The 288,358-nt window shown below is 39.0% G+C and overlaps 1 protein-coding gene and 2 long non-coding RNA genes across 4 annotated transcripts; 2 read left to right on the top strand and 1 right to left on the bottom strand.

Moving 5' to 3' along the window:
- Positions 1-87,138: 87,138 nt before the first annotated feature.
- CBLN1 (cerebellin 1 precursor) lies at positions 87,139-89,860 on the top strand. The gene is made up of 3 exons (XM_059481408.1): positions 87,139-87,441; positions 87,636-87,755; positions 88,918-89,860. Exons 1-3 carry the CDS (start codon positions 87,175-87,177, stop codon positions 89,113-89,115), a joined length of 585 nt encoding a protein of 194 aa, XP_059337391.1. The 5' UTR covers positions 87,139-87,174; the 3' UTR covers positions 89,116-89,860.
- Positions 89,861-97,645: 7,785 nt separating this feature from the next.
- On the top strand, positions 97,646-121,742 carry LOC132079138 (uncharacterized). Its single transcript, XR_009419351.1, has 4 exons — positions 97,646-97,769; positions 112,897-113,037; positions 114,614-114,700; positions 120,136-121,742. It is a non-coding gene; the product is annotated as an uncharacterized LOC132079138 (long non-coding RNA).
- Positions 121,743-130,980: 9,238 nt separating this feature from the next.
- LOC132079184 (uncharacterized) lies at positions 130,981-248,535 on the bottom strand. 2 transcript variants are annotated; one of them, XR_009419361.1, is made up of 7 exons: positions 248,485-248,532; positions 232,980-233,067; positions 189,785-189,838; positions 184,305-184,410; positions 132,580-132,681; positions 131,262-131,312; positions 130,981-131,091 (listed from the first exon to the last, which is right to left on the bottom strand). It is a non-coding gene; the product is annotated as an uncharacterized LOC132079184 (long non-coding RNA). The 2 variants fall into 2 exon arrangements; XR_009419360.1 differs by lacking the exon at positions 189,785-189,838 and having other exon boundaries at positions 248,485-248,535.
- Between the last annotated feature and the right edge of the window lie 39,823 nt (positions 248,536-288,358).

Genomic DNA, 288,358 nt, shown 5'->3' with positions numbered 1-288,358 from the left:
TCCTGAGTTCGGAAGACTCATGTTCAATGTTGAGCTTTAGCTGATAATATTGACCTTTGCTGTATTCCATGAAGGTATCATTTAAAACTACCTTAGCTGGGGGGAGTCTTCCAGTGTCAAGAATAATTATTCTGCCTTTGCATAAATAATCTGTTATCAGAGGAGAAGAAATTGTGATATTTTTAGCAGGCTCTACACCCTGGGGAAGTAAATGACACATAAAAATGAACTTTCAAAGTCTTGGTCTATAGAAAAAGGAGCAGTATGTGACAGGGAAAAAAGTGAATTTCTGTGAATTAGTACAAGTCATTATTCGTGCCGTACACACTCGCTTCCTTACATCCCCTGCACTGCCGCTGGAATAGAAAATCAAACTCGCGGCCGCCTCCCTGGCCCCAGTGGCAGCCGCTCTGATTGGATGCCTCCTGCAGCAGGGCCGGGAGCATCAAGGAGCTGCGGGCCGGGGAACATGCAGAGCAGCCCTCCTTCAAGTGCGTGTCACAAGCTACCTTTAAATAGATGTAAGTGCTTTAGGTTTAACAGGCACCCCAGCTCCCCCTTGAAGCTCATTTAAGTGGGAGGAGGGGTGTACATACAGATCAATAGCCCTTTGACAAACTGTGTTTCCATAGCTGGATTCTTAAAAAAAAAAAAAAAATAGAAGATTTCAGAAAATGCACAGATGCTGAACCTTAAGTATGAGGAATTATCTTACTTCAGCAATCTTGTGTTTAGAGTCCTGGGTTTCAGACTGTTTGGTTGTGGGAGCTGTAGATTTGTTTAGTATGCACATTGCACATAAAAATTAAACAATGTCAGTGAGAGCATGGTGTGTAACCTTTCGATTAACTTCTCTTCAGAAAATTAATGTAGTTATTCATAATGTGCTTCTGTTCACGATACAAATCTAATACTTTCTGTAACAGAGGTTGAAAAAATCAAAGTCTTGCTGATGGAGCCCAGAGGTGCTGTGTAATGTCCTCATGCAGCAATTTGCAATATATTGATATCACAACAGCTTCTAGGTGACACCAAAAGTAGTAGCTGCTGGTCCTGGAAACCTGTGAGTTGACTCTTTGAGCTTTAGCATTACTCTGTATCCCCAAATGTTGTGCTCCTTGTGCATCCCTCTTCCCCAGAGCATGGCCTGTCCTTTGGTAGAGGAAGGAAAAGGGGTGATGGACAGAGCCCACCAGTTCTCCACATACTTTTGAGGGCCAGTGGAGCCTTTGGGACTGCGGTGTTTGGTGTCCCAGCTTGCACTCTTTCTCCTCCTGGCTGGCTGCTGAGACATCTCCTGTACAAAGCACCTGAGCAGAGCTGTGTGTGGAGAGGACAAGCTGTGCTGGGATACAGGGGCTGTGCACAAGAGAGAGACAGAGCAGGCAGGTTCCTTCCTGTCTGTCTGTGACATGGCAAGAACTTCTAGAACAGGTTCTGACTCCTCTGGTGTAGACAACAAGGGAAAGAAAAAGCTGGAGATGACTACACTCATCCATTGCCCTTGAAACTTATTAACACCTGGTTCACAGAATTAATAGTGTTGTGATGCACAGTGCCTCAAGTCCCCTGAAAATTTCTAGTACCAGTTTTTTCATACCCTGATAGCAGCTGATTTTTGTGTTTTCCATTATTTTCTTGTTTGCAGCACCTTTTGGCTCTCTTATTTTTCCTTCCATGCTTTTGATCTTAGCTTAACAAACTGCTCCAAAAGTTGATAGGGATAAGAATGTAAAATGGATAAAGCTGAAGTGCATACTTTTTGTTGCTACATTTGAATGAGAAATTTTCAGAGGACACTAAGGACACTTCACAGTAATGAAAGAGTTTTGTGCCAAATTTCTTCTGTAAATGAAAAGAACTTGATATAATCTGTGATAAAGGGTATTTTTCTGACAATCTTCTAGTTCTCTTTCTAAATGTCATTAGCCTTTTTTATGAATCTCATTGTGAAAGGGATAGAAATAAAAATAATTTCCTCATCATTAGAGAATTCTTTCTAGGGTTACTGCTTTTTATGCACCACTCTGCTGTGCCGTAACTATCCCTGGTAACACAGGGCCCATTTCTTGCCTTGGTGAAGGCCAGTGCTGCCTTCTGAACTGTAGGACTTTTGCTGTCATTTCCAGACAAAATTATTTTGCCTGCTTAAACTTTTAAAGGCTTTTTAAAAATCAGGACCTTGTCAGCTCTGTTAGTTGTGTCTGCTGTACCCCATTCACTGTAATCAGGCTGAGATTCCTATATCTGTCCCTGCAATTATGCAGTGTAACACATTGCTTACAACCATATCAGGAATCTTCTTGGTTTATGATGGTTCATTAAGTGCATACAATTAAGCATCTGTTCAAACTAAAATGTTAAACTTTATGGCATTTGCATTGACAACCAAGTGTGTTCAGTACAAATGCCACATTACAGTACTTGACTTTTTAATATTTTATTATGTTGTCTTGAAATTAACTTTTTACCCTTTCTTTCTTCACCCTTTTAGATTGTGTTTCAAGAGAAATGCTGAAGCTTGTTCTTGCTTCTCCAGACCTGTTTACACTTCTGCCCTGGCCTAGCTCTGTGACCTGTCAATTCTTGTTTGCCTCCTCTGTAAATTATATGAGCCTTGAGACCTTTTTCTTTTCACACTTTGCATCAAACATTATTTCTTCCTCCACATTTATTCAGCTCCATTTCAAACTGTTAAGTGTTCACTTTTATTTTTTTCACCCACAAGAGCAGCAATTAGTTCTTGGAAAGCTCACAAATCTGCAAACTATACCCTTGCTAAGTGAACTTGTCTTGTGATCCTATTACAGTGACTCTTCCTTTTCTCAGTGTGGATCCCTCTGCATTCCTACTGCTTGTCATGGTCTTGTCAAGCATTCAAATGGAAGCTCTTCAGGGAAGGGCTTTATGTTTAAATATGTTTCTCTATAGCTGCTGGAGTACTGTAAGAATAAATGAATGTTCAAGGTCAGGCTACTAAAGTTTATTTGATGTGCCAAAACTCTTCTGCATTTTGGAGCCACAAGAATGAGCAAATTCAAAGGTTTATGTCAATGCTTTAACTGCCAAATTATGAATGCAATGTAAAACTATTACAGCAGTGTTTTGACATTTTCCTGGTGGTCACCTTACCAAAGGGCTGTTACAGCAGAAGACAACACATTTTCAGATGCATTTGGGTCACAGGCCTTACTCTGAAAGCCACAGATGGGGCTGTCTGGATCTCACCCAGTCGACCAGGACTCTGCAGCCTTTAGAGACAGAAATAATATCTTGGTCATGCATATGTGAAACAAAGATTTGTGACAGATTGCATTGTATGCAATGGTTTTGATTGTTTATAGGGTTAAGGAACCGATAGAATCAGCATGAAAAAACTGAAAAACATGCTGATAATATATGTAATAAAAATTAGGAACAATTTGATCTGATGGTCATGTAGGCATATTCCAGTAACACGCGAAAGCTACATTTCAAGGATGTGCCTTTGGGTTTGTTTTGTGCCAGTCTGGAGCATAAAAGGAAAAAAAATGTACTTCTGCTGCTGGACTCAGTAGTTGAAGTCAGAAGTAAATCAGCTGGGCTATGTATAGAAGGTGTTCAGTGGAGTGAATTCACCCAACTTCTCGAGTTGCTCAATGGCAGCTCTTTCAGTGCTAGTCTCAGTTTTGAATATTAAATACTGGTTGTGTTCAGCTTTCTCTGTTACTGTACTGGCTGCAGAATAACTTTGGTTTTTTCCATCCAAATCCACTCTAATAACAATGTATTAATTAAAATGGTGTTGCTAGTGAAAGAGACAGTCACTGTTAACCTTTTTTAACCACTTTTTTGTGTTGAGTTGAAATGTGATGGAAATCAGTCTCTCAAGAAATTATACAGGAACTTTTGACCATGTTTCTAATTTAAGATCATTCTGCTCCTTACCCTGGAGTTTTGGAAGAAACAGAATATTTGTGAGTCAGTGTTAGCACAAACATTACCCTACAAAACCAGGTATTGTTCATATAGTGGAAGAACCTGAAAGATTTGGAAAACTGAGACTGGTTCATATAAACATCTAAAAAACAGGTGTAATCCACGTGACTTGAAACTTCTGAATATCTTTCAGCACTGTACATGGTGATGTCTGTTACTTTTTCACACAAGTCCCAGCACTTCATTGCTCTTGTTCTCTCTTTGTGTGAAAATAGCTGGGTTTACTTCTTCAGCCTTCTGGGAGAGAATTGACTAAACAGGAGGTAAATCCTTTTCTTCCTCCTTCTCTTATCTTTTGGATGATCAGACCATATTTCCCTTCTTTTCTCCCTAAGAAATTTGGTTTCTCATTTTCCGTTTTTGTCTCTCTGCTCAGCTGTAGTTGCAGCCCTGGACTGAGAGTGGGTGATGTTTGTGACAGACCGTGCCTGTTCTGTTCTCTGCTTCCTCTCCCTGGTGACTTTGGGCCTCCCTGCTCCCGTTCCTCCTCCTTGGGGCTGTGCAATCCCACCCATAGGCAGGGCTTGGGCTATGGGACCAGTGGCTGCCCAGGCAAACTGCTTCACCTCCCTCCTAGATCAGCAGCCAGAAAAGTCTCTTCAGTATCAAGAAGGAAAAAAAAGATCTCTAAAAATGTGGCAACTCTAACAACATTCTGTGAAAGGTAGAAATTTGGAAGCATCACCACAAATTCTTAATTTGCTTTCCATAATTAGAGTTTTAGAAGGATCTCAGAAGTATGCTAGTGTGAAATTAAATTCAAAATATCAGGGTTAAATTCAGCATCCAATAAAAGAAAATGTTGCAGAAGCAGGCTAATATTTTAAAAATACCTAATTATCTGCACAATTAGCTTTTCAGACTACTTAAGAAGTTATGTGTTTTTCAAACCCTGTGTATTTCCATTGAGTCCTGTCTTAGGACTGAGGGATTTTCAGTCCTGGCACCCATTTAGAGAAATGAACTGGCATCACAACATTTGTTGTTTGGGGCTGACTTTTGTCACTGTGTTCTGGTGATGTGTGAAAGAACTCTGCATACAAGTTTTATTTAAAACCTGATGAGTCTTGAGAGCTAATCAATTGCTGTCTGAAATTTCACTGTCTGAAAAGATACTCTTGTGATTATGTTTGTGGAAAAATATCGATGGAGCACTACAGCAGTAGGCACCATGTAAATCAAGTGGGTGCTGCCAAACCATGTAGTCAGAGGTGCTCTTGTTTGGGATACAGTTTTTAATGCAGAATTAGGATTAGCCTGTGCAGAAGCCAGGTCTGATAAGCCCCCTGGAGTCCTCAAAGATGAAGTCACAGAATTTTTAAAATATATTGTCTATGGCTCTAAAGAATGAATAATGAAATAGACTTGCATTTGTTTTAACTTTAGTTTTATTTTCTTACCACTGTGGTGGTGAGCATTTGATGGACTCAAAGTCATTCTCTTGCATTTTGCAATTCTTATCTCCTTTATTTGTCTTCCATTATGGAATCTTTCTATCAAATAGGCAGTTGAGGGTCCCTGCTGCTGCTTAACCTGAGCACAGTATGTTTCTGATTGACATCAACCAGAGAGTTCCCAGTGCTGCTTACTTGGACTGAGAGAACAGGCTAAAGCCCTCCTGCACTCACAAAATCCATCCTGAGAAATTTGAATAGCTGAAATGGAAGCTCAGTTATTTTCTAGGGGAATTACTGCTCATGTATTACTGGGAAGGGGGAGAAAATAATGTAGTGAGGAAAGCCTTCAGAAAGAGAGAAAGTAGGTGATAAAAATAGGGCATTTCCCTGACTGAATTTCCAGGCTGTACAGCGAGAGGCTTCACTCCTCCTTTTTTGACCTTAAAAAAATAAAAGGGGAGGGAAGGATGTTGGTACATCAAAACAATATTGGAGGTTTCTTAATAGATTGAAGCACTGCCCAAAAAAATGGTATTTGATTTTGCTGCTGTTGATTACACTGGAACTGGATGCAGCTGGCTTTAAAGCGTTCTGTGATTCTAAGGCATGCAATGAGATAGTCCCCATCAGCTCCCATGAACCTGTAACTAGTTAGAAAGCTGGCACTTTAATTATCTAGCAATAGATTCCCTCTTCTTGCTACTACAACTTGATCTAAACTGGGCTTACAGTGTAAAAATAGTTCTGAGATTAATGCAGTTATTAAAAATAACTTTAAAAATCCATAACCAGTTGTATCAAATCTAAATTAAAAATATAGATTTTTCTTATGAGATGAAAAGTGTGCAAATATACCATGAAAATGAAAGTGCATGCGGTGGAAATATGTGTGTGTACAACATAATTTGTGTCTGTAATATAAAATTGTGTAATGTCCAGTGATTTCAGCTATAAATGAGCCCCATCTGCTGGTGATGTAAAGAAACAACTAAAGTTGTAACTGCAGAGAAAAGATGCACAAAAAACTCTGAAACTCTTTGCAAAAGATCAAGGCCTTAAGTATATCAATTATATATATGCATTTAGGTGCAATCTAATCACGATGCTTCTTTAAAATACTCAGCTCTTCAGCATGAACTAATAACTTTATCTTAATAAAAAAATGAAAAAAAAAGTATTTTTGGAAAGTTTGGAGACAGGTTGGTCTTTTGTCCTTTGTGAAGATTGAATTTTATTGCAAATTCTTGTGGTCTAACTTTTCCACATTTCTGATTCAAATAAAGATCAATCATTTCTTCAGTTTAGAAAAACTATATTAAATTGGCTTTTTCTTTTGCGGCATCAAACACTTCCAGGAAAAAACTTAATTATCACAAACTCCTCTGGTTTTGTTGTGCAAGGCAGTAGCAGTGCACCAGCTAATGAGAACAAGGAGAATAATTAGAAGGGAAGCCCTGACAGCCTCTATATGTATGAAATTCAAATTGGGCATTTCCATTGTATTTCTGCTCTGGTGTTGGTCGAGGTTGATTTGCTCTCAAGGCTTGTAGGGATTGTTACAGAGTTAAGGGCTGGCTCTGCAGTGGTGGCACTCCAGGGCTCTGCTTTGGTGGGTTTTGGCAAACATTTTGGTTTCCACCTTTGCATGGACTCCCCATCTGAGCAAGAGCTGGGTGAGGTGCAGTTCCCAGGAGCTGTCCTGGGTGCACTGGGCTGAGCTAGCACAGAGCTGCTGGGGCAGCTGGACAAAGGGGACTGCTGGGTGGCACCGTGAGCCCCCTGTGCCCCTTGGCACGCACCCACACCAGCCTGAGTCAGGTCCCAAAGGCCTTTTCTTGCTTGTAGACTAAAACCAGGCACTCTCTCTGTAGGCAGGTTTTGGAGAGCAGTCTGCCTGCTCAGCGAGGTCAGCACATTCCTGTCTTAAACCAGTGGATGAGCAAGGCTGGAATGGATATAGGAACAAACTTCAGGTGTGTGAGGTTTAGGAGTTCTTGTACTCCAGCTTCTCTAGCTGCGCAAAGAACTGAGTTAAGATTAAGCATCCAAAATAATCAATTTCAGTTCTTTATTATTCCACTGGTAGGGGTTTAATTCTTATTAATTTATCAAAATATGCATATTTTTATATTCTTCTTTGAGTTCAGATGTTTCTAGCTCTGTACATCCTACACAGCTTTGTATGACCCACATTGGTTTTAATGCTGCCTAATGTAAAATTATTATATTTGGTGTTTTCATAAATGCAATTGGTAAGTTTATTGTAATTATGAGTGCTCCGGTATTTGTAAGCAGTTTGTTCTGTCGTGACAGGGAGTTCTGTCGAGTCAGGGAGTGCCTGAACTGTGGCAGTGTGATCAACGCTGGGATGAAGGGCAGGTGCTGTGGGGGCCTTCCCCCTCCTGAATGGGACTGTGGGTGCTGTTAGTCTGTTGTGCCTCTTTCACCAGGTGTAAGTTAACATTGCACTCATGGTTTTGCTTGTTTCAATATGGCATCCTTTCTTCTGAGCCTGACTATTTCAGAGTTTTTCTTTTCTTTTGTGTTTACCCCTGGTGTTTTAGAGAGAACTACAGAGGGAGAGGTGTGGCTGAATTCCTGTAGCAAAGAGGAAATGGATTTTGTGTACTTGAATTCTGTATAACAACATTTGGGAAATCTTCTGGGCATTACTGGTTAATCAGTAATGTGATAACTGCTCCTTTTTTTTAGATCTTCTGTTATAGTTCTGTTAGCTCTTGCTAAGTCACATTTTTCTTTTCTAATTTTTGTTAATGGCCTGCATGGCTTTCAGCTTTTCCTATTAATTATAACACTAAATTGAGGACCTCTTCCAGTGCACATGATGTTCTTCTGAAAAACTTGGAAGTGCTTTTCTGTGAGAACATCTTAAAAAGCTGAGAAATGGAGTTATGGCTAAGTTAAAGTTGCGTTATGGCTTTCACTCCCCCACCTGAACTAATATTTAGTCCATTTAATGCTGTCTGGTGCTGTGAATTTGCTGTGAATCTCTGCAGAGAAGCTATTTCATGAAGCTTTGTGTATGGGGATTTTATGAGATCCTTCTTTTCCCTTCAGCACTACCTTCCTGCACTGTACAAATTGTGTAAACTTAACCCTTTTCCCACTTTGCTGGAGGGCTGTGGAGGCTGTGATTTCAATTCTGACTAGGCTGAGTGAAATGATTTCACACTGCAATACTCAGCATTTCTCACGGAGACTTGTTTCCGTGTCAGTATTTACCATTCTCTTTTAACCTTGCCAAGCAAGCCCAACACAATTGCAATGAAAATGGAAGTTTTTCAGTGTTCTTTATATAATGGATTTGCTTATGAACTGTTAATTGTGGCACTTACAACTGTGTAGTCAAAGCTGCTGTTCATTAGTATTTTAGGCCTAAAAATAAAAATAACACCAATGTCTTTCCTAGGGGTCAAAGTTGACCACTTCTGGTTCAGACTTAGGTAAATGCATCAGTGGTGTATGAAGCTGTAGTTTGCCTCTAAATCCATAATTGATAGCAGTTGAAATTGGAGCTGGCCTTGGTAACAGCAAAGAGCTGTGAAACACCAGGTGGTTGTAACCCATGGCAAAGAGAAAATTTGAAATTAGAAGAGGGAGGTGGACAGAAGGAATTAATGTTGCTTTGCAGAGGCAACTGCCATGATTTAAAGTAATTTTATGGGTGGGCAGTAGTAGGGTGGGTGCAAACAAATATAAGAGAAGAAATAACTACTTAAATGATGGATGTTATGTTAGCAGGAAAAGAACTAAACCAAGGGAAAGGGAAGGTGGGGTTTAGGAAATGTTATAAAAATATTTGAACTTGAATTACCATGTCATCTTTCAGGCAGGATAAATTATTCTTTGATAGAGTAAGATTTTTGAGAACAAGGGAAATATTACAGAAGCATTAACAGACACAGACCTCACTGATGCCTTATAGTGGGCACTGAAGTTTGAATAAAGCACCTTCACACAGAGGAAGTCATTGGCTTAGAAGATTTTGAGTGTCACCAGAATGAGTTTATGAAAACTTTGACAAATTATGCAGATTATCTTATATAATTATGCAAATTATGCCGTATACAGAGGGATGGCTAAGTTTGGCTGTTTATCCTTGTGTACTCCCTAGCTTTTCTCAATTGTTCCCTGCAAGATGATTTTCATCAAAACTGTATTATGTGGGAAAATACAAGTTTTATTGAAATCAAAAATTTCCACAAACCCATATGTTTTTGATGGTGGCTGTTGTTTGGGTTTTTTTATGGAGGGGAAAAAGAAGTATAAACAAATCCAAATATTTTTCTGATTTCAAATTTGTTACAATTTCAAGAACTATTTTTAAATATGTGGGGTAAATGGAAAACAGTCTTTAAAAAAGTATTTCTAATTTTGTCTAATTTTATCATATCCCAATCTAAATGGACATTGTCCTTTTTCAATAATTATAATAGTATTTGAATACCTGTTGAAAATTTAGATTGTAGGAATAGTGTTTTCCAAATATATAATTTATCAGCTTCTTCTGATTAAAAGAATGATTACAGAGCCCTGTAGGAATGGACTGAGAGGTAATCACTCTTAAAATAACAGAGCAATCAAAACATGAGTTTCTTTCAAGGCTCAAACGAGATGTGAATTCATTTAATATGTTGTCATAATTTCAGATAATTAAAAGCTGATCTAAAGACAGCAAATGCCAATTGAGAGAATTTAAGTTCTTAGAGTCATACTAGGTATGGAGGAAAGAGAATAGTGTTGTTAATACTGCTCTGAGATAGGTCCAGATATTTGCATTCAAGAAAATACCATAAAGTGTCTTGCAAGTGGTTTTTAATTTTTACTTTGCTTTTTCAAATGTAGTTGTCACTAAATGGTTTCATATTGCCTCATTAGAGAGATTTCTTGAGTTGTGGGCTGTAGGCACACACATCCTTCTTTAATAAAAATAATTTCAAGTTGATGACTGCCTACAGCATGCTCAGCAGTATTTGGAGAAAAAGGTAACCTATTAATATGCCTGGATTGAATTATTTGTGCTCAAAAATGCTGGTTTATATTTTAATATTATTTTAATATGAGTATTCAGATTACAAAAAAAAAACCCCAAAGCCTGCAAAATTTACTAGGTGACTGAAAAAAAAAAAAGAAAAAGAAAAGCCCACCACAAATAAAAAGGGAAAAACATTTTGTCAACAGTATTTGGCACCTTCTTAAAAACACTCAGTAAAACTCAATATAATAACTTGATTTCTTTCTAATAAATGACCTTACTTGGCAGGTAAAAAATCCTGTACAGAGACTCTTTGGATTTAAGACCATAGTGACAACACTATTAAGGGAAACAATTTTCAGCCATCTGGAAAGTGTTCTCACAGCATCCCACGTGTGCCCCAGGAGCACAGGGTGTGAGCAGAGGCAGGGCAAGCCCAGGGCCAGCGCTCTCTCCATGGCTCTGCTGCAGCACTGGCTAGACCAGCTCCTCATTGTGCCTCCCTAAAATTCATGAGCTGAATTCAAGGGTTGAGAAAGTGCTTCATTTGTTGTTTTTAATCTTTTCGGGAGATCATGTGCTTATTCTTTGTCTGCCTGCAGATGTTCTTTAGGGTTCCATTCTAACCTAAATTATCCAAGGTTTTAAAAGCTGTTCCTGAAAATACAGGTGTGCTTCTGCCATCAGAGGGGGAGTGACAGAACAAGGGGACAGAAATTGTTTGAAAGATAAATTGCCCCACTTAACTCATTGATAACTTAAATATTGTTATGGCCTTCTAAAGAATTAATAGATTCCTCTTCCAGTAGGGCTGAATTTACTCCCAAAATTCAAGTTATCAAATGTAAAATTAAGTGCCTGGTGTGCATCATGTGGTTTGACATCAGTCTCCAAGACCTCTCTAGATTTATAATACCAAGCAGTAGGAATATTTACTAATACTTCTGATAGTTGTAATAATTTCTCATTATCATTAATCATCATCTTGGAATGAAGTAGCTGAGTGGAAGCAACCCCATATAGCTGCTGCCATTAAAAGATCATTTGCCAGCAGCAGCACATGGCACTGTGTGGGTTGGCTCCCAGGCTAACTCCAGAAGCTAAACACAGTAGCTCATGTGGCACTGTATGCTCAGTTAGGAGCTCATGAGTCGTTAATGACCCCCCTTATACCTATTTTTTCTCTATAAATCTTTGAGAAGTTCTTGTACAGAAACAATAATCTAATCTGCAGTTCTCCAGGTCAGATTGCAGTCTTTGGTGAAATTTTTCTTCACTGCAAGCACTTTCAGAGGTAATCTTCCAGCTTTCATCAGCTGGAGATGCAGGCTTGCTCATGCCTAGGAAGCTGAGGTGAGGACAGCTTCTGCCCCATTTCTGGTGATGCTTGCAAGGAAGGAAACACTGCTGTAGCTTCTTGCTTGGGTAAGCTACTCTTGCCCATGTTCAAACTGGTTGATGGTGATACCCATCCTGGAGATGCAGGTCATTTGGGACACAATGTGAGAGCTGCTTGCTGGGCCACTGGAAATGCTGCCTGAAACTGGTGGTGCAGAGGAGTTTGTTTCTGTTGCAGGGGAAGAATCACTGGAGTAATTTTGTTATGTGTATGTGTGTAGAATAGAAATCGTAATATGTTTCTCTCTTGGTACTGTTTGTCTTTTACTTCTATACTGACTAAATCACTTGAAATTTGTGACTATTTATTTAGTTTCATAATCCCCTTGTGTGTAATTGAGTATCCCCATTTCACAGATAAGGTACTAATTGATTTCCTCGCATTATGCAGGGAATTTGGCAGAGCAGAGAGTTGAACGCATCTCTCCAGAGCTTGAGATTCCCTCAGTACTTACTGGGCCATATTCTTTTCCTCTGTGTCTCCCTTTCCCCCCTTTTGTTCCTCTCCTTTTTCTTTTTTACCCTGCCCCTCAGTTTTCAGAAATGTGCCCTGCACTGTAGACAGTAGACACAGATAGTCTCTGACTATAAATGTCAATTTAAAAATATGTCTTAAATAAAAATCCAATCTGGATACACAGAGGATACCACTCCAAGGAGGAGGATGGATGGAAATGGGTGTCAAAGGACAGTGACAAAGTTTTGCATCAGTTTGCATCACACAGTAGCCTCTGGATCCCTGCTGTTAGGAAGCAGGATTGCATAATAGTAAAGCAAAGAACTCTAATACTGAGTCCAAGTTTTTCACCTTAAAAATGTGTGCTTGCTTTCTTGCTGTCTTTTTTCCAGAACACCTGCCTAAGACAGACAAGTATTCACTGGTTGGTATGTGGGAAAAATAAAATTGCCCTTTGTTAAGAACTACCACTGAGTTGTGGGTTGAGCTTGCTGAGCGTAAGTGTTAACTGTGGTCACTGATACTATGTTCTGATAGATACTCAAGTAGACACTTTCTTTCACTGTTTTTGTACATATAAAGCAAAAGTTACTTTGCTTTACTTGCTACCTTTAAAAGGAAACAAAGTCAGGGTGAAAGAATTGCTAGTACGGAAGCAATTCACAGTGCAAACTAGTGTCACCAACTAAATTCCTATAGATGCTATGTATGCCTTGCTTGATGTAGACTAATTTGGACTGTGTAATTTTTAAGGCTTCAATACTTTCCAATATTCCATTAGAAATCATTATTTTAGAGTAATAAAACATGTATGCTCTTTTTTCCTAAGAGGCCAAAATGGCTACAGGTCTTTCAAGTTAAATACTGTACATAATTAGATAGTTTTAAAAATGTATCTTATGTACCCAGAAGTGGTTCCAGTCTCTTGACAACATACAAATAAGACAGATAATTTTTGGAGTATGTATTTACAAAGCTGCCTAGCCTTTCAGTCAATATGTGGTATGGTAGCTTACACAAATATATGCTTTAGTACATTTAAGCTGTAACTCACTTAAGATGCAAATATGAGTTGAGGAGCCCTCACTGGAGCTGATACTGCTTTGTATGTTCAATTATAAATGTAGAAAACAGTTTTTGAAACCCTCAAACATATCTGTCTTAACAGCAGCTAAAATCTTTTTTATGATAACAGTATTTGCTGGGGGCTACAGTAGCACAAACACCACCTTTTAAAACCAATAGATCTCTGTACAGGAGTTCTCTTCTGACTTCCTTTTGGAAGGAGGTGATTATGTTTAACAAGGCAATGAGTCTTTCACAGGTTACCATTTCAGGACAGTCTGTCTGTGGAGTTTTTACACGTATGTCAGTGCCCTGCTGAGAGGTCTGTTTTTTCTAGAGGTGCCAAGCACCATATGTGAAGTGTCCAATTGTAATTAAGTTGTCTGATGTTAATAACAGCTTAGGTGGTTTCAAACATAAATCTGTGCTAACAGGCATGGTGGCTTTTGGGCTGAGGCAAGATGCAAGCTCCCAGCAAGGTTGCAAACATAAAGCACCATTTCAGGGCATATTGGATTAGAAAATGTAGACAAGCTTGAAAAGCCAGCTTGATATAAATCCAAAGCATTTCCTGACCTCTTTCTACTGTCAATTTAAAGAGGAACATATCTTACCAGGTTACAAGTGGGTGATTTGGTTCTTTAGAAAGTCATGATGCAGCTGCAACCTGGATTCCTCTTTGGCACCCAGCTAACATTCTAGTTTAGTAGATGGGGAGCTTGATGCAGGAGGGATGGTGTTTTCTGAACCAGAAAAATGCTTGTTAAATAAAATCGTTATTCTTAGTGCTTTCAGCATACACATCACATCCCTTCCCTTGAAATACTTTGCTGTGATCAGAGCAAGGGCAACATACACTGATTGGACAGTCAAGATGTCATGAAGTGTCAGAGCCTTTGTTTTGTTCTGTGTTTAAAGGTTATGTTAGGACAACAGTAAAACTGAAAGGATTTTTCTGTAAAGTGAAGTAACTTTATTTCTCCTGTCCCTGGAAGAGGAGCTGATTAGCTGATATTTTGGGAAGCCATTCTTTCATATACAAGAACAACAGTGACCCTTCTTTATGGGTTATTGGAGTAAGAGGTGTGTCCATTTACTCTTCTGGTTTGAACCCTTTGTACAGTCCTTGGAACTGCTGCTATGATTATTTTTTTACTGTGCTTTGCTTGTGTTCTTCTGCCACCAGCCATGTCAGCCAGTCAAGCCACTTCAGAAACTTCAAGTTATTGTCTCAGTTGCTCTAATCCTTCCTCATTCTAAGTGCTTTGACTTCTGCTGGATGCAGGTACCTCTCTGCATCTGCAGAATTCACAGGTTTTTGTTTTGTTTTTTTGTTTTTTTTTTTTTTTTTTGCTTTGGGGCTTCTGAATTGCCACCACCACAATTTCAGGTGAATTGGAGGATAAGAAAATTGCTAGAGAAGTTGAAGCTGGATTTGGTTGTGAACTAGCACAAGAGGTCAAAATCTTGGGACAATCTTTTCTCCTGGCAAGAAGAATTTTTTGAGAGATGGAGGAGGGAAGTTTTTTACTGTTTGAGGCCATGGATACCACAAGGTTTCATTCTGTTTAACTAGTGAAATGTTGTGAGTTTTTGTTCTCCACCAAACCACGTGGATAAATGGAAGTGGTGCTAATATTGTGATTTGAGCTTTGTCACCCTTTGCAGAATGTGCAAAACCAGCCTTTGTAACAATGCTGTAAGACCAGAAACATCCCAGGGTACAATGTGAAATAGAGCCGTGGAGAAACACAATGTCCCTCCTCTGCTCATGGCAGTGGTGCTGGGTTAATGGAAGCCTCCGCTCTGGAATCACAGTGTGTTTGTGAGCAGACCTGTGGGTCCATGCAGACGCTGGGAGCTGCCCAGGCTGGGGGCTGTGGCTGATTGGAGCAGTCTCAGCTGCAGCGTGTGCCTGTGTGTGGGCACCGTGCCCGCGAGCCAGGGGAGGGAGAGCGATTCCTCCTCCCTGCAGTGGATTCATCCAGCACAGCGGAGGCCAGAGTGAGGAACTGTTCCCTGGAACCTACCCTGTGCTCCTGCTTCCTTAGCTCCAGGCCATTGCTCCTTGTCCTGCCATCTTCTGAGACCCGAGAATTCCCTTCCTTCATTTATATTATTACCTTGAAGGTATTTATAGACTGTGATTGAGGCCCCCTGAGTCTTCTTTCTTTGAGACACTGTAAGTTTAGCTCCCGAAGTCTCTCCTCACACATCTTACCCTCTAATTCCTCTATTGCCTCTCTGTATTTCTTCTAATATTTTAAACACTTTTCCTAAACTCCGAGCACCTGAGCCAGCTGTAGTGCTTTGCTAAGCAGGGCAATGCTATTAATGCCTGCTAAATATTCACTTTTCCTGTAACTCATCCAAGACTAATTCTAGTTTGCACCCTTGCTCATAGTATTATATGCTTCCATTTTGTGTACTACTGCCAAGTGGTAAATTTTTTCTTCTGCTTTTGTGGGTGTCTTAGCAAAGTGCCAGTGCTTTTTAGTTCTACTTTTATAGTTACATTTCTTGCTTTATTCTTTGAACATTTTTTTTCTTACTGGTCTCAATTTTCTTTTTATACAATTTTGTTTATTTGTAAAAATTTTTTAGTTGACCTTAGCCATCAGTGTTTTAGGCCATCTTGTGCCTGCCTAAATGTGGACAATATGTAGGATCCACTATGTATGCAGATACTGAAAGGTGATCTGTGTAGTGACTAATAAACATCACTTTTCTCAAAATCAAGACCAATTTTATCAAAAATATCAAATATGGTACCTAAGAATTCACCTGCCAAACCATTGCTTTGACCACAGGTTTGATAAATTGAGGAGTAGATATTGCCATTGCAAGCTATGCACAAAAGGCTGAAGATAGAGGAATGAATCATTGCTTTCTATAATCTGCTAGCTCCTTTATGACAGTAGCTGAATATTCAATGTAAAGACCTGATTTTCTGTGATGCTGGTGGTCTTGGAGTCTTTCTTCCACCAGGATATTAAAAAATATCCTGCTGGTATTGATCAGACAGTACTGTCGATCAGCTGCTGCAGGAGAACTGACCCTGTAAGAGGAATGATAGTGAGCACTGAGCTGGGTGATCTTTTACTGATATTTGCCAGGTTTCCAGAAGGGGGTGTCCTAAAGGATGCCTCCATGTACAGAGGAACAATGTTCCATCAGGGTGGAGGAAACCATTATTCTTGGCTACAAACAATCTCCAAAGACAATGAGAATGTGGATTGACAAACATTTATGGTACCAGTTTTGTCACTACACTTGTCTGCTGCTCTGTTGTTCTTAGACACTGATCAGTTGGTATAGCAGGAATTTCAATTACTGGATCAAAAAAATATGCTTTCACTAAATGCTTTTTTCACCTTAATATTTGTCTGTCAGCATGAGCTCATTATCTCCTGGCAAGGTTCTGTTCCATTGACATTATCTCTTAATTATATTAAAATGAAAGACAGAATTTTACTGTTCAAGAATAATTTCTAAAACTATAATTTATATTTAGACAACTGTGTCAATAAAGCAGAGGGAGCATGCTCTTCAGATTCTGTGTAATTGGATTGGGTCAGTCTGGTAAATCAATTCTCATAAATATGGCATGAGTGTTGTGATCTCCCCTGTCTGAAGCTGCTCCTTTGGTGGCTGCAGCAAGCTGAGCAGGCTGGGCACATGGACCCTGGAGTGCCTTCACTGGAACCTCCCTGGGGCCAGGTATGGTGCTTTGGCCTCTTGATTCACTAAGGGGACACCTTGCATTACTTTCCACTGCCAATACAAGTCAGAGGAACACACTGACTATTTTTTATAGACTAATCAGTTTCCAGCAGTTCCTACAATTACAAACAAAGTATTTGGGATAGCTCTTCCAAGGAATTTAAATATCAAATAGGAAAAAAAATAGAACAAAATTTGGAATTAAGTTAACCTGTGCCAAACAGTGATATTAATTACTTGGTCAAAGTACAGACCTCTCCTGTAGTTTTAACTACTGGGCAGTTGTGATGAAATTGATTTTTTCCCTATTCCTGTCTTTTAAATCCTGCTCATTACTGGCAGTGTCTGAAAGCAGCCATCCTTTTAGTTGCTGTTAAGTGCAAACAAGAAGGAGTTTGCATTAATTTCTTTGAAGAAACAAATGCTACAAGGGTGTACTGGAATCAGGGGTGGGAGAAAATACTTTATTGAAGAGCTGATCATGGTCTCATAGTTAGGAATGAATTGAGTTTTACATGTAAATTGAGGTTGACCAATCTCTCTTCTAGTTGTGAATAATACTGTGTTTTCATAATTCCAAAACACACCCTTTAAAGAGAGACTTAATTCAGATTACAGGTTTAAAATTATTTAAGTGCACATTTTTCAAAACATTTAGTTCCCCAAGTCAAATGGTTTTCTGTCCTCACAGACTTGATCTTAGCTCTAAGGACAGAAGCCTGTAGTCTGTTTTGTGTAAAATAACAATATTTATTAGCTCTGCAGGGAACAAAGGACATAACTTTGGATTGCCCCAATAGGTGAAGATTTCATCTTCTACACAGTTTTAATTACTAGAATTCTTTTCTCACATAATTTTATATAAAAATACTTTCCTCTAAACTCTCTGCTGTCTGCCATCTCCCTCTGGTCGGGTTTGAAAAATGAGTGAGGATGAAAAAGTTTTGGGTGGGGGTTTATTTTTTGGGTTTTTTTTTTTGTTTTTAACAGACACCATTTTTCGAAACAGCTACCAACTCTGTTTCAACACTAATGGCCCCAAAATTTTAACCCACACTTTTGGACTTAGTTAATATTCTCTGTGAGTCAAACCACTTCATTTCCATGCTGGTGAAGGCTGTTTATTTGTAGTTTAAGACTAATTCTGCAGTTTGGGTGTTAATAGCCCTAGGGGTTCTTACAGTGATATCCAGCACATCCCTAATAATTTTAGTCTAATATTGATGTATCTTTACATTCATTGGAAATGTGTTCTTAGGCAGGCCCTATGTAACTAAACATCCTCTCAGGGTGCCAGAAGTCAAGGGGTCCTGAGACAAGTCTGTGATGTGGGGTAGGAATTTATGGTGTGTGAAGCACAGGGAGAGAGGGAGGAAATTGTGGTCTTTAGTAGCCATTTGTTGCAGGTATTCATCATTTGGGGTATCCAGAGTTGTCAAAGTGGAATGGTTTGAGTGATCAAAATATAGTCAGGTGACAGTGGTCATAATAAAGTTTAGGTGACTTTTAAAATATTTTAAATACATTATAACAGCACTTAGCATCTTGCTAGTATCAGCTGAGATAAGCACAAATATAAGATACCTACTAATCCTTAGTAGGTATTTCCTACCGAAAGCAAAATAAATAGGCTGTCCATCTATAGTGCTGCTGTTTACATCAGCAAAAGGAGGGCAGATACACTAGTTTCACTGGATTTTTCTCCTTTATTTTTAAATTCACTCCTTCATGTATAAATGCCAGGGGGTGCAATTGTTTCCCAAGGAATGCAGATCTGCTACTTAAGGAAAGCAGAACACAGCCCCCAAATGTCCTCACCCATGAATGAAATCACCTCTGTCTCAGAAAATCTTTGAACTAAAGATGTTTATTCTTCTGCATTTGTGTTTTGATTCCACTCACAATTTTCTTGTGAAATTTTATCCTTGTAAAAATGAATCAAAAATCTAGAGCAATGGACTCCAACTCAGACCCCAGTCAAACTTTGAGAAGCCTCAATTCTCTAGCTTTTACTTTCCTCAGACATAGGAAACCTGTCCCTAAAGCCTTGGAGTCTGAGCTATTAATGGATTTAGAAGAGGGAGAGATTCTCTGAGGAAGTTGTTGAAGGACTGTCTCTTTTTAAAATAGTCACTACACAAAGTAAATGATTGTGGTTTACATTGGAATATACTCTTCACAGTTTATCCCTGCTCCAAGTGAGACTCAGCTGAGACCCAGAAGTTACTGCTCACCCTTGATATTTCTTTGGACTTAGGAACTGGGGTAAAAGGAGGCATGGTGGAGGTTCAGGCTGGTTCCCAATGGGAAGGGTTTTTAAAATAGTAGCCTGTGTTTTGCCCTACTACACTGGTGAAAACTGAACTTATGATAGTCTGTCCTTAATAAAAGGACAGACATGCAAGGCAGTAGTTTTTTTCAGAAATGTCAATAAAGGTAAATGTTTACTTGTTTTTTTAAGGAATCATTTCATTTTTCTTTCCTTCTGTTTTATCAGCTTGTCATTCAAGCTCCTTAATATTGTCAAAGACTCAGTTACATTTTTTAAACTAAATTTTTTAAACTAACAAGTGTTAACTTTTAGCTAAGTAAACATTCTTCAATTACTTGTGGTAGTCTATTACTTTTTGAGAAGAAATAGATTTCTCTGTTGTTTAGGTAATTGAAGGTATAACCAGTATCATTTCTGTGACTAAGACAATTCCAAATGTATTATGGCTAGTTAGATTTTCTCTTCCATTAGATCTTATATATATGAGAAATGTAGTTAATTCTTTTTTTTCTCTCTTCCCCTCTTTTCCCTCCAGTTAATATATTGAAAAGATAAAGTACCCATTTTTTTCTCACTCTGTGCTTGGAATAACTCACTGGTATTGAATACTCTCCATACTTTAGCACTTTTACTGTCCAGCTGACCTGCAACGTTGCTGACAACATTATTCCAGGTCCTGCCAGCCAGATTTCAAAGAGATGAGAAGAAAAGGGTGCTGCTTCCAAAGGCAGCTGGGCTGCTGAGGCCAACAGGTCCTGGTGCTGCTGGTGACTGGAAACTGAACTGTGGTGATTCTACCTAATGGTAACATTGTTATATCAAATTTAGTATTATCAGTCCTATATTAAACTGTCTAATTGTGGTTGGTTCTGGAGAGGGTGTTGGATAGTTACAGGATGCAGAAGAAGCACACTGGCTGTCACTGTGCTGTGCCCCAGAGCCATGTCCTGGCAACCAGACAGAGAATATGAACTGAGCAGTGCCACTGTATCAGGGCAAGGCCAGCTTGCTCCAACTGGAGCAGTAGCTTAACCATTAAATTAAGCTTAATTAAATTGAGGGCAATTGTAAAACTGTTTACTGTAGAAAAGCATTTTGAACAGGGGAATGATTTAATCAGCTACATTTCTGTTTGTGTTGTCTCATAAAGGTTCCCAGTGTGTGCTCTCCACACTGAAAACTTGAGGAGCTATAAAAGCCTTCAGTGAACATACTAGATTATAACACTTTTTCAAAACAAATTTATATTGCAAATTCTTTTTATACTTTTAATCCTTTCTTGAAAGAAATTTTTCACTTTTTATATGGACAGATAAATGTAGTATCTCCTTATCTGCAGCTGAATCACCATAAACCAGCATTTTGATGGAAGAATTTCACTACCATGGGGTACATAACAGATTTTTTTCCTGCCTGTGGTTTGGTGTTTAGAAAATAGCATGTGGCTGTTGGCCATGATTAAAGTGATATTTTCTGCATTTTTAGAGTCCTGTTTTCAGGGAGGTCTTTAAAATTGCACAAATGAGAAGTTTTCAAATGTTCAGGATGATTTATGTTTAATCTCTGTATGTTCAGAGTGGACTACCAATGGCAGGCTTTGGAGACTTCTTACGAATATGACTGGGACCAAAGGCACAGCACAGGTAATTTTTGTGTCAGAACTGAACCCCCATTGACTAGAGGAGAAAAACTGGCTAAATTTTAGGTGTGGAAGATTTATAGTAGAGTATTCTTCTCTTCTGAAAGCAGAAGGTGGAGCTTCTTTCATGTCCAGTCAGTGATGCTTTTCTTTAAGCAGCCACAGATTTTCTGGGCTTCCAGTACCTCATCACTCTCTTAAGTGAAGAATTTATTCTTTATATCTATCTAGCCTAAACCTGCTGGTTTCAGCTTAAAGCCATTCTCCCTTGTCCTGTGATTGCATGCTCTTCCCTCTGGGTCTTTCCTGTAGGCCTCATTTAGCACTAGAAGGTGCTGCAAAGTCCCCCTGAAGCCTTCTGCAGGCTGAGCAAGCCCAGCTGTCTCAGCCTGTCTCCATGGGAGAGGGGTTCCAGCCCTGTGAGCCCCCTCATGGGTCTCCTCTGCACCCACAGCTCCACGTCCCTCTTGTGCTGGGGGTCCCAGAGCTGGGTGCAGCACTGCAGGTGGGGTGGCAAATGGGAATCTGTTTGCAGAAATGCATTCAATTAAACCAATATATCTTTTGACAGAGTAGAGGAATTATTCACCTACAACCTCTCAGAAGGTGGAATGTCAGAAATAAAACACTCACACAAAAGTCTAGATTCACTAATCTGGTGCTCCCAGGGACTTCAGGTCATCTAATAGCTTGATGAAACAGAGTAGCTCAAAGAAAAGTGCTTCCTCTGGGATGGAGATATCTATAGCAATGGACTTTTCACAGAGCTATTGGAAGATCAAAAAACTAACAATTGTGGGATATGATGTACTGAGAGCAGCTTTATGGGACAGACTTGTGGCTTTTAATGATGATAGGATATGCTAGATATCAGACTGGAGAGATTAAATAATATATTTGTTATTAAATGAGAACTTAACCCACACTGCTAGAGGGAGGCAGTATTTTTATGATCTTACATGGTGTAGATTCCTCTTAACACTTCACAAGAAGACCTAGGAGTGAATCTGTGAAGTTTTGATTGAGGTGACCTTTAAGTACAAGAGGGGATGACAGATGGAAAAACACACTCTAAACAAGCTTCAGTATGAAGATTTTTCTCCATGTTTGTCTCTGGTTTAAAGTAAAACATTCTGTAAAAGCCACATAAGGGAAAAAAAAACCCCAAAATACAGCTTTTTATGTAATTGACCATTTGCTGACAGGAATACAAATCAAAGCCTTGGCACCTTAATTTTCTGCTTTAATTTGTAATTGTAGCCTGCTTGAATTGTATGTGTTGGGCATTTCAGATACAACTTCTGGAGGGAAGCAGCCCTTTCCTTTCAGGCAGTCACTGATGTGAAGGGCAGTGTGTGGCCCCAGAGAGCAGGCATGGGCAGGGTGCTCCCTCCAGCCCCTGGGAAAGCTGTGGCTCTGTAGCCTCTGTCCAGCTGGCTTGCCCCAAGAGCTGGGCTGAGTGGAGGAAAGTGAGCCAAGATATTCCTCAAGTTCATGATTTTGGTGCTGTTCAAGGGGAACGGAAGGATGGAAGGATGGAAGCAAGCAGGGTGGGATGAGATGGCTGCCAGCACAAGCCTCTGTGTCCTGGGAGAAGAGTGGGTTCTGCGTCTTGTAGAGAAGAGACATGAGAAGAGGAAGAGGGGCTAAAGGGATTTGTGCCTTTCTTGAGGGGGGAAGAGGGTGGAAGTGTGGAAGGATTGGATGAGAGTCGGGCAAGAGGAGCAGGCATCTCTCTGGGCACTGGTGGTGTAAGAGAAAAACAAAACTCCTGAAGGGATTGGGGATCATGTCCTCACATCCCAGGCACAGGGCAGCGTGGTTCCTGCCTGGACACCTTTCAGCTCTTATCCCTGGGCTTTGAATTTCTCAGGTTGGTGTCCTTAGCAGCAGGAGGGAAGCAGCTTAGAGCGATGAGAGAGGTGACAAGTCCCCCTGGAGCTTTGCTGCTGCTGCTGCATGGCCTCCCAGGCTCCTGCACCCTTGTGTGGAGTTTTGCTGCTGCCAGTGGTAAATACAAAATATATTATTTTGTTCCTCCTCTTTTAGGAGGGGAAATTAACTTCTGTCTGTGGTGCTGGAAAGCTCTGAGCAGCATATGACATACAACCATCTCAGTTAATAAAAGGAAATAAGTGTTTTTAGTCCCCAAAATGCTGCACCCAGAGATCTGTGAGCCTCTAACAACGTAGTTAAAGCTGAATGGCCACCAGCAAAAAATGACTTTCAGGAACTGTAAGTAATATGATGGTTGGAACTAATTTTTAGTCTTGCCACAATTCTTATATGGGACTTCAGCCATTTGAACAGCTACAAGACCATGTCCAGATTAGGGTATCAATATCTCACCTACTCCCCACCTCTGTCCCTCAATGTTGTCCCCCACTTTTTCTTACAAGAAGAAATAGGAGCAGCTGAAATACTGCTTCTGTAGTTAATGTACTTGGCTACAAAAATGGCACTAGCCTATTATTTAATTTAGGAAAATTAGAAGGCTATTTCTCACCCAGCAACATAAGAAATTGAAGTCTATTTGTCACCTGCAAACACAGAGCTCAGACAGCAACAGCGCAAACTTCTTCATGTTGGTCCCTAGTGTGATACTAATGTTGTCTGGGAGGAAGAGAATTCATTTTGTGAACCCTGCTTTAGAGAAAGGATTACCTATTGTGCTTAATTGTGTGCCTGCTTAGGAGGATGTGGTATGGCTGGGAACAGTGCTGAAGGTGCTACACCTGTGATCCCAGGGTAGAAATTGAGCTTGCTTTCAGGATGAAGGAACAACACTCATAGTTCTTGCAGAAAATGAGAATAAATATAACAACACCTCTCCCCGGATGCACTTGCTTGCAATCAAAGATTTAGAGTTGTGCAGTATTCAAGTGTGATGTTAGTGTGTACAACCAAACCAGTATGGACACATCACATGCTACATTGCAACTGATTTATAATAAAGTACCAAGATGTTATTTGCTCACTAAGAATGTATTGAGAAGATAATTCATTTATCAATATACTTTTTCATGTACTCAACTTCTATTTATTTACTTAGAAATAGATGTGCATTATTATTTGCACTTTCCAAATTTGGGTTCAGAGAGACACTGTTTCACTAGGAATTCAATACAGCCATTGAAGTTTGTAGTTGTGGTTAAGAGCATGTTAAATTGTCAAGTACTATATTGTTGTGCAGTGTATTTTGTGGGTAAAATTGTGGATGCATTTATCTTTCTAAAAATCTGCACTAGAATTGTTTGAAACTCTGTCCTCCACATACTGGCACTGTGCACTGGGGCTGTCCCATTCCTGGGAGTGCTCAAGGCCCCGTTGGACAGGGCTTTAAGCAATCTGGTCTAGCAGAAAGTACACACGGCAGGGAGTTGGAATGAGATGATACTGAAGAGCCCTTTCAGCCCAAACCATTCTGGGAGCTGTGACTCCAGCTGCTGGCCCTGTAACAAACTGGTTTGCTTTATAGTTTTTAGGCCTGTAGGCTGCTGTCATTCAGGAATACCAGCATCTGTGGAATCTCTTGGAGTCTGTCAGCTCAGGCTTTCCTATTTTTAAGAATTTGTATTCCCTCAAGCTTCAACTCAGCTTTGAGTGTTTCAAATTGTTTTAAGCACAGACTGATTCAAATAATTTCAAACTAGGGCTGTATTGATTCCATAGGAGTTTTGTGGTGACATAAACAAAGAAAAGGATTGCATCTCTCATTGGCATGGTGGGAAACACGGCCTGCGTGTTGTGACAATGATTTGGCTTTCTTGGAGCAAAGATCTTCTGAATTTCTTGGAGTTTGGGTGATACACACAAAGTTTGAAACTTGGCTGTTGTAAGCCAGAGTGTTGTCCAGTTTGGAATGAGCTGTAACTGGCCTTGTGTTTCTGTTTGGATAAATGCAAAAGCCTTCACCAACTTTTTCATTGCAACTGCGTGAATTGCCGAAGTAGTAATTAGGCTGAGGTTGGATCCCATTCTCTGACTTATAGCATTGCCTCACAGAGAAGGCAGCAAGGGAATTATTTACCTTTTAATTGTAGTTCTCTGAAGGTGGGAGTCTCTATGGATTGATGCTCAGGGGGTCTCAGCTGTTGTGACCTTGGGTACTGAATGACTAGATTAAATGGTAAAGTTTAGAACTGGTCATAATGAGTTAGTACAAAAAGATGCCTTGAGGGGTCTATATGGCATATCATAGCCCCTAACTCCCAAATCCTTTTCAGACTAATTATAATAATTAGAACTTAAATAGGAATAAAACCCCATCTCTCAGGGGGAAGTGAGAGGATGAGTGTGGCTCTAATAGCGGACACCATGCTCAGAGAACTCAATTATAAGCAAGTAATTTTCTTCTCTCCAAAAGGTAATTGGCCTCTTCCACATCTCTTTTCTCACAGATGATGGGGGAGAATTGTGTGGAGAGGGTGCTTGCTGCCAATAGGAGCCAGGATTGCTGGTTGATGTGTGGAAAAGAAACCCAGCAATGGCCTTAATATTCTGCACTAAAAAGGAAATATCCTGGACACTAAAAATGCCCAATAGGATAAATATGGGAAAAAATGCCGGAGTTCAGTAGGTGGGTGTATTGAAAGTTGTCTTCACCATGCTGGAGTTAAATGACTTTCATACAGACCCAGAACAGGAGCAACTCTCAAAGCTTGCAGTTGCATCTCAATATCCCATTGTTGAGATCACCCCCAAAGTATTATAACTTGGCTTTAAGTATTCCTCTGAGACTGCCAGTAGTGGCCAGTTAGTTCAAATGTGGCAACAAACTTCTGACAAACAGTATACCTTAGGTTTTGCATTTTTAACATGCATGTTTAAATTTCCCTTTTTAATAGCTTTTGTTAAAGAGTTTCACTGTAAGGTATTGCCAAGAAAAGAAGCTTCAAGGGAAAGTCTGTACACTCCTCTCTTGGTCCTGTTCTTCATTTTCATACCAGGCCACCCCAAGCAGCTCTCCAGCCTGGCAGAGAATCTAAGGATTCTAAAAAGGATCTAAGTGAGTTGAGGTTTGCTACTGCAAAATTAAAAATACTCTGCTGGTATGCAGTCAAGCTTAAGAGGGGTTTCTGGGCCTTAAGAATGCTTATGACCCCTTATAATTCAGGAAATCTGATTTACTGGAAATGTTGATTACAAGTCTCTGCTGTACTGGTTGTGGACAAAGCCTGCTGAACAAACCTGTGATTGAAGTTAGGAAATTGTACAATGTCCTGCAGAGGGCAGGTTACTGGCCAGGTTGATATCTTTAATTTGACAGCTTTCTAGTACCTCTGAGATTTGCTTGCAGTTAGTAAAATGCATAAAATTCTAGAAGACTAACATGTGGCTTTTAGTTTTAAAGCATTTTGTAACTGATTTCATCTGACAGTAGTTTCAGAACAGATAGCAATTGTTTACAAAACCAGATGTTTTTATCTCATATTCTATAATTCTTTGCAGTCAGGAGGGAAAATAAATAATCCACTTTCCCAGAGATATGTCTTCATATAATAACAGGCTGTCTTCACAGTCTGTGTGGTCTCTGGTCTGAGAGCATTAAAACTCCAGACGTTCAAATCTCTACATTTTTAGGCATGAAGTAGCAGTCCTTATCTTCCAGCTGCCCCCAAATCACAAAGTTAGTGTTCAGGTGTCTTTCTATTTGCTGTGGCATATAAGGATACATCTAAAAGTGCAATTACCCCAGGAGCTCCTTGGCTGGAAGATATAACTGAATGTTCTCAGATTTCCAGTTATGGGTAGAGAACTGCACAATGCTGTGCATCTGCAGGGGACTCTCTGTTACTACTCACATCAAATATTGGCAAACTTTTAACTAAAAAACCTCTAAATGGTGTTTTTAACCTCTCTGGCATTCAGCATCTGTAAAAGATGTGGTTGCCATAGTAGCAAGTTGTTGCCTGAGCAATAGTGTTCTTATGATGTCATCAGGAAACAGCCTGTTCCCAGGAATACCTTGAACTCCATATAGAAGAGTGCTGCCCTCAGTGTAGTTCAGTATGGAAACAATTAGAAATGCATGTTTTTATATTGTTATGAAATATTTCTTTCCTATGTGCTGGCACATCTTGACATCTGTGTGGAATTTTTGAAGAAAACAGGAGAATTGCTTTGAACTTGTTGAAGAAGGGTTATTATGTAAAATGTGTATCTGATGGTGAGTGGTTTTTACATTAACCATAGTGGCTACGTGCCTGTCTGCTATAGACTGGCTATTGTTTAACTGGAGTGTTTTATTCTGTGTCACAAAGTTCATTCCAGTTTCTTAGTTCTGTTCCTGAAAGAACTACAAGTTTAAAGCTTCGTGATGGTATTCTTCTCTGTTCTCAGCACTTGACAAAGAGTGGCCTTTTCCTTGACATATATTTCTGTATAGAAATAATTGGCACTCTGTGAATTCTACCTTTTTTCTTGCTTGTATTACTACGTGATAAGTAACAGCTCTGAGATGGTGCACACTGGTGTGGGAGTGGCAGCAAGGAAAGTTGTTGTTTTTTGTGCTCTGTCCTGCACACTGAGTTTCTGCATGTCTCATCCTAAGTTTTGAGTAGAACAAGCCACATAACCACTCTTACAGTTTTGCCAGTGCATTGCCATGAATCCAGGAGCCTCTGCATGGCACATGCACATGCAGAATGACCAAGCATCTCACCTGGACCAGAGTGTTTGCTGAGACTGTTGCTTTCTGGCAGGCTGTATGAGTTCCAGCAGGGATAATGGACCCAGCACAGCTATTTCTCATGCCATAAAACACCTGCTCTGTTGTTAGCCTGGTGGGTCAGTCAGTTCTTCTGTGGGCCACAGCTCTTGAGGGGTCCAGCCCTCTGTGCCTACCTAGGGTGGGGAACCCAGGAAATTCTTAGTCTGAAACTGCTAAACCTGTGTCACACAACCAGGACCCCACCTGATCTAAGTGTCTGCCCTTATTTCATTTTGTGCCATCATATGGCCCCAGTCATCCTCTGATCTTGTTTGACCTGGTTTTCAACAAGATTTGCAGCACCAGCAGAAGCTGCCCTGCCTACTGTGTGGTCTTGCTCGAATGCTGTTGGTTTTTTTTCCTATCTCCTTTAAAACAGAATCTGCTACCTAAGATATTTTGTAATCTAATTTTTATCCCCAGTGCATGCTGCAAAGGTGTTGATTTCATCTTAGGAAGAAATTATTTGCTTAGCTGTGAGGGTGATGGGGCACTGGCACAGGATGCCCAGAGAAGTTGTGGCTTCACCATGCCTGGAAGTGCTCAAGGCCAGGTTGGATGGGGCCTGGAGCAACCTGGGATAAGGAAAGGTGTCCCTGCCCATGGCAGAGAGGTTGGAACAAGATGATCTTTTAGATCCCTTTCAGCCTAAGCCATTCTAGGATTCATTTTAAAATACTCTTAAGATTGAGCTTTTTGAAGCCAACAGAACTTGAGCTACATAGATGGAGAAAAGTGTTTTTAAGGGAATGTTTACACACTGTGCATCTTTTGTGCACTTGAAGTCAAATGAAATGTTTTGCAGAATCTGTTGTATTTATTCTCAATTTCACTGCCCTTTATAAAATAGAAAAGATTATATTCTGCAGTTAAAGATTAGTGGTTAGGGGTTTTTTTGAATGGATATTTGTTAAAATTATGTGATGACACTGAAGAGAAAAAATGCTGTTCTAGTCTCTTCTTTCTTCCAGAAAAAATGCTAATTGGCCTGCTCTGCTTTTTAATAGTGGCGTTTATTACCTATTGAGGCAAATAAATTTATTTAATTCCCATTTACTTTTATTCCCTTGGAAGGATAGTTAATTTATATTTCATTTCATGTAGGACACTCTGGACTTGAGCTGTCTTGTAGCAGAGAGAGCTGGAGAATGGAGCAACAACCGTATTATTGAAGAGCTCCATAGCCACAGACTGGGAAAAGCATGATCGGATGTGATTTTCAGAACAGATGCCCAAGCAGAGTTGGCAGTTAATTAAAAGCACTATGTACTTAATGATTAACTAATCACAGCGTGATGGCATTCAACGGAGATGCAAGAAACTTCTCTGCTGGATTCAACAGAGAAACTCCTAATGTCTGCCTTCAGGGTACCGTACTTACAGCCGTTTGCTTTTGCATCACCAGCAGAGACAACAGGAGCAGTTAGGCTGGCAAATTTCATTAAGCATTGCTTAGTTAAAACTTTAAAAACAGAAAAGATGAGCTTAGTCAACTCTGTACCTGCTGTACATATAACACAGTGTGTCTTTAGCAATGGTATTTCACAGCCATGTTGTCAAGCAAGTGATGGCAAAGCACTGTGAACATTTAATCAGACTTCATGAGGAAGGTGCAGTAAGTAATATTTCCATTCTACCATGAGTAAATAAGGGAGAGAGAGATTACACATCATAAGTGACATATCTGTAAATAACAGTCTGGAATGTTCTAGATATTCAGCAACTGATGGTGTTTCTGAGTTTTTTGCAGTAAAATTACAGAGTCATGCTTACAGTGTAACACCTATTCATTTCAAGTGATTTTATTTTCTTTACCACTTTTTCCAATATTTTATTCCTTTTAATTTTACCCTCAAGTATTCAATTATTTTGCACAGGAGCTGTCTTTTTGCCTGGATTTATGTACAACACCTAGTACTATAAGGTCCCGTGGTGTGACAACACAAATAATCACGATATTGCATCTCTGCATTTCATAGATTGTGATCACAGAAAATCTAGTTATGTGCAAAATTCAATGCAGGAAGCTGAGGCATTTTCAACCCAATTAGAAAGCAAATTTCTGAGAAATCTCTGGGGTGATTGCTTTCTTGTCACAATTCTGCTTCATGGTGTGGATGCAGTCCAGATAATTAGAGCTAGAAAGAAGAATGACAGTGGATTAAAAAAAAATTACCATTTCAATTCAGTGATGATACTGAAGAGAACATTTTAAAATTATTGTTAGAGATTGCCAAAGATAATTGCTCCTGGGTGATCATGTTTGGCAATATAAACCTGCTACTTTCACCAGTAGTGAAGCGCTGGCTGTGAGGATGCCTGGGTCCTGCTCCTGACTCACACAGGCTGCAAGTGCAGGATACTCAGCCTCTATCTCCTTGCTCCTCAGATTTGTGGGTAGCAGAATCCAACATGGGAAGAGATGCTTGAATTAATTTTGCACATACACTACGCACAAGAGATTTTTGACTGGAGCAGGGTATCCCACCCAAAACCAAGGCAAACTGGGCTTATTCTCTTGGTACAGCTTGAACGTGGTTTTCTTCCTGGCAGTTAGGTCTAATTCAGGAAAAAAACAGGGTTTATTACTTCCAGCTTTTGCCATGGCCAGCTGGTGTGCATGTTATGTGTTTCGGTGCAAAATTAGCTTTTCCCAAAGCAAAGCCTTTGGAAGTATAAGCAACCAGCTTTTCTTTTTCAGGCAGTAGGTGGAACAATAAGACTGGCTGGTGCCTCTGTGGTGGCAGCAGCCATTCAGCCCACATTCTCATCAGACAGGGTCTGGGTCCCTCCATCACCCTGATAACCCTTTATGCTGTGTTTGCCCAGTCCTGCAGCTCTGACTGCTCCAGCAGTCAGATGAGCCATGAGCTGCAGACCAGGCACAGGAGGTAAAGGTGTCAAGTAGAGGTCCAGTTCCTTGGTATCTGGGTAAAGTCCAGATATCTTTCTGTGTCCTCATGGCACTACTGCAGTTTTCTGGTGCTACCACAGACAGGACAAATTTGTTTTGCTCTGCATGTCACCTTGTGACTGCTGGCATGTAACTGTGCAGAGCTGAGACCTTGTCCCAGAGATTTGCATGTGCTGACTGGAACACATGGACAGGGCACCCAGGGATTGTTGGCCACAATGCAAAAGCCCAAAAAGATAAGACACCTGTCAAAATCCCTGATTTTTCAGTTTCAGGTTTCTGGCTGCACTATGGAGGAGCCAATACAAAGTACCTAAGCTAATGATGAATCCAGGACAGTCATTGCCAAAGTAAAGCTGCTTCCAGACCCTGTCAGAAAAGGGGAGTCTCCATGGCTGCAAGGCTATAGGATGGCTATGTGCCTTTGGAGTGGGAATGTTGCTGGACTTCTGTGGAAGTGTATGGTTGGTGCATGTATCTCCAGATTTGGGCACCCCTTTTTTGAAAGGAATAGTACCTGTTTTTCTCCATCCAAGTAATAGTGAAGAAAGAGATCAGAGGAGATGGACCTGTCAACAAGCTTGCCAAGAGAAGTTGTCTATCTGTTAAGAAAACAAAGTAATAGTGACTGACCAAGTTAGAGGAAAGAAGGAAATCAAATAATAGCACAAACTGATCTGAACAGAAAAAAACAATGAACAGAAGTGTTGCTAAAGTGAATGTGCTCAGTGCTTTCCACGTATAGAAGAATGTACTGGCCTTGTTTTCAAGGCAGAAAAACAAAGGGATGAAGTACAACATGAGCAAAGCCTGAAGTGGCTCCTCTCCATGGTAACATGTTACATGAATAATATCTTTTTGGTGATAAGGCAAGTGGGAAGCTCTTGAGCCCCACAGGAAAGAAACATCTCAATTGTCTCTCTGTGCCTTCTCTGGGATAAATAAGCACATCATAGATGAGAAATACTTAAAATACTTAAAATAATATTTGGGTTCTGTGGTGTTACTTTGGCATCCTAATGGACTGGTGCCAACATATCAGAATTTCCCATGGTCTTTCTACTTTAAAAAAAAAAAAGGCTCATAAAAACTTATGTTACTTTTTAAAAGGCAGCTCATTGAAAAGACCACTGTTTTAATGAGAAGTTCCAGTGTTGAAGTGCCTATTACAGTATCCTGGGTGTAGGGAAGGCTGACCTTTGTCACAGGACAGCAATATAAAACTGAGACCAGTGGGAAAAGCCATGAAAGAAAAATATTTATCTTTTTTTCAGATTTCTCTGATAAGATTCTCTAGGTTTTCAGTCACTTCAGGACAAAAGCCCAGGAAAGAAATGCCAAGAAACAACACAAGCAGAAAGCATCACTAGTGGTGGCTGAAGCACTGAGTTGCTCTGTGGAAGGAGCCAGCCCCAGTCACACTGATACCAGGATGAGTTTTTGCCTTTTATATACATTTTGTACAACTTTTATGTATCCTCAGTACTCTTAGCATGCATACTTGTAATTCCTTAAGTCTGATAATTTAGCACAGTCCCAGTACTCTGTTAGGCCAGGAGACCAAACATCCTAAAGGCCTCCTAGAAGGAGGCCAGAAAACCCTACAATATTTTGGGAAACCAAGGTGCCCTCTAGAACAAATCCTGTAAAGTGGAGATTTGGCCCCATCCTCAGATGGGGGGATATCACACCATCCATCCAGGCCTGCCATTGGGGCGCCCTTGTTAGATCTGCTAATTTGTAAGGTCTATAAATTGTACACACAACCTATTGGGGGAGTGCATTGGTGGCACATCCCACCTTGGCCAAACAGTGCACCACAAGGATCCTTATTGAAACACCAAGGCAAAAACCCCTTATCCCTTAACTGTGGCTGGCTCTCAAGTTTTGAAAACCAGGGAGAGGCATCAACATGAGCTCAGCTATGGAGCCCTGATGTTTGCTGGCACAGCAGTGGTGGGCCATCAGAAGGAGAGTTCTGATGGCATTTTCTGCCCCCTTCCCTTGGTATTTACTTGACATTGTCCCTTCCAAGACAAACAAGCTGTCAGAAGGAGGGGGACAGAGACAGAGGGTGTGGTGATCTTGCTGATCAGGGTCTGTATGTGCACCCATGTGAGGGTGAGCTCTTCTCTCTGTCGCTTCCACAGCAGCTGGCCCATGCTCTGATTTGCAGCATTGATGAAAAATCAATGCGTGCCAAATGGAGACATTTAAAAAGTCACAGCAACAACATTAAATCAACAACAATAAATTAAAAATCAACAGCAACAACAAAAATGTTGAAGTTAGTATCTTCAGGTTATGGAAAATAAGCAAACTTGCAAAAATATTTGGGTTTTGGGTTTTTTTGGGGTTTTTTTTTTGGTTTTTGTGTTATAAATGCCAGAGACTGGTATGAAAAGATTGCTTGCAGTGAGAGCACTGAGCTGGGCTGCAAGGAGCTGATTTCCATGACCTCTGGAGAAAGGATTCTATGTATAATTGTTAAAATGAGAAAAATCATTGACATCTGAGATTTAATCTACAACACTTACTCACTAAGTTGTTTTTTTAATGTTGTGGACTATTGAAAGATAAAAGTAATTTTTCATTATGTTTGTCTCATTTCTATGTTACACTGACTTTATAATAATGTCAGCTCTTTCTTTTAACATGGGAACGATTTAAAAATGAAGCTTTTTATCAGTACTAATGCCTGTTCTGTAAAGCAAGTGGATAACAGTATGTTAGGGTACTGGATTTCACATTTCTTATTGAGCAGGTATCGGTCTTCTGGGAAAATTAGTGGTAATACTAAATAAATAATTTTTTTAAATCCTGATCCAGTATTATTTTTACTTTAAGGATTTTCCACTTTTTGTAAAAATAGCCTAGAACTTGCAATTCAGGATAGTGGGGTAGATCTGAGAGATAAATATGCTTTTCCATTTGTCATGTCTGGTGCATTGTAGTTTTTCTAGTTCCTTACAAAAGAAAAAGCATCATATTTTTGAATAGGTATGCATTAGTTACTGAAACATTTCAGAAAGTCCATCCCAGAGCAATACAATACCACTCCCTTTTCTTTTTATACAATCAAAACTGATTTACAAAGAAAGTCGTGCTACCTGGAAAACAAACCCTGAAATCAGTTGGTGGATTCTGCTGATTGCCATGTAAACTTCTTGCTTCATTTTCAGCATAGAGAAGCTTAGAGGATGAGTTGACCTTGTACAAACTTAGCCAACCTCAGCAATCTCCTGCCAGATGTGTGCTTCATTATTTAAGTGATACCACAGTCAGACTCCTCCTGAAATGAAGTGGACATGCCAATGCAGCGTCTGGCCCTCAGATCCTCAGTTCCTGTAAGTAGAAAACCCTGTACAGACGGAGAGCTGATTCCATGGGCCCCAGGGAGGCTCACGTGGGTTTGAAATGTTAATCAATGCAGTTCAGACTGCTCTGAAAGTGCTGTCCTGAAAGTGGTAGAACTTTAAAACTTCTGAGCTTCATGTCTCCATTATAATGTGTGTTTATAATGTTTCAAAACTCATTATTTCTGGTGTTTAGATAGATTTGATTACTGACAGTTGCTAATTATATCCTTTATTAGAATGCATTTTTAAAATACTTGATTTTAGGTAAAATCAGGCTCTACACATTCCTATTTGCAAGAAATTGTGTGCTTTTATATAAATTAGACTACTTTCCCTTTCCTTTTATGGGTATATTTGGGGGATTGTTTGTTTTGGGGTTTGATTTGGCTCCTTTGTGTTTGGTTATTGTTCCAAAGAGTTGGCATTATTGTCACAGTGAACACCTGTGAGACACCCTCCCAGAGGGGCAAACTGAGCAAGTGAGTCCCCAGGACTCAGCACTGGTTCCCTTGATTAGCAGGCTCAGGCTGTAGGGAGGAGAGGCTTTGCTCCCTCTGTACATTGTCCTGGTTAGGGCACAGGTACTGCCCTGTCACAAAAATTCCAGTGGCAGCTGCTAAAAGGAACTGGGTGGGGTGGTCAGTAAAATGTGACACTTTCTATTTGCAGAGTGGGCAATACAAAAGGCACAGCAGGGTCTGGGGATGCACAAAGTAACAGAAGTCAGCACAGGCACTGTGGAGAGCAGCCTGCTCCAGGAAGGGGATGAGCAGGAATAGCTCAGCTGAATCAGTGCAAGCCATGCCATGAGTGCATTTCATAAGCACATTTACTAAGCGTACTGGGACTCTGGCAGGGAGCATGGGGGACTTGTGGCAATATTTTTCACCTAACTTGTTGTTTTGGGGGGAGTTTTATTTTCTAAATAAATGTGTGCTTGGAGGCAACAAGGATGGTCATCCCTATCTGAACCTGATGACTTCTTTTTCAGCAGACAATTTAAGAATTTTACACCTCACTTGATGCCAAATTTAATTTAATACATTTTTATACAGATTACTTGCACAGTGTGGAGGCATTTGGTTTAAGCAAGGCCTGAAAGATTCTGAGCATTTAGAAGTGTGCAGCAGAGCATGCCAAATTAAGCTGGTTTTCTAAGCAGAGACAATTTCTTTGATTTTCATTTATTTATTCATGTGTAATTATTTAAAATTACACATGGATCCAAAAGAAAATTCTCTGAATTCATGGGGAAAAAAGCCATTTAAGGATGCACAATACTGTGACAGCTGAATGAGAGTTCTTCTAATGATGTGAGGGCTATTTTATGAACTCCTTTATGCATTACTTTTGGAGGAGAGGAATTTCCTTCATTAATTGAAGGATATTTAAAGCCTTTGGCATTTCTTTCTATAATCCATTCAGCTGTCATGTCAAGCAGCTTCACTCCTGTACATTTTTGTATATCTGAGGTGGGTCTTCAGGTTTCAGGTAAACGGTTTGCATTGTGCAAGGTGTTTTACTGCTATTGGATAAAAGATTTTGCCTCATGGGTCTGCAATCCAAATAGATGAACAAGAAGGAGAAAGGAAGTGGATGGGTCTGAGGCATCTGTTCAACAGGTGAGAGCAGGGAAACAAATCAAAATTCATGACTGCATACAGCCTTCCACACAGAACCAGCACTGCCTGTACCCTTGGTTCAAGCCCCTCTTGGTTTTACAGGAACATTTCCAAACTTCCATGAAGTCTACCATTCTTTTTTATTTAAGCAAGTAATGTTATAATGTAAATACAAATTGCCCATACTAAGGTGTGTTCACGCATATTCACAAATCAGGTTTATTGTCAAAGTTATGGACAAATTAAACATTAGCTACAAAATGGAGCTGGTGTAACAGATTACTGCAGTGGAGATCCTCCAGAGAGAGAGGCTTTCCAGTTAACTCTTTCACCATGCTTCCATGCCACAGCTGGTCTCATAATTAGTGACTGAATAGTGTGTTCACACTCAGAGATGCAAACGGTTTGGGTTTCCCTTGAGCCTGCACACAGCAGTCAGGAGCTGTCCTCAGAAGGGAAAGGAGGCAGTGGAAGAGTGCTGCCATCAGTATTCGGGTTTCTTTTTCCAGGCAAGAAACAGTACAAAGGGAAATTATCAACAGCTCTCAGCTTAATCTCCACTGCTGTTTTTGAAGAAATACATGGTATTGCTTGTAATACTACAGAGCAGTCAGAAAATACTTGAAGAACAAGGAGGCACTGCAGTGTGACTGCTAGAAGGCTGAGTGAGAGCTTTCCCAGAGGTTTCCCATGGCACCTGGATCCATCCTTGAATTTGGCTGTACTTCCCTTCCCATGTGTCAAATGGGGAATGCTTCTTTACCAGGCTGCAAAGGCAAGGTATATCACTTGTGCACAGGTATGTCCAAAAGGTCTCTTGAACCCTGCCCTGCTTGAGTAAAATCTGCCTATGATTTGTCCAGGCTTGCAGAAAAAGTAAGCCATGATCAGCTTGCCCAGCTTAACATTCTGCTCTCTCAGCTACTTATTGGAACTGGTTTAGAATTGCAGTAACACAGCTTTGTTGCTTCATTTTACACAGAGCATGGACAGACAGATCTGGCAGTCATGTCAGCCATGAAGGTCAATGGACATATCTGTGAGGATGTGGATGGAGGTACTTGAGAAGGAGAAAGCAGCAAAACCACTTCTCCCTGTGTACATCTATATCTGGGGTGAGTCAGGCTACTGGCATGAGGAGAGGGGAGTGGGAAGCACAAGTTTCTTGCCTTAATAGCACTGTCAAGAACTTTCAGTCTTCTTTCTTCAAAAGCATTTGAGAACCAGAGGGGACAGCTTAAGAGAAAAGTTGCTCTAGTGGAGAGAGATGTGGAGGCAGGTCATCCTGAAACTGCACTTTAACTGTATCATCCCCCATCTGACACACACTCTAAGCTCTTTAAAAATCCAAGCACAAGATGTTTAGCTTAAAATTATTTAACAATATTTTTATTGTGTTAAGATCCACTTTTTTTCCCCAGTGTTGGTAAGTCTGGCCTCGAGCCAGTACTGCTGGTGCTGGAATACACAGACTGTTTTAGGGAAACCTGTTTGATGCATGTGTCAAATATTGGAAATTTTGAATATATTTTGCCCTAACAGCTTTCTTATTTTTTTGGCAGTTAATTCAAGACCTGTCAAAAACTAGTTCTTTAATACTTATGAAAGCAAAACTCACATTTTGAAGAGGTCAGTGAAATTATTCAGCCATAAGTTTACTGTAGCAAGAGAGACCAAAAGCATCATTATGCTTATTTAATATTTTGAGGGAAAATGCACTCACACACAAAAGGAATTAAAAATGTAGGTTTTAAAAAAACCCCAACCATTTGAAACAGTGACTAGGTTTCATCTCTAGAAATATTCTTTATTCTGTATTACAAGCAGCCCTTTTCCTGGGCTGATCAACCTGGAGCTGCATCAAGGATAATACTTGACTCTAGCAAAATTCATCGATTAAGAAATGTATCACTGAACACCTCAGCAAAATAATGTTTAATAGCTCTGGACCATCCAAAGCTGAGCATTCAATTTCACCATAAATGCATTGCAATCATAAATATATTTTGAATAATAAGGTAATTGAGCATGAAAATGGTTAGTTACTTATGCAAATGGATTGCTACACCCTGGATTAAGAATTGTCTGGGCTACTTCTGTATCCTCACAGTTAATTGTCCTTATTCAAAAATCTATTAACAAAACATCCTCAAAATTCAAGTAGTTTTTGTTTATGAATAATGTCCATTTATCAGCCCTTTCTAAAGCTTAGTTTGCCATGGAGGCAGTTTTAGAGCTGCTTATTATTTGCCTGACTTGAGTTGCACACAGCTCTTAATAGTCTGACAACCAATACTCAACTCCCTCTGCATTCAGTGCTGGCAGCATTTGTGAGTGTAGTGCACCTATGCAGCATCTCTGCAGTTCTCATCAGCAGGGTTAGAAACAGGTGTGACCTGTCCAAACACACAGCACTGCTGGGGAAAAGATACCAGTGAAAAGCAGAAAGGGGGTTGAGGATGTATGGGTACAAGCAGCAGCACAGTAAATTTGTCTCATGTTGTAAATGCAAGATATTTATCAATTAAAGTTTTAGTTCTAATTAAAAGTGGCATTTTGCTGAACTGTCCAATTTGAAGATGAAAAGATAATTTATTCAGGTGTGCATAGAAAGAGCTTTGCTCATTGCAGTAGGGCACAGTGAGTGAATTTAGTTAATGATGAAAACTTTGGGCCAGTGTTCAGAGCCCTGATCTCAGAGTGCCTCTCCTGCAGTGCAGAGACAAACAGCACCACAGGCTTTGTGCAGAGAACACACTGGAAATGTGTTTTCCAGAGAAGTCAGTGGGTTCCAGTTTCTCACTTCCAGGAGCCCCCTGGTGCTGAGAGGGATGAAGAGCCTGTCCCTAAGTCACAACAGGAATTTTGCAAGTTAAAACCACTTTCCTTACACAAGTCCCAGCAATGCTGCTTTGCACAGGCCAACTCTAAGGCCAATTAGGCCAATAGTTCCCATGCTATTAGGAGCACTAACAGTAGATAGTGATGGGTGTTTTTTTTGTAGAAGTCTTCTCAAGAACTTTGCCTTTGCTGCTGCTCTTGGCTGCCTGTGGTAACAGTCATTGGTGCTGCAACTGAACCCTCAAAGCTGCAAACTTAAAATGAGAGCTTCAAAAATTTGCTTTCCATCAAATACATAAAGGAAATTAATTTAGCAGTCTTCTGTGATCATTGAAAGACACGTGACAACCCATTTTTCTTCTAAGATTTTCTACTGTTGCAGGATTTGTCTGCTTTTTGAGGAGATTTGATTGATTTTGGAGTCACTAAAATGTGGTCCCTCATCCTTTAGAAACCAGAGAGAAAGGATATTATTATGAATAAACACTACCCTTGGCTGCTATCAGGGAATTACACAGGTATAATTATACCATGGAAATAGATAATACAAGAATTGAGAAATCTGGAATAGAGCAAAACAAGGAGAATTACTGAAATGCCCCTTACAAAGAAGTTTCCAGGCTGTGTGACTTTATCTTGCATGGCATTAGGAGGCATTGGTTTTTCAAGGAAACAAAAATGTAGAAAGCCACTACACAAAGAGAAACCTCAGAATATCATTATATTTCCAGTGCAATTCTTCCTCTATCAGTATTTTTGCAGTTCTCATTAAAAAAAAAAAAAAAAAGAGAGAGAAAATTCAACAGTAATGACATTAATATAGGAAGGATGGAGAGAATAAAATTCAAGTAAATGCATGCTTTTATGTTTATATTCATGCATTTCCTGAAATATTTCATCAGATGGTCTTTGGCCAGTTCCTGACCTATTGCATAAGTAATCTTTGAAACCATCAAGGGAAAAGAGAAGGTTGTGTCCTGCCCTGTTTGTTCCCCTTCCCTGCAGGCCTGGGGTGGTCCCTGCTGAGGTGTGACAGGGGGTGGCTGTGCTTTGCTCACCTGTGAGTGCAGGCTGCAACTTCCTGTGAGCAGAGTTCAAATGTGAAAACCACAGGGACCTGGATTAATATGTCCACATAATGATCTTTTAGGATCTATTCACAACACCACTTCTGTTGCATCTTTCATAGTTTTGGGGGTTAATTTTTTGTTTGTTTGTTTGTTTTTTAATTTTCTGGTAGGTTTAGCAGTAAAAAATGGGGTAAGAGCCTTCTATAATTCCTAATGCTAATTTTTCCCAGTCTTTTGAATGATTTTTGCTTCAATTCAGTGTATATTTATTATTTCTTCTCAAACTCTTGATCTGAAGGTTTTTAATCAACAAAAATATTTTTCTGCTTATCATGTATTTGAAGTTGCAATGCCCCATCCTGTGATTTTATTTATTTATTTATTTCCTGCCTGCCACCACTTCCCACTGCACTCTAAAGATGCCAGAGCCACTCATTTTTAGTGCCAATAGTTTGATCAAATGAGCAGCCATCAGAAATGATCTAATATTTTTGCTATTCCTTTTGTTATAATAGAGACCTAAAGCACAAAAGCACTGCATCAAACACAAACCAGGATTATTTAGGTATTTTGTTACTTAGTTCTTCAAAGTATTTTAGTGCATTTTAAAAACTATTATTAAAATGTAATTTTTAGAAAATGTTCAGTGCCCAGAGTTTCACCCACCTGAGAAATCCCTGAAGTAGTTACTCTCTTCTTTTGAGTATTGACTCTGCTGGCCTCATTCTGCTGCACTGTCGATCACTGAGGCTGCCTTTGTTGGCCTGTCATTCTGCAGAGATCAAAAGCCCTGAGAATCAAGGCTTTTGTTAGCACACGAAAGCTTTGCCACCTGGAAAAGTGTGTCAGCTTTTTTGATTTATTTGTTCAAAATTTTTCACTTATTGCCTTCTGGGTCAAATGACAAGTATTTGGAGGCAGAGTGTAGCTTCAAAGTCCCCTTTTTTAAGGAACCAAATTATGTAGCTCACCTTAGTAGAAAAAATATTTCTGATCAAGACAGTTTACTGCATCAGGTTTCTCAAAGGATGAACCTACTGCATCTCTAAGCTGTTTTTCTTCACTTGCCTGATTCATCTAGTGAAAATGGAGGGAGGCAAGTACAGTTATCAGGGCCCAAAGGCAGAGGATGAAAGTAGAAAAATTGGCTTCTCTCTTCATGACCCTCTCTTTGGGAAACAGCTTTTGCTTATCTGAAGGAAAAAAAAAAGTTATTTTCTTCATTAACTTCTGAACAAGTAACTCTACACTCAAATCTATGCTCAGTGACATGTTTTCTTCCTAGCTTTGCTTTAATACTTTTGACACTCCCCATTAAGTCAAATATCTTATAACATTCTCTTCTGGAAATCAATCTGTAGCAGCAGCTAGCCTGGGCTACTACTTTAGGAAAACACAGATATTTTAAATTTCTTAATGTTTGGCCTTAGAAATATCATAATGTGGAAATAGAGAGGTGGAAGTTTTCCTTAGATGTGCACATGCCAGACTTGCTTGCTTTTGAAGAGCTGCGATTGTCAGAGGTCCAAAATGGGCCAAGTCAAATTAGCACTAATTAGCACTTCAGCAGCATCATTTGTGCTGTAAATGCTGAATTCACTACAACTTACTACTGCCTCATCGTGGCAGCCTGTGAATAAATCCTTAAGTACCTCGCAGATGCTTCGATGTTTAGAGGGCATAAACCTTGCCACAGCTAGGGAGTGTGGTAGTCCACATTTATGGGAATTTGGTACGTTCAAAATGAAAAAAAAACTTCTTCCTGTTGCCAAGGTGAGAGTCACTCAATAATACTGACAGGGTGTTTTCATATGCTATAGGATTAATTACTTTATTTTTGTAAAGCATTGTTCAAAATTTCCCTGAATTCTATCCAGTAGTTGCATTATTAATCTAGTTTGTACACTAAATTCTGGGAGATTTATTTATAAGAAAGGGCTTTTTACACAGGCATCTGCCTGCCTGCTTGCCTAATTCCCCTCTCCCATTTAGAAATGTGAGAGTGAAGGTGGCTGCCTCTGAAGCAAATAATGCAGAGGGTCCCTTAACAAAGCGAGGGGCTGCACTTGCTCTTCTCCTGCAAAATTCAGTGGTGCTGCTCCCTGGCTGGATGAACAGCTGTGGCAGCAGCCAGCAGCCCTGAGCAGGAGGAAAAAGAGTGGGGACAGTGGCAGATGAGATGGAGCAGGAGAGGAAGGCAGCATTTGGTTGAGCAGTTGGGTAGAGATGAATTTGAAGCAAGGGAGTGTTGGCAAGAGGTTTTTGAAAACGGTCAAAACATGGAACAGAGCTGATAGGATGTCCCATGATGCTGAAGAGATCACTGAGAGATGGGGTGGAAAGAGCTGAATGAGGACACCTAAATAAGCTTGATTTGAGCAATGTTCCTAATGCTGATGAGACTGGACATGCTTTATGGGACTACTTGAAGCACTTTTGCATTTTAATCATACTAAACCTTGTGACAGTAAGAAAACAAAGGAACTGTCTCTACTTCTTCCCTGAAAATGCGACTCAGAAGGAAACTTTTTCTATCTCTGGCTTAGAAACCTGGTAATGCTCAAATGTTTTAAAACACAAACACACAAAACCCCAAACCTTGTTTAATGCATCATCATGAAGAACTGACTGCATCTTTTTTTAACTGAGTGCCTCATCCAAGGCAATGAAAGCTTTCAGCAGTAAAAGAAGAAACTGCCTTGGAATGGATGTTTTCATTGGTCATCCATCTACTGCACTGTAAAACAGTAAATTATCTTTTTGATGTCTCCTCCCAGCAAACATCAGTTCTCATTTTCAGGGTTTCTCTCTGGCAATTGTGTACATTAGGGGATGCTGCTTAAAAGAGATAAAACATGCTATGGATGTGATAATATAAAATTAATGTATTATGTCACTGAAGAAGCATATGTTAAATGCTTCTCCCAGGGCTAAGTAGGGTATTTAATCACCAAAGCTTTGGTCTTTGGCCTTTTAAAATGCTTGATTGCATACATTCAGGAGTCATAGCCCCCAGGGTGTTACACAGAAGTTTGGAAAGGTTGAGGTTTGATAACAGAACACTGCTTGCATTGATTTCTTCTGGTATTCACTAAAACTTACAAAAAAATTAAACAGCACATTTATGTTTCTATAATCTCTGTAACAGTAAGCACAGGGTAATGACCTTTTTTAATCTCTGAATTGTAGTTGTGAAAATGATGTTATGAGAGCTCATGATTCAATATTGTATTTTCACATCTTAACTGTTAAGAATAGTGATGTTTGCCTTAGAGTTTGAATTAAAAAATACATTGTGTCTGGTTTATTATTATTATTATTATTATTCCTGCATTCTCATGCAAGCCATAAAATCATTTTAGCATAAATTCCTTACTTAAATGCTATTATTAAGTGCTATCAGGGTTGAACACCAGTCATTAAATCCTTCTGAGCAGTAACAACTGGGAGAGTTTAATGGAGCCCTCATCAAAGATGAACATGGAAGAAGATGGAGGGAAGCGTCTGTGCATGCTGCCTGTAGCCTGGAGGGGAACAGAGCAAGGAGAACCTCTATAATTTACTGTGCTTCTCTGTTGTAGGGAAAAAAAGAATTAAAACATGTAACCTAAACCAAAGCCCAGTAAAGCCTGTGGGAAGCTTTCTGTTAACTTCAATGTGCACTAGATCTGGTTGATAGATTTCTAAAATACAAAGCATTTCACATGGTGTGTTGAAGAGGTTTTTCCATGCAATGGACACACATAATGAGATCTTTCATTCTCTCCTTTTCCCAGATTTGGCCTTGAAGAAAACCCTAGAGCTGAATGTTGCTGAACTTTGGGCAGAGTTAGATTCTGACCTGAATATTGAGTCCTTGTGTATTTTTGTTTGTTGCCATGAAAGTTCTTTATCCTTTGCTGCTCTGTTCTTTATCATCTGCAGGGTAAAGGATTCTGAACCAGAAACAGATTTGCACATGGAGATCTGGGCTGTGGAAGCAATAGCTCTTCTTTTCACCCCACCAACAGGGCTGGCTGCTTCCCTCCTGCAGCACTGTCTCCATGAGAGGTGGAGGGTTACCTCTACATGGAGATAATGGTAAGTGTCTCTTTTCCTCAGCAAGAATGCACAAGGTAGAATACTTTGTAGAAATTCGAGATTTGCCTTTCAGGCTGTTGGATATGAGCACACCAGCATGCCATTGTGTCCTCCTAGTTGATTTTGTCATCTGATATTTAGTTTCTTGAGTGGTTTTTTGCACCAGCCACCTACACATCTCAAGTATCAGAAATTATTTTTTTTTATTAAAGGGTCCGTTTCCTTTTCTCTGAGATTCTTGACAATGTGATTCATGGGAGCAATGAGGGATTCTTTTCCTGCACAAAATTATTCATTGTTCAGAGAGAAATTAGTAGTGCCCTCTTTGTATCTGGAAAAGAGATATCATTGCAGAGAAATCATCCATTATTTCTCATTTGGCACTTGAACATTGACTCTAAAAGTGTTGCAGTTACTTTTTGGATTGGGCGTCTATTTCCTAGGATTTGGAGTGCTGCAGATTCCAAAGGCCATCTCCTGCTTATATATATTACCAACAGGTTTTCCCAGAAACACAACTGTCTTTAGCTGGCTGCTGAAGTCACTGGCAAGCCTTGAGGAGAGAGGACATGAGGCTCCAGCTGAACAATAGTTCTCTACATTTTCTGTTCCTTTACATCAGAAGATTGGAGTGGAGGTGCTGTGTGCTATTTGGGAGAGCTATATACTTAGTGAAAAGGAGTGAGTGGAGTCTCCTCTGTGGGCAGCCTGGGACAGGGAACATGTTTCTCAGCAGAGTTTGACTGAAGCATTCATTTTGCTGTCCCCAGCCAAGCTCTCAGTTCAGTTCCTACAGACTGGGAGAATGCTGCTGTCACCAGGGAGTCCTGGCAGGAGAGCCAGAGCAAGCCCCAGGACCTGCAGCAGGCTGCCCCATTAAGTGTCCCCAGCTCTACTCCTGGCTCCTTCAATTTTCTGGCAGCAATTTTTCATTTGGCTAGTTTTAGGATTTCCCTGCATGAAAGAGATGGGGCAAGCAGGGAAAGGTGACTTTGCCATTATTATTTTAGAAATTAGCCTGAAAGGCCCAGGAAGAGATATAGAGTGAGGAAAAAAAGTGCCTGTATCACCAAAGTGACATCACTGAGCAATTGTGTAAAGTTTGTCTTTCCCTTTGCAACTGAAACTAATGGCACATCAAAGCTGCTGCCTCCAGTTGCTGGTTGCCTGTAAGAGTTTCAGGTTTCTGTTTTGTCCCAAGATCATGTGCACACCTCACAGTCAGTACTCAGCACACAAGGCAAAGACAGAGCACCTGCTCATACTCAGTTTAATTCCTTTAAGTGTTCTCATAACTGTCTAACTATACAAGCAGCACAATGGAGACTGACTTGTTTGCATTGCAGAGCCCTTTTTGATATTCAATATCCCAAATTATTTGAGTGAGTAGATATGATGAGAGCTTGATAGAACTGCAAACAGTCCATGAAGATAATACCCTGGGGCAGCTCATTTGCCTAACACAGAGCATATACTCAACAGGTATAACACAGTACAAATATTTACTAAAATCAGTTTTTGGTGTTTACCTTGGAGTAGGAGAGTACATTCTGAACAATTATTCTCTTTTGTGCCCAGCTAAGCAATGCAGAACATATTCAGCAGAATCCTGTAGTCAAGCCATGGATGCACACACAGTGAACTAAGTTAAAATATATCCTGGTTTGTTATGCTGACCACAGGAGAAATAAAAGGTACAACTAGGCTCAGGATTCTATATCAAAAATTATATGTTTAAGCACAATTATGACTTTTTTAGTATATTTACTCATAATTATGAAGAGTCAGGTCAGAAAGGCCCTTGAAAAGTTTGCTGTGGCATTTCCAGTGTCTTGCCTAAATAATGAAGTCGATGTCTTTGACAAATGCTTATCAGCCCTGAATATGTGGGTTGTACAAAAAAGCAGCAAGCTGTTCCTCATGGTAGGCAAAGCCTGGGCTCCTGGGCAGCACTGTCAAGGTCTCTCACAGAAGTGTTTGTGCTTCTGTGTCCCACTGAAGGCTGTTGGTGCCACTGCAGCTGTGGCAAGGCACTGCTGCCATCAGCGGGGCAGGTGCAGTGTGCTACCAGAAACAAAAAACTACAGATGTGACTCCTCTTGCTGTGCTGCATTGCTAATATGGGCACATTCTGCTTTTCATCTACTCCTTTAAGCACTTATTCGGTTTCTGGCTTCGTTGAAATTGAAAAACATGAGTTTGGAAGGATGCAGATGAAAATAGTCCATGGAAAGAAATTTTCAATGAGGTCACTTCGCTGTTTCATGACATGAGGAGGAGCTTAAAGACAACGGTTCAGGCTTGCTCAGACTGCAGATTTCTGATAAAAGGTAGAGATTCTCAAACATTCATCAAACAGTTTATACCAGGGATGTCATGTTTTTCAAATACAGTACCATGTTTTTGTGTTGTAGATATAAATCATAAATTGAAATGTGGTGACTTAACAGTTAATGTATGTACTAATTAGAGAGAGGATAGACCTGCAGTATCACAAAGTTCTAATGGGGTCAGGGATGAAATACTATAAGAAATGCTGTTTTTTTCTCTTTGTCTGGGAGCCATTATCTATTTTAATTCCTCTCTATTGAAATATGAATCATGTGAATCCTACCTTTAATTTGTTTCTTTATCAGTGCTTTGTTGACTTCATAGTTTATACAAAACACAGCAGGGGAGAGCTGTGAGACTATGTATCAAGCATTATAATGCATTAGAGTAATCACTTTTCTCTCTAACACATCAGATTTTGTCATCAAGTTTTATGAGTATAGGCGTTATTTTTCTCACAATCTCCTGAAACTATTCATCTTAATTAACAGTGGTATAAGCTTCTTCATAAAGTTGGAATACATTTTATCATGAAGAAGTTTCATAGGCACCTGCTTATTATTTCTAAAAAAAGTGATGAAAAAAATTGTTATGGTTCAGAAAGCTTTATTTTTAATATTAACTTGAAAATGTTAGTGCAAGGTTAGAAGTTGCTGTATTTTCCTCTCAAGGGACCAAATGTTGAACTCTGCTTTGTGGTTCACAGACCTCTGAGAGTTCCTGAGCCCCATCCTCACACCTGGCAGACACTAGTATGTGCTGGTATAGTGTCAGCTTCCCCAGGTATGCAGGCAGTTCTCCCTGCTGTGATGTGACAGGTTTTCCTATCATCCTGTAGGTATTTGTAGGTATTTTTTGTCTTTTGACCCTTGTCCAAAAAATGCGTTTTAATTGGGGGTTAGCAAATGCACCACAGTTTCAAAAGACAAACAATACAAAGATATAATCCAGCTGTTGATGGCCAATGCTATGAGTGCATTTCTCGAGTGCGTGCTCAGCTACTGCTCACCAAATTTTCAAGGTAAAAGAAAATTTGAGCCAAATAGTTCCTTTCCCCTGAGCAGTGCATGGTGGCAATCTGGGGTACCAGCTCACAAGCAGCAGCTCCTCAGGAAGCTGGCACTGGCCTTGAGAATAATTTTCAACACAGTTTTATTTCTAGAGCCAGTCTTTTTCCTGTAATTTTTTTTTTCAGATTGATGAATAGAAGACCCTGAATGAAGAGGTTTGGCATTTGTTTTCTTATGTGGCAAACAAAGAACAGCATGGTCATAGCAGTTTTCAAGGCCTCCTTATTCATCAGCAGCCTTAAAGTATCTGTGCCATGTCATTATGAAACACTGTGGGTATTTTTTTTCATCAGTTGCAAAGTAGGATTTGACAAGGGAAGTGCTCAAAGAATGATAAACAGCTGGAGACATCTTCTACATTTGAATACAGCATTTATAGATTATTTCTATTACCACTTTTTTCCTATGGGGTGGTTCACTCTTTAAAACCCTCAGCATTATTCCAAGATATTCTTACAAGATTTACCTTTGGGTGAGCATATCCCCTTCACCTCTAAGTTCTTTATGACCTCATGCTGGGTTCCGTGGGGGTTCTTGTGTTTATGAGTAGAGGCTGATTGTGTGAGAGCAGGAGCAGGTTTGGCACTGTGAGGCTCCAGGACATCATCTGCCCTGCTGGGGCTGGGCAGGAGCCAGCAGACGAGCTGAGCCTGCCCTGCCATGGCAGGATTCTGTCCTGCTGGGGGCAGCTCATGTGCACAGCGGCTCTGGCTGTGCCAGGCTGCTTCATGGCTGCTGCCTGAGCACCCTGCGCTTCCCTTTTCTAGCTGAACTAGCATGTTTTTATCTGGGTATTGCAGTCTCACTGGATGAAAAGATTATTTGAACTCTCAGAGAGCAAGGCCCTTTGAATTATTTCTCCCCCACCGATGTTTTGTTTTCTGGTGTTGGATTGAGGACGTGAATTTGGGTGTCCAAACATGAATCTCAGGTTCTGTAAAGGTGAGGAAGTCTGTGTTTGCAGTCAGGATCACAGCCTTGTGCAGACTGTGAGCACTCTATCTAGTGCTGGGCAAGACAGGTTTTAGCAGGTGCTGGCATTTATGGAGAAGCAGTTTGTCTGTTCATGTCACTCTGTGCAACAGCTGCATCTGAAATTTGTTGCCCTTTGTTTATAGACTGATCCTGGTATTTGGAACACTTTGAGTGTTTCATTGCTCAGGAGTCCAGAATTTGAAACAAAATCAATTATAACTGCTATAGGCAAGGGTGTTTATGGTCATAATGTTCCAATGACAGTGCCAGGGGAAAGCATCAGGAACTTCCAGCTAATGTTTATTTGTAGACATCTCTACACAGTCTTAAAATAGTGGTAATTGGTGCAGGAAAAGCAGGTACAGCATGATCTCTGTCCCTACAGAAAAGTAACAATATAGATAGGTAATATAACGTTAGAAATAGAAAAATAAGATGTGATAAAAAAATGCAAGTCATGCTCTAGATGGAAGCTAGTTGGTTTCACTGCACTGGCTTCTAATGGCAATCTCTTTGTAGGATACTTCAGAAATGATGGATTGAGGCACACACATAATGACCTGTTCCAGTCAGGAGCTGAGACAGCCTCAAAGGGAGTTGCCGATGAGATCTATGGAATGGGACGTGTGAGTGTATACAAGAGCAGTGCTGGTACAATTTTGCATGTATATCTTCCTGCCAAAAAGTTAAAAAAAAAAGTCAAGACTGCACATTTTGGAGGATTAATCATCTGAGATTTTTCTCTAATTTATCACCAGCAGGAGTAATGTTCTCTTTGTTTCTGTTTTACAGGGACACCCACATAGCCTTTAAAAAGCATAAATAAAATTGTATCCACGCAGGCTGTGGGTCTGTGCAGCAGCTGTTCACATGACACTGTATTTTATCTGCATACATTTAATCATTTTTTCCTGAGCAACTGTCTCAATCTGTCAAAATATTTGTAAATAGATTCGGTTTCCAGTGAAATTTGCTTTCACTAGCACAATAGAGAGACAGGGAAGACTTATGCCCAGTGGGAAGAAAAAAACAGAATTGTTTTCCATTGCAGGTTGAACAGCTCAGTCCTAAGGCATTTGCCTTGATGACTGTGTGAAGCCAGTGCTCTCACTTAGCAGCTACCTCATTTCTGGGATGAGGTGTTTCATTTCAGCAGACAGATTTCTCCCCAACTGAACAAGCACAAAGAGAATGGTAGGTAATAGAGGACAGCTCTGTATTTCAGTAGAGAAGGAACACACCTGGAAAGAAGGGCTATTTGGCATTTGTTCCTTTTTTTCACCCTTAACTCCTTGTGTCCTTCTCTTGTGTCCCTCCTCTATGTAATGTGTTAATGTTTCCTTCCTACCTTTCAAACCTCCACAGTCTGAGGGTGCCTGGGAGTTTAGTGACCATTTACTACAACAGCTCAATCAAATCAAATGAGCTGATTACAACTTCCTGCCAGTTCTTCAGCAAATTCAGTCTGTGCTAGCCCAGCCTCTTTGTGAGTGACCCTCTGGGTGCACAGGTGTGGGAAGAGGATCACTTGAGCCTCTTGTCCATCCTTTTTGTGAGATAACACAGATCCCTATTAGACTCATCAGACAGGGACAAACAATGCTTCCTGAGAAAGGGGAGATGAGGGCAGGTACCATCATGATGTGTAATCACTTCCCAGAACCATCCTGGAGGAAGTTTGTTAAAGCACAGCATGCAGGATCACTTTCAGAAGTGGAAACACACAGATAGGCCAGCACTGCCCACCAACATGGTCTCAGTCTATTCTGCATCAGATGCCTGTGGGCTTCCACAGCAGCTTCTGTAGCTGCAGTCAGACCAAAGCTGTGCACTTGGAACTGTGGAAATCCACATGCTTTGATTGCACCCTGAAGGAAATAAGCCTTACAGCTCCTATCAATATATTGAAATTTAACTCTGTTGATTCCAGAAAATTAAACAGAGAAAATCCAGATATCAAGTGTATTTTTAAGCCTTAATCTGTAGCAATGAAAATGAGAGATTGATGTGTTTGCTAAAGCAAGGGGATTTCAGTGTGCACAGGTTACCTGAGGCCTTACAGAAGGGTTGGCAGGGGGAAGCAGCTGGTTCAGTTGGTTGTGTAGTTTGGTGGATGTTTCAGTTTGGGCAGGAACTGCTTTTAGGGTGACAAGAGCAAAGAATGTCACTGCCTTACCAGCAGCACCAAGCATTAGCCACACCATTTTAGCAGAGTCTGGAGCCCATCCTTGAAGCCTCTGGATTAGGTCGAAGGTACTTTGTTTCAAAGCAGAACAGCTGACAGCCACCCAGTCTCAGCTCAGGGGGTTGTTCTGCCTCCCAGCTGGGGGCACTGATGCTCTTGCTGCTTCCAGCTGGTTAAGGCAGGCACTGGGACAAGGCCCCAGCAGCTCCAGGCTGGTTCAAGGAGCTCCTGCATTTCCCAGACTCATATAAACACCATATAAACAGTATGACCTAGCCTGGGTGGTATGAGGCTTTCAGACATACTTGTCTTTTCATCAAGGCTCTTTGTTGTGTTCTAACAGCTACCAGGAATGTTTAACTGCATTTTAGACTAAGATCATACAGTCTGTTGATGTCAGAGCTGTGTGCAGGGTCTTTAGTACAGAAGTGAATTAGACCACTGATTATTTTGCTTATGGCTCCTTTGGTGCTCTGGACTTGGTATTCAATGATTAAGTGGCCAGATGTCCTGAAGCCATTGCATACAGCTGAACAATAAACTGTCTGCTACAGAGAAATAGCAAAGGCCTTCCTCCTTTATTAGGGTAAAACTGACAGTTTTATTGACTGGCTTTTTGCCTTGATCATATTTACAGTGTTCCACTAGATCTGTTTAAATCATTTCAGTAGCAAGCTGAATACTCTCTGAAAGCAGTCTTGATTCCAGCCTGAAGAATAGGTAATGTTTAATGGATACAATGAGCTGCCATTTTAAATGAGCCACATTTTAATATGAAAAATAATTTTTCCTCTGTAACAGCTCACAGTTTATTTGGCTGTGGCTATAATACAGCTTTGATAAAGTACTTTGCCAGAATGAACCCAACTACTTTGAGAAATACTTGCACTAGTAGATCAGTGCTTTCACTACCTGTGCACAAGGTATGATTTTGTTTTTATGCAAAAACAAAATGTACTACAGATGTTAGGAGAACAAGCTAAATTTAAGAAAAAAGGCCAAAAACCCCCAAAACCTCAACCATAACAACAACAATAACAAAAAAGAGCAAAAAGAGCAATGCCAAGAGCAAGTAATGGCCCCCATCAAATAAATCAAACCTTTGATATATGAAAGATCCCTGCAGCTTCATTTGTGAGGCTGCCTCTCAGGTTCTGCTCTTGTGGGCCACCACTGCTCTGTAAGCCATCAGAAGGACTTCTGTCAAACAGTGGTGAAGAGAAAAAAAAAAAGAGCTCCTTTTAAAAAACCCCCCTAAACATATTCCCACTAATACAAGCAAGCAAATTGTGTATGTGCATGTAAAATTAACAGTGATTGTGGCTTAATTGGTTGTAAATTAAACTATTGACAGAACATGACCTTGGAAGATAAGTTATTTCTTTAAAGACAAGATTTAGAAACGATGTTGAAGGAAATGCAGCTACACATTTGTGAATTTGCTGTCCTGGTCTGCTACCCTGCCTGTACCACAGCCCTGCTGCCCCTGAGACACTCAAACAGAAGTGTTGGGGGTGTTTCTGGGGAGCAAGCTGACAGCCTCCACTTCAGTGTTTACCTTTGTGGCTGCACTTAATCACAATCGTACCAGGCTTTCTCCTTTGTTGGTTTTATCCTTTTCCGCTAATGTGAAGAAAGTGAGGATTTTACAACAGCTCTGCTGGAAAATGTCACGTAAATGTTACTGACCCGCGCGGCCAGCAGGAGCTTTGCAGGGTACGCTGAGGGATCGGCCTGTCCCCCGATTGAAAAAAAAAAAAAAAAAAGAAAGAAAAAAGAAAAAAAATACAATAAAATAAAACATTTCCTTGCTGCTATTTGGACACTTGGGTGAGAAACTCCGGCGCGGGGCGGGCACGGCGGCGGCCGGTGCAGCGCCGGGAAGGGACAGCAGGTGGCGCTGCTGCTGCAGGAACGGCCGCGCCCGGCCCGCAGAGCGCTGCACCGGCACCGGGACACAGCGAGAACGGGAAACGGGGAAACAGGGATCCCCCGGGCTGCCTATTGCACCGGGACACAGCGGGAAAGGGGGAATGGGGGTCCCCCGGGCTGCCTATTGCACCGGGACACAGCGGGAACGGGGAACGGGAAAGGAGGGAAAGGGGGAAACAGGGATCCCTCGAGCTGCCTACTGCCCCGGGTCCCGGGACAGAACGGGAAACGGGGAAACGGGGATGCCCCGGGACAGATCGGAAAGGGGAAAGGAGGGATCCCCCAGGCAGGAGGAAAGGGAATCCCCTAGGAGAGAAAAGGGGGATCCACCAGCCGGGGAAAGGGGATCTTCCAGACTGGCCAAAAGGGGGATCCCCCAGCCGTGGGAAAAGGGGCATTTCTCAGGCTGCCTGTTAGCATTGGTTCACGCAAAACAGGGAGCAAAACCAAGAGTGTTTCCAAGGACTCGTTTCTCTGGCTGTTAGTCTCGTTTAGGGAAAAAGAAAGTGGGCAATATTAAGAACCACTCAAAACTAGCAGACTGTGTGCCTAACAGCTTGGCTAAGCCCACCCACATAAGGTAGTGCTCAAAACTCTCTTTGTTTGCAAATAACTTAGCTAAGCAGAAAATGACAAATAAAGAGCGAAAGGAAATAAACCCAAACAAATAAACAAACCCCCGCCCCGAATCCAACCAATCAGAAAAAGTTCTTCCACCCTCTCCCCCGCAAAACAAACAGAAAAAACCAACAAACAAACAAACAAAACCCCTTGTCTAAGACCTGCATGAAAGTCCTGAAAGACTTGGGAATGTCTCCATCCTCATCTGACTGCAGGAGTGCTGGAAAAATGTGTGTGTGTATATATATATATATATATATATATATACATGATGATAGGCACAGCCAAAGAATAATACATATAAAATAGTTTCAGAAGAGAAGGCAAGTTTGGAAAGAAAAAAGTAAGCATTGTGACATATTTCAGTGCCCAGAATATGACAGCAAACTAAAGGGATTTGTATAGATATTGTAGAAGAAAGTTTATTTAGATTCTCTCTCCTGTACCAAGAATAGAACATGATCCCATTGTACCTGTCTATTATCTCATCCTGTCTATGGCTTTGCACAGCCAAATCCTTAGCTATTATCTAGGTTGTTATTTCTTACCTGGCTTCAGTAAGTAATGGCAATATATACCAGCTGTGTCTCTTTACATATTCCCCTCCACTCCTGTCAATTCTTTGACCTTTTTGGGAAGCCCCCGTTTATTTGACTGGTTCTTCTCTCTTTCAATGGATTTACCTATGAAGATTTACCATCCTTTCCAGTCTCATGAACTTTGCACTGTTCATATTCCTGGTGGTAGGTTCCTAACAGTCAACTTTTAACCTTTAAAACCATTAACCTTAAAATCTTTTACCTGTACTTGTTGTTTCTATTTAGGTACTTAAGCATCTCTCTCTAATTTAATTCTCTGTATTCTAATACCTAACTTAAAAGAAATGTGACTGTTCATTAAATAAACATTGTATGGAACTTCTTTTCTGCCCACAGTGTGTTGCTGAAAAGGCTCATATAAAAATTAGAGAATATTCCACATGTGATTTCATTGATTTTTCCTTCTGACTAGAATAAACCTACTTTTAGTAGCCTTAAAAGTCTTTGTGTATATTACAGCTTACAAATTGAATGTGATATATTCACTTGTTTGCCATGTCAAAGGTGCCATATTTGTGAATAAGAATGAAAGAAATCTGAACTACTTAAGCACTGAAGTGAGCCAGATTTTCAGCATAACTTTGCAACTATTTGCAGTGAGAAAACTACTGTGGGGGCCACCGAGTCCTTTGATATCTAAGGATGTCACAATGGTATTTATTATTTTAAAAATCTGGACCTAAGTAGATGTGTAGTGGTTTTTTTTTCAAGTAAAAGCTTGTGTCTGTTGCTGCTAAGAAAAAGAAAACACTGTAAACCAGTGTCTCTGGGGAATTGTACAGGATGCATGTGCTGCCTGAGCTGCTATGTATTAGCATAAATCTATGGGTTAAATCATTATTTGTAATTTGAAATTTGCCAAAAACCTCCTTAAGAGAGACTAGGAAGAAGATGCACAATTATTTTTGTTTTGCATAATGAGCCTGGCTAAGTAGAAGGTCACCTCAAAGTAGAATTTTTCAAGGATACCAACATTTCCTCATCCTCTACTGTGTGTCTGATAAAATAGCTGGGTCTTGAGATGTCTGCTTCACTAATTGAAGGTCATATTAGCATGAATGGGTCTAGCCTTGCCTGATAGCTACCACTGCAATTTAGCATTGGTTTTCTAATAGAGTAGAAATATGTTTTTTCTACAAGAGTAACCCTTCCTAATGCAATCTCATCAAATCTAATGTAGAACAGTACATTTACATATATCAATAATTTAATCCTTCCCATTTAAAATAATTAGCATAAATGAGTAGAAATAAAATCCAAGTGATAGCAAAGATGTAATGTTATGTGTGCATGTATACAAAATATCACACAACACGGTTCCTGCAGTGAATTAAGGCTTTGTTGATCTTAAGCAATAAAAAATCAATTGGATTATAACACACAGCTTCAATGAGAGTTTCCAGGATCTTAGAAATTAATGCAGTGTTCATGAATATGGAAAAGGTTTCCTTGTGGGAGTCAGAAATGAAGTGACAGTGCAGCAGCTGGCCAACAAATCCGTGTGACTATTGGTACAAGGCAATAAATATCACCCACTGCTGCAAGCACAAGTTAAAGATGTGGCATAGACAATCAGTTTTTAAGTTGTCTCCTGTGCAAAAGAACTGTTGACTCAATCAAGAAACACAAAAATAAAATCTATTGCTAAGGCTTTATTGTGGGGCCAGAGCATTCCTTTGAAGCTGCTCCTGCCAGGAACAGGACATTTGCCTCAATGATTCATTGCCCCTAATCAGGTCAGGTGTTCCTTATAAACCTAAAACCAGCACTTTACCAGATACTTAGGTTTTATTTTAGCATTGAGAAGTGCTCTGAGAAAGGAGTATGACTCAGGTTCCTAGCAGCTGTAGTTTCTATTCAAGCAGTGAGAAGTTAGGTGCATCTTCAAAGTATTTTGAGCTAATGGAAAACAGAGTCTTTTGAAATTCATCTCGGCTGATAGAACCATGATCCTAAATCAAAGTTCTCTGTAACTGTGCAAATTCTGTCCAGCATAATTGGCTAGAATTGCTATCTAAGTGTTAAAAATATCAGTCACCTCAGATAAGCTGTTATGAGGTGTGCAAATTAGTTTGCAGATAAAATAGCTCTTGACAGGTCCCAAAATTAAAACTGCCTGATTTCATGTGGGTTTATTTAGCCCTACTCCACCAGAGACCCCCACCTGAAAGTTTTTCTTTATTGATTTGGGACATAATGGAGAATTAGATTAATGACAGCTGGGGTAGTAGCATTGATATAGCATGTTAGGAAAAGGAGACACTACAGCTCATGGGTATCACTACATGACTCTGGGAGGGATTTGTGTCACAAGCTGGATTTCTTGTGAAAACTTGTCAGTACAATTGGTATTCTCAATCAAGGATTGGGGTTTAGTTTTTTTTCTTGCATTTGAATGAGAATAAATTATGACAGTATATTTAGCATTTGTTTAGGGAGAAGGATTTGTGGTCCTACTGGAGAATGCTGAGCAAGGAGATGACTCTGAAGGTATGCCTCTCTTTTCTGTTTTTGAGTAATTGGGTAGCAGGCTCCCAAGGCAATTTGTTTCTTATAGAATCTTCCTTGTGAAACTCTTTGCTGAAATATGTGGATACCTGAGATGTGTCACCCTGTGAAAAATCAACATAGTATTTCCTTCAGTTTAATTTTGTGCACATCAACACATTTCTTGATTAGACTTCAAGGTTTCAAAAAAGATGTCACTGTTTTCCTGCAGTAAAATTAGGATTTAAATCTTCATCCAGTTGCTTTTTCTCACAGCACAGCTCTCTGTGGACAGAAGCAGACAATGTGCACATGCTTTGTTCTCTATCCACATCCCTGGCATATGTTCAGTGACATTGTATAGGCCAAAACATTTGTGCAAGCTCTGGTTTCCCAAATGCTGTCAGGTCAGAAAAATGATTGACCAAGTTCAGGTGGCCTATTTTTCATATTGTTGGGTTTTGGGTTATTGTTATTAGTTTGTTGGGGGGTTTTTTGTTTTTTGTTTTTTTTTTTTTTTAATAATTGGTTAGAACAAGAAAAGCTTCATTACAATCACAATAGATGACAAGCATAAACCTTAATTTACAGCTGTGTTCTGGATTACCTGTCAGTGGGAGCAAGCACCTATCACTTCAGCATTACAACAAAGGAGAAATGGAAGGCTGCCTTCTCTGCTCCCAGGTACTGTTCTATTCTGCAGTGTCATGGTGAAATATTAATTACCTTTATCAGAACAGGATTAAACGTGGAACGAATGATTAATTATTTGACACTGAGATAGATTAAAGTTTTGTTCAGGGTTTATGTATTCATTAATTACTTGTTAAATCAAAGAGAGGAGGAGCAGTCTTTTCAGCTGCATTAGAGCACTGATTTGTGCAATTTATTTGGTATTTGAAGGTGCTTTCTGTAACAAAGTAATTGTCATGATAATATATTCTACTTAGTGTGTAGTGCAGAGTTTACTTCCTTGCAGGTCTTAGCCTTTTACTTTCTTCTTGTATGATGTTTTGAAAGGTCATTGACATAAGGGTTAATGTAACACATCTTTGGTGAATTTTTGCTATCAGAGCAGAAGCAGTTGGCTCATGCTCCCAGCAAAGGGACCTGCTACCAAGAGAGGAGGTGACAGTGAGCCTGGATGGTTCCTTGCCCAGTGCCCCACTGGTGTGGTCATCCTGTGCCACAGTGTTGTCATACAGGTTGTGTGAATTCTTTACCAGGATGTGGCAGCAGGAGGCTCATATTCATAACTGTGTCTAGAATGTGTATCTTAGAGTATTTCTGAGCTGACAAGATTTTCCAAGCAAATCCTGAGGAAGGTTCCACTTTCATGTTGATGGTGCTCTCTGCCTGGCCATAGTGCCTTGTGGTATTTTTGCTTATTTTTTACTGAGCTGATGTCAAGACTGACTAGTTACTGCTGGGACTGCTTGCCTTTGATAGCACTTTATGCATACAGGTGCATTGACTGAAGGTTTCTAAAGAGGTTTAGCTTTGCCCTGTCCTGCCTCCCTCAACATGAGGTGGCCACACTGTTCTTCCTCACTGTTGATATTAAATAGCTGTTGTGTTGTCCTCAATTGGGAGAGAGGGGGAATTTGTAGCTATATGGGCCATTCAACCTTTAGTTGATGCTTTGTGAATGACAGAAGGCATCCTGTGCTAGCATTTGTTTTCTTTGTATAAGGAATTCCTCCTTTCTCCTCAAAGGACCTGTTTTCATGATATTCAGTATTTAAAAAATGGAATCAGTGCAAGGTTTCCCCTATGTGACTGAAGATTTACTGATATAGCCAGGTAAATATTTATCCTTCAGCTCTTTGTTTTCTCTGTTCACACTGCACATTGAGAGCACAGAATCACAAGATGTAGGGTCTGAGTGTTTATAAGAGGTGCAGAGGTTGATTAAGACCAGATTCTGACTGGGTCTATATGGATGTTACCATGTGAGGAGAAGATAACAGAACTGATTAGAAGCCCAGGTACTTCTAGAAATGAAAATGGAGAAAAAGACTGAAAACATGTGAACACATTTGATAAGATCACACTCCCCCAAACCCCACCCCCTGCTCTGCCCCAGAGAGCTCAGCTGGTTTGGGCATTGCAAGGCTGCAACTGCAGTGACATGGTTATGGCTTTGGGAAAGCCCTAAAATTGAGAGAAAACATAACCAATGTAGCACTGCTGAGAGATGCTAAAGAAGATGTCACACTGAAGCTGAGATACATCACACTGGATCAATAAATAGCCCTCTGACCAACTGGAAACTGGTGCTGATTCTCATTTCTGCCTCATTTAAATAAACCCTTCAGTATCAGAGATCAAGTTGTGTGTCCCAGTGGTGCTGTGGTGCAAAGGGATATTTACTAGCCTAAGTGCAGGGGACACTTTGGGGGAACACGCCTTTTCTGCAAAGCATTTTCCAGGTTTTAGAGGCTGCTGGATTTGTGATTTGTCATATTTATTAGTCAATTCCCATTCCTCACCATCATTATTAAAAATGACACCACCAGTTTTTGTATCTTGGACTGTGTTATATTGGTCTTAGTAATAACATTCTTTATTTTTAAGTTGAGAGTGTTTTGTTTATGTTCTCTATCCACCAGGGAAAATATACTTCTGCTATTGCTGCAATGCACAAGGGACAGTTAAATCTAATAACTTAATCTAGACTTCTAGAAACAAAATTAAATTTTCAAATAAAGGCAAACTGACAGCTAAGGCATAAATCTTTTATTTAAAATAGAAAATAACTCTGTTCAAATGCAATCAGAGAAGACAGATGTAGGTAAAAAACAAGTAGAGATAGGATATATGGTGCATAAATTTGCTATGTCTGTATGATAGATCAAACAAGGTGACCTTAAAAATGTTCCTAAAACATCAGCTAAAATAGGAAATTTGCATATATTTAAATACTGCTTGTTAATGAAAGATGGACTGGAAAGAATGTTAATCATGAGAGGAAAATATAGCATGGGTGTAGTGTGCAACAGAAAGGTCACATTATCTATCAGTGGCTGAAACGTAAATATTTACTAGTTTGAAGCTGGCAGGAAGTACTAGAAATAAGAAATATTATCTTCTAGTACTTAATTTATCTTCTTAGATAAAATATTAAGCTGAAAAAAAAAATCTTGAGTCAGCAAAGTTCCTAATTAACCAAATGCTAAAAGTCAGCCATCCTCTTAGATCCAAATTACCTTAATGGGACTACTCACAGATGCAGTTTTATTAGAGACAAGGGCAGGCCCCTGTGATGAAGCATGTTATCAAGATCACAGAGGTTGCTATGAAATTTTATCTACCTTTGCATTGGTAAAAAGAGATGTTTATACTCAGATTTCTCAAGTGTATTTCATTCTCTTTTCTTGGGTGCAATTCTGTGGAAGATGCTTGGGTTTCTTTAAGTGTGAGATCAGATTGCTGCCTGGGAGATGGCACTTATTTCCAACTCAGGAGAGAAAATGTAGCTCATCAAGAGGCCCTGATATTAAATCATGAGGAGCTCTTTTGTGTAAATAGTCTCCTTGGACAAAAAGCTGCCTGGGGTTTCTTCATTCCTGCTACACTCTGTCCTGGAAACGTTTTCCTCTGTCCCCCTGCCCTCAGAGCAGCAGGTGAGCCATGCTGCTGGCCTAGGATGTGTTTGGACTCGGGTCTAAACTCATTCTGCCCAGGTGTCTGCAGTGAGTCTCATCTGCAGCTTTCTCACCACATCCTCACAATGGGAATTTCTCCAGCTACGTAGGCAATGGCATTGGCACCTCTTGTTCAGCTCCACTGCCCTTAAAGAGTTTGAGACTGGCTTGTCCATCTGGTCATCCCTAGAAGTACATTGTAATTATCTCCAGGTTCTTAATAAATCTGGGTTTTCTGGAGATTTCCACTATAATTGGATCAGTTATTAATGTAGCCCAGATTTCCCACTGTATTCTGCTGAGATTACATCTGTTCCCATACAGTGACCCAGTTAGAGCCAAGACACCTGTGTGACTGTGACAAAGGAAACCCATTTGTAAAATGTTATAAATATTTTGATGTACAATATCATAATAAAAGATATGTAGTTAGTGCAGGCAGCATCACCCAGGGCCTGGAAACAGCAGCTGGATGTGCCAGTGGCTTCCCAGCACTCCAGACATGGAGACTGATAGGCATAGGGGATTTATCCTTTCAATTTCCTTGTTTGATGTTTTCTATCTGTTGTTTTGCTAGCTCATTAATGTTCTTTTGTGTAGGTTTTATGAATTATTTGCTTTTAAAGTCGAATAATTCTGAAAGGTCTTTTTTTTGTATTCATTGCTAGGAAGAGTGTAAGTCATTGATTAGTGACAAATGCCATCTTTTGAGAAGTTCTCTTAATCTTTGGGATGTCTGTTTTGAAGGTCACTTCCATTTATTAAAGAATTGCAACTGTACACCTGAATATTTCATGAATTGCCAGTATTGTTTCTGGCCTTTGCAATACTTCTGCCTAGGGAAGGAGACAGATAACAAAGATTTTTAACATTTTACCCAGAAAGCTACATACTGACCTAATATTATGTTGTCATTGGTCAAGTTGGATTGTTTCTGTCACATTTCTGTTACATAAAGCAGGACAAATCAAACTCTGAGGTGGTGCATATAACGGGAATCCTGTCCTCACACTGAGTGTTGGCTATGTGAGCCTTTTCCAGTAGTAGCATAAACCTCTGCTAACAGCTGGAGTGAAAATATAAAACCAGACAGCAATAGAAAATAGCCAGAGGGGCTTGCAATAAAATTGTGTAGATTAATCACAAGATTGCCTTGAATGAGTGGCATGCCATAGATCTGGGGCCCTTTTCTTTGGCCTCAGTTGCTGAGGAATGTCGTTCTCTCAATAAGGCAGGATTTGGTGCATCATAAAAAGCACAAGGCTCTCACTGTTTCTTGATGAGGGCTCTTGCTGCCCATGGCAGGGGCCTGTCATTCAATAAAAAGGTCTTAGACTCAGTGTCCACTGGTGATTTGTGTTTAGGTGTGTTCCATTTGTACTGTCTCACCTCATGGGCAAGGGCTGTCGAAGACAAGGTCCTTCTCAACTGTGGGATCATTAAATCCAAATAATCTAGAAAATATTTGATCTAGGAAAGAAACTTTTCTGTTTTGTTATAATAAAACATGCCTTGGTAGGAGACATTTTAGAAATGTTGCTTTCAGGACTGTGTTAGTGCAAAATTTTAAACTTGCTCTGTACTCTGAGCACTCTGGAAACTCAGCATCCAGGATTATGTAAACTTTATTCACATACCGTTTTCTTCAAACTTGAAAATTTTGCCTGCCTTGTAGACAAATTTAGGTTATAGAATCATTAGAGCTTGCTCATTTATGGAAATTATGTTTATTTGTTTGCAAGAGGCATGTTCAAAAAATGATACACTGTTCCATTGTGTTCTTTCCTATGGATTAGCCACAGTAGCATATGTGTATTGGGGCAGCAAAATACAAGGAGACAATTAGCTTTTCTACCAGAGTCTAGTTTTGTTAACATTCCCTTGATTTGACAGCTGGAATAGATGAATGTCATTACTGACCTTTTCAGTTTTACAGCTTCTTCACTTTCATAATTCCAACTCCTGCAGCTGCAGCATGGAAATGAACCTTAATAATGTTCCCCAAACTCTTGAAAATGCATTACTTACCAGTTACATTTTACAATACTCTAAACAGTCAGAACCTTTCATATCCCTGCTTTTGAAACCATAGACTAAATGCAATTAGCATTAGCAATTATATGGTAGAAATTTCTTGACTGCTTTTGTGGAGCAGATCTGGATAATCAGGCATTAGGTAACCACATTTCAATGTGATGGAAAAATGAACATTTTCAATGGTGGTAGAAAAAAAATTCTGTGTTTTAGTTATTGCTGGAAGATATTCTCCAGATTCTGCCATTAATGCTTTTCATTTAATGTTATAGGGTCAAATACTGCTCACTTTAACAATGTGAATAATTCTACTGAAGCTAATGTAAGTAACTATAAAGAGCAAAACCAGTTATAAAATGTAAATTGCAAAGGTGCAGTTGTGTAAGCTAAGGTGTCCCTCTGAAATCAAAGTAATGACACGACGCTAGATGAGACTGATGTTGTTCTTAGTGCAGTTAAAGAGTTAGAAGGGATTCCATCGCTTTGGAGAATGTGAGGTTAAGTAACTTTAAACTATTTATGGGAGGTGATGGTGTTTGTTTTATATACAAAGTAAGACTAGTCCAGATTTGACTATCCAGATCAGGTAAAACTGTAGGACTCATAATTGGAAAGCAAGGTGGAATTGTACAGAATAGCCAACATAGTCTTAGAATCAGGAATCCAAATTGTTAGTGATGTTACTTGGTGAGCTCAGGGGGTGACTGTGGGGCTTACAGAGGAGCTCACCAGCAATAACCTCTTGCTCTTCCTCCTGCCAGACAGCCTGGTTAAATCCACAGTGTATTAACCACCTTTTAACATGTTTTTACAGTCCTTTTGAAAGGCTTTTTTTCCAAGCTCTTATGTAGCTAATGGGTTGAGTCTCTTCTGGGAGTTCAAATATCCTAATGAGATTAACTCATTAAATAACTGCCCATCAATTAGTTCTGATACTCTCTTTTATTTGTGGCACTGGAAGGGAGAGCTATCTGGAAATGTTAGCGCTGCTTGGAGAAAATTTCTCTTTGAATCTTTTTAGCGTATCACATTTCCCACCCTAGATAAGTCAGCATCCTTTCCCCATCACACAAATGGATTGGTCGATGTGTAACAGTCTTCCTCCCTTCACGTTCGTCAGGCAAAGGTGACAGGTTCTGCCCTGACATTGTCTCCTTCCTTAAGGAACAAGACTTAAATCTCCCTGTGACTAATTAGTTGTCTCTCAAAGGATGGGTTTTGGTGCTCACACAAACAGAATAGCACTGTTGCCTTCCACAGATCCCAAGAAGGAAAAAACAAAGGGACTTCACCTCAAATTTTACAAATTAGCAACCCCCCCCAAAGAAAAAAATACAACCAACTCCCAAATAAAATATGCATATGAATATTTATGAAACAGCAAACACCACAGCAGAAAACACAGAGTAGCACTGAACCTGCATACTGGTGTCAGGTGGCAGGAGGCATTGCCTCCTTCTAACAGAGGCAGTTCAAGTCTCATTTCTGCTGCCTTATTTATGTCCCAGTGGTCAGGGGAAGTTTATGAGTGAGTGGCTCTTTGGGGCAAGGCCAGAAAGGAGCTTTGTTTTGGAATGCCTCCTGCAGGGAGCAGATGAGCCTTGGCTTGGGAAGAGGTGGCAGAGGTGCCAGCAAGGAGTCCAGCAGTGAGATCTGGTTTGGCTGTGGAGTTATGCTGGTTGCTCCAGTTTCAAGAAACAAATGTTCTGTCCCTGGACAAAGGACTGAGTAGTGCCAAGGCTGTGAGATTCCTTTGAGGAGCTGGCTGGCTGCTTGGGTTGCTGGCACACTTTAACGAGCCTGGGAGTTTCCCAGCACGGCTCTCAAGGAGGGCTCCAGAGAAACAAGGAGCTGCTGCAGTGACCTTGCACGTCTGCACGGGCAGGAGCATGAGTGCTTACAGGAGCAGCCTTTGGGAAAATAGCTGAGCAAAGCTCTAATTTGAGAAATCCCCACAGCACAACCAGTACACGGCCCCACTGTTTAAGGCATGGTCTGAAGAATGATCTTTCTGTCTGGTTAATGAGCCCACACTTGAAAATGAGATCTGCTTTCATGATGACTGATAAAGACCATACTGCTATCGTGATGACACTAGTGTAAAACCAACAGTTTCATTTATAGTTCTTAAGGATATAAAACAGAGTTACATGCAATGTTCAAAAGACATAAGGTATTTTTCTTATAGGCTATGCTGCTAAAGTGTTTGTCTACACATAGTCTTTCTGCTTGTTTCTAAATAAAACCCTTTCTTTGTAGTCATCTGTCCAGGAAACTTGAAGGGTGCTCTGTTTGCTCCAGTGATGAAATCTGTTAACTCAGAAGTTTGATTAATATTTAAAGTAAGACAGCACATTGATGCAGATTTAAAAGTCAATGTACACAGTTATCTCCTGTGCTTTTCACAGATATCAATGATGACAGATTTCAATACCACATTCAGAATTACTTTGGGAAAGGATGTGCTGAGCCTAGGATGCAGTCCATGGTGTGAGGTGTGCTCTGGAAATGCAAAATAACAACAGCTTATGTTAGTAGCATAAAGCATTGATTACATGAGCTTTGATGTGAAGAGCCACACCACTGCCTGGACTTGGAGCAGCTGTCAGGGACTGAGTCACCAGTGATTGTTTTTAGTCAAGCAGTTTCTGAATCATGGGCCTATAATTGCTTCAGATTCCTGTTATTGATCTCTTATGTCAAAATAATTGAACTTTATGGCTGACTTCTGATGCTTATTGAGAAATCATATAATTACTTCCAACTAGCTGGGAGTCAATAGCAGTTGAGTACATATCACTATTTAGAGAGCTTGATATATACATTTTCTTCCAAATAAAACCAAGACCTACAATATATTAATAAATCTAGCAGTCTGGATGTGTGGTCCTAAGTTACATAATTACATCACCTAATATTTGTAGTACCTGGAATATCTGTTATGTGCTTGCATATAAAATATACCAACTCCAGTCCCCGCCCTCCAAGCTCTGGGCCTCTGTGCCTGCAGAGCCTGGCAGGGTCTGCATGGATGCAGCAGCTGGACACACAGAGCACAGCTCGAGGTCTTGCTGGCCCAGCAAATGCTGGGAAATGCTGGGAGCCAGCACATTTTATTGTGCTGAGGCTGGTGGGGACATGTCCTATAAAACACAAAAAACCTCTTCTCTTTCCATTTGAAATTCACACCAGTCTAGAAAATCCTGTCCTGTATATCACTTTCTCTTTTTAGCTTTGCCTTTGCTCCTTTGCTTATACCAATAAACTGTCTGGAGTCATATTTACAAACCCTTGTATCCAGCACACAGACATCCTTGTCCTCCTTCAGAGTAGACATAAATGCACAGTCTCTTCTTCAAAAAGCTCATACTCCTACATTTCCACAAAAACCTATCATTTTTGTTGACTACAGGGTGGTGACAAATAAACAGTTGCAATCCTTTTGAACAGGCAGCTTTAAAAAGCTCCCCAAAAAGCTGAGACTCTTTTCTAGAATGATTTAAAGCTGAGAATTTTTGCACCCCACTGCTGGTGGGGAATAGACTCTATACACACACAGAGCAGGAAAGAGACTTAGGAGATAAAAAATGTTTTACTTGAAGGTAATGAAGACTTCATGTGGCCTCATTGAATAGCTTTATCCCTCAATTTTTAGATCAAATCTTACCTAAAAAGCCCATTAGCTTTACTGAGTCTACTTTCTCATGTAATCACTGTGCTGCTAGTACAGGTTTTACTCACATCTGCATTTCTTTAAGTATTGTTTTACTAATTCTCTTTCCTTAAGAGGAATGAAGCAATAATCAGCCAGTACATTTAGTACCTACTCACATTAATATCTAGACAATGCAGTGATTTGGAATTCTTTACACCTTTTTGCAGGTTTTTCATTATATTTCTTAGTGTCTTGAGGATGCCTTTCCTCATGACATTTTACAATAAACCTTTGCAAAATGAATAGCTTTCATTATGAAATCAATGATATTCCCTCTAAACTTCAGGGGCAATGTCAAAGAAAAGCTACTATAATTGCTAATGCTGAGCAGTTTTTTATGACCAAACTCTACTTTCCAGATGTCACAGCAATACAGTCATCACCTTCCTCAGCACTTTTGTCCTCCCTTGTCACTACAGCTCTCTCAAGAAAGTGATTGTCAGCCATGTCTTTTTCTGTTGTTATGTCTTTACTCTGTTTTCTACTTGAATTCAGCCTTAAAGCTACCCTTTTAAGCAGAAATGGAGATTATACCTGTGACTCTGCATTGCAGGAACCTCTGCCCCCTACCTCACCTAAATCATGCTATAAGGATGAATTTTATTCTGAAGGGAAAAAATGTAGTTATTAAGAACTTGATGTATCAGTTTTAATTCCTTTTTCTTGTTTCTGAAGATCTTCCATGCAGACACTGAATGCTGCCTGTGACCAGTCCACTCTTCTGAGTACTATCTCAGGTGTTAGAGATGTTCATTTGAGGTAGAGTCCACAGTAGCACTATTAAGGAGCCAAATACAGTGTGTTTATTAGAACTCCAGGGTGCTTGCTGGATGCCCTGGCTGGCCCCAGGTGTGGCACTCTGCTCAGTTTGGTCCTGCCTGGCACAGGGACCCTGGGACACAGGAACTCGCTGCACAGAGGCCTTCCCAGGACTGCTGTGTCAGCTGTGGACATGTAAGTTCCTCAAAATTCTGATCAAAAATAAATTAGGCAGATTTTTCTCTTAAAGGGGACATTTGATCTTATGTGTTTATGATTCCAGCAACAGAGGGAATGCAAACTAATAGGCTTGGTAAAAGGTAAAAGCCTTAGGAACTCAGCAGCTGTTCATTAAATCAGATACTGCGGCTGTTCCACTTCTCAACATCTTTCCAAGGTGCAAAACTGCATCAGCTTGTTCTGTCTCAGAGAAACATGGTTTCTCCCACTTCTATTTTATAAAGTTCACAAGAAAATGCAATTGAAATCCTAACAGTTTTTCAGCATCTTGGTACTCTCTTGATTATGAACAGTTTAATGTGTCTTCCTATTTTTAGTGCAGAAATAGACATCTGAGTCATTAATTTGTTTGCCTTCTTTGAGGCCATCGAAATGTGGAAAAGATGAGTTAGCTGCCCCTGGCTAGAGTGGGGGCTAATGGACATGGTGACAGACAGACTTGCAGCAGGATCATGCTGCCAGGCATTACAACTACAGTTCACTCAGGGAAGTTACTTTGACTTCTTTAAGTAACAGCTGTAGTTAAACAATTCTTTAAAGCCTGTATTTGGATGGTTGCATTTTTGTCATAACCAGGATACCATACCATTGGTTTTCCTGATGCTCTGTTTCACTTCAAGCTTACAATTGTCTTATCTCATTTCCTGCCTTAATTGCTTTAAATGTACTGACAAGCACAACTCACCAATTATTAGTACTTTTTCTCATCTTGTCTCATTTGTTATCCATGATGCTCTTCCATGTTGTAATTACTCTTCAATATTTCATGACTCAAAATAGGAGGTGTACATAATGAATATAAATAGCAAATTGATTAAATGTAACATGCATTGTAGCACCAGTGAGATTGTCATTTGTTATTAATGAGAAAGATTTGTCAGGTGCTTGTGAATAGGCTTGTGATGCACAGCAATCCAAACCTAACAGTGCAAGGCTGCGACCGACTTTCTGCAGTGTTATTGTGATCCAACACAAAAGGAAGCTGTGCATGATTTTCAAGATGGATTTGTATTCCTATGGTTTTTGGTGCCATATTAACTCTTTGGGCTTTAATAGCAAAACATGCAGCTCAGGTTAACTGGGAATATTCCAATAAATGGTGTGTCACTGTAAGGTACCAAATTTCAAAGCCTGAGTCCTTCTGTAGGAGTTAAAATACTGATTTTTACAATGCTGAAATTACATGAGGCCCTGGTCTGCACTGGTGTCCAGCACCACAGTAGTCAGGCAGCTCATGCAAGAAATTCAGGAGCCTGCTGTTCAGATCTCTGTGCCAGATTAACCAGGCACACAAATACTTGAGTTTGCATCCTTACCAAGGCACCAGCCAGCAGGCACTGCCCTGCTCCAGAGCTGTGTTCTGCTGCTCCAATTACTCCATTGTACAGAAATAACCATTGAGAGCTGCTCTTCTAGGAATGACAGGGAAGTTCTGCTATTGGAGTTGGTGGCTTTGAGAGGTCTCTTCCATATCAATGTCTGACAAGAAGTTTATTTGAGAGCCAAAATTTTGTTCTGTGGAATGAGGAAGGTTTTCTTCATTGTATTGCAGTGAAACAGATAGAAAGACTTAAAAATGAAAATGGCCATGCAGGAAATTACTTCCAAACCTTGAGCCTTAAGCCTTGAAATCCAAACAGCTGAATCCTTGTCCCCTCCATGAAACTCCCTAATTTCACTCTGGATTAACAAAGATTTGGTGTTTTTCAGAGTCAGAGCCTTGGTAGTACTTTAGTTCTTTGCTGATGTGCATTGCTTTTGCTGCATTAATTTAAAAAATATTTGCACCAGGTGAAGATGTGACTGATGGTCGGTTTGTTCCAGCCATGGACCATTCTCAGTTAAGAACAACAAAAAGTGGTTTTTCATCCAAATTACATTTTACAGTGTGAACATCAGTATTATTTACCTGAATCTAACAAATTAACTGAAGATTATACCTTTTTATTTAATTATTTCCGCTTCTGCTTTCATAAGTCAACATGGGGACTTAATTAACATTATTTTACAGCAAAATTTTGATCACAAAGCCTTTGAAGAACTAAATAAAAATGCTATCCAGTTGTTATGCGCCACAAGAAGAAAAGAATCTCTGAAATTTACTCTGAAATTAGAAACTTTAATCTGCATAATTTATACACTGGGAATTCATAAAAAGGACTACAATTGAAACTCACCTGTCATCAAAAGTAAAAGGATGGAAACAATAGCTAAGACTGAGGCAGGGAAATGGCATTATGGATGTTATTTCCTAAATATTTGCTAAGGAATGGTTTCTACCAGTTGCTGAGGAAATTAAGGGAAAGTGACAAAGCAACAATCATTTCCAAGTAATAGTTCTTTTTTCTTTTCATTATCTGAGCTGTCTGCCCTCAGATCTGCTGCATTGTTCAGCTTTAAAAACATTTCCTGCAGTAATAGACAAGGCAGGGACTGTCCAGCCAGGCAGGGAGGAGGGCTGGGCTCCTGCAGGGCAGCTCCCCCAGGCTGGCTCTGCCTCCAGCCCTGGCTGTGCCCAGCTGGGCAGGGCTCAGAGCCTGATTAAACCAGTCAGAACTGGGCTATAATTTTAACAAATTAGGATAGACTTCCCTCATTCTGCTTACATTTTTTTTCCCTGCCTCCTCACCCCCCAGAGGGACTAGATTGCTTTTTGTTGCCTTTGGAAACACTTTTGGCTCTTCAGGGCTTTTGCTCTTTGCCCTGCTCCTGGCAGAGGTTTTCCTAGCAGTGCCTGTTTCATCTCCAGAAGGGATCTCATTGCTGAACAAGAGTCCTGGGCGGGATTTGCACCCTTCCTCTGGAAACACCAGAAGCTTGTGTCAATTTCTGCTCTTTCATATTCCTGTCAGCTTGTCAGGGACTATCATTCATAAAAAATTTAACAGAGGAAACCTGACAGGATTGGTCTCTTGGTGCTACAACAAAATAAATATTTAATAATGACATGATGATACATTTCCACTAAACAGCTGACATTCTGCACTTCAGCACAATGGGCTAATAGTTCCCTTTATGACTGTTCTCCCAGTAAAGTACTTGTGCAACAGGTTGATGGACCAAAGCCCAGTGAACAATGCAGAGGCAACATCTTACAAGTGAAGGGGCAGAAATCCCAAGTGATTTTGTCATAAAATATGACTTTTTGTCATATTTCAATACTCTTGGCTCAGAATTTCAGTGCTCTTGGCTCAGAATTTTTAGGTATGTTTGCCCACATCCACTGTTCATCCAAGGCTGTGCCATCCACTTGCTGGAACTACATCATGTCTCCAGACCTTGCAGTGATTCCAGGTGCTTGTTCCAGATGTGTTATTAACAGTTTAGTGACAGCTGTAGCCATACTCTTCAATAAGTTGTTTTTTAATTCTGAATTCTAAATTTTGAAATTTATACTGTTACTACTGAAGTCCATGAATTGTTCCTCTGACAGCTTGGGGCACTGTGTGGAGCAGCAAATTATCAAGCTTTACTAGCCTTTCTCTTCCATTTATTCACTTTTTCTCATGTATAAAGTTATGTGGGATGGTTTTACTTGAGGGAGAAACAAGATATTTTTGCCTTTAAAAATGTACCTTTTTGATGTACCTATCTAATTAGTTTTCTCTAGCCTTCCAAAGTATTTCTTGAACATTACCATTTGAAACTGGACTTGGTTCATAACTGGAAAATTATTTAAAAATATTTTTCTTCTCCTGGCCCTTTCCCCTGTGTTTGAAATGATGTTAATAACAAAAGCCAGTCAACAATATTTAACAGTCTGATCGAACTTACTGCATCTTCACTATTTGTACTTTTACTTCTTTGTTCAATAACTCATGACACCACACAGACTGACCAGTTTGAGGTAGGTTAGAGCACAGTGGTTATTTGTCCAATTAAATCCAGCACCCATAACTGAAAAATCTGTGTCCCTCAGTCAAGTGGGGGTGAAGGCCAGGCAGTGTGAGCAGCACAGAGTTCTCCATCCCACCTGTGGTGATACTGCACTGGTTCAGCCTGAAAAAAGCAGATTGTACAGAGTATGGGTAGGTTGATAGACCTGACACAAGCCCTGCTAAATTCTCTCTCTGAGCTACTTTCAAATGTGGGGCCTCCAGGCTGAGCTTCAGCTAGCCCTGCATCTGATATATGTGCAAACATAAGGAATCTTTCCCTGCCTTTCTTTTCAACTCACAGAAATATTCTAATTAGTTAGGTGGGAGAAGGGAAAGGAATTTGAAGCAGGGCAAGTGTGCAGCTGTTGATTTTGCAGTAGTTCTGTCAAAAACTATATTCTACTTTTAATACACACCATTTGGAAAGCAAAGCCCCTTTTAAAATGCTTCAGAACTCATGTCCTTTTTAATTGCCTGGAATTCATGGTGGCTGTGTGAGAAAGCCATAAACATATACAATCATAAAAACACATTTAGACAACCCAAACAGAATCAGTGCCATATTATTTTAGTTTATTATTCCTAGTGGAGTACAGATTGGTCTTCCTACTTTGATATTTATTTATACCAAGGAACTACAAGAACATAAATGCCACTCTTGGGATAATCCTAATGCTGGGGCCGAACAGAATACACATTGCATCTGTCTCATTTGCAGTAAAATGAAGGAGTGTTTAGGTGTAATCCTGCTAATGAAGGACAAAGTTGAAGGTCAAATGTAGCCTTCAGAATGAATGTGTCACTGTGAAGCTGAGAGAACCGTAATTCTGCATTAAAAAGTTTTCTTAAAATATCAAATAACTAAGATGCCAAAAAAGAAAATGTAGCTCTTTGGTTTTATTATTCTCTCTTCTTTGAGGATTGTGTTCAAAATTTAAGTGCTCATATGAAAAATTAATGATGGGTTTTTGCTAGACAGAAAGCCTTTTTATTTTGCACATGATTAACAAAGAAAACTCAATGCAAAAGTGAGATGCTCAACAGGGGTGGTTCTTTCAGAGTCCAGCTCACAGCTTCACACCATAACATTTATTGACATGGGAAAATACCCACTTTTATCCAAAGGCAGTTAAACACATAGGCTATGTGCAGGGCTGTACGTCCTGAATAACAAGGAACAGATTCTCCACAAAGGAAAATGTCAAGCAAAATAAACAAACAGCCTAGCAGCAGGCTGGCCCTGCTGCCTCTGGGCTGCTCTGAGTCTACTGCAGAGCCCAGTGCAGCATTAGTCTTTTGCTGGTTATTGTCAGGAAGTAGATCATGGGCTGCAAGGCTGCAGGGTGACTTCAGACAGTCTGCCTGCAGCACAAGAGAAGCCAAGGACATGTAGGCAGGGTAGAATATAAAGCAGGGTAGAATATATGAGCTGCTCTCTGCTCACAGGCTGGTTTGATTTCATGTTCCTCACCTACAAAGTTCTCTTTTGGGGGGGAGTCTGGGTACTTTTCCCACAGGTCTTTTCCAACAATGTAAAATCACAGAGTAAGCTCATATGAGCTTGTGAAACTGAAAACTTTAACCCTGTCATTTCTCTGCCCACCCCTCAGTTTTTGTCACTTCTGGTTTTGATCTAGTCAGCCAACTCTGTGCATTTTCTGGAATTCAGAAGGGCCATCTGCTACCCACACATTCAAGAAGAAAGCCACACAAAAAAGGTATGACTTTTGAAAATTATAATGGAATTATAATGAGTCTTACTGATTTCAAGCTTAAGAAAAGACTAACATCTGTTACTATTGTGTATTTATTATTTGTCCCTAAATACAGGAGACTTTTATAAATAACTGTTAAATATAACAATACACTGCAAAGAGCTGAGTGGGCTTAAAAATCTCAGGCCAGACTTGGTGTTTTGGTGTCAAACAAGAATGAAGCAAATCACTCTGGACAAACTGGACCAGAAAACTTTCTTTTCTTCTTATACTAAAAAATGGAGAATGGCATTCACTCCCTCTCTCCCACCCACCAAATACCATTATGAATTACAAGCTCTATTTGCATGTAGGTTCCAAGAGGATTTTTGAAAACACTATGATAAGTACTCATTAAAGATACAGAAATCTCAAACAACACAAGACTTTCATGTAGAAACTTGTTTTCCTTAAAACTCTGTTCCCATAGGCAGCAAGGATGATGGTTTCCCATGCAAGCTGAAGTGACTCTCACTTTTGAGGTAAGGAAACCTGAAGAACATTTAAGTTGGTAAGAACTGACCTTCTGCAGGAGGACACAAGGCAGAGTGTCTAAGTTACATTTTTAAGTGATATGGAATCAGTTGCACTGCATAGAAAAAGCCAAAACCATAAGTACAGCACCTGATAATAGCAGTTATGAGCCTTTCCAAAAGATTTCGTTCTTTGTCTGATTTAGTTGTAATTTGTTTGCTTGAAGACCTCTTTTGAAGTTATCTATGGAAGTGGCATGAGGTGCAGTGACTGGTGTACAATTATAGAACCAGGTTGGCAGCATGATTGAACTGGCTAGCTGCCATTTTCACAGCAACTGGTTTTTTTCTTGTGGATTTTTAGATCAGTTCCCTGCAGGAACAGATTGAGTGGAGTTTTTATATTGTTATTATGGCTGTTTTGATATTGCAGTAATGATTTTTTGATATTTGATAATAAAGCCTTGGGATAATAGCAGTGGAAGCCTCAGCATAGCTTTCATAATCTATTGATTTTGTGGCTTTTTTCAGGGTGAATTTTTTTTCTTTGTTATCATTGGTGGTTTGGTTTTCTAATTATTTTTGTGGGGATTTCTCTCAGTGCTTTTTCATACCACACAGTGCTGCTTCATATGAATTATATACAAACAATGTCCTTATTTCATCCTGTCTAACCAAATACAAATACAGCCCAGGTTTGGTCCTGCATCACTAAACTCAGTGATAGCTTTACTTCAGCTACATAAAAAGCTGGATTAAACACTATCTGAGAATTTCTGGATGATTTTGATGCCATGTGATTATATTCCAGTCTCTTAACTCAAAATTTAGGCAGGCAGTATGTTTTAGGAATGACCATAATTTATATCCCTAAATTATAATCTCTCTAGAACATGAATGGTATCACTGTGTGTAATCTGCAAAACACTCTGACTATTTTGGCAGGGAAGGCAGAATTTGATGACAGATTTTTAATTACCACAGTGAAGCACAGAATCAGAGATGTGCCTGTGAGGGAGAGGTGCCCTGTGCTCCGGGAGCCTCCCACTCCTGGGAGCAGCTGGAACCACCATGCCACCCTCTCCAGCCCAGAGCTGCTCCTGCCCTGCCTTGTCCAAATTTAGCCTCGTGCTGGTGAGTGGCCAGCCCTGGTTTGTCCATTGCTGCTGCCAAGCAGATGGCACTGGCTGAGTTCTCCTCACCTTTGCTCAGCAAGAGCTCTAATTTGTGTGTCCTTCTGCTCCCCAGCCAAAACTGGCCACGAAGCCTTACAGGCATGGATTTATTCTTGAGACTTCCAAAGGTTTTTTTACTCTGGCTGGGGCTGACTGACAGGCTCAAGAGTTCCTGTAAGGCAATATGACAGAAAAATAAGAACAGATAGACAGACAGTAATGGCATGACCCTCATTTCCTTAGGAAACCAGGCTAAAAATGAAAATGTGACCTCATACCCTTTGCTGAGGGCTTCCCCTTTGAAAGCCATGATGAGAAAGATATATCCTGGATCAGAAAGGCATGTGGAGATTACTGCAGTCTTGTGACTATATTAAAGGAGTCAAGAAAAAAAACTAATTGTGAATAACTTTTAAGTCCTCCTAAATCACCATTTTTATTAAAATTATCAATAACAATATTATTGTATTTACTTTTCAAAGGAAAAAAATGATGTCATGGTACAGTTACAACCAGGGAGGGATACTTTGGGGACAGAATGCAGAGGATTCCCCTGCCCAAGGGACAGACTGAGGTGAGGGCTGCTGTCCCACACTAGGCTGAAACCATGCAGCAGGTAAAAACAATAGAGAAAGCAGGCTGGAGTCACTGTCCCTTCCCTAGGTGAGGGATGCAGAGAGGGTCCCATTTTTGCCTCAAGTGACAGAAGAGGTGTGGAGTGAGCTCAGGAGAGAAAAGCTCCATGTCCTACCCAGACTCTCCTCACCTACACATTGGTGTAGCTCACAGGCAGTTGTAACCTCTTATGTGGGTGTTCTGTATCTGCATGACTTTAAAGCTTTATTGAAGCTCTTCAGTCCATCCAGTAGTGACCTTGAGAGATCCTCTCAGATGTGCTGGCAGTTGTGAAGTTGACACAGTTCCATACAGGGCACTAAAGCCTTACATACTGGAAAAGTCATTCGGTCTGTTAGAACTTGCATGGAAAAATACAAATATTTCATAAGGACAGATTATTCTCAGGGTATTGATTCCACATTTTGGTCTGCTGAAAACTTGCTGCTAAACAGACCTTCCTACTGGAGAGGCTGAGCAAGGTGGCCATTTCAGACAGAGGCTCTGGGCATTTATTGATTGCACATGAAAACACTAATCATGAAATAGCAAAGATTGAGCATGCTGCTGCCACTACCATTTGCATTAAAAGGTAACACTTCAGTGTTGGGAAGCCAGGACATTGCAGAACATTAAGAGTAGCTGTCCCTCACCACATCCAGCAGGGCAGCAAGTCCCTCAGGCTTCTCATTTTCCAGCACCTAGGAACTGGGACAGCACACACATAATATTGTCTATATTGTTGTCTATAACAAGTAAGTTACCAAATTTATTTGCCATAATAGATAGACACTAAAAATGAAACTCCTATCTCCAGCAAACCTACTGAGTAATTTTTTCTCTCTTACTGGAAAACAACATCACTCTGGGAATTTGAAATGGCTAATTGGTTTTCTATTTGATTCTTGTCATCAATTGAACTTAATTCAATTAATTTCAATCAATTTTTAAAATCAAATTTTTGTGAACTCTATTCCTCCTGACATGCTACTTCTATCAACTGCAGTTAGTTCCTGGCAGATGGGATTCAACAAGGGATCTCAAGCAGCAGTGGCTCCATGAAGTACTTTACCCAACAGGGTCCTGAAACACAGCAGACCCTTAAATGCCAGTTTGGCCTGCTGAGAGAGCAGTGAATTCACTCCACATCTGATGAGAGGATTGAAATGATCAGTTCAGTGGGAGAATCTGTTGTGGGGATGAAAGGCTCAGGGGACCTCACTCATGCTCAGTGGTCTTGTAATTAAATGTTACACACTTGATGAGCATTGCATTGCAAGCCTCAAGGCTAATTTACATGCTACCACCAAAATGTCTTATTTGATTTTGCTTGTAAAAATACTATACAGGCATCATTGCATGTCATTGCAAATGGTTTGTATCAATGATGCTTGGGTGACTTTCAAAATTACTAAAAGCTGTACATAATTACTGCTAAAAAGCCATGTACAGAACCAGTAATGCTTCCTCTACAATAGCTATTTTATGACTAAGATGACTTTCCTGATGTGACTGACAATGTTAGGAAGCATTATGTAGGATAAACAAGCAGCCTGCCAGCAAATAAAGAATAGCTTTTTGGGGAAACAAAGTACTTTGATTCAATTATAGTATTACATGTATCATTAAAGGGTGTCGCTTTTCTGAGAGGTGCCCATAATTCACAACAGGAAGGCAGGATTGGAGAAAAGAGAGAAAAATTAAAGTGAATAGGAGCTCATTGCAAGCATGGTGAGAGATATGATGCCAATATGAGGTATTTACTGGCACATTTAAATGCTTTATGCTGTAAAAGTTGCTTTTTGGTTTGGGACACATGACTCATGGCACTCTTTACTCAAGATGAGGAAAAAGATAAGCTTGTCAAGGCTCTGGGATCCATGTAGCACATATGCCTTTATCAGTTTCATGTTCTGCGGAGGTTATCCCACAAATAGCATTTCCATGCAAGCATATCAGATGGACTTAACTACCTTTTCTTCCAATTCTTTCTTTAATACTCTTTAATACTGACTTCAAAGCACTGCAATGCCATTTTATTGAAATATATTAATAATAATAAATTACAGTTTCATTCACTGAATTCCAGCTCTTAGAAGAATAAACAACCTTCTGCAGATGCAGAAGAAAGGCAGAGAAATATTAGATGACTTACCCACAGTCTGCAGCAGGTGAGTGAAAGAATTAGATACAGAACCTCTGGCCTTTCTTCCAAATAATCTTGCCTGTGTTTGTGCCACAGTAAAATGATTTTGCATATGTCCTGTCTCAGAAATATGAAAAATATATGCAGTATGCAAAGCAGCCAATTGGACTGCCTTTTGGAATATATCATCATTTATGAACAGTGCATCTTGAAACCTGAACAGATTGTGTGCAATTAATTGCAGACTGTCAAAGAGGCTACAGCACTTTACTGCCAATTTGTAAATAAGCCCTAGGATGCAAAAGGACTGAGGCAAGTGAGGTGAGTTCCTGTGGATGGAGGGGAGGCAATGCGCAAATGCAGTGCAACACAATTTTTACACTTCAGCCTTTAAGAATTTTGCTGACCCTGGAAGAAAATGGGATGGTGCAGAGTCATTCAGTGCAGCTAGGTTTCTCTGTAGGTAGATATTTTACATAACCTAAATGAAGAACTCCCAGTTTAATTGAGATGCAAAAATAATAAAGAAGTTATGTGCAGAAAGAAAAATGTACTTCTTATTAAAACCTTGGAAAATACATGTGCATTTTTGTACCTTAAAAATATGCTGAACAATAGTGATGATGTGCAAACAAAGCAGATTCCCTTTATGTCCTGATTATGACCCTCAAATGATCTTTGTTCTAAATATGCTCATGCTGATGGCTGGCCAATACCTGACTGGATTCCTTATCCCTTTGTATCACTGCTGTTCCCATCCTACCTCTCATTGTTTCCCTCACAGATTCAATAAATACAATATGTTTGGTGCCACTGCTGATCTGCTGAGCCAGTCAGTGGCCAGCCCACTGACTCAGACTTGGTCTCAGCTTCAAAAGAAAAATGATGATGTCTGTCTTTCTAGGTTTGAACCCCTCTGGTGAGCAGCATCACAAATGTGGTACAGACCTTCAGTAATTACTGAAGCAGCAGTTTGTCACAAGCTGCCTGCAGCACTGATGGACAATCTGCTGGTGGGTATTGTTAGAGGAAGGAATATGTAAGACATGATATTTGTGACAGGCTTCACTTGGATTTTTTGTTTCAGAGGATGAAATGTACCTGTGGAGGCAGTGTTGATGGAGAACTAGGTACCCATATTCATTAACTATTCTTTCCACCACTGCTGTATTTAATATATATGCAAAAATTACTGCAGTGTAAATAAGAATTTGGCCCAACTAGCGGTGACAATTACATGAAGTGCAATCTGTATCTCCTCAAAAGTTCATCTATATAAGAAGTTTCCAAAACAAGTAGATTTAGCCCTTGAGGAAAAGGAGTTCTCCCTACATTTCCCAGCCACCTTCACACCAGTCATGGAGGGGGTGGTTGCAATGGTCAGCAAATAAAAAAATCTCTTCTCCATTCCTCTGAGCCTTGTACCAGGCCTGGAGCTTACTGCAACCTACAGGCACTTCCCTGTGCTCTGTGAACCTCAAAAAAACTGCAATATAGAAGTCCTCCTCATCTGAAACAATTCCCTTTATTCTTTTTCTGCCCTAATCTTGTAGCACAATTTCAGTTCCAGAAATGACACAAAACACTCAAGTCCATGGATGGTGAGGTAAGTTCAAGGTTGAGAGAAGATGAAAGAAAAAAATGGACTGTCAGCCTGATAGGCTTTGGATGGAACTTTACAGGGAATCAGCACACCAAAGGATGCTTTTGTGGGGAGTACCACAAGCCCAGCTGCCTGCAAAATTAGAAATCTAGAATTGAGAGGCAAGAATTCACTGCTTAACCCCGGGGAAATTAATAGTGACTTTTTGTTTCACAGCTTAATATTTAAACAATGTTGCTCTGATTAGTCAGTGGAAGACATTTTGTTTTCTGTGAGATATATTCTCTCCTCACCAAGTCACGGTGGTTTGCTTCCAGGATTTTCTATTTTCTTTTTTAAACTAGATTGCTCTTGCCTCTAGGAATAGCGGGTTTCCTTCAGAAATGGAACAAAGTTATGCTCCTCCAGCCTTTACTTACTCAAACTTTGAAAATCCGTGCGCCCACATCCCCCAGTTTGTTATTTTGTTGGTTGCACTGAAAGGCTCTCCGGGCTGAAAGGCTCTCTAGGCTGCAGCTTTGGATTCCCCTTAGAGCGGCCGTGCCTCGGTGGCAGCAGAGGCGCCGTGGCCCGGCGGCAGCGCCCGGAGCCCGCAGCTGCGGGGCCCGCCCGGGCTGAGCTCCAGCGGGGCATGCATGGGCTGAGCTCCCGCACGGGCTGAGCTCCTGCACGGACTGAGCTCCCCTCACAGGCTGAGCTCCCCGCTGTGCTCCCCGCACGGACTGAGCTCCCCTCACAGGCTGAGCTCCCCTCACAGGCTGAGCTCCCGCACGGGCTGAGCTCCCCGCTGTGCTCCCCGCACAGGCTGAGCTCCCGCACGGGCTGAGCTCCCGCACGGGCTGAGCTCCCCTCATAGGCTGAGCTCCCTCACAGGCTGAGCTCCCCTCACAGGCTGAGCTCCCTCACAGGCTGAGCTCCTGCACAGGCCGTGCTCCCGCACGGGCTGGGCTCCCCGCAGGGGCTGGGCTCCCGCAGCCCCTCCGCACCGCGCCGCGGTGGCTGCGGGGTTGGGCTCTCCTTCAGAACCACAGACAGCGCTCTAAAATACCCCGGGTGCTCAGAGGATGGAAATGTGCTGTGTTATGGTTTCAGCAAGCAGCAGATGAGCACTGGACACAGTGACAGCCCCCGGTTCCTGCACAAACCCATCTGAACAATCCAGCCCCAGCCCCTGACCGTGCTCATTAAAGTTATTGTGATGCCCTGTGATGAGTGCAGAAATCACTGTCCGTGAAAAGCAGGGTTCAGTAAGCAGCATGGCACAGTGTCCATGTGCTGGCTAACACGTTTAACCCACAATTACCAGGTTAGGGGATTTTCAGATGAAAATCAGGAGAAATTGTTTGGTATTCAAGGTTTTTTGCCCTCCCCCCCCTCCCCTCTTTGACACTTAAGTAATAATTTTCAGTTGAATATTTTTATCTTTATCTGTAGCTGCCAGTGTCTTTAACAGTTCAACCCATTCCTCTTGCCTCTACCCCTGCAGGTGCTCATGGAAATTGAGACCAGTCCCAGCTGTGTCTGTTGCCAGCAGGACAGTGCAGTGTCCCCAGCTCTGCTGAGGTTCCAGTGTGTGGTGAGGCACACAAATGGTATCCTGGGATGCTAATGTGTATGTCATGTAGTGCTTGTATGCCACAAAGATTTTAGGGGGTAAAATAGGGAAAATTTATTATTTTCTTTCGAAACAGCTTTTGTCTTCCATCGTCCCTTGAGATCTGCTCCTCACAACAAGCTTGGGGTGCAGTGTGCACTTCTTTCCCTTACAAAGGCTCTGCTCCTTTTCAGAAAGGCTTCCAGAAGGACACTGACAGTACTGAGTCCCACCCAGTCTGCTTGCTTTCAGCAGCCCTACTCGCCTGCCCTGCAAGAACAGAGAGGAAATTTTCCCTGCTCTCTGGAGTAAGGTCCTCCATCACCATGTCACTAAAGAAAACAGGCTGCTTGGTAGCTAAGGAAAACTGCTGACTTTAAACCTGAAATAAGGCTCTATCATTTACACTAATGAGCTCACTGGTGGGGACTTTGTAAAATTTTATGATAAAAAGTAGCTGTAGTCAGTGTTTGATAGAATTTACTATTTTACTTTTTTTGCTGAGATGGACATAACTACTAATCATTTTCCCATTCAAACCTAAAGAGAAATAAGTGCAGGAAGAACTGTCCCACTAGAAATTCAAAGATCTTGTAAGTAATCCATTATTATTAATTTTTTTAACCATGGGTTGGTCTAAATTCTTCTGGGAAATGCTACAGACATTTTTAACAAGTTGAATAGCAAATAAGTTACTCAGAAGAAGCCCTTAATTAAATACCAATATTTCAGGATTTTAATTGTTTGTGGCTTATGGTTCCAAGTTAACCTCCTAGATCTGCTAGTCCTGTCAGATGTGATTTCTGATGGAAGAGTGCCCTGGGATGCACCCTGGGGTAGCCCTGTGATAGGTTCTGAGCCAGGATTCCACATATGCCCAATATGTGCAGTGAATAAGGGGAGGTATCTAACAGGCTTTGTTAATGTAGACTGTCAGAGCAGTAAACGACAAGGGCTAAGGAAATCTCTCAGCTACTGTAGCTTGCAAAGACCTAAACCATTCAATTCTGAGCCAGAATAAATGAGTCTGGCTGGAGAGAGCAACTGCACTATAAAACTAGCAAAAATGGAAGAAAACAAAGGGGTGAAAGCAAGCAAAGAGGAATAAAGATGTCTCCAGCTAAAGGACTGGAAAACTAACCCAGGTTGGCATCCATGTGAGTGATGAATGAAGTTACAGCAGATTTTTTTCTCCCTCTCTGTCTTTAGGATTTTTTTCTCTGCCTACTCCATTTGAGGTGTTTAGCCTCCACACAGTCACTGGTTCAACACTTGAAAAAGGTGAGCAGAGATGCAATACAGTGCATGGGCTTCACTGCCTGTGAGCCCTCACTGCTGCATGCAGACCATAAATAAGTCCTAATGAAATATTCCACGTGGTGGTTGTTCCCCTGCAGCCTTGTTTTCTGCTTGGGCCAGCTGTGTTTCTGCAGTGCTGTCTCAGCCACCACGTCCTCTGAACAGTTGTGGATTTATGGCTTCAACTCATTCCTTTAACCACAATTTGGGAAGGGGTGCTGAGGTGTGGGATAGGCACTGACCCAGAGCAGGAACAGCCAAAAGGACACAGAGAGCATGGACACTTGGCTGTGGGTTTAATGCTGCCAAAAAGAAAGGGACAGACAAAAGGAAGAAAGTATTTAGCAAACTGGAGAAAAGGGTGTGGAATGGGTACATGAGGGACAGCTGGTCTATGGGCTGTCACTGAGGTATTTTCCAACTCCATGAGTCCTGCAAGCACTGGGAACATGACTGACTGACAAAAAGGATCAGTGTGATAGATTATGAAGTGGCTGAGAAGCTGGTCTTGCATGCAATTGATCAAAATTATTATAACCTTTCAAGAACACTTGGCATTTTCCATGAAAATGTAGTCAAATCCATGGTTGTTTTATCTTTGTCTTCTATGGCTCATCATTCAATTTTAATTTCCTGCTACCTAAAAGTTTGTCTGTCTCCTTCCCTCCATCCTGCCATCCCTTTGTCCCCAATACAGAAGTGCAGAAATGTTGCTCTTGCTGCTTTTCCCTGAGAAGAGCAGCCACTAGAGGGAAAGATGCACACAAAAAATTCCCCTTTAGCACCTCTGGGGCTTCCTTTGTAAGTAAAAACAAACAAAAAAAATCAGAATATTACCCAGCATTTGTAAGGTGGTCTAATTTATCCTTTCAGATAAAGTATATTGAATGAGATTATTTTTAGTATTGCAGTTGCATTGTACATCATGAAACACAGCCAAAATTAAGGGCCAGGGAAAAAAATCATTGGCTAAATTACACAGAGGAGATTGGATTACCTGTTCAAACAGAGCTCTTAATTCTGTGTATAAATAGAATCCACAAATACAAGTGCACTGCAGTAGAAAATAAAGCCAGCCAACAGCCCCTAATAACCCTTAATTATTAGGAGTTTCAGTTAACATTTGGACAGCTTTGGTCTTAATTCTTTTAGGTTTGAAGAGGCAGCGTGACCGAGGTGGCCCCATTTACAATTACAGAGAGCACACATGCTGCTCCAGCCCGTGGTGGCTTCAGCTGAGCCTTCTCTGGCAGCTTGGACTGGGATTTTGCCCTGTTAAAATACAATTACCTATCTGAATTGCAACTAATTTCCAGTTTGAGTTAATCTTTTGTAACAATGCACTTGTTTTGACAGAAGTCCATGACAAGAAAAACAAACTGAGCTCCTGACCTTGGCATCATCACTCACTTTGGAAATTTTTGTACCTGAAAGAAAATCTGCTGATATTCCACGTGAGTAATAAATTATCCCACATCATCAGTCAATACAGCAACAGAGATCTGTTGCTGTGCATGCCATAGGTAAATGCAGCTGTAAAACAGACATCTCAAGGTAAGACTGAAATCCAATGTTACTTTAAAAAAATATATCTTGATAGTGCTATTCTAGACATGGACATTTACAATTGTATAAACCAGAATGTTTAATATTTGTCTCAGGGATGGGGTTTTCAAATGTCCTTAGCAGTGAGTTAATATTCCTTCCCATTTCCAAAGTTGCCCTATGTAATACATATGTGAAATCAGAAATCAAACACTGTATTGCAAGCAGGCAGTAAAATTCAGCAGATGAAATTTATTATTAATTTATCTTTGTGAGCTGTGTTGTTCTTCAAAATATACAAGCCCAGTATAAGGCCTGTGTAGCCCAAGGATCCTTCAAGGTAGATAATTTGACATTAATTTACTGCTGCAATCCCCACTTGGTTAAGACTGTGTAACTCTTTCCCCTTTGACCTTCTGTTAGTAACTACCTGTATCCATCAAAAATTCCCACTCCTGAGACTCAGGTTTGCCAAAAATGTGAACTGCAAGAGTTGAATTTTTATTTCAACATTTTATCAATTTTCTTAACATTACAACACACATGAAGGCACAGGGAAAACACTAAGCTTATATTATTTTATATTCTCTAGCAAAAGCAATATCTAAAAGTGAAAATCAAAACTATTTTTCTATAGAAAAAAAAAAGTGCATGATTAATGTTGGGAAACAACCTGGTTTCATTTGATCAAATAAAATTACAGAAGTTTGAGACAGGAATATACAGAAACGATCACCTGGCTGTTGTCAGGCACACACCTCAGAAAGCGCAGGCACTCTCTGGTGTCCATCCCTGGCCTGGTGCTGCTCTGCCCTGGCCCCAAACCTGTCTGTGCCATTTTATGAATTTCCTCTGCTGAGTACAACCTGCACAGGCAAGCAAGAGGCACAGCAAGTCCTGGGCCTTTTTTATTCTACAGCGTGGAGCATTACAGATAATTCTGCTGGCTGGCACCCTGGCAGTGCATCTGCTCCTGCTGTGCACTCTCTCAGTGAACTCAGCCTGCTCCCGAGATGCCTCACTTGCTGTGGAAGCTGAAGGTGACACCATGGGCAAATCACCATAAATACATGCAAACCTCTCTTACAACAGCAAATCAGATTGTTCTAGACAGAGCACAGTATGGATCAGCAAGAGCGGGTTCTCTCTAAATCTCATTTTCACACATCTTCAGACTTTGTACAGAATCCCAGCAGATGCTTGGGAAGACAAGTATCTTAAGTTTATGTGGGCATATATAAACTCTTGAATTGCTTTTTGCTGCTTATAGTTCATAAACTAATACAGCAGTGAACAAACTGCATTTTCAGAATTGTGAACAAACTGCATTTCATATAAGTTATCCAGTTATGGACCAGACCTTGAATTTCTTATTCAAGAAGGATTAAATCAAAAGGGAAGTAGTCTGTGAAAAGGTGAATTTATACACAGCAAGCTAAACTCTTGCTAAATTATTCTCTTGAAGGAAATAAAAAGGTTTCCAGTAGATTTCTCTATACATGTTTTCAGAGAAGTTTATGCTTGTTCCCCTTAGACACTTTCTTCATGAGTGAAGCTGAAGTTAGATGTGTAGTGAGACTGAGTTTTAAGGATGGTTTTCCTAAAATAGGATTAAGGCTCACTGACACTGTAATGGAGGCCAGGTAGTGCTGCTGCTGCTTATTGGCTAAACTATATTTTGGTTTCTACATATAAAAGTTCAGTATCTAGGAGCTTTAAGCTTGCTTCTTCAGAGGTAAAAAAAAATGGTTATTTTAGTGTCTCCATAGTTTTTTTTCTGGTACAAAATAAGCAACCCTGTCATGATCTGAGCAGGATAGTAACCAGTCCTGAAGTGATGCTTCAGGGACTTAAGTAGGATCATTCCATTTTTTTTTTTTTCTGTCCAGATTATTTCCAAATTGTTTGTTTGGGGTTTTTTTGGTGTTTTTGTTTTGTTTGGGGTTTTTTTGTTTCTTTAACCTGGGGTGAAACACTAGGGGAGTTCTATAAACTCATAGTCTGCAGTCAATTTGTCAATATTGAGGTCAGGGTGAGTTACCACACAATGGACAGTTCACATATTTTTACCACATCCACAACAGTTTTTTCTTAAAAGCAAACACCAAAGACCAAAGAGCTCTGCTTGACAAATATATCCATTTCAGACCAACATCTACAACATCTATTACCATTTGTTAATACCTTGACACCATTTCCAGTGTATCTCAATGACCATTGCCCTCTTGGATCTCAATGACATTGACTAACACTGCAGTTTGTAATTAGATGGGGTAACTCCTGGCCCTCTGTAAGCATCTGGATTTCAGATTTCCACTTCTAGATGGGGAGCTCTTTCCTACACATCACAAATTATGCCCTGTGTTTATGTATCAGTCCCCACACCCTCCTGCTGAGCCCCTCTTCTTTGTGCTCAGTACGAGTCAGAGACTGTTGTCACCACAGAGAGAATCAACACAACTGCCTAGTCAGCTGCATGTGACATTTAATGAAAATGAAGTCGGGTCTAATTTGCATGGCAGGTGTTACATTATTACAGCAGAGCTGCAGAAGCTGGGTGCTACAGTGCTAGTCAGGTGTGCAGGAATGAATGTCACTGACAAAGAGGGTGTCTGGCACAGGAATCCTGGCACCCCCTTGTCTGCCTGCCCACCTCCTGTGTGAGATAAAGTGACATATTTGTTCATTTTTCCAGGTGCCCTGTTCTGGCTCTTTCTGCTAACTCCATCCACAGAGTCATTGGAGTACTCAAGGAGCCTGGGGGTAGGAGGCCCACCCAGCCTCCTGCCACGGGGTCACCACACCAAACAATTCCAGCTCTGGCAGACTCTCCAGCCCTCAAACCCACAAGCTGCACCTGAAGAGCTCTATAGCACAAGAGAATTGATTTCTGTCATGCACAAGAAGTGTCTTACAAGAGAAATACATGAATATTTTTTTATGAGTCATGTGTGTTGAAAGAACACGTATGTTTCTTTGAGTCAAGTGCTCAAAAAAATTAAAAAGGCAGCATCATGCTCCTTCTGTTTCCATTTCCCCGAGTCATTTTGCCAAAATGACAAGAATGCAAAATGCTCATTTTCACTAGTTTTTATTTGGTTTAGCCTTATTAGTACCCCTTAGAAATATAAATTTGATTTTAAAGTTTCTGATTCTGATTTCAGACTGTTAAGACTGTCAGCAGCAACAATACATTGTAAATCTTAAGCTCCTGTCTTGAAGTAAAACGTAACACACCTTCTAACAGGCTGTGGCTCCACCCACTCACTTTCTACTTCTCAGGAGAATATTTGTTTCTATTTTATTATCTCCCCAACTTCCTTCTGACCACTGTTCTTCCCCTAGAATCATCTTGCCACTACATTGGTTTCCAGCCTGCCTCGCTGCGGAACATCTAAAGCGCGGGGTGTTTGGACCCTCCCTGGGAGGCTCCTGATGCCATTGGCTCCCGCTACATCCCGTCCCCTCCGAGCCAGCCAGTACCAACCCACGGGCACACTGAGACTTCACAGACTGTCTGAACAACTTTACGGACACTCATTTAACTTTGCAGGGCAGCTATATGGACAAAGTTTTATTTATAGCAGTTTTCAGAGAGAGAGACCCCAAGTAAAAAATCTTACGAATCACACAATTGGAACAGCACAATAAAATAAAGTAAAGCATTTACCAAAATTTATAATGATTTGCACTGGAGCCCAGTTTTGGATGACATTCAGTTTCCCAGAGAAGATGCTAAACCTCCACAAAAGTTTTTATCTCTGAAGTTTAACTTTGTAAACAGATCTGCCAGTTAGAAAATAACTCTGTTCCAGTCGTTTGTTTCTAATCTCTTCATTTACAATCCCGGGTGATGATTTCTTGACAGCACATCCAGAACGAACACAGGTCAGACGGCCACCGAGACGAAGCAATCTTTGCACCTTAGGAAACAACGCCGACGCTGAAGCCGCGCTCCGGGCGGGTCCCGTGGCGGGGCAGGGCACAGAGTCCTGGCCCGGCGGGACTGTCCGTGTCAGCAGGGCGCTCTGCCGGCCACGAAAGGCACAGACGGTGCCGGAGTTGCTTGCTCGGGAAGCCGTGCGGTTTGTTCCTCCCCGGGATGCGAACGAGGCGGCTGAAGAAGACAGCGGAGCCTGACACTTCTGAGAGGGGGACCCGCGGCATCCCGTCCCTCGGTGCGATCTCCGGCGGGAGGGGCGCGGGGTCACAGCCGGTGATGCTCCGGCTGCTGGGAGGCGGCGGCGGCCCTTTGCCTGGGCAGCAGCCCGCTCCCTTCCAGCCCGTCTCGCCCAGCCGCACCGCGGAGAGCCGCGGCCCCGCTCCGCCCCACGGGCCCTCAGCCCGGCTTCGCCCGACGGCCCCGGTCCGAGCCGCTCCGCGGGAGTTCTGGAGCCCCGCCCTGCCTCAGCCCCGCGCGGCGCCTCCGCGCCCCGGCGCTCCTACCTACGCGGCGCGGTGCGGTGCGGTGCGGTGCGGTGCGGGCGGCTGCCGGGCACCTGCTCCCGCGCCCGGGCCCGCGCCGCCCCACAAAAGCGGCGGCGGCGGGCGGCGGCAGGCGGACTGCGCGGCCATTGGCGGCGGCGGCGCGCGGCGGGCGCCGGTTGGGCCGGGCGCGGCGGAGGCGGGCGCGGGGCGCTGACGCCAGCGCGGGGCCGGTGGGGAGGCGGGGCCGCGCCCCGCGCCGTCTTTGTGCTCGCCGGCAGCCCCGGCAGCGCCGCCGCCTCCCGCCGCCTCCCTCAGCCCCGCTCGGCGCGGCGGGCGGCTCCGCTCCGCTCCGAAGCGCTCGGCCCCCGCTCCGCTCCGCGCCGCGGCGCTCCGCGCTATGTGTGCCGGCGCTCCGGTGCCTCCTCGCGGCCGCTTCCCACCCGGCGGGGCGCGCTCGGCCCCGCTCTGAGCGCGGCGGGGCAGGGCAGCGAGCGGAGCGGAGCCCGGACGGTGCCGCCCGGCGCGGAGCGAAGGGAGCGCGGCGCCATGCGGGGCTCGAGGCTGGGGCTGGGGCTGGGGCTGCTGCTGGGCGCGGCGTGGGTGGCGTGCGGGCAGAACGAGACGGAGCCCATCGTGCTGGAGGGCAAGTGCCTCGTGGTGTGCGACTCCAACCCCACCTCCGACCCCACCGGCACGGCCCTCGGTATCTCCGTGCGCTCCGGCAGCGCCAAGGTCGCCTTCTCCGCCATCCGTAGCACCAACCACGAGCCCTCCGAGATGAGCAACCGCACCATGATCATCTACTTCGACCAGGTGCGGCGGGCGCGGCGGGGCTCGGGCGCTCCGGGGCTCGGGGCGCGCCGCCGCGGGAGAAGTTGCCGGGGCCGGGCCGGGACGCGCCGCCCCGCGGGGCCCTGCCGCGGGAGGGGGGGCGCTGGGAGCCGGGGCGCAGCGGGGCTGGGCGGCGGTGGCCCCGCGTTGGTGCTGACGGTGCCCTTCCCTTACAGGTACTAGTGAATATCGGCAGCAACTTCGACTCGGAGCGGAGCACTTTCATCGCGCCCAGGAAAGGGATTTACAGTTTCAATTTTCACGTGGTGAAAGTGTACAACAGGCAAACCATCCAGGTCAGCCCCGAGCGCCGTCGCCGGGCTCCGCGGGCGGGAGTGGACGGGTCGGCGGGGACGGGGCCGTGCGGGCGGCGGGGCGGGACGTGCCCCCGAGCAGCCGCGGGAGCGCAGACCTGCGGCGATTCTCCGCCCCGGGGGACGGTGCCCAAGGGGCCACGGAGCCCCACCAGGCCTCCGCTCGCCCCTCTCCGCATGAGCCGTCCCGGGATGGGAGGTGATCGGCCGCCTGCCGCTGCCTCCCAGCTTGTCCGGGCCCTCGGAGTGCCCAGTGCCGCGGAACGCTGGCGGGAGCATCCCTGCTCAGAGCCCCTGGGAACGGCCGTCCCTGGCAGGCTTCTCACCTACTCTGCTATGGCAGAAGGTTTCATAGGGATTTGGGGTTCAGGGAGGTGCCTATGACATGGAAACGATAATGAATCTGTGCATGTCTGTGCAACTACCCTGTATGTACCTGCATTTTCTACGGGGTTTGATGCATATGCTGCTCTAGGTAGGGTTAATAAATTACCGGCCTGAAGCCAGGTAGTGTAATCAGGGCAGGAAATCTGACTGTATAATGATGCACTTTGCAAAGGTGTGTGGACAGCTATATAGCACCGTTCTGGTGCAAGTGGCTTAACAGCTCTAGCTTGGGCAGGTAGTGCATTATTAATGTGGGGTGTGTAGTCCCGGGATCATTACCGCGAGCTTAGCAGAACTTATTGACTGTGTTGTGGCATATTGTCTTTGCTGCCTAACAAAGGAAAACTACCCCTTGAATACACTTCAAAGGCCCTGACTCCGGCGGCTGTGGCTCTGCTCCTCGCTGCCTCTGAGGTTTCGCATAAAGCCATCTTTCAATAAGTACAAGCAGACCTCTTTTCATAGCCTGAAAACACAGGCACCCTATTGAAATCCTCCAAAATAGGATCAATGTCCTGCTTTATATGTACCGGGTGTTTTGATGTGGTTGTCAGTCTAAAACAGTGCTGAAAGACTTCTTCCTTTGGAGTACATACCTTAGCTGGGTTTAGACTGGTATTTCTTTTTTATGGGGCTGGAGTTTCAGCTGTCAGAAGAGGCCTTTCCTTAACTAAGCATTTTGCCTGTTAGGCGAGCCCCAGCGGTGTCATTGTCTGACTTTAATTGACAGAGGGCTTTGTTTTATCTTGCTCTTTAGGTGAGTTTGATGCTAAACGGGTGGCCAGTGATTTCTGCCTTTGCAGGGGACCAAGATGTGACCCGAGAAGCTGCTAGCAATGGAGTACTGATTCAGATGGAGAAAGGAGACAGAGCTTATCTAAAACTGGAGAGAGGAAACTTGATGGGAGGCTGGAAGTATTCAACATTCTCTGGATTTCTAGTGTTCCCACTTTAAATCACTTCTCGTCCAAGAAAAGGGAGAAATCTCTTACAAGTTCCCAAGTCAAAGCTGGGTTTGAAGAGTCATGGACAGCAGACTTTTTACATTCAAATATTAAAGAAGCTTAATCCTGCTTAGGTTTGTGTACATCTGCTTTGAAGAATTACTACTTATTTTTGTTGTGTTGCAGCCAACAGGCAGGAGACACTATAATTGATCAAACCCCCATTTATATTCTTCTCTCTCCTCCCACAAAATTAGTTCCCATCTCTGTGTCATTGGTGTAATTTGCCATTGTTCCCCCATGGCTTCTGCCTCACACAAGTAGACTTTAGATATTTTCATTGTTCTTTACAGCATATTTTGTAGTTTTGTTTTTAAAACATGTTAATCTTGACTCTTTCTCTGAGTTTAACTTTTAAAAAAAGAAAAAAGCAAAGTATTTTTTGAATACATGGATGCCATGATGGAAGGGGAAATGCAATTCTTGCTGTGTACTGGCTGGCAAAAGGAAAAATTTCTACATGAAGAACTATCCACAGCCAAGGCTGACTAGAGTATTTCAATATTTCTATGTAATTCTGAGTGATTGTGAAATTTAAGGCTGCTAAATGTTTTGATGCTTGTTTTGCTCTTGTACAACGTGGCCCAACTAAACGCCAGGAAGTATATTGAACTTTTACTATTACTCTGTAATATATGTGTGAATATTGAAAATTAATTTTTGCTTTAATTCAATAAAGTTTAAATGGGACTTTTATTTTTCTTAACCAGAAATAAGGTTTCTCACTGCAGGTAGGCCGGGGGAGGAGGCTCGGCGGGGTCGGCTCGGGGGGCGCGGGTTAGGGTTAGGGTCAGCTAACTAACCCAGCTCCCCGAGCCCTGCGGGCGGTGCCGCAGCCCGAGCGGACCCGTCCATACGAGGGAGTTTCACGCCGTCTCTGATACCCACTTATTTATAGCAATTATCTGTATTATATTCTCTAAACCAGATCGCCTTTTATACGGCTGCCTAAAACCACCTGACCATGTGCACTCGAGGCTGGTACTATTGATTCGCTGGTATTATTTGTTTACCGTCTTTTGAAGACATAAATGCTATAATTTTGCAGTACTCAAAGAGATGACTACTTTTATTAAAAGGTGCGTACCGAGGATTTCGATTGTATCTAAACTTAATGTGAAATAAATCGGTGAAAAGACCCCGGGCTGTGTGCGTGGCGCGGCGGCGGCTGGAGCGGGGCTGCCCCGGCTGCGGCGCCAGCGCAGCCGCGCCAACCCCCGGCTCCCGGGAAGGAATTTAATTAGCTCCAAGACTGGGGGATTAATACGAGCACAATAAGCAACGCTTCTCGCTTTATTCACAGGTTCTGCCCTGGAAACAGACCGGCGGGGCGGGCGGGGACGCGCTCCGCGAGGGGCGGCGGTGGGGATGGGGTCGGCCGGAGCCGGGAATGGCCGCGGCCCTCGGACTTCAAGTGGAATTCACCAGCCTGCTGCCAGCTCCTGCTCCCCGGTCACCCTGCGGCGCACGGGCCTAAACGCCTTCAGGGCCCCGGGTACCGCCTGGCCCGGGCCGTGCTTCGCGCCCCGCAGGAGCAGGGGAGGCGCGGGCCGGCCCTCCCCAGCCCCGCCAGCAGCTCGCCGGGAGCTGGCCAGGAGCCGTGCGAGGGGACAGCTGAGACCAGGAGAAGGAATCGTGACGGAAAGCAGCCGGACTGCGTCCACCTGGAGTGACAAACTGCTCAAGACAACCAACACGTCGCATTCTCCGGCTGCAAGCTCCCCTCTCTCAACGCGAGACTCTTTATCACTCTCTCCTGAAGCCTCCACACCGCGCCGCCTCCCTCCCGCCCGGCTGCCAGCCCCGGGCCCCCTTCGCGCCCTCCTCTCCCGAACAGGTCAGGGCGAGAGGAGCCGCCCTTGCCTCCCGTGACCGCGGGGAGCGGGCAGTGGGGGAAAACCAAAAAGGCGGGAGGAAGGAACAAAAATTACTCGGTTGCAAGAGAAAGAAAGGCGGCCCTGTGACCTCCCCGCCTCATCGCGCCGGAGCCAGGCAGCAGCTCCTGGCTGGGCCCGCCGCGGGGGATCCCAGCGATCGCCGCAGGTGCGGGGGCTGATGATGCTGATGCTTGTCTTTTGTTTTTTTCCTTTTCCCTCCTCTCCCTTAACTCGAAACAAATAAACCCGCCACCTTCCGCTGAAAGTTTTCCCCTGGTTCTGAGCGTCTCATTAATATTGTGCAGCTGGATATTACATTACTCCGATCGCAGCAAATCGCTGCTCTGCGGCTGTTATAAAACGCCGCCGTGGCTGCTTGAAACAGCCTCGTCTGCTCCGCGCCCGCGCAGCGAGCCCCCCGCTCAGCGATGCTCCCCTCAGCGAGCCCCGCACCTCAGGCCGCCCGGAGGCCCCGGGCTGGGGCGGGAGTAGCGGCGTCCCTGGCTGAGGAGGTAAAGCCGCTGCCGCCGCCCCGAAACCCCGCGGTGCTCGGCCGCCTCGCCGGCCCGGGGAGCCCTTGCCCGTGTCCTGGGCGGGGGCCCTGGCCCGGGACCCGCCCCGGCTCCCTGGAGGGGCGGGCGGGCTCCGCTGCCTCCCCGCCCCGGCTCGGCCCGGAGCTGCCCCGGCCGCGGTGCTCGGAAGCGCGGCCGGGCTGCTGCCGGTGATTTACTTCAGCAGACGCGTTTTGTTTTAAAGCAGCCCCTTCCTGCCGTCCCTGCGCCCCCGGCGGACAGGGAGAGGAAGGCCGCCAAGGTGCCCCCGATCAGCCTGGGGGGCGCGGGGGGCGGCCGAGGGAAGCCGGCCTTGCCGAGGCTCCGGGGCAAACGGCGCGCTGGGCTTCCCCAGGCCAGCCGGTCGCACCCATGGGCTCGCAGCCATCGCCACCTCTCCGTGTACCCGGTACTTTGGCTCTGTGTTTGGCAGGGAAATGTGAAATGAGCACCTGGTTGCCCCTGCTCGGAGCCCGTTCTCATCCTGGAAACCGCCCGCACCTGGGCGGCCGAGGCAAGGCCGCTTTCCTGCCCGGGCCCCCCGGGCCCTGCGAGCCGGTGCGGGAGGAGAACGGGCTCCGAGGGGTGACCAGGCCGAAGGAACTGGACGTAGGTGCCATTTTAGGCGGCGGAGCCGGCCAAGCTGGGGGTCTGGCTGCGGGCTCCGCTGTGTGGGCTGCGCCGAGCCGGAGACAGAAAAGGGCCTGGCTTGTCCGGCAGCCCGGCCACGGGCGGGGAGCAGCGGGCGGGAGTCGCGAACGCCCCAGCACCGAGGGGTCCCTCGCAGGGCGGTCAGGCCCCCTCGGGGCTCCGGCGGGCTCGGTCCCGGCCCCTGCGGCACTGCTGGGCTGCTCCGGGCTCGGGGCCGCGCTGCCCCCAGAAATGAGCAGCCGCTGCTCTGTACCCTGCTTTAATGTGTTTTCAGTTGATGTATGTAATGTCTGATTGAATTTATTGCTGATTAGCGTTGAGCATGAATTTACACAACAAGAAATTATGTTTCATTCAGTTCATTAGCATGTCTAGTGTTTGCTTTATGAGCATATCGCTAATGGTAATGACCAATGTTGATTGATTTCTAATGTGAATATAATTACACAATGTAGGGGAATTAAAGGGAGAATCCGCATTTTTAATTGTTGGGTTTTTAGGGACGGCGTGTGGGGGCGAAAGGGGTGCACAGGGAGAAACAAACCAACTCTCTTCTGCGCAAACGATGAGAATGTACAGATTAATGACTCCAGCAGGAGATGGGGAGTTTGGTCCAACAGAAGAACAAGTCAAACGCAGTTAACTCGGGGAATAGTTAATGCACACTCGACATAATTTCCCCTCGTCTGCCCCCCAGGTACGCCTGCAAGCCCAATAAGTTCGTTCCCGAGGAGCCGGCAGAGACAGGGCTCGCTCCGTGCGTGGCCGGGCGGGCGCTCCCGCAGCCCCGCCGGCGGCTGCGCGGCTCCGGGGCAGCGCCGCTGGAGCGGGGGAGCCGAGCCCTGCCCGGGGCCGGCGGGGCGGCTCGCCCGGCTCTGGAGCGGCACTGCCGCCCCCGGCAGCGAGAACCCTGCCCGCGTCCTTCCTGCGAGCCGGGCACGGAGACCGGAGAGTGCTGGAGAGCCCCGGCTGGAGCCGTGCGAGGGCTGCAACAGGTATGGGAGCGGAGCGGGCTGGGCACGGGGGTTGGAGCCAGGGAGGGACTGTGAGGGGACTGTGAGGGCTGAGCGTGAGGGAGTTGGAAGCAGCTTGTGTACTCCATCTGTGTCTGTGCTTCTGAGGGTGACCTCCGAGAGTGTCCTTTCCGCTGAAAAGGAAAGGTGTCCCGGGAGCGGAGAGATCAGGGCTTTGCTGGAGGCATCTCCAGTGGGATGTGCAGAGGGAGAGCAGGGAGGCTCAGGTTCTGAGGAAGCCCTGTAGTGCAGAAATCCTGGGTGGGACACACACACTTGTGGAACTGTTTTAGTTTCACCCTCAGACAGGGTCAGTGGGTGAAGTGTGGTGTGTGTTCTGCTAGCTAAGAGTTGCTAAAAGGCCTCTGATGATGGTTACCCAAAAAGAAAAGAGGCCTTGTGTTTTTTGGTGGAGTGAAACAAGCTGTGTGCCTTGCATGAGACGAGAGGGGTCGGGCACGGCTGGCAGCAATCAGTCCCTGTGCCTTGGGGCACTGGCTGAAAATCCAGTGTGGGCTGGAGGCAGTGATGCCTGCAGTGGGTGCTTCTCCAGTACCTCCTTCCTTCCTTCCTGCTGTATTCCTAGGGTACAGGGCACTGGGCTTCCTCTGCTCAGGTGCACCAGAGTCAAAAGCAGTGTTGATCCCAGTGTGAGCAGCTGTGCACATCTGGATCCAGAGCATTCTTGCTCTCCCCCATGACAACTTTGAGCCTGTTGTTGGACAAGAGAGGAAGATGCCATTGCCTTTCTGCAGCTTTATATAGCTGGGGAAATGTGGTGTCCCATTTTACCATGTCCCATTTCACCAGCAGAACTTAGGTTCTTACAGTATGGGGTTCCTAAAGTGACACAGTTGTTCTGAACTCAGGATGAGCCTGGGATTCTAAAAAATCCAGTTTGTAAAATTTTTCTTGGGGAGGGAATTGTGGAGCTATTGGAGAATGGGTCTAACATTGCATCAGCATGTAGATTTGAAGAATATACCCAAGGGTGTCCTGCCTCTTGTGCTACATCATTAACAAAGAAGGACTCAGACCTAGTCATGAGTCCTCAGGCAGCATGCTGCTTGTGGCACTCTTGGTGTTGGTGACCTTCTAATTGACTGAAATTCTGTTAAGCTATCAGAAAAAGGAAGACCCAAGAAAGAGATGTTGGAAGAGTTTGATCAAAATGAAGAAAAAAGATGTGAATAATTGTCATTCACATTAGTAATTCATGTTGCAAACAGTATGTTCAAAGAAGTATCAGGGCTTCAGCTGCATTTGTATTTCCAGGGTTTTTTTTTTTTTTGTCTACACAACACTCACTCAAGGACTAAAGGTTCATGGGAGGACTCCTGCTTTGTTTGCAGTTAATAGTCATCCAGCTTGTAGTGGAAATTCTCACTGCATTGTTGGGCTTCATGCTAATACATTTTAATGTGCTTTCAATGTTTTGGGCTTCAGGGTCATCCAAGTCAGGGCCATCCTCCTTGAGCTGCTTCTATACTGACAGTGTTTTCCAATTTTTCCAATAGTAACAACTCCTTTAAAAACAAATATTTTAGTGGAAATTAACATTGTCCTGAACCTTTTCTGTTGATACAATCCCTATGCCATTAATTTCATGGCCACTGGTTTTGGTGTTGCTGTCACCAAAGCAGGTCAATATTTCTTTTTGTTAAGAAATAAAAATGCTGAAGCTTAAAAAAAAGAGTTATGAACATGTAATGTTGCTCACTCTACAATTCTTCCATCAAAATTTTTTGTATAACTCTTCAGGATGTTGGTCACACTGCCTGGTATATTGACCTGATAAATACATTTCCATTGAAAGATTGGAGAAGTATTTTGTTCTTTGCCATGCATGTGGTACTGTTCCCGATTTTGTAATTGTTAAAATCTGGTCCATAGGACTTGAGATTTCATGGGTCAGTTATCCTTCCTATTTTGATTCTCCCCAAATTTTTCAGCATGCATTGAATTATATTTTAAAATTTTTCATTGGCATGGATTCATAATTCCCCTGTGAATGTTTTTATCATTTCTTTACTTAGTTTTGTGTTTCCTGGCTGACAATAGAGCTGAATTTCCCTACAATTCTGTTAGTTGAGGTGGAGGGAAAAAGAAGCTTCTGATGTCTCTCTTTTTAATCTGGTTTTATTGTTCCTTTGCTGTCTTCCGAGTGATTAATCTCACTATTTTAGTCTTCGAAGAGCCTTTCCAAAGGCTCAATTGTTCACACAACCCAGAGGATTCAGCCTCTAGTTTTGAAACACCTCCTTTGAAATGGCAGGACCAGCTCTGTCCAGAAGAGTGAGACGAGGCTCAGCAGTTGTTACATCCACAGCAGAGACTCCAATTGCTGGAGCTGCGCTCTTTGTCCTGCGGGCAGCCTCTCGCAGTACTGCACTGAGCAGAGACCTTCACTGAGTTTCCTGCAATATTCCCAGGCCCCTATTGTGGCTTGATTAAGCTAATTGAGAGCTCTGCTGGGAATTAACCACCATTAATAAATGTAAACCTACCAGCTTTGCATTTAGCCTATCGTGTACATGAACAATTGCACAGCTCCGACCAAACTTGGAATTAATTTTTTTTCCCCTCTATGGAACTAAGACATCACTGTCTTGAAGCATGGGTTTAACACAGCATTTTGACCTGTGAAAGTCATATTTATTTTCCTAATATACATAATGGAAGGACTTTATTGACAAGAAAGGGCTTTGAAACAAATATATTGAGAGTAAAATCAGCTTTCCCTTTTAGCAGGAAGAGGAGGGTCTTTTTTTTAAAAGTAGAAATGCCAGGGCTCAGTTTTGAAGATATGGTTTTAATTCCAGCGGGTCATTAAATGAGTTTTTTCTGCTGACATAAATTTGCATAGCTGTGTTGCAGTGCAGATTCTTGCAACTCATTCTGACTGTGGGAAATTATGGCAGAACTCAGGAAGCTGCTGTCCCAGAAATACATTCCAGTCCCATCTCCTGAATTCTTGTGAGCAGTAGATACACTTGCATGAGACAGGGATTATTTGGATCACCAGAACTTTTGAAGAAATACATTAATATTTCTTCTTCTCACACTTCATTTTAATTTTTTCATGGAGCCTTATATAACACAACTGAATTCTTTTTGCCATGTTTTCAAGATCATGTAAGAATTCTGGATAACTGTTGAGATAGTCAATGGTTTCAGTAGTAAACACATGCTGGAATGATGCTGTTGTCCCAAAAAATGTTGTCCAGAGATGCCTAGGGCAGGTTGGTTTGTTTGTTTGTTTGTTTGTTTGGGTTTTTTTTTAAATAACTGGAATGTCACAGAGTGGTCCTGTGTTAACTGGTGATTGTCATGTAAATTTCTATCAGTGTAGGGGTTTAGGTGCATAACCTGTTTTAGTTCCATGACAAATTTTCCTCTTTAAAATATTTATATATTTTGAAGACAAAAAAAATCCATTAAAAAGCATTGGAACTGAATATATCAAGTAAAGTATTTGTTTAAATAGTAGTAGTTCTCTTGAAACTATCAATGGTTTTAGGAAGAAACTGTCTCTTCTCCGTTTACTAGCAGTTCTTCAGATGGCACTGAAGATTTGAATACTTGTCCTGTGTGGGAAAGGAAATAGCTGTACTTTTCTGGAGTTGCTTTAAGACAAAACGAGTGTATTGGAGAACACAATATCAAGGACAAACGGAATTTTTGTTTCTGACTGTTTTGTGTGTTTGTGGCTGAGATGGTCATAGTGTGAGGTGGTGTTGGCTCCTGACACCAGGCAAACTGAAGCTGCAGCTCTTTAGGCCAGCCAGTCAGTGCCCACAGGTTTGATCATGGCTGCTTTATGCCCAGAACATGGAAATGCAGCCAAATCCCTTTGGTTATGCTTCAGCAGCTGGGAAGATGAGTCCTGTATAATCAGAAATCAACTGCAGAATGGTAATTTTAGTTTAATGTTTTTAATGTTCCCTTACTGTATTGTGCTTTCAGCAAAACTGAAGATATTGCAAATACAACACTGGGGTATGGCTTATAAATTGATATAATTAGGAGCTGGTCTGATCAGTGCTATCAATGTCAGCACATTCCAAAGAAGGCAGGGCTGTTCATTCAGGTTGGCTGCTTGTGTATTCTCTCAATTTGAAGCTGTGTGAATATATTTTATATTTTCCAAATGTATCTGTCACATCCTACCTTAATGGTGACAGCATATCACATCACACCGTGTCTCTGTCTCACTGCATCTACACTGGTGTCTAATGAATGCTGCTGCACAAAGGCTGCTGTTCTCTGAGCAGCTGAGTGAGCTCCTGCCTGACTCAGAGGCTTTTGCTCAGCCCTTTAGCTCTGCAGTTTGTGGCAGTTTCCCCCCTGTTACCCTGTGGCCAGGCTGCACTCACCCTGTGTCTGTTCTCAGGGCAGAGGAGGATGGGGAGAGGCTCCTTTCCACAGCTGAGCAGCACAGAAACGTTTCTGCAAGTTTGGAGCAAAGGGATGTTACCTGGGAGGAAGCACTGAGCACTTCTGGGCAGGCAAGGTAAGCCCTGGCCACACCTGACCAGGTGTAGCAGAGTTTTAAACCCTTTGCCACAGCAGTTTATGTCCACAACACCAGTAATGTGCAACAGTCCTTTATATCTTGGTATATTTTTTGTATATTCCTTCTGTTGCAGTTGCTCATTTGCTGAGTTTCCTCCATGAGTTGTGCAGCTTTTCAGTTTTAACTGCTTTGGTAATCTTTCTTCTCAAAAGGCCCAATACTTCAGCCTTGCCATTCAGGAGGAGAGCCTCTTGGCTGTGCTAACTGAGTTTGTGCCTGCCTCTGTGTATTGACTTCCTGTCATCTCTGAGATTAATTTAAAATAATTCTTGCCTTTAGTAGCCCTTTCCAGTTTTCCCCACTACCTTTGTAGGTTGTTCGTGCTGTGCTTTTCCTTTTCTAACTTAATTTTTTTTCTTGTTTGGAAGAACCCTGTTGATATTCAGTATTAGGGTCTCTGCTGGAAACCAGTAATATGTTCATTCTGGCTGAAGTATTGGCTCCCCACATCTCTGACTGGCTCCTCAGGAAAGGATGGAGATGGATACTGATATCTCTAGTTACTCTGTTGAGGACCCTACCGTTTTGCAAAACATGTGTCCATGGAGTTGAAAGCAACAAGGTGCTTCCTGATTTTTAAGTTAAAGCACTTAAACATAAACTTGCCAGCTCTGTATGCCTTCAGCTAGATAATGGAAGTACAAGAGTTGTTTTATATTTAAGCCAGCAGATAAAAGTGGCCTTTTGAAAAGTGGAACATTCCTTTAGCAGGAATCACAAGCAACAGTCAGCTGTTTTTAGGGTGGATGGCAAAAGTATGTTCATGAGGACAGATGTGGAGGATTGTTCTGTGTTTACATATAAGCCCAAGTGAGTGAGTTTGTTTCTTTGGCTAATAAGTTGCTTCAGTAAATACTGTTGAACCTGGCTGGCATGCTGCTATGTTGGGAAGTGCAATAGCAAAACTCATGGAAAGATTTTCTCTACATTGTAAAGTTGTACAATAGCTGAGGTTTGGTTTCTGTGTCTGTTTTGCCAAGGAGGTAAATTGTACCAGTGTCTTTGGCTGTTGTGGTTTGCTTTATTATCCATACTGGATGGGACAATGGCTCTTCCCTCTCCCAGCAATGCATGGCAAAAGAGCCCAGGATAATTATCCAATTGGTAGCTCATTAAATAAGTATCTATCCAGGCTCATGACTGAGCATGAAGTTTCTCATGTTTCAGAGTTAAAAGTTACAAGGGAATAAAATTCTTCTCACTAAATGATAGAGAAAACACAGTAGGAGGTATTTTGTTCAGGGAATACAAGCTATTGTCCTACCCTTGTCCAGAAGGCTACATACATCAAGGAGAAGATGTCTTCCTTACATTCCAGCTAAATCAATGTTATTTCTTCCAGAACACTGCTGCTTCCGTTTCTAGAGATAAAGAAACATAGCTCACTGTCAGGAGATAATTCCTTCTCTTGGGCTTTCTGTCCTTGACCAGTAGAAGTTTTTATTTTTCTTAGACAAGGAAGCCTTTCTTTATCCCTGGAAGATTAAATTGTCTTGCTGGTAGATCTGCCTTACTGAAGAAATGGAGGAGGAAAAGCAGATAGGGAAGAAATAGAAAAGAAAATAATTCAAGGTATCTTTATAGTCTCCTATTGTTAGGATGTCAATTACTACCATATATCACCTACACAGCAAACTTGTCATAGCTTGGGGTATTTTTTTTTCTCTCCACCTAGTAGAAAATGTATCAGTTATCCATATGAAATCTTTTTTATCGTGGGATTCATCTTTTAAGTATAGCTGTGATGCTCAGAGGGATTTACTTTTTTAACTTGCTATTCAGAAGGATGAATGTTTAAAGATCATAGTTTTTTAAACTCCAGTTGTGTATTCCATGGGAATAATTGAAGAAAATGATGCCCTTTTCAGCTTTTTGAGTTGGCACAGCTCTTGTTTGAGTTGCTGATGGCTCACACTACAGAGTGGTCACTGCTGGCAGATCCAGCAGTGCATCTGTGGCTGGGGTCTCTGGTTTAACTGTGACCCTCCTTTTGATGAGTGCAGAGTGCTTTAGTTGCTGTAAACATGGACTCTCCAAAACAGTGGTCAGGAGTAGAAAGGAGCTTTAGGGCCTGAGGAAAGGCCAGGCTGGCTCTGTAAGGGCCCAAAGGAGGCTCCCAGCTGCAGCTGGCAGGGGCAGGGTGCTGTCAGTGCCCCAGGCAGTGCTGTGGGTTCAGGGGCTGTTTCAGCTCTCCTTGCTGACAGACTCTGCTGGGTGGGCAGGTCTTAGCAGTGAGCTCTTAGCTCTTATCAGACATCCAGAGCAGCAGGAAAGGCAACCATTTATTCACAAAATGCATTGACTTGCAGACCTTAGATACAGCTTTTCCCTTCTGTTGCTGCTGTGGGAACAAGAACTGACTTGTGTTCCTTGGAGCCCAGGTATTCATCCCACCCTTGGAAGGAGGGGCAGGTGCATCCCTACACCCTGGCAGGGCTTGAGTGACCCTCTGAGAGCAGCTCCTGTCCTGAATGCTTTCCTTGGGAGCTTCAGCATTGACTGTGGCCAGGAAAGGTTTGCCAGGAGGGCTCCCAGCCCTCCCTGGGGCAGAGGGAGGATAATGAAGGGAACTAAAAGGTGAGAGGTGTCAAGAACTTGGTCAAGTTCTCCCTCCTTGATCCACCTAGTCCTTATGTAGAGTCAGTCCTCTATTCCTTTCAATTAGAGCTCCATCCTACTTTTCTGTCCCTTCCAGTTTGTGGATTTTAATCCTCTCTCAAGTCTGTTTCATTTTATTTCTTCTCTGCTTTCATGACTCAGGACATTTTTCCTTATTTCCTTCATGCTATGTCATTTCTTGTGTCTGGAACAGTGTCCTCCTTTTCTGAAAGGAAACATCAGTTCAGCAGGAGGATTAAAGGAGATTTTAAAATAAATTCGGAGGGAGTCTCAGAAACTGGAAGAAAATGGCAGGAAGTTTCAATTTGAGTGAGCTTTATTTCTGTATTGTATAATATAATTCATAATGTTATTGATATCTATAAAAGCATAAATAAAAGGCAGCAGTAGAGGTTAAAAAATCAAAAGCTCTGTAAAAGATGTAAAATTAAATTTCAAAATACTTTGAGAAGGTGAGAAATAAAGCCAAAAGATGGAAGAAGCTCCCCCAAACCAGCAAAAGAAAGCCCATCTAGGCCAGTCTAAGTGAATAGGTTAGGAGCTGAACAGGAAGGGAAGGTTAAGCAGTTTTTGTTTACATTGTACACAGAAAGAAAAAATACCCACAAACTTTCCTCTGAGTAAAGGGGACCAGAGAAGCACTGACAATACAATTTGATTATATTGCTCAGACAATGTTTAAAACTACACAAACAATCTCTCAGCTTTCTCCTCAAACTTTCTCTCTGTCTTTAAATAACCAAAACCACCACAAACCACCACAAAATATAAATCTCAAAAATGAGCCATCAAAATGACAGATTCTTCTTTAAACTTACTTTTAGAGGTTAGATCATAAATTCTCTTCTGTTGTAATGAACATGATTAACACCATAATATTTCCTTCAATGCCACCTTGAAAAGTAAACAATTCAATGGAGAATTATAATTATAAAATGTTCCATGCTCTACTCTCATTTAACACTGCATTTCATACCAGGTACAGCTGCTATTACCAGAAAAAGATTTGTATAACCTCTGTCAAATTTCCTACAAATGAAATTTTTTCTGCTGCCAGTGTGGACCTACAACTTGTGGCATGATCCCAGTGCTTGAATACTTATGACCTTTGGTGAAAGAAAAGCAGAACTGAATGAGATTTGATGGGAGTACATCAATAAAATAATGATAAGTTATATGAAAAGACACACCACATTTAGTTTATTTGTCATAAGCATTGTTATCATCATCTTGCCCTAGAGACTATTTTCAGGTTATAGGAATCTGCCTAACTTCCAACTTACATAGCAACTTTATTAATTCGTTTGTTTATTTATTGAGGCAAATGGTGGTTTGCATCTGGTCTGGTGTGCAGCAATCTCTGCTTCACTGCATATTGCAACTGTTCCCTTAAATGTTCTGCCCTGGGCCCTGCAGCATTAGGCTGTGTTGGAAACAAGGAATGCTGCCTCCAGTTGCACAGCAGGTAGGGAAATGGGTGAATCTTTCCTTTTCCTGTAAGAGAAGGGTTGCTGTTTCCCATTTAGCTAAATTATTTTAAATCCAGGACAGATTTGATTTGGGAAGTGATGATGAAATCTCAGACAAAACAATGATTTTTAATTTATGATGTGTCAGGTTGCTCCTATATCAGTTGTTACTTCTGCTTGGGTCCACTTTTCTCTTTTGCTGGTTGAATGTTAGGCATGTAAGGCTAGTGCATGTTACTAATATTGGGGTATTCAAGCCTTCTTTCCTTACAAATAAACAAATTCTAGGTTTGCCTTTTAAAACCTCAGATGTTTAATTTTTCTGTTGTGTTTCCACAATGTCATCTTAGTAAGCTGATTGGTTTGATTTGATTTGAGTTAATTCTAAATGGAAACAGAGAAATGGAATCTCTCTATCCCAGGCTAGAGGAGTAAAGACCAAGCTGAGTGACCATTCCCTGGTAGGCCCTGGGTGTGTCAGATCTGAGTTTAACTCGAGAGGCCTGATGGGCTGCTCAGCTCTTACCTGATACCACTTGCTAATGGGAACTGCCCTTGCAGAATTCTGTTAAGCATAATAAGGTACATATTGGATAAGAATAAAACCAGCTCAGCTTTATGTGACTTGCATGCCTGGTAATGAATAGAAGGAAGGCACACACCTTCATGAACAGAGAAATTTAATAAAGTCTCTTCCTGGAGTTGCACCAATGGGACTGAAAGTTTATTTCAGCATTCCAAGGGCAATAAAAAATCTAAATTTAAACTCAAAATGTACTCAAAAGAGTATACCCAGAGGCTATGTGCTGTTCAAACTTTGTTTAGGTCATAACTGCTTATGTAAAGTTAGTTTACGCCAGCAAGTATTGTTCTGTTTTTGAGCAGAACCTCTGTTGCTAGGAAAGGCAGAGCAAGTGCAGGGGATGCATCTCAAAGTTCAGATCTGCTTTAATTTTGCATTTAATTCAGCTCTTTACTGCTTAGTGCAGAGCTGTGTGGGGAGATTTGAGGCTCTTAACCTTCCTTGTGCAAACACTTCTAAATCTGTTCTGATCCATTCCCCTCGTTAGACATCTCAGATGTTTGGGGTTTCTGAAAGGAGAGGTGAAGAAGATGCCAGGTGAGGGTTTGCTGTAGCAGGTAAATGCCTGTTGTCATAAACACAGACTGGGAGGGCTGAGGATGAGCAGTAACCTGGTCCCAACCCTCACCTCAGAGTGTCACTGGTCCATTGTGTCTTGTGAAACCTGTCAGCCTGACTTTGCAGAACTGAACATTTCAACTTTTCTTAGAGCAGATATTGATGGGACTGGCTATAAGATGCTGTGTCTCTGGCTTCTGTGAGAGAAAACTGCAACTTTTCAAGCTTTTAAAATACAGTTTTGGGGAAATAATTAAAGTTACAATGTTTTTTCATTCTTAGGGTTTTTTTCATTCTTTGGAATAGTTCTGCTATGGGAAGCATGCCCAATATTTAAGATATTTGATATCACAACAAAGATTGAAGACTAATTTACATAAAAATACCACTTATTATTTGTGAAAGGCCAAAAAAAGTTTCAATATATTGGGAGACTAATATGCATAAGATGTAATCTCCAAAACTGACAGTCTCTAAAACTGCAAATAAATACACAAAAAAACCCAGCTGAAGAGAAACAGTTACATTTTATAAACAATAAGATATATTAAAAAATCCTCTAATAAGCATCTCTTGAAAAAGGTTTCAACTTCTTTTTGTTTTTTCCGCACCTTGCCAATCCCTCTTTCCTGTCAGCTCCTATTTCAGGTACCCTCTGTCCATTTTACCTGCCTTCCCAGATGTACTTAGACCTCTTTTTATCTTTTGTTATCTGTTTCACAATGACTGCTGCATGGATAACACTGCTGTTATATGGTAAACAACTTCACTCATTTGCATGCTATGCTGATAATTTGAGGCTGTTGGTAATAAAATATTAATTTATTTTTAGCTGCATAGCTTGCAAGTAGTTGCAAGAAATCAATTTTTTTTGGTTTCTTCATAATTATTGTGTAGTATTTATATTGTGTGTTCTCCATAATCTCACTGACTTCTTTTTACTCACAGAACCAACAGTGGCAGCTCTCTGTCTTTTTAGATTGATTACCCAGGAGTGAATACCAACAAGAGAATTGTACAAATGCAGCCATGTGCCCAAGAATGGCACAGATTGGCAAAGGCCTGGGTAAATGTCCTCCCAGCCATGTGCACGTTTTACCAAGAATTCACAGCACCTTTTTGTTTTATGTGAACATGGTGTGGTGTGTGGTGCTACCTACACAGTCCCCAGGAAATGTATAGAGAAGATGTAGTTACTGCTTGCCATTAAAAATTGCAGAGCTTCTATAAAAAAAAAAAAATTCAGCTTTAGTATCTTTCCCCTTCTCTTAAATAATATTATAGTAATTAAATTTTAATATGTAAGTTCTTTGTAGGTCATTAGTGGTATAACAGTGCATATATGTGCCTCTTCAGAAAACAATTCAGTCCATAATCTCATAATGTTGATTCTATCTGGCAGTTTTATTTGAACTTAATTTCTTTTTCACCTAATGCTGTTACCCCAAGAGTTATGAGACAGACATCAGCTGACAGCGCCAGGGGAAGGATAGGTATTGATGACAGCATAAAAGCAAAAGGGGAGGAAAAAGAATAGCTATTGTAGCATTTATCAGTATTCTATTAATAGTCTGCTCAGACACAACTGTGGAATAAAACAGACATTCATACTGCAATTTCTTGCAAAGGTTGAAGCTATTCATCTGCATGGTTACAAGGCAGAAGTCTAAAGCTTTCAGGTATTATAGCTGTTTCATTGTATTGTTATAATCAGAAGCAACACCTTAAAAAGCCATTGCCTTGGGTGTAAATACTTTTTGGAAGGAATGTAGCCAGCCATCCTTCCTAGAGTGCTTTTTAAAATAGTGTCTTTGCAGTTTAAAACAAAACTACAGCCAAGTACTCTGAGCAGGGAACAGGGCCAGGACTCTTTAGTTTAGGGCTTAATTGACCATCCAGAGAAGTGGACAAAATGCCTCTTATTGTTTCCCATGTTTTTTTATTGTTTCAGTGAAGGAGAATGTTTTCACTGCGTGTACCCAGGTAGAGATAAGCACCACAAGAGCTGATGTTTTTTGTTACTGTAGAAGAGACTGGAGCAACAGGGTGGGAGACATGCCCAGAGACAGCTGCCAGGACTGGAAACCCACGGATCCTGGGAATGTGTGTAATGCCCATGGAGAGCTTTGTAATCTGATCCTGGGCAGCAGCTGTGCCCTTACCTGTGCTCTCTTTCCTGCCCTCCTGGAATGGAGATGTTTTGGGCTGAAGCAGAGCTCCCTATTTGGGTCATGGGCTGGTTTCAGAGCGTGTAACTCTGCTGTCCTGAGACACCTGCATTAGGAGCTCTGGAGCAGAGACACCTGACTCGGCCTCTGCAGGTGTCTCATTCTCTCTCCTTGATATTACAGAGCTCTTAGGGCAGCTGCTTTCTTAATTAGGCACCTCATCAAGTGTGGTCTGGTAGGGGAATGACAATGGGCTTTGTCACATTGGGAGTTATGAGGGCAAACTTGTGAAAACAAAGTAAAGGGGAATGAAACTAAAGGAAACCAAACAAACAAACCACACTAAAAAGCAAAAACCACACACAAAAAATGGGTCAGGCACTTGTTGGTGTTAGCCAACCCATGACCTGCTGCTACTTTTCATTACACTTACAAACTGAAACACAGTTAACATTTTCTTTCAAGTTCGAGGTCCTATTATAAAGAGCTCACTTCCTCTGTTACAATGTGATTTTTAAGCAAGGAGAAAGAATTGCTGTGAACAATGCAGATTCTCAAAGATGGAATTTCAAAAGGTCCAAAATATTCCTCAATTTTGTTGCAGTTACCCAACAGTTTCCTCAAGAAAAATGGAGAATAATTAAAGAAAAATGTTTTTCACGTACTCAAATATTTCATTTTTGTTTTAGTGGACTCAGTCTGGTTTGTTTCAAGATGTGTAGAGAGGATTAAAAATTATTTGTCCCCGAACATTTTGAATTTCAAAAATGAGCTATTATGTTAGAATTCTTATTTTAAAACCTGGTTGAGAAAATGCATAGCTTATTTTACTTATTTAGAAAAGCTATGTTTTCCTACAGCTCTTTAAAGTAATGAATTTCTTCTTTTGAGAAATCCTGGATTCTGAAATTAAAACTGCCATTTGATTTTCAATTGGAATATTTTATTGTTGTAATTGTACAACAGAGGTACAATTGCAACTGGGATTCTTTATAAAACCCATTTAGTCAAAATATTAGGACACTGAAGTGGGTTCAGATTGCATTAGAGAGCACTTGCTATGTTCAGGATTCTTGGCAGAGAAAGGAAGAAAAAAATAAGCGATTCTATGTCAATGTTCCCAGTTTTAAGATTTAGATATAATTATTCTCTTCATTTTACATCATGTGCTCTTCTCTAGTCAGTTGTGTAACTTTAGATTTTGCAAGCTGAGTGAGAAAATTTAAAGAAAGTCCTGCTTTCAGGTGGAATGGTTTTCCATGCTTAAAAGCTGAGTGATAATTGGATTCTGTTTCTAGGGACAAGGAGTATTTGGTAACTCTGTAATAATTACACTAAGGTCTCCTTGATTTTGCTGTTTGCACTAGCCAGCCCTTGAAAGGAAATATTTTGTGTGCACGTTTCTGTTGTCTGCCTTGTGTCAGAAAATGCATGTAAAATGCTACCCAGTCTGACACCTACTTTGTCTCCAGTGTTTTCCTTGTGTAAATGACTTCCCAGCTGCATGGAAATAGGAAAATGTCTCCTGTTTCAAACAGAGCTTTCAGCATTCTGGAGGTTGTTCTTGAAGTCAATGGAGGGAATCTAATTGTACTTGTTTTATGTGAGATGAACCAGCTTGAGAAAGTCTGTGAGATGAACTTAGCTCTCCTTTATTTTGGTGAAAGTTTCTGGCAAGCAAAATGAATTGACGAAATGAAATTAATGCCTCCGCTCATGTAGGAGAGATTTTGCAATGCACTTGTTTTTATCCAGTTTTATGAACATTGAGATTTCCACTGTCTCAAAGTTCTAAGAGGAAGCTTTAGTCCCTTTGGTAGCTGAAGTAAAACGAGACACTTGAAATTATGAATGCAGAATTTAAAATTTAACATTAAAAAGGTGAAAAAAAAACCAGTTACAAGAGAGTAAGTTCTGCTGAAGGCACTTTTGTATTGCAATATTTTAGAAAAACTACTAACTAAAGATTTTTTTAACCCAGAAGCATATGAAGATAATTCTCTTTTTTTGACATGCTTTACCTTTACAAAGTTCCTGGGCTGTTGACAGGTACAACAAGACATGTGCTACCCTTACATGCTATTAGTGCAGCAGGCTTTGAAAAATGTCTAATGCATTGGCATATCTGACAATTTAGGGTATTAGTTAACAGTAAGACTTTGTAAATAGAGTGAATTTTAGCTCCAACTGCTGACTTGAGCATTCAGTCAACATCTGCAGTACAGAGCTGAACAACAAATAATGTCATTTTCTGCTCTAGAGATGGAAGTTGGCGTTATACAGTGTGTATGGCTCAGCCTCAGAGCAGTGGTAATTGCAATGTATTGAAGTTTTGCATTGTAATAAAAATAGAGACCATTAGTGGATACCATTTATGTCATTAGTATTTAGTGGCTGTGTGTTGCAGCTTTTTTAGTGCTCATAAAACTGTCTCTGCTTGCAGATATGTGACAGCACTGATATAAATTTAAATGTTTAGAAATCCATAAGACATAAAATATAGATAGTAAATAGGGGTATAACATTATAGACAGAACCTTAATAATTTGGCACACAAATGTTTATATATTTGCATGTCTAGTGCAGAAATTAGCATAATGGTGCTCACATTTATACTACAGATGAACTTGATTAAGCAAAGAATAACAAGTGAATTAAAACTAAGGCACATCATGCAGAAGCATCAGAGAATATTTCAGGTCCCCAAAAGGGAATTTGTGGTGTTGAAAGGTACATCCTCTGCACACATCTGGTGGGATATTGATTTTTCTCTTTATAGACTTTTTACCAGTTACAGCACCTGTTCCACTAACTAGTATTACAGATGTTCTTAAGAAGTCATTATGTTAATTAAACAATAAAAAAGATAATAAAGTTGCTAACCCTAAGATAGAGATTGTCTGGCACTAAGTTAATAGTTCTGGGGCCAGCCAGCACAGGGAAGGTCAGGTCATGGTGTCCAGCCCAAAAGAGCAATATCTTGTCAGAAAACTAGAGGCTGGTGTGAGGGCAGGGAAGCAGCTGGCTGAGGAAAGACTTCTTTGGAGGATGGGGTGGGAAAAAGTCCATGAATATAGCACAGGAGAATTTCCCTAAATTCCAAATGTTACACATGAGACAAGTGTGCAAGTCACAGTTTGGGCTTCCCACTACATGATTTTTGTTCAAGAAATTTGGAAGCCTGTTTGATTTCCATGCAGCAGACCTCTGGGAAAGCTGTCTTTTTCTTTTTTTAAATTAATGTCACTTCGATTCTGCTGGCAATTACACTAACATCTTTAAGAGGTTCCCACCAAAGTTGATTTTTCCTTAGGAAGTTGCCACCGACGTTGATTTTCCTTTAAGAGACTTCTCTTTGTGCTTTACTGACCCTAGCTTGTGTGTCAGTGACAGACTTGAAGCAAAAAGTTCTGAGATTTGTCTTCTGCACACTCCATGCCCATTGTCCTCAGCTCCGACCTTTACATCCTAGAAACACCCTGCAGGTTTGTCACAGAGCTCTCAGGGCATTTGGAAATCAAATCATAGAGCACTAAGGAAGAACACAGAAAACTATAAAAACACTTCAGTCATTAAGAGCAAAGTGACAGCAAGCAGTGTTAGAGTATGAATCCTTCCAATTAATTTTCCTTTCAGAGTACTTTTTGTAACATTTTTAATTCTAAGTTTCTATGAATTCTTTGGCAACCTTAGTTGTGTCTTTCAAAAGAAAAGAAAACCTTTGATAAACATTCTGAGTCTCTTGAATAAACAATGATAGTGCCCTGATTTCTTTGAATCCTCTTTGTTGGGAAAGGTGATAGTTGGAATTTGCAAAAAGCTTATGGCTTACATTAATAGTTGTTAAGGTTATAAAATGAGATCCTTTTCAGAAGCTCAAGTAATATCAGAAGCAAAACATAAGCTCTCTGTACAGTGAATATAAATAATTCTTTCTGTGGCTCCAAGTATTTCTTACAATCTTATTATGGAAAGTGTTAAACTGAAAATCATATTGCTCTTTACAAAAACATATTTTCATCTGTTTATCCGTACAAAACAGACCAAAATGTAAATCTGTAAAATGCTTTCCGTCTTCAAAGCAGCTATTTATATGCATCTAAATTCTAAAATCTTTTTGAAACTTTAATTTTTATTTCTGATTGTGGGATTCAGTGTCACTTCTTAGCACATTGAATGCTGATGGCTTTGAACATACAGTATGGCACAAAGCGATAACTTGTGCCCACTACCCTGCTGACAGCCAATTCTAAAGGAAAAGTCATTTTTATGCTGGAGTTTTGATTGATTTTAGAATTAATGGAAATACTAAAGAGCATAACAAACTACTTTAATTCCTCTCTACACCACTATACACTTGTTACCTTATTTATCCAGTTAACAGCAGAGGTTGCATTCTGAAACTATTCTTCACTAGAATTACTAAACCCACTAAGTTTTAATGCAGGTGACAGATAAGTTTTGCAGTAAATAATGGTGTTCTTGACTGGGTCTGTGCACACTTATCAAAAGCATATGTAAAGGGGGAAGAATATTGGAATGATAGAAGTGGGCTCCCTATCATCTATTGTGTCATAAGGTAGAAGGCAAAAGACTGTTTGGATTTCTGGCAAAACCTGGGTGAACCTGAAAAAATGCTGTACTTCAAGGTATTTCTACTGGAATAATTGGATTAACTGTAGTTACCATTAAACCTGATGCTAAATCTGAGTGTAGCATATTCCCTTAAGCAGGACAAGTAGATGCAATGCTTTGAATTGGAAATGCAAGTTGTATTGGTGGTACTTGAAAGTACCAGTAGGACTGTGCAAAGCATATTTTCTTGATAATGTGTTTTCCTGTATTTTCTAACACCTATTTTTTAAGTTCACTCTTGTTCTGACTGCTGGGTGATACCTGGTATCTCGCTGCTCTCTTGTACTTCTGTCTGGCAGGTAGGCAGTGTGTCATCCCAGAGTCTTACAGGGCATCCAGCCTTATTAGATTACCCAAATTACTGCAGGTCACAGCTGAGATGCATTAGAGGAATTTAATAGGAAAGCTCACCCAATATGGGCTCTGCTGTTCTTAGGGCTCCTTATTGCTTTCATAAGAAGTGAGGGAGATTATTGAAAGACATATTTATAAAATACCTAGTGCAGTGCAGCTACACTCCAGGTTTATGCCAAATTGGGTGCTGAACCTGAATGGATTCGGGCATCTGCTGCAGTGCAGATTACAGGTCACCCTGTGCCCTCACACATGGAGGTTGGCCTCCTCCTGCTTTGTTTAATCCATCTACAAAATTGAGAAAAACAAGGACCTTCATGAAGAAACAGGTATGCATCTGGGTACAACTGCCCTGGGTAAATAAATTATAAAGACAGAGGCTCAGCTGAAGGAATAATAAAGGAAATAGAAAGGAAGGAAACATAAGTCTCTTTTCTCCTACATGCATTTGTCATTAACTTAGTGGTGTGCTGTGTCTCCATTTATTGGGTGTGTTAAGTCTCACTGGACTTGCAGCAGAACAGATCTGGGGTCATTGTCTTTCCCTGCAATTCAGTGCATGAGAAGCACTATGTGGTTAGGTTTATTGGAGGGAACATAGGCACAGGCTTTAGTGACTTGTGAATGAATCAATAAAGCATGTTCCTGTAGGTTTCTGAATTGTCTCTTTCATTAAGAATGGAATTGGACAGCAGAAGATTGATTTCTGTGGCAAATCAGAGGGGGTTTTTTTAGACCTTAGTTTAAACTGTGGGTTTTTGAAGTAAAAAAGTGCCATCAAAAATATACAAGACTGACACTGCTAAAAGGATCATAAATAGTTTAAATTTCTTTTTTCAGAAGATTTTTTTTTTAACTCAGAATTACAGGAGACCTGATCTTTAGCAATGCCCAGAGCTGACTAAATGAATGGCAACCTGCTAAGCTCCCACAGCTGAGGATCATGGCTTACAGAGTACTGGATATGGTGTTGGGTAAAAGCTATTTGGAAGGGCAAACATTCACAAAAAATATTACTGCTAAGGTTATAACTGAGATTTGTGTTGCTTATAGCAGCTCTTGACGATGAAGCGTGCTGTGTGGTGAATATACAGGTATGAAACTGTGTTAAGTTTTGGCAGAGAGCTGTTTGATTCTGCTTATTTTTGCAGCATCACCATATGGCTATGAAATTCTGAGGAAACTTACCTTTACAGAGTTGGTTTCTCTGAAAATTCTTTTCTTGCATGGCACATCCAGGCTTACTTAAGTGTGGCAGTGCACCTTGACAGTGCTGTTTTAGGACAGTATAATTTGCTTGTAGATAACACAGTATCCATCTTGGGGGCAGGGCTTTTAGTACACATATGTGCCTTTATCATCCTGAATCAGTTTTACTTTCATGGACAGACAAGGGTAGTGCTGCATATGCATTTCTTAATTTTTTAATAGGCTCATCAAGTCAAATTTTGTATTTCCAAATCCTCAGGGAAATGGAGAAACGTGGATGAGCCACAGTGCTGAGTCTAGACAAAAATTAGCTGAATCTAAATCAAGAGCAGCATCAACAGTGATACATAGAAGCACATAGCTGTATTAAGAATTGATAATTTGCCAGGCATTGTTTTCCACATAGGCAATGTTGTAAGATGTCTATCAATAAGCTGCATATTCCAAAACAAGTTTAAACCAAATATTTTATCACAAAATGTGTCATCACCTGTTGTATCAACTTATCTCTAGCTTGCATGTGCATACCTGCAGAGGATGATGGTGTTTTCTAGTAATTCTCTTGAGAGGCAGTTACATTAATTTTCTAGTAATTGTTATGTAGGAATTACAAGCTACCTACATGTAAAGAGTTTATGAATTATTCATCGTTTGGTGCAAACCTGAATCTCAATTCTGTCCTGTTGTCCCCTCACTGGGATCTTGTGTAGACATCCTCCCCAGCTGACTGCAGAAGCATGTTTGTACCTGAAGGGTGCCCATAAATGCTACTCATACAGAATTAAAATGTTGCTATTGTGGTGCAGTGAGAGATGAGGGTGATACAGGGCCCTAGTGGGGGTTTCTAGTTCAATTGTCTGTTACACAATCACAATTTGTGATACTTTTTTTGCATTGTTGTGTCACAAACACTGTCAGTCAGGGACTTACTAAAGATGGGCAAACTCTGCAGGATCTATAGGCCTGGGTAAGGCACCCAAAGTCTCTAGCAGTTTTTCAGATCTTAATGAGAGGTGGTGTTTTCTCTCAGTGTTTTCAGGCATAAATCTTTCCCTTTTCAATAGTGTATCAATTTTTGCAGACTGCCTTATCACCCAGGGCAGAGGAAGTAAGCTGGACATTTGTGCTTTCTGTCTAGAGCAGAGCATTGGTTGGGATGAACATCAGCAGAAGTTACTGAGGAGTTTCCCCAGGCAGGGTTTTAATATTGTCTTTGATGTCCGGAGGAGAATGCAGCCTCAGCCATGGGGGTTTCTCTGAAGTCATTATTAATGTAATAGCCATAATTAAGGGTCTGTCCCACTAGAGAGTAAGAAAGGAGTAAGAGACTGATCTTTACTCATTGTTGTGTTTACAGAAGGGGTTATGCAGCACTCACTGGCTACAACCTGATAGCTGTCATTCTAGGGGACTAATTTTGTGCTCACTAAAGATGAATTAGTGCACATTATTTATCTTGATTTTTACAGGATCCATTGCAAAGCACATCCAGTAAAGGAAGACCTTTATTCTTTCTTACTCATGAGAAATATCTGTCAAGTCACTGAGTGGTTTGATTGAATGAGAGCAGTGAAACTGCTTTCTATGGTGGAAGATTTTTAAAAAGAGAGGTGAGTGGCATTTTTTTCAAAATTTGACTGTGGTTGTATGGCAGAAAATGTGAAGTCCAGTAAGTGAGTTGCCCAAAAATTAGAAGCATCCCTCAGAGGTGTGGGAAGGTGCTCTCTGTGTTAAACTAGTCATCATTTCCCCATGAGTGTGTCCCAAAAAGGAGTGTATTTAGGTCTACTCAGGAAGAAGAGATGTCCTTGATTCTGAACTTTGAGGATCCTTCATGGTAAAGAGGATGGAACATAAGCATGCAATGGCTTTCACATTTCTGAGTGGTGGGACTGCCCATAGCTTTGAGGAGTGCAGCCCATTCAGGTTGTGGTGTACCAGCAGGACGTGGGCTGCCAAAGCCCTGCATGGAGGGAAGGACAAGTCAGAGTGGGAGTGAGAGCCTGACAAGTTCAGATGAAAAGTGGGGTAATAAATGTGTGGGGTAATAAATACTGGTGTAAGCCACTGAGACAATGGATTTTCCATTTACAGATTAACACTGGAAGCATTTCAATAGGATGTGTTTTACTCAGACAGGAGTTGTGGGGATTGATGCAGAAATAACTGAGTGAAAATCTCATATGAGATTAGACCAGAATGTCTGATGGCCACTTTAGATCTTATTAAAATTTTAAATGTTAAACTGGAATCTCTTTATGTTAGATTTGAATGGCACTTCTTGGTGGACTTCACAATAGCCCAAGTAGCATTGAGGCTTCCATGGGACTGTAATTTTGCACGAGCCCATGCTGCATGCCTGAGGACACTTGGCCTTATAACCCTTGCTTGGGTAATACAGACAGCCAGAGTGGACCCAAGCAGCTAAAAGAGACAAATGTGTTGTGGATGAAAAGGAAAGGAGAGTCAGTGAATATTAAAAAACACCACTGTCATAGAAGGATAACATTGTATTTTGGCTCAAGTTCCACAGATGGGTATTTAAAGCCCTCATGTAAATGTGATGAAGTGAGGGGCTGAGACAGTTCCCCTGACTTCAGTGGGATCATTTTGAAGAATAGGGTTAAGTGATTCTTAGTGGACTGGGACAGAGAAGAATACTGACAACATGGTTATCTTTTGCATCTAGGGCTCTTTTCAATCTCTGATAAAATTTGAACCATAAAGAAGAATACATAGTAGGAAATTGAAGAAGAAATAAAAAGATCCAGAATGAAAATTCTTGAGGCTTAGCAGAGGAAGGGGAAAACATATAAGACTAAGAAGTGCACATGGAAGTAGTCCCCAATTAGTGTTTAGGGATGACAAACACTCTGGAGCCATAGGGGGAATAGGAGTAGGGTCTTTACTGAAATTCCCCAGACTGAAATAAGGCTACTTCAGTCTGTAAAGAAGTATTTTCCAGAGCTTGTTAATTGGGTTGATATTTTGTTAGAACAGTCAACCAGTGATGTTGAACTATGCTATTTTAATGTTCATAGGTAGATGTTATATTAATTTGTAAAAAAAAAATTCTTTTGATTTTTCTGTGTAGAAAAATAAATAATTTCAGTTTAAGAGGTCATGCTAAAGTGAAAAATTAAGCATTTATCCAAACCAAAATTCTTTTGTAATTTCATGTTGTAGGAACACGGAGTCCCTTAGGCATTTACAGTGCTTGGAAATGACTGTCTTACCTGGAACTCTGGGTCACTTCTCAGCTCAGGTTCACAGGTTGGTCTGGGTCATAATTATCACAAGAATTAGCTGAAGACCATAGCAATTAACTATTTTTATGGCTTATTATCATATTCTAAATACTAAACTGTTCTGTCAAATAGTCTTAGGGAGATTTGATAGCTGACCGACAGACAGTGCACTGCCTTTGCTTACATACTTAAGCTACAAGTATTTCTAGGAAGATATAGCTTATTAATTCATTATTATTTTATTGATGTTCAATTGATGTCTGATTAAATATAAATTAGACACTTGGTAATAATAATGTAATAGGATGAGGCAGGTGAGATTCCCCCAGGATAGTTTGTAATGAAGCTTCAAATTTTTAATAATCTAAAACTCATAAATAAATTATTACAGGTGAAACAAATGCAAAAATACTGAAATAAGCTATAAAAATGTTAAGTGCTGGTGAAGAGACACGTAATCTGCTGGGAGATGTGTGTGAGAACGTGCATTTGGCACTAAGTCATGTCACTCAGAATCAGCACTCCCCTCTCCTTCCAATCATTTCATATTTAGGTGTGGAGCCACCCCTCCTATCCCATTATTATGCTGCACCATCCTGTTGCCAGACATTTTGCTTTGCCTGGGAACAGTGTTAATTTAATGCACTCAGGTGACCCCAGAGGCACTGGAATGACACGGCAGCAGCAGCCCAGAGTGCTGCAGTGATTCCTGCTGCTCACAGAGCTCGGGCCTCTTCTGGACAGTTGTCTGTGAACTCTTCAGGGAGAAGTCAGGGGGAGCTGTCTCTTTGACCACACTGTCAGTGCTGAGAAGGACACATCCTCTCACTTAGCTACAGCTTTCATCTTTTCCTTGGAAGACAGATTTCCCAGGTGCTCCTCTGTTTTTCTAGTTAGCAGGGAGACCATGTCTCCCTTAGATAAGAAAAAAAAGAAAGGAGAACTTACCCTTATGTAAGGAAAGAAGGAGGTAGAAAAGGAGAGGATTCTGATAGTGTATTTGCTGGTTTTGGGGGGGGTTTGGGTCCCCAATATCCTACAAAGATTTCAAGAGATCTGAACCTCCCCATTTCTTCAGTAGAAACAGCACCATTATCCCAGCCTTGAAAGACAGAGTGAGATCCCAAGGCAATACTCAGTGTCTGTATTTTAGACTCACCATAGTGGGATCTGCAGAAACTCAGCACTTTGTAAAAGCTGCTGGTAATTTGAAGAGTTAAGTCATGCAGCAGGTTAGTAAATGTAAAGAACCTTAGTTCCTAAGATAAATTTTACAATATTTCCATCAGCGAAAGTAAGGGATACACAAAAGCCTGAAAATCTGGCCCTGTGACCATAGTTACTGGTTTAGCCTTTCACCTAAAATTATATTCCAAGAATCTGATAGTTATTGAATGGCCAAGGGGCTGTAAACTAGAAATTTGGCTCAATACAAGGCAGAGAAAAAGACAAGTATGCTGCTTTTCTGATGTGAGAGACCTTGGTTGCTAGGAGGAAAGCATTCAAGTGTTTGCTTATGTTTTGCTGGGGTGTTAACAGTGTGGGATAAACAGATAACACCACACCTCTTAAATAAGATTTTCTTAAATAGTGAAACTATTCCCTAATGAAGAAATTGCAGTAATCACATTTCTGTAAAAATAGGGAGTTATTACAGCACTATGTAATTAAAGTGCTGTATTTTTCCAACAAAAATCTGCTGGCAAATAAATTTTTGTATATTTTTGTAATTGGAGATTTTGAAATCAACTTGTTGAAACACAGAAAATTGTTGCCTCTCCATTACAGGGTAAAGAGAGAGGAGTCACATGTGTGATTTGTAGCATCCATAGCAGAATTATGTTCTTTTTGGTAGATGTGGTTATTCCTGTGCATCTGCCAGGAGGCCCAGGGGTACAGAAAACACATCCAGCTTGAATCATTCTTCCCTTTTTCCATGATGTGCTAGGCCAGCATGGTCTGGTGGAACTGTTTGCAGTTCCTGTCCATACACTTGCTGACACTTCTCTGGGGAACCACATTAAGCAATTGCTTGGGTCACCAGATGTCTGTGCCTCCTCCTTTGTGTGGCAGTGAAGGCTGGGCTTGGGAGAAGGTCCTGCCCTGCTCTTGATGTTGTTTGCACATTGCCCAGATTTCTTGTGACTTGTGTCAGTGTGAGAAAAAGCCCTTCCCAGGCTCTGCTTGCTGCCTTGGATGTAGGAGTGCTGTTAGAGATGAATAAATGCTTTGCAAGATCCCTGCCACTTTCTCATGCAGCAATTAGAGAAGTCTCAAGGCCAGTTTCACACTTTAGGCACCTCTTTTTTGCCATTTTGTTGTCCTGCAAGAAAATAAGATTCAAATTACATCAAGCACAGCACCTTCTGCTTCAACTTTGATGCAAAGGTCTTATAATTGAGAGAATTTATGCGTGTAAGAACTGAAAGATTAAATAGACATTAAACAGGCATTTAAGCTGTTTGGAGCCCTATGTGCCTCTGCTGTGTGTACATAAAGCTCAGCTCAGGGAATGTAACAAACATTCTGCAGCCTCCAGAGATACCTACAAATTTGTAGTTCTGTATTTGCCCTTGTCTCCCTTTAAAAGGCTCCTGTTGCTGCACATCTTTATTCAAAGTTACCTCTGGTGAGGCAGAGTAGAACATTTATAGTAATTGGTAATCAAAAGGAAAGAGGAAACAAGGAAACAAAGGAAAAGGCCAATAATACAAGACAATTATTAAGTGCCAAATATAATTTGTCAAAGGAGTTCCTTCTAAATTGGATGAATGCAGCATTTTTTCAGATCAATACTGCCTCAGTACCAGCACAGTTCTGGTAGCTTTTGGCTAACAAATAAGAAGAATTGATATGTCCTAGGTGTAAACATTAAGACCAAAGAACTTAGTGGATTAATGAACCTTGACTGTGGTCAGGTATTGTGTAACCTTGCCAATAGGTCTTGACTGTGGTCAGGTGTGCTGCAAAACTGGGACTGGCAATATGCAAGGGTTGAAGCTGGCACAAATCACATCCATGCCCTGATTAGCTATGAGCCAGCCTCGTAGATCAGCACATCCAGAAGTTCAAAGCTCCACAGCAAACTGAGCTCAGTAGTAAATATTATCAGGGGGAACATGCCCTGGTTCTTGGTGATCTTAGTAGGAAAACATGTCTTGAATTCAGAGTTTGAGCTGCCTATCAGAGGAAGTGCATTAAGTATTTAAGCCAGCTGTTGCTCATCTTCATCCACACATCTTACCCAGCTTGAGGCATTTAATTACCAATATAAGGTGTTCTTGCTGTGACTTAGTACAGAATTATATTCTTACCCTATGTAACTATAGGTTAAATACTGTGTTTTATTTCCAAATACATGGTGAGAATAGAGAAGCAGGTGTCATACAACAGAGGGGCAACCTCATAACAGGAAATGGCAATTCAACTAAAGCTTCAGAGGGGGAATGATATTCTGGGTACTTCATAGACCAGAACACCCTGGTAGCCTGCTGACAGAAGGAGGCAGCTCATTGTTCTTTAGCTGGTGTTCATTAGCCCTCACTCTGCCATAGGAGCCCCTGACTCTGGCAGCAGAATTCTACATCTGTGGAAACAAAGCCTCACAGTATAAGCCAACCATTAAAACTTGCTGAGTCCCAAGAAACAGTGTTTGCACTGGAACTCAGGCATCCTAATTCACAACCAGCACAGCTTACTTGAGACCAGACCCAGTGGGGCACTCTGGTATCCCCTGGGAGGGAGGAGTCATCCATATGTGTGCACACCTACAAATCCCTGCATCTGGCAGCCTCACACCTTCCTGAAGACAGCTCTGCAGCAGGAAGGAGCATCACAGCTGCATTTTTCATCAGGAGAATATGCTAATTTCTGCTGCAACAACTGTATATTACCTGGCAATTATTCTCTTGGGTTCGCTTTATCTGTGGGTGTGTTTAGAATCCCCAAATGATTACATAATAGGTAGAAGATACCTGATAATATAACAGGCCTTTTCTATTCTTTCTAAAGCTGTATTGATATAATTTTTTACATGTCATTGTGTATTTCTCAACATCAATCCATTGTGAATCATGCAGACACATCAGTGAAAGAACAGAACCTGCTGCACCCTGTGAGCAACAAGAAATTTCAGCTGCATGACTGCAGAAGGGCTTTGCAAGACCACGAGTAATTTTTATATTCAGAGTTAAATAGAGCAATAAGATAGAATTTCAGCTTTAGTGCAATGGATTGCAGCTCTTCAGTCAATCAAATTATAGTTCAATCAGTTCATTTTAATCACTTCTCTGGAGAGAAGTAAACTCCTATGTTGAAGAATATGCAGCAATTTTATTGATGGAAAGTTTAATTGTTTCATTTTTCCTTACCGTCTGTAACATACTAGACTTTTAATCAGTGGGAACTGAAGTTATAATGAAGTAAAGTCCACTTTCCACAGTTCACAACTAGCTGAAAATAATTGGGTTGAGACTCCCATCCAGACAGTGTAATGCCTCTGGCATTTTCCTGAAAACTACACTTAATTGCTTTGCTGATGTTGTTAAGTGGTCCTAAGGGGGATGAAGTAGTAAAGCTGCTCACATATGCAGGGAAACAATACACAAAAAATGTCTTACAAGGTCCTTAAAGGAGGACCAACTAGTGACTAGAAGACAATATATTGCACTTTTCTCCCCCTTTTGGGAAAAGTGCAATATATTATACCAGAGAGAATACACAGGAGAGGCTGATAAAATAAACTGGAAATTCTATAAACACTATTTTTATTTAAGGGCAGTAAGCTTGGGAGCCAAAATACAGAAAACGTCAAGGCAGAGCTCCTGCAATCAAACCTGCATCTTTAGGCTAGCCCAAGTTGCTTGGCATTTTTATGCTGAACACTGGTGAGCTGCTGCCTGTCTTCAGCACCTTGGCCTGAGGAACAGATGTACTCTTGTCCCCAGGGAGGGAGGACAGCTTGCTCTCTGTTCTCTAAAGTGACAGGATGTGAGCCAGCCATGAGCTGAAAGCCTTGTCCAGGCATCAGTGGGACCAGCACATGTACTCTGTTAGGCTCTAAATGTAGCCAGAGAAGGAATAACACTTTGGCATTTCTCCTTATTTACTGCATTCTTAGGAGACCCTCCATGATTGTATGGCAATTGTTAAAAATGATGAATTAACTGACAGTCTCAAGGATATTCTGATGAAGAAATGCAATAGCTGTTTAATGGAGAAAAATATTTATTTAAGCTACTGCCCACTGAAATCAGTGTTAGAGCTGGAGCTGTTTTGTGGAGAACTATGGAGCTAATTTAGATTTTTTTAAGTGAGGGGCTTTTGTTGGGGTGGTTTTTTGTCCCTGTTTATTTAGATATGTGGGCACAGTAAAGTCTCTCTCAACAACCTGACCTTCTTTGGCTGCTATTTGTGTAAACTTCAGTATGACCTTTGCTTATTCTGTTCTTGCTTTTACAGGCTCTGAACTGAACAACTATCCCCTGACAACTCTGTAGAAAGGAACATAGGCAAAATTGAGCCATGGGGTTCTAAAGCTAAAATCTTAAAAGTTCCCTTAACCCTATATCTGATCCCAGGAGCCTTTGAGAGTCTCTGAGTTGGTACCTCAAATTTTGGCCAGCACCTGAAATTATGCTTTTTCCACTGAAACAGGCTGAAGTCTAGACAGGACTCAAGTGCCTTGACATGTAGCCCCATGTTAGCCTGACCATTCCCCCTAATATTAATAAACTTTAACACGTATTTCTCCTGTGGTGAAATAATCCCCTCCCATGTGCTGGAAGCGCCAACCATCTGCCAAGGAAATCAGCCCTCGGTGAGAAAGTGCCCTGTGTCCAACTCACTCTGCTTGCCTGTCTCTGGGAGAACAGCCCAGCAGCAGCAGTGCTTGGGCTCTGCTCTTCCTGGGCTCCTGTTTTATCATGAGCAATGTGAATGCTTTGCAATGGTTTCAGCAAATGCACCAAATGAGGATTGTGTTGTGACAACTGTTGGGAGACGGTGCTTGGGTGTTGTATTCTCAGAGATGCTGAGGGACTGGAGGAGCCTGGCAAATCTACAGTGCAGAGGGCAAATAACCAACCTGGTGTGGCTGACTGAAATTTGCCTGTGTTGTCTGGCTGGTTTAGAGGGTTCCCTGCCCTGAACCTTCTTTTGGGGGCAGGGTTGCTGTCCCAGAAGAAGTTCTTCCTGGAGCTGTAATGCAGTCCCATGCAGCAGCACAGCTGCCAGCTGGCCTATATTGCCAAGCAGAGCTGCTTGCTGGGGCTCACATGCTTTAAAGTCTTAGCCTGGGTCTCAGTGGAAACAAGGAGGAGAATGATTTGACACACATTCCCCTGATTTGACATACTGTATGCTTACAACATGGTGTGTCCTCCACAGGAAATCCAAAGTACATGTTGCTGTGCAGGCACAAATCTGACTGTTCCCAATAAAAGGTTCATGTGGAAAGATACAATTTTCATGGTTGTCATCAAAGCCAGTGTATGTATTCATTTGTGGAAGCATGTCAGACACCATATGTCACTAATATGCCTTTGATATGATGGTGTCTGAATCATTTTTTTAACTATCGAATGGCATATGTTTAAATGTAAGCATCTGTTCTGTGTTTGTACTGACTCTATTATTTATTCTTTATTTCTTATTTTCTTTTGACTAAAAGTTTGATTTAAACCTAGAAAAAGTGTGGGATTCATCTTATTTTTAAAGAAGTAGAATTTTGGTAGTATTTCAGCATGTGGCCAATGTGTATCTTCTCAAGGACGAGAAGGTAATTTAAAAGATAATTTTTCTCTTTTCAGTAATCAGAAAAAAAATCAGTTCCCAGGCAAAACAAAGATTATATTTGGATTATATTTGACTACAAGTTTGTTAAATGAAAAAAATATTGTTTTAGTGTTGAGCAGGTTCTGCAATGTATGGATTTGCTGAAAATAAGTCCTTGTAAGAGCCATATGTTACACCATGATGACAGTAAATTGGTTCTATGCAGAAACTTTTCTGATTCAGTTAAAGAACTTGCTGTATAATAAATGACTTAATAAAGAAATGAAATAATACACTATGTTTGTTAAGCTATTCATTATACATGGAGGAAACTCAAAACCAGTGTCACAACAAAGGGACTCAAAAGTAGTTATTGCAACTCAATGATCAACTGAGCCACTGCAGCACCCTTCAGGAGGCTACAGCCAGCCTAAAAGGCACCGTTTGGGCAAAAGCAGGGAATGATACTTTACCATGATAGGAAAACAAGAAGAGACTTTACGAGCCAACTGGGGATACCTGGAGAGTCCAGACAAGAGTGTCCAATGCTCAAGTACAGGAAAAGGCCTGTAAAGAAGCAGCCACATTGGCACATGGTGGCAGGAAGAGGCCCATAAAGAAGTAGCCATGGTGGCACACTGTGAATTACAGAGCTACTCAGTGACCCCTAAAGCCGGGCTCTGTGCGTGTCCCACGGCTATGGCATTCTGCCTTTCAGTAAGAATAACAAATGTCAGCTCTTGGTGGACTTAGGCAGCCTGGGCTTCGTATTCTGTTTGTAAAGTTTGGCTCAGGCCTTTAACAGGCCAACAGCCATTGCATAAACATTGGAAAATCAAATCTGCCTAAATCCAAAAGCTTTATGTCACTGTCACAGAGTTGTAGCATTTCATAGCCACAGCTTAAAACGAACCACATCAAAACAAAGCAGGAGCAGCTGAGTGCAGCTGGTTTGTAAAACAGGCCCTGAGCAGCCCAGAGCGCACCTGCGGCCATGGCAGAGCCCTGCCCGGGCGGCCGGGACCAGGGGCCTCGGAATCAGTCAGTGCCATCTTGTGGCATTTCAGGATATTGAAACGCCCCTGAGCGACAGTAACTGCGAATGTCCTTGGAATCCACCACAATTCCAAGAATTGCAATGGTGCCGCACACAAAGCTCGTACAGATACATTTGCTCGGCCATAGCTGCTGCGGCTGTGCATGGAGAGGCTCAGCACCTGAATGATTAATGAGGCAAACGCCTACCAATTATGGCTCATTGGAGGGGCACAGATTAATGCCTGTAATTAGAAATCCCGGGAACAGATGGAGAATTTTGCAATATCAAAAGCCTGCTCCTTATTAGCCGTGCCCTGCGCTGGGCAAGCAGAGCTGCAGGCCCTGGTCTGTCCTGCACAGCCCTGACCTGGGACAGAGCCAGCACCCGGAGCTGGGCTGGTACCTGCACCCCCGGGGCTGGGCTGGTACCTGCACCCCCCAAGGCAAGGCTGAGCTGTGCTGAAAGCCTCTGTGCAGCCCCCATCACCCGCCCACTGGGGACCCTGCGAGCAGCACAAGTTTGATGCTCAGAGATGGCTGCTGCTGCATCCTTTGTATGTAGGGGGATAGAATATAAGAATATAAAGATAGTGCAGAAAGTAATCTTACCCCTAAGGAGTTGCAGCTGGGCCAATTAGCAAAGAATTGTTAGGAACAGGCCTGACTTTAACAGGCCACAGCTGTAAGCAGTGAGAAGAAGAGTGCTATAAAAGAGTGTGGTGGCTGGGTGAGAGGGAGCTGGAGTCACTGGCTGCTTTGTGAAGAAGGAAGAGTCAGTGCTCTGAGGAGATGCCCACAAGAAGGACGAAGAAGTTATGAAACTTATGGGGTTAGGAGACAACAGTATGGAGCCCTTACGATAAGATGTCAACACTTGTAGCCTCAAACCTTTCCCCTCCAGATCCCCAACACTCATTCCTGGAACACCAGCCTGAGCCTGGGACATGGGAGCAGCTGCTATTACTGACTCAATAAAAAAATTTAGAAAAGTATTCTGATTACCTACTCTGCCCACCCACTTAAATAGGTGGAAAGGGCCTATAAGCCTTCATGTTATCATTTTGGACATATACTAACCATATAAAATGAGAAAATGCATAATATAATTTGATACACACATAATATTGTCCTACTCTATAAAGCAATTTATATACTATAAACATAGAACACATCCAATAGATAAAGTATTAATGAACGAATATATATAAAGGTATATATAAATATATATAAAGGTATATCTATAAAATATGCATATAAATATGTTGTTTATAGAATTTAAAATATATAACTAATTAAATTATAATAAATTTTAAAGTAATAATATATAATTTTCTATATATTGTGTGTTTATCTATAACTAGAAAACGTGCTGTTTCCCAATAATCACTGCTGCAGTACCAGAAGAAGACACATACTTTTCCTAGCAGTGTAACATTTATTGCATAAAAAGGAAGGAAATAATAGGAAATGGAACAAGACTAGAACCAGCTCTGAGGCCCATTCAATCAGCTGGGGGCCAGGGGAACAGAACATCCTTCCTTTACTGCATCAGAGGGTGCTGAGGGAAGGGGGGCAGATCCCTGTGTCTCTGTAGGTGACAGCATGGCTCACTAAACCTTTAATTCTTCCTTGTCTCATTGCCCACTTTGGCACTGGTCAAGCATCCCAGACACTCACCCAAAAGGCTTTTAGGGAGTGGTTATGTTGTAGTTCCAAACTCAGAGTAATTTCTGCTCTCTACCTTCTCCACTTCTATCAATCATTCAGAGATTTTTCTTTCTCTTTCCGTGACCCCAGATTTAACTGTTTTTAAGGGAAACACAATGTCAGTTTTATCAAATCTTTTGAAAAGAGAATCACTTTCACACTATACAAGTTTCATTCAAGGACTTGAGCCCTGATGCTCATTCAGTATAATTTTAGTAAATAGTGAGCTTTTCTTAGAGCTTTGCTGGGAAGTAGTTTGTTGTACAGTTGCCAAATACAATTGTGGTGGGTTTGCTTTAGGGTTTATTGCAGGGCACTGAATCCTGTTATAATATCTCTTTTTGAGGACAGTAGAAATGCTCTGATTGCAGACAGACAAAAATTTTAGAACTTACAAGGAGTCAATTAAAGTAAATTGAAAACTGATTTTTTTCCTATTAATTTGATCACAAAGACAAAAAAATCACTGTATGATAATTTCATTGTTCTGAACTGCCACTGTGGTTAGTTACACATGTGACTCATGGGTTCCCTCTGACCTGAACAAGGCCTGAACACTTCTTGTTTTCCAAACTAGGCAAACTGAGATTTATCTTCTATTAGGGTAAGCTGCTTTATTAACACAAAGTAATCTTCCAAATACTTTGAAGCCAATATGATAATTACAACATAATTGATTGCAATTATTTCTTTTCCTAAGATGAAAGCAAATAATATTTCTGGCAAGTGTCTCTAATTTTTTGTCTCTAAACTTTATATAGACTTCTGTTGGCTGGACTCTCACTGTAAATCTGTAACTTAGACAACTGTTTCCTCCCTGTCATGCTGGAAATGAAATATTCCTTTTGACCATGATTTATTTTTGTCACCTATCCCCTGTCTTGGTAGCAAACACTGAGTTTTATTTTCTGATGGGCCAGATTTTTTTCTAGTTTTGCATATAAAAATTCCCAATAAGCCATCTTGGAGAGGATGATATCAGCCTGAATTCCCACTACTTTCCTCTCATCGAGGTATGTTAAAACATTATTTTGTTGCTCATCACAGGGCCTGATGTATCTGCAGTGTGGCTGGAAGGGCCTTTCTTCTGATGCAGCCATAAAATACCCCCAGCCTCTTTCACCATGTAACTGGGAAACTATGCACCCTGCAACAATCTCAAAAGGAATGGAAGCAGAAAATACTGCAGCTGCCAGTGAGAGGTAAAATTTGAATTCAGTTAAAGATTTGAATATCAGAGATACCTGAACACCAGGTGTTCTCAGTGTTCTCAGCACTGCCTTTTCATTTTGAAAAATGTAACACAGAGCTCCCATTTTGAGAGTTTAAGGGTTTCTCATTTCAGAGTTTAGGCTCTACCTTTTGGAGAGACCTTGGTTTGTAACATCCCAAATTATAAGGTGGCCAAACATAGCACTCTGACCTAACTCAATCCAACATTTCCTCCCATTCCTTCACCTTACAAAACCATTCACAAAAAGTCCTGGTTTGCCTATAGGATTCATTACTGCAATTAGACTGGGCTTCCAAGCTAGCCCCTGGAGACATTGCATTTCTACTTTGTAATGATTTTACCATTGGAAAAGTTCATATAGAAAGATGCCTGGAAAACAATTAAGCCACCAGGGGAATTCTTCACTTGAAGTATCCATCACTCCTCAGCAGAGGAACTGGAGGGATATGTTAGGGTTGCTACATCCTCTGTCAATCTTTTGTTTATTACATTATCAAGTTCCTTGCACTGTGAAAGATTAAAACAGTTGAGTAAGAGCAAAGCATGGAGTTAGTGAGCACTTTGATTATAAGTCAGACATCAAACTGGTATTTGAAGTGCAGAACTACTGAGCTTTTTCTTTGTCACACGAGCAGATGTTGCCGGAGGCAAGAAGGAACAGAGCCCTGCATTTTTTTATCTTGGCTGCTGAACTTTGCACTACCTGAAGAACCAGGCACTGTGTGTAGTTCCTGGTTAGATGCCTTTCAAACATGTCTTCTGCCTAAGGGCTACCAGATGTGCAGCTGAGGCAAACAGGTAGATTTTCCCATTGTGTATCTCCTCAACCTGAGAACGTGCTGCTTATTGCTCTAAGTGCTTGGGCTGCTTTATTAATTTAGGAGTCTGACAATGGTATTTTTCCCTTTTGCTCTACTTTAAGGAGAGTTCTTTCCAGTATGAGAATGACTATTAATGAGCAAAGATAGTCATATAACCAGGGAGGAAGACTTCATCCTGGATATTTATTTAGAATTTCATCTTGAAAGATCCAATCAGAACCATTTGCCATACATATTACTGCCTGATAACTGTGGTGTGCCACACATGCATTCTGACAACCTTTAAAGATCGGTGGGGATTTGTCCACAGGGGAATCCTTAAGTCTGGTGACTTACCCATCCCACTACCTAGATGTCCATTGAAGGATCCAAGAAACATCCAGTAAATGACTTTCCATGCACAATGAACTTACTCATGGGTTTTGGGTAAGTACATCTGTGTCTCTTAGTGTTCAAGTAAAAAAGTGTTTCCCTCTCTTTTCAACAGGCCTTAAGTAAACCTACAAGGAAGTACTATAACACATTTAACAGGTGTGAAATTCATCTAAATGTTTATGATGGAGAATGCCAGGGATTTCATTGACCATCAGTAGAACTGCACCCATCTCCCTCAAACATCACAAGCTGTTACAACATTTCCTACAGATTTTCCTCCTTTACATGCATCATATACACATCACTTGTGTGTTTGCAAGTACCTCCACTGCTGCTGCCTGTCACTCCTTATAATAATGTCCAAAACACCAGGGTGGAAAGCTGTGTATCTGTGTCCCTTACAGAGAGATGAAGGTTTGAGCTGGTGAGGTATTCCCCCACGTGGCTGCCACAAGCCCATGTCACCACAGATGCTCTGTGTCACTGAGGGAGCAGACAGAGGCTGGCATGGAAAGGGAAAGTGGCTTTTGGAGGTGAACTAATGCAAATGCCACAGTTACAGAAGTGAGAGTTCATTTAGTTAATTTCATCCATTTGAGAAGAGAACTTACAGAAGATTAACAATACAATGAGGTGCACCTCAGAGCAGAAACCCTCCTCTGAGCAAATGTGGGCCACAATAATATTTTCTAATTTACAGCTATCTATAGTCTCTTTTAAAGTGTATTAGTCTATGCCTACTTCCAAAAAAAACCTGCTATCTTGCTAAGATTTTTTGTGTATAAAGAAATAAATATTAGACATTAGAATTGTATGTAGAATTACTTTTTCCCTAGATAGGTCCCTGGTGTCTTTTTGCATTATGTGCCATCATGAGTGACCCCAAGGTCAATTATTAACAAAACCTCACAGAAATCCCTGCTATATAGGGAGAAACATGAAAATCTCAAGGAACAAAGTATTTGACTTCTAAACAGAATGCCTGCCTAAGACCAAACCTCATTAGGGAGGTCCTCCAGGCAAACTTCCTCTCATTATTTATTGTCATGGTTTGCTGAAGATTCCTCAGTGTAACTCACAATTGGGTTTTAAATAAATCTCTCTGTATAGTAAATGTGATATTCTTGCATCTAAGCAACAGGGTTAGCTGAAAACGAAATAAGACCAAAATTTCACATTTCAGGGACTCATAAACAGCTTAGAGTCTGACAGCAATGCAACAAGAGGCAAAAATATGACTGACAACATATGGCTGAAAAGTAGGGTCACAGTGGCTGTACAACATAACAACAGAACAGTAAGACTGAAAAGCAAAAAGAATTAGCTACAAGTCTTGCTAATGTGGAATTATTTATGGTGAATAACTTCCTTATAGCACAAGGATGGTGCTGTGGTTATGATTAACATTTAAGGCATGAGGGCCTTGGATTTAAAGTTTTGCTTCCCATCCTTCATTCTGGCCTCTAGAGGGTCAGTCAGGACTGGGCTCTCAAATGTTTTGAGGCACTCTGATATCCTGGAGGAACTGGTCTAAGGGTCCTGGAGTTCAGCTGCTCATCTCAAAATTAGGGATGCTAAAGCTCTTTCTCATAACAGGTACTGTGAATGGGAGGGTGCTAAAGACTGGGAGTGTTTTATCAAATAGTTTTGCTATGAATCTTTTCAAAGTGGTGAAGGTCTGATAAGATTTTAGAAATCTTATCACATCCAAGGGTTAACTGATGTTTATGCCTAAGGTTACCATGACTTCCATTTTTAATTCCACTAAACTGCTGAGACCTCTTAAAGAAGTCCAGAATACCTCAGAAATTTCCATCTCTAATCAGAACAGTGTGGAGTTCTCTTCAAGGAGAAAATCCTCTGGTGTGGTCCATTTTTCTGCTGTAGTTAAATATTCTTGGGCTGATTCAGCATCTGGGCTGATGAGCTGGCCCCTGGAAGCTCCTGCTTTGGTTGCTCTGGAGGAGGCAGGAGGGGCAGCACAGTGGAAAGTTCCTCTCCTCACCAGAGGACATGCACAGGCCACCCTTGCCAGGGCACAGTCTCCTGACTCCCTTGCTTGGCTCAGTGCACTGCCTCTGCTCCTGCCCATAAAAGATTCCTTCTCCTAAATTTCATATTTATCACTTTCCATAACAAGGTTTCTCTACTAAGGTAATACTATAGTCAAACAAATGTAAAGGTGGTGAGGATAGAGGGTAAAATAACTGAAAAGGTCTTTTTTACTCAGTGTGGTGAAAGGGGATATTATACAAACAGATGGCTTTTTTTAGTGCACCTATTATAGAGTCATGCCCACTCTTTGCTGAATGCATACCTATGAGACTGTGTGTGTGCAATAAAACCCTTAGTTTATTAAGCATTTTTTTCTATTCTGCTATGTCAGTCTAAATTCACTTTGAAGGCAGGAATGATGGAATTGTTCAATATATTGTGTGCACAAGGTTGTGACCTCTGCAGTCAGGCCCTGAAACACCACTGTGCTTACCACTGGGGCAGCTGAAATGAGTTATGAGGAAGCCTCATAAAACATTGTACTAAATCTGAGACCTCTGAATATGCAGTACTTGAGCATTTCTGTATTCTTTCTAACTTCCAAAATATTTACAACCTCTATAGGACTTAAGAAATGAAAATTGAAAATACTGTTTTTACTGAACGTCTTGTTTCTAAACAAGGTCTTAATCCTGCCAGAGCTCAGATGGGTGAATGGCCTTGTTCTTGTAAAAAAATGTGCCACTGATTTCTGCATCCATTTCTGTTTGTGTTTTGCAGGAGACATCCTGGAATTGTTACTGTGTCATCCATTAGGAAGGCACAGGTACATCTCCCTGAGTGCTGGACTGTATTGTGCAGGACACGTCTCTACACTGAGGCACATCCTAACCAGGGGAGTGGGGGGAAATGCTTTTGTTTTAGAAGGAGGCAGAAGGAACACCCTCAACAATAAATATGACACACCAAATACCCTGCTCTTCACATAAGATCTGTTTGAAGACTGACCCAGCCAAGCTGGAACACCCAGTGTAAAGCTGTCATCACCCTGTATTTCCACACTCACTGAACGTACTTTCTTTCTTCTCTGTAACATGTAACTAGAATTATATCAGCCACAACAACAATCTTTTCCTTTCATCAGCTCTGTGGCAGCAGCTCTGCCTCCCTTCTGTGCTGTTACTAGCAGGGTAGCTCCAAATAATTGTTTCTTTTCCACACACAACAAAGGCCTATACAGCTTCAGCAGGGCCCATGAAATGGGAACCAACAAACAGAAATTCCAGTTGCTGAAGTTTATCATTGGTGCCTCTTATTCTGTAAAATTTTTAAGCACCACACTTTTACTAAAGCTGCTGTGAATATTCATTCAGTGCTCACAGGTGAACCCAGCTCACCAGACCCCTGTATTAACACCACAGCTTTCACTCACTTACAGAACTTAAAAACATTCCCAGCAGGACCCTTTGAACAGATGTAATTTATATAATAGTTTTTTAAAATGAAGCTTTATTTATTCCTACCTTGAAGGTACAGGGCCTTGAGGAAAATGTGTTAACATGGTGAAAGGCCAAGCTTAACCACTCCATGCTCCAGGAAGGGAAAGCTGTCACTGAGCTGGGAAAAGCCAGGCTGTCACACTCACAAAATGTTGTCTTTGTTCTCTACATGAATCAATTTGTATTTGCTGATAACCCACTTCTTTCCAAGGATTTCAGGTTTAGGATTCCCTTTGATGCCAGACTCACTGCTGGAAACAGTAAACCACTCTAACTTTGATGGAGCTACAATTATTCCCTCTAGTCAGCTATTTGATTGTTTCTGCTAAAAATATTATGTCACCATTTCCTGTTTGGTAGGCTTGCCCTCCATCCTTTCTGATTTAAACCATGCCAGTCAAAAGTTACAAACCAGACAGCCCAAGAGGCATGTAATGTTTTCATATAAAATATGCACAAATTCATCCTTCCCTATAACATGTATGACTAAAATGATACCAGTGACCCCAGCAATCATTTTTCCTTTCATCACGCCCTGTCCAGCAGCTGTGCTTCCCACCTGTGCTGACACCAGCAGTGCAGCCCTGGTACCTCTGACAGAGCCACAGGAGCACAGACACCACCACGCCCAGGGCTGGAGGTGCCTTGATCTGAACACGTGTTGGTGCCAACACTTGAGAGGGTTTCAGCCTGCCTGGAGCACAGGAGTGTTACATCAGGCTGGTAATGGTAACCTAAGCTACAGCAGCAGGGAGGCGTCGGTGCTGTGCTTTGCTCGGAGCAGCGCTCAGAGCTGTGACACTGTCTGACACTGACTGATTAAGATCCAGGTACTGTGGTGCTGTCAGGAAAGAAGAAAGAGGACTTGCCGTGCTGTTGTTGCTCATGGATCTCCAGCAGGGCAGCAGCCAGACACCAGTGCACAGCAGCATCGTGCTCTTCCACCTCTTCAGAGAATTACTTTCCAGTCAGCCTGAGGAGATGAAGAACACACCTCATTTTTAACACAGCCTGGCCCTCCACACAGACTCCAAAGTCTGTGTATCACAGGTGATCCAGTCCTCATGACTGGGGAGGGGACTTTGAGAGGAGATGAGGGAGATGTGAGAAGAACAAAAATATGAACTCAATAATGAGCCTTACCAGGAAACCATTAGGAAGGCTGCTCCTGACTGCAGCAAACAAGACCAGGTCCTAACAAGGAAAGAAACAGAGCTACCTAGTTATGCCGCAGGTATAATCTTCCTTTTCTCCCCGGCTTCTACTTGGCATCTGTAAAAAACAGACACCCAAATTTCTCCCTGATCCCAATTTTCTGGGTGTCTCCAAAGCCCAGACTACACTACTAGTGGGAATGGAGAAAAGGATTATTTTTCCAGGCAGTCTAAGATGTGAGACTAGAATTTTAGTTTTATTTAGTTTAATTCTCAGGTCTTTCTCCAATACAAAAATGCAGGGTTTCCCAATGTACCTTTTCATCCAATCTCATAGATGATGAAATAATAATTTCCCTTCTCTCCGAGGGTGATGTGAAACCCTCAAAAAGACTAACATACATGATGTCCAGACTCAGGGAGACTCTGAAGCTCAGGGTTACATTTTTTGCCTTCTGGAATCACTTCTCCATACAGCTCATGCAGGTAGGAAGGCAAGCAGGAATACAGAAAGTCTCAGAGAAATCTCTGCAGACCTGACATTCTCTTACTCATTTGTGTGCCAAACCAGGCATGGTTCTGTCACCTTTGTGGTGATAGAATTGTCCTTGTCCTCCACAAAGCAGAGGAAACTGGAAAAATTCTGATCTTCCTCCACCACAGAGGAGGTAACTTGGCTTCCAGGAACCTCTATTCTTTACAACAACCAGGCTCTTTTCATCTTGGCTTTCTTAATAAAAATTTAGAGGGCAGTTCACGTTTTCCCTTCTGCTCTATGTAACAGAGCTGATTATTGCTAAGGTCAGGTGGCTCCATGAGCTAATTAATATTCACAGGTAGCAGTAAGAAATAAGTGCAAACCTCATCTCTCTCCTCAGCTTTAATTACAATATTAGTGCTATCAAATTCCATGTGGATACACCTCCTGCATCAGCTCCAAACAATTTCAGATGTGTATACAGGAATTCACAGCATCTTTAACTCATGATCTTCTGTCATTACCATATAATTACTCTAATGCATTTTTACTGTGCAACACCCACCAGAACTAACAACCATGGAGTGCCTTGAGTAATGACAGAATAGAGACATCAGAGTGGAATTTCAGCTCACAGGGACCTGCAGCATTCCTTCCAATCCCATTATTCAACATTTCTGAGCAACCTGACTCTTACCTGCCTCCCTTCCTTCTCTAAATTTACTTTATGAAACATTCATGTCACTCTAGCACTGAGAAGCCCCAGGTGGCACTGAAATCCCAGTGGGAATGTAGCACAAGTCAATGAAGTGGCAATAAATTGTCTCACCTTGATCTGTTCTGTGGATACAGGAGAGGAATAGAAGAAGGTGAGTCAGGGAAGAGCAGCTGCATTCTGCACCTTGCTGTGCTATGGGTGAGGATCTGGGCCCTGTGCAGGCATGGGAAAAGAGGTTTGGAGAAATTTGACAGAAAATGCAATACTGACTACTTAAGTTAGCAAATATCCCTCAATTAAGTGCTGGTGGAGGTCAGATACAAAAGTCAGTTAGAGAGAACTGGGCAAGCTTCAAAGGGTCTTTGTGGCAAAAAGCTGAAGGATGAGCCAGTGCAATAACCTGTGAAATGACAAGCTATGGAGATGATTTTAGCCTTTCATTTCTACTACTATAGAAAATGAAGAACAAAGTACACATTATAAAGACAAAAAATGGGATGATTTTTTGAACCTGTGTAAGGATTTTTAAAGAATAACTAGCTGCAGACATATCTCACAATGCCCTATGCAAAGTATTCCTGTGCCTTTGCAGAGATTTACAAAACTCTCTCAGTATATCAATTCCATCAGTCCTTTTACTTTTCTTAAATGGCAATCATTTCAAACTGAATAATAGCATCTGTATTTGTTGCATTTGGCTTTCTATGTGTTAACAGTCACTGTGATTAAAACACGTTATCAAGACTTGAAAAAGACAGTTAAACAGGAATGGCATTACATTGTCACCTATCCAAATTGTAATTGGTATTTAATTGTAGCTCTTCAAGCAAACACAAAAAGACAAACAACAAAGAAACCTCTGCTCTGATTGAAAGCAATTAAGAGAGGAAAACCCAAGAGAGCTAATATATGAAGTTTCAGGGAGGAAGCATTCCTTCCCTGAAATGCAAAGGCCCTTCTTGATTCTGAGAGAGGTAAAGCATGGGAATAGTGCAGCTGTTTCTGGGAAGTTGCCTTTTGAGTGGAAATGGAAATTAAAAGCTGCCAGGCTGATTTTTATCTCTCTTGTCAAATTTATATTGTATATGTTTGCTGATGCTCTGTAATATCCCAGTTAGCTCTGTTGTTTGCATATTAACTGTTTTGTGTCCCAGATGCTCATACTAGAATCATAAATATTTTGTGAAAGATACAACCATCACTTTCAACAGCATAAACTAATTTTTTTTTTTCTAAACAGCTTTCCCTCTGTTCTTGCAGAAGACTCAAATAATCCCTGAAGTACTTTAGGATGAGCTTTTTCACCATCAGCTGGGAGGGATATGCAGGAGGCTGTTCCTGAGCAAAAGGACTTCCACAAAGTGAGTTTGCCTTTAGGGCTACACTGATCCCAGCCATGGAGAGATGGAGGTGAAGCAGTTTCAGGGGAGCTGAAATTCTCAGTGCCTGAATCCAGGCCTTGGCTCTCTCCAGGGGTACCTGTGTGACAATAAGGGTGACATGTGCAGTTCATGCATGGAACTGAAAAGAGTTCCCTGGCAATAGACAGGGTTTGTGGTTTCACAGGGTGTCATCTCTAATTATCAGGAAGGTTCCTTGGTTCTGTTTCAGAATGGAAAAGGAAAATATTTTTATCTACTTTAACATCACACTGGCACTGGCAGATGATTCATGGGCTCTGGAGAGCACAGACATTACCAGCTCAGCACATTTGTGTACCAATCACCATTTGTCATATGTGAGTACTTCCCACAGTCCTAAAAAGGGATTTGTTTTCTGTATTATTTGCAGGAAATGTAGCAAACTCCACACTGAATAGCAAAATAAAAACAGCACTTGATTGTTTTATCGAATAGTTGCCTATTTACTTGGCAAAACTTCACTTTAGGACTTTTTTTATGCTGTCTAATAAAAGGACCCCCACAGCTGTCTTCTCTGTGGAGAAAAGCTGTCGACATCCAGTATAATTTTCTGCATATTGAGTGAAGTACTTGGAAGTCCCAGATCCATTTTAATATGTGAGCTGCTCTCCCATTTGTATGCAGCTGGAGAGAGTAGTTTTATCCTCATTTAAAAAAGCCATATGATGGATTTCTTTCTTTAAACAAATACTGTCTGAAACTTTTCTTTCTTCTTGCTCTTTCCCCCAGCATACACCTTTCCTCTCTTGTTAGGCACCAGTGTGCTGAAATCACTGCACAGTGCTGACATCTCACTCGTTACACATAAAATGATGTCAGCACCATTTCTTTTTTGATGTCTCTGTGCATGATCTGCTGGAATAATTCCCAGATTAACTGTTTTTTAATATAATTTTGGCAAAAAAGTTGGTGAGGAAATTCCATTGCACTGCCTTGAATAAGGTCTTCACTATGCTTTTCTGAATTTTCTGATTCTGGATATTGACAGCTTCCAATCCTTCCAACCCAGCCCTGGCCTGAGCTCTCTCCAATGCTGATCCTGCAAGCACTTTGCCACACAGCACGAGGCAGCAGTGCTCAGTCCTTGCACTCTGATGCAATGAAATGTTGTTGTTATGGGTTGCAGGGAGCATGTTTAACATCCACAGCTATTTTTAATGATTCTGTCAAGAGGAAGGATTATAGCTCTGAAAGCACAGGGAGGCTTTGTGTAACAGTCACAAAGCTTTGAACTCTGCACACACCATGACTGAGCATACTGTTCCTGTGCTTCAACACAGCCTGACACTGCAAAAGTCATGGCTGAAAAACAAGATATCTGAAGGTTACAGAACATTTAATGGCTCTAGTGTAAACAATACAGCACCAAGAACTAAGTGCCAAACATTACCCATCTCCCAGTCTGGATATGCCACATCTCACAGGCTGAGAATGACTCACTCAAACAAGCTCAGATGGCAAATCCAGGCAGGCAGGCTTGCAGTGATGCTACCAATTCAGCATGGAGCATGTGGTCCAAGGAGCAGGCACTGAGTAATTCTCCAGACAGTTCTTGCAGATGCTTTCACCCAAATTCAAGATTTCTGTTCTACATTTTTGTTTTGAATGAAAGTAAAGTAGTAGATTCTAAAATTTTTCTGTGGAATTAAAATTCTGAAAATTTTTCATTGAAAAAAAGAAATTGTTTTATTGCTGATAATTTTGTCTGAACAAAAAGGAAATGTCTGAAATGGTAAAAATCTTGGATGAACCTGGAAACAAGAACCCTTATGAAGGCAGCAGAGCTGAGAGCCTCAGGGTTCTTGGGATTGCTTGTTCTCACCTACCAACAGAGTAAGAACCTCAGAAATATGGGCATTCACTTTAACCAGAAATCTTGGAATTTACAGTGACCACTGCTGGAGGAGAAAAAGAGTGAACCACTACCGGGGAAGCTTTCCTAGGGCTACCAGGTTTCCACCTCCACTGGCTGGGTATTGGGATAGGAATTAAGATATCCAAATTTTTGAATAAATGAGTCAAAGCTTCAGGAACCCCAACTTGGATCAGAGATCTCAGAAATTCAAGGTTTCCTACTCTACCAAAGATACCTGGAAGATATGTGAGCTCCTAACTGGACTTCAGGAAGCCTGCTCAGTGCCCTGGAGCTGGAGGAAGGCCATACAAAACCCAACATAAAAACTCAGGGACCCAGAGAATTTCCTGTGATATATTTTTGATCTCAGTAACTCAGCATTTTCTAATGAAGTAGTGCTTACTGGAAAGTTTCTGCCTATTTCCATTTGGGAGGACATTATTCAGATGGACATGACATATTTTGGATGACATGAGAAAATTAAGTTTGGTCTTCTTGCCAAATTACATCCTGGCAGATAATTTCTTACCTATTTAAATCCACCTCATATTAACAGAGCACAATTTTTTAGCTCCCATTCTGTCTTGCAGCTCTTGTACTGTTAAGTATTATCCACATTTCATCCCTTGTGCATCTGCTTTTCACCAAATTTAGTCCCAGGTTAGAGTATGGGATCTGTATTTGGGACTGGGAGCTCTAGGGGTCTCTAAAATCACCTGTGCTACTGCAAGAACATCAGTGCCATATGAAGGATCATTTTTAGTACTGGAGAAGTTTTTGCAGAGCAGGGTATGGTCCCACACAGAATGGAACCAGGCTGATGTCAAATTATTTTTTGCCATTACGGCACATGACTGCATTACAGAGTAGCTCTTGTATTTTTCTATCTCCTCAGGAACATTTCTGTCCTACAATGGGGCTCCTGCACTGATTCCAGTGAAGACCCAGGCCCCTATTGTGCTAGGCACTATAGCAACAGACAGTAAAAGGCAGTCCTTGTTCCTTTCTATCTAAATAGACAAGACATTGCCACAGATTTATTCTTCCATTTATAACAGTTGCAAAACAACTTGGATGAAGAATAAAAAATGCAATGAATAGCATGTGATGATCCCAGCTGTGGGATGGGTCCATATGGAGGTGGGAAACCCCAAGCCAGTGAAAGCATCGAGGGGTATAATCCTGAACCAGCTGAAGCAACATGAGAACTCCTACAGACTCTGCTGGGAGCCAGATTTCCCTCTCTGCTCCTGTTTCACCAGGTGCCTGTGTGCAAAACACACTCAGAGTTGCAGTGATATTTCCAAATTCCCTGGCACTACAAGCAGAGCTGCAGTATGGTCCCACTGCTCCCATCAGGGGGATGAGCCTGGTGCTGTCCCTGTGCCTGTGATGCTGTGATGCTGTCCCTGTGCCCGTGGTGCTGTCCCTGTGCCTGTGGTGCTGTCCCTGTGCCTGTGGTGCTGTGATGCTGTGGTGCTGTCCCTGTGCCCGTGGTGCTGTCCCTGTGCCCGTGGTGCTGTCCCTGTGCCCGTGGTGCTGTCCCTGCGCCTGTGGTGCTGCGATGCTGTGGTGCTGTCCCTGTGCCCGTGGTGCTGTCCCTGTGCCTGTGATGGTGCTGTGTGAGCAGAAGCAGAGTCCTGCTGCCCAGGCTCCTGCAGAGCTGCCTCAGAACAGCTCACTGGGAGAGCTCACAAGCTGCCCAGGTTCACTGGGCTGTCACCACATCACTGACCTACCACAGATAGTAAACTGAAAGATTAATTATGGTCTGCAACACTCCATGGTCTCCAGTGCAGGGGCTATTTAGGTGACAGTGAACTCCCTGAACATACTGTGTTTCTTGCTGCAAATCCTCTCTCTAAGGAATAAAAACTAAAAATATTCCTGAGGTATAGCTTGTAAACAGACATTCCCTGTTCTGATCTTGCTGATGTTCTGTGCTGTTATTTACTCACATTGCATAGCTCCCCAGCACTAATAGGACACTCTGGTAACTTTTTTCTTTTCTTTTGTAAGCAATGCAATGCACAACAAAGCAGAGATGATAATGATTTAAAAGATGCAGGTCTCTTTTTTGGACATTCTGACTATGAATATAATATAATAGAGGTTAGAGTGATGCTTGTTTTTACCCCTGAGTCTATCATAAGATTAACAGTCTTTATTATTTTGCAGAACAAGCAGTAACGCCTCATCAAGGGTATAATCACCTTAGTCAAAAAACAAACAAGCTTTTACTTAAGGTGCTAAAAATATAGTTGAGAAACCTTCGATCTCAAGCCGTGTGATAAAATAGACTGTGTTGACTGAGCAAATCAGCAGCTGCTGCTGTGCCGGCTCCTGCACCCTAACAATGCTTGCCTTTTTCTCTCCCCACCAAATTTAGAGATGATGTCAGTGTAGCCAACCCCAGGAGTTCAAAAATCAGAAGACAAACCAAAATAGAATCACAGCGCTGATATCAAAGCCATGGAAGTTATTGAAACTGAAGCCTATGATTTGGGGGGTCAGCCTTTAGATTTTTAATTCATAGCAGACAGCCTTCTCCCTTCCAGTCGTCTGCTCAGCTCTCCTGCCTGTCTGATATGCCCTATTTCAGAGTGAGAGACAACACTGGACAATGGGAAGCACAAAGGATTGGGAATCTATTTAAAGTACAGATAGAGCTCAATTCTCCACTGTATGTGGAGCCTTAATCCTGCAAAAACCTTCCCTGAATGCTCAGCTTCATTCATACAAGCAGCCCCATGGATGCCAGTGGGGGTCCCCTTGTACCTGAAGTTTGCCCCTTATGACTATTGCACATCAGAAATGTTGGCCTGCATCACAATATTAAGAATCAGCTAAGAATGAAGAGCTCTATTGCTGTTTTCCCTGTGATCTTGGGCAAGTCTTGATTCATTCTATACCCCAGCTTCCTGCTCTTTAAAAAGGGGTAGAATTTATCTCTACAAGGTTCTTGGAAGCCTCCAGAAAAGAGATAATAAAATGCAGAAAATTGATACATTGTCTCTTTCTGATGTAAATTGATTTCTAGATAACACAACTGGAAAGGATGCTTAAAAATCAGAAGTATGTCATAATTAAATCTCCTAATAAAACCAAACTCCTAGAACTGGACTTAACCCACTATGGATCAAGTCTGACTGAGCAGCTGAGAGAAGCAGAGAACATTCTTAGTGCAGAGAAGACAAACTTACCTCTAATTTCACTCACTGGACCTTCTGCACTTCAACAGGAGAACAGAACCCTCTCCTAAAAAGAGCAGTTCCTGGGAGCCAGGAATAACTCATACAGGGGTTTATCAAGATGTAAACCTTTAGTTTATTTTTTTTTCCTATCCAAAATATCAAATTCCTCTGAATTTTAAATTAAAATAATTTATCCTATTTTAAAATTTAGTCTGAATGTCAAGTCCAATATTTTGAAGCAGCAGCAGCATGTCACAAGGAAACAGTTTTTTGGGAAAGTACTCACTTAAAATAATGGGAGACTTTCATCTTTTATTAAACATTAGAAATTACTAAAAGATACTACCTTAGAGTTGCTTAATTTAAAGAGGCAAACTGATGCATTTTGTTAATTAAACCATTAAAAAACTCATTTATGTGTAAATAAGTCTAGGTCATTAAATCATAATGTACAGTGTCAACGGGAAACTTCAAACTTTCTAGTCATGTTAAATGACTAAAAATTAATTAAAAATAGAATCAGCATCAAAGAACTTATTTCCTCCCTCCTATTTTTAAAGAAAAAAAGATGTATTTGTAGTAATAAAAAGTGCTATTTCTGCTCAGTCCTCCAGTTACACATTCTACAAGGCTTTGTTCAAACTTAGAGGTACAACACCTATGTGTTGATATCAATGATCTGTTTGAATATTTTTAGAACACAGCAAAAAACAGCTAGCAGTGATATTGTCACTAATTTTCATGACAGCAAGAAGGGGATGTGATTTCAGTGAAATCACATCTTGTGAATTAACAGCATAACAAGGCACAATGAGTCAAAAATGTTATTTGGCACAGTTGAAAAGGAAAGGCTAAAAGGTTGTCTTCTGTTAAGGTTTGTGAGTATCACAGTCACAAAGTCATATGCTCAGTTGCTCATAGCTTTGTGAAAAAGGATGTATTTAGATTAAAAACCTCTAGGAAATTTCCAAGATTGTCAGGCTGATTTTAGAAAACATCAGGGAAGAAAATATAAAAAAGATTTTTGAAAGTTCAGCTGTTCCCAGGAACAGAATAGAAGCTGTCCCATTTGATTCCAGAGAGATCCTGGCAGAAGCTGTTGCCAAGACACAGAAGACAGGATTGAGAGGAACTGGAACTGGGCAGTGCAATGCAGGAGAGAAAGAGGCTGAGTGGTCAGTGAGGTGCTGCAAGAGCAGCCTGTGCATCCTGACAGCTGAACAAAATGAGACTGAACTGGGGGCAGGAAAGGGCACAGGAGATAATGGTGGGATGGAAGAGACGCCGTAGAGAGCAGCAGAGTGCAGCCTGGGGAAATGGCCTGAGGCCACTCCAGTCTGGAGAGCAAATCCCAAGGGTGCCGGAATCCCACTCCTCCTGTAAAAGCAAGCAGTAATTATCATTTAATACCCACAGGTCACAGTTTCAAACATATAATAGTAACTGGTGAAGATTATTGATTTTCCTTTGTTTACCCTTTAATGAACAGGTAAAATTCCTTTCTTTTCCAGGTGCCTAAAATCAAGAGGATGCAGAAATGCCAGTTCTGTGTGCTCCTAACCAGGCTTGCAATGCTGACATAACACACGGGGTGGGGGAAGGAAGAAAGATAGAACAGTGAAAATCATATGAAGGCTGTGAGGAGAAGGGATGCTTTTGAGGTAGTAGCAGTGACACCAGGTGAGCTGTAATGAGGAACTCCCACTGCCAGGAATGCTGCCCAGCCTTGGCAGGAACATTCTCTGCATTCAATACAAGACTCTATTTGCTTCCTGACTTAGGGACTGGTTGATATATGGACACATAAAACTCAGGGTGTTTAAAAATACAAAAATACTTTAATTGTTTTGAATCTTCCTGATCCACTTGAGCACACTACACTAACAAAAGACATTCTCTTTGCCTTACATGCAGACTGGATTCTTGCTTCGTAGATAACAATCTGCCCAGGAGCAGATGACTGACAAGAATCTTTTCACTGAAGGACTGCATTAAATATGGTTTTTCCTGCTCAAATCCAATATATGTAAATTATTCATGCTATATATGAAACCATATTACAGTTATATAGGAGAAGTAATTGCTCCCACTGTAGCATTCTTTGGAGTTGTGTGACACATGCACAATTAAGCATGACACAAGAAAATTCATCAAAGAATATTTAAATATACTTTAGGGAGCCACTGAATTTTCTGATGGTTTTACAGAAAGAAAACTAATTGCATCTGCACAATACAACAGTTTTGTAAGGGATGAGCTTATCAATGCTTTTACTTTTTTCCCTGGTAATCATTTAAAACAGTTTATTTAAATTGATTTAAAAAAATCAGAAACTACTGAATGTTTTGAATATATTAAGATTTCTTCCATTTTAGGTATGCTTACTTGTTCCTACTGACTTTCTGCAATATCAGCAATGCATAGAAATTCTTGACCAATCAAGGTGGCATCAGAGTGGATAATAACAGGCAATTATTCTTACAAAGATCTTGCACTTTTTCTAAGACTTGAAATTAAAGTCAAGCTAATTATATAAAATAATTCGTTGAAATCACTAAAAATTCTTCTGACATACATAATCAAGTTTGTTATACTGAATACATTTGGTTTTAGTAAGACTAAAAGGTTTTCATCTGTAATGGTATATACACCCTCTGAACGCATTAATGTAATTATAAGAAATTCTGTAAACTTTCTAGATTATTGCTGTCTTGGAAATTCTCTTAGTGTTCAGAAATGTGCAGAAAGAACCAAATAAATACTTAATTCTGTTGTGACTTATCCAATTATCTGGTGGGGCATTATGAGGGACAGGCTACAATCAGTAGTCTGAAATCGTCAAATTTCACACAGCTTTGATGTTTTCTTAAGTGGCTTTCTGACAAATTGTACTAGATGTGCAAAATCCCATATGGAGTCTGCTGTATTATATGGTCTTGCTTTACAATTTATCTAAAAGAATATTTTGCTAAGGCAATTTAATTCCTTGTTAAATTGGAAACAACAATGGTGCTACTGATCCATTCACACACCATGTTCAAGTTTCTTATTTAGAACACTGTGGAGCACTTAAATTGGAAGTCTTTGTTCCCCTTGGACAGGTGAAGATTGATTCCAGTGGTCTCCCAAACAGACTAAAAATCAGGATTGTTGAGATTGACATTTCATTGGTCTGAGCAAGAGAAGAGTCAGATTATTCTTTGCCAAGCTCTATGACTATGGAGCACCATCCTAATATTTCTAACTCTCTTCCCACCTCACTACTGATATTGTGACAGGATTTGTAATACCATTAGGCTGTGTTGCCAAGAGCAATTCTTTTAAAGAGTGTGACACTGAATATAGGCTCTGGTAAATGATGCCTTCAGTTAGAAAGTATTAATGTGACAGATCTCTTCCCAAACCTTTTACAGGGAATATGTCTTGACCAAAAAGTGACAAAAGAGAAAATAGTGCTTAAACCTGTGCAACACAGCACTGAGACAGAAAAATCTCTGCTGAAAATGCCTTTTTGTGCAAGAATTGATCTCACTGTCATTTTTAGTAATGTAAATCACAAAGAACCATTGAAATCAGTGGGAACTACAGCAGTATAAATCAGGTGTCATGAATAACAAAGTTGTAAGATATTGTTATTGGGTCACTTAGTTCTGCTGCATAGTTTTATTTTAGCTCTAACATTTATCAGCTTTGCTTGTCCATACCAACTCTTACAATCGAAATATTTTCTGCAGTTTGGCAACAATGGCTATTCTGGACTGAGTATTCACAGAGCAAGTAATAGAGAATTTGTCATAATGGGTCCATCTTCTGTTCTACAGCTCCTCTCATACTTTATGTGCCTACTTTATATACCCATAAAATATCTGAAATGACAGTGGGAAAAAGAAAGGAGTGTTCCCTTTCCATCATATTTCTCTGACACATGAGATTTGATCATCTGCATTATCACAGCCACAAATAGGATTAGCAAACACATTACCCAGCCCCATTGCATACAGACAGGTTATCTGCCATGGAAATTCCCATGGGCAAATTATTTTCTGCATAAAAAATTTTCTTTCATTTGTTCTAAGTTCATTAGTCCTTAATATCATGATGCATTTATTGCACTGAGCTGCAAAATAAACAAAAAAAAAGCAGAACATACCACAATCACTGTTCCTGCTACTCCCCAAAAAAACCATTTTAGGATGAGAATTTCCATGGTATGAAGTGGTAAATGATCCAGAGGAGTGTCATTTCATAACTTCTGAATCTTTATAGTCTTTGAGATGGTCTGTAAGTAAATCTTACTGTAGATCTCATGGGCTCTGTCACCTGTATATGAGCATTCACAGTCAGTCTATACATCAGTTGTCTTGACCAAAATTTTGAGTAACTCTTATAAAAAATAGAAACACAGCTCTTGAAAATGATCACTTTCATATCATCAGGATGTCATGAAAGCATAATAAAATAAATGCAAACTTTCAGACTTCTAGGTATTATACTGTTCTGCTGTTCTCACTAGAAACTCAGCTCTTTTTGCTGTTTGGTTTTTTGGGGTTTTTTGTTTGGTTTTGGGTTTTTGGGTTTTTTCTGTTTTTTAGGTTGGTTTCTTTGTTGGGTGGGGGGAGTGGTATTTTGATTTTTTTTCCCCCTGTTTCTTTCTTAGTTAAAGATTACCCCACAAAGACACAGTGCTATTTTCCTGGGGTTTCGTTCCTCTGGAAATAATTTTGTCTAGTAATAATTTATAATCTCTAAAAATACATCTCCAGTTGTGATCCAGTTTCTATTCTAATGCTGCTAATTTATGGAATTAGCATACTACTGATGAAATTTATAATGCTGCATGTGATTATTGCTTCACTAATCACTATGTATTCCACTGCTAGCTGTATGTGAGATCATTAATACAGTATATGTATAAACATTAAGCTTAATGGAGTTAAATGATGATATGGAAAGGCAGGATGGCTAATTAATGATAACACAAACAATTAGTACTCTTTCTTACTTAATTCACAAGCTGTTCTATGAGGGACTGCAGCTTGTAGGGCAAAATTCAGTGCATTTCCTAATTACAAATAAGCTAGGGACTTGTGAAAGCACAGAATACCTCTTAACCTTCTGTTACTATAGATTGGATTTAAGCTTCTCAGCAAGATTTTTCCTGGTCAGAAGGTAATTTAAAAGAAAACCCTTTCTACTATTTTTATTGGTCACCTTTAAGATGGGACCTAGTCAAGTTTTACATTTAAGAGACACTTAATGAAACAGTCTTAAATGGTCCTTAATTGGTTCATGTGAAATGGCTGTGTTGGTACTTAGTGCAGTTCTGAATTTCACACTAAAGGCTTATTTCTAGTAACCCTTAACTCATGCTGAGAATACCTCTCTCCCTTGTGCATAGTCTCATCAAAGACTGATATTGCCAGAGTAATTGTCTTTCTCTGTTCTACAATTCTAAATCTTTGGATTGATTCAATTAATTCTAACTTAATTCTACTATAGGACAAGCTATAAAAAGCATCTATGGGAATTAAAAACCTTACATTCACTTTTTCCATCTTACATATAGACTTTAAAATAACAACTTGTGTCCTCTCAAATGAGGTTCAGTTCTGTTACAGAGGAAGACCTGTTGTGAGGAAGAGAATTTCAAACAGTCCCTGTCACAAAATGATCAATTAACCAACAGAGAATTCCATGGCAAAAGTCATTTTGGAAGTTGTCATTAAGTACAATGCAAGACAATGTCCATTATAACCAAAATATTGGGAGATCCATCCATTCAACAATCTTCTTGCAAATCACCTTAACTAATCAATAGCAAAACCCAAATTAATTTAATTTAAAACATTGAGTAGCTCTGGAGTTTCACTTATGAGTACATTTAAATATCCTAATGATTCATCATTCAGTGCTTTCCATTAACTGAAAATGGCTCAATAACTTTCATTACCTAGAAAAGTCCAATAATAATTTTAGGGCTTTGCAAGACAGTGCTGGCTCTTTAGGAACACATAACAAGAGATACAATTCTGAGGTGCCTAATGATGTGCAATTATCTTAAACATCTTCATCACACCTTGGGTTTTGTTAATGGGATACTGAGTAATCCAAGCAACAGGCTTGGCCACATAATGACTTCCACAATTAAAACAAAAACATCTTGATCATGCCATTCAAAATAATTCCAGGAAGATATATTAGGCATAATATAGTAAGCATGTACTCAGAACACCTGGAAAGTGTTGCTTTTCTCCTGTCCCTTGGGCACAAACTGGCAGCCAAAATACTAGTAATTTAAAAATTTGTTTTCACAATTTTTAATAATTTATGGATTATTATGGTGTTCTTCAAACTACCTGTTGCATATTAAGCACAAATGTTTGAAAAAGTTTTTAAAAAAGTTTCATATGCTTTCCAGGGACTCCTTCTGCAGGTGTTCTTGCTGAAGGAGGTTAATTTGGTAAACTAAAAATAGCAACAATTGTGTTCCACAACTTATGGACAAAAAGAAAACAATACAACAGCAATGTAACAAAACCAAACATGAGAATTAGGATATGGAACTGTGTTGGGGACTGCTACCTGACTGCACCTGTAAACATATAAATAAAATATAAATGTTTAGAATAAAAACAAGAAGTGTGTTATTTACTATTGATTTTCAAGGCAGTGATGATAACAATGATAACTGTGATTTGAAATGCTTTTCATTATTTGAGTAAACTCTAAATAACTACTTTATGGTCATTCTTCTACTAATTCACTAACTGATTTGAACAAATTTCATTTCAATATGAACCTTGTCATTTGATATATGCCACAGAGAGGAAGAAGAGAAAGAGTTGAGGAAATATAAATGTCTCATTTTGAAGAATTATACCTCTCTCTTCCAGCAGAACGTGTCATGATTAAGTAGTAATGATCCTTTTGAACCATTACTCTGTGTGCTCATCTGCCAGCAGAGATTTAAGCCACTTTCATGTCATACAATGGTAAATTATTCTGGCAATTCTATTAGTGTTTTATTTCCCACATAACTCCACTACATTCTAGGAAAAATAGTTCTTCTCATTCTGAATTACAAACCTAAACACTCTTGGATGGTTTACTTGATTGAATATGATAGTCTATTATGTAAAAAAAACTACTGAGAATTTTTAATCAGGTAATCATTGACCCAACTGACTTAAATGCTTCAGACAGAGCTGTTAATGTCTGCTAGGTTAGTGCATGTGCTATTAACTCATAAACTAAACACCTCTTTGAATCTGCTTAAAACCTATTAGGAAAACTGACAGAAATTCCTTTCCTGGGGACTTCCAAGCCAATATCTTATGTTTCATTCACTCCACAACGTAAAAAAGAAAGCCTGAATACTCCCACATGAGACTTAAATAGAATGTTATCACAGGGGAGAGCTGAGGAGCTGAGTAACTTACTATGGAAATTCCACCTGCTTTAAACTCATTCTGTGCTGAAGACAATTGAAACTGGTTGAGTTGTGGAAGGCATTAAAAGAAATGATTGTGGGATATGGGAGTACAGAAAGCACATTCCCATCATTTCTATGTGTGATCAAATATCCCAAGCCACAATTCATGAAAACGTCCCTTTTTATGTAATCCACTGAGAAGAGATTGACTCCATCACCTTTGTAATTGCTCTTCAAGTGGCTGTAGGTAGCTTTAGAATCTTTGCCAGATTAAACAAGGGCATCTCCCTCATCCTGAGGGCTGCTGCTTTGAGTCCCTCATGGTCTGGGCCACCCTCCACTGCATCCACTGCAGTTTGTCACCCTCCCTGTAGCTCTGGAGGGCCTGAACTGGTGCAGTGTATGGGGGAGCAGCCTCAGCAGAAGGGAGCAGACACATATAATGTAGCCCAACTGGGGATTTGCCTTATCCCTGCTAAGGGCACTGGCAGCTCTTGCCAGTCCTGCATCACTCCAAACCCTTCCCAGCAGTGCTGGCTCTCTCTTTGCCAACACCTTCCTCACCTATATCTGTACAAATTTTTGTGCTTCACTTTCTTCATATTTATTAGGTTTATGTCAGCCAGATTCTGGAGTTTTTCCAGATCCTTCTGCACTGATGCAGAGGCATTTTGTTATGTCCCACTCCTATTAAGTATCATCTGCATTTCTGCCTACTTTCTATTTATCTGCATCATCCAGATGACTGACAAGGACTTTTGACATCAGCAGGAATTTCTAAATCTCCTAAAATGAACTATTGTGCATTGGTTTTCTGTATTCAGTAAAAATCAGAATGTTTTTTAGTGTGTAAATTTATACCAACCAAAACATCTATACAAATTTTTCTATTCATCATATACTACAGTCACATATAGACAAATAAAAGTGAATCACAATTTTGCCCATTTACAGGCTGTACCACTCAGATCCATCAAGACTGGGGCAATTCTAGGCCTGTCATGATGTACAAAAGAGGAGCCTGGTGATAACACTGTGGAGAAAAAATCCTGTCTTTTCCTCCCAGGTTAGGCAGAAGGCAGGCAGGCATTTTCAGCATTGTGATTTTGGAGACAGGTACCTCAGATCCACCTGCTTCCTGAAGCTTGCCAGACCACTGCAGTTATTTTGCACAATTCTGTCACTTCAGCAAGCCAGTATGCAAATCCTCCCTGTTGCACCTTATGTGGACACACCTGCCCAGTTCAATGTCAAGCACAAACAGAACAATGGGGGTTTCCTGTAGTCAAAAATAAAAAAGGACTTAAGCTTGAAATATCTGGCTTTAGAATGCCTTCCGAGATCTGTCTCTTGTGGCTGTCTCAAATTCTAGCAAAGCTTTGTTTTTTTAAGAAATTATTTTATAAAAATCATTTTTATACAGCAGGAAAATGGGAAGGATCTACATCTACCCAATCCATTTTAGTTATCAGTAAGCATTCATTAATATTAAAATGTCTATTTGGCATTCTTTTTCCAGTCTTACATCTTTTACAAAAGACATATGTATTACAGAGCAAACAGATCTTTCCCACAAACACAACTTCTAAAATAAAACAAATATTATTTAATATAAAATTGAATCTTATTCATTCAATGTATACTAAAGGAGCATTTTAAGCCTTTTTTTTCACAAGTGGCAGGTGTTATGAATAATAATCCATAAAATCTTCTGAATTTAAAAGAAGTGTATTACATAAAACTTTCATTTAAATCTTTCATAGTGCTCAAACACACTGAACAGTGATAGTAGTAAAACATTAAAGGCAAACCATTAGAATTAACTGAAATAAAATTTGATATTTTAAAAATCATTTAAAAGGATAATACTTCTCCCTGTAGATCTCTTCACAACACTTTATGTAGGCTAAACAAATGTAACTACCTACTGAACCACTGCAATTTCTGTTCCAAAAACTGAAGTACATGTAAATTTTTCTGAAAAAAAGAGCAGCATCTGCCCTTTAATGTGCTAGAGAATGTAATACTTTCACCTTAAGAAAAAGAGAATCAGTAAAAATGATCTTATCCTTTTCATCTTTAGATATCTTGGGGGAAGAAAATGAAACAACACAAATAAAATACAGTTTAGTGGAAAACTAAACATCTTTAAAAATATTGTCCCAATAGATCTTAGTTTACAGTGGATCAGTAGTGCTAAAGGATGAAGTCAAGAGCAAGCTATAAACTGCTTCAATAGAAGCCAATTAACCCCTGCTTGCTGCTGCAGCCCCTCTGCCAAGTGGGCAATGTGCAGTGGAACTGTGGAAATCCAAGAATGAAGCAGTTAAATGAACTCTGCCAGAATAATTACCCACTGAGACAATAACAGCCACTAATGCATATGCAGAACCAAAGCTTGTGCTGGTTTCTGACTTTAAAAGCAGGATGTACTGTACAACAGAAGGTGTTTTCCAGTCATCTCCTGCTAATACCCCCAGGCTGAGAGACCTCTGGAAAGATATAAATCAGGCCTTGTTTATATTAGGAGATTGCATATGAATGATGGACACTTCTTCCTTTAAATTAACCCAACTCAGTGAAGAAAACCAAACTTACAGAATCAGAGATGACTAGAAAATATTTTCCCTGTTAGAATTTTAATGTGAAGGTATCACTTCTTTTCATTAAAGTTATTGAACTGGAATGCACTGTAAGAAAGCTAATGGCTTCAGTAAGTGTTTTTGAAATGCTAACTTTTGTTTAAAGATCAGCCAAGTAGCATAAAATGCTTTGCTACACAGCAATTAATTTTAGGTGTGTAGCACTTCCCACAGTAATTCTACACCTTGCATTTTCAAAATGCAAGAAAGTCATGGCTCTGCCAAATCTGATTCTGATATAGATTTTACTTCATGAAACTCCCACAAAAAACTGAGCTATGATGGCACTATATTCTTTCAGTCACAAGTAAATTATCCCCTCCTCTAGACAAAATACAGCAGTGATTTAATTTTGTACAGCAGTACTATACAATAGAAAGTGGAAATGAATGAGTCTACAGGAAGAATTGGTTCAGACAGAATTGCATTACACAGCCATCTGATCAGGGTTCAAGAGAAGATTTATTGCCATGCATTATCTACACATAGCACCTAGTTTGGAATATGTTAAAAACTCAGGGAATTCCCTACCTGGAGTTTTGAGTACCTTAAATTTACATTTCATTTCATTTTAACCACTTTCATCTATGAAGTATTCTCTGATATCATCTGGGTATTGGTAGAGTGCTACTTGCTGAGTCACTCATTTTCCCACTCATCAGACTCCTTGATTTCCATTTGCATTTTCATCTGCGCCCTCTCCATTGTCTTCTCTGAGCAGTCCTGGATGTGGTGATACACATCAATGATATGCTATTTTGTAAGTTATCTGTAGTCCGAATCTAACCTCTTACCATGCCTGAAAGTGTCTATATGGAGACAGCAGAACAAATTTAATATTTGCTCTAATGTTTTGAAACAGTCCAATTCTTCTATACTTTACTAAAGGCTGATGAAAATTCATCAGAGATGCCTGAAAATGAAATGCACAGTCATTAAGTTGTGATTATACTGGAAACACCACAGCACCCAGAGACTGTACAACTAAATATATACAATACAGCAAACAGACAAGGAAATTTGAATTAAATAAGGTTAATATTATGTTGGCTCTTGCTAATTTAATGCTCACTACAGCAACAAATGCAAGACTCTCTTGCCTCTGCTCCCTTGCTGTTGAGATAGACAAGTCTCAGTTCTCAGAATACACAAGAACAGTTTGTGACTCACTTAGAAAAGTGAATGTGAATGAATTAATCTGGTGGGTATTTCCCTCCTTCAGAACTCAAATACCATGCTCTCCCCTTGGACGTTTCAAGCTGACCCCCATTTAGATCAATGGCACTTTATGGGTTTCCTACTTAGATCAATGACACCACATAAACGTGGCTGAAGGAATCAATTTCTCGGCACTTTACACGTATTTTACAGAGTTAATGAAACATAACATAAAAACAAGCCACATTCTGAAACAAAGAGGTAACAATTTGGAGCACTTTCACTAAAAATCACAAATTTATCCTTCACTGTAAAAACCACAGTAAAGTCTTTTCCCTGACTCAGCTCCTGGTCCTTGGGATCCTTTCTTTGGGGTCTATTCCAGATTTGTTCACTGCTCATCATTAATGGATAATTATTGTGCCCATCAATATTTACAAACACTACTTTTTCCTGATGCAGTACACCTCTCTGTAGTTTCATGTTATACAAGAGAATTAGAATCCTGCCTCTTGCAGGGTTAGACAATAGGCTGAGAATTCATTTTCCTTGACCTCACTTAGGATTAATTTGACCCAAAGAATTCAAAAGTATTGGTGAAGACTTTGAAGGTATTCATAAATCCAGAACAGTAAACTCTAGCATGGAAGATTAGCTTTTGCCTCAGCCTAAATGTAGAGGCTAAAATGTGTCTCTGGGTAATACTTGCACAGGCCTCAGAAGGGAATAGGGCTGTAATTAAAAGCAGCACATGACCTCTGCAAGACATAACAGCAGAAGCAGATTCCTGCAACTAGTAAGATTGAGGTAGGAACAAAAATGAAAAAGGAAAAATATTTTTTAAATAGCTTTTAAAGTAATTTTATCCTATTTTCGGAAGAAACAAGGCAGAATATATGTCTGGAAAACTGAGATTTTTAGCCACAGTTTTTCTTGGGTAGAGATTTATGGTGAACACTTTGAAGATGCTTTTGCATAAGCTTTGGCAGATGATTAGGAATATAAGGTCTGGTATTCAAGACAGTCTCAACAAAGTCATCCTTTCAGCCAGTTTCAAATTTTACACACTTTTGCCTTTAGGAAACACTGTCAAAATGGCAGAATGGGCAAAGAAAGCAAGAAAGATACATAATGAAAATACAGTGCAAAAAATTGCATCATCTATTTTAGAAATTATAATAATATTAAATCATGTGGGAATGAAACCCAAGAAGCTGATAAAATATAAGCATTAAAAAGAAGAAGTTTACAGTTTCTGTGTTTTGTTCCTTATTTGCTGCATCTAATTTCTTTCCTTATAAATTGAACATTCTTTTTCATGCTAACAGTACAAAGTGCTGCATTCTGCCAGCCACTCTGTTAAGCTTCTATGAGAGATTAGTGAATTAAAAAAGGTGAGGAAACAGGATAAAGAAACAAACTCTTCCCTGGTTTTTGTACTACAGTCATTTCCCCTCAGGCTAGAAACCTCTATGTATTTGGAGAAAACAACCATAAAGTAAAGTGTTAAAGAATGAAAATAGATTTTGGAGAAAATCTAATTTGGTAGAGTATCAAGTAATATGAGATATTTTTTCAAAAAGTGAATAATTTTCTTAGTTTCCAGTGTGTTTCAGGGCACAAACTGGATTTCCAATGGAAATTTTTTAAGGACTTCAAAGACTGATGAATTCTTTGCTTACTCTTCAGAATATCTGAAGTCAAAAAGTAGGGAAAAGAATTCAGCTATTTGCATCAGTGTTAACAACCAGAATCATGACATATTTCCCCCAAGAGATATATGAAGAGTAGCAAGAAAAATGTATTCTCTATAGCACAGTGGGATGACCAAGCATAATTAGTAAAGGACTGTATGGACTTAATTCCATTTAATGTTTAATAAATCTTATCTTTAAAATATTCCCCTGGTAGCTGTACCCAAAAGATGCTGCTAGCTGCAATTTTGGAAATTCTTTTCCTCAGGTGCTATTTCTGCAAAGAATAACCTCTTTGTTACTGGGGTTTCACTGCTGAGGTTGTGATGCTTAGAGAAGGATTTGTTAACCTGCAATTGCTAAGGTTGCACTGTCTGCTGGGACTTCACTGAAAGCCTGCAAATTGTTTAGAACACTGTTCTGGGTGGATCCAGGTGCGTCTGTGGAAATTTTAGGAAATCATCTGGGTCAGATTAAACCCAAGGGAGTCAGCAGAGTTAAACAGTGCTTTTCCATAGAAACCCCAATCATTTCCTAAACAAGATAAGGTAATTTTGTTCTAATCTAGGAAATCCAACAGTAATGATAGATGGGATCACACAAGCACCATCCACAGGTTTCCAGGGGCAGGGAGAAATGTTACTGGTAGGAACAAACACACTTTCCAGTTATCTGGAATGCAGATTAATGGTGTTGATTAACTCACATGTATCAATAGCAAATAGAAAATTGTTCCCAGCAGTCAGCTCAAGGGAAGAAAACTGATGACAAGGTGGTGAAGGACAAAGTGAACCTGAGTCATCCCCAACACCACATACAGACCTGTTCCACTGAGACACCCTCTCAAGTTTTGTCTGCACTTTTTTCCTTGAGATTTCCTATAAGGTGATTATAGAATATGCCCCCAGTTGTCAATGGAGAGCTACATTTTTAGAGCATAGGAAAGTGGTTCTTCAGCCTCTCATATATTGTTTTCTCCTATTGATTTTGTCTTGATTCAAGGGAAATGTATTCACAGGATCAAAGCAAATTATTAGCTTTGTAAAATCTCTCAGATTTCTGAATTAAAATCCAGTTGGGAGGAGGAGTAAAACAATTCTGTGTCAGCAAGTAATTTGGATTACAATATTACAAACACCTTCTCTTGTTTTATCTACCTTTTTAAATTTTTTTTAAGTTCAGACAAAAATGGTCCTTCAGAATTATGAATTTGGGAATAATTTAAAACACTTGGGGTAGGGCACAAAGCATGTCTACTAGGAGTGCCTTGGATGCTTCCTTTTTTCCAATTTTTACATAAACAAATTCACATGAAGTCTGAGAAAAAAAATATTAGGTCATTTTCTTTTTCTGTAGATTTAACTGTTTCTACAGCTCTGCTGCAGGTTTGTACAGCTACCTTTTTTAGGTTTTCTCTTCCCAAAAAGGCAAATTATATCGACCTTTTGTGTTTAGCTGCACAAGTTTTAGAACTACAAAACCAACAGACCTTTCTGGATTCTTTTAAAGCAGGAACAGTTCCCAGCATGCTGGAGAGCTAGTGGCAAAAGCAGTCAACCTGTTACTGTTTGATAGCAGTGGAGTGACAAAAGGAGCATTTCCAGAACACAAAACTTTCTAAAGAGGGATTACTTGGTATCTCCCAGTATTAAACTAGATCTGATTAATAGAGGAGAGAAAAACACAAGATCAAATCTCTTCATTTTTAGATAAAAGCAGAACGTGTCTGAGTGGAAATACAAGACCAAAAAATTGTTTTCCTGGTTGATCAGAATGGAGAAAAGTAACAAAGTCATTGTTTAATTATGGAACAAAACTATTTCATGAAATAACTAGGTAAGACGAAATTTAATACTAAACACTGCTCAAAATAGTGCTTCAGAAAAGATTTTTCAGGACTATCAAAATGAGTTGCAATAGGGAGTCATCTTTCTGAGGAGATCCCAGAGAGCCCCAACACTGCTCCAGGAATTGTCACCTTTGACTCTGCACCCTGGTACAAATGTCACTCCTAGAGAAGGCTGTGTGGAATTACATATGAAAAGAAAATACAAATGGCATTTGGGGATAAACTCTGAGAAACCAAAGATGGAGTGATAGGTTTGTAAGACACCTTTTCCCTCCATATATTTTTGTGAACTGTGGGACCCATCCATTGTATAAGTGGAAATTAGATCGTGTTTCTCTGTAATGAGAGCTGTGTTCAGAGGAAAAACCAATGCATCTTTTTGTGAGGAAGCCCTGTGTCAGCCTGATCTTATGTCTCCCCAGTTCAATAGAAATGAGGAAGAAACTGCCATGGATTAGCCAGGATCGGCTAGCAGAGAAGTCTGGTTCTGTGACATGAGGGAAAGGGAAACCTTTTTACTGAATAACAGTTTGGAAGAAAAATCTGCAAGAATCTGTAACCTCACTGAGTTCTATTTCCTGCCTGTCTTCTCTCCCCTTTCATCATTTATATACCCCTTCAAAGCAAGGCTCACAGGCTCTGTTTGAGTAACGCTTATTATGGCCTGATGAAGTTGCTTTGTAAAGTGAGATAAAAAGGAGAGAATAGCAGAGGTTACTGAGATGGCTAGATAGGCAATTATTTCTATTCATATGACTAATCTTGCACAGTAAGTAATCTTCAAAAACCACCATTTACCTAAATTATCTGAAGCAATTAGCAACATGGATATTTACTTATACTAATCTAGCAGAAAGCTTGCCCCTGAAAAAAACAGGAAAGATATTCTTCATATACGGTCCTCAGACATACCTAGTATTTACATTATGTAGCCCCTCTCCAGGGAAAATCAAATCTTTAGAAGCTATTTCTATAAAACTAGCAGGTTTTAATGTTACTCTTCCCTTGGGTCAGTCCCTGGATTTGCACTGGCTGCTGTAGCTTCAAAGACTAAAGAGCTGACAGAATCATCTTTAACATCATCTTCTTCTACATCTGTATTCATTAAGAAGTTCCACACCTTGCAAATCTCTGTTTTCACCCATCTAGAATAGTTAGAGGCAGAGAAATAATCTGATAAAGTATAATTTTATTTTCTCCTAGTACATAAAATTTTATGGGCAGCCTATAATAACACACCTAATAAAATCTACCATAATAAATGACAAGATCATACAACATTATCACTGACCAAAGGCAAGAACCAATAATTTTCCCTTCAGTCATTTGGTAAGTCTATTTATCAGCATGGTCATGCTGAATACTTCAAGAATGCTTTATTCAGACATGCACTGAATGTTCTGGTTTTTTCACAAAGATCTTATGAGCCATTAATTTCACATATTTCACAGCTATTTGTTTTACTATCAAGAACAAGTCATGAAGAAAGAAGTTTATCTAATCCCAAAGCACCTTGTTCTGGCTACTCTGTACAGCCACCTGCAAGAATCCAGCAGGTGAAAGAGGGAATCCAGAACAGAAATATATTTTCAGCCATCTGCTTTCCAGGCCTAAGAGAGTTGGACAGAGAGAAGCACAGGCAGTGGTTTGTTGTGTTTCACCACCTTACTGGGAGTCCAGCTTGTCAGGATTTGGCACTGGGGTCACCTTTAACAGCCCCATGGCTGTTCATGAGCTCTACAAGACTTGGAAATCCCAATACTGCCTCTCTGGCTTTTTAGTTTTCTAAAGCAGTGAAATTTTCCAATGTAATGCTGATTCCCGGACAAGAAGCCAAAATAATTTTTTTCAGTGGGTAAAGTTTATTTAGTTCAGCCCTGCAGATTTTGTTATATATATTACAAAACTCAATATGATCCTTGTAGTACTGAGTTCTAGACTAAGGATAAGTTACAGTGATGTCATTTCCTGTCTCAGCATTAATTTACTTTTATTTCTAACACTAGTATTTGTATTTATATATGTTTTGATTTGGTAGAAGCTTTTGCAGGAAAAGTAAAGTTCTTTTTTAAGTCAAGATCTATATTAAGATCTCTTAATACATCTTTTTTTGGTCCTCTCAATAGCAAAATATTTAAGATGCTTATTCATGATCTGATTTTCCATCCCTATATTTAAGTGGAAGAATCACAATTGCTGCATTAACCCAGCGTCATGTGAACTGGCTCATAAAAATGGATGGCATGATCATATCTGGAATTTACACAGGACCCTATTCAATAAAGCATATTCTGTCCTTACTGTAATATCATCCTCCAGAGCTTTAAAGTCTTTCAAGTGGAATAAAGATGTTGCTATAATGACAGTGAATGTAATGAGATTAAATGTAGTTGGGAGTCAAGGTAAATGGCCTTACATCAGAAAGAATGTAGTAACACAGATCCTTATAATGAAGACAAAGGATATTACCAGCACATTTTTGCTACATTTCTTTGGCAAAGCAAGGCCACAGCAGGACATGCTATGTAATATGAATTCTGTGTTCCTTTCAGTATTTTACATTTAATAAAACCTGCATGCTTTTAGACATAAAGGAATAACTAAAAAGTATCTTCAATAAGCATCGAGATCTCTGCTAGCAATGGTAACACCTCTAAAAACACCTGACAATCTGTTTTATTTAGGAATTAAAAGAATTTAATATAAGAAATTGCTTTAGAATTGGGATAATTTTTTTGCTGTTAAATCAAAATAATCACAGGGGAGAATTCAAGGCCCATTCTGAGTCTGCCCAACAAAGGACATTACAGGTTTGATGCACACAGGTTTGCCCCAAGCTTGCACATTATTATGCAGAGCTTTATTCCAATAGTAAAGCCTAACTGGTTCTGAATTTTACTTTGATTCTATTACTTTTAACATTTCTGAAGGAATTTATTAATAATTTTGTCCTATTTAACTTGAGAATCTACCTTTCAATACATGAAATTAAAAGAGATGCTCAGGAGTCTTATTTATCACAGAGGTCAGCAAGGTCACAGACTGTTATCAAGCAACCAGGGATCTTTGAAATAATATTAGCTTTAATGTTAGCGATGTCTGTCTTAAAGTGCTAACCTACACTGGGAAATAAGCAATAAAATATGACAATACAGGGTTCTGAGAGATAAGATTATTTCTAGCAATAGCAAGTCACGTATCAGTGGTTTGTCCCAGCAATACTCATCTTTGTACATAGGAAACATAAGATATTAAACAGAACTTTCGTGAAAACTTTTAGTGGTAGTTGTGCTCTAATTATTTTTTCTATCTATTAAAATCAGTAGTTGGTGAAGATAAGTGTTTTCAAAAAAAAATTGATTTTAAAGAGAATTAAATATCAATATCCCCTGATTAGCTTTAAAAACATAAACCTCAAAATCTAAAGGCCCACATTTCTGAAAGCCTCAGATTCAATACAATCCCTAGAAATGTACCAATAGTGCTAAATGAAAATTAGCTCTCTCTGCCTGTGGGTAGTTACCCAGCTCTGTAGGTTTTCATATGTGCAATGACCAGGAGATTCTCTCAGTAAAATCCCTAGGGATTGAGGGTGGATTGCTGCAAATCCACCTTAATTAGTTCTGCAATTTATGTGCCTAAACTTCCTTTCCCATCCACCTGATTAGAAGGCAAGTTTTTGGGTAGACTTCTCTTACTCAGCTGAAATAAAAATGGAAACAGCAGTATCAACATAAGCAAAGTGCACAGTGGAACATGTGCACTGCATGACAGGCAGTTATTTAGGAGCTGCTTTCTAAATTAGTAATATGCTAATGTTTATGGTTTTTCCAAAAGACCTTAATTACTACAAAAAATCATTTGATTGTGAAAGGAAAGCAATAAAAGAGAGTTTAACCTTAACAGATTATAGTCTCCTACTGCTGCTGTGAGCCTGGAGGAGCATGGAAGGAAAACCTCCCTCTCAGGGACTGCACAGGGCAGAGTCACCAGCACCAACTGAACAAACTGCTCATCTCATCTCTGGTTAGAAAAGAAAAGAAACCAGCTCAAATCCTTCCACATTTCTGTCTTTTTGATTTCACCTTCTGCAAGGCAGCTTGGAAGGTTTCTGTCTTCTGAGATGTTGCAAGGTGCCACATGAATTTGTTTTACCTATCCAGACAGAGCATCCATAGCTCATGGTGGACTACACTGGAAACAGAATGAAAGGCAATTCACCTCAGTAATCACCCAGCTAATCCTTCTCTGAATCTCAGCAGAGCTTGCAATTCACACAGCTTTATTTGGCCCTGCCTGCTATTGAATTTCTGCTAATCCTAACAAAAGCCAAGTTTATTCTGTCTTCTCAGAATTGACATCACTTTCTCAAGGTTAACAAACTATCACTCTGTTTAATTGTCAGTAGAGCTGCCTTATTACTGAATTTGTGGTGTCAGAATAAACATGCTTTGTTGCATTGACTTTCTTGTCTATGAAATGAGACCTGTGATGGTAACTCAGCATGGCTAATGTAACCAAAACCAAGAGAGGAAAAGTGTAACATGAGTGTGAAAGCTCAAGAATGTGGACAGAATCATCAGCACTTCGTACGTGGCTAAGAACACCTAAATTCAAATAATTTTTCCAAATATCTTACAAATATTGTCAACACATGAAAACCTCAGCAAAAACAAGTTTGACTTTTTTAGCAGCAGAGGAGTCCTGAAGTCCCCGTAAATCACTGAGTGTGTAAAATCAACTTGCAAAGCCCACGTTCTCTATGTTACTTGAGTCTTCACCAAAACTTGCTCCTGCAGAGACCCTCCTCTTTTGAAATTTTAGTGTGATCAAAGCAAATTGAAAGAAAAGAGATTAAAAAAGCCTGACCTGCTTCCAATCCATGTTCAAGTGATGTGAAGTATTACAATGTTATGGAGCCTGAAGAGGATTCTTGCAGACGTGTTTATACCACCTTCTCTAAAGAGCCCTTACTATTTGCAGTCTTTCATAATAAACTTTATCATTTGAAGCTGTAAATAAGTGTAGGTAAGTGTTAATAATGAAAGAACAGCACAATTTAAGAATTCAAAGATACAGTCAGGGCGCTATATATAAAAGAAGCTCTCTACTAAATATTCAGGTGCTGACAGCAAGGGAGGGAATTCTGCCTATCTTTAAAATTACAAAGGAAAAAAACAGAGTATAGCTGTAGCAATAAAATGTTTTTTCTTGAGAAGTGAGGATCTGAAGGATACACCTCAGATACACTTGTTGGAAAAATCAAAATTTGTAGGAGCTCTTTGGAGGTGATAACACTTTAGCTCAGAACTAAGTGCAGGATTTCCTCTACAGCTTGCATTTCTCTCCCTATGGTTCTTGTCATTCCTCCCAGAAAAAGCTTCAGAAATTTAATTTAGCAATATAAACACTAGGAAGGTCAGAAGAGGAGTAGATTCTGAACTATTCTCATTTTTAATTTTTGGTTATTTCTAAGAAACCATAGCAATAGTGACCAAACAAAAGTGAAGATTACATTAGACAGAAAGAGAAATTGGAAGTGACTTTTATCACTAGTGTTTGTATCTATGAAGGTTTCAGCAGAGCCTGTTATTATTCTGTTTCAACTGATTAAATGCTTTAAAACCCTGGCATGTTTTCCTATTTTGTAAGTAGGAAACAGAGGCAATATTTTATTCCATAAAAAATAAGATTCAGGAAGCTAAATCTGAGCCTTATTGGGAAAGCAGCATGTGGAATAAAAATTGCCAGTAGTCATCAGTTGTGTTTTATAATGACTTTAGGGAAAAATTTTGAAAAGAAGAGAGAGAGAGAGACTCAGTACCTCCTGTGCTGCCTGACGCAAGTCTAGAATGAAGTGACTCATTTGTGTGTTTTCTTTCTTTTGAACCTGGTGAGTGTTTGTTCCCATCTCTGTTCTCACAATCATCACTGCTATCTCCACTTTACTGGAAGATGTACATTTAGAAATCCATAATTTTACTCCTTTTTTGTTTTTTCCTGCACTGGTGATAATTATCATAAAATAAGCAATAAAAGTACTAAGTCCTTCTTCTTTCACATACAAAGAAGAAAGCTTCTTGTAGGAAGATCTCTCATTGACCCTGGCAGTAAGCAAAGCTCAAGGAAGAGACAAGCAGGTTGGGAAGTTGTCTGTTAAGTAAAAGATTGGGACAATTTTTAAGAATTCAATAATTTTCAGAAATTCTTGTCAAAGTTTGCTTATATATTTTCCCCTTTACGTAAACTGAAATTATGAACAGACAGGACAAACATCTACAGAAAAGGGTGACTAATAAGGCAAGGTGGTGTTCCTTGTGGCAGCAAGGCATGAGTTCAGTAAGATACATCTACAAAGCAGCCTGAGCCTTCTGAAGGTCGCTTCTTTCCAGTGTGCTCTGCATGTCAGAGCAGCTGAGACCCACAAAGTGCTCTGCAGGATAAAGAACTCTCAGGAAATACCTCAGTAAGGGTCAAAGGAATCTTCATAATACTCATGAAAATGAAATGGGGATTTGTAGATCTCACTCTGAACATTTCAATTCCTTCAGCTCTGTTGGATTCCATCTAAGGAACAATTTGACTTTGACTTTCTTGTGGGCAGGTAAGTCACTGACATGCTCTTGCAATTGTTTGTGAGAATCATTTTAGACTCACTTATAAATGTGTGCCTGATGGGAACACTTAGGTTTATGATCAGAAGATTCACGCCAAATAAATGATAAGAACCACACAAGCAAAGCCTTGCCTGCCTTGAAAAGCTTATGTAGCTTTAGCTTTGGTGTCAGCAATAATGCAGAATGAGATGGCAAATCCCACTGGAACCAGCACAACCCCTGGGTGCTTCTGAATCAGTCAAGTAAAGATACAAAGGCTCTGAAAAGTCCCATAACCTTCTGATAAGTGCCTAGAAATTTTGTAGTGCCTCAAATGGTGAAGGCATTTTATTCTACTCACAAAAAACTGCTTTTTAGGATTATTTTAATTTAGGTATTTGTAGATACCAAAATAATTAGAAGTCAACGTTTAAGAAACACTTCAGTATCTCATGTAACAATGATTTGTCTCTTATAAAACAAAAGACTAACTCTTATTTTCTATTTTTCTCTTTTTGATTGGAAAGGGAACGATACTGTGCCAACAGTAACATTCTGAATATCATGAGGTTTATCTTAGTGAACCCTTAAAACACATTAACACATCTACAGAAGAAGTAAATGTTAGATGTAATTAATCCAGCAACTACCTGTTCTGTGAGTATTCTATCTCACAATGTGTCCTAGAAGGACCAACTGGTAAAATGACTTGCAGCAATGTATATTTAAGGGTTTTTCTTGTTTGTCTTTATGTCAGAAGATCAGAACTGCTGCTCTTAAAGTAAGAGTATTGCCTCCAAATTTAGACATTCATTTAGAAATCTTTCAAATTTGTCTTACAGTTTAATTTCACACAGATTCATAAATTATTTCTGATTAGTTATAGAAAAGCATCAACACTTTCTAAATCTTATTTCAAACAAGACTTTCTGAGAATAACAGTCATGGCCATGTTAAAATTTAGGAAATGTCAGGTCAATAAAAGTAAGTTTTGACTAAAATCAATTATATTTATGCTTTATGCATGTTTGTGTGTCTGACCTTTTCTCTCATTCTAGAAACTTCTGCTGAATTAGAATGAAATCCTGGCAGCATGGAAATCACACTGGGTTTTGCTATGCATTTTAGTGATGCCATATTTCACTCAGCCTTTTTATAGCTCAGCTCTCACAACAACCATTTCTATGCTTTGCTCCAGAAGGTGTCTGTGTGTGTTGTGGGCTCTGAATCTGCCCTGCTCTCAGCAGTGTCCCTTCCACATGAGAACAGAAGACTGCTCGTCCTCAAGCCAATACATTTCTGTTAATGGCAAAATAATATTCAGTCCCAAACTTATTAATCTCCATATCACTTTGGAGCAAAAATTTCCCAGACAACTGTAGAAACTTCATATTATTTGATTAAAACATTATAAATTCACCCCTGCCCCCAAAATCTGCAGAAGAAGGTAATGTCCACAAGGCCATCTAAGTGGACATTAAGTGGACTAAGTGGAGATTAGTACAACATTGCCAATGTTTTTTATAGAAAATATATGATATTTGAATAAAAAATTTTCTGTAATTGTATTGTGTTGAATATGCTTTCATAGATATCTCCTAAATAGTCCCACATTAATTATTCAAGCAGGGTGAAATAAAAAGAGAAAATGGGACACAGGCTGAATTGCAAAATGGGAATTCTAGTTTTTCATCATCTGCGGTTCTTCACAGTTCAGCCTTTGTTGTGTGATTTGTAGGCACAGAGTCAATATTGTTGCAGGAGCCATATGCTCCACAGGGAGTGCAGGAGCTGCACTGGCTGTGTTACTGAGATGCTGAGGCACTGCAGTTTGAATAAACTTCCTAGAGAACACCCCACAGGACCCTGGCAGGGTGGGGAGGCCCTGGCACAGCTGTGGCTGCCCCTGGATCCCTGGGGGTGCTCAAGGCTGGGCTGGAGGGGTCTCAGGGTAACCTGGTTGAGTGGAAGGTGTCCCTGGTCACAGTAGGGGATGGAACCAGATGAGCTTTAAGGTCCCTTCCAACCCAAGCCATTCTGTGGGTCTAAGATAGACACAGAAATCACAGAAAAATTGTTTTCCACAGTGAATAAATATCTGGAAAAATGCTTAATTCTGCATGAGTTTTTGTTACAGGAAAAATGAACTAGGAAAATATTTTAAAACCTATTATGCATTTTAGAATTGAAAAAAACCCTTCATTTCAATTTACATTAGGATTCCCTTCATAAAACAGAACACAAGAAAGCTATTCTCCACAAATAACAGTTCTACATTCATTTCTCATCTGAATTTTTTTCTGCAAATTCCCCCAATCAGGAAGGATAAAGAAGTTCCAGAAAGATATGAAGTTGTGAGGACATGAAGAAAAATATGAAGTTCCAGACCAATGTGAATTGAGTCTCACCCTGAGCAATACACAGGCACTCCTTGTCTTTGGCACACAAATGCAGCACCGTAGCAAACAGAAAATGTTCATACTACCTGAATATACAACAAGAAGATGTTCAAACTAATGGAAGGACAGAAAAGCATGGGGAAGAGTTAAGGTACTGTTCAGAGGCAGTGACATTGCAATATTTCCCTCAATAATTAAGATGTTTTCCTAACGCATACACTACATCATGCTGGATGCACATAGTTGCTACGCACGTGTCTAGGACTAAATTTATCTTCAGTTATGTGGTGAAATAATTACAGTGTCATTTATGCATTACAGTAAGCATCAGAACTTAGCCTCATTTTATGCTCAGTGTGTGATTTGAACAACTTTAGCACATTATATGATTTACTTCAAATGGAAGCTGCACAGAGCTTTAAGCTCTAGCATATTTTCAACTGAAAATGTACTTACACTGAACCAAAGTTCATTCCTTCAGGTGACAAAGGAAAACAGAACTATGTAAGAGTATTCCTTTTTCAGGAGTTGATTCCCATGTGTAGCTCACACTAGCACTAATCTTTTTATTCAATAAGTATATTTTCCCTTTTCTGGGCTTCAGGATAGTGCAAGGTTGTGCATTCATCACTGCCATGGTTTCATGTGTGTGTTTGTATATTCAGGTAGGTCCAGTATTTCAAACCCAAGGCACACAGTTATATTTAAGGGTTTTTATATTGCCTGTTCTGGAGTAAAGAGCAAAGAACATTGCTATTTATTTCACATTCTCTGTGATGGCAAATAAACCAACTCAAGAGACTTCATTTTAAATCAAATAAATGTATAACCTCTTAGGTGCTTGGAAATTACACCCTGTAAGGCACTAATTTCTTATATGTCAGAAATCAAAGAATGGGTTATAATTAAGGATTAGAAAAATTGCTATCTCTTTCTCTCATGTCTGTTTCTCTCATATTCTGAGTTGCTGAGTTAACTAATCCTAATTATTGCTTAGTGTGCTACTACTTCAAACAAACAAAAACCAAAACCAATTCTCATTTTAGCTGGGAAGTGCCAAAACTCCAGAGTGGGGGAAAGATGTGCATAATTATTTTAGCACGTTTTTTTTTGCAGTCACTACAAAACACAAACCCATTCCTCACTATTTCCTTTTTCAAACTAAGCAGCAATCTGGTCTTCTCCAAGGAATATTTCAATATCAAGATTCATTACTATGTTTGCTGCAAACCCTAGAGCATGGCAAGCTTTTTTTACTCTCCCAAAGTTATAAAAAGCACTTAACTTCATTTAGTTAGTTACAGGTGTAACCTACAGAAAAGAAAACCCCACATTGTGAACATTTGAACAGCTATAAATATATTGTCACCACCTATGCAGGCCTAAGATACAGCAGGTGAAACATCCCTTAATATAAAGAGCTAGTATATAATACATAACTGGTCTACAATAAACATTTCTTGTTGTACACACAAGTGCATAAAAGGTTTCAACTTTGATAAATAGAGGAGAAACTATGAATGTTCTAGGCTGCTAAGAGAAAGATGTTTTATTCAGTTGGTTCATCTCATCTATGTCAGCAAAAAAGCAGTGAAGTATAGAAAAAAGCACATAAAATGTCCCTCATTTCATTCCTCTCTCTCTCATTTCCTAAGTTTTGCCTGGGAATGATAAGAAAATAATAATCATACAACTTAAACACCTAAAGATATTTCTGCCAGGAAGCAGAAATACTTAGTAGTATATATAGAGATTATACTGTAAATATATGCTACAGGGTAATCTTTTTTAAGAGGAAAACCACCTGTGTTTATGTGTATAAAATAAGTGACAAAGAATAACTGCTCCAGATGTAAATCTCAGTGTACACTAATTAACAGTGAGGGTCTCAGCAGCTATAGGTTAACTTTGCAAACAACATTTCAGAATTTGTGGCAAATGACTGAAATATTTACCCCAGCTAACAAGTATTCCTGTGTTCCTAAAGGCAGGTAGCATAAATCTGAAGTCCTGTCAAAAAGAGATTTTTTTTCCTCAGCCCAGCTCAGTATTGATGTTTTGGGTCGTTGGCATTTTAAAAGTTTTTAAAACTTTTCTCTTACAGCAACCCAGGAGCACAATTTTTTAACATTTTCTTTTTAATAAGCTATACCTTTACAAGCATTTTCTCCATTTCATTGTATGTATTTTCTGCTTAAATAGCACTATCAGAAGGAAAACTGAAACCTATGAAAAGCTTTGACAACAATGTATCTTAATGCCTTTTCTCCTTGTTCTTGTGTCACTGATCAATAGACCCAAATACCATGCATTCATCAAGCTACAAGGTTTGATTGCAAAAGCTGTCTTAGCTCGTGCTTATCTCTTGTGTCCTACACGCCCAGAAATGTCACAGAGGAGGAAATCCCCACCCTACATGTGTCAGCTTCTGTCAGATGAACAGAGGTCCTGAATGAGGGGTGTTCTGGCATTCTTTTGTCTATCATGAGTAACTGGAGCAACAGTCCACTTCAAGGCAAAGAGAAGAAATAAAGACTCCTTGTTCCTTGGACTTCTTTTTCTGGTAATTATGAAATCAGCTGTTGATTTTGCAATCCTAATCTGCAGTTGAATTCAACAGCCTCCTAATGCTGCTCAATAATCATTGACACCATTATCTTTTATACTTATTTATACTATGATATTCTGCAAATAAATCTCCCAGATTTAGAGAAGCAGAGGGGAAAAAAGGGGGGACACACACACATTTGTTTATCTCAAAAGTTATTTAGAGAGAAATTAAAAACTGTTATTGTGTAAAGCCAAAGAACTGCAAGATGTAAGAGAGCTGCCCCATTGATTTGTCTGTTTATCAAATGGAAAAAGCCCTCAGAGCTTCTGAAAAATGGCCATTTTCTCCCCCTCAGCCTGAAGACATAGACAAAAATAACAGAGAGGAAAATATAAGAGTAAATTGAGAGAATTCTAGCAGGTTCTCCTCTTCTACTTGATGTTATTGTTCAAGTTATTACTAGAGCCCAGATCAAAGGAGATTCAATTTTTAAGAGCACTGAATATTCTTCCAAATGCCTTATTTTGTTGTGAGAAAGTTAATGACATATGTGAGTGCACCTCAACAGTCTCACTGATCTCTGTAGAAAAGTCATTTAACCTCTCCTTCTCTCCTCTCTATCAAAATAAGCAAGAACATGCATTCATGGGATTCCTAAGAGATAGAAAAATGATCATTTTATTTATCAAAATCTACCATTTTGATTCATGTTCTTCTAAATAACATTGCCCATCATAAATAATTTAAAAGCTCATATGCATTAGAGAGGATACAAACTGAAGTAGTAGCACAGAGAAAATGAGCATGTTAAACCTATTCTAAGATATTCTTAAAGAGCTGGCTGAGAGTGCTATCAAAGTTAACAAATGTTACATGGTTTAAGAATTAGGGCAAAACAAATTGAGAGCAGCATATTACATCTGTTTCAGCTGGCAAGAAAACATTTTGCTGCTTTCAGAACATGTTTTATGTGATGCAAAAACCCTGTCAAGTGTCCCAAGGGGAGGTTACAGTTTTGCTTCAAACTGTTGCCAATGAATAAATAAGGAAAAAGTCCTTTACCATTTGAGCAGCAGTGAACACACTGTCAGAACTAAGTTGGCAGCAAACAGGACACTTCTCCCACTGTTATAAGACACAAGTTCAATCAAGTTATTTACAAAAAACATTGCAAGAATTCTTCCAAACCTGAAAATATTTATCAAAAGACATAAGCAGTTCAGAGGAGTCACTCATCAGGCCCTGTATGTCTGCATTAAAAGCCTTGATCACCTTCAGTGGGAGATCCTGCCCCTTGGACAGGTGAAGAGCTTGTCCTCAGCCCCACCAGGTGAACTGCGATGTCCTGCCATTTTTCAGGCTTAATCCTTAAACAGCAAACCTCCTTCTGTGTTTTTTTTTTTTTTGTGCTTTTCTGTTACCATATAGAAAATTGTCCCAGTAATATTCAGAGCAGATGCCTGAGCACCAGGCATCATCCTGCACTTACACTGCAGTTCCTGCATCCTGCTCCTCTTCCCTCCCTATCCCACTCTCGTTTGCAGCTTGTCTATGATTTACTTGTGTTTATTCTTTGCATCTTCATTTAAACTATTGACTGATAAGAACACTGGATTAGAATTCAAGAGAGGAGATTTTTATTAATTTGCTTTAATTTAATATTTATGCAAATTACTCAGAAAAGGGAATATTCTACAAAATTATATTATTCTATTTGAAAAAGAATCATAATCAATTTTCTTTCAAGAATATTAGTTATTGAAAAGTTGTCTTCTTTGAAGATAGAAGAACTGTTTATCTCTGTTTCTTCCTGGTAAAGATGAATTTAGTTGTTTAGAAAAAGCTTTTCACATGTATGGGGAGTGTACTCAATTCTTTGTTGTTTTTTATTTTGATGATACAAAATAAGCTAATTTTTTTCCCTGCATTCTGATGTCTAATTGTATTTCCAGGACCAACTTGTTTGAAAGCAATGAAATCAATTACACAAGTCTTTTCAATAGAATGAATGTATAAGGCTTTTTTCAACACGGCAGATTAATCTTTTTTGACAATCTCAATGTCCTTTAATTAACTAAGAGATAATTTTACTTGCATTTTCTTATTAAATTAGGCCTTGAGCTAATATTTTTTCAGTTTTGAATACTTCAGATGTAAAAAGGGATAGGACTTTTTTGGTGTTATTTTTTTATGCAAGAGTAAAATATCTTTGCGTGAGAAATGTCTCAATTAACATAAATACAGTTTTCACCAAAGGTTCTCAAATACTCAAAGGCAACTAAACTTTATGCTTTGTTAACAAAGAATAATGATTCCAAAGTACACTGAGAACTGCTCTGGCTGGTTTTCCACATACACTGTAATTGTGGGGAAAAATCATCCTGCACCTTGAAAGGCTGAGGGGGCCTAAAGATGGCAAAGACCCACAAAAACAAGAGCAAAGTCACGTGGTGGAAGAGCTGGCCCAGAGGGGCTGTTCCTGTCCTTGGGAATCGTAGGGATAAAGCCCTGGAGACCTGCTCTGACAGGGTTAACGCTGCTTTGAGGAGGAGGCTGAACTAGGGATCACCAGGGCTCTCTGCCAATTTGAAATATCTTCAATAAGAACTCTTCCCTTTTATTATTTTCCCTTACATTTTAATGATATTTCTCACAGAAGACTCATCTACAAGGTAAATAAAAAGGTCTTAAAGGCTGTTGTCAGATCTCCCCCTTTTCCTATGGTGAGTTACAGTCAGTTTTGCCTCTGTCACATTACAGAGGTGCAGTAGGGGGTTGGTCTGTGACTGCAGAAACCTGTGAGCTCAGGCTAGGCTTTCTTCTCACTATTGTTGCAGCTCTCTTACCACCAATTTATAACCTTACCATCATTCTGTAGTCAATGCCTTCCAAGGAATTTTTAAAACTGAAAAATGTTGAAAACTATTGATCTAGAGAATTTCAGAGAGAAAGGAGCTTTCCTAGTGAGCAGAGCTTTATAAGCAATCTCTTTCTAAAGTTAAATTCCAGCTGTCTCTGAAGACAGGAAGTGAGGACCCTGATCTTTTCACAAACAGGTCATATGGTTTTCTGCACAAGGCCACTTTCCAGACCAAGTCAAGTTTATCAGTGCACTTTCTTGACAACCTTGCCTTGGAGAGAACAGGAGAATTCCATGGCAGCAGGACAGCAAATATGTTAATTAACTTCTCAAATTAAGACCTTCACTCTGCAAACAGAATCCCAATTTTATTTAGTACAAGAAGTCTTAAGTGACAGGGGATACAGAAATTTCCATATAGGATTCTGATTGAAGAATCTAGAGATTAATGTTAGTTTGAATAATTTTATTGCATTGCTGGCTATATACTGAAATCGCTTCTGAATTTTTGTCAATAAAAATATCAAAGGTCATTTGTAGCAGATTCTCTGTGCTTGGATAGTTCTTTTCTCCCCTGGGAGCTAAAACATTATTTTATAGATTCATAACAGGACTGGAAGGGATCTCAAGAGGTCATTTCAGCCATCCTCTGTTCCAAGGCAAGATCAAACATATTAATCTTGACAGATATTTGTCTAGACTGTCTTTTTAAAAACTTCCAATCACAAGGATTCCAAAATCTCTCCAGGCAATCTATTCCAATGCATTGCTATCATTACCTTTAAAAGATTTTTTTCCTACTAACTGATCTTAATTTTCCTTATTGCAGGTTAAATCCAAAACTGCTTCTTCGATTGTCATTGACAATGAGCTTAGATTGTTTCCTTCCTCTTACAGATCTTTTAAAAATGCAAACTTCTACCCAACCATTCGCTCCCATCTTGTCATCCTGCCAAAACACAGTACCTTGAACATATACAAGCTGGACTACATCCTAATTTTTTTCCAAATATTGTTAGCCAATTTTGATAATTTCTGTAGAGGTTCTCCAGAGAGCATCTGCTCACTGGCTTAATCCCCTGCATGTACCAAGGAAGGCTGAACAAAGATGTCCCCAGGCTCCTCAGAAGGTTCTCCTTAAATTCTCCTAGAAATTTTCTTTCTTTCCTTTATTCAATAAGCTGGTAATATTTGATGACTGTGATATATTTCTTACTTGATTAGCTGCACAGCAGCTACCCAGAAAGTTATTAGTTCCTTGCTGATATGGGCTTATTCCCTTCTCAGCTAATGGCAGTGAATCCAGGATTTACTCCTAAACATCCTAAATAACATCCCTGAGGCAGAGCTCTGATGCAAAGTTATGTTTTCTGTTCCTGCCATGAATATACATAACCCAGGACAAAAGGGGATACAGGTAATCAATCACATTTAAAGCCCTCAATTGTGTAAATCAATACAGTGGTTTCAGAGATGCATGAGAAGAGTTAAACAGTGAAAGAAAGCTGGAAAGAGTTGGTTTGGGTTTATTCCTTGTTTTTTAGAAAGTTTTATAATTAGTGCTGGGGAATACTGGGCACTGAATTCATCTTCTAGTATCACACATAAAAGCAAGCTGAATTCCTCTCAGTGCAAAACCAACCTCAAGCTACCTTGACAACAAGATAACAATAACCCTGTAATTTCAATTGTTCACTTTTTTTATAGGTTCTGTATCTCAGTGAAGTCTCATCTTCCCAGCCCAGTGCCATAGGCTAATAATCTGTAACAAAACTCACCCTCAAAAAATGTCAGATATAATGAAAAACACAACTTCACAGATGAGAAAGTCGGCCCTAGCTAAATCCTAAGGGCCCTAGCTCTCAGATTCTCTAGGTTCTGCTGTTTCATCCTCTAACCCTGAATTAGAAGGCTGTGTGAAATTGAACTATTCCTGCTTCTTTCTACTGAATCACTCATTCCTCATCAAAGAACTACTGACTTCCAAAGATTGAAAATTCCATTGACAGTTGATAAAAAAATTACTCCAGCAGTTGAACCCAAAACCTGACCACTCACCCTCATGATGTGCAAAGTGATATTTTTATTAATGAAGACATAGTTCTTCAATTGCCACTTATAGAATTTGAGTGGTTATCACCCAAAAATGATGAAGTATTTCCTCCCACTTAGGTAAGAATTGGAATATTTGGATTTGTGAATAAGCATTGAACCTTAACTCTAATGTCCTTTGATACACTATAAAAGTTGAAAAGTTTCATTTTGATTTGTGTTAAAACAATTATTTTCTGTCAGCAATCTAAAAAAAAATCACCCCAAACCACTTCTTTGCTCTTGGCTTTATCCCTGTCTAGTCTAAACACTGAAAATGTCAAGTTTTCTCACTAATTAAACATGTCTGTCTTAGACTCCACTTCTATCTTTCATCATAATGGTGCAGAGTTCCAGGGAGACATTATATATTCATGTTTTCAAATATAAGATGTAAAAAAATACAAATATAAATTTAATGCAGAAATCTCTTAATGAGCAAAGCAATTATGACATGGGAGAATTGAAGGAATTAGCCTTCCAAAAAGTTCTCAGTATTTATGGGCCCCGGGCTTCAGAGTCTGCTTAAGACCAGTTTTTATGCAGATCCTCTCTAAAGGAGTAGAAGAAAATGTGAGTTATTAGTGGAAGTCAGGTAAAATGGGCCTAAAAAGAGAGGATGGAATCACAATTAAATTTATAAGATAAATGATAAAATACTCAATTTTTAAGCCTGGAACTGAAATCTTGTAGGAAAATATTCTTAATATTTCACTTCGACTGTCAAAAAAGAACAACAAATAAAAAATATTATAGCAAGAATGAATCCTAAAAATTCAAAACTTTAGCAAAAGAGGTTTTTGTAAAGTCTAGGTTTAAAAATGGCTGAAGCTTCTTGGGGCTTGTGTAATATCTCCTAGATTATAGCAGCTGACACATTCATAGCATATATTCTCATTTTGCTGCTTTTTGTCATTTTCTTTGAGGTCTCTCTGTTGCCAGTGATTATTATGATTAGTAAACTGAATTTAACAAAAATAACAGCTCATGGAAAGTATATATTGTTAGTATTTTTCATAAAATAAGGAATAATCTATGAAAGGAGTAGAGTGTATTTCGATGGAAAGGATCTGTAACCATGGAATAAATTCAAAAGGTAATCAAATGTGCAATATGAACAACTGGGAAAATTCGATGGAGAAGAAACACATATAAATTTAAAATTCTATCAAGCAAAAAGGATGAGAGTAAAGCATGGAGTCATCCTTGCTCCTCCATTAAGGGGCACTGTCTGTCCAGTGCCAGCGGGAGGCTCACACAGGCTGGCCTGGCTGTCCTGCTTGCAGAGCTGCAAGGTCTCCATTCCAACGCGCAGCACAAGGAAAAGGCCACCTGTGTGCCAGGACTGTCAGGGCAGGGAGGGCTCCTGAGCACACCCAGGGTGGATGTGAACCTACAGAACAAAGTGAAAGCTGAGAGTGCACAGGGAGCTGCTCTGCACCTCCCAGGATGTGGTTCCTGGACAAGACCTAAGATCAGACACTTTCCTCCCCTCACCTGGGAGGAGCTCTGCCACCAGCTCTGCCCCTTCCCTCTTGCACAGCCCCACACAAAGAGCTTCAGCTGGGGAACATTTGTTCAGCTGATTGCAGAGCACAGCTCAAAATGCAGGTTGGAAAATCTCAAAACAACAAGCATTTGCTGGCCAAACCTGGAAAACTCTGCATTTTGAGCAGAAATATGGCACATAACTTTAAGAAACAGATTTGGGGAAGGTACCAGACAGACAAGTACTGCCATCTGGGCTGACTGTGGTCTTCTCTAGGGCACCCTCTCAGCACTGAAATGGTGCCCCAAAGCTTAGTGCAGCACTGAAGAACTGGCACACACCAAACTACTGGGGTTCACTGCCTCTTAACTCATCAGACTTTCCTGTAAGAGAAGCTCTTCCATGCAGGAGCAGACCCACACCACTCAAAGCAGAGCTGCACCCCTGCCACCTTTACCTTCCATTCCCATTTCTCAGTGGTGTTGCCCAGTGAGTGCCAAGGAAACAGGGAGTGGCAGTGGGTTGGGAAGATCAAGTGCCTGATGAAATTAAGTGTTGCAGATTTAGCAGGCAGTATGTGGGTACGAAGAAGAGCACAGAGTTGTACAATTGTGGGAAGAAAAAGAGGAAGAAGATGAATTGAGATTTAGGGCAAAAAATGAGATTAAAGTGGTGTTTGGGCAGGGCTAACAAAGGATTTAAAGAAGAAATTACTCAAGCACCATTGAAAGAGAAAAACTATGTTATAGCTTGATTATTAATGTTAAGGAAAACCAAATCAATCTGAGAATTTTAATCTTAAAATATTTTTGAAAGCACCACTCATCTATTAGACAAATCACTCAAGCATTACTCCTGAAAATCCATCAATGGCTTCTGATTGTGATACAATTAAACTACTAAAATAATTAACCTCTTTTTCTGATATTGGTTTCATCTTCAACACCTTCTTTATATATTCATACTCCATCTTTCTCACCACAATAAGTATCTCTAAGAGCAGCAAGAAAGTCACTCAAATTCTGTTATAAATCCCATTTATGAGGCCTCCATACCTTACCCTCTCTATTGACTGTGTTCTTTTAAATCCTTGCCAGTGTTTAACAAGCTGACATGCAACACTACAGAAATTGTTGGGTAGTTCCTACACTCCCCCAGCCACCTTTCCTTTGCAGTCATCCAGTTCATCCAACTGGAAGGTCACTGTCCAGTTTTATTCCCTATACCCTTATCAATTTTGAGTTCTTTTAGGATATAATTCAATTTTGAAATATGTATTTTTGACCCTTTCAGTGGGAGTTGTTACATCAGCTTTTCATGGATATGGTTTATTTCCCCTGCACAATCAATATTATTCAACAATGTTCTATTTTCTTCAAAATATTTTTACTCACATCAATCACATGCTTTTCTTCTCTCAGGATTTCTCTGGTTTCTGATTTAATAACCTTAGTTGGTGGTGTAAAATCTCCCATCAATAAGATTCTTTCCCAGACATCTCTCCTGAGTGACTACTCTCTCTGGTGCCATCTTCTATTCTGACTTGCTCTCTTGATTTTGTATGACCACTTTCAAATTTTTTTATTTAACATTTTCTTTGGGCTCCATTTATGTCCTCACTAATCATAAACACTTTGTCTGAGAACAATTTTCTTTTGTGATCCTCTCCTTCAGCACAAACATTCTCAGCTGTGCCCATGAGGGTTACATCAGTAACTTCTCACTTAACACTGATCTCTCACCCTCCTTCAGATTCAGCAGAGTTTGAAAATGACTATTGACATCAGCTGTGTCTGTTCCAATAGTAACTCAGTGACATTTCAGGGCAGCCAGGACTCTAACTTCTTAACTTTTAATTAAAATGTAGATACATACATTCAGCTCTCTGTACCACAGATTTCTTCAGGATAAATTCTGCAGCCTAGATGAAAACTCTCAGTCTTTTCACTAACACAGAGTATCTGCTTTCTTGAGTGGTACTTTGATAATCTCTGAACAGCCTCTTTACAAAGGAACAGTGTTTTTGAATTGACATGCTACAGCATATTTTATTGCTACAATAAACCTGTAGCTATTAAAGAAATTAAACAATGAGTATGGTGTGCTTGAGCTTTTAGCAAGTGCGTGTGGGTTAGTTATTTTATGATATCTGACTCAGCTACTTCTGATGAACTGACCAGAGAGAATACTCATATTGCTAGGAGAGCACTTTCAGTAGACTCAGAAGAGAAAACAGACACAAACTGAACTTTCCTTTCCTATTCCCAGGGTCACTAACCTAGTTTAAAGTGATGTGACATCACTAGAGAAAAGATAAATCCTACCTTAACAGAATTTTTCCCCTGTTTATTACATCTCAGCCAGAACCAATCCTGCAGGCATAAATGCCAGGTGCATGTGTATTTATGTGAGGAATGCAAAAAGCAGCAGGAATGTGGAAAAACTGTCTCAATGAGTATTTCCGTAACTTTGACTACAGCCAGTAAGATCCTGTGTTCTTTTTTGAAGGATAATGAGTAAAGCCATCCAAAAAACAAAGTGAGGGTAGGTGCTTGGTAAAATGTCCAACTTCTTGTCAATTTTCAATTACTACCTGTGACATGTCTATTTACATGGAATCAGGACAGTTTCTTAAGAAAGTCAGAACAAATTAAACTGCACATAAGGAAAGTTATCTATGACCTGGGGCACCAAAAGAATGGAGGCAAAAATTCAGAAAACTACATTGACAGAAATTTAGGGAACACTTCTATCCTAAAATTTATTTTTAATAGAATTTTTATGATCATATTTTATTCTAACTGACAGAGTGATGTTTTAATTGAACTTCTGCATATTTGTCTTTCCTCTCCCTAATTATTTATGATGACTGGGCATGTAGGGACTACAGATGATGAATCAAATTTTCCCATAATTACTTTTGAATTTTTTACTATCTGCAATATACAAAAGCCAAGGTCACAGAAGTTGCCACTTATTGGTGATTACAATAGGCCTGCCTTTTTCACATCCTAAAATCTGAATCTAAACATGGAAAAATGCCAAGAATTTAGAGAAATGAAAGGCCTTAAACAAATTTCTGGATGCCAGGCTTTGCTTTGGGAGGGAAAAAAAATGGAACAAAACCTGCCACAAAGGGACTATGAACATCCTACAAAAACTGTCTGCCTCATTTAAACCTTCCATGTTTATTAGGATGTCTGCTCACATGCTCTGAACTTTAGTGTGCTGATGACCTTACTTACAGAAGCAGCCATAAACTTCTGCTCCATTTCTGCTTGCACTGATAAAGGAAGGACGTTCTGCACTCAGAATTACAAGCTTTGAAGATAGTAAGGTAATTCAGAAAGAAATTTCATATTCCAATGATAGTTTGGACATGGGAAAAAGTCACTACAGCAGTAAAAGAAAGAAAGGTAAAACAGTTGAATACATAAAATGTCAACGATTACAAAGATGTTACATCCACCCATAAGGGTCTAGATACTACTGCCATAAAAATTGGCAAACTTCTATTTACACAGGGTAAAAGGGCAAATTTAATGGACTGAATTATGCCCATTAATTTGTTTCATTAATTTCATTTTATAGCTTTGTGAAGATTTTAATAGAAGATTTAAGGTGTGGCATGAGCTTAATATATCTGGTATTTAGCAACTGTGCAAAACAGTAGATTCATTTCACAAAGCTTAAAAGACTATAACAAATTTGGCCTGCATTTCGACACATTTTTATAACTCTTCTCAAACAAAACAGATTTTTCAAAAATTCCCTATCACAGTAAGAGCTAGAAAGCATTTAGTAGGTGTTAGTGAACATTCTAATTTTTTAAAAAACCTTTTCATCAAGTAGAGAGGGCAAAGCAACTATTACATGTACTTTTTCATTTTTGACGTGATAGGAAATGACATTAGAGTCAGGTATGGAAAATTAGATGTAAAAAAATGTCATTAACAAATTGGCAGGATTGACTTATCCTTCAAATATACTTCATTACATTATAGATATATTTGAAGTTCCATGCCCATAATGTGAAGTGGTTTACTGACATTGTGAAGAGAAAATTTCTTCATAAAACATGGCCATCATAGGGTTTGTAATCCTTTTCTAACCTTTCCCTTAGATATGTTCCTTTTGGATTTTTCCACAGAGTTTCCTTTACACAAATATTCTCTTGTGAATCTAAAGTCCCAGCAATTGTATTGCAGAGTTTTGAATACTAAAAACCCACATAAAGACTTGAGTAAGATGAAGCTCTATTATTTGGAAATAAACCCTTTTTTACACTGATGTTTATACAGTAGTAAGGCACCATAAAGCTCCAACTAAAGTGCAAGCAGCTGTGATATATGTGCCCCATTTATAGAATATGCAGATAATTTGTCAGCTACACTAGCAAATCTAACTAAATGTTGTATTTTGTATTAATGTAAAGAAATACATTTTTGTGGTGCATTTTTCTTCCCCAAGGAAGTGTAAGAATAATACTGTTTGTGTTAACCACATTAAAAAGAATTACAAAATAAGTACCTATGATAATAGGTAATTTTTAGGCATTTTTGAATAAAAAAATGCCTAAAGATTTACTATTCAAAAGCAATGGAAAGAAGTCGTTGGATTGGATTACCAAGAAGTTACCATTAGAAAAATTACAAACAATTCAGCTATCAAGGGAAAGGATACAAATTATTGCATGGGGATTTAGAGGCATAGACATGTAATGAACTGTAAATTAAAGTCATTTATAAGGCACTACTGGAAACCATATATAAAAGCAACTGCTTAGTCAGCAAAGGTGAGCTGAAATATTTGCCACTGCAAGAAGAAATCCATGGGATAGCCCACTACAGGCTTATCAAATGCTTGCTGTCTTCAAAATTTTCAAGACTATTGCTATGTCTGAAGGACAGCCACCAAGTGACAGCCACCAAGTTCATTGTTACTGCAACACTCTCAGCCACTGTCCCTGCAATGGTGAAAGAGGACACAGCCAAAAGTCTCACTGAGTGGATATAGAAAGTTCCTTTACCACATCCCCTCTGCTCCCCTCACTGTTAAAAGGTCAATTATATAAAGTAGTGATGGTAAGGAAGGAGCTTTAGGGAGAGCAACAATCTCACAGATCTGAGATAAAAACGGACTTGGGAAGTGCAGCTATCCTCCTCCCACAGGAAGCTTTCACATTAGAATATCTGGTATGGACCTTGGAGACCTCTAGCCAGTCTTTAAAAGAGTCTTGAGTTTGTTTTACTTTTGTATTATTTAATACAAGTGTGTATGTTATACCTATCTTGTACCATTGTCCTAAAACATTGTGAATTTATACTCATTAACAATTCCATTTCATAACAGCATATCACTTAAGTAAAGATGCTACCTGGTGCCATATAAAATAGAGTCATAATGGAAAGCACAGTAAAATCCTCAAATACCAATATTATTTTATTTTTATTGATTAAAATAGAATAAAAATGATGCTATGTTCTTAAAATACAATGGAGAGAAAGAGTAAAAGAAGTCATTCTCATGGGCTCCAGATTTGCCACAATGAGAGTCATTCTCAGATTTTCTCTTGTTATGGCTGCTTCAAGTTTTAAAAAGATTCTGAAAAGCTGCAGAACTATTGAGAATGTAAAATGTATTATATCTTGATTTTTTTTCCTAAAAACTTAATACAGTAGAAGACATGAACATATGCTTTTAATTGCCTTGCTGGAAATTGCAAGAATAAGGCACATGAATAAATAATATATTAAAGAGCAAGTGATAGAATGGTTACCATGGTTAAGGTCTGCAAGCTTTTCATATTGAATGGTAAATAGTTAAATATCTATATATACTCCAACAAGTGGACAGAGCAGGAAGAAATCAGCCACATAAATGTAAGATTTTTTCTCCTCCTTTTAACTTGTTTCTATAACCCTCTTTTCCTTTCTTTAGTGCTGTTATCCTCCTCCCCTCTTTTGAAGAGGAAAGTGAGGGTTATTTTTGCCTCTAAAAAGAAAAATGATAAAGTGAAGATTGCAGGCTATCTGTAAACCTAGATTTCAGTTGGATGTGAAAAGCTCTCAGTATTTTGTACACATTTTGGTTCATTAGTAGAGGAATGTTATTTCAGACGGTTATTATGTGTTACAGGTTTTATTATTTGCCTCCCACAAATATTATACCAAAGCAACAAAGTCTTTAGAATTAAATCAGAACAACTCTGCTTATGGGTGCAGTGGCATTAAAATACAGATCTTCAGATGAAGATATTATCTATGAATTTTATGGTCAACCAAAGCAACTTGTCAAGCAAAGGGAAATAATTCAGTTATTTGAATAAATAACTCCTATAAAGAAGACCTTCCACATTTGACTGTAAAATACTATTAGAGAATAACTGGTCTTGCCTTTCAGCTGTGCTGACACACAGGTAATAAACTGGAAATAACATTTACCTCCACACAGGTTATAAATTCTTAGGAACTCAAGTCATTTATTTATTTAGATGGTGATATTGGAATTTAGTTGCCTCATTTCAGACACATGAAAGTTGCTTGGAATCATTCAAAGCTGGATATTGCTCTTCAATGATTTAAAATCATTTCACAAACAAATTAAGTATAAAGGGAAGTATCCCATTTTCAGAACCGTCTATCCACAAATATTTTTTTAAGAAATATTTGCAGTCCTATGGGATATATAGACTCTCACATTTGATAACATTTTCTGAAGTTGAATTAATGATAGGATACATCATTCATCCTAAGTATTGGCTCTTCAAATTGCTACAGTTACACAAAATGACTCATGTGTATTGCAGTTTGCTCTGGTCTTTTTTTAAATGTACATATCATAGCAAACAGATCATTTTTACTAAATGGTGATTTCCTCTACCTTAGACAATATTTACACGACACTTTTTTTTTTTCTAGAATATCTGCCTTCCTTATAGATGTGGAAGTGTTTTTGCAATGCCCTGGCTCTACAGCCAAGATTGATTTGTGGAGAATGGCTGGCAAGTAAAAGAAGGGGAAGACACTTTTTAAATCTGTCATGGGCATTTCTACGTCTTCTGTGGTATTTGAATTGTGTGTCCTTTCTGACAAAAAGGCCATTGCCTGCTGTGAAATAGATCAATGGGTGATATTGTGCAGTGATTGCTATTTGTTTAAGAGAAATCTCACTGACTGACCCACTTCCTGTAATGCATAAAAAATAAATGACAGAAGTAATATTTTTGCTCTTGTTTCACTTTCATTCATCTTATTTGATCAGCACTGAACAAAACTGACATCTCATCAAACCCAGAAGTGTATTTCTGCACCAGGTTCATCAGAGGGTGGCATTTAAACACAGACATTGCAGGAACAAATGTATTTGCTGGCTCTGTCCATGGATGTAAACCTGACCTTTATCCTGTAGATTTATTGACACCTTGCTGCCTTGTATCATATTTTATTACTATGTGAAAAGCCTGGAAGGTCCTCCCTGTAACACCACTCCTGATTTTGATCTGAAAATTTTTGTATCTTTAATAGATTCATCTAAAGATTGAGAAAACTTTGATATGTCTTAATCTTACATAACCAAGATGACTTAACTACACTTTATAAAAATGCCTCCACACTGGTCTGTGTTTGGTGACACCAGTTCTTAGGGACACCAGGCAAGGAGGGCAGCATCGCTGAAAAGTATTTTCCTACAGTCCTTTTCACCACCTCACAAAGCCTGTGTGTTAGTAATCATGTTCCAGAAAAGAACCTATTACATATAGTCTTGTGATTAGTATTTACAGGTGTAAAATAGTCAAATAAATTCCCTGTACAAAACACAAACCAGGCTCCAACAACTAAATTCCTAAAGTAACAATGGATTTACCTTGTTGTGATGCAGTATATTGCCACTTTGTTCCTACAATCACCTAGGAGACACATAAAGCCCTTAATAAACAGGGTATTCTAAAAGTCTTTGGATTCATACATAACCATTTTAACTATAACAGGTATATAGATAACAGGTCTGTGACTAAATATTTTGTTGTGTGGGAAATTTTGATGAAAGTAAATAACAATTAACAAAGCGAATTTGAATCATGCTGAAAAAACACTTCTTTCCAACTAATTGGCAAAATAACAGTTTGTATTTCTTCAGTATGTTCTTTTCCTAAATCCCCTGGAAGCTTTCCAACAAGCCAGAACACTGAAGCACCATGCTGCTGAGCCCTATGTGAATCACATCTGTGTCATTGTTTTCAGCCTTCTAGGCTTGAACATACTGAAAGAGTCAATGCTTGGCAGTAAAGCAAATAGACGATTTTCCTTCAAGAAATAAAAATCTATTATTCTTGTGCTAAAGTCTAAATTCCTAATATTTACCCTCATCTAAATGATGTGTCATTGAGTACTAACATAAACCAATTCCAGATTTCCCTCAAAACTATTGTTTCCTTTCTTAAAATAGAAGTGGAAAGCAAATGAAAATCATGTTTTCATTCCTGCATTAATTGAGGATAAATATTAGAGCTCAGTCCTTGAAGTCAAGAGATAGCCATGGGAAGGGCAGCATAAAAGGGGCATTTCCACTTGTCTGCTAAGTGTCTGAATCTGCACAGACATCTGTATCTAGGTAGTTGCCTGAAATCACTTTACAGGCAATGGAAAGAAATGGGCATTTCTAGAGGGCAATTTCGCTGACATACAATATCTTTTTTTGGGATATGGTAAACCGATGCATCCCAAAAGTAAGTAAAGCTTTAGGTAAAGCCGAAGGTCACACACACTGATTTCAGTGAAGCTCCGAACTTACATTTTTTTCCCCTTTGAGTGAATTTTGGAAATTTAAAACAGCGCTTTTCCAAGCAACAATTTAAAATAAACAACATCACAAAGTCAGAAGAAGGAAGGTACAGATTTTTTTACACATGCACAAAGATCAGTTTCTCATTCACTAGATTTAGATTTCTCTAAATTTCTCACTTTTTAGATTTCTCAAAAATTAAAAGCAGAAATTTCCATGTATATAACTAAGATATCAGGTTTTATTTATTCATAAAATATCACAGTATATATAGATATTCATTGACTATCCTGAGTTGGAAGAGACCCACAAATATCTTTGAAGTTCAGCTCCTGATCCCTCATAGGACAGCCCAGCACTTCCCCCTGTGCCTGAGAGCATTGTCCAAAGTCTTCCTGAGCTTTGTCAGGCTGGTGCTGTGTCCACTGCCCTGGGGAGCCTGGTCAGTGTCCAGCCCCCCTCTGGTGAGGAAGGAACCTTTTCCTGATATCCAACCTAAACCTCCCTGAGACAGTTTCATGCCATTCCCTCAGCTCCTGTCCCTCAGTTCCTCACACTGTCACATGGAGCAAAGATCAGTGCCTGCCCCTCCTGTTCCCCTCTCAAGGAAACTGTACCTGCACTGAGGTCTCCCCTCAGCCTCCTCTGCTCCAGGCTGAACAGACCAAGCATCCTCAGCTGCTCCTCACAGAGCTTCTCCTCAAAGCCCTTCACCATCCTCATGTCCTCCTCTGGACACTCTCTAATGGCTCAATGTCCATCCTCTATTGTGGCCCCCTTTGGACACTCTCTAATGGCTCAGTCTGTCCTCCATTGTGCCTCCAAAGCTGTCCCAGCCCTGGAGGTGAGGCCACCCCAGCCCCGAGCAGAGTGGGACAATGCCCTGCCTGGGCCCCACGGTCACCCCAACCTTTGTGCCAGGGGCTCACACCACGTGCTTGTCCCCCTGATGTGCCATACTTCATCCAGAAGGATACTGCAAGAGACAGTATTGAAAGCTTTACTGAAATCCTAAAACATTACATCTGGAAGGGAACATTACATTTTCCCTTCATTAATGCTGGCAGTGCTTATCCCTTTACAGATACTATGGGAAACAGGAGAAGAAAATGTCACCTTCAGAACTAAGATCAATTAATAAAATTTAATATTTAACTGGTTTTATGGAAAGAAAACAAACAGTTCCAGTAGTTCATATAGAGCCCCATCTAGCTGGAATGAGATAGAAGTGTTTCCAGTTTTAAGAATTGATATCTATTGATTAGACATAATCAACAGTTACTTTTGAAATGTTCTGGGAATTTCTGTGTTTTTTCAAGAGATATTTTTGTGCCTTAAAATTGAATTTTATTTTGCTGTTAATACTGCTTTTTAAAAATTCAAAAAGAATTTTCTTTCTTAAAAATAAACTTCCTAAAATGCTGATCCATATGAACCATTTATTGCCATAGTTTGTTTGTTATAACAATGGCAAATGAAGTGTTTAAGACTAAGACTCCCATAATACTTCATTAAAATTGAAGGTCAGTACCTTACTCCTGGATGATCTCTGTTCCTAATTATGAAGCAACAACTCAAGTGATGAACAAAAGTCAATTTAAAGAAGATAAACTAGATGAATTGACTACTTATCTCCAGACTCATTTGAATTTCTCTTTCAACCTCTTATAGAGAAGAAAGGAAGTTCTAGAAGTGTAGTCTATAAATTGTGATAAACAAGAAGAGATAGATGATGAGAAGATGAAAGGAAGGAAGCTGACCATCTCTGCTGGCCAATGAAACAGGAAAAACAGATTTATTTTATAATTCAGAGACCTCATTAGAATAGAAAATAGCTACAGCAGTTGTATTCACATATAAGGAATATGACTTGTAAAAACAGATGCTTTCTCCATCATCTGCATTCTGTATCTAAAAATGAGTCTTTAAACCCATCCCTTTAGTTTACTACCTGATTACCATTACAGATTTAATATTTGTCACAATTACATTCTACGAGTAAGTTCAAGCCCATTTTCATGTGAAATGCTTAGATGTCCAGCCAATTAGACATGGCCATGAGCTCATCACATAAAACTTATTTAGTAGCAAAGTTAGTTCAAGTGATAATGATATTGCCTGTTGAGACTTGCTGGGGGATCCCTGAAATGGTTATTTTAATTAGGTTATGAATATACTGTCTGGAGATCACTGTCCTTGTGTCTAAAGGATGAAGCCCAGCAAGCCTATACAAGCAGTTCACATTAGTTTGTCTAAGGATCCAGCAAAATATGAGCAACTTTCACCTAATAGAATGTTCAAATTATTTGCCTGCACCATTTTTTCCTGCAGTTAAAATGCAGCTTCTACAACATGTTTGTTAGTAGAAATGTAATTTGCATGGGCAAAACTTTCATCCTGACAAAATGTTCCGTTTTTAGCGTTGGAGGATGTCAGTTTTTGGTTAAAATGAAAAAGCCACTGTACAGTGTGTTTTCCCTGCTCAGATCTCTGTGGCCTCTTACAACTCCAGAGAAAGTTTTTAATATTTTGTGGCACTGCCCAGGGAGGTAACTGGCAAACAACAAAGAGTATTGGAACACAAGGAGCTTGAGAGCAATTTAAAAATGGGGAATGTGCTTAGGTGCATGTATACATCATCTGAAATCATATTTACTTTTACAAACTTCCTTATCTTCATAGAACTTCAGCTCTGGCTTACAGTAGTGATTATGAAAATCATTAACAATCACCATTTATCTTATCAAGACAAAAACCAATCAATGTGAAAATAGAAGTCTTTTGCAGGCAACCGTGGACAGACACTGATTTTTACTGCCAGGAAAACATTGTTTTCTGCAATAGCCATATATATTTTACTGAGGATAAAGCTGGATTTAACAATGATAACATTTAATACGGACTTAATCAGTCAGCCTTACCTCTAGTACTTAAGAAAGTTGCATTCAATTGTCTGCTCTAGTGCTTTTCTTAACATATCTCATTTGAGGTATACTCTGCAAACAGCCTGACAATGATTCCTTGGTTTGGGATCAAGAGGCAAACATTTGCAGATGCTATTTTATGTCCTGGCTCAATTAGCAGGGAAGGGTTGTGAGAAGCAGTTTTATCCTGGTGCTGATAAATTGCCTGACTAAGCACACTTTTGGTACTGGCTGCAGATGTTTACCTGACTCACAGATTCATGGAATCTGACAGAGATGACTTTGAGGTCTCCATGCACATACCTGATGTATGCAAATATAATTAATATATTAAATATGAACCATGCTGGGGCAGTAATTACTAAATTGCTTTATCTTTGCAGATATAATGCCAATAATATTTATACAGCTCCCTCAGACTGCATTTTCTAAATACTATGTGAAATTATTCTCTAAAAGTAGGCAATGATAATAATATCAATAACATCAAAAAGGAAATTAGTTCTTTCTTACTGAAGGACAGAATCACAAAACGGGTTGGAAAATTACTGGAAGTCCTCTGGTCCAACCTCCCTGCTTGGCAGGATGCTGTAGATAGAGCATGTTAGTCAGGACTGTGTCTGGTTGGCTCTAGGATATCTCCAGGGAAGGAGACTCCACAAGATCTCTGGGCAGCCTGCAAAGGTCATTTTGAAATTCCCTTGATTCACACATGACAATTACTGTGATAGGGAGGTGGAATCCCTGCACATGTGTGTGATACAGGAGCTGTTTGCCTTCAGTTGCAGAAGTTGTCATCAGACAGGAGAGGGCTTCAAGGACAATGCACCATGGAGTATAAACACACAAGCAGATAGGAGCATCAGCAAGTGTCAAAGATAAAAGCAACCTTCTTACCTCAAGAATGCTGGCAATCTAGTATGGTTTGGGTCACTTATCTTGACTAAACCAGGCTTTCTTTCATGGAAAACTGCAGTTCCAAGACACACAGCAACATTGATAACTAGAAGGTAGAACAAGAGAAAAAGAAAAATCACTGATGGTAAGGAATAATTATATCCTCAACAAAGAAGTGTGTGCAGCTGTAAATAACTGCAGCACATCTCACAGAAAACCAGTTTAGTATCTGCTGCTTGGAAATGAGGTGGACCTGGTCCCCTGGAGACACTGGATCAAGAAGAAATAACAAAACAGTTTAGAGGATATTTAACCTACAAAGCAAGCCAACTTTTACATTTTGAAAATCCTCAGCCTGATCCAACCATTGTAACACAAGTTAATTGAAAAGATCAAATTAAAAAAATCCACTTTAACACAAGAATTTAGGAGGAAAACAGCGCATACTTTAATACCTCATACTATTCAAAAGAATGGCAGTGCAGTGTAGGAAAACTATATCCAGCAGTTAAAAATGCTTTATTCCTACATCTTCTACCATTGGAGCAGTTTCTTCTCAGCAAGGCTAAAGGATCAATGATAGGTATCCTTAAGTGTCTTAAACCCAAACACCCCAAGAAAGGGAGAAAAACCTATTTATTGTGGCTCAAAGGGTAGGAATAATAGGATGCAACAGAGCAAAGGCTGGATTTGGAAAGGAAATACTGATAATTAGATGTATCTGACCATGTAATAGTCTTCTAAGCATCCCGGTGAAATGCTGTCATTTAAGGTATTTTAAAAAGGATTAAACCCTTGGAAATGTGCGGTAAAGATCTTTTCTGTATTGACATAGGAACAGACAAGGTAATGATGTGAGTAAACCTTGTTTATTTAGAACTTTTTTAATGCTATGATTTCTAGATTTTATGTGCTGGAAAATTATGGTTTTCCTCATACTATTTTTTGCTATTGCATTGTTTTCCTGTTACTTCCATCCTTCTTTCAATTTCATTCTGACATGTTTCACTTCATTGGAAGACACCAGACTTCTATAGTTTTCAGGAAGTTAAAAGTTATATGTATACAAAATCAAGGTTAGCCTGTCTGGAAATTCATTCAGCAACTGAGCAGAATGAGTTGCTTTTCTGTAATTTTTTTTTTCTCTAAATTGCCCAATAGCTAATTGGTACTGGCCTGCGAGACTGCATGGATTTAAACTGAAGGAGGCTGTCACAGGGGAAGGAATCTGTAAAGAAAATTTATTAAAAAATAAAGATATATTTCAAAGATGAAAGGAGAAGGAAGCTGCTCATCTCGAAATATTTGCTTTTGTCTCCAAATATTTCTTCTTCTCTCCATGTCCTGCCCCAGAGACTCATAAATACCCTTACTAACATTGTACTAAAATGCTCTAAAGAACAAAAATCACTGCCAGCAGCACTCCTTGTAAATAGCTGCTAACATCTCAACAAATATCACTATTTTGTACAAGTGCATCTTGCCATGATTACAACCAATATTACTGGCAAACCGTTTCATAGCCAGAGAGGAAATTAACTTCAGCATTAAACATTCTGAGAGTTACAACAAGATTAGCTGTAATTTAAAGAAAAGGTATTCCAGAGGAAACAATGAGGAAGCACAAAGCACACATTCTTATGATCTGAAATTTCCTTTCATACTTAGCAAAAGGGAAAAGAAATTTTCCAAGTTTTAGCCAGACCTGAGGTTCACTTTGGGATCCTTATCCTTGCTTTTATTTACATAGGTTACATACTTGGATATATCCAAACTGTACCCTACCATTCTGTAAGTTCAATTTACAGTCACACTTTCTAAAAGCAGACACAAAACATGCAAATATATGCATATGCAATTTTTTCTCAAATAATAATAAAAAAGAAAACCTAATTAAAGAGCAAAGTTGCGCATGACCAAATTTTAAAATAAAGGCTTGCATGCAGGGGCACTCACACCATAAACTTAAATTGTTGGCTTTAATCTGCACAGTCGCATGTGCAAAGTGCATATTTCTATCTGGAAATGGCTATGCACAAATTTAGAAGTAGTATTTAAGAATAGTTGTAAAAGCTCTGTGTCTTTTTTAATTGCCTAATTCAGGCTCTTATGCCCAAATATTTGTGGAAAACATAATAGATTCTAGCTAAGAACAGCAGCATAAATTCACCAGGGGATGGCTTAGTCTAAAAAGATACTAAAGGTATGTGCAATATTTTTTTTGAAAGATAAAAATCCTCTTGATGAACATGTTTATTGAAATTAAATTGCAAAATTTAGCATTCTAGAATTATTGTGAATGTTTTTGAGTCTAATTTGACTTATTCCTACCTAAGCAAGTGCAAATAATACAGAATTAAACACAACCTGGAATACTGTTTTTTTTCTTTTAAGAAATATTTACTTCTTTGATGTGAAATATTGAAATATTGCAGGTTGTATATAAAGCGTAGACTAAAGGTATATAGGAAGAATAAAAGCACAGCAAGATCCAGTGATTTATTTACTCAGTGTCACAGAGTAGATCAACATCAAAGAAATCATGAAGGTCTCTCTATCCAGCCACTTGTACATCAATTTCTGTGTATTGCAAATCAATTGTACATCCCAAAATTCCAATCCAAAAGCTGTGGAGCTCAGTCAAGCTAATATGTCACATCCCTCTGGGATGCTTTAGCTTTGTTCCCCCTAACCCTGCCAAGCTGTCCTGGGCTGGGCACACTGAGAGCAGCAAACAGCACACAGGGATGGCTGGGAAATGTTCTTTATAGGCAGAGGGAGCTGCTGCAGCTGGGGGAACAGGATAATCTGAGTTTGGGATGAGCTGGGATCCCATTCAGAGAGAGAAGGGCCCAGGAGCAGGGGCTGCCCAGGGCAGGGGTGGTGCTGCCCTGCCCTGCAGGGATCGCTGGACCCACCCAGCCTCATCCCAGCCCACAGGAAAACCCTCCTGGGCCATGACTACACTCAGCAAAAGTTATTCGTTTCCAGCATGGGGGAAATCCAGTAAATTCGCATAGGGAAGAGAAAGGAAACTCTCACACACAGGTACAGAATCTCTAATTTCCTAATCTCTAATTGTTTAGTGACTTTTAAATTATCTAACTACATTAGGGGGAAAAAAATGGGATTTTCCTTTAGGAGGGCGAAATGGATCATAAACACAAAGTTACAGCAGAGACCCTGACCTTTCAAGAATAAACAAAGGTGTATAAGCATCATTAAATCAGCATTTTGGGATTGGTGTAGAACATGTGCTTTTCTTACAAAAACACATAATTTAATAAAACAGCATAAGAAAATCTCCTGGAACGCAGTATGTGTTACTAAATCAGAACAAGGGATTATCAGCTGCCATGCTATTTGATTAAGCATTAACAAGGAAAAACAGCTTCTCAGTGCCCAGTGATAAAGATTAATCCAAATAGAAGCTACTATAAAAGAACAAAAGTCCAACAAAACCCTTATTGACCAGTTTCAGTCAAGCATTTTAATCCAAAAGATACAGGGGAGCAAACAGTAAGAAAACATACATTTCTAAGATGTGGAATACTTCATCAGCTCTTGGAAAAACCAAATTCCTATAATCTTATGCATTTTATTCATATTTTACTGGAGAAAGGCAGATGCTGGACTTTAAAGAAGCCAACACAAAAATACTGACACCTAGAAAATATTTCCAGGAGGTCTCTACTGTTAGATACACACACCCAAAAAAATTTTAAAAATAAAGTGAATTAAATGATCACAATCCAATCTTTGAAGTCCCTCAACAAATGTAAACTTCAGTGAATACAATTCATTAAAACCTAATTACAAAAAAATCAATAGTGCAATTTAGCCCAACCCAAAACTTATTGTAATGCACTGAACATTTGGAAACTCAGGTCTTTATGAACAGGGCTGAAGTGACATTTTATATTACATTGCAGAGTGTCTCTGTAAAGCAATTAGCACAGGCTGCCTGCCTTTACTCAGAGAGGATATTACAATGAGGAGCTCTCAGAATAGTGCATCTACAAACACCCACTCTCAAGGATGCAGTGAAAAAGGAAATGACACTACTAACAATAGCCTTATAAACCCAATTTAAAAGAAAAATCAACTATTCATATCCCAAATACATACTCTTCAGAGTTCACTATTTGTATTGCTATTTGGGGAATCAAATGCCCACATTTTCCTTTTAATTATCTACCAGGAAATCCAGTGACAATCTTAGAAAAAGTATAGTCTGGCCTGTAGACACTTTTTTTTCAGGGAAATCAGACAAAATGGGTTCAGAATAACAGTAACCAGCTTTTACTATAATTATTTTAATATTTAAATTGTACAATATTTTTAAACATTTTAAATGCCCTAAAATGTAAATAAACCGCTACTATAACATCTTTTAAAAATGAAATATGATTGAATAAGAAGATATGATATGTGATTGTATAGAAAGATAATTTTGTATCACAGATTGCTCTAGAGGACTCTGAAAAAACAAATTCTGACCAGTCTCTCCTAATGTTTGAGTTTACAATTTTAGTCCATGTGTCCTTCTCAGACTAAAAGAAATGATGCCACATCAGCTCCAAGAACACTGAAGCCACATGAGCACTTGTAGTGCCGAGGTTCTTGTCAATGCTTTGCATAAACTGATTTGTCCTCTGGCCAGCTGACCTTATTTCAATTATTTCAATTATTATGTGCTTGGGTAATACACGCAGCAGCCACACAGCCATCAAGCAGAACATAAGTAAAATGAAAATTGAAATAAATGAGGAAAATCACACTGTTTTCTTTAGGATAATCATCTCAGGGCCCCATCAATAATTTTCATCTGCTTCACTTTATCTTCCAATGGTTTGGGGGTTTTTTTAAAAGCCCCAAGTTCTCCTCAGACAAGCAAGGCTGTTCAGCTCACACATTCCATCCCACCCTATTTATCTATGCTAGGGGAAGAAAACACCAGAAGAGGGTGGCACCACACTGGAGGTGAGGGGTACCAGGCAGAGATCTCTCATATCCTGGCACAGCCATGAGGTCATTCCAGCAGAGGCTGTACCAGGTGTCTGATATTTATGTACATTTATATTACACTTACCTAACCTAATCACAAACACACAATCCCCAATAAAACACCACAGACTGTCACCAATACAATAACATCCTTCCATAAACTTTAGCTACTTTATATCATGAACATGCTTTGATATCCAGTGAGAGCTGAGGGATCAGAGAACCTCTAATAAGGAGAAATGAGGATCTAAAAATGATGCATGGTGACAATATGCTAAAAAGGTAAAAAACCTTTCCTGTTCTGGCTATAATTGCAATGGAAATAGCATATAAACTAATAAGCCATAACATTTGGAAGAAGCAACTTACAAGGGCAGAGATAACAAAAACACTATTAAAAAAGAACTCAATAATGTTGCTAATACTTCACAGAAGAAGGTCGAGTCCTTCAATAATTCTGGGTAAGTACTCACCAAGAGTTTTCACAGCAACATATTGGCTCCAGCAGCAGAGGCACAGTGTTAAACCTGGAGTCAGAAGATGTATTTTAGTGGGACTCCATCACTGTTCAAGGAGGGTGTTATAACAAGCTAATTTTGTGTTTGGTAGCAAAGATAGAAATGCCATATACCTAGGTAAAGGGAATTGAGAAAAATGCCTCCTCCTTACAAAGTTGCACGGGCAGTATGATTTCTGTCTGGATTAAATAAATACTGAGCTGAAGGACTGAGTCTGTCCATGGGCTAACAAGCTCATATATGCCAGCACAAATTCATTTGAACTCTTTTCATAAGATTTTGGGTGCTTTCATTAACTTTTTACTGCCCTGCGTGCCATCTGAACTGCCTACAGAAAATAGCCTGACTAAGGAGTATCAGTGACCTCCCAGCTCCAAACAGATTGTTTATTCAGACAGCTAAATTAGATTTCAATACTTACACTATAAAATTAATCAGAGAAAACAATTTGATTCAAAATCAAATAACTGAAACTAATCAGGCAGAATAAAAAGAGAAAGCTAATTAGATATTGCAAGCCATTTTTGTTTCTGAAGAATATAAATATAGTTATATACACTATATATTTATACATTTATACAGACCTCACATCTGAGGTGCAAGTAGGGTTAAGACATTACCACTTGAATAAAATAATCAGCAGTTCCTCTGAGTGTATCCTTTGATAAAACAATAAACTCCTCAATCCATCAGGAAGGCTGTGCAAGGTCTTTAAAAAAGAGCTTTGAAATGTCAAGGTTACATTACAGAGGCTGCAGAATTCTGACTTAATAGGATCAGAATTTATTATTTTTTAACAAAACATTCATAAAACACCTATTTAGAGACCATCTGATGTTTTTAAATGAGTTATTACAGAATAAAAGTTAATAGTGCAAATAGGATTTTAGCCCAGGGCATATCCTTAAAGGATGATTCAAAGGATGAGCCACAAAATATAGCAGAAAAAATTGCTCATGTTGCCAAAGGGAACTTGGGAAGAATATGCTTCTCCTGAGAAGCTTTTAGAAGATGACACTGGCCACAAGGGACTTCAGCAGTGAACATTTTTTGACTGGACGTGCTGGTGTGCTTGCACCAAAGGAACAGCAGAGCCAGCCCCTCTGCCCTGCTGCAGTGCACGGGCTCAGTCAGTCAGAATGCCCAGCAGGGGCAGCTGCCCAGAGGCTGCTGGGGTATGGAGTGCCAGCATGTAAACTTCCACTGCTCACAGTCACTGGAAATTAGGAAATGGAAGCTGATAAATCCAAAGGGCAATATTGGAACCAGACCTTTATCACTGACTGGTGGGTTTTGTCCAAATGTAAGTAAGTTACAAGTTTCGGAACTGCAAGCATTTCCTTCACTGCCACCCAGCCAACAACTCGTTCTTCTCCCTTCTGCTTTCTCCTGCACAGCAACTCCCCAGCTCTGTGCAATTTTCTGTGACCCAAGAACTTGTAAAGAAAGCGAAACATACTCCAGAACCTGGCAAGATCACAAAATTGCTCCCAATTGGACAGCAACCTGCTCAGCCAGAGAGACATAATGGATCACCTTCTTCAGCCCTGTTTATGCGCTGTGTTTATGCACATTGCATATCCAAAGTACTTTCTGCATTGTGCTTTTGCACACAGCCAAAACAGAGGTCAAAACAGCTGGCACACCATGGCAAAGAGCCCCAACAGAGGCAGGCTGGGGGATCCACTCCAAGCAGCTCACTAAGCCTTGCAGGCACACACGATCTGGGACAATGATTCAGAAAGAAATAAATCAAAGGAGAGAAAATCACTAAGGTTTCAGGGAGAAAAAAGGCTTCTAAAGAAGAATTTGGAAACAAACAGAACAGCTCAGCAGTACAGAAAGAACACTTCTTTTTCAGTTTTCAATCAAAATAAAAATAATTCATGTTCTAAGGAGACTTAAATTTAGAGGAACTTAGTTTTATTATGTTTGTATTAAATCTGTGTTAAATCTGTTTAACATCACATTGCAGAGTTATGTGAAAATGTTTTGTATTTCCCATACGTGAGCAGTGATGAAATGTTTGGGCACATAGTGTATTAGTTATGGTTTAAAGAAAAAAATATATATACTTTGAAAGGAAAAGAAAAACTGTAGAATAATCAGAAGCCATGTGACACAAGGAGGGCCCAAAGAATACAGCTCATGGCACCTCCAGTTAATGCAACATGATCTAAACCATAAACATTATCATATACCATAAAGCACTACAAAGCCACCAAAATGCTAAATAGTCCTAATCGCAGCTTCCTCTAGAGCAGTGATGCAATATTTGTATATTTCTATAATTTGAAGATATTTTGTTAAAATGTGGAAGTCCTTTCCAATTTGACTGCAATTCAACTCATTTGAAACAAAGTTTAATTAAACATGATTCATTGTGCTTTCCAAGCCAGGTATTTTATGTGTGCTGTGGTAACTACATGATTATCAAACCTCCTGCTTCAGAGGACAAAATGTATTTTCATGGAGGTCAGCTTCTGTCATGAATGTATTTTAATTGGTTATCATTTAGAGGATAAAAAAATCCCCATTTAAAAAAACCTGTGAAGAACTACTGCTAACTGCATTTGTCCCTTTCTCATACAGAAAATATTTTCTATATTTATTGTAATTTACACAAATTTTTTTTCTCACTCACTGAACTTGGTTGAACTGTTTAGCTCAGATTTAAGGCAAGGTCCTACCTCTGACTCTGCTGGGGCTGCAGTCTCACCTTAAGTTGCATTCTGAACTGGCCATACTTTGATAAATTTATTTAAACTGTAAAGGCTGAGCTAAGATGGAATTGGGGCTATGGTTCAGCTGAGCACCCAAGAATTGAAGTATTTAAGCACTTAATATAAATTGGACCCAAAATGTTATTGCATTCAATATCCTCATTAGATTGAGGGTCATTTTCCTGCTTGTAAACCAGTTACCAATTATTCTTCCATTGTCCTGGAAATATTCCAGAAATCATTATATAGTCCTCTGTGTTCTGATAGGCAGTGAGTTTGTCTTTTTCGTACATCTATTCATTGTAAAAAAGTTAACCTTAGACTGAAGGTCTGGCAGATTCTTTGATACCTATAATTAGCTACATTAATAGTTTCAAGTGTAATAATTACTTAACAATATTGTATTAATGCTTTAGCTATTCCTCAAAAATCAAAATGTGAGGAGGATTACTCTGAAAGTACAACACAGGGAGCAGTATAATTTTTTTTAATCAGCAAACAGCTCTCCATAAGATTATTCTGCAACTAATCATTCTGCTGCCAGCAGCAAAATAAAACAGACTCCCCTGAAGTAAGTTTGTCTTGGTATGGTTTCAAGATAACAGATTGTGACACAAACCACCTCAGGTTCATACAGTTGCACTGTTTTGCCTTTTTGAATAAACACTTCTGTTGAAATGTTTATCCATTAAGCATGTAAACAGTTTCATCACAAGCACAAATATCTTTTTAATGTAGATGAAGTGAGTATATGTACACTAGAATCTTACAGACAACAATTCCTTGGTATCAAAGGCTCCAAAAAACTCATGCAGAATTTTTTGAAAGACGTAATTTTGTGCTTCCATGAAAAAACTATCATCAGATACTGGATAGCCACTAATATTCCTGGTTAATATGTTTCCTCTTTTAGACTCTACCTGCAACATATTGCCTGTAATTCTTTATCCTCCAAAACATTCTCTCTCTGAAATCTAGAAATATCATATAGATTTGCAAAATTCTTCCCATGCCTGTGATGACAAACTTGTTTGAATGTTTGGAGGAACCCATCTACAATCCAGACCATGGAGATAGCACTTCACTGCTCACAACTGACTCCTACTGAAAACAATGGACTCTGTAACAGCTGTCTTTGAATGAACTGAGGCACAGGTCCTGATGCTCAAATCCTCACAGTGCTCTTTACAAACTGATATCACCTATGGCTTGTTCAAGAGCTGTCCAGCTCAGCCAGCTTCTTTCTCTGTGTGGTGTTTGAACAGAAATTAATATGTAGGACATTTTTTCCATGGGCTGACTTCTCTGTTCTTAGCATTTCTCTAATCTCCTAAGACAGTAAGTCCATAGTATCACATTCATGGGGCTTATTTGAAATGCACTTTCCTATTTTACAAAAGATATTTGGTTCCCCCAGTGTTTTTAGTCCCCATCCCAAGGCAGCAGCACAAATTGTAGGTGTGGGGTCTGCCCCCAGAGCACCTGAGTACGTGCAATAATGAAAGAATTCCTCAGCATTTTAACAATGTTTTCTTCTTACCCCCCATTCTCACATGAAGGACATTTTCCTTTCTCTTAAAATGTCCTAAAACATTTCCACTGTCTCTGCAACATTTGGGAAGTTCATTCCCCACTACATTCCAAGGATGATGTAGCTTTAAATGTCTGTCCTTGTATTTATGCTGAAGCTGATGTTTGGAAGAACAGATGGGCTCTGTCTGAGTGTTCTTACTTGGAAATCCTATTTCCTTCCCAGATTCTTGGCTTTTTAAAAAGAAAATAACTGAAATGAGAAGCCAAAACAAGGGGCTTGAGCAGAGCAAATGTGTGAAAAGCCCTGAAAAACATCAGGACTAACTCTAGCCTACATTAAAATCCTATGGAAAAGTCATGCAAGTTGGCAAAGTGTAACAACTACATTTTCATCTTAATCAGAAAAAAAAAATCAATAATTTCCTTTGTTAATGTACAATCAAAATTATAATATACTGGAACAAATTTCAAAATACAGACATATAAAATGGTTTCTGTAATCTGAAAGGTTTTCAAACTAATTCCTGTGCCTACCAGTTTTGGTGTTTCTGTGGAACAGGGACTAACAACTTTGGGGAGAAAAATCATTTAATGGTCTGAAGTACAACAGACTAAAAAGAAGGTGGCAATAAGTCATTGTCGCTGTTTGCAGCACTGAGAAAAGCAAAATTACCAAATCCCTTTAATTTCTCTCCAAAATATCCATGTTTACTAAAAAATGGCCATATGATTTGATTTTATACACATACCAAGAAAACAGAGCCTATCAAAAATGCAGTATTTTAAACAGACATTTCTTTTCAAAATAAATTGTCAGTTCTTGATTTTGGAGGTCAACACTTCCTTGTGGCTCTGTTTGTTTGTTCAGTTTGTAGAAGAGCAAAGAATCTGTCTCTGGCATTTAATTAGGGGAATGTAGACATGAATGAACAAGAATTCTTCATTCTCTTTCTTTTAAAATCTTGTTTCCCTATTGTTATTCTCAGATAAACAAAGTTAGTCCTACATCTTAAACAAAAGCTGTCCCTTATTTTGCAGTGTTCTGCCAGTGAAGGCTCTACTGACCCTAATAAATGTGTCCTGTTGCAGAAGCTCACTTCAGCAGACCACAGAATGTGATGAACAAGACTTTTACCAGATCCAGAGAAAATTCTGTGGGTCTGAACCAAGTAGAGCAGTATTTGACTGACAGAAATTCACACCACCTATTTTACATAGGGCTCAAGGCAAGGGAAGTTAACAGCTTTAAACTCTGACCATAAGAGGGATTTCAAAAAATCCAGAGCAGTTCAATTTCATCTGTAAAATTGTCTCTAAAATTGGACAAATACTTCTAATCCCATTTCTATAAGCTAAAACTATGGTTTATAGGACACTGAAAACACCTAAAGCCAAGATAAAGCTGGACAGTTCAGAATGGGATTCAAGAGAGGATTTTAAAGTCAGGAAGTTCCCAGAATTCACTAATGAGAAATGCTGAAGAAAGAAGAGAAACATCTGTAATCTCAACATTTGTCAGCATCTAGCATATTTATCTCTCCAGACAAATCCAGAGTCCAGTATCCATCCAGACAGAGAAGTGAGGGTATTAGTACCAATCACCCTTCCCTACACAGTGGTTATAGCCCTGCTTTTTTTCCCTAGGTAAGAGCTTCCTTGATGTACGATTTTAAGTGACTGACACATCTAGGATCATTACTGAGATAATTGTTGTAGATGATGTTCAATTTGCTGAAGTTCTTAATTATTTGATGATAATACTGAAAAGGAGGATCCAAACAAACTCAGAAAACAAAAGCACAAAACAAACTAGAAGAGAAAATGGCCTTGCTATACATATTTAATGAAACAGTGAAAATATCCTGCACAAAGAGAGTTAAATTGAAAATGTGTGTATGATAAATGGATATAATACTGTCTATGTAATGGGTTTCCTATTTAAATTTTGTGAGGATTTAATAAGTTGGGCACAGCTGTGCAGGATGCACCATAAACTACGTTGAAAAATATGTAGACATGTACATTTATCTGCTACAAATTAAGCTCACTTAGAGGTGGTCTTAATGGACCATGTAGCAATCATTACAAGCATAAATTTTAAACTGTCTCTTTCCAGTGAATTTGCTTTGAAAAAAAATTAATGCTCATCCTTAGTGGAGCACAGTAATAAATGGAAGTACCCTTAATCTGTTAAGCACTAATAACCTACCAATTATTCATCATGAACCCCATGCTGTATAATGTATGTCTGTTACAATTTTATTAGCTATTCTTTACTTAACCTGCAAAGGTGCAATTTTTATTCCAACTTACACACTGAAATTATATGATGTTTTAAGTGATGTGCCATTAAATTTACAAAATGCTCTGTCCCATTGGTTTATTGTAACACATCTGTACAGTAGAGCATTGTTACACCTCATGATCATTTATGACTTTCAGACTTTCTGCTTCTATGAACAGCAGCATCATTCACCTTAGAGATCAAAAAGCAGTGGCTTTGTTACAATGCAACACAAAAAATAACCCATAAATTATTTAACATGGAAAATGGATCTCACTGTAATCAAAGTGAATCAGTGACCCAGTTGGAGCTGACTAGAAGCTCGCAGCAGTTGCATGTTCTCCTACAGGGGTTGTCACTTGGAGTCACCTGTGTGCTGTTCTGGTGCTCAGAGAAGCAAAGGAAACCAACTCCAGTCACTGAGGGGTCTTTCTCACCCAGGTACTGAAAGGCTGACCAGAATAAAGATTGCCAAACCACAAAGGAGGAAATCCATGCTTTTCAGTAACTGCTCTGGGTTTGCATCTTGTCTGCCCTGCACCAGTCAGAAAAATTGTTTGTTGCTCTTGAAAAGCAGAAGAACACATCAAGTTTCTCAAATAAACCAAAGAGAGACTTGGAAATAACAAACCATGAACTCAAGCAAGCAATAGGGTAAGATTTCATTGTGGAGAAATTATGTGTCTCAATCCCATTCATTGACAGAAACTTTGAAATCCAAGATGCTAAAGATTATTTCATGATCTCAGAAAACGAGATCAGGAATATTTTTTCAGGATATTTAGGTGAAGAGCATTTTCAGGATTATTAGGTGAAGAGCACTTTCAGAGGAAAAAAAAGAAAGAAACAAGAAAAAAACAAGCAACCAAAAAAATCCCCACTAAAGCAAAGCTTATTTTTATTTAGGGAGAGTCAGCTCAGGTTGTCTAATTCTTTTCTTCATCAAGACTTATTTGCCAGTTCCTTTGCTGATGGAACTGCTCAAACCAAAGGCTGCCAACATGCTCTGCTTTGTCTTCAGTGCATTGGCCAAATATTCCACCCAGCTTTAATCCAAACTGATGAGGACAGGCTGTGACATTTCCTGCTAGCACCCTCTCAGAAGCAAGGAGCTGCAAGCTCTCCTGCACTCCCAGAACTGCCCCAGCTGACTCTCCTGGCAGGAGCATCAATCCCACGGAAACACGAGAGGTGGGGAAGCAGAAATGGCAGCACATGAGGCATCTCCTGCACAGTGCAGGCACAGGGGGTGGTGTGTGCATGGGAAGTGTGATCATTTAAGTATGCATCAGTCAAAATAAAAACGAGGGCAAAAAAAGAGACAACTACATGTGGAAACAAGCCAAAGAAAACTGTTTGATTACATGAGAGGCTAGTACATATGTTGTATATATAACAAATACTTTTTTAAGTTCAGTGCTTGACTCAGAGACACTGTCACATCAAATTCTCTATATTGCTCTGAAGGATCCTTGTGCTGAAATGTCAGCTGGTCACATCACCTAAAGGCAAAAAGAAATTGCCCTAACATTATGCATAGCATTCCACTGCTCCGTGCTCCATAGCACTGTTTTCTAAGAATAGCTATTTCAAAAGGAAGCTTCTCTTCAGTGTGAGCCAGAGGCAATTGAATTTTACCCTAAAAGTGGCTATAGGCTTTGTAGAAACATTTAGGAATATTAAATATTCATGTATTTGATTTAGCAAAATTCATGACAGTAAAGGCACCCACCGGAATAGCTCCAATGTAAATATTTTTAACATTTACCACTACAACTTGAAGTATGGATATTATGACAAAGTGAAATGCCACAAAGAACAAATGATTGGAAAATTCCCTTTTTCCTCTTGTAGTTAGTGGGTTTTTATGAATTATTTTTCACCCCAAATGGCAATGTCCAGAACTCTAGCCTTGCACTGGGAGGGCTGTGCCCTGCAATGAACTGTTCTACATCCAATATTTTCAAGTTCAATTTCCTTTCACCACAGTCAATTCCACAAAGTCTGACATTTTTTCAGACCTAGATCTACATCTTACCCTCTATCACTGATATAAGCAAACATTTAAAACAGAATTTTCAGTGAACTGTGCTGCTTTTCACACCTCAGAGGGGAAACATGAGACTGGATGTAGGTGTCACAGAAGAAATGGTGGAATCCTATATTACCATGTGATGTGCAACAGAAAAAAAGCAGGAGAAATAAAAAAGGCACTATTAAATACACCCGTATGTTTTGCCTTGACTTCACCTAAATTATTGTCAGAAACACAGATCTGCTGTAAAAATACACTGCACTTTGTTATTTTGAACAGCAAAAGCATATTTTATGAAGTGCTCTTTAAAGCACTGGATTAAATCCCCATATCAAGGGGTTCCTTTTCTAGAGGAAGGCATTGCTTAAATCCATAATTTCATACTGCAGAAAAGCTCAGCCGGAATCCATTATATACTGTCTCTCACTAACTACACACCTAGACATGGAAATGGGATTAGGAATTCTGGATTTGGATTTCTATATTGAGATGGAAGAAACAAAGAGAAAAATGCCGACAAATTCTTAAATTTATAGATGTGAAGATAATCTAAAGCACCATGACACAGGAGTTTAGAAATTTGTAGACATAGTGAAAAATAAAATCTCATGTATTACAAGTAACTAATGACTATACATTATATAATACTCATGCATGAAAAAATTGTACAGTTTACAGAGAGTTTAAAAATAAATATATTACATTTTCTTGGCTAAATTAATCTACAGTTTACAGTCAAAACAGAATAAAGCATTTAAAATTTGCTAATTAAATATAATAAAAGGAGATAAATATAATTATTTTATAAAGCAGCCTTTCATCTTTTATATCTATGAAAGCTTTTCTAAATAAAATGTGTGTGTATATATATAGATAGATAGATATATGTAATAAACAAAAAACTTTCAGAAATAGCTTATTAATTGTAGAGTTAGGAATTTGCCAATTGTGTTTCCTTGGTAAAAATACTGGAATGAATGTTTTAAATTAAGGAAATGTGGCCTTTTTGAGTTCTTGCATCCAACTTAAATCTATATTTCTTATCTTGTCAGAATAGAAATTATAGTGTGATGGCATAGATTGAATCTTACTGGATTAAGAGACCATATGAAATTATATATATATATATATATATATATATAAAAATATATATATATATATAAAATTATATATATATATGTGTGTGTGTGTTTGTGTGTGTGTGTGTTTGTAGGGAAATTGGAATTGTAGTGGTCAGAGCAGCCCATGGTTTTTTCTGTATTTATTTCTTTTAGGAGGACAGATACCAAAGTCCCCAAAGCACCTGGCATATCAAGTTACTAGTACTGCTAGCTTGCTCTCCAGCAGGAAGCACTACACACTTCCCCAAAGCACGTGACTGATAAGCAAAAGTTGTTTCAAATTCAATATTTCTGAGACCCAGAGCCAGGGCACTGTGTTCTCAACACGGGGTTGAAACAGCAACAATGCTTTGCTTGCAGGGGATGTGCCACCACTCTGCATTCTCTCTCCCAATGTCTCTTTCCCTATTTTAAGTTTCAAGGATTTCTCTCTTTCCCTCACCACTTCATCTCCAAGTATACCAGTGCAGTATTTAATAAACACACAATGTTCTCTTCTCTCCCATTTCTTCTGAGCCAAGCTGCTAAAACCATATTAACACCAGGATGAGCCTGTGTCCCCCCACCTCTGGAGAGGGGTTTATTCTGGATTTGCTGCTATCCCATCTCCCTCCACTGTACCCAGTCAGGTAACAACATTAGCAGACCAAATTGCTAACTGTCTACAAAACACATGCAGACTGATCTTATGCTAAGACCCAGATGTTGTTCAATCCCTGTAATGAAATGCTTTATTTACCATTATGTTCAGCAGAATTATTATTGAAAACTATTTTTATATATATAACATAATTTTTCTCTGTGCAATGTAGCAGATGAGACTGCAGAAACCAATTGCCCCTGAACCAAGAATGACATAGCCAGTATTCAATGTTTGGTTTGAACTGTGTTCTAAACTGTTTGCTTTTAAAAGGCAGACCACCAAGTGGAGAACTATAGTCTTCTAAAAATAAAAGCCCTTTCACTATGTATAAAAAGTTTCCTGTAGGGTATTGTCTACAGTTTTATTGTAGTAGAGGAATAGAAAGAACAACTACAGTGATATCATACAGTGTCAAATAAATAAAATTGAAAATTATTCTGTTTCAGTTTTGTATGACTCAAATCAAAACCATCACCTAACTAGGTAAATGTGTCAGGGCTATAGTTTGGGAACAAATGCACACATTCCTGGGACACCACTGAAGACAAAGAATTTGCTTTGGAATATGAAGAAATAAATTAAGACTGGTCTTTTGTAGTGCAGCAAAGACAGCCTCAGTGTAACAGGGCTCTGCAGTTCAGCTGCCAAACTGTGGCTGAACCACTGCTCCCAGCCTTGGACACTGCATGATTATAAGGACACCAGCCAAGCCTTTCTTCTTTCTATTTCTTTCATTTTTTTTTCTTTTTCCCTTAATGAAAGTTTTCACTAAACTCTGTCTGAACTAAGGATCATTCTTGTATAACTTTTGAGCCAAAGTTAACAATGCTCATAAAAGCAGAACTTTATGTCTGAAAGTATGGCGACTTTCTGGCCAGAAAAATCCATGGACTGAAAGTCAACCCTATGACATCAACTCTCCATTGCAAAAAAAAACACCCAAAAAAGAATAAAGAAGTCAGCAGGTCCACATCACTGTAGGTCTCATGAAATCCATAAGGTAATGTATACAGGAAAGGGATCACCACATACCACCAATTTTTAGTTTCATTTAAAAAGAAACAAAAGTTAAAGAACTGATTGAGTTTCTGCTCTTTGGTGCTTCAGAGTTCAGGAAGTTTAATTTATTTTTTTTTTAGTTCAGACTGTCTTGATGGTGGCCTTTGACTCCAAAGAGATTCTACAGGCCAGTGGCTCATCGGGCAGGGTGTGCTGCCAAAGGCAAACGTCAGTGGGGAATGAGATGATAGGCAGGGAGAAGGGATAGGAAGGTATAATTCATGGTCAAAGCAGGCTTAGAGACAAGTTAGAGCTGTGTAAATATAATTTTTGGACACAAACTGCCTTCCAGAAACACATCTCTTGGAGGATTTTGCCACCAAAGTCCAGAGAACACTCCCGAGCAATAACAGGTCCCCAGATGCTTGGTAAGGTCTTACAGCTATCATCCATGTCTGCATGTATTCTAAACTTCCAAAGACAATAAGCTTAACTTCTGCTGCTGTCTGCTCACAAATGACACCTTATCTGGAGAAGCTAAGAGAAAATGAAACCCAAGAGAGAGAAATACAAAATGTAGCACATTGCCACCGTCAGATACTCTCAAAAGGACAAACTGAACCCAGTGTCCACAATCAGAAGAGAAAAGCTGTATTTAGGCTACTAAATAATCTGAAAGAATAGATTTGATTTCCAAAACCTTTCATAACAGAAGTTCCAGATAAAGAAAGCAGTGATGAGTTGACGAAGCCCCAGTGCTTCAGAATACTGAGAGCACCAGTTATACTTTCTGTGCCAGTACCTTAAGGTGAGACACACAGTTGTATTGGAATTGTTCTCTAAACCACCTCCAGCTGAAGTTCTTTCATCTGCTTCTTGGTATCCCTAAACACAGTTCACAGTACTTTAAAAATTGTCAGAACAAAAGGTGGTTTAGTTTTTATATTCTACAGAAGGCCATTAGGACTACCACATCTGTTCATGCTTCTGTAGTAAATCAACAGAAAACATTTTTCTTCTCTTTCAACAATTTTAATGTTTTCTAACTTTGCTTATGTCACGCAATTTCTCATTACATATTTAATTCTTAACAATTTTTCTTGTATCACTAATAATTTGAGATGAGTTGTACGAAAGTTTTTTCTACAAATTAGCAAATGATGAGCACCTTCAACTCCTGGCAAGCTGCTTGCAGCACAAGTCAATAGGCAGCATGCCAAGAGAGTATTAAAACAAAACTACTTCTAGAGTTCCAGGCTTCTTCCCTTTTTTCAAGGTTGCTTATATTTCCAACTTGTTTAGTGGTATGGGGATTTATGACCAGAGAGGCTCTTCTAACTAAATCTGCAAATAATGAAGACTTTTTGAAACTCTGGAAAAGCAGAAAGAAACACCCAGCAGAGACATACAAAGTCAGCAAAGATGAAGTGAGACTAAAAATAATCTTTGTCTTTCCTTGTGTGATCTGAAATAACAGTTTGTGTCACAAAAGAATTACACATTTAGATAACAGACTCAAATCTATACTCATGAACTTAATTTGGTCTACTACGAGTGGCACTAATAATGTTGAATGCAAATGTTCAAATGCAGAATTCAAAGACCAGATGGCAAATTTTGTCAGGATTCATCACAATTTGATTAGTATGAAAGTCTTTAATAGATTCTGTGGTTTTCACCCTAAAAAAGTTCAAGTATCTATAGCAAAGACTAAGTTTTCGTACAGAATATTGTTCTAAGACAACAGCAGAAGAGGTAATTTAACAATGACCATGTCTGATTGCACTTATTTAAATGCTGGTGCTGCTACTAGCATCAGTGCTTTAAAAAACACATTGCCTTTTCAGTAATACTGCAACCAACAGCACCATTAATCTAAAGCTGATATACAAAACCCGACATTTGTTAAAAATATCTGTAAAATTTGTAAAAATATCTGAGCACCCTCATACCTACTTAAAGTCATGGACAACCAAAACTAGATGTTTCTGACTATTTCTAAACTGGTAAGAATATCTGTAGGCTCCCAAAAACAGAAAACCTTTTTCCATGGTGGTTAAAATCTCAATCCTGCCCTATCCGGCCTCAGGGTGGGAGCACCCAGGGAAGGAGGGAAGCTGCTGCCTTTGCTCCCAAGCCAGCCCCAAGGGATGCTTATGCATCAAACAATCCAATAATAATCCAATATGAGCGGTCAGGCATTGGGGGGCTGGAAAATAAATGGTATTTGGGCATTTTTACTGCATTAACTAAGAAAAAGATGCATTATTTATAGTCTGTACAAGGCTATAGGCTTAGCACTGTTAAAAAAATAAAAGCCAACTTTAATATGTTTTTGGCTTTCATATAAAGCAGTTGGTACCTTTGATGCACCATCAGTAAATCAGAAATCCTGCTCCTGAGCACCACTGAATTCAAAATTCAGCATTCTGCTGCTTGGGAGCATAAAAATACTGCACTTTTGGGCAGGCAGAGTATATAATTGTAATTTACCTTTGAACTGAAACAAATGGTGAGTTATGGGAGAAAGCAATTTAGAACAGGATAAAATCATCACACAGTAGGTCTATGTGAATTTTCATGAATGCTGATCATGATTTTATGATTACAAATCATTGCAAAGTTTTACACTCTTATAGCAAAATGAGGAAATACATTCTAAATTATATTTCAGTGAGTTTTTACAAAATATCTAAAATTCTATGTTCATTTCACCACTTTGAAGAATTTCTATGAGCTTTAGGAGCTGAATACAACTGGACATTATGCACTCTTGCTTCACTGGCAGATCTGATTTTAGCTAAATTTTCCATCTATCAAGGAAAGATTCTTACCACTGAAAACACAGATGAAACTGTGTGATCCAATATTTTACACTTATTTCTTTCCCCAGGATTATTCCACATACTTTAGACAGAATTAGTCTAGCCTTCTCACACAAATTATAAGTGAAAGCAAAACACAGCTGAATGACCAAAATTTCAGAAGATCATTGGAAGTCTGATCAGCCTCCAAGTATGCAAAAACCTCTCAAAGTTAGACTATATCTTAAAATAAAAAGAAAAATCCACAAAAGGATTTGAACCGTTTTTCCCCAAGTTATTTCTATATCAAATTGTAACTACACAGAAGATGACTGTTAGACAAAGAGTAGTTTCAAGGCCACAATTATTGAAGATTTTTGAATTTTATCAGTGAAAAAACCCTTTGCATCAAAACACTAAGTCCTGTTATACAATTTCTCACATAGTGAAGAGCAACAAGACCTCCTCCAATATCTGTTCCCTCATTGAAAAATGTCAAATTATCCAGAAAAAAAAAAGAGACTAAGTAACTCAAATGAGGACAGTAACTCAGCCCACCAAATTTTCTTTAATATTTTCACCTGGCACTCTTTCATCTCCATCTTTGCTCCTTTGGTTTTATATATAAAGAGGGTTTTTTACGTATTTGGCAACTGATTATGTCAACAGCCATTTGGAAGTAGCCAAGATAATATGGTACCACCAACCCCTGAGCCCTGGCAGGACATCCAACCTCAACAGCAAAAGTATTTTTCAGTAACTTCAGGTCAAGTTAAAAAGATAAACACCACAGAGTAGGCCTAAGTCATACAAATATGAAAATGCCTCTTTGTCACTCTTCTCAAGCACAGGGTAATATCTCTGAACAAATAGCAGGAAACCAATGGAGAATTCCCTTCAAAATCTCAGGGTATATGGTGGCAGAACTAAGAACTACAATTTCAATTCCCTTCTTGGAACAACACAAACACACATTAATTAATAACAATCAGGTATTTTTGGTAGTTTAGAACTTGAAAATATTTATTTTGTTTCTTTATTCAATTTCTGTTAAATTAATTTCATAATTTTGTCTTTTATTTTTCTTGCTTAAAAAAAAATTCAGCACTAACCACATATGGAAAGAAACACCCAGCTGGGCCATTTAGCTGTGTAGTACACAGGTTATTTTAATTTTCTCCTAGTAAGCATCGTGTACTAACTTATGTGCAACACTTCACCCACTAATATCAAGACACTTTGCTAATTTATTACTAAAGATCAGATTCTTTTTCATTAAATTGCATTTATCTGTGTTACAATCCACTCAGAACTAAACTCTGAGCTGAATTCAAGTAAATCCATAGAGAAATTCTGTGATATAAAGGCCAAAATGCAGTTCACAGTTCACCTATTTTTGAGTTGTAGGCAAAAAATTCAGCAAGGTCAAACAATGAAGCCCTGTCTGAGGGGATTTGTTCCTAATACACTCAGTACAACAGTTCTGAAGATTTTACCTTGGTTTTCTTTCAGAAGTGATATTTTAATTTATTTTTTTTATAGCAGACAGTGAGTATGATGAGATACACGCTGCTCACAGTACAGGATTTCATAGCCTACTGAACAGGCAAGGATATAAACAGATACCTAAAGTTTAGAAAGTGCACAAGTTTCTCACAGAACTGGAGACAAAGGCCCTGCAAGTTTAATCTTTTTTGTATCGTAGAATAATTGTGTAGCTTCAGTCAGCTCTCTATTTCTCCATGGCCCACATCCATTGTAGATAAATAATAATCCCCACCTAATCTCAAAACCAGGTAATTAATTAGTTGCTATCAGCAAAGTGCATTGCAAATATTACACACTACAAATGCTACTGTTTCCCTTTCCACAAGCTCAGGTGATGTCCCACTGAACATACAAAATTTCAGGGTTGTATTATAAGACAAAATGAGAGGGCAAAACTACCCTCTTAGAAAAATAGTATCTAGTTTGGAATGGATGACAAGAGGGGAACATGAGATGTGCACAAGATTGTCTAAGAAATTCCATGTCCCTGTGATAATTCTTCCTATCCAGGTACACATTTACACATCTAACTATACACAGATTTACAGTTATCATGATGAGATCTTGAGATGAGGTAAGAAAAGTCAAAACCATTTCAGCAAAGATTCAAACTCTATCTATAATTCATATATTTGTGGAGAATATTTGTTTTCATAACTGCATGACTTCAGGGGAGATTGCAAGCTGTCTTTTTTCCCCAGTTTCCAGGGGTTTTTCATTTGGTAGCATCTCATTTGTATTATTTATTATAGAAGTCACACACTTTCCATCTGTATACTACTGCAGAGAAACAAGACCTCTCAAAATAATGGCAGAGTGCATACAGGCAAAAGGAGCTTTCTATTTAAGAATATGGGGGTTTTTAAAGGGAGGGAAGAAAGGTCTGTGTGTAAAACAAACAAACAAATGTCAAAACCCCAATCGATTATTCCTGTATGTATTTGAACTAAAGAGAGAAGAAAAAAATGCAAGTAGTAGACAAAGATTTGTGCTCCCCATTTTAAAGTAAGCAAATAAAGGACTTCTTGTTTCTCTTCCCCTTGCTCAGCTCTGACCAGTATGGTTCAAGTTTATGCTTCCCACATATTTAAGTTACAGTCTTGACATTTCACTGTTTTTGATGAACGTAGAGCTGAGAACACAAATTTAGAGCATAAAATGACCCATCCTTCAACATCATCATCACTTTTTGTCCCACTTCATCTCCACACTGGCACTGGTTTTTTGTTAGTCTGAAAACATAAACCTGCATGTGTAAAGCATTTAATGTATAGGAAGGAATTTATACCTTCCCCCAAAATAGATTTCTACATGTGTGTAATGAGTCCCCCTTAGTTTGGGTGCTGAAATATATATCCTTCCAAATTTACTAATAAGCTTCTATTTCAGTCCTGAAGGACAAAAGGAAAAATTCTCATTTCATGCACACCAAAACCCTCCCCCAATCATTCCCATCACAAGGAGCTGATATCCTGGGGCTGCACCCTGCTCGCTCTGCAGAGCCCACAGAGGCAGAGCAGGGAGAGGGATGGATGGCAAGGGTTTGCTCCCTGCTGCCCCCCGAGGGAAGGCACAGATCCCGGGCCAGGGGGAGCAGCAGTGGCCCCGGGCTGGCACTGGGCACGCTGCCGCTGCCAGGTGGCTCCGAGGGAGCAGCCTCAGCTCCTCTCTGCAGCCCTGGCACGGCCAGCACGGAGCTGCCCCAGCAGCGCTGACACTCAGACCTGCAGGTATTTTTGTGAAGTGCTGTGATGTAATCAGGAACCCCTTAGCTTACAGTCAGTAAAGGCACAACCTTGAATACCTCTGTTATTTCTATATGCAATCCTTTAGCTTGGTACAATACACATTTCAGACTACATCTATTACTTCACGGCAAAATGTAAAAATTAGAAGCATAAAGTGGAGCAGCTAATGTACATTTTGGCTTAGCTGTTGTATCACAAAATAGAAAATAAATTGTGATTATCAGAAATCTTTTCTTTGCCCTAAAGTGAAATGGCTGTTTTGAAATTATTTTCCCACACTTATTCTGTAAATTGTATCAATTTGGAATTGAAAAGGTAATTTTTAACTTTAAAATCAAAATGTTTGAAAACTAGCGCAGGAAAATGTCAGTATTTGTTTTCTTTCTCATTGCAGCTGTAAAGGCTTATCAAGCTCAGGTAGCAGTGAGAAGTAGAGAATTTCAGCCCATTCAAAGAGCATTGTTTGAAAAATTATTGTTGATAAACTAATTTATTGCACTAATAGATTCTTAAAATCTCAAAGTCAGTATTTTCAGGTGATCTAAAATAGGAATAAGCATCCTTTGTAATACCTATCAGAAACAGGATGGATGTTAGTGTCTCCAACACAACATAAATTTACAAGAACCACAGAGACGGTTACCTGAGATCATAGGGCATGATTGCATTCCAGGGGTCTGAATACAAACCATCATTCTCTCTCCATCATCTGCACTGGCCCTCAAGGTCTACCAAAACTGAGAGCAAGCATCTAAATCAGTCTCAACTCCTCTGGCACTTCAGCACAAAAATGGCACAGAACTGTCACTTGGAGACCTGAATGCAGCCCTAACACAAACACACAGAGAAACCAAAATAACACATCAGTGGAAACGGTGGCTGATCAAAATCTCTGCAGAGGAAAGCAGCAACTGAGGAGAGCAAAGAAAGGGAGCACTGGGCAAGAGGCAGTGGCAGGCTGGAGAGGAAATTTCCAAGGCACAGGCTGGAGATGTGTTTGCACAGCTCACAGAGACTCTGCTGCTCCTGGGGCCACCTGGGTGTCACCCCCTGTACCCTGCCAGTGAGGGGATGCAAAATGACATTCCTTGGAAGTCATCTGTGCTGTTAGGAAAACTGAGCTTGAAATTGCCTCGGTTAAAATTAAATCTAACCTGGAAGAGATGATGGCTACAACATGAAATGGTTCAGGGTTCATTTCTAAGCTCCTTAAAACTGAATTTATGCATATGTGAGCTTCAAGGGCTTTTAAAAAATGGAGATGTGCAACTGTACAAACTTCATGCTATAGCTGCACATGTGGCACATTCTATGGCATTTAAGGCTCATTAAATTCTGAATCTTCTGTCATCTGCCCTTGGCTTAAAATAGTTTTGTGTGAGCCTTTTGTCTCTAACTTCCTCTTTAACAGAAGTTGTTTCTGTCAGTCTCTTAGCTCCCTTTATTTTCTTTACCACATCAGTGCCACAGCAATACCACAGGGTCAGATTACATTCCTAATCCTCCACAATTTTACTCCCTTCATGTTTACTGAGAAGAAAGCAAAAATAACTGAATAGTTTACAGAAACCCTCTGTGACCAATTAATAATTAAAACCATTTCAGAACATTTAAAAAAAAAAAAAATTCCAAATTAAATTAAAAATAATTTTTTCAATAAAGGTTCTAATTTTCTGATACATTTAAAGCTCTATCTGTAACAGAAATATTTTCTATACAAAGTCTAGGAACTGCAGGAAGGAACTGTTGTAAATTCAGAGGAAACTACCAAGATGATCAGAGGGACGGGGCATCCCTCCTACAAGAAAAAGCTCAGCAAAATAGCATTGTTCAACGTGGAAAAGAGAAGTTTTGGGGCGACCCTACTGCAGCTTTGAAGTATCTGAAGGGAATAGGACAGGAAAGATGGAGTGGGACTTTTTGACAAGAGCACAGAGTGGCAGGACAAGCTGAAATGACTTCCCACTGACAGAGAGGAGGTTTGGATTAGGTGTTAGATAAAAACCCTTCCCTGTGAGGGTGGAGAGGCCCTGGCACAGGTTTCCCAAAGCTGTGACTGCCCCATCCCTGCAAGTGCCCAAGGCCAGGTTGGACAGGGCTCTGAGCAACCTGGTCTAGTGGAAGGTGTCCCTACCCATGGCAGGGGGTCTGGAACCAGATGATCTTGGGGTCCCTTCCAACAAAAGCTATACTATAATTCTGTGATTCAGTTTTTTTCTATGCACCAGCTCTTTAACATCACTAAAGACCTGACAGAACAGAATCTGATATATCTCAAGTTGCTCTGACAGGAAATGTTTCTTTTTATGAATCAAGAGACTCATCACAATAGCAATATTACATTGCCAAAGAAGTTTCCATTTAATTTAAAGCATGATCAAAATTCAGACACTTAGTGAAATCAAGAAATATCACACCACTGCTGTCTGCTTTCAATAGCTGTTTGAAGTTATTGGGAGGAGAAAAAAGAGACTGTCTTATTACAGGTTGGCAGTAGAGATTTTATGACAAATTTCTTCCCTGCTGTAAAGACTTTATGACTGAAAAGGTACAATGCTTTATAAAATGAAGCATCTTTTTCCATGATAATAACTGTTAAGTTTTTCTTCAGTGCTCATATGCCTCCAGCTTATTTTGTAATGATATAACACCTGCAATGGATTAAATTTGCACTGTAACTGTAGCAGAGAGCATAAGAAATGTCACTTCTCATTAGCCTGCATATAAATCTGCCTTTTTTGGTAAGCAGTATAAAAGAAAGACCACTGAACCGCTAGAAACTCAAAGCATATGTTGTTCATGCAAAAAGGACACTCAGCAATATGAGCCTTTTCCATGCTGTTCTCTTTCAGGACTAGAAGAATGTTTTTGGAAAGAAAAGGAAATGCACAGAAATGCATCACCATCAACTTGTAGTAGATTTTTATAATTGCTTGCTGACACAGCTGAATAGTTGTAAAATATCAGAGAGTAAATGAGTTGATAATGTAAAGCAGTAATTAGGATTTTGTGCATGCTTATGCTATTTACATATTTTAAAGCTTTGATATTAACATGTCAACTTTAATAGTATGCAAATGAATTCCCACGTGTGAGATTTATTCTCCTCAGCATTAGACATGTATTCATTGACAGCAACTGTAAATTTCCTTTCTTATTTGTCTTTTTAGAAAGACTTTCCAGGATCTTAGACAAAATGTTTTCCCTGCAAAGCCCTGTCCAGCTCTAATAGACAGAACTACCCCAGCTCCACATATGCTATACAAATACATACACACAACCTCTTTGTGCCTGAAGTTCCACAACAATGTAAATAAAAACAGATTATTCAATGTAAATCAAAACAGATTATTCAACTCCATGGCTGTCTCTGCCTGTCTCTAGGTAGTGCTGATGCTCGCTAACAATCTGATATAGCGCTGTTAAGCTGAGAAGTGTGAAAACACATCGAAACAGTGATGCCTCAAAAGACAATGGCACACCCCAAAGGTATTTTAGAAGATTCAGGATTAAACATAAACATGTCTTTCAAATTTATTTCACTGTGTTCTTGATCAATATTCTTTTTCTGTTGAGTACATTTCTGGAAAGTTTTCACCTTCAGATGAACAACAATTAAAAACAAACAGTTGGAAACCAAATGTATGGTGTGATTAAGAAAAAAGAACAGCCTACCATCAGTTATTGCTTTACAGTGCACTGCAATTTAGTTCTGGGTGTACTGCAGAACCTGCATAATACAGCCAGAGTTGCCTGGCAACAAACAGGAACTATATCAGAAAGGAGCAAAGGTGTGAATGAATAAACAGAAGTGACAGGGATATGTGAAAATGCTCAGCAAAACCATGTTCAGTGCTAGAATGTCTAATCAGGCTTTCACAACATTTCAAGGGGAACATTGAATCAAATCCTCCTCACCATTAAAGTAAGATTCATGCACATACTGGATCTGACAAAACAAGCAGAATATAAAATATGGAAAAAAGGCAAATTAAAGAATATCGTCGTCAGTTTAGATACTGAGTACATCCACAGATTAAATACCTAACACTAACCTGATTAGATGAAGTGGAATTGATCAAAATTCCTGGCTCAATTCTAGATGCTCATCAGGTATCCATTTTGGGGCTAAATTCCTGGAAACCCAAGCACTCACACACTGAGTTTGAAAAACCATTGATCACTATTTGTACTTCTTTCCATTCAGGAACTCCTAGGATGACACACTGAACTGTTTTGGTACTTTATAATTTATTTGCAAGATTCTTTGGTTATAACCAACAGCCATGCAAGGTTCACAACGCACACCTGCACTTTTCAGTGTAAAGTTAGTACTATGCAGTATTTTAGCCATTCAATATTTTATTGTGAAAGCAATGCCACTTTAACTGAATACATAATCAAAAGAGAATAGACAGATATGAGAAAATCCTGAAGGTCTAAACAATATTGGTATCTCTGAAGAGTGTTTTGAAAAGGAACAGATTTCATACTGAAAAATTGCAAAATTGTAGTTTGACATATTGAATATACATGGCCAAGCCCTTCATGTGGCATATCTCAGAGAAGCTCCCATCATCCAGAAGAGCCAAGCTACTTTATCACAACTAAGGATCTTACTGTTTTTCACAAAATGATGCAGAAATACCCAGCTAAATCTGAGTCGACCTTTTTCTTCTCCATAGGTAAGACAATGTGATCAAGCAGAGATTGATTAGTCAGAATTACATTGACGTAATGTTGGGGCACAGACTTGCATGAGGTCATCTTCCTGAACAGATGGTCTAGAGATACTGGTTTTAACTAGCACATGGTTGAGTAAATAATGTTTAAGTTTTCCTTGAGAGCCTGGGGAGTGAACCAGATAGAGTTGAGTGAAATACCTGTGCCTCCTGCCCACATCATCTGCTACTCCCAGGGTTTTCATTTCCTGCACTGTTTGTGCTTTATCACACGGCTCACTGGTCAGGCAGTCTGTGCCCTTGGTTCAAAAAGCTTTTATTGGAACATTGAGAGAAATGTGCACTTAGTTCCAATTTGTCATTTCTTTAAAAACACAGGTTGCTCCTTACAGGTAAAATCAGACAATAGACATAAGTGTGTGGATGAATGGCATTTTTTCAGTCAGAATGAGCAATTTCATGTGTAGAAATAAATGACCGTAATAAAATAAAAAATCTACATTATCACTTGCATGAACAATTTTGTTTCTATTGAGATTAAATGCATGTGTGAACACACAGATTTGTTAATTCTTATGTTTGTGCAACATAGACATGCCTAGCCCTTTTTGTTTACAATCTCAAGAGGACTGGTCCTTTTATTGTATTATTTGTTTTCTATATCATTGTTTAGAGTAAATTTACAGTGGTTGAAAATAAAGTTCAGAAGATTTCTCTGATACTTTTTAATTCTTTAAAGAGGAACATCTCTTTAACCAAAGAGCTGCTAGATAGCTAGTCAGCACTAGTTATCTGACACAATAATTAGTCAGATGTTATTGAGTTTTTCAATAACATCCAACTACTGTGTGTTCTATCACGCTTGCTTTTCATTATAAAAATTCTGGGATTGTCATTGTTATAATATTCAAATGGTTATTTGATAATGAAAGATGGCATATTAAAGATTAAAAATACAGCACAAGACTCAAAATCAGGGTAATGATTTACAGACAAGTAAATGACTATGTACAATTAAGATTGACTAAATATTAGTTTCCATTTTGTCACATTACATAACCTATTCGTATCTTAAAATGACCTTCAAATGCTAGTGATTCATAACTACAAATTATTATTCTCAGTAGATACTAAAATAAAGTACAGGAGTATAAACAAAATGCTATAGAAAAATTAAGCAAACAATAAAACATGCTTGTGCAAGCAATGATCTGATATGGTAACAATATTTAAAACAAACTGCCTGCATTATCTGTGTGAAAGGAGCACTCAGATCCATAGGTCAGCTGCTTATTCAGCTAATTCTTATTAAACATTTCCTGCTCCCTTCACCTTCTCTCTCTAAAACCTGTTGACTGCTAACAGAGCTTGCACATTTCTGTTTTTCTGGTGTTTATAAAAAAGGCTAAAAAGAAAGCAATAAAAGAAAAAAACAGTAACATTGGCATCCTGATTTATTTCATTTAAACCAACCTTTGAGCTAAAAAAGAGAGCATTCTCATATTCCAAGAAAAGAAAAACATATACAAGCCTGGCAGCACTGCCTGTACAATTTCTTAAATTACAAATAGGTCTATCCCAAAGAATTCAAACCCTATTCTCCAACAAGGCTTCTGTAAAGGAGCAAAAGGTGAAAAGGGGGAGGAGAAAGGGATACAAGGCAACGTTTTATGTATGAGTGAGAGAAGATTCAGCTGGAAAAAAAAATAAAAAAAGAACAAAATCAAAAAAAAAACAAGCACTTTTAAATTTCATCCCATCTTTCTCACAACAGCTCAATATATTATGTTCTTGGCTGGCTGAAATTCATCATAGAAACATGCAGCTTCCTCCACTTTTGTCCAGAGGATTCAATAAAAGGATGAACTTGTTGTTTTGCAATGGTATTTATGGAAAACTTGTGATCAGAAATTCACTTTAATAAACCCACTTACACTACACATGAAACTATGCAGTTTGCAATAACCCGCTTTTACTTGGGGCACCAGAAGCAGTAAGGTCATTACTAATATTATTGCAGACAAGTGTTTTTCTCATGTTTTATGACTGTAATGTCATTCCTATTTGACTTCACTGACACTACTTATGGCAGAATTGCTTATGACATAATTATGGAAATACAAAGCTTATTATTGCATAATAGCCTTACAAATCTCATGCATGCATCATTATGCAAATTTGAATAGTGGAGCAAATGTTGTTGATATCAATATGTCCATACAAGAATAAGCTAAACAAATGAAATATGGTCCAATTAGTAGTTTGGTGGGCAATCTTAAATAAAAGGAAATGCTCAAGGGAGGAAAGAATTCTTAAAAGTTGTGGCAAAATCTGACATAACTTCAGAAAAAGCAAAGATTTCTATTCAGCTGATCCCAAGACACTGTAATTCAAGAAATGATTGATGATATACATACCAAATTCTAAGTTCATTAAAGCTACATGTCAGATAATTTAATTTGACTGAGATTTAGGAACCTGAGCTTAGCTGGTTTTGTAGTTACCCCAAAAGTTAACAGAGAAAGGAACAGGGTGAAAGAGAACAAGAGAAAGACCTCCAGAGTCAACCATGCTACTGGAGATCTTTATGCTAAGGTGATGTTTAATTATTTTCTGCAAGTATTTACTTCTCTCCCATGCCCACAGGCAGAACTTATAGTCTGGATAAATAATGAACTCCTGAATGCGTTACAACCTAAATTCCAGTGTATATGCTGCATCTATATAACAGAGCAACCCTCACATCCTACCCTAACTCCAATGTCCAGGCAGCTCCTTGCTCAGACTGGGCAAATCTGTGCCATATCCTCCATGTCTTTATTTGGTAGAGAAATCTCTTGTGGTTTCTGATGGACTATATTAACTCAAGCAGAAGTGGATTGGTAACTAAATTTAAACCTCTCTAGAAGGAAATTAAATTTTGAAATTGAGGAGAACCTCAACCCATCCAACTTCCTCCAGTCTGATACCAATGCCAGCAATAGATGCCCAGACCCTGGAAAGGGGCTGCAGATTAACAGGAGAGCACGTGAAGGACAACACAAAGGAATACCAGCAACCCCAGCCAGTAGGTCATCTTCATCCGGAGTCCAGCTTTAACGATTATGCAAATACATGTGGCACAGGGAATAAACAAGAGGGGCTCTGGGACACACTCACACCTGCAGGGCAGGGATCTTACTGGTGTCCCAGAGCCAGTCACACCAAGCTGCGCAGTGCAGATGACACTGGAGGGGAGGGATGCCAGCCAGGGGACAGAGGTGCACCTGGGAGATCCTCATGCAATTCAAGGCCAGGGTCCTACACCTGGGATCAGACAACAAGCCACAGGTACTGGCAGGGCAGAGAAAGGACTGGGAGGTGTTAGAGTACTAAAAGCTCAGCAGGACCTGGTTGCATGTTCTTGCAGCCCAGAAATCATTACTTCTCTTTCTCTTGGCTGGCTGGCACAATTGATGCATTAAATTCCTTGTCTCTAAACCAGAGTTTGTCTTGTCCAAAATTGCTTTAACACTAAAGAACTGCACTAGCCTACGTTTTCTACAACCTGTTGTATCCGTTCATTCCACCAAGTAGAGCAATGCCAATGCTGAAAGCCTGTAAGGGCTTACTCAGTATGTTTCCTACTCCCCTGCAAAGCAATTTAGATGATTCAGACAGCACTAGTGTTTCACCATTCTGAAGCCAGTGGTATTGCATTGGCTGCACAAATTTTGCAAGAAATCTTGGCAGAGCTTTCTTTAAACATCCTCTAGAAGGTGACAAGGTTATTGGGTGTTATTTCTTGATTTTTTGTTCCATTTGTTTCTTGCAATTATAGGAGATTACATTACATGCCTTCACAGTCTAATTCACATCTAGTCCAATTCTTTGAGAGTCTTTGATAGTGGTTTTCATTAGCCAAAAGTACTTTAAAAAGACCCAAACATTTTATTTCTAGGAAAAATGGTTTTTATATGTCAGGTGAGCTTTTCTCAGGGTAGCTTATACAGGGTAGCTTCATTTTAAATTAACTGTAGAATATCAGTGATGGCTCCCTCTTTGGCCCTTTCATCTTGTACACAAATATTTATGTATAACCTAGAAGGGACAAGATGTCCATGTTTTTCTACCTATGGCTCCTTCTACTGCTATTTGAAATATGGGGATGGGGGAAACACATCCAATAATAAAAAAGAACAAATAGAAGAAAGTGCTACCTGATATCTGCTTCTTCTTACTAGTATTATATTTTCTCCTTCAAGTAGCAAACTAAATACTGAAGTTTTCAAGCAAATCTGTGTACAGTTGTTTACAGCATAATGGTGTAATATGCAGTGTCAGCTCTGCAGCTCAGCACTGACCTTTTTCCACTGCAGTCAGGACATGAAGGTGAAGACTATATTTAATATCTTTTCCTATTAATAAGGATTAAAGATGCTCAGATGCTGGTCTTTTTCTAGAAAGGATATAAACAGAAGGAAACTGTTTTTGTATTCTGTAGTTTAGGCTTCACTTCAGAGATGAACTAGACTGACATAACACTGGTTGGAAAAAAGAAGGGTGCACTTGCAATGTACTTGAAATCACTCTATCTTTGATTGGAATAGTCATACAATGTAAATATTGTCTTGAAAAAGCCTGTATATTAAGGGATTTTTTTTAATTTATACAATTATATTGTGTGGCCTAAATCTTTTCCCTTTATGTTTGTTTTCTGTCCAGACCTCTCCCTCACAAGTGACATATATAATGAAACATGGCATAATTAAGAGAAAGAAGAAAGCTTCCACCATCAGAGAAAAAATAAAAACAATCAGAGCACGTTTCATCCTTACTGCTCTGCCTGTAATGAGACACAAGTAAGCCCCAGTACCCCCAGAGAAGTACAACCCCCACCCCATTGGCGCAACCCTTACCTCTTTCTACTTTGCCAAAGTCCTTTCCTTAAAGATGAAAGTGCTGGTCTGCCCTGGGCCTGACTTCTCAGAAGCAGACACATGAAAAATATTCCACTGCTCTTGCAAATAGTAATTCATTAACAATCCATCTGCATGTTATTGTTATTATTATTGGCATCCTTACTGTGTAAGCAAAAGCTACATTACTATTCATGCCATTGCACCTTTATTTTCCAATTCAACATTTTTCCATATGCATCCTGGTAGGATTATTCTCTTTGCTACAGTGTTCATCCTGTATTTGTCTCTCTTTTATGCAAGTCTAAACTGTTCTTGGTTAGGCATGTAAATGAGGAGAGGGTATTCTTTTTTAAAAATAAGGTAAGTAAATTAAATGTGGCGACTTTGCCTGTCACAGCAAGCAGCCATAAACGTCAATTACGATACACTTAAGTTGAAAAATCTCTCTTGTCACATCAGGGGAAAACCCCATAGATTTCAATAAGGTAGAGCATCACTCAGGGGGCTGTATCTCATATCACAAGTAATTCTATGAATTTCTATAGTTATTTTTGACTCACTTCCATATGATTTACCTCTACTATTATAACATATAATGAAACAAAGTGGAAAGTTATATTCTTTTATCTTTCATAGCAAAATAGGACATTTTGAAAGTAATATACCATGCCCCTTAAATGCTGTATTCTAATTCTAGGTATATAAGTCATGTATATTTAATAAAACTAGTTTTACTAAAGTTATTTACTAAAAATAGATTATTGGGAAAACTTAACATTTGTCCATGCAGAAAACAGTGAACTGACAAATTTGAAATATGTTTTTAAAATGCTGAAATTATTTTAAAATATTTTTAATAAGTTTGTTTGCTTTTTTAATTAATTATTGATCATGGATGGCCACTTTCTATTTTCTATTAAGAACATTACTACATGCTTTTTTAATCTTGTATAGCATTTAGGATAAAAGGAAAGAATGATAATTCACAATAATTAATTTTTATTTTTCCTTTGTTTCTGTAGGTGAAAAAAATATTTGTGCATATTATCACAAGTAATTGAAATGAGGAGACAAAGTGAAGGAGGGAATATCTAAAGCTCTAATAAGTAGGGACACCTCTCTCTGACCTGCGTGAAATCCTGACATTCTCAGTGAGACTACTTCCAGACTATAAAGTGAATAATCTTTTTGTGAGAGAAAGGAAAATAAAGTCTTATCTGGAATATTATCTATAATACTGATCATGACCTTTGTTTAAAAAGTTGAGCTTCAGATGGAAAAGTGTCAGAAAGGGCATTAGACTGAGGAGGTGAATGGAGAGCATGAAAGAGGTTAATAAAGGAACTATCTCGCTCACTCCAGCAAAATGAAGGCTGAGGGGAAGCTGATGGCTCTCTCTACATGTGAGGGAAGAAAAACATCACTGAGAGAACAGCACTCAGTTAATGATCAATGGTGCCAAAGGACCAAATGCAAGCAAAGAGATTGTGAATAAATTCAAGCCAAAAATTAAAAAAGGGCTTTTCAGTAATTGAAGCAGTGAGGAAGCCACTTGCACTGATGCTTTATTTTCTGCCCTATTTATCACACACAACCAGGAATCAGTCTGTTTGTTGGGTAAGGCCCTACACAAATAATGTAAGCTAAATCAAAGGGCTCACCTCAAGAAAAACTTTTATAAACCAACTCCTCCCACTCTTTGCAAATCGAGTTGCAAAACATTCAGGCAATTCTAGGATTTCACTAGATCAAACTCTTCATTCCTATCCCATCTCAGATCTACTCTTCCTCCTTGGTCTCTTTCCTGGGGAGCAGATATTTCCACCCACTGGCGGCTCTGCTGCCATGTGCAACAGGTAGAACAACCTCACCCTCCAGAAGCAATCAGATCCTTTCCAACACACATCCCAGCACTCTCAACTCAGTTATGCTGCAGAAGGACTGCAAATCTACCTCTGCATAAAGTCAAGGAAGAGCCAGCACAGTTCATTTGCACATCACAAACACAGCACCTTGCCAGCTGGGAACCACAACCTGACAGACACAACTTCACTCAAAAACATTTGCCATCATACCCCTGCTGAAGGATCTTTCCAGCTTAATTACAACTTCAACCTGAAAAATTCTATCTAAAAGAAGCTGACAAAGCAGGCAGTCCTTTTTGAATTTGGAGAGCTTTGAGCAGTGTAAACCGCAAGTCTTTCACAGCCTCTCCTTTATCCTAACACATTTCAATACATTTCTTTCTGTGTAAAATTGTATTATAACTTCCTTTGGCCTTTGTCTGTGTTGATGGCCATTACTGTTGGTGATTTGTGATGAAAATATCAGGTGTAGAATTCTGTAAACATATCAAAAACAGGGCAAAAGTTGGGTATATATAATCAGGAGTCATAGGATAAACAGAGCATCTATATCTTCTCTTAATATTATCAGCAAAAACTCAGTCACACTGAAATCTGTTAGCCTATCAGAAAGTCTCCCAAAAGATGCTACAGAAATTCCATCACTGCAAATTTGAAAGTGAACTTTGCTTGATGCAGTGAACACTATTTTGGAAGGACATTGGCAAACTCCCTACAGAACATCTTTGCTCATCAACAGTGTAAGGTTAGTTGTCCTCCTGCAAAAATACCCTGGATTAGAACCAAAACCACCATTCCACACAAGAATGAACTCAATCTTTTGAAAAGGGACACCTGTATAGGAGAATGGTCTCGCCTAGTCTCTTACACAGAATGTAAGTATTTGCAAGACCTTTGCAAAGATATGGGGGACCTTGTTTAAGTAAGTGAATTGAATACCTTTCCAATACTTCAGATGAGTGTCCTAACTACCCCATGGCTCTCTCTTCTAATCCTTTAACGAACAGTGAAAATGAAGTGTTGAAATTTATTCCAGTGAAATACTGATTTACTTGCAGCTCAATGTTTTTCTTTTCTAACATCAAAGTTTGCACTTTCCAGCTGTACAGACATTTTCTTTACAATGTTATATCAGGACGGTCTAGATTATTAAACACTGGCCACCTTCATCCCTCATCTTCTGCTACTAAAAAAAGACTTGCATCTTAAATGTTAATTATGCATTTGCAGGCAGTCTAAATGACTCAGGGGACTGAAATCTGACTCTAGCTTTTCATCAGCAGGTCATCAGTTCAGACCTGACTCAGATCAGCAGTGGCTGGAAGCCTTCAACAATTCAACAGCTGTTTAGATGACCTACATGAAAGAATATAATATTATGTTATATGCAGCTTTGGATGGAAAAGAATTCACATCTTAAAAGTCACGTTCAGAACTGACATTAATTGGGATCCATGCTATCAGACACTAAGAGGACAGTGGGCCTGGAAACTGAGCTCTCCTGTCTCTGCCATCTCCTCCACACTAAGGATGGAAAACTTTATGATGGAACAGGTGGTGAATTTTTTTTTTAATTATTTTCATGGCTTCTCCTGTTCTCTGTGGGTTCAACAGAGCAAGTGTATTCATTGTTCATGAACACACATAGTTTTAAAATTGGGAGTGAGCATTGTAACAGGTTCCAGATAACTATTCTGTGCTTGATAACTGCCTTTTTGTGTGCACAGCATAGGCACCAAGAAATCATCCTTATGAGACTTCTTCAGAAAAAAAATATAAAACCAGAGATACATCAGACTCAATACATTGAAACAGGTGAATCAAACCTTCAATTTTCCCTATTCATAGGCTTTCTAGAAATTGGATTATAAATCTATATATTTATGTTCACTGCCCCTGTATAACCTGTAGAGAGTTGTCAGAATGGAAAAGCATTAGAACCCTTTTCTTGGGCTTATGTGAGAATTTCAACACTTCTGTGGATAAAACAAATTTACCATCCAGACATTTATTTACTAGTCCTAATAAAAGTAAGCAGCATTCCTTTGTATTTGAAATTCTGCCCTTGAGTAGTGTGAAGAGCCAAAACACAACTCATGGATTTCTTCCACTCCCTGGGGGCAGGGAATCTTTCCATTGGTGTACAAATGGACAAGCTCACACACCCACGAGCTGCAGAGGCAGCCAGGGAGGGGAGATCACTGCAAATCAGTGTTATAAGTATAGTTTAATGTACAATATTCAGTCCTGGGTTTGTAAGACACCAGTCATGAGTCTATGCACTATTTCTGGGAAGAAGGAAACAGCCCACCTGATGTGTGTATGCATCCTTGGGGTTCATATAAACACAAGATTTCTATGCAGAATCCCATACTCAGAACTACAGGTCCCATGTATATACAAAATATGCATTACCTGCAACATTATCTCTTTTTCTGTAACTTGGCATATTGGACTGTCAAGTTTGGTGAAATAATTCTTATAGCATTTAGACTAAAAAAAAGTCCAAACAAATATTTTTTGCTTTGAAGCTGTTGTTAGGTTTTATATTTTCAAAATATCATAGGTGTATAATCTGATATAAGAATTAACTGTCAACAAAATTACTTTTAATTCTATATTGGATGAGATGTACTCTTAATTCTTCTGCTGAAAATTAACAATATTTAAAGAGCTAATAAAACCAGCTTTGCTGAACACATACTGGAGATAGTAATGTGCACATCAATTCTTATCCTGAAGTGGACAAAATATTTAATTACCCATAAAATTTGTAATTAAAAAAAATCTCCTAGTAATTACTGATTGAATACCATCTACCACATTTTCTCATGCATTTACCTTGTGTATGGACAAGCTGGATGTTAGAAGACATCCCTCATGAGTTCCTGTGGCTCTGATATGAAACCACAGTAGCTTTCTATGAATAATTTTGCACTGCCACTGAGTATTTGGGCATAAGAGCTACCTTTGTGTCTGTAAACCAGTGCATCTGTAAGTCCTGGAACCTGGTTCCCAATGATAATTTTTGAAGACCAGGTTTTTCAGAACCTGGAGGAAATTGGGTCTTGGAGCTCAGCTACCTTCTTTGGGGAGGCAATTACCCTGTAGAAAGGGGAAGCAAAACACAGGAAACCAAACTGCTTCACCCTTTGTCATCAGAACCAAATCACTGAAGATAGTGACAGTTAATCATCAGAGATTTTGTTCTGTTTAATTTCTTCTTTTTTGAGAGGCTATGTGAGGTTACATTTAAATACACACAGATCTTGCCCATATCTGCTTTCAAATCAGGGAGAAAATGAGGGAAGTGAATGATAAACAGTTTTAACTCACAGAAAAGAAAAGCAAGCACATCCATAATAATTTTTTTTAATTCTCATTTCCTTGCTGTTTGAGCACTTCACTATTTTGTCTCCAGTTACAAAACCCTGTGACCAGGCAAAATCGGAAAATTATGTAGCTCTAGTAGATGTGCAGCCAGCTGTAGTTGGAAGAATGAAACACAAAATGGGACTACACAGTGGGCAGTGGGCCAGTGCAACAGCATCCTCTCCTGAGCAGCAGGAAATCCTCCCCAAGAAGCTCCTCAGTCATACACACACTTCACAAAAGACGGATTTTATCCCCAGGTATGGCACACCTGTTTCCAGGCCCAGGCAGTCATAAAAGGTTAAGGCCCTGTCCCTTTGACACACTGCAAACTCAGAAAATGAGACGTCACACTTTCTGCCAGAAGTTGGAAAGGTTTTCCTTAGTTAAATTCAGTTTTAGCATCTACATTGACATATCACCCAAAATACAATGGTGACAACAGATTATAAAAATGTTTACTAAATATGTAATTAACTTCAGGGTTGCAAGTTTTGTTGTTCTTAAATTTAGCAAACATCAGCTGGCAAACAAATTGCATGCCTTAGAGCTTCTTCAGAGAAAAGCTGTTTAAGGTTTGTTATTTTAAACTCTGCAAGGCTCTCAGCTATTAGCAACAAAAATAACAGGAGTCAAAAACTATCTTTCTATTATCATCATTAGTTAAAAATGGAAGTATTTGGGTTGGTTAATCAGAGGATTCACAGCCTAGCAATTAACAAAAGCTATCCCATATTATGAGATACAGAATATAAATAGAATCTAGTTGCCTCATAAAAACAAAATTTTATATAGAAACATTCAATGTGAAAGCTTGCCTTGACACTGGTTCTGAGAATCTCTGTATGAGATAGAAAGAAAAGCAGCACAACAGAGGAAAATAGAGCTTTCCCTGCTATTTTAAACAGAAGAGGACCTGATTCTTCAGTGTGCTTTTTAAACCACTAGTACCACCACCACTTGGTCCTTGACACAGGTTTGGGCCCTTTATCAGAATTTCTACATACTTAGGTTACATAAACTGCTCTCATTTTTATTCATTTTTTCCCACCTGCTTTCCCCCCTGTATCCAAGCCATCTTGCATATCATATCAATAATCTGGCTTGTAACTTAAATATCTTTTAAGACTTCTTCAAAACTGTTTATTCTCCAAAAATCTGTAATGCCTTTATACAACACAGACCCTAGTAACTTTTGACAAATTGTCAGAAATATAAATACTATGATCCCAATGTTTGATCCTTTCCAGCTTTGATCTCCCTAGCAGCTGCTTTTATGCTGACATTGTACGTGTGCAAAAGAATTAACAACAAAAACACTTAATACTACCTCATTGTTAGCAAAATTTAACATAGCTTGAAAAAAATGAACAGTACTGGATATTGAACAACAGAAGCTACACACTAAGCTAACATTGCATTGAAACCCCAACAATCTCTTTTCCCCCCAAAAAAATTTACCTAGACAACAAATAAAATCTCACTCAGCTGCGCCAGAACCAAGTGCACCAAGATTGGTCAAATATCAAATGCAACTGGTTTTTTTCTATGCTTCTTGTGCTTTCATTTCCCTGCAATTTCCTCCATGTAAAAACTGGATAATACTATATCCACAGCACATTCTATTGACCCTCAGAATCATCCCCTTGATTTGCATAAGTTTGCATTTATTCAATTTTAGCAGCATGTATAAATTACTGATGGGAAGAAAAGGAGGTTGAGCCAGTGCACAGGGAAAGATCAGGGACAAGAGACACAAACTGAAAATTCCACTTGAAAAAATTTGGTTTTAACTGTGAATATAAACAAAAATTCAAATTAATTGCTCCAGATTGTTTGCAGATTCTTCCTTATTGGATCTATTCAAAGCTCCACTGGACACATCCCCAAGTACTTGCTTTGGAGCAGGGGAGGTTGAATCTCCCAAGGCCCCTTTCAACCTTTACTTCTCTCCAATTTTACCAGCATATGTTTCCATATTTCTATGAATAAGTTGATACAGCAGTTAATACAGCAAGTACTGTGATTATAGGAACTTGACATAGGTGTTACATAAAAACAGCCTTAGTGAACACAAAAAAAAAAGCATTAGAACTTACTTGGCATTATGAAATGTGCTAGTTGAAGTTAATATTTAAATGCCACTTGGGAAAATTGCTCTAGCTCACAAAATATTGCTGTATTCTATAAAAGAAGTGCAAGAAAATCCCATCTTCTATATTCAGATATCAGAATAATTCATCAGTGACACAAATCAGTATTTATATTTCCTAAAGAATGAAAATACAGCTCTGGACCTAAGCAATAGTACAGTGAGAATTTACTTATTGCTGGTTTTAGAGAGAAATTTGCAGTACTTGCTAAATCCTTTGCCAGGATCATCTCGGTCACCTCCCCCAGGCTCCTACTCCTCGCAAAAGAAATTCCCAAGCAGTGGCAGTCATTGCTCTTCATCTCCCCCCTTAGACAGTCATCAGCCACCCAACACTAAAATATCTTTACTGTCTTGTGGATTTATTTGGCTGTGCTCAGACTGTTTGGTGCTGGAGACAATGTACTTTGTTTCCCTGCAAGATTGCCTTCTGGCAAACACTCCCTATAAACTGCAGAGCATTCTTGCCTTGTCTTCCATCTCTTTTCTCCAGATTGACCTAAAATCCATAGAAGTGACAAGAAAAAGTTTTGCACAGAACACAGAGCTAATAGAGCAGGCTGATAAACTTTGATCATCCATTTAAATGGAGCACCAAGGAACAAAGGTATGGCTACTTCTCAAGACAAAGCAATTTTTCAAGAGTGAATTCCAAGCAGGTGGTAACTAAGCAACAGCTCACCTGTACAGGGACTTTGATCACTTGACAAAGCAGATCAGAGCAACACAAGGGAAAGAGGACTAGAGATTACAAGGAAAAAAAGAGCCTTTTCTTGGCCTATCAGAGAGAAAGATGGAAAATAGCCTAAGAGATGCAGCAAAAAGGAGCCTGATGATTTGGAGAACAGAGCAGCTGAAGAAAGGAGCTCATGAACACTTTAGTAACCATACTTTATACTTTAAACAGCTTGTTTTATTTCAATAAAAATCTGTTGCTTCCCCCAGTGATGACAGAAATATTTGGGAGAACAAAAAACAGTGCTACTTCCTCACTCCAGGCTTGAAAAACACAGTTTTTTAGCTTTGGATGAGACGGTACCCATGTGAAAGAGACCTTGGCCAATGAGGAAGAAAAAGATGGACAGACAGAACTTCAAGGGAGTTGCAGGGGCAAAATACCAGCAAAGCTGGGGAGAAAGCTGTTGAAGCCTAGGGTGAAATCTGCTTCAGGATCTAGTATCTAGAGGCACATACTGAGTTAATGGGGATTAAGAAAAAAGTATTAGTAAATTACATGTAGAAACTAATCAATATATAGAAGATGAAAGGTATATTGCAAAAACATCTACAGTATATCAAAACAATGGAGATGGGCAATAAGGAACAAACAGATGGCAGAGGGAAAGAACAACAATCATTTTCAAACACCTCACAAATCCATTGATTGTAAAGTTCAATTTTATCTCTTGAGGCTGGCAATAAAATAAGTATATCTCATCATTATTACTCCTCTATCTGCATATTGCAGAACTGTTCTGATGCTGCCTCCCTTATGAATTAAAACTGCATTTGCCTTCAAAGGAAGCTGAAAATTTGTCATGAGGACAAGATTAGAGCCTGGATTTGTAAGTATTTATGTTTTGTTGGGAGCACCTGGACTGGCCTCAGACAGGAAATGAATGTGGGCAATAGTCAGACTGGTACTTTTTCTGAGGAACCTTGGTATCCTTTTCTAGTGCTTAAGGTCGCTCCACTCCTGAGGGAAAACAGGGAAGAACATTTTAATTAAAAATGAACAGCCACAAAACTTTATAAGCCACTTTTGCAATTTCATTATTCCAGCTAAAGAAGAAAGAATCTAAAATATTATTAACATCCCTTAAAATATTTATTAAGAGAGATTTAAATTAGCTGTCTGAGTCCAGCACTATTGTAATGATTCCATTTCTTTGGTATAACCAAGGTAAGGACTAAAATAATATTAAAATAACAGCAAGAGCATTGATGATGCAACTGAGCATTAGAAGTTCTGATTAACAGTTTATTTTCCTCGATGATTGGTAATTATTAAAGTACAGAGTTTCTCCTTATTAAGTCCAGAGTCCACCCAAGATCCTGGGGATCCTGAGCTGCTGCCTTTTCTCCATGATTTAAGAACAGCTGCAAATGACAATGATACAGCATAAAATGTCTTGTGTGTGGTGAGTACAATTAAAGATTTTCTCTCTGCATTTGTTTGAAGACTGACAGCTCAGCTGACAGGGCAGCCAAGTTTATGCAGTTTTCTGTAAGCTCATTGACAGTTTTCCCTGTGAAACTCTTTCTGGCTCTCTTCATCAGGTAAAATTCTGAACCTTTGTCAGACAGCTCTTTCAAGAGCAAACAGGATGAGGAGTCCCACCATGAGCAGCTATGAAGTCTCATTAAAAAAAGTCTTTCACACTCTGTTGTCCTTGTTCTGTATTATAATGATGGTTTGCCATAAAGTGCAAAGAAATGTTATTCTAATGAACAGAGGAGAGGCACTGCAACAGTGAGGCATGATTAACGAGCTGAAGTCGTTCATGAAGTCATTTTACATGTCTGGCTGGTGACCTTTGAATTTGAAGAATTGCATGTAAAATATAATAGGAGAAATTATTTGCTTAGCATACAATGTATTCAAAGTTTAACAGAGGGATTTGGAATGGGTTATGGTGTGGGAGAAAAGGCAGTCCTGACACAAAGTGAGATTTCTTCCTCCTCTCTCCTTTTCCATCCCCAGATTTAAATGCAATTGAGGGCCTGTTCTGAGCCATGAGCTCCCCCATGGCTATGAGCACCTGCCCATATGCCATCATCCGACAGAATTCCCTTCCTTTGGTAAGGCCAGGGAACCTAGAGAGCATGCAAGAGCTGAGGGAGATTCTATCTCTGTTTGGATGACACACAAGAAAAACAAGAAAATTAGATTTTCTGTTTAGAAGGTTAAACTCCATCCTTTAGGTCTCTTCAGGGGGCCCATCTCTTTTCCAGCCTATGTGTCAGTGACCCACACTGTCAGACCCAGCCAGCAGCCCCTTTCCCTCATGTGGGGTGGGGACAGTACAAGCTGTACTCATAAAATTCCTGGAATTGCTTCCACTTTGTCCAGACTGTCCCAGTTTCACTAGGATACCTGGGAACCATAACCCTCATAAGTCCACACAAAGCCATTAAGAGCACGAACCTCTACTTGGCCACTTTTATACATCCCACATGGGATCTGCTTTTGTGGGACTGAACAGAGGATAGAGGCATCAGGAGCCTTTGTTCAAAATCTTCCTGTCTGCCAATTCCTTCTTCTGGCCCTTCGTCTCAGCATGTGAGGTGCACCTACCAGCTACAGAAATCATAATGAGGTACAAGCTACACCCTGGTGAGGCTCCAAAGCATTCCTGACTGAGTGAGCAGCACCAGGAACACTCCTTTCACAGCAGAATGACAGGCACGCCCATTTGTGCTAAGACCTGCAGGACTATTTCCTGTACATTTTTGAATATAAAGGAAATGACCAAAGCTGATAGCAGGCAGGACATGAAGGAGGCAATGAGAAAGGATCAATTAACTACTTTGCTCAAAGTGTAATGATCAAAATGACAAATGATCAAAGGCAGCAAAGAACACTACATGTGGTGCTGCAAGAATTCAGCTGTTCTCTTATACACTGCTGCTTCCAGAGTGAGGTAAAAATGGAAATTCTACCTGCTCCAGCATCTGCAAGAAGTAAGGAGAGGACAGAAGCTAAAAATACAGTTAACCTAGTTTGAAAGTTAAATACTGCTCTAATACTGTACATGGAGAGGAAGTAAGTGCCTTTGTTACTGTTTTCTGACTCTACTGCATTTTTACTCATAAATAAGAAAAGTTAATTGGACCACAACCTTGAGTACTCAGCAGAGAATTTTTCCTCTCATTCTGATTTACCTTCTAGGTAAGCGAGCTCTATGCTTTTAAACTGTGCGAGCTTGCATTGCACAAGATGGTTTGGCCAAGGAAAGAAAGGTATTTAGCACTTTTCAGTCTCCAAATCAGAAAGAGTAACAAATAACAGGAAAGAGAAAGGATTAAAGACAGTCTCTCCATACTTTTTAGACTTTCACTCAGAATAGACTGTTATAATATTGACTTGTACTTTCTTTCATGCCTCTTGCTGTGTGTAAATGAATTAACAAGAGGAAACCCTATTTTTTTCCCCCTTTATCTGCAAAAATAATGGCAAATCCTTGCTATCAAACTCCCTTTAAAGTTTCCCATCTACTTTTGTTCAACTTTGCATTATAGAGCTTCCTTTGAGCTACTGACTATATTATTGCCACAGTATCATGGAAACCTTAACTGCTGTAAGACAAGTACAGTTAAATGAAGCACTTTTGTCTCCTCCCTCTGTGCAGTCTCAGCCTGTACTTTCTTTCCTTCTTTTGTGATGGAGTATTTGCAAGGTTAGATGGTGAGCCAGCCCAGCAAACCAAGCTGTATCAAAATTAATTCAGTCCTATTTTGCCAGGGTAATTTTAAACCAATTTGTCCCCCTTTCTTGTCCATTTCTGTGCCAGCATAAGCACATGAAGGAGGACAGGAATGAGCTGCAGGTCAGGGCAGGTTGGGAACACTTCCCAAAGCAGTGGAATTGACTTAAACTGTTAATCCACAACCTCTGACACAGATATCCCAACATCAACCCAATATATTATTCCATTAAAAACTCTAACAAGAGTGACGTCCTCAGAAAGAACACTTCAATTTTTGATAATTCTGTATTTTCATACTTTGCTGTGACAAGGGGAGTGAGAGAGCAACTTTTTCTGCAATTATCAATGGGAGGCATTTTCAACACACTCATAGAGCTGCACAAATGTTTTAAGCCACTTATAGCTCTAGAGAGCCTGGACAGTGGTGTGAGAAGTAGTAAAAACCACTTGTTTTCCAGAAAGCCCCTCTAGGGTTGCCAGGCTCTCTCAGCAGACTGAGCAATATACACTGAGGCAACATGATGAGCCCAGGGAGCTGGTATGACATTGAGAATTCACTTGTGGGACACTAGACCAGGGATTGGTTTATTCTTTCCATGGTGTGGAACAGTACAGTTTAAATTGTCTAATTAGAGTAGTAGAAGAGCTAAGTAGGATTTGATATTTTGCCTAATGAGGTGTGCAAAAAATTGCTAATGGATTTAATCTGCATTTATTTCTTCTAGCATACATATTCCCATGCACCCACACACACTACTCTAAAACTCAATTGCTAATGATGAATTTCATTTGTTCCCCCACCTGACTTAAGACTATTTAATGAATTGTAATGTATAGTTAATTATCACATTGGTAACTTAGATCTTGTTTATATTGAGGCTGGGTGGGGGAAAAGAGGATCCTTTCACAGCTATACCAGGGCAGTATAGCAAGCACAGTGTAAATGCAGAGAAAGTGAGGCTTACAACAATTGCATAAACTCTGCTGAGCAACCAAAGTTTCTACTTTCCAAGGCAAGATAAAGGTGCTGTGTAAAGCACCTTTAACATAATAGCTTTTTCACCAGGACTACAATATTAAGTATAATCAGAACAGTGCACTGACAAACTCTTTGCAAATCTGGGAAAAAAACATGTAAGTGATTCATTGTTACCAAGGATTCATTCTATAGCCAATTCACTGAATTTTCCACAGAAGAGAGGGAAAATAAGAAATACTTTCCTCAGAAAAGGAAATGCATGCAATGCATGGAATATTACATGTATTTTCCTTCTGGGGTGAAAAAAGGAGTGGGAACATACCCAAAGTGCAATTCAGCTGTATGGGCACAAATCTATTCTTGGAATGGTGTGAAGCTATACATTTCTGTCTCAAGTATCTCAAGCCTCTTACCACTGGCAATAGTACTGGATTTTCTTCTGAACTACAGCAAATCTTCCTGCACTGGGCAATTATGCCATCATTCCAGTCAGTGAGTCTCTTACATATCTCCTTTCAGACAGAGTAGCTCCTAAACACAGTTTCTGAAGTACTGCATTACTAGATGCATTAAGTTAAACATCTTGCTGTAGGATTACTGCACCTGAACTGTGTTTTCAGGAGGCTTCTATTCACTAAAACAGTATTGTGAAACTGTCTGTTTCTATGAGTAAAGGAGGAGCTGGAAACTAAGCAGCTCAAGAGGTGGGCCGTTCTAGAGAAGCTGTTTTCAGAATGAGTGTCCATGGTAGGGGATGGACCTAAATTATATTTAAGGTCCCTTCCAAGCCAAACCATTCTATGAATTTGGCCCATTCTTGACCAGTTAAATCCTAATTTAACTTCTGTAACTCCTTTTTGGTGAAAACCACTTTTTCATTTTGATGGTAGTCAGCACATCTAATACAAAGTAACTAGCAAGGTATCTATGGACTGTTTGTTGAACAAAGGTTTCAAAAGTGAGAGGAAGAAAGAAGAAATTAAAACAAGTGAGCATCAGTGAGCTGGTAGAGGTTTCAGCAAGGTCTGCCACAGCACTACCTCTGCATATCCTCTTGGGGCTAAGCCATAAAAACACAAGTACAGCAGAGAATAGATAGGTAGAAAATGGACAAAAACACAGCTAGATATCTGAAACAGATGAATACAGCGACAGATTTCAAAATAAAGTATTTTTGGACTTGCTGAATGCACCCATTCAATATAACTTACAAAGATTTGTATTTTTTAGTAACATACATCCCCAAATCTCTTTCAGAGCATATTGTTACCTGCATTCTGTCTTTACTTCTTCCCTATAAATTTATGTCAAATGTACTGAAACTTAATGCATAGCTTGCTTATGGAGTAAAATATCTCAGAAATGCTTTATAATGACCAATAGCTACATTAAATATAATACCAGATCACAACATTTGTACCTGAGACTTATTCCCTGAGCAACATAGACTATTAGTATTCCCATGACTCAATACCATGCAATATTCTTATTTAAACTTAGCTTCTATAATCTAGTGTTCCTAAGAAAATTATTTTAGATAGCAACTGAAACAATAAAAGAGATAAACAGCAATAGTCCGTGTCCAGAACCTATTACACCTCAGCTGACAATAAGAACTTCTTTCCTGAGCTACCCATTATCTATTCAGGAGACTGAAATAACAGGACCATCTGGCTACTTGCAATAAATGTGACAGTGCTCACCTCTGCTGTCCCTGCTCTGTGCAGACACAAGCATGGAGTTTGATATTCCAGATATGTCAGCCTGGTGAGGCTGAACAGTTGCAGTGCTCTTACTATACAGGAGCAGGGCACAGTTTATTCCTGTCTTAATCAGCATATTTCAGGACTTAAGTTATTTGAATGCCCTTCATCAATGAAGCTATTTCATAATAAAGGGCAAGAACTTCAAATGAAATATGAACGCTGAGTGACTCTGTGGACACTTATTTTGAAAGCATAAGTCACCTTCAATGTTGGAATCACATGGACATAAGTTTCTTATTTTTACAGAACAACCTGGTGTATTCCTGACATACTTTGCTGTGACACTTTTGACAGTAGTTGACATATACAAGGGTTTTTGGCAGAAGGTGATATAAGCATATTAATTTATAATGATTATTTGGTTTATATTTCAAATGAAGCAGTAAGTAATACATGAAGATTGCTTTCTGGTTTCCATAGCCCAAGTCCATTTTTAGCAATCACACAGGCTAATTTGGAATAGACCATGTAGCAGCTTTGCCCCAGGCTGTAAAAGCAATTATTTCAGAAGTGCTGTAAAGCACATTGTTTGTTGTTTGAAAGAACTCAAATTGTTTACAAGGCTTTTAAACAAAGTTCTTGGAAATAAATATTTGCAAATACTTTGTGATACACAATATTAACACGCTTTTCTATATAATAAGGTAATGCAGATATGATAAATACATTCTAATTATGAACTACATTTGTGAGCCTACCAATTCCCACTGAAATCACAAGAATTAGATGACTCTAGAAGCATAAAACTCTGGATTCCAAATCATTAATTTTAAGTAGTTAGAAAAGGGGCCAAGGCATAACTGATAACTGGCTGAAGGGTTAGTGTGAAGAATTCTTTTAAAAGGTATTTTATGTTCTGTTAATTTTATGTATTAAATGCCACTTCAGGAGGTTTGGGAGTTTAGCAGCACCAACTGGTTTTCATTGAATTAGAAGAGAATCCTCTCATTGCAGCAGCAATGTAAATCCAAGGAGTAGATGAGGAGATACCTTGCTTTTAATTCTTTGAGTAAGCCGCTGTCATGATAAATTATAGGGAAGAAACCCTGGAGCTGTGTCTTTTCTTTTTTTTCAACACCTAAAACTTCAGAAAGAAGCCAACTAGGTCATAGAGAGCCACAACACAGTATCTCAGTGTTAGGCAGATTATATGCAAGTAGGTTAAGTGATTCCATATATTCAGCAGCGTCTCTACTGACCACATACAATGGTTCACACGTGCCTACATTGGAATAATTATACAGTTGCAACATTATTCAGATCCAGAATGTCCAGGAAATGTACATGGAAACACCTATGGAACTTCTCATGAAAAAGCAACCTGTTACATTTTGTGATGTTTACAACCAAATACCTGACCTAAAGACTGGCAGAACACTGAGGCCATGACAGGCCAAGTACAGGAAACTTATTGGAAATGTTTATTAAATTTATACCTTGACCTATCAGATATGTCACAGTAGGTTGTGTCATTCAGATTTCATTGTGTCACATCATGCCTGTCAAATTATAATGGTGCTTGACTGGCAAAACTGCATCTAGAACCAAATTTGATTTTATCTTACCTATTTGGGGATTGTGAAAAGCACAGCAGATTATATGTCCTTTAAAGTGTTTTAACTTTCACCACAAACTTGTTCACTTGCTGTTCATCTGAAAAAAAGAATATTCACAAGTGAGGGCCTTGTGTCATACAGGCACGCAGTAAATTGAGACCGGACAAAATGATAAAGTTCAGGTAACAAATGAGCTGTGTTTACATGAGTGTCTGAGGATCAAACCTGATTGGAATATGATGCTGAAAGTTGTGAGCTTTACAGCTCAAGCATTAAAGCAGCAGGACAGGTTCCCCAGGACACATTGAAGTCATAGCACCACACAGCCACATTTATCTGACAGCATTGCTTCATGTTTAAGTTATCAACATAATTTTTTTAAAACAAAGATGTGTCAATGCCTAATGATTTTATTTGTATTTTTATGCATCAAACAATGAGTCTGACGTCCATAGGATCACTGCCATATTGACTGAAATAGGACCTGAGTCTGCCTTATCTTGATCTTATTTTCAAGGCAGTTAAGACATCTGTATTTTCACACCACTAAAATAAAAGCTTTCAGAATTTCTGAGAAGGAAATTATTAAAAAAACAAAACACATTGTACAGTCTAATTGAAATCAACTTGCAACCTAATCTAATGCTGGCATGTTTCATGTTGTGCTGCCAGGCTTTAAAGCTGGGGAATCATTCAAACCACAGAAGATTTCCTGCTTCAAAACCTTTTTGCCACCAAAATGGGTCATTTTGGCAGGTATGCTTTTTGAGCAATCTGAAGAGAGTTTACCAAAATGGAAATGCCTGTTAGAGAGTGATACCAAAATTACCTCAATTGCATACAGAGGTTTGAGCCCTGAAACAAGGACTGAATGCAATGCTCCACATTGCTGTTATGGATGTCCTTTGTTTGAAAAGAGAAAGTGGCTGCCTGTTCAAATCTCACACACAGGCATGTACACACATTTTGTATGTCACCAAGTAAACCCCAGGGTTCTCAGTTAAATAAAGTTCAACACTGAAATCTAATAAAAAAGGTGAACATATCCCAAATAGCAGCCACATGATGGTGGAAATTGTTGCTGTCTCTTAAGATCCGCAAGTAATTAATGTCTTTTAAATGAAAAATATTCAAAGAGAAAGCATTTTCCTTGCAAATGAACACCTATTACACAACGTGTTAAAAGAACCAGATTCAGCTCTTGCCCTTCTAAACATCCAAAATGTATAAGGCAAAACAGGAATGCAGTCCATGCACATCCTAAAATTGTGCAAGAAATATACTAATTTATGTTATTTTTATAATGGCTTATTTTTCTGTATTTTGCCTCATTTGTAGTTGTTTTACCATTATCTAAGAGAAAGTCATGTTTCCAAAATTATCTAATCGACACCGAGAACTAAGGTTGTTCAGAAGTGTCTTTTTCATGACATTGCCACATCTCCATTGGAAAACAGGAAAACACAATAGATGTACTCATGGGCTGAAAATAAATGCTTGAGGAAAAAAATTAAATGGTGAGTGTCATTCAATTTGGCACTCAAAGTACTTTTCACTCCTTCTAGGAGGCTGTCCTTGTCAAAAGATAATGAAGAAAGTGAATGATACCCCTTTTTCTGTCTCTAAATACTTCGCTCCTAGGAATATTTTCCCACTATTTCTACACTGAATACTGTTTTGTGTTATAGGTAGAGGAAATGAAGAAACCTACTTTAAGAATAAAATATTGCTTAATAGGAGTAAATGTGACTCATCCTGATAGAGAAAAAATTTTTAAGTATTCAGAGTGAATTACAGGTAATCCTATTTTTAAATTAAGTCTCTTACTACTTACAAATACCTGATTAAACACTAATGCCTAGCACTTGCTCTTCCTTCTTAAATTCAGACATCTACTTCATTTACATGCAATATTTTAAATGCATTTATTTAATACAATGCCTACCTCTGTACTACAAATTGCTTTTACTTGTCATGAATTCTAATGCTCATTTTTTATTCTGCTTTGAAATATCCAGCTACCCTTGGCTTTCTTTTCTCTCAGGCTTTGATATATTGGAATCATTTCCCCAGGCAGCAATCAGTGTTGATAAAAGAGTTTGAAACTCAATTCACAAACACATAGCATATTTGTGGGTAAGAGAACTAGTACTTTATTTCCACTGTGTATCAAAACAAACGTGGGAATACTGCTTCCAATAGAACTGAATTCACACAGCAAGGAAGACATACTGTGGATTTCACAAGTGGTGCTGATTTACAGCATTTAGGGGGTTATTTTCTTTCTAGAGATAAAGTTCTATATGTGCAACTAACAGCAACACATCACCTTCAATCACAGAAGCATACAATGATGGCATTCACCTTAGTGGTGTTCCTTCTGCTCTTTCTCTGCCTTTCTTCCCCCCTCTGCATTTGCCCAGCATTTTCTGCCCCCCTAAACACCCACAGAGGCACCACTGGTATTGCTGGGGGGCTCAGCTGTACCCTGTGTTAGAGTGGCTCCAGAACCCTCTGGAACCAGCCCTGTCCCACATGGAGCAGCCCCAGCTGCTCCACAGAGATCCCACAGCAAACCTGAGAGGGACAGCTGGGACCCACAGCACCCTCAAGATCATTTGGCACCTGGCAGCCCCCCTCTCAGCCACATAACACCATTGTAACATCAGCCAGGACTGCCATAACACTCCCAGAATCACTCCTTCCTTTCACAAATAACAGAAAACCCAACCAGCCCCTCAAAAATGCTAATCAAAGTTGAATTTCCCTTTCTCTCAGCAATAGTAATTACTAGTGAAAAGAGCTGTTTTACCCAAGTGCATCTGTGTTCTGTATTTCAACAGCATTTCACATGTGCTGTAAACCAATCTGTCTTATCCAGAGTCTTCCAAAACAACAGATGAAAACAGTAATACATTAAATTACAGAATTCTGTTGGTTTTTTCCAAGAAACTTCTGGGATGAACACAGTGCAAAGCAGACTGCTAATCTGATATAAAAGATGGGTAAAATCAGCAGATGGGATGAAGTCTTTGACCATGTCAGTCTGTCTTACAGCCATAGTGATGCCTCCATATACCTGAACCATTCCAGAGAATATATTGTAAATATACCACAGAAAGCCCTCCAAAGATAAACTAAATAAAATCCCTCAGACAAGAGCAGCACAGTCTGCCTGGGTCTGGAAAATGCTCTGGCCCTGTGAATGCCCCTTTGGTAGGAGCACAGCCAGCATCCTGCCCAGAGCTGGGCCACAGGGGCTTCCTGGAGAAAGGGAAAGTATTCAGGGTGGTTGGAAGGACAGCTGCCATGAGAGAGGGATCTGGGCTATACTCAACGCTCTGGAGTCACAATGAACCTGTAATTCTTTGCTCCCCTGCTTTCCTTTGGGTACATTTTCATTTGTAGAAATGATTGGAGACCCAAAAGCTGCTAGTAATAGGAACTGTACTTTAGAGTCTTGTGCTGTAGGTATGTCCATACTGACACACATCATTTCAGAGGCACACATTCCTCCCAAACTTTTAGACCTATGAATAGCAGCAGAACAGCCCAGTTAAAGAAGCTCTCCAGTTTTCCCACGTTCTTATCAACAGGAAGCTTGATAAGCCTTTCCAATCACCTTACCAGGAAGATACAAATATGAGTCAATATTGCAAGGGGATGGACCCCTGTTCTCAGCTCTTTCTTTTTAAAGTTTCAGCATATGCAAATAAGGTAGAACCAGTAAACTTTGAAGAAGTTACCAACACAATCATAAGCTAAACCTCAATGCCTCTGAGATCTATTCCGTATATGTGTCTCCCAGCACAGACATTTCACATCCTGGCCAGCCTGGGAGATGAGGTCAACATTCCTAAGAGTCAGGTAAATGCCAGTGGAACCTTTCAGAGGCACATCAGATTGGAACACACACCAATAGCAATCACACTTATAAACCTCACTCAATTACAGGCCTTTCAGGTCAGGATGAAAAACATGCCTGCCCTAAAGAAATGCATTTAGGCTTTCTCATTTCTGAGTGGTGAAAGAATTATGTCAGCCATCCATTATTGATCTCCTCAGGAAAGACAGCGTAAAACAAAGCAGCTCTGAAGATACTGCTGCAACAGGGTTGTGCTGACTTGCCACCTTCATTTAATGATATTTTTACCTTAGAAAGAGTTCATCTTTTAGGAATACAGAAACATACATCCAAAACATATCTTTAACTGAATAGCAATTAATCCTAATTTTTAATATAAGCATTCAGGACATATCTAAAAACAAATTGTAAGGCAAACTTTCTGTACAGGACTAGTGGTTGATGTGAAATAGTATAGGAACATTCCCCTTCTGCAGCCTCCTGGGACACAAAAATCAAACTTCACAAGATAACTGTGCACAGCAAGAGACATTAAAGCATTTCTAGCAAATCATTAGTAAAACTTTCCTGCCTATTTGCAGGGAAAACAATAAAAATGTTATTATATCACACTTTCCTAGGAGCCTCTCCCTCCCATCCTTCCAGCTTTTACTTAATTTTTGCTCCTGTTAAATAAAACTTATTTCTCACCTCAGAAGACATCTCACCCAGGAAAATAAATTGAAATCTTTCTACCAATTACCAACACCTTCTAAATCTCTGGAGAAATTTTGCACGGCAATTAGCAACCTTCTGGGCAAATGTGCTGTAGCAGGAGAGGACTACCACCATCCTCCCTCCCAAGCTTCTTCAAATACCTCAGCTTTAATCTGCTGAGCCACCCTTTTGATGGGATTCACTTACAAATCGTTAGCACAAATGGGCAACACCTGGATCCTTGTGGGGGTTTGGGGGTGGTGTCTTCACCAAGCATTTACTTAACAAGCTGCAGGTGGAACTTTGGGGGTGGGGTTGTTAAAAAGTTCTCTGCTAAACTGTGAAATTCAGAATATCAATGTATTTTTTTTTCTTCTCTCACCTCTTCTTATTTTCTCATCTTTTTTTTCTTTTTTTTTTTTTTTTGAAAAGGCCAGTTTTATTGTCACATATGGGATAGATGGGGTTAGACTTAGCAATAATTACTGGCAACAATATCTTTTTCAAGGGAAGTGACTACCACTGTGCTTGTAAAATTTAGTAAGGTTAAGGTCAACAAAGCACCTTCTGACAGGGATTTTTGGAATATGTCAGCAAAACAGAAAAGAAAATTAAATTACTATTTATGAACAAGTAGCAAAATATGTACACTGGCAACATTTTAACTGCATTCTGTCCTTTCCAATATATGTTCTCTTTTTTCGTGGCAGATTTTCCTCAAAATTGTATGCTGTGCTGGTCTTGGAGTTAGGCAATTATAATGGGGGTTTGGAGGATTTTTTGGGTTTTTTCACTTGTATCTGACCATCGAAAGAAAAATAAAGGGAAAAAGCTTTCTACTAAGGAAATTATAACCTAGATATATTAGCTGTTAAATAAGTCATATTTTAATAAAATATTTTTCAGCAGCATACAAAGAATAATTTGCTTCCTAGCAAATAAAAGGGAATATAAGCAAAATAAATCCAAAGAACCAAAATGTAAATCCTCTTTCTACTTTCATATACTCTAAATCTACAAAAGTCACTAGATTACTAATCTAAATCTATGGTAACTGGTTATTTGTTATGAATAAGCTCAGAATACTATTACAGTTCTACAAAAGCCTTCTCCTCTGGTCTCTGGTGAATTAAGGTATTCTATAGACTACCAAAATGCTCAGGATGTTTAAATCATCATCACATCATAGTTACTAATAGTGTGAAACCTTGAATTTGAGGGTCAAATTCAGAGTAAATTTGCCTCAATGAGTTCAAAGGCTCATACACATTGTGTTGTCTTTTTTTTCCTCTAAAAAATCTCTACCTTGGAAGATATACAATGACATGCCTTTTGGTATTTTAAATTATCTCAAAAATAAAATAACTAAGAAAATCTCTGAAAAATAAAATTTGTTTACTAAGTTTTGAATGGAACATTAAAAAGCTCAGTAATGAAACATAGCAAAATTATGTATTTACTCATAACATTGTAATCACATGCTTAAAATTATCCAGCTAGTAAAATCATCTGTTTCCTACCATCTGGCCTGTGTGCAAAGAAATAAAAAATATTAAAGACAAAGATTTACAATTTCAGCCATAAACAAGAGCTTGCACAGGATAAAGTTGAGTATTCTTATATTTAAGCCTTTGTATTTTTTTGATTTAAGAGAAGCTGGTCCAGTCAAGTACATGTAAATTGCCCTAGAAATGAAGAAATCAAAGAAATGTCTATCATGGATAAAACACAGGGACAAAACAGAATTATTCCATTTAAGCTGCCTCAGATACTGGAACTAGGGCAGCAGAGCCACTCTTGCATTAGTGGAAATTTTCTGTATGAGATTCTCTGACATGAACAGGTCCTTGTGGAATAAGAATATTAAAATGTCTAAAAAAATATTTTACTAATGTAGAGGTGTCAAAAACTCCCCAAGCCTGAATAATTCCTCCCTGGAAATCTGAGCTCTGATTAAATGTCAACAAGTCAACAAGATGAAAGCAATTACAGCCTTCCTTTGCTTTCCACTAAAGATCAAACTCAAAGCTGCCCAGGAGTGTTTGTTGCATATGGTGTCTGTTACAGTGTGGCATCTTTCAAAAGGTTTTCTGAACATGAAATAGGTAAGTTTGAAAGCAAAAGGGAAAATAAGCAATGCTCTTATGCTGAAACCAGCAAACAAACACTCATTGAGAACCCTCCTTGCTATAATCTGCCATATCTATTCTTCTATTCACAGTAATTCAACAGGCCACAAACATGCTGTCCATAGCACAAGTAGATTCATAAACCTCTGCTTGTAAAACCCCAAGCTCAGAAAGGACCAGTCCAGTGCTACCCTGGTAAAGAGGAAATCTGGTCAAATCACACCCTGTGTCACCTATATTGACACAACCTCCAGTATTCTCAGGGTGACAGCCTTAGGGCTCTTCTCATTTTTAATCAGAATTTCTGTTTCTCACCACCAGACTTTTTCTTTCAACTGCTTAACTCCTTGCACTGAAAAGAGATCTATAAATTCCATTTCAGAAAAAATCTGTTCCAAACTGTTCTCCTCCAGCACTATTTCTCACATTATGTTCTCACACACACAAAAATCTTTTCTGACCCCTCTCTCTCTTTTCCCGTCTCAAAAAATATATAAGCAGCCTTCAGCTTCCCTAGTGTCCCTTCCATGGTCACTGGTAACCAGGGAAACCAGATGCTATGGTAACTCAGGGATGACAAATCATTCCTTAAACTCCAAACTATATGTAAAGTCCTCATCTCTTTCTTCTCTAGGTGATGAAGTGGCAACAAAAATAGTGGCAGCAAATCTCCATCTTTACTCATTCAGTCTTTTGTAAATTTGTATTTTCTCCATGTATCCCTTCCAGTTTTTTAAGTGCCCTGCTATTTTTAGAGCCATTTCATGCTCAGTCCAGTTTGTTCTAAATTAGACCTGAGTGCTCTCATCAAAGCTTTATAATTGCATTTTTAATTTCTTTTTTTTTAATGTCTGAAGTTATTCCAGTTCAAAGTATATGGATGCTCTTTTCAACTAGAGAGGAAAAAAAACTTCCTTGGTTAGTTTTTGAGCCTCCAACTACCAATAATAATTAAGATTTCTGTCTCAACAGTGAGTTTATGCAGAGTCCCTGATGTTTAACCAAAGATTAATTTTGTTGTCTTCCTTGGGTAAGGACATAACCATTCTCTCTCTCTCTCTTTCAAATATCTAACTCTCATTTTCATGAAATGTGAACATACCCAACCTCTATGACTTTCACCCATGCCAAATTTGTTTAAAATTTGTCAACAAGTTCAAATGTTATATAGGAGGCACATACCAAGGGTAGGGTCACAAGGATGCCACTTTTTAGGACAACTTGAAATGAAAAAATCATAACTAAAAATTTCTAGATTATCAGTGTTCCACAAATGCTTACTCATTCTTGAGGAAAAAAGTCAGTTCCATCTTCCAGAGCCTTCCATACTTTTATAAGAAATTTTCTAGCACAGTTGATATTAAGTTCATTTTAAAAAATTAAGTTAATGCTAGCAAGAATGATTATGCATTAACCATGCATACATCATAGAAAGTACAATTTTACATTCTACTCCCATTGTACTCTGTGGAAATATGGTGAGCTCAGTAGAAATGGTAGATGAAAAAATTCCAAAGCAGCCAGTAAACACAGAAGACATCAATTTCTCTTGCTTCCACCTCTGTGTTCTGGGTTATATGTTCTAAATTACAGGGGAGACAAATAATGGAAAGCTCTGGTTTAAAGTATCATTTACATGAGGACCTTTTCTCTTTGCTCATACCTTAGTGTCTCTGCCTCCTGGAGTAATTCACCTTGGCTCATTTGCTGGCTGACTCAGATCCTCTGGTCACTCTAAAAATAACAGTATTACCCTGGACAGTCCAAAGGCAAGCCCAGTCCAAGAAGAAGAGATACCACATTGATTTTATAAGATGTGTTTGGGTTTAAGTTACTGTCTCCAACAGGCAGCACATGACCCTACAGTGAAGAAGCTGTTCAGGTCCCAGTCAGCCCAGTCTTGGAATCTGATGACAGAGAAAATTAGTTCCAGAAGATTGAAGAAAGACACAGCTCCCCTCTGTCTGGCACTTCCTTGTTTCTCAGACCTCTGCTACAGTTTCCATCTTTGCTAAACAGAACTGTAGCGTTTGCTGTCTAGGTAAAAAACTCCACTGCCTTTTTAATTTTAATTTGCTGTTCAGTGTGACAAATTAAAGAATCATAATACTTGCCATAAAAAGAAGCAAATAGAAAATTTCCCAGCAACAGATTCTGTTGAAATCCACAGTGATTCAGTAGGACAGCTTTTCTCTCAGTAACTACTGAAAAAAAAAGCAGCTGATTACTGAGAAAATAATCAGTTAAGCTAGAACCCCTATATTGGTGTCTCCTCCTCTTATTAAGTGCAATGAGAGAGTCAATATCCAAGCATCCCACAAACACTGCATGATAAATCTTCCTTTCAGCCTTTGGACAGACAATACAGTGCCCACAGAAAGCTGATTTATAAAGTGTGCTGCTACTCCACTTGAGACACTAAGCATCCAATTCCAGAAGTTCTGAGCATATAAAAAGTTTACTTGAAGCCACTTTCAGCATCTAAGAAAACCTCCAGAGCACCAAACTTCCTGTGCCACATAATTGATAGCCCAGAACCAAAGGAAGTAAAACCAGTGTCTTTATGTACTTAGAGTTTCCTCATTTCCAACAAACAGCACATCTTCAGTGAACAAGTCCCTTCTGAAGTTTTAGACAAGGCATACATTTCTTTCTCTTTTTCCCCTGCTTGGCATGCTATATATAAACATCCTAAAATGAGTATTTATTTTCCTTTGTAGATCACCATATCTATCCAACAGTGTTGAGAAACCATTCAGAACTAAAGAGACTATATATAATAATAAGCAGTAGGTTGAAGAACAGAAAACATTTTGGTTCCAGATTTTCAACAGTTTTCAGAAAAACAGATGTGGGAGATCAAGCAGACAAGGCATTGTGTGCTTGTGCACCCTCTCAATAATTCTAATACATATAAGATGATAATAACACCAATTTATAAGTGTCAGCAAACAGCTTTTAGTTTGCAGAATAAGTAAAGTGTCTGATATAGAGGAAGGGGCATTGGCAATGTCATCTGATTCACAAGACACAAGGAAAAAGCTGAAGCTATGACTCTTGCTACCTTAAAAAAGCCATTATGGAAGTACCAGCCTTGCTCCTGGATGTCTTCCCCAGGCAAGGCAGACCAATATTTTTAGTTAAAACATGACTAGCCTTCATATTTATCCCCTCTTCTTCCCTCCTCTTTCACTGGATTTTTTTTTAACTGATTCAGATAAAGGAAACTGGTTTCCAAGACACATGAAATTAAAAATTAAGATTTACAATCACATTGAGGAAACAGTCCCATATTCACAACATAGCTCTGGAACCACTAATGCTGACAATAGAAAACAATGCATAGGGGAGGGACACAGATTCGCAGAGGGTGAGGATTTGTCCCTCTGAAAGATTCAAAGCATGGGATCAAAGCACTATTTCAATTCTCAGAATGGGACTTGAGCAGTGCTGAAACATCCAGGGATCTCTATGGAGAAACGCTATTAAATACAGAAACTTCTTGGAGAAAGGGAAATATTTCAAGCAAAAAGGTGGACTTGCATAATTTCAGCTCAGTGTTGATTCTGTAAGTAGAAAGTGGAAAAGGAAAAAAGTGCCTACTTTCTAACACATTGTCTATTTAGTGAAAGTTTCCAATGTTATTTTGCCATTTTAGTATCACTGAACTTAAAAGTAAGCAATAAAGAAAAATCTTTCTGTACCATATATTTGAAAAGACACCACTTTGCATTGTTATTCCAGCTACCCACATGAAATACATTCTTTTCTGGTGTCCATATGTAAAGGAAAACTCTATAACTTTCAGCACCAGCAGGCAATTCAGAAATACAGGATATTTTACTTTGCACAGTTTATAAATGTTAGTAGTTTGCAGTATTTCAGATCAAAACTTCAAAGAGCTAAGGAAGGAATGAGGATGGTACCTTTGCATTATTTTTATGATCAAGCTTTTGTGTATTGTAAGGTACATTGTTGAATTTATTTTGTAGTCAAAGTTTCTATCACTTAGTAAGACTGATTAACCTGGCCTCCCCATTCCTCAAAAAACAAACTCATGCAAATTAAATTAGTTTTTAGAGAAAGAAAAAAAGGAACCAAAAAAAGAACTAAACTCTGCTCTTTAACAGTTACACATAAAAATGGAGCACATTATGAAAAATACACTGTGTGCTGTTAAGATACCAAAGTATCCTGCAGCATATAAAGAATTTCAGTTGGAAAGGAGAAATCTTTTCTTTCCTGTGATATCATCTAAATCTCTTTGAAAGAGCTGCTGCCTATAGAGAGTTGGCACATGATCAATAGAGGTGGGGAAACCTCATGATCTCCTTCAGCATCCTGCAGGCAGTTGAACAAGTTCTACCTCCTGCAGGACCAGAGCACTGATCCAGTGCATATCATTTAACTCCCCCACAGAATATAATTTCTTTCCAATTGCTTCCTATAAACATTAAGAAAAAGTAGGTTCAGTATCCATCCCTTTGGCCTACTTTCCATTTAATATTGGACGTGTTTGAAAACCAGAAGTATAGCTGTTAGTATTAAAAGGAATGCTCCCTGTTTCTTACATGGGTCTGTCTCCAGACTGGTTGAAGAAATTAATGTTAAATCTGAAAGTAGCCTCTGCAGAACTTAACAATTGTGTGAATACTCAATTTTGTGTAATTAGCTAAGCGGGAAGTAACTCACTTTGGATTGTGGAAAACTATGTTTTGGCAACACTCACAGAAAGGAGCTCATGAAGAGGCTCTTTTTCCAGAACTTGTTCACAAATTCATTTCTAGGATTTAAGAATATTCTTTCACCAATAATGTCTTACAAACTCCCTGATTAACAAAAGTAAGAACTGAAGATTAGCCCTCCCCTTTGCTTATTTGATGGACAGTTCTGTGGCACCCAAGTGAAAGGCAGAGCCTCCTTCTCTTGAGTTCTCAGAGCAGTTCCAGGGCACAGGAAGGGCTGAGACACAGCCTGGGGCAGTTTAGGACACGGTGCCTGCCAGCCCCACTGAGGGGTTTAGCAGTGACCAGGTGTCATTGTCACTGTGCTCCACTGAGCCTCAGAGACTGAAACTCAGAAACTACTGTGCAAAAGGGCATCTCAGAAAAGGTATGATTAAATTTTTTTAATGAACTACTCAGCGAAAAAAGGATTGCAGAAAATGAATATGGAAAAGGAGTCTGTTCATGAGCTGCTGTATGTAAAGGTTCAAAAATAAAGAGAAAGATCCACAGCCTCCAGAATTCCTCCTTGCTCAGCCAGTCAAGATGAATTATTACACCTGCATACAGCAGAGGAGAAAACAGAAAGTAAAATTACTTCATTGATTTTGTTCTGCTGTATGTAAATAACCTTATTGTGAGATCTGCCCTTTCCAGGAGAAAAAAAGTTTTGTTTAATTTGCCAGTTAACTTTTTTTCTAAATCTGATTTTCATAGTTCACAACTTCTCTACTGAGGATTCAGTAAACAGTAGCACAATTAACTGGAATTATATTTACTTCCTAATCTATTTCATAGATATTTCAAAGACCTTTTAAAGTTTCTTAATAAATTTTTTGTTTCACTAATATGGTGATTTAGAAAATGAAATTCTCTTAAGAGATTTCAAGCATATCCAATATTTCTATTTTCTCACCACAACTGTTAATAAAGGCATCATTTTATGAATATATTTTAAGTGAACAGAGCTCTAAACTCTTAAACATGTTGCATATGTCTCAATTATAAAACAAATATTGTTTTGAAAGTAAAATAATCTATACACCACTAATTTGAGGAAAGGAAGCACAGTCTATAAATCTATGGATCAGTTCATTTTTAAGCCAAAATCAGCCAGTGTTAGTGAATGGCTGGGAATATCCATGTGGACAGTCACTGGAGGGCAGAAGTAATAACCAGCCTGTCAGTCATCTTAACAAGCTTCAACCAATATTGATTTTGGGGGTAGATGAATACAGTATAATATGCACGCGTTTAGAAATGTTAATAAAAATGTGATCTATTGCACTTTTCTCACTAAATACAAAAGGCCAAAAATAACCTAAATAATTCTAAGAAAATTGTTTGCTTGGCAAATCCATCTGCAAGGGATGTGGAAATAAATCAAGGGTTCCTTGATGTGACATGGCATATTTGAACTAACAGATCAAATAGAAACACCAGCTACAATTCAAACAGTTACAACTCAGACTCATTAGAGGCAAGAAAAGCAAATTAGATAAAAAAATATAATCTTACTTAGGTCATCTTTCAAAACCAACTGAAAAGTTAGAGAAGTACATTCTCAGTGCTCATGAGTCTAAGTGATGGATTTAATATGAAATATATAACTTTGCCATATTCTTCATATCTACAGCTAGTCAAAGTAGAAGGATTTTTTTATGTGCCTCAAAATAATCTCAAAGCACTGCAAGCTCCCCTAATAATCATATTGTATTTATATGCTAAATAAACAAGCCAGACAAAATTCCAAGTAGAATTCTGTGCTCTGCCTATTATAAATGAGAAAAACATACAAGGACTGTGCATCACTAATTCTGACCACGCAACTTAAATACAGCTTAAACACTATACAAGACCCACACCTCATATCATGTCATGACTCCAGACCAGCCAATGAGCTACTGTTGTCTTTGAATATCTTATTTGTTTAAAAATCAGTTTGATTTGGTAAATTTCTATTTCCAGAAGTAAAGTTGCCTTTAACAAATGGTAGTACTGAGTCAATAGATACTAATAATTTACAATTAGACTAATCACTTTAACAGGTATCTTCACAATGCAGCTGTAAAATTTAGCAAAAATAACCATTATATTTGAATTATAGGTAGGAGGTCAACTTCTGAACTGAACCCACAGTATTCTACAGGCTGTAGAAAAAACAGGTGGGTAAATAACAAATATTGAAATATGCTACAAGGAAGACTCAACGCAAAAATTACTACATATAAAGATTATAATGCCATGCTACTGTAAAATAATCCATTAATCTGTTGTGAAGCAAAACATGTAAGCATGTATCAATACCTTTGACTTTTACAGACCACCAACTTCCACAGATACATCAAGAACTCTGTATTTTACTGCTTGTATTTCAAATTTTCAAGTGCTTTCACAGTACAGGATATCATTTAAAACAGGAAAATACAGAAAAGTATATATCAATTAAAAATAATGAGACATAAATAAAACAATGGCATATTCTGCAACCCAACACAGTAAAACCAAAGCAGCAAAACTTCACAGAAGTGCAGAGCAGAATTCAGGGAACTGAATTACAAATAACATTCAACATTATTAGCTAAAATCTCATAACAAGCCTGTCATTAAGAGCAGTCCATGTCTCTAGCCCTACTGCTTTGAAACTAAGGACTTTTTCATGCAGCATGCTGTACAAACTTTTTCCTTAAGTAACGTTTTCCACATGGCCTCTCCCCAGGCAACAAAGCAGGAAATGCAGGCAGATGAGCAAAGTATTTACAGAAAGCAAGCAAGGACTTACTCACAAGCAGATGTCTGTCACTTGTAGCAGTGTACTAAATGAGGATCTGAGGAATAAGCAAATTCCTAAAGACATCTAAATGGTGGGAAAATGATAAACCCTCATGTGAGAACTAAATTCTTGAACTGAACTCATGAGGACAAAAGTACAAGCATGTAAAGGATGCTCTGAGGTCACTGAGCAGGACGAGCATGTGCTCTTCACTTACACTTCAAAACAGCGTTGTCATTTTCTTGGAATATTTCATAAAAGGTGACAACTTTGAGCACAGCAGTCTGAGAATTAAACTGAGGTCACAAAAACCTGGCCAGTTAATAGCAACCCCAAAGCAGTCTGTTCTTTATAGGACAGCAGCTTCAAATAAATGAGACATATAAATATTTAATGACAATCCTTACTTTTGCATAAATAAATGTAGCTCTTGGCCATGTGCAGAAGCCTGTTCTTCCACAAGTTAAAAGAATCCCAACATTAAGAAAACAGAGATGAATTCACATATAAAAGGAAAATCACAAAACTAATTTAGTTATGTATTTATTGCATAATTAGGGGGTTATGCTATATACTCTGAATTGCCTGTTTAATAGAATCAATTTCAAAACTTCCATGTAAAGACAGAAGGAATAATGGTCAAACTCATAAAAAGTCTTGCAACAAGGGGGTCTGTAACAGATTACATTTTCACACACAAAATAATCCTGATTTTCTGTCTTTAAACAGCTATATTATCTAATTAAGCAAAATTGCATTTGTATGTGAAAAAGAGAAAATATTGAAAAACTTCACAGTAACATATTTCTCCATTTTGCATGTAAAGATTTTAAAGAGCAAGGGAGTTATTGCATTGTATACAAGATAGGTAGAATTATATTGAAAAGCTTTTAGAGTTAGCTCAGTTATGTATCATTCTTCCAGAGATGTTTGACTTGCATGGAGTAAGGGACAAAATTAAAAGTTTTAAAAATATAAGCTCTATCAGGGCATTTATTATGTAAGCATCACATTCTAAAACTCTGAAAATAGAACCCTCAGCTCATGAGACTTTCCCACTGAAAACATGAAAGAAGCCTGGTGTGACTGACAGAACAGACATCCCTGTGCACAGGGCCCTGCCCAGGAGGGACTGCACGAACCCCAGCAGGAGCCTCCCACTCCCTGTGCATCAGGCACTGCAAACTGATGGCCAAAGGCTCCTGCATTTCAGCACTGGACAAAACAATCTTCATGCATGCAGCAAATATATGCAAATACTGTACAAAGACATAAATCTTCCTTTAAGGATGAAAATTGTTGTCATCTTATTTCAAAAGTTCCATACCTTCTTAGAGACTTCTCACAGGCAGCTCATCCCAGCACTAACTCTTTTTTCATCACAGCCAACAAACTCTAACTCTCCTCACCCAGCTAACCCCCTCTTTGTAGCACTAATCTTCTCATTGGACACAGCTGTGGCCTGTTAAGAGCAGGCCTGTTCCTAATCTTTGGTGATTAGCACAGCTGCAACTCCTCAGGGGTGAGATTGCCTTCTGCACTATTCTCTTACATTCTATCCCTCCACAGAAAATTAATTATATAAATGCATTCAGCATTTTTTTAAAGTATGTATCTCCCTTGCACCAAACACAATAGATTTAGTGCATTTCATAAAAAGTAGATCCTGGTACATATACTCAGATAATAATATATCTGCTAAAAAGTGTACATCAATTATTTCCTTGGTTGAATTCTAGCAGAATAGCTGAAATCCACCACATGTTACTAAGGTAGTCAAAGTAATTGTCAAGACACAGCAGAAAGGTCATTGTTAAAAAAGACTATCTTACAGTAACATTCAGAGGCAGCTATTTCTTCCAAAAGACATAGACACTGTGACAAAATCAGAGTTTTTTCTCCTGTGACAACCTTCAGTTTCTTCATTCCTTTGAATATTGTTCCTGGTTATGTTTGTAAGAGTCCCTAAATCTCAATTTAACTGCTGTTATTGATTCTTAAGGGCTGAAACACAAGTCTAAACAGAGTTTTTGCCAGCTCCTTAAGTGTCTTTTATATAAAGCATTAAGGACATTGATATATTTGTTTTCTCTTTCGGAGAAGTACAGATAACTCTATCATTCTATACATCACCTTCATTGATTGGTTTATTTCTAAAAATATGTGACAATTTACCTGCAGGACACTTGTTCCTAACTCATTAAGAGCGATCAGTAAACCCTGTGGTGTTCATTAGGAAGAAACTTCTGTACACAGCAGCAAAAAAATATTTCCTTCAGCAACAGTGCTTCAGCGTTTTAAGGTGGCTGTAAGGTCAAGGAAATAGATAACAAATACATTGAATGTAATCTCTATTGTCTCTCCTTATTCTGAGGTCATCCTGGAGGCCTAATTGTTTGATTCATGCATGTGGGTTAGACTACTACCACCCTTTTTCCCAGTTTTTAATAATATTTATTTTCTGGGAGTTCATAAATTCTGAAATTTAGCAGAGAAGGTTTCTGGTGAAGTAATGAACCAAAATATGACAAAACATCAATCAAAGGAGCATGTGGCTTCTGACCCTTTCTGGGTCTTGGTTTTATGACTTTCATATCTTTGAAGTTATGAAAAGGAGACAAGATATGACAGGTACTGTGCTTGGAGAAGTCACTTAGTCAATTTAATTCCAGCCACCTGTGAGCAACACCACAGAACTACTTCAGCAAATTTGAAGGTGTTCAGCTCCCTGTCTTTCACAGTAGTAACACATAAGCACCATAATAGCTTGCAGGTATATTTGGCTGACTTTCTTTCATTCCACTGATGAAGTGGAGGAATTAAATAAAACTGCAACATTACCTTTCAATGTGGTAATCCATTAAAAAAAAAAACAGAGATAGCCTTCAGAAGATCAGGAAACATATAAATGCAATGCAAAAGGTAGTTGTATGAAGTCTTAGAATAGAACCATGGTCAGTTAATTCTGTATGAAGAAATGAAAGAAAATTAATCCTAATACATATCACAGGTGAGATCCTCATGTAGGAAATTTTAGCAAAATTAGAATCTTTTGCTCCATTTTAGTTGTTCTAGAAAAGGAATACAGATTAAAACTTTGGTTATTTCCAGTTTTAGAGCTGGTGAGGCTTAGGTGCCAAGAAATTACAGTTTCTCAGGGCTTTTTATGAAAATCTGGATATTTCAACAGTCCAAAAGATAGGAAAAAAATCTCATTTTAATATGTTTTTAGTTTTATCAAGTAGGAGATTTTTAATTTGTCTTTGAACAAGCCATATTGGATCTTTCTGAAGTCAGTGAAGGTACTTCAATTTTCAGCAGAAACTGAATCAGTGCCTTAGGGAAATAAGATTGCCATATTGTTCCTGTGGGAAAGGGAGAAGGTTTGAAGAGTTGTTTGTGAACAGAAACAAAGTTAAAGTTACAAATAATTTGAAAGAAAACAGGAAAAGGAACTGAGGCAGCCTGTTGGAAAGTTAAATTGCTGCTGTAGGGGTGGCACCCTGCTACAATTTCATGTAAAAATTGATAGACTGAATTACAGAGCAGTATGTGTAAACCGTGATGTTTTCATACTTTTTTCCCATTTAAAATATTCATTCTCAGTACAGCAAAGATAACAATAGGAGTCTACATATTTCAAAAAGCAGAGTTCTGGAAGTTTGTGGTACATTAGTTGAGGGTAAAGCCAGAAGGCAAGAAAAAAGGATGAAGAGTAAGCGTGGGTCTTTCTGTGCCAATTTTCTCTTCTGCCTGAGGCTGCCACTTTGGTAATAACCTGAGTTTCTAACACCTTATATTACACAGGAGGCTCAAGATTCTGAAAAGTTATGTACAATAAAAATCTGAGAAATGTGCAGAGGCTAACAGTATCTGTTAAATCTTTAGACTCAGCTTTGTTAAATTTAGGCTTTGTGGTAGGAATAAGTTAGTTGCAATGCTATCATTCAGAGGCAGACGAATGAGATTTGACTTTTAAAGGGAGGGGAGCATAGGTGTTTGTGGAGGAAACAAGCTCAAGCCTCTGAGCAGACCAACATTTGGAGCATCCACCCATATTTTAACTCTCTCAACAGAGAGGTTTTGAACCCTTCATGAATCATACACAGACTGGAGATAAATAGGTAGCATATGAGGAATTTGAGTGTTACAAATTTATACACCTTCTAAACAATTTTCATAGGGCCAGCTTCCCATCAAAGGCAGCAAAATAGAAAACATTCTCAGGAGCTTCAGCTGTGTGTCAGTACTTTCTTTAATTCGGGGGGTTTTTTAGGCACTTTACAAATCCAAAACAAAAGCTAGTACCTCTGCACTTAGCTCACTGACAAATCTATTAACATGGCAGATGCTCTCCTTGCATCAAACATCAGAGGTTTTTCACGCTTAGTGGGCAGAGTCTTTTCTCATTGTTAAACAGATCTTCCTGAAGAAGATCAAAGCACAAAGGGAATGCGATGGGGAGCAAGACCCAGGAGTTCTAATCCATTTATATCATCCTGTCTTTCAATATTGTGAGCAAATCCCCCTAAAATGAATGCAGCTTATAGAGGAGGTTAATCCTGATCTGTGAGATTACAAAGTTGGAACAGGCAGGTTCACATAAAGGATAACAAGAGGATGGGTGTCAAGTCTGTTCCTTACCAAACAGACCAAAGGAAAAAAATGGAACAGGAAACCCTGCTTGCTCCTTGGTGCTACTGTGAATGCCTACTCTGGGAAATTTCAATTCTGAGAACATCACAAAATATTATGCAAAATGGTTTTTTTTGTAATAGGAGAAAAGGAACACAAACCTACATATATCCATATTGACTTATGCAATATTTGTCCATACAACATTGTGTTTGATTTAATTACATTTCCATTTTTAAAACTGATTTTCTATATGGGTATTCTATATGTTTGTTTACTTACAGGTGTAAGTGGACAGAATAACATATAGGCTATTTTTAGCTTTCAATAAGGCCAACAAAAAATTCTTTTGAACTCAAAGTCACTTGAACTCCATAAGGAGCAAATCACTCTCGATCTTATGAGAAATGGATAGATTGTAGATTCACAGAAAGGATTTAGCTTTCCTCTGGTGATACTCCTACAATCACCACTAAATAAAAACATCCACTGTGTTTACTACCTATGTTGTTATGTAAATGAGATCTCCAAAATTCTGGGATGTGATTAGTCTAATTAGAGCAATGACAAACCATGTTGCATTCAAACACAATCTCACTAGGACAACTGCTGTCAATACCCCATCACACGTCTACTTAATTTTTGTGTGTTACTTGGAGAATAGCAACATTCCAAAGTTAGGAATTCCATAGCACACAGCCAGATTATTCATACAGAAGGTGCTAGACCTGTTGAAATGTACCAAGATGTCTCCTGAAAACCAGATTAAGAACTAATATGTGATCTCAGCAAACCAGAAATTAGTAGCAAATCATGCATTTTTATGTATGATTTTGCATCCACATCAAAATGTGGGTTTCATATTTATAAAGCATTTTCAGAAACAGTGGTCCTAAAGCTGAATGCAGAATACAGTAGGAAACTGCTAGGGGCAGTATTATAGGGTTTAATAATTCCAGAGATAATCATGGATTCAGTACAGGCTTTGCAGTGCTTTTATAGATAGTATTGTGTAAAATATACAGTTGGGAGGAGATAAAATTTGGACCCTGTAGGCAGAAGTTCAGTGGGGAATTTTCTATTCAGTGATACTGAGGCTGAATTGGTCTGGTTTCATCATAAACCCTCACTCTGCAGCCTGATGTGCATGGATCAGCCAGAAAAAAAACCAACATCCTTGTTCTCAGTGAACATTCATAGGTAAAGCTGAAGGGAGGTAGAGTTGAGGTAAAGTTGAAGGCAACTTCCCATGATCCAAAAGTAATAAATGGCCATTTTCTCCCAGCTGAAATGCAAAAGAAGGGGCAGGGAGAGAACTTGAGTATGTAGAGGTCAAGCACTGGAAGAATTTATAATTATTATTTTTAAACATTCCCGTACCAACTATTTTCCTCCTTCTCAAGGTATTAGAGATGAGTACACAAGGATACAAACAAAGCTTGTGCTTAGGCATCTATATTTTCTTCTAGGTCAGATTAAGCTAATGTAATAAAGTAATGGAAAACCACTGATGGATCTTGGCTGAAGACATGGATGTCAAAGTTTCTTTAGATAACAGAAACACTGTTTGACAGAGAAAGGTATTTGTTAGTGACTTTCCATCTACTACAAAGCACCTTGAGTTGTCTTGGCACAGTGACTTGCCATATGGAGTGATGTGTGACCTGTGTTAATTTTGTTCCTATCAAGATATTTTGTTCAATTTCCACAGAGATGTTGTGATGGAAATTATTGGCTACATATGTCAGCAGGAATATGTGAAAATTTGCAGACTTTTAAGTATATTTAGAATGGATCATAATTCCATAACAAACTCCCTACAATACTTTACCATTATTAACCCCCATTACAAAAAAAAAATCAACAACAATAATATTGCTTCATTTCCCAGTAATGAGGCAATAAACTAAGCTGTCCTTCTACAATTTTTTCCTAATGTAAAATATTTGAATATTCAGTTGCAACTGTTACATTAAGCCTTAACAGCAGTAAATTTCCTTGATGAAACTCTTCCCCTATACTTCAAGCAACAACTGTTCTTGAGACAGCAACAACTATTCTAAAGGAAAGCTTCAGCCAGCCCTTGTTTGTGTCTCTGTAATGGACAAAGTTGTTTTCTTCATTGTTCTGACTGCTGACTTGCAAAAGAATCTTTAGACCATAACCATATTTTCTCTGAATGCAATCCAGCTGTTTATACTCAGTAGCATTGGTGGTTCTTTAACTATTTTGTTCCCAAACTCAGACATCTGGGAGATATTCTATTGAGTTGTCAAATTATCAGCTGTCAGTTCATGAACTTCAGATTATCATAGATCATTTCAAATCAACATCTGCATCAGTTCTGCAACAGACTAATAAACCAAATTTGTTTGTTTGTTTCAGCACCCACTCATTTTGATTACCAATGTTACCATATTTACTTTATTTTAAATATACTTTGTACTTTCACTAGTCTTTACTTTCCAGTAGAGTTCAAAGGCTGTTATCAAAAATGTCCTTACACAATAACTTTTAACAGTACTGCTAGCATGCCTTTAAGTTATTATTAAAGACTAACAGGTATATAGCTAAATGGAATAAGAAAAAAAGGACATATGTATTGCAGCAATTTCTAAAAAAAAGAAATTCCAAAGTACTTGGTTATATCCTACTCAGTTGCTTGTCTCAGTGCAAGTCCAGGGTCAAAATCTGACCAAGCAGAAAATTATTGAAGCAAGATATTTGATTATGACTATAAGACTTTTCTTTTGAACAGGCTTTGTATTAATCCTTTTTCTAGCCCACTGGGGTGACCATGGGAATATTAAGGGAGTTATTTGAACGTGAGTTTGATCTGGTCTGAAACATCCTCATTAGTGCTGATGATGCTCATGTTGTAGAAAACCCATTTCACTTTAAAAACAGCAGCTAAAATATGCAAGGCTGAGAGGCAGAAAAAATTGAAATAAACTTTTTGCTCACATAAATTGTAATAATAGTGAAGTCAGTAAAAGTGCTGGAACTCTTTCTGAGCTTTTTTGTACATTAGGTAATCCCATTTGCTTTGAAAGTGTGTCCCACATGGCACTGTCTCATCTCTCACCGAGTGGGTGTTCATATGTACAGTAAAAGTAGAAATCTGGCCAACTGCAGAGTAAAGAGAAAGCTGAAGAAGAAGGGAAGTAATATAACTTGAAGCCCTCCACACACAACAATAACCTGCATCTAGCAAGAAAATTCTGGTAAACCCAGAATATTAAAAATATTCTGTTTACATAGGCATTTTGTAAGAAACAGTGCCACACATTCAGACAATTTTCAAATGGTATCTCAAATACCATCCCCTTCCCCCACCTTCTCTCCAGCACTTTCATTTACAGAAATACTCATAAAACACCAGTATTTTTTTCCCAGAGCAACTATATCCAACACCCCAGGTTGTATCAGAAGTCTACTTCAGCAATACTCCTGTGTACAGTGTTTATTACTTTTAAGAAAGAAACAGAGCTAAGGCTACAGAAAAAGAAACATTTTCACCATTTTGATTATATAAACTAATAAATATTCTCCTCCCAGACCTAGGATCCTTGAAGTCAATACTTTCTCAAAGTAAATTGTTTCTTACTTTCCATATAAAGAAAAATATTAACAATCAATAGAGAGATCAAAAGTTTTTCTTCACCAAATAATTTCACAGCATTTTTTCTATTTTTTCCTTCCCCTTTTTCTTCTCCTGAAGGACACTAAATATTAGAAAGCTGTAACAATCACAGCTTCAAATATCTTTGCAAATTCAGTTGAATTTAAACACAGACTCATGCACAGAGGTGACACACATGATTTCATGTATTTGCTACAGGCAGCTGCATTTCCTTTCCCTCACAAGGTTTGTCACCTGTCCTTATGGTCCCTGATTTTAAATAAGGCTCTGCCCTAGCAAAGCCTTAGCCTATCCTATGATCCATCATATCCTCATCCTGCATCACCCATTTACAGTGCACTACCAGATTTATTGAAAATGTATTGCCTTGCTGTGATTTATATTTGTGCAAGTCACTGAATCACAAGAGCTATTAAGTCTTCAGGGTAGGAATCATCTCTGCTGATACTTCTGGCAAATGTATCACATTTATTCAGTAGGTACAGAGTCCAAAATTAGGTTTCAGTTATACTGAGAAAACAATATCAATAATCAATAACAACAATTCTTTCCTAGCTTTATATTTATGCAATAAATAATGTCTGCAGCAGTTGAGGAACATAAGGTCATTTTCTGCAATCTTTCAAGTTTTGTATTACCAAAATTATGAAGATAAAACCCTTTCTGTTATTTTAAAACAGGAACTCTTCTTACCTTGATAATTATGATCCTTTAAAGCTTCTTTTTAAGTTCCACCTGAAGAAAAAGAAATTGGAAGAGAAAATGGCCTGGCTTTATTTTTTCATCTTTTTCTTCTTCCACTCAAACTTTTTGAAAAAATTTCATGTTATCCTGTGATAAAAGTGCAATGAATTATATCTTATCCTTTCCCATTTCTCTATAGTTCTCTACAGTCAGATTAATATGACTATGAATGGAGTACAACTGTTTTGTAGCTCCCTCTGGAACTTAAAAAGGAAAATTGGATAACTTGGCAAACTGCATTTACACTCAACAGCTTGACTAAAATCCATGTCAGGATAAACAAGAAAACAATGTGAAACAAGTGTTAGAGCAAACTGCTTTGCACAGGCCTGGACTGTTCTCAGCATCAACAGCTCACTTGAATACTCTTCAAAAATATCACTCACTAACCAAATTGCCAATGCTCTTTATTTAATGGTGAGATAACCCACTGAACATCTTTCACCTGTGTAATGATGAAAATTTTAAATCAAAAAACAGTTAAAACCAAACCCCAAAAACCACCACAATAAAAACCTCCACAGATAAAACCATTAAAAGTAAGACTTAAATCAAAATTTATCAGACTGCTCCTAACTGCAGGGTTAGTGCCAATACTTCCTGAGCAGTGAAGAGAAAGCCATGGTTGTCACAGCTCTCACTGCATAATAACTCTCAGGAAATGCTGACTTTTCAGTGGTGGTGACAGTAGGATACCCACTGACTACTGGACAAAAACCCCATTAATATGGCCTCTCATCATACACACCAATCACTATTTCTATTTCATGAGATCATAGATCTTTAATGTTGTTCAGATCCCCTTTGGCTACAAAAATAAGAGGTAACCAGAGAGGGAAGGTAATGGCACGAGCTGCATGAGATCACCTAAGCTGCACTCACACCACATTGGTTTTCAGCTCCCAGGCTGCTGCCAGGGCTTTGAATATCTCCAGCTACAAAAAATGATCCATAATAAATCATCCCTTGGGATAAATGATGAAATGACCACCATAACTGATTCCTAGCACTACTGACAAAGTACAGTTGTAGAATGAACCCTGAGGTTTTTACTATAAATTAGTTATTCATTCCAGGAAATTTTTCTTCCTGTAGGATGTTGCCATCCTTAAGCTTTGGTAAGATTCTGTGGGGAATGACAAGACAGAGAGGTCTGCAATTGCTGATTGGGCACACCAGTGTTCTGTATTCCACATAAGGTGAGAATATGTTATAAAAGTGCCATGTGAAATCTTGAGTGTCTATTGAACATGGTTATGTTTGTAATGTATCTTGAAATCCAAGCTTAATATCTAGATTTCACAGATGACAGAGAAAGTCCAAAATTAAATGGGTTTTCTGAACATGTGCACAAAGCCAACAGCTGAACTGAACTTGAAATGATTAATTCTCCCCTCCAAATATTAAAAAAAAAAAGTAGAGAGTTTTGAAACTTGGTTACTGCAATTCCTAAAATGAATGATTTTTAAAACTGATCATTGCATCTCTAAAACAAAATATAGCTACCAAAATATTAGTTTACTATTTACTACAATTTGTCCTTTGGATTTATTATGAGAACTTTTGTTAAAAAAGCTCCTAGAATTTTAAGTGGTTATTTCAATAAATAAATAAATCTAACTACAATTAAAAAACATTACAGATAAACCAACATAAAACTAATGATTGGAAAAGAATGCAAAAAAAGTGGAGAGCAAGAACCTGCTGCAACTACTCTCTCACCTTTAGATTATTAATTACAAGGTAGAGGCCAACTGGCCTTTTATGCTGAGTTAAGTAGTCACCCAGGTTGTAGTTTTTATTTTGTTTGCCACAAGCTGTTACCTCAGGATTCAAATTCAAAACTGGTTTAAGAATTGGAAGTGTACTTTGTAGACATCAGGCTGGTCTGTTCACGCCAGTGGTTGTGGCAGATTGATCAATAGGGCAACAGTTCCTGGCTTCTTGACTTGCACTAACAGGCAAAAATTCTGATAAGAAAACTACAAAACAACACAGGGCCCAAACAACTTAGGGACATTCATATTGATGTATTTTTAAATTTCTTTCTTAGGCACAGTTATGGACAGAAAATGCACAGCACATTCATGTGAATGAGCATCCAGAGGGTTCTTATTGAGTATATACAGGAACATATACAAAGCATAATGCATAAATATAAAATCTCAGGTAAACATTCAATAACAGAAGAGATAGCTGGACTGCTCATCTGCCAGTGGCTAACTTAACTGATCACAGTTTTCTCTAAGTCACATTTTTACTGCTTAATTTTTTTTGTCAAAATTGAGTAACAAAGGCAAGTTAATTTGTATAATTGCCATATACTTAGTATGAATTTGTATATTGCCATATACTTAGCTTTGACACTGATATATGAAAAACACTGAAGGAAGAAAGCATAATAAATCTAATATTTACAGAAATACTCAGAAGGTTTAATGATATCATTCCTTTTTCCAAAAGACCAAATAGAAACACTAAGGGTTTGTTCAGTTTCCCCTCATACCTCAGCCTCTTTAATTACTTCTTCCAGTTTGTGTCCATTCCAGTTATTTCCTTCCTATTTACTCCTTGGGCACTTTTTCCTGTAGGAAAAAGGGACAGAGGGAAAATACCATTTTTTCCTGTAGGCAACAGGGAAAATACCATGTCCCTAATTGAATATGACTAAAATTTGGGTTATTGTGCCCAACACAAAACCTTCACCACCTACACCAGCCTCAGTAAGTGTTGCTACAACTGCATGAAATGTTCCCATTCTTCTCTGCCCTTGCCAATATGCACATAATGCTGTTTGATAGCACAGGAGAGTTCTAACTGAGTTAAGTTCTCACAACATCCTTCTTCCTTAGGTAGGGGAAAAAAAGTTTTAATCTGATAAGGTAGCATTAGCCTAAAACATGCATGTGAATTAAGTGGACACACAACAAAGAAATAAACCTTCATATAATACAGTGGATATCCAGACCAATGCAAAGATGAAGTAGAGTCACTTCAGTGCTAAGGTTTGCAGCTCCCTAAAACTAAAATACTTTCTTATTTTCAAAAAGCCCTAAATGTTTTCTCTGGAGTAAAATGGAAGATCAGGCATAATCTCCATATAAATCCAATGCTCCTAGAACAAGGCTTACTGCTAGGGGAGGTGGCAAGCATAGTTATTACTGAAATGAGGAGGTAACACATATCAATACCTTCTGAAATATCTGGAGAGTAGTCAGTGGTGGCTGCAGACACCTCAGTAGAGATCTGTATAGCTTGGAGTAAGAAATTCCAGAGAAAGACACTCAAGAATTAATGAAATAATAAAAGGCATGTGCCTGAATATGTTATGGCTATTAAATCTGATTATCACTATTAAGATGTAGTTTTTAATTATGTTAGCTATTTATTTCTTAATGTCTTAGCAAAATAAAACAAAACACAGCAGAAGATTTGTATGAGATTTCTTTTCTTTAAAATCAAGGGCAGATTCTACCTTATTTTGCACCATACAATATCATTTGCTCTGCTGCCAAATGACTGCAGTTACCATATTATGACTGGCATCAAGACAAGCCCTTTAAGCTTTGAAGGCAGTAAATAAACAGAGTAACAGAAAATTTAGCACAAAATTGATTACTGGCAAACCACAATAATTTCCTAGAAAAGCTTGAGCTTCTTAAACAAAAGAAAGACTGGTATTTCCTGAGGCCAGTGCCATCTCTCAATTTACACCCTGTTCTACTGGAAGAGACTCTAAGTAAGCCAAAGAAATAAACATTAAATCTACTGCTTGAAAACATTCCATCCTCTCATTCAAATCGGTTCATTAAGTAAATCTGACAAATAGTACTGAAAATTCTTTACATGCTGCAAATATTTCCTTACAAATAAACAATAATAAAGAAATCCAAACCCAATCCTACAGCTTTTATTTTGAAATTTCAGTGAGAAATTGAGATTTAATCTCATCCAAATTGAATTAACCACCTTAAATTAGCAATACAAAATCAGTATTTCTGAGCCCTCATGAATCTAAATGACAGGTGAAGAAAGACCTCCAGCTCAGACACATGGAGTACTTGATCAAGACAGAAGTGAACACGGCTCACTCATATTTAAAACATTCTTTCATATATTTTTAATAAAATAACTGATACAAATTCAAAACCAACTTCATAAATCAAACATTATTCAATGTACAACGCTTCAAAGTTTCCCCTGTTATGGATGTGAGCGTGCCTGTCTCTGAGACAAGGGTTTTGCACTTGAATGCTTGAGGTTTTATGAAAGGTTTATTGGATTTCATAGTCCCTTAAGGGGAAACCCTTTAAATGTCTTTGCAATTATAAGTCTAATAACAATTTCAGCTCTTGGACAGAGCCTTGACTTGACAAAGATAAGGAACTGGAAGTTGCTCAGTCAATACAAAGCTATTAATCTCTGTCACCCTGCTGTCATTGTGGCTCAGGGAAACAATGTAGTTTCTTGACCTACGTGAAGCCGTGTAGTGATTTTATTCAGGATGTCAGCATTCATCAGCACAGATTTTGTCACACCCCAACTCACTTGAAGAGCTCCCAGTTCTTTATCTTGACTGCATTGACACCCTTCAGATACCAGCAGTTTGTTTCAGTCTCTGTTTATTATTATTATTTAGCACCGACTCATGTGTAAATGCCTTCAAAAATAAAGTTTTGAGCTGGAATATAAGCAGTTTCATCACTGCCTTCTGTGTCCTCAGAGGACAGTTTTGAGTTGCCAAATGCTGTAAGTGCTTGCATATTCAAATGAAGGTTAATTTTGTTCATCTTCAGTAAAATTAGATTAGTATTTTTCCTTAGTAGTGCGCTTTTTAATGTCATCCTTCTCTGATCTTGAAATACAGTGTGAGAACATAGATCAAACTCTTAGCAAATTATCCTGCCAGTGTTATCACAGGAATGCACAATTAGTGTGGATTTGTCTTAAATAAGTTGAATTTATCTTTCTTACTCGGTTAGTGTACCCTTACTGTAGGAGAAACTACAGCACAGATTTGTTAATGGGCTTATCATAAAGTCTTGGTGAGCAATGAAAAGAATCCTGATTTTTTTCTGGAAGACTTTAGAGAAGACTACAGTGATAATTTGTAGACACTTCACTAAATATCACATGCAAACAGCAAAAAGATGTAAAAAGTAGTAATCTAACCAATTCATGCAGAATGATAACTGCACTTGAACCTTTAATAAATATTTCCTGAATGGATTACTGAGTAACAAAAATGTGGACCACAAGAAAAGCTAAATAAATTATGAGTAATGTGGGAATGATGATTAGATGGGTTATTTTAACTGTCAAACACCAACTTATTATACTAAATAATATATATCAATACCAGCAAAACCCAAGAAATACTAGTAATCTCTCCAAAATTCTTAGCAGTATAGTATTCTTGTATTACACATAGTAAAAAGTAAAGTAACTTCACTGACTTCAGTAAAACTATTCTAGAATTTCTCTGAATAAATAAGATTTTCAAAGTGAAATAACATGCTACCAAATTTGCAACATTGATGAAATTATATTTGATAATGAATATGGATGGCACTGTAGAATTGCAAGGGTATTTTCTTTCCAGGTTCTGTGGTTTGTTTTAGAGTTTTCTCAGTGAGTATTTTGAATTCAAGGAACTACAAGAGAAAACTAACTAAAATTACAGCAATCAATTCTATTTCTATCAGACAGTCCAGGAGTTTTCTATCAACTCTTGTTTTCTCTTCTTTTATCTCTTCTTCACTCTTCAATTTGTCCCTGTATGATGTTCCCCTCTTTGTCCTACTACCCATGTTTTCTTACTCCTTCTTGCCCTTGCATCTGCTTCTACTCTCCATCTGTTTTGCTGAACAGGTTGCAGAGCAAGTTATATAATAACTTTCACATCCTCCTGCTGAAATTGGCTGCAACCAGCCTGCTGGTCTTACACTTGCTGAGTCAACCTGCTCTCCTGATGTAGTCCTTCCAGTGTGCGAGACTGACAGGGGCAGTGCTGCTTCAGCAAAGTCATCATGAATAAAGGTGACAGTAGGCAGCTGCAAAAATAAACTAAGAATCCACTTCAAATGAAATTTTTGTCTGTCTTTTTCTCTGTAGGCTTCTGAGTATGAAGGTTTTGAAGTAGTTTTATCATGTGGGTTCATCTAGGAAAGTTCCATTCTCTTTTTACACTGGACAGCCCTAAAATCAACTCGCTCAGAAGACATTCTTTAATGTGGTAGCTACTGAATTGAAGAGAATGGGGAAACTGAATTAATGCATTATTTGTCTTAATCCTGTCAAGGCAACAATCTATGATCATTGAAGTCCATAAAGCTGTTCTCAGTAGCAGAGGATTAACACCTACAGGTATAGTTGGAATTGCTATTTTTCTCCTATTTTTTCCACACTGATATGTTTTATATCCAACCAATTGCCAGTATCTTTCAATGTATTTTCTTCCTCAACTATCACTCTCCTTCCTTTCACTCTTTCTGTGGTCTTTATCTTTTCCTCTTCAGTTCCATTAATCACATTTTGTGGCATTACAGCCACTGCTAAGAAAGAATACTAATCTTACATATTGTGTATATACTTCAAATTTTCATAAATCTTTAACCCAAAGTCCTCCTCTCTGTTCTCTGCATGTATATATGTGCATGTAAGTATTTATGTACACACATATGCACCATCTGTCACAAGAAACCCTCAGTTATTCAGGGCTGTTACACAATAATAAAAGCACCAACACAGAGGCTAATGCCAGTTTGAGAGCCAAGGATTGTATCATTCACTCTGATCCTCACACTGTTTCATTAATCCTTGCTGATCAACACAAGCCAGTGCTTCTCACCCTTTTGGGCCAGTGCCAGCACTAGGCTGCAGTTTGACCAAGTGTACTGCACAATGTGCACACTCTCTCATGCCCTGGTACACTGGGCACAGCTGCCATCTCCTTTTAACTTCTCTCAATGCAAATTAGATGGGGTTGACAGGAGAGCACAAACAGATTTTAGGAGGTAAGATTTTGTACAATAGATGACCTCATTATTCATTCAGCATTTTCTTCTTTTTCTTTCAGACTCACCATTTTTCAACTCCACTTTGTAGGTTTTTTTCCAATACTTCACAAAATTATATTCTTGGATGTGATCAAACCTATTTCTCATTCTCACAACAGAACACCTAAGGTTTTGGTCCTTGTTTTGGGTTTTTTTCCTATATTTGTTCATTCTGTTATTCAGTATATATCCCCATTCCATCTCACATGGCCAAACCAGATTTGTCCACAGTCCCTTAGATCTTCTAAAGATACAGACAGTATCACACATGGCCCACCAGGAACAAGGTGTGAATTCATGGCTGCAGCTGCTCAGAGACAGCTGACTCCAGGGTAAGGACACAATTCCATATGCAATCTAGCAGTGCCTGTCACCAACTTCATGGCCCATTTTCTGGGCAGCCAGATGAGGTATGAAATATTTCCTCCTGACTTGCTTCCCTTCTTTCTCATCACTTTTATAACACTGAAAGGGTTCATCCTATCCCATAAATGTAAATTTTTTCACTTCCTTTGGCTCATAGGACCTGAAGATTCTAAAGCAGTTTATACTTCCTGTGGTTTCACCCCACTTTCTAGTTCCAATGTTTCTTGTGATATCACTGGCTATTTTTTGCCTCATTATATAATGAATTTTGAATAACAATATTTCAGCTTTAATATATGGTGATTCCTGAATCTTGATGCTCCTTCTTTCACTGTCTTTATGTTAATACTAAGGAATTAATCACTCTGCTTCAATTTTATCTTGCTGGATGATATGTTTGTAGTGACCAAATAATTAATGATTGTGAAACACCTTTAGTACCTAGAAGCAGTTGGTACTAAATCTAAAACATTACATAACAGCTATATATTAACAGTACTCTTGTTTAGGTGTGTCGGTCTGAAACAATTAACAGTATGTTATAATTTAAATTAAAATAGGTCTGTATGATAATCTACAAATGACACAGTTCAAAAAATAATCAAATATTCATGTGGTTAGAGATAGAGGTTTTCTGATCTGGCACAAGGAAATTCTCTTGGTTTAAATGGCTGTTTAATCTCTCAATCTCTCTGTCTAGATGGCATTTAAGTGAAAAAGGTTTTAAGAGCACAATGTCTGTAAAACCATAATATCTGATCCTTTAAATTTGAGTATATGTTAGTGACTCTCGCACCATAAATTTTCACTGTATAACTATTTTCCTTTATAAGTTATGTTGTAAAAGTGAGATTGCACTGTAAACCCTTCTCCTTTGCAATGAATAAAACAGAGGAGTATCCAGAAATGCTTCCTGAGCTGCAGAAGCTGTAAATCAGTGGAATTACAGCATGTGGAACAATGCACATGTCCCAAAATGTTTCCAGAAAAAAAATGCTTCATCTGCTTGAAACTTGCTAATAAATGGAATCAGATTTAAATGTGTTTTAAAATAATTGAATGTATTATACAGAAAGATTTTGTAAGTAAAAGTATTTCCACAGTTTTGGCATGATTGTTACAAATCAACATCTCCAAGAATGTTTTCTTTTGCACATGCATTCTGTCGCAATGCTACTTCCCATTGCATTTAAATTTGTTTTAAGAGAGTACAACAGTTATTAGTGATGTATAGTGAAGTAAAGAAGAACCAAGCCAAACATTTCTCATTAAATCTCCAGTTTACTTTGACCGTGCCTCACTTCATCATTTTGATAACACTTCTCAGGAGAATTCACAAATCAGTGTTTATGCTAATTATTTTCAAGATTTTTAGAAAAACTTGCTTTCAGTGCATTGATTAATGAATGAGGAGTTGAAAAATGCACTGTTTCATCTACAAGATGGCTTAGTAGAATTGCAGACCACGAAACTTTTGTTTGACAAAGGGCTAAGGCAGTTCTGGTGCTCATTCACTGGATGTTAAAAGCATGAGAGGATTAAAATCTTGCTTCATGAAATCAGAATTAAGACTGAAATTTACTGAGCTCCCCACCCCAACATATAATCATGAAAAAAACCAAAACGAAAAACAAACAAAAAGAAGGTTTTAATTCTATTATAATGAAAACCCATTAAAAGAAATTAAAAGCAAATTTTAAAGGTAATTGTAAAGTCCCATGTCAACAATTTCAAACACTTGTTCTTTATTTTAAATTAAATTCTGGAACAAAAAACCTCCATTTTATGAAGCATTTCAAATTCAACGGAACCATGTAGATGAGAATAACATAATTTTCATGTGTTTGTGTTTAGGCTTTTGCTCTCAGGTGAGCAGATTCCTACCCCAAAGTCTCTTGTTCTCTATCTCAATAAAATCAGAAATGCAAAATGAAATTATATTTCTTAATATATAACAGAATTTTGGGAAATAATATTCTTCTTTAAAATGTGAAAGGGATTGTGTCTCACTGAAAATTTGTGTGTAGATTTGGCAGGAATGGCCTGTTTATTGTGTGGTGAAAGCTAAATGAAAAGTCAACTTAGTGATATAGTTTTCATTATTTCTGGTAGCTTGGAGTCTACAACCTTCAGTTTAAAGGCAACTGTGACTTTTGAGCTGGGTAGTGTCCTAATAAATATGCAACACTTTGTTCCTTTCCCCAGTGAGTGTCTAATTATTCTCCTTACAAACTGCAGTAGCTCGGGGGAGAGTAATGAAGTAATGTGTGTTTTTGCATAAGTCGGGGAGAGTGAGAGATCTGTCCTGCCAGAACACACTGAAGTCCAGTTTCTAGTTTCCATTGGGTAAAGAGATGGCTTTACAACAATCTTAATGGGAAAAAAAAATTCAAGGGGAGTAGCTTTGCAAGGAATAAGTAAAATTCTACTATGTTTAAGTTTTGAGCTTCTAGATTTTCACAGCTCTCATAAACAGCAGTGTAATTTGGTTTGTCTATTCACAAATCATGGTATGTTACAACACAGATTTCATTCAGGGTTGAACCATGCCAGAGTGAAAAACTATTATGCAGTAATTGCCTTTATACAGCTGCTGGAAGAGGTTGGTTTGCATCTCATGTCTCATTATTCACCTTACTGCAGATCTGTGGGTGCAAGAACCATAAAATATTCCAAGTGTCCTATTATTGTCCTATCACTGAAATGCAACATGACTGTTTAGGTTCAGGTTGCTACTTGACCACTTTGGGTCTGGAAGTTGTTGCTATGAACAGCAATGTATTTTTCTTTTATACATGGAAGACCCAACACTTTGGAATCCTTTTTCATTGGATCTAAAAAAAAGCCTTAAGAATCAGTAAAGGCAGGAGAATTTTCTTCTTTGAAACAGAAGTTACCTACACAACACCCCATCATCAGGAACACAAAATGTGTAATTAAAATTCTGAACAGAAAAAGAGAGTGCCCTAATTATACAGGCCAATGAAAAATGGGAGCGGCATTTGAAATCTTTCAAGCAGACCAGGCAGTGATGCTCAATTAAAAGACAGGGGAAGGTCACATTATGTTAACTCAAAAATAATGAAACAGGAGAGTTCAAATACTGCATCCTAGCTCTGGCAGCAGACTACAGAGATTGGAAGTATTTAGCCTATTTTAGAAGCTAGTGGAGTCTTCTTTCAAAGAGTTTTTTGTTTTTAACTCTTGGAATTTGCACACTTTATGAAGAACTTCAGTCAGGAAGTACAAGAGATTCATCCCCTTTCTCCTCTATATGATCACTTCACTATTGCCTTTTTACTCTGGGTAAACTGGATTTGATTTTAAGTTGCATATCTATTGCCTCTTTGTATGGCCTCTGGCAGTGCACCTATTTTGAAATAGGATGTTTATACAAGAAAGAAATTTTACTCTTCAAAAAGACCAAAAAACCATCTCACATTAAATACAAACCTGTGATATGTCTGTTTTGAAGAGCTGTGAAAGGAACAAAAGAAAGCTGGTGGTATTTTAAACACTAAAAGCACTCATACATGTCACCCAAATGCCATTAACACTGAATTCAACAAAAACATTTGTTAAAATGAAGACTGCAGGATTCACCACCAAACCCTTTCCTAAATGGGAAGCCTATCAATATGCTCTTAGTCTGCACACATTTTATTGTGTTCTTCCTAAAGTCAAAGGGAATTTGAATTTATTCTAAAGGTGATTGACTGAAACTCTGCAACTACACATACATCAGCTCTACATCAGGTCCTGTTTCAATACACACAAAAATCATAATGAAGCAATTGCAAACATCAGACACAGAAGGCCAGGAAATGACAGCAGGAGTCATCCAAGTAGCACACACTTAAAAAAACTCACACACATCACTACAAATTCTGCTAAAGGCCAAGTACAATCCTCAATGTGACCTGCTCCCCTTAAAGAAATGGTCTGTTCTATAAGTTAACTTAAAGTTTACTTTAATTAATCTATTGTGTATTACGATTTTTTCTCACCTCCAGAGTATTTTTTTCCCAGGGTTAGTTTGCAATTATTAACTGGGATAAAATTTAAATAATAGGAAGAAGAGGTAAAAGTTTACAAGAGTACATCAGTGTAGATGCTGAATGTGAATGAGAACTAAGGTCTGTGTGCTAAGATATATAAATAGTAAAAGAAGCTAAGATATCAGAACAGAGCTGCTGTTAATGGAAAAAAAATTCAATTCTCCCTGGTAGACAATGTTATCTAACAGTAGTTTTTGTCAGTTGTTTCAGACATGTTTTCAGCTTTTAGGTTAATTATCAAAATCCTTGTTCCTCCCAATTTTCTTCAAGAAAATTCCCACACATTGTGCCTTATCTACCCAAGATAGCCTTGTTAAGAAATGTAACATATATATGCAGTATCTTTCAAAAATATCTGTCAATAATGAAAAACCAAAGTACCAATGAAAAATATCAGCCAGAGGCAAAATTACAGTAACTCAGATGAAAAATGTATAAACAAACAATGCTGCATAAAGAAATCAAGGATCTAGCACTGTAAAAATTTCCTTCTGATAGGCAGAATTTGTTTAAAAGAAAAACAAGGCTTTTCCATATATATTATTGAATCCATTGTGAAAATTCCAAAAATTTTAGTCTCTAGAACAATTACAAACATTAAGAATTATAATTAATCTCTGTTTAAAAAAACTCCACACATCTTTCCTCTACATCAAGGCACCTACTGTAAATAACTGAAACTAGCTGATTCACAAAAAGTCTTTTGTTATGGTAGTTCCCAGGTTTGCTGTTGTGACAACAAAGATGAGTCTTTCACTGAAGGTTCAAAGACAGTAAAGGGAGTAATATAAATAACAGGTATGAAAATGACAATTAGGAGGAACACTACAAAGCAGTAAAGGGACTGTCAAAGTCGAGTCAGGAAAGTAAAAACAGGTTGTAAAAGGAGTAATGTCTGTAAAATTAGAGAACATGTTCTAACTACTTCTAATTCCAACAGCTCAGCTGGGGACTCTGCTCTAAGGCAGGAAGGCAGAGTCATTGAAAGTCAGGACCAGAGTACACCCAGTTCCACATTTGATGGGCTCATTCATTGCAGGGCTGTAATGAGGCAGCTTTACGTTAGCTCAGGTGTATTTACAGTCACACATCCCAGCTGTCTGAAAGGATGCCTGTAAATTTTGGTGCAACAATCCCAATGTCATAAGTGAATGTCATAAGCGGGGTGGTAACAGCCTCAGAGTCCTGAAGCCAGCCAAGATCTAGGTAGGAATCAAGCACCAGCTCCTGAGTAATAAAACACCCAATCTATAACCCTATCTTAGGGTAATTATGTCCCCAAAGAAGTGATGGTTTCAAATTCAGACCTGAAATGAAGACTCTTGCATTTACAAGCAGCTGTAGACACACCTACAGCCAGCAGGAAGAATTCCTTCACCGAAAGGGTTGTCAAGCATTGAAACAGGCTGCCCCGGGAGGTGGGGAGTCACCATCCCGGGAGGGATTGAAAAAGATCTGTTAAAAGTTAAGCAGTGAGGCAGCATTCTCACTCATTAAAGTCACACCAGCAGATCATCTGGTAGTACCCAGGATGCCCCCGCGAAGTGAGTGGGACAATGCCTGGGAGATAGTTCTAAGAAAATGAGTGCTAATTAATAATATTTACAGCACCTCCCTGCTTTTGTGTTCATTCATACTCCTTACTCTAATTGCTTTGAGCTTTACCTTACAAAGGCAAAAGCCAAACAGAAAACAGTCAGAAATACTCAATTATGCCTTCCTTTTTCCTACAGTTTTCTAAAGACAGTCAGTCCTGAATCTTGCAGACTAACATACAGACTTTCTCTGACCCAGAACCTGGGTTATTTGGGCAGCCTATTAGCTACTTAATTTTGGGAGTATGAGACTTTCCATGGAGATTTTGAGGTGAACAGCATGCAAGGAGATGCCAGAGGGGAGTCAGAGTACCAGCAGTGCCTGGGAGCTCGGTTCATTGTAGCAGTGAGCTAGTGAGCTATAATTTAAAGGGTCAAAAGCCTTCTGTTACTTTCTTATGAGGCTTTTCTCTTTTGATGACTGTGCTAACAGACCCTGCTCTATTTATTCATTGAAATTTATGTTTATATTCCATGTGAGATGCTCATCTGTCTGCCAGCCTGTGTCAGCAAAATTATAAACCTGTCAGAGACACTGTATTTTAGTAGTAACCTACATTGGCAGTAAAAAACAAATGCAAATGTTCAGACAATTACTTATATGCAATGAAAATAGCACTTCCCAACAAATAATGCTGCCAAATAAAATACTGACACTACTCATCTTCAAAACAACGAATTTATATCATCTACTTTGAATTAAGTTTTTTGAAAGGCTTTATTTCATTTACTACCTCAAGAAAATTGCAGGCATTTCAGATACATTCAGAATGTGGTTAAACATAGGACATTCCTGAGGCATTTTGCAACACTGTGCTGAAATTCAATACAGTTGACTGAATTCAACCACACAAAAGTTATCTCCCCTAGTCCATAGGTGTCAACACACTTGAAACTGCAATGTCAGTATACTGGTAGATATTTGCATATTTACATGATAAAATCCCTGCTTTTGCTCAAGCAGCATTTTTGCCTTACAGTGTTAATTCTGTGGCTTTTCATCTTCTTGGATTATGTTATTTACTGCGCAGAATTAATTCAAGTCAGTAACAATGTAATCTGTGTTGGGTAGGAGAGGGGAAAGGAACCACAGATCCCTTACACAACCACTCCAATGAAGAAAACTGTCTCAGGATCTGTCTTGGCTTTAACCTTGTTTTTAAAGGTGGAGCTGTACTAAAATTTATACCCTAATGCCTCCAAAAGTTCTGCAGCAACCTTATTTGGACAGCACATTTAAAATGTGTTTTACTCTTTGCTGAACCTTTACAATGCATGTTGCTCATATTATCACCAACCAAGAGATTGCAAGAGCTTGTCTAATGTATTTTCTTGCCCCAAGGCTTTGTGGCAGTGTGCTTTTTGCCAGGGTACTGTGTGTGTATGCACAAGAACCAATTAGTGTCTAAGGCTTTAAATTAGTTATAAAATTAATCACAGCATATTAGAAGCATAAAACAGCACTTGGAATATGTGCTCTTTTTATAGATAAGCTAAATTAGTGTAGCCATTGCAAATCAACTCTATTTCAGGAGTTATAAAGACAAACAGATCTCATCCTTCAGCCTTTGTATGTATGAGGATTATGAAGGATTTGATTCATAATAGCCAGACTAATTATATTTACACACTCACGGCATTCTTTGATACTAGTTCAAATTTCCACTCAAGAACCATATAAGATATTTAAATGTATACATTCACACAGCTTTTGTCTGTTAAATGTGATATAAAAATCCTCTTTGGTTTTTTAAAAAAGGTTAATGTTAAATCTAGGTACATAGTTTTTAATTAGCCTGCCATTGAAGATGAAAATTTAACATCTTGTCTTTCACTTTAGATACTTCACATTCTCCTAGTTAAGCTGTATTTTATATTTGAGAATAATACATAAAGTTTTCCAGTTGAAAGTTTTTTCTCAAGGATATTATCAGTAAGTCAGCTACTTCCTGGTTTTAAGATTTTGTTTTAAAACTTTTAAAAGGTTGGGGAGAAATTTATTTTAAAAAAAGAAAAAACAACCTTTCAATAAATAACATTTGCATTGTCATTGTTAACTAGCAGTTTCAGAAATACAAAATTTTTAATTTAACCATAAATAAGTCCATGTTTTTCCAATAGAACTTCTACTGGTGGTATCCTGGTCTCACTAATGACAAAGTAAGATTATCTGGAAGGAATAAAAGTAATACAGAAACTTGAGTAGAAACTAGAGAAGGAGGTCTTGAGCCTCCTTATTTTATCTGTAAATAGTTGAATGCATAATTATTCTTACATATTAAAACTTATTTTTCCCAGTACTCATTATTTTCTCTGTAGCTTCAGGTGTCCTTAGGTGAGTGAGAGAATAGCAGAAGAATGGAATCCACTCAAAAAATCTGAGGAAAGTTCTCTATTAGCTTTCACTCCATTCTTGGGTTTAGATATTTATACTTCAGAGAAAGAAGTTCTATTACATCTACACAGTTGCAGACAAATTTTAAAAAGACCTAAGCATGCTGAGGGCCAAAGTCTTTTAAAACTTGGGTCTTAGGTGTCACAATGGGAACTGTGCTGGTGAGTGTATTTGAAAATCTGGTCCTGACTTGCGTGCCCTAGTTGGAGTTATGATCTTTTAAAATTCTGTCTCCAGCTTGAAATGCTTAAAAATTAGGCTTTGGACTCTTCGAGGTTTATTTTTATTTAACAGATACTTTTCAGAAGTTCTGAGAATCTACAGTTTGTGTTCAAGTGCATGTGATCACTGGATATTCAGCATGTATAAATCACAGGCCTATCCTCATTTCTAGATATTCCTGTTATTCCTTATAGGAAAATTGTGAAGCCTCCTTTTCATGTCCCTTTGTCATCCACATTCTTCAACAGTGTGGCTTCAAACTAATTGCTCTTCTTTGTGGTCCCTGTAGCAGTTATACACGGGCCAAATTACTTCTGCATACTCATTATAAAGACATTCTAAATGACATAATATGCTCTAGAAAAGCTTTTGACAAGACAGGCAGCCAAGGGACTGAAAGGTGATGGTCTTTTGCCATTTCTGAGTGATGTGGCTGCCAAAACTCATGGACTTGAGGTTTAACCTTGCACAGACAGCGATCTGTCTTCATGAAAACCAACTGTCACATGCACATGCCTCAATTTCACAGAGGAAGCACTGGAACTGTAAAACAGGAGAACCTTGGACATTGCTAAAGAGAAAAAATGTGTAAAGCTTTCAGGGCCTCACCAACAGCTAAAATTAACTCTGAATCACCCATGTGGATATATTCTGATGCAAACAAATTTGCCACAAGCCATAGCAATTACAATCTCCCATGGCCAGCACAACTGCAAATGAAAGTTTCTTCCTCTCACTAGATCTTAAAAAGCTGCTAACTCTTTATTAGCACAAAACCACTTTTTATCTGCAAGGACAGAACAAGCTGCCATGCCAAACATGGTTTGAAAGGATAAGAAAGCATTCAGCATAACAAAACATGCATTTTTAAAGAAGGTCAGTATCATTTAATTCCACTGCTCTGTATTGAGCAAATCTATCTCTTCATTCTTCCATCACCCTCACAGAAAATATAAACAGCCATTAGGAGCCAGAAGGGCTAAGGGAAATGCAGAGTTTTAATTGCTTTGCCTTGGGAATGTTGCAAAGTTGGTCTTGCACAATGAATACTCTGACAGCTCAAACAGAGATTTATCTATGGAATTAGAACTGCTTTAAAAAGAACACACATGAACCTGACAGAAAGTACTGACTGAAGACACAGTATCAGCTTATTAAACAATATAAATGAAGGAAGGATGCACCCACAGCTGATTTGCTGTGTCCATCTGGGACCCTTTTAGGCTGACTAGAGCAACATATTATTGAGTGACAGAATTCAGGAGAATATGGAAGAATGCAAGGAGAATCATTACTGCTCTGTACAGAAAATAAATGTATTTATTGCCAGACTCTTTTCTTTTTTTAACCCAGTGAGAGCACACCAGCACAATGTTAGTAATTCAGTATTTTTAAGTGGAGAAAATACAAAGCTGATCATTTATTGCCCTGTTACAAGCAGTAATCTTCATTCTGGAGTCAGAGGTAGGATGGCAAAGACTTTTAATACTGTATATACAGTACCTAAAACAATAGGGGATCACTGCTTGGACATTAGGCAATTAACACAAATCAGTAGCAGCTACCTGGTTCCTATTTCACCAGATTTGAAATACAGGGGTCACTGCCATTCATGGCACAGTGTGTAAAACACTCCATTATACACAGCTATGTAAGGGAAAAAACATTTTCCCATTTTCTAATAATTCATGGCAACTGATGTGTTATTTTAAAAGGTCTTCCTATTTAAACAAAATCTTTACATGAAATTTTCTGATTTTATTTTGAATTTTTTAAAAAAGAGTGATATAACTCTTAAGACTTCAGTGAGAAAGCTGGAGGAAATTATTTATAATTGCTACCTTGGGTTTTTTAATAGGTTCATTATTTCAAACCAAGCTCAGGTTATTCACACATCAAAACTATGCAGTACTGCTTCTTAAGGGTTGTTTTAGAGGACAACACAGAAACGGGATGATATGAACAAGCTACCAATAAAATCAAGGAAAAAAGCTTGCATTTAATTACATATCTTAATGAAATTTAAAATCTATTGATTTGGGGGGGAAAATCTATCATCCTCTTATTTATCACAGATTTCCTATCAGATACCACTACTTTGATTTTTAAAAAATCATGTGTCAATACTGTAACCATACAGATTACTCACATCATTGTGGCTTGACATATCAGAGAAGTTAAAGATTTTAAAGAAACTTTCTAAGTAAAATGGAATTGCTCCTATTTTGTAAAAGGAATAGAGTTAAATCATGGTAGTGACAACATGGCTAGAGAAACTCACTTTGTGAGGTGGTAGGATGAGCCACAGGAACCTGAATATCACCATGATTCAGCTCCAAAACATTGCAAAACCTGCATAAATTATTTACTTGACATTAGAAACCAAACTGGGGATAGTGCTCAGATTACCCAAATCCCCTATGTCTTAATCACAGGTCATTCTCCCTTTAATCAATGCTCATGTCTGTTTCAAGGAAGTGGTTTCAGGACATAAGTAATTATTATAAAAAGCAAAAATATGTAAGTATCCAAAGGCCATGTCTACAAACCTTTGTGTTTATACACCACCCTCTCTTCACTAAGTACATTTAATTACTCTGCTGGCTAACTGCACTTGGTATTCAGTTATACTCCAGTAAGAAATGCCCCAGTGTTCTGCTGCACTAAACATCTACCTGCCTATTAGGTCCAACCCTGCAAATTAGGAGGGAAACTACAAGCTGCTACAACCCATTCCTCAGAGAAAGCAGCTGTGTTCCCACCACATTTCCAAAACAAGTAAGTGAAATGTTATTACTGTGATTAAAGAAAGTTAATTCTAGATTAGACCATTTTGAGACACAGCAATAAATTCTATCCTTACCTTTCAAATTGCCCATTATCTTTAATAATTTTCTATTTATGACCATGGACTCTTTTAGAAGACATCATATCTAACTGCAAGGAAGAAAAATTATTTTGATTGTCTGCATTATATTTACTCTAAAATACCTTTGTTTTCCACTTAATTTAAAAAGTCAGCACTACATTACAGAGAAAACATAGTTATATTCATAGATACTCTTAGTCACCACTATTAGGCCAAGGAAAATGCAATAAATGCAATAACTGCCCATGCATATGAAAATTTCCAGTGCTTGAACTTGAATATAGAGAATGCACAAATTTTCAACCCCATCCTTTTAGACTTGCCTGTATAAAAAAGCAACTTCACACCTGGTGAAATGAAAGACATTTGGGAAATCATTGGTATAGTCTTTTGGACTATTTTATTTCCTTTCCTTTTATTCATCTCTCATTTTGTAACATTTTTTCAAGAGAGACTCAGGATTTATTCTGTCAGCTTTGAATGCCTGCAATGAGACTGTCACCATGTCTGCCACTCTTACGTCCATCAAACAAAGTAGAATCACAGAATAATTTAAATCACACTTTTTAAAAGAAAAAGAAAAAAGAAAAAAGAAAAAAAAAAAAGAAAAAAGAAAAAAGAAAAGAGAAAGAAGAAAAAAGAAAAAAGAAAAAAGAAAAAAGAAAAAAGAAAAAAGAAAAAAGAAAAAAGAAAAAAGAAAATAGTTATCTTTAAGACAAGTGTGACAAAAAGTGCCTAGATTTTAGTGGGGAAAAATCCAATCCAATAAAAAGTGAGTTTTTCCTTGTAGAAAATGCTGAGGCTATGCTGCTATGCTGCTTCTTATTTCTGAGGACAGAAGCATATCCAGAGCACATACAACTTCCCTTCTCATTATTTGATTCTCCTAATCAATGCTATTTTGACCAAGTTTTGAGCTCTGGCATTCCCACACTCTCAGAAGGAACAGTGCTGCTGTCTCACACCAGATCAGTGCAGGAGCTGCCTGGGCCTGCTGACATGGCAGTGCTGCTGTCACCTTGCTCACACATCATATGGAGTTTCAGGCCTGATTTACAGGGATCAAAACATTAACAGAGGGAAGCTGTGCTGGATCAGGGCCTCACGTAGCGGGCAGCCCTTTTGGTTCCACAGCAGGAGCCCATGTTCAACCAGGGTCAGAATTTGCAGAACTGGAACTGTTTTCATACCCAGTTTGAAATCTTGAATTCAGCACTAGTGTTTGCGGCCGTGAACACTTAAAGCTGCTATACACTGTTCATGTTACTAAAAGAATTCATCTTGACAGCTTCTTTTATCCTTTCCTCTTTGATTCCACTCCCTTACGCCACTTTGTTGGTCACTGTAACATGAACTAGACCAAGAAAAGTACCCATGCCAAATAACTTGCAGGGGGATTCCTTCCTTGGTTACAATCCAGACCAATCCCAATCCACAAAGGCATGTTCATGCCACCATAAACTGTCAGAGACAGTAGGTGGGTGGGAGTTATCAGAGTATTTTCTGAAGCAATAGCAAGAGCTTCTGCAGGCTGACATGATTTGTAGAACTACCACACCATATCACCATATGTAGAACTACCACATTAATCCTTTGAGCCCAAAAGGGGTGCAGGCAGTGCCCAGATACAGAGGAACACACCTATAAATTGATTCAAACCAAATAATCAAACTGGAATCTTGGCAGAAAGCTTCCCATGTTCTTGCTAATAATCTCATGGGAATTTTAAATGGATGCAAAACTTTTATTCAGTCTCATCTAGGAAAAAAAAAAAAGGTAACTATCATAGTGGAGAGGCACCTTGTATTTGGGTTATTAACTCAGTGACTCAGGAGGAATAGTGCCATCTACTGAATTAACTATAGTCCTTAAAATACAACCGAACAAAATCTCTCATCTGCTGGTTATTGTACATGGATGAGTTTTTTGTCCAGTTACTTTAATAGAAAATTGTAGTGCAGACACTTCAAATCACTTGGCACCTGCTGTTTTTCCTTTGCCAGGTGCATTTCAAAAGCTTATTCACAAAACAAAAGAAATAAGGTTCTTTTTCTCAATATGTTGGCAATGATACTTTCAAGAACCCACACGGGCACAGAGTACTTGGAACAGCCCAGGAGGGAAGTGACTGTTGGCTGCTAAATGTTACAAGAAAACAGAAGCCTGGAACGTGCAAGCGATGAGACAAATCAGAAAGAAAATAGATCTGTGTTTACTGTTTCTGCAAATACCCAAGGAAATCCAAAATCCAGCAGTGCAAGCATATGGCATTAAAAGAAATATGATGTAAGAGGGTTCACACCGCCATGGGTTCACACCACCACCAAAATATCTAGTATGCAAAGGATATATATTAAATAAGCTGAAAAATGAGTGGGATGGAAAAAAGTTTTGGTGATATGAAAAGAAGAGATTGAGATAAACAAGATGAGGTTTAACCACATGAATCTCTTAAGTAATCGCTGAAAAAACTATGTCCTTCTGTGACTTCCCCTAAGAATTCAGGCAAGAATTTCCATCTGGAAAAGGAGGAGAGGTTAAAGATTCACCATCAAAATAAATACTGTGCATCCAGATGATGGGTGGATATGGAGAAAGTGTTGATAAGCTATTATGGACTTTGTGAACCAAAATAATATTGATAACTTAAATGATACTTCTGCATATAAATGAATTATATGCAAATATTTCATCATCAGTCATGTCAGGGGAGAATTCAAAGAATTGACTGCCATAAAAATTGCCAAATGACTAAAGAAATGTGCACACACTTAAATCTTTCACTTGGTTAAGCAACCAAAAACCAACAATAATCGCTAAAAATAAAACAATGAAGTACATTTTTTCTAAATTTATGAACAACTAAGTAAGGCCTAGCAATCATAAAATCAGATTCATAATTAATCTTCTGGTCTTTCTTAGAATTGATGGTAGAGAATCCGAATTAACACATTGTTCTTTTAAATCATAAACATGGGGAAAAAAAACCTAAGTATCTCAAGAGATTTTATTTTAGATATATCTTTACATTTTCATGTCCTTGGAAAAAAAAATAAAAACAGCTATTAAAGGAAATTTTATAAAAGGGCATCAATTCTTTAGCTGCATGAATTATACAATGGAGAGTTGTTATCCCATATTTGTTATTCAGATACATTTCCCAATAAGACTTTGGAGTGTAAGAAATGAAATCCATACTCTCTGCACTGCTGAAAAGAAACCAGGTACTTTCCAAAATACTAGAAGCAATACTATCAATAACTGTTTAAAATTATTTAATTGCCATATATTGCAGTTAATAAAAATTCTTTTCATGTTAGAGTGTTCCTTTCATATAATGCAGAAATTCACAGTAGGTTTTGTTTAAGTTCATTGTAAATTGGTAAATACACAACATATATGTAATGATTTAGAAATGTATTGTGTAGCTGTTAAATCACTTCTTGCAGACTGCATGAGTTTCAAAATTTTTTTTCCAGAAAGAATACCATGAAGAAATGCACAACTTTTGAGGGAATGGTCTCATGACAATCTTTAAGGACTCTCTGTAGATTTTCAAGTCATCTTGTTAAGCAGCAGAAACCCCTTTACATGAGCTATCTGACCAGACAGAGACCATGAGTAAAACAGCTGAGAACAACTTCATCCCATCCTCACTGAAGTCAATGGAAAAAATATCTGCAGGATTTGGTAGCTGAAGTGTAAGGAGCCTTTACAACGACTCCAATGAGCACTGAATCAGTCCCATCAGCAGCAGCAGAAGCTAGTGGGTAATCACTGTGGGTAATATATGAGCTGTCCTTAGGCTGCAATGTATTTGCATAAACCTTTTGTTGAATAACTTGAAGAACAAAATAAATCAAAATTGAAATCTATTCACAGTTAAATGGCAAGCTGAAAAAGAGATTTAGTGAGTTAAATTATTCACCATGCTCCAGTGAAAGCATATTTCATAGATTCACATTCCCAAGTGAACTCATGCTCTGCCACAGCCTAGCTAAATTTAGCATGAATAAGCATCTCTGGACAAATAACAGCCAAATGAAACAGGTGCCTTAATACATGCACTCAACACCTGTTATTTTGCAGAAAATTACAACCACACATATTTGTTCCCATTTGATTTATTAATATTTCCAATGTGTATGAAGCTCTTTTGCACTGGACACACAAACAGGGCCTTGGGCTAATATGCATCTGTGATTCTGCACTAAATACAAAATTCAAAGGGTTTTTTTCTTATGCCTGACTAGTTTATAACACTAAAATATCACTTGCTTATGTCTACTATAATTTCTGTGAACCACTTTTCTTCCCCTTTATACTCCTTGTGAGATGAGGTGACCAGAACTGAAAATACAAATTTATATGGTGGCATTGTATTATTCTTCTATACATACAGCACTATGAGGGCTGCTATGGGAACTTAACTCCATCCCATTTTTATCCTTTACTTTCTGTATTACAGTCCCTGCATTGTAGCTCCATAAAGATGGAAAATTTATTTCACTGGATTCTATGGACTCCTCCAGAATCATGCAGTTTCTACCAAAAATCCATATCTGGATTTTTGTCTAACATTATTTTGTCATCCTCTTGCCTTTCATTAATACTTACTCTATCAGAAGCACTCTACTTCAAAGGTGCTGTTAAACACAATTCTCTCCAAGCTGCTTGTTCCTTTGTGCATGGAAAGTAAACACTCCCATGGTACTCTCAAGAAGAATAACCATTCTCCTGGGAAGGGTTCCTGCACAAATGTTCACCTTCACACAACTACTTTGCTACCAGTTCCTGAGAGGACACTGTAAGCATTTGTGGAGAAATAATGTCCCGTGAAACAGGACAGAGGAGCAATTACACTGTCTGCTGCTTCATTTGGAAAGGGGGGATGAGCTCAGGGGGTCCTGTGGTGAAAGAAAATGCTGGCCAGAACAAGACCCTGGATGCTGAAGAGTTCTGAAGTTTCTACAGTACAGAAACAAAAGGATACTGGCAAGTGAATTGAAAATGAGCCTGCTTGAAGAACAATAAAAATCAGTAACATACACTGACACTAATAAGCTGAATGACTGGCAGTTTGATCAAACACTGTTATAAGAGTGATGAGCAATTCAGTCACATTTGCCAGGATAAATATTAATTGTGTGTTAAAGTATCTCCTATCTTATTGTAGCCACAGTAAAAGACAAATGACTAAAACATAAGCATGTAAATGTGGAAATAAATGCAGATTCTCAAGAATTAAAGCAGCTAATAACAGAGTGTTGAATGACAACTGGGCGTCCTTGCTGAATTCAGATGCTTAAGAAAATTTATAGCTCACCACAAGAGAAAAGTGAATAAAGAGTTTGGAAACATTCTTATTCGAAAATTAATAGAGATGATCTAAGATATGACACTTTTACCCAACAGCAAAAGTCACAAAAACTAACACAAGTATTGAAAATCAGTAAGAGCTCACAGGAGGTAACAGCCATCTGAAGAGCAGAAGACAGCTCAGAGGAAAGACAGCTACAGAGAGAGAAAAGGAAAATCAGAGTTGAAAACCTCAAATTTGTTTATTTAAATTAGCTTTACTGAAAGAGAAATAGAAGAGTCATTGGAGTGAAAACAACAATGGATCTGGGCCATAAAACGGAGGAGAGAAGGATCAATCTGCTAATGGTTCTGACCTCCCTGCTCAAGCTAACATGGTCAGGGCAAAATAAAACATTTATAGTCAGACATGGTAAACAGCAAGCAAGCAGATAATTGCACAGGCACACTTTCCCATCAGTGATATTTTTTCCTTATCTATGATTATACAAAATTAGAGGTAATGATCTACTTAGCTTATAGATTAATTTATGATTCAGAAAATAAAGCGCAGCAAATAATAATTACCATCACTGTCTTGTTTTAAATCTTGCTAAGAAATTTTCAGTGGCCAATAAGCACTCATTCATTTAGGATTTTTTTTTCCCTCCCCTTTGTAAATATTTCTGCATTTCATTCACTTGGTTTTCAGAAGACAATTTTACCGCAGAACTGTTAAACAATAAATAACATCAAAGTCTTCAGTGGCATAAAGATGTAAGCAGTTTAACTCTATATACATAAATTCACTGACTTCAGTGAGATGCATAAAGTCAAACAAGTGTCTTTGTTTTTGGAAACTACAGGAATTAATTATTAAAATACATTTTTCAAAACAAGACTGTCAAACTCTACTTGTAGAAAAGACTTAAAATTCTGAAACAGCTGTGCTATATAAAACTTGGTTTGATCTTCTTAAAGAAACACAAGTTTAACTGTCAAAAATAAGCTGTTGCTCAAATCTTTTGGAGTTCTGATCCAGGCAGGAATGTGCTGGCACCTAGCATTTCTTTTTCTCCAGAAACATACTTCTGAGTATAGCTGCTCATAACATGAAATACAATCGACTGTTTAGATACTTTAAACACATTCATATCTTTTGCAGAGGCAACTTCTATCTTTTTGCATTCGTCACAAGCAAATTTTTCAGTCTAGCTGTCAAGGGTGAACAAAATTATTTATTCTGAGGTTCTCCAGAGGTCTTATTAATTACATTTATTGAGGGCTTGTATTAATTCTAACTGTGCATAATCTGCATGCCTATCTATTCCTTTATGCCACCATTCATTTAACACACCCACAGAACACCACACTTGAAAGACATGGAGTTCAGCATCTTGTTGCTCAGTGCAGACTGAAGAAAATGACACATTAGTGCAAAAAAATGGCAAGATGATGATTTGTTGTTGACTCCTGCAGGAATATCACAAATGGTGTCAGCTGGCCTAGTCCCAAGGCATCTAGGGATTTACAGGTTAAAGCCAATATGCTTGAACTTAGCCTGAAAGTTAATTGGGAACTGGTGGTGACTGCAGAGCCTCTAGAGAGGATGCTCATGTTAGGAACTACTTAAAGAGCAGGTAGTCATACTTTGCATTAGGTAGCCATATTTTCCACCCCCTGAAGACAGATACTGAGGGGAATTCTAATCACAAATTTAGCTCCTAGACTAACTACATTCAATGTGGAACATCTCCTGCTGAAACTGTCAACAAAGAAAGCCCATATATATAGATCTAGAAGTCACTCCAAGACACTGCACAGAATGTTCACTGAGATAATTCCATTCCATCCCCTTTCTAGCAATTACACAATGTTAAATGTAATGCATTGCCAATTATGTTGCCAATTTTCTTGAATTGATAGGCTCTGTCCTCAGCAGGTCCCCCACTTAGCCTGAGCATTACACCACAGTGGCACAGCTGTTTGCTTCTGGTTCTGGAAATAAGGCAGCCCTGTTCTCTGCTGTACTGCATGAGATCAGCGTGCCTTAAACACTTAAGTTTGAAAACAAAGACTGTTTGAAAACAGATGTAAGAAGCTATGATGTTAATGTCAAGGAAATTCGCTCCCTTAAAATGTATCATTGTGTTCCAGGAACTGTCCTCAACATCAGGTGTTTGAATATTTTTCCTAATTAGCATGATGAAGAAGGTAGAAGAATAAAGACAAAAGTCCATGACAGGGAAGAGACCCTAAAGAAGAATTAATTATTTTCCCCCTTTCCACCTTATTTCAAGCTGCAGTATCATAAAAATAGATGGACAATTTTTTAAAAAATCCTATAAGGCAAAAAAAACACAATAGGTACCAGTGCCAATCTGGCACCCAGTGGGTCCTCTGCCTTGCCAAAATGTTTCATTGAGCTGCTAGCTGAAAGTGTGAGGAGCATGCTGATGCCGCAGCTGCTGCTGTATTTGTTGTGTCCTATTCTGGTGGAGATTCTCCAAGGGTTTCCTCCAGAACAGCTCATTTACAGTACAAATATAATAAACTCCCACTTAAATAAGTTCCAAAAAATTCTTCTCAGTAATAGAGACCCTGAAAGCATTAAGATGCAGGTCTAAGACAGACTTAAGCAGAACTTTAAACTCTATGTTCGTTTATAACAAATTAATTCTTTGCCATGTGTTACTCCCTCTAACCCCAAATCATTAACAGCTGGGCCAAACCGATGGACACAACATGAGTTAAAAAGCAAGTGCATTGTTTCAGAACATCTTTGTCAGCTCTGTCATTAGTTTACATATGCTAAGTGAATGGGTGTTTCAGGATGCTACACATCTGCCCTGCACCACCACAGCAGTACAGAGCAGTTTAAATTAACAGGTAAATCCACCAACTGCATTTTATGACCTGAGCAAGTGACAGAACTGTATTTTGCCACAGGTAGAGAGGAGGGGAAAATTGGATTTGTTTCCAATTTTTGGCACACAGAATTGACAAAAAATTGCAATCTACAGGGACTATTGAGGAAATGCTGTTGAGACAGAGTCCTGAGGAAGAAGCAGGATGCCTTGTGCATGTACTGGGCAGCCCATGAAAGGGCACTGCCAGGTACCTGAGTGTGGTATGGGAAAGACCTGAGATAAAGAAAAAGGTAATTTCACTGCCCACAAGCAAAGTAATCTGAAAGCCAAGCTATGACTCTCTGGGTCACCAGCTTCATAGCAAGTTCAGATTGTTTCACCCTGCATGCAATATATTTCCTCTTCAAAAAAATCTGTTTTGAGAGAGCTGGACCTTTCAAGATTGCCAGTGTTTACAATGTGTAAGCTGGCAAAAGTCAGCTGTTTAACACATACTGTCAAAATATACAGTCAATGGCTGAAAATGTTTTGGTAGCTTTTTTTAATCTTGATTGACAAAGATTAATAAACTTACTTACTAGTTTTACTGTTCAAAGTATTAAAAAAATACATTTATTAGATAGTAGCTTCCAGGGAAGCTTTTAAATAACATAAATGATGATAATGATAATAGGTTCCCAGAAGAATCTGATATGAATGGAAAAAAAAAATTAAAATTAAAACATCAGCCAAATTTCAAAAAAAACTACATTCTTAGAATTTTTTTCATTATAGAAATTGTCTTCAGATTATAGGAAAAGAGCTTGTAGGAAATAGTAACTATAACAGAAAAAAAAAACGCTTATCTTCTATTGTGATGTTTATGGGAAATCTTAAGAACTACTTTCATTCAGTATTTCAACAAATAGACCAAAATTAATGAATTATTAAATACTGCATGTAATTCCTATCTTATTGATATGTTATACAAAATATATCCTCTTGAAGTAATCTTGTGGTCCTTCTTTGTAGAAGGAACACACTGAAATGATGTTCACAGCAGTAGAGTATTGCCTGAAGTATTGGCTGATAGTGCAATAAGTTAGTTAAAAAAACATCTAATGCAACTGGGACTAGAAATCTTTAAAGGATCCTTGTCAAACTGGAGTCCCAGGAAAGGACAGTAATTTTTATTAACCACAGTTTAGGGGAGGATGTTTTTCTGGCTCTGGCTGTTTGGCACACATTGTATATAAATCCATAATTCAGTGTAAAACAAGTTACACCCCTTTTACCACATGAAACTCCCAACTATGCTTGAAGACCAAAGATCAGTTGCACAAATGAACTGAGATAGAGATGCCCATTTGGCTGATTTGAATTCAAAAGAAAACACTTTTTGATCTGGGTTTATTGTAGTGAGAAACTGCCATTTCCATAAAATTCAAAGCAAGTAAACTCAGATAAGAATCTTTGTTTATTAGGAATAGTTTTTAAAAAGTTAATATGCCACTTGAGGCCACAGGGAAATCAGCATCTTCAGAGAGCACTACTTAAATTTTACAGCAGATTATTTTTTAGATAAACACTTTTCATAGCTTCTTGCAGGCACGAAAATAGCTTTCCATTCATGAACTACAATACCCTGAACAGTAAGATTCATGTTGTTTCCAGTGTTTTGTGAACAAGGCAGGAAGGAAAGAAAGCCTGCAGTGTGATTCCCTCCTGAGTATCAATACATTGTCCCAATATCTCAGGCTCAGCGTCTGTTAATGTTGCTGGAGTTAAATTTGTGGAGGTGAGTGCAGTGAGGAGAGAGCATATGCTGCAGCCTTTTGACACATACTGCAAACTGCTGGTGCAATGTATCCTGCTGTGCAGCCCTTTAGGAGAAATTGGAAATGTTTCATCCATGCCCTAATGTTAGAGCTGACGCAAGGAGAGACAGAACAGAGCTTGCTCTACCTTTGTACCTGCTCTGAGAGCAACCCTTATGGGACATGCAAGGTGGCACGAGGGAATATTGCAGTAATCCTACATCCTTGTTATTTTAAACTCTTGCAATTGAGGTAATTATGTTAAAGATCACATCAGAGTTTTAAATCATAACACAAGGCACAGGCTGTACAACTACTACAAATTCTGTACGGGACTAGAGAAAAGAAGAGAGGCAAGAGAGCAGTAGCAGCATGTTGAGGCAGCTGGGTCAAAGAGCATGTCAGGATCCTGAAAAACCATAGAAAGACTCTAAAGAGGCTGACAGACATTCTCCAACAGCACGAAACACGGTGGGACCATGGAAGCAGGGACTGGTTTGAAGAGAAGCACATTTGAAAGAATGTGAGGCTTAGCAGTCCAAAATGACTTGGCATTAAAGGCATGTCCCTGTGGTGGGCTGCATGGCTCTAGTGCTACAGAAATAGCACTGCAGATTCTTTATAGAAAAAGCTCAGATGTACAGAGATGAGCATCCCTTACCTTCCTACTCAGCTCCATAGAAAAAATCAGCTTCTCAATTTATTTTACAGATACTCAAATAATTAATACTGAGATACTGGCCCTGAGATAATGCAAGCTCTTCATTGCTTGTCTTAGGAATAGCATCAAAACCCTTCCTTCTCCTTAGGCAACTACTACTTTAAAGTCTCTCTTTTCATCCTGTATAATAGGGATTGGAAAGGTTGGAGGCAGAAAACATGAAGTGAAGTAAATTAGTGAATAATTACTACCCTACACAGAAGAAGCAGCCAGCAGTACTCCTAAAGGAGCAAGACAGAGCTAGCATGCTGTTGCAATCCTGTAACAACAATTCAACTCCTCAAACTGTTTCTTTCAGCTGAGAAAAAGATGCTACATCAATGACTTTGCAAATTATAAGAAAAATTATCAGAAAAAAGCAGAAATAGACTAGATAAAAAGAGAGGCAAATGCAATAATTTAATGAAAAACATTCACAAGCAAGCATTTGACAAAATTGAATTATGCTTGAAAGCATAATCTACAATGAAAGAGGAAAGTGAGAAGCAGATAAAAGTTTACTGCTTTTTATTCTAAACTGTGATTCGTCCATTATATAATTATCATAACATTTTCATTTTCCCTAAATGGGAAGTTTGTTCAGTGTTTCACTGTCTAAAACCTGTGTGTGAATGCCACACCTGTGAGTTCCCAATCCCCATTCATCCACCTATCGTATCTAAAGTAATGAAAAAAGTCCCTTTTTCCATTGCATATCAAAGAACCTTCACCTGTTTATCACATACATGGCATGGATATACCTGTGCCCAAAAGTTCAACAGTTTATATGACAGGAGACACATGGATTTTACTGCAATTTATATAGCAGGACAACTCTATTTGTAGGCACATTTATCGTATTTCAGAATTTGGGGGGAAAAAACCTCTTATTTTACAGGTATAAATTTCTGTGAGTACCTCTAAACTGAAAATCAGTGGAAGAAAGTCTCTCATCCAGAAGTACAGAGATATTAGAACATCCTGTTCTTATTGATCTGAGAAGTGCTGGTCTCTTCTAATCAGAATGTCTATCTTACCTTGTTACCTCCAAACCATTAGAGCAGTCTAAAAGAAATATGTAAGTACAGGGGCTTTTAATTGCTTTGTACAAATTTAGAATGAGAAGTTCACAGGTGATATTTCCATCTGATTTGTATCTTGGCCATGATGCTTTTATTTCATTATTGTGCAGTTAGCAACCCAGGAAAGACTAGAACTATTAATAATCGTTCGATCCTGTGCATGCACAGCATATTCAGCCCAGTAACAGCAGCCCAAGTCAGAAAAGAAATGTAATTTGCAGTGTAGTCCTCTAAAGGGCCATGGTGTGCTAAATGATGTGTTATTAATAAGAGTTGCAAACAACAACTGCTCAAAAATAGGTACAAATAAATTTTAACAAAGCCCATGTCGAAATTGTCACTATCTATAAGAGCCCTTCAGAACTTTGTGGTCACCACTTACATTTGGTATTTTCCACTCCTTTAAATGGAACCATGTATGTGACAATATGTGTGACAGTGATGGCAAAGTTACTATTCAATTACACATTATTAGGCAAATATTTTTACATAATAAAATTTTAAGGATGTATTTCCTCTCTTTTCAGAACTCTAAGCCTAAGATGTTCTAAATATTCTGCAACCTTATAGGTTAAGTTTGAGCAATATAAACAGCAGTGTGTCATGCAGTGGTTTAAGCTTTTTAATTCTGTGTTCTAGGCCAATATGTGCTTTATGCTAGAGAATTTTTGAAAATATATGAGGAATTTAGGAGCTATAGTTTATAAAATCTAGCATAATATTATGTTAGCTTGCTCCTGCAGATTTGTTTCTGAAAGTTATCTTAAGAAACAATAATTATACTTTTAGTTATCTTTTTTCTCATGTGTCTACTATATATTACATACCACAAAGCAAATTTTTTTGAGACCTGAGAGATGGAAGAAAAATGGATCAGTATGAAAAGCATAGATCTCTTTAAAAAGCTACTTAAGAATGATATCACAATTCTATCTTTTATCTGCTTTAATTACTATTCCATTTTCTTTTTTGTTTGTTCACTCTTAGTTTCACTGTGGAAAGCAGGAACCTAAAGCAGTTGCATTGAAACCAGCAGAGAAAGCTGTCAGTGATTTAGTGGGCACAAGCCTGTGTTCTAAAGCTGGTGGAGGCAGAGGCAGGAGATTTTACCCCTTTTATAATGTCTATGACCTTTCAAATATGGTGCAGCACACAAGAAAATTGTCTCACAAGTATCCAGGACTTCTTAGCTACGCTTTTTGCCATGTCAAGGCAACAAACAAAATTAATTTCCTAGAAGTAGTGATCAATTTAGACATTAAGTAGTTCTAGACTACTTCTTTTCCTCAGAAAAATCTCACTTTTCACCAAAGAGAAACATGAGGTGTGCTTGAGAAAAATATTGTATTTATAGCAGAAATTGAAAGAAGCCAATAATCATTTTAAAAATTTAACCCCAGGCTTGAAATAAAACCTTCTCTAAGCTGTTTATCTAGATCAATGCTTAGAAATACACATTCTCTAGATTAAAAATTATCAATGTTAATTTGATTTACATGATTAATTTCTGCAGAATAGTGGTATTTCTGAGAATAAAGGCCAAAAAAATAAATAAAGTAATATAATTAAAATATCACTGTTATGAAGCTGGAATCTATACAAACATATTTATCAATATTTATAACTCTAATATATTTACTATTGTAATTATTCCCCAAGTTGCCAATCATTAAAAAATCAAGCAGAATTCCCCTGCATTAAACTTTGAAGGTGACACGAGAGGCAGAACACAAATGGAGCACAACTTCCCCCTTGGCCAGGATGTCAGAGAAGGTCTCATTTGAGACTCAGGATATATGGACTCACAAAACTACTCTATGGAGTTACAAAATAAAAAACCATGAAGTTGTGTGTAGATTTGTTTTCTCTC

This window comes from Ammospiza nelsoni, chromosome 13 (genome assembly GCF_027579445.1).
Source record: "Ammospiza nelsoni isolate bAmmNel1 chromosome 13, bAmmNel1.pri, whole genome shotgun sequence".
NCBI classification, from domain to species: domain Eukaryota; kingdom Metazoa; phylum Chordata; class Aves; order Passeriformes; family Passerellidae; genus Ammospiza; species Ammospiza nelsoni.
This window is presented reverse-complemented; position numbering and strand designations above follow the sequence as displayed.

What these genes read in the sequence shown, in the direction of transcription:
- CBLN1 (XM_059481408.1), top strand. Translation starts at nt 87,175, where the DNA reads ATGCGGGGCTCGAGGCTGGGGCTGGGGCTGGGGCTGCTGCTGGGCGCG. An exon ending in TGATCATCTACTTCGACCAG is followed by an intron (nt 87,442 to 87,635) that starts GTGCGGCGGGCG and finishes CTTCCCTTACAG; the next exon opens with GTACTAGTGAATATCGGCAG. An exon ending in ACAACAGGCAAACCATCCAG is followed by an intron (nt 87,756 to 88,917) that starts GTCAGCCCCGAG and finishes CTTGCTCTTTAG; the next exon opens with GTGAGTTTGATGCTAAACGG.